We start from the raw sequence: 288358 nt of genomic DNA, 5'->3' as shown, positions 1-288358 counted from the left end.
CACAATAGAATAGAATAGAATCGAATAGAGGAGAGCCAGCAGTGATGAGTGAGAGAGCGTGTGTGTCTTGTTCCGCATGAACTTTGCACCTTTCTGTTAAACTCTGCCCATGTTTACTAATGTGCTGATATCAGTTACAGAAATTCACATGCACTTATTGAGACTTCAGTTTTTGCGTTTAGATTTGATTTGTCAGAGGAAGAGAGAGAGAGAGAGAGAGAGAGAGAGACTGACTGACTGTGTGTATAAAGCCAGTTACTCATGTGAATCAGAGTTGTAAATGCATGCACACACCCTTTAGTTAATACAGGTAGAAGCTACTTAAAGCAATAGTGTCATAATTTACTCACCCTCATTTTAGGGTATGTACTGAATTTGATGGCGTGTTCCTCCACTATTATGTTGATGCAGATGTGTAGCAGGCTATAAATACTTTCCCAGACACACTACTGTTGGCATTGGCCTTTTACCCGGTGCTGTTACCCTGGTGTTGTTGTTAAACAACTACAATTTTACTCTGAGAAACAACTTTCTTGGTCCTGCCAAACTTATACTTCCTTGCTTTTTCTTACCAAACTTTTGGCTTTCTCAAGTCCTGGGGCATTATGGAATAGCAAAGTGTCCACCAGTTGATGTACATCAGTGGTCACCACACTTGGTCCTGGAGGGCCGGTGTGCTGCAGAGTTTAGCTCTAACCATAATCAAACACACCTGAAGCAGCTAATCAAGGTCTTAGGTATACTTGAAACTTCCAGTAAGGTGTGTTGAGGCAAGTTAGAGCTAAACTCTGCAGGACACCGGGTGTCCAGGACTGAGCTTGATGACCCCTGTTGTACATTATGCATTCAATTCATGGACACCCTTCTTTATGCATACTGTCAGTAAGATTTTTGTTACTGAAAAAAGTACAATTTGTATTCAGTAAGGATGCATGAAATTGATCAAAGACCTTTATAATGTTACAAAAGATCTATGTTTCAAATACATTTTTTAAAACATTGATAATAATGAAAAATCATTCTTGAGCACCAAATCAGCATGTTATAATCATTTCTGAAGGATCATGTGACACTAAAGACAGAATCCAGCTTTGCATTACAGGAATACGTTGCATTTTAAAATAGTAGAAAGCAGAAAGCAGTTCTTTTAAATTGTAATACGATTTCAAAATATGACTGTTTTACAGAATTTTTGATCAAATAAATGTAACCTTGGTAAGCATAAAAGACTTCTTTCAAAAACATTTTGAATGGTAGTGTACACTGTAAAAAAAAATACTTTGAATTTAAAGGTAAAACACTGTAAAAATGCTACAGTAAAAACCTGTTAAATGGTTAACGGTAAGTTCCCCTATGCGGTGAAAAACTGTATTGGACATTACATGTAATTATACAGTAGTATACCGTTTTTGGAAGTGAAAAAGAACGTATAATTTACAGTGAATAACCCTAAATTGACATTCCCAGAATTCCCTGCGCTACATTTCAAGTTTGATGTTTTTTTTGTTGTTTTTGAAATAACTAGGCCTATGTTTCTTCTTAGTTTTTTCTGATCAGTTTTGTACATTAGAGTTGTATGTTACATCTAATGTTGTTAAATTAATGTTTATTGCATTATTTAAGTTTCATGTGTGTTACCATGATGGTGTTTATTGTTTGTGTGAATGACACTGTGCACCTTCTATATATGTTAATATTTAAAAGCTGCTTGTGATGGGCTTTGGTTCATCATGTGGCTCTCATCACCACCTGCTTTTGGTGTTTATCAGTGTATTACAAAGGTACAAAGATTTCAGTACTTCAATAGGTTATATTAACATTATATCAGTTAATGAAATTACTGTATTTACCTGTAAATTTATGTTAAAACCACAAAACCTAAAATGTTGCTACCGTATTTTTTACGGTAAAATTCTGGCAACCACAGCTGCCGTTTTTTTTTTACCATAAATTTTACAGTATATGCTTTCATTCTAAGGAAAACAGGAGTTTGGACTGCCTGCTAAATTTGTGTTCCACAGGGGTGAAAAAAAACTCAATTTGGCCTACAGTGGCATGACAAATGTAAATAAATGTTACTTTTTTGGATGAACTATCTCTTTAAGATTTAGAATTAAAAACCCAGTTTTCTCACTTTCTCAATTTCACAAAGGTGGTAAAAGGTAAACATGCTGCTTAAACATGTCTCATGTTCATTGTTAAATCAACAGCAGTAATCTAGAGGTTTACACATGGCACTCCCAGGAGGTGTGTCCACCACTGTCCAAATCCGATCTCTGACCCAGCACGTCTTGTTTCACCATTGCAAAGACTGCGGGGAAACAAACTCAGTCAGTAAAAGGTGGCCACAGAACAGTATTCAGTGTATTTTACAAATGCTATCAAAGGTTTTTAAGTGATGTACTGTAGTTACTTCATATTCAGTAAGGAAACGTCATGCATAAACCTGACATACAGTATAACACAAGTCTAGATTCATTAGGGAGTGAAAAGTTGAACCAAACAGGAAACACCTCATCCACAGTGTTTATACAAAATATGCATGAAGGCAAAGTTAATATTTTCGAAGCACCTTCTTGCTGTACTGTGTACTTTTATGTTAAAACAAATACACTTAACTCTCTAAGCCTGGTCAGAATGCTGTTGTAGATTAGTATCCAAGCTAGACATTCTGTCATGATAAAGTCCACCGTTGGATGAAAAATGCTGGTGTTGCTGGTGAGCATTTTATCCTTAAAGTAACCCAAAGAAGGTACCATAATCAGCCAACATCAAGCATGTTCTAGTCATTCTTCTTCAACCTTTGCCCAACTTCCCTCTCTGTTTGTCTGTAGATGATTACAGGACGCTGCTGCTGGCAGAAGCTCTGTTGGAAGAATGTCTACTGGAGAACATGACCCTGCTGAAGAATTCGACGTTTCTGACTGAACAATCACAGCCTAAACTAGCCCGAGCCAAAGCTCACCTCGACAGCATCCTAAGCAGAGGACGCCTGGAGGTCTGGCACAGCACCTTCCTGAGTTTCTCTGTTTCTCAAGTCTCTCTGTCAGTTAAGCATCTCTCAGAAAGAGAAGAAAGAATTTATGGATTGCAGAAGCACTTTTGGGAATTTAGTTCAGTTTTGTGTACTTAAATTCCATCAGTTCTATTAACTTAGTTAGATAACAAAATATCAAACCAATAAGTATCTGCAAACAATAGTGCAACATTTATTTATTTGAACTGTATTGATTTGCACATTTACTAATACTGTATTGTTTGATATTTTATCATTTAAAGAAAAACAGAAAATGTATGTTTTTTTTTTTTTTGTCCTTGTTGTTAGAAGAAAATTTAGAGGGATGCAAAAACCTGGTAGTGCTTGCATGTCATCTATACATTTATTTTCTCTTTAAATTGTCAGTAGGGTTGCACAATTAATCAAAATAAAACCGAAGTCGTGAAATGGCTTAATGCAATTGAAAATTTCCAAAGACGGACTTAATTAAATAAATATATGCAGTATGTGTTTCAGAGTGAAGTATGGCACTGTGTTCATTTATACGTGAGCAGCTCATGATCTGCTGTTTTCAGTGTCTCAGAGCAGTTCAGTTTACAGTAAATGTTGCTCCACACAAACTCATCTCTCTCGCTTTAACGCACATTTGTGAAGTGCCAACCATCTTCCCATACTTGTAATGTGAAATACTGATTAACAAAAAAGAAGCTTTACGGAATCCATGTTTTCTGCCAAAACAAAAATTTGGTAGTTCAACATTTAAAAATCATAAATCCTTAACTTTTTTATTTTTTATTTCATTAGTGTTTAGTAATGTATATATTTTTATACAATAATAAAAAATAATAATAACATTTTATAGCCATATTGATATATAATCACAAACATTTGGCCAAATTGAGCAGCCCTATAAACATTTTGAAATCGCAATCACAATTTTTATTGTAAAAATCACAATTCGATTTTTTCCTCAAATCGTTCAGCCCTAATTATCAGTGATTTTCTGTCTCTTCCCCTGTAGCCGCACTACCTGAATGAAGCTCTGCTCCTGCTGGCTAAAGTGCATTATGTTCAGGGACGCTACAGGGACGCCCAGGGCATGTGTGCCAGAGCAGGTGTGGATGATTTCACCCGCCACGAGAAGCCTGTCTACCAACTACGCATGCTGGCAGAGGCCTTTGTCATCAAAGGTATGAACAGTTGAGAAATCACTAACAGCTCATTACAGTAATCCTCCCTCATTATTGTATAATTAAGTTATGATGACAAGGCAATTAACATACTGTATAGAGTTATGCAAGAGGTCTAAATATTCAGCTAATTATAGAATGTGTTGTAGCTTCCTGTAACCGTTCAGCATTGACACAACCGCTTTAAAAAAATTGGCAATATTAATTGTGTGAAAAATGTAAAAGTTCTCTGAGGTTTAATGAGGTGTAGTGGCTCTTAATTGAAAAACAATAAATTATTATTTAGTCCATTAGACGCTAAAGTTAAAAGACAAAGTTCCTAATATGGTACTTTTAACTGCCAGAGCAATTTTAATGTGTATTTATAGAGTTATTAAGTAATTTCCATTGCTCCATTCCACTGAATATTTGCTTCAGGCATGCTTTTATTGGATTCATACCCAGGCTAAAGTGTACACTGAAAGAAAGCATTGCAACCATAGAGAAGTGTATGGATAGGAGTGTGTCATTTCTTATATCATATCCTTGGACAGAATGTAACCACAGGGGGTTAAAAAAGGCAGTTTTACGTCATTGTCTACAGGGAAGCTTCTATATATATATATATATATATATATATATCTTTAGTTATCATTTAAAAACGGGTTTTTCCAGCATTTTACTCATCCTGTATTTGCGTAATGTCCCTTATTTTCTAATTTTCCATGATTTTTAATACATAACATTCTCTCACAAGTGCAAAAAAGTATGTGCTACCAAGTATTTACAGTACTGTATGTATATGGAATTACCACCTGACAACATCAGTACCATTGTACTCCCACAATAAGGAACACATAGGCCTATTGAAATATTCATAAATTTTGTTTCGTTTTTTAAAAATCCCCAAACTAACAGGGTAATGCCAATTATGTAATAATTATGTAGTAATTGTTGGCACTAAATTTCACTGAATTGTTGTATTGAAACAGAAGTTTCAAGTTACTTCCACAGACTTTCTGACTGGTTTTTATATGGACCCTGCCATGTAAACCCCCACTAAAGGTTCACACACATACACATATTATCAGAAAGTGTAATATTAGCTTCTCTAGCGTAGGAAGCAGAAGCCACCCAGAATCAGTCCCTTGAGAGACTCAGCAGGCACAGTTTGTGACAGCCATTCCACTCTGACAGACCTATAGTAAATATTGCATTAACTCACTGCTGTGTTTACTAATAAGTTAACTACTGAGGGTAGTCAGCATCATCAGTTACCATCACATATCAAATAATGACATCTATCTATCTATCTATCTATCTATCTATCTATCTATCTATCTATCTATCTATCTGTCTATCTATCTATCTGTCTATCTTGTATTGTGTTGTAGTTCCTTATACAGTTCTATTTTCTCTGCTCATCAAAGCCAGTTTCACTTGCATTAGGCACTTGTTGAGTGTTAATTATGATTGCTGTCTACAAGTCTTCTCTTCGGATTGGTATAGATGGGGAACACTTTTTAACAGTAGTCATGTGGTAAAGTTACACTAATTGCACAGTTCCTCATTTTTAGTTCTCCTCTGTGTACTTCCTCATATTTGGATGGAACTAGTGACTTCGGGGAAAATTCAATGTAGGCAGAAGTCTTGGGAAATCTGAGATATCAAAGCATTTTCTAGGAGGTTCATCTTGCCCTGCTGAAGCTCTGGATGTGACCCAGACGGAATGTTCCAGACAGACTGAATAAATGATGAAAGTCCCGCTAATGTCATTTAAAAAGATATGTTTGATAAACAGATATTTGCCCTCATGGTGTTTCTCAATTACATGTATTAATTGGCATATACCGATTAAGAATAGACTGTACCAAACATATAAATCCATTTTTATTCCACATATCTAATTAAGTCTAATCAGCAGTCCTGTAATTTGAGATGTAGTGCTTTGCTGTGTTCATTTTGCACGTCTTGGCTCCATGCCTAAACTATATTTCATTCTCTCTTGTACAGTTATTGTCCCAAATTACTATGAAGTGAGTCTTAACCTAATTGTTCTCCATGAATGTTCAGGTTTGTCTTTGGACCATCAGTCTATGTCAGGTGCTTCCCGTGTTAGACTGTCCGAGAGAGAGGAAGAGTGCCTGTCCTGTTACCTCATGGCCTGTGATGCTGGCCTGCTGTACCTGCAAGAGCTTGACAAGGTCTGTGTGTGTGTGTGTGTTTTACATCTTGTCAGGGGCTGGTTTACTCAGAACATGTTTTTCTGTGTAGACATGTCTCTAACTGTTTTCTTGGTGTGTCTCGCTGCGTTTTCAGTATCTCGTGCATGACTGATTGAAATTTAAAGAGACATTTCACTTTTATAAGCACTGACTGTAAATGCATGAATGTGTTCTGTGTGTATTATATGTTATCTATAGAATCTAAAATTGGTACATTTTTGTATTTATCTGTGTTCATTTCCGGCCATCATTACATTGCATATGTGTCTTGTTCACTAGACTGTTTGCACGCCAAGTTCCAAAACCGCTAAAAGCGGTTCATTACTCCAAAATTTTGATGTGGACCCAGGCTTTTTTCTGCAGGCAGCTCTTCAGAGCGCATACCTGTCGCTGCTGAGAAAAGGGTGAGCGTGCACGTTACTACTCTCAGACTTGTACCCACAATTCTCTGCCCTTTATATTGAGCACTCATGCAGCCATGCACATACAGTATTCACTGCACAGCTTGACTTAATCAATTTATGGACTCCATGTGAATAAACTGTATGACTGGGACCGTGTAAACACACCACTGGTATTCTTGTGTCAACATGACCAGTGTGTGGTGTGGATGTGCCAGTCGTGTCCAGCAGGTGTCAGTGTTATTACACAAGTGATTTTATATATGAGATCTTGTTTTCAGTCACTCTAAAATTAGCTTTGTTTGAAATGGCATGCTGACATACTACAACTTTAGGACTGTCAGTGGATTAAATTAGCAGATCATAAACATATTAAAAAACATTATTTTTTTCTATTCCAGAAAGAAAACAAAATAACATGTAAATTGTGTCAGAACGGAATATGTGTGCACATGTAGCATATTATATGTGCAGTATAGTCTATAAAGACACTGAAAAGAGATAGATTTCTGCATAGTGCTCTTTACTTGTCTCAGCTGCCCTTCCCTCTTCTTCACAACAGTCCAGTGCTCTGAGACAGAAATCTGTGACTGTAAATGCTATAAATACAGTTCTATATTTCTCAAATGTGCATCAAAAGACAGGGGAAATGCAAACACTAAAATCAATCAAAAGCAAACTCACAATAATGATATATAATAACACTACACACATTTTTGGACTTTAGTCTTTTTGTAACAAAAGTGTTTTTGCAGCAAATCACTAATAATGGCCATTTTAATAATAACCGTTATTACAGTCTAAAAATATCTAGTATAATGTGAATGTATTACAATTCTGATATAATGTAAATGTAAAAGAACACATTTCTTTTTTGGTGTTGTTGAAGAACTTTAGCTTATGGAGATACAGTGCCCTCCAAAAGTATTGGAACAGTGAAGACAAAATTGCTGTGGAGTCAAGACATTTGCAAATATGATGAAAAGATGAATATGAGACAAAACTACAGAATGTCACATTTTATTATTAGCCGTTTCGACACATACATGTTTTACCAAATAAAAAGAACAGCACTTTTAGAGTTCATCCCACTCATTGATGTGAGCATAAGTATTGGGACAGTTGAACATAAGGCAGATATAAAAGATTAAAAGCTATTATTTAGTTGCAGATCCCTTGCGCACAATCACAGCAGTGAGTCAGTGACCCATAGACATCACCAGACTCTTGGTCTCATCCTTTGAAATACTTTTCCCAGCCTTTAATGAAGCCAATTCCAATTGTTGCTTGTTTTGGGGAGTTTCTGCCTTTACTCTCCTCTCCAGCTGGTGAAATTCATGTTCAGTCGGATTTAAATCTGGAGATTGACTTGGGCAATCTAAGACTTTTTATAATTTCTTTGCCCTGATAAATTCCTTGACTGAACTGGAAGGGTGTTTTGGGTCATTGTCCTGATGCAATATGAAGCACTTCCCAATGAATCTGGTGGCATTTTCTTGAATATTGGTAGGCAAGATGGTTTTGTACCCTTCCAAATTCATTCTGTTACTGTCATCATACATCAAGTCATCAGTAAAGTTGAGAGGGCCTGTTCCAGAGGCAGCCATGCATGCCCATGCCATGACACCACCTCCACCATGCTTTACAGATGGGGCTGTATGCTTGGGATCATTGCAGTTCCCTTTTTTTCTCCACACTTTTGCTTTCCCATCACTTAGATAAAGGTTCATCTTTGTCTCATCGGTCCATAAACACAGTTCCAAAACTCTTCTGGCTCACCTTTGTGCTTTTTTGCAAACTCTAATCTTGCCTTTCTATTTTTGGAGCTGGTCAGAGGTTTGTATCTTGCTGTGTAGCATCTGTAATTCTGTGTCAAAGTCTCCTGAGGACAGTAGATTGTCAGAGAATCACCCCAGCTTTCTGGAAGTTGTAGGTGATTTTACAGACACGTCTTTTAGGGTTAATTTTCACAGCTTTTATGATTTGTCTGTCATCAACTACTGTTGTTTTCTCAGCCGATCAGGTAGTTGTTGGTTGCTGGTGTCGCTGGTGGTTTCCAAACTCTTGATTTCTCAATGCCCTTTGTTTTTGCTACAGCTCTAACTGACTTCCTCTTTTCTTTTAGCATCCAAATTGCTTGCTTTTCTCTCAAAGTCAGCTCCCTCATCTTCATCCTGGTTTGTGTGTGTCATCATCGAATGCTAGATTCAGAATGCAGAAGTAATGGATATAACTGATACGACACATTCCCTGCTTTTAATATCTGAAGAATTAATGCAACAGAACACAGCTGATCACTTAGAAAGACCTGTGAGGCAACTGTTCCAATACTTATGCTCACATCAGATAGAGGGATAAAACTCTAAAAGTGCTGAACTTCTTAGCTGGTAAAACATCTATGTGTTTATGTGTTAAATCACCCAATAATAAAATGTGACATTCTGTAGTTTTGTCTCATATTCATCTTTTGATCATATTTGTAAATGTCTTGACTCCACAGCCAACAGAGCAATTTTCTCTTCACTGTTCCAATACTTTTGGAGGGCACTGTACGTAAGACATAAAAAAAAAATAAAAATAAAAATTGAGATACCTGTTGTTTCATACAGTATAATGCAATGGACATGACTTGATCATCCATTTGATAATCCACAAAATAACCTGTTGAAACAGCTGTGAATTTTGAAATCTTCTTGACATTTAATCAAGCTATCAAGATTTAAGAAAAATTTTAAGATCAAAATAAAGAAATTAATACTTTTGTTTAGCAAGGATGCATTAAATTAATCAAAAACAAAAATATGTATAATATATGTAATATATGTGTGTGTGTGTGAATAAAAAATAAAAGTAACCTACTTTTTCCCAGAGATTATAAAAAGCCATACTGTAACATACTACTTGTTACAGTTTGACCTAGTTTCCTTAGTTCCCCTGATTAGTTGATTAGCTCCACACCTGTTTCTGTTTCCCCTTGATTACGTTTAGTATTTAAAGCCTGTGTTCATCTTTGTTTTTTGTCTGCTATTATTTGATCTACGTGTTTGCTATCCCTCGCGCCTGGATTATTGCTGTTCCTTGTGTGAATTCTCATTAAAAGACTCTGTTTTTGTGGATTCTCTTTCGTTGTGCGCTTATTTAGTAACAACACGTAACACTACTAGGGTTGCCAGGTCTACATAACAAAACCAGCCCAATTGGTACTCAAAACTCGACCAATCGCATTCCAGGGGGAAATGCCTCTCAAAATTGTTCAAAATAATAATTAAAAAAAACATTCCAGGGAGTTTCACCTGAGTCAAAATTACGTTCCAGGTGGTCAGAGAATTACACTTCAACCCCGGGACTGAAAAACAGTCCGCAGTATAAAAGTAGCCCAATTCCGTGGAAAAACCACAAACTTGGCAACACTGCATACTGTAAGCAATATCCACTGTATACAGTAGAGTCTGCAGTGAGCAGGACACTGACATGCCATTGCAAACTAAAGTTTGTCATAATCCATCATCCTCATCCACCCCCTTCTGTCTCTCTTCTTAATAATAACTGACACACGCTCACATATATATATGACACATGATATAATAATCATTAGTGTTATATTGTCCATCCGTTAAGTCAGTCTTCATCTTATTTTTCAATTATTTTACTTCCCACAATCACTTGTGCCTATTTGTGTTTTAGTCACTTGGCTCAGGGAACTCAGCAGCTGCGGCGGGTCATGAGGGCTGTGGAGAGTCGGGGTTCTCAGAGTTTTCGTAAGGTGAGATCTGGGTAATGAGGTTTTTGATGCTCACAATCACACAGCAGGAGTTAGAGGTTGTTGTCTGTTGTGTCGTGCTGTTCAGACAGTAGCATGCAGACTTGCAGAAGTGTTGCTGGGCTCGGTGTGTGAGGAAGCGTACTGGGGTCCACTGTCTCCTCCACCACCCGGCTGGCTGAAGAGAGAAGGAGCCACACACCCCAAAAACGCCATCTACCCCTCATCCAGACCACCACAGCACTACAACACTGAGGGGTCAGACTCTCTTTCCATTCCCATTCTCTGTATATTCAAACTCATTTTTCATGTACATATCTAAACAATATCTAAAGCATAATCAGAAAATAAAAGCACAACAAAGTAAAGTAAAGTTTGATGACTTGACATATTTAAAATAATTTTTAAAAGCTTGAAGTTTGAATGTTTTACTAAGCTAAGTCATGAAAAGTCAGACAGTACAATAAAAACTAATTTAGACCTAATTAGACCTCATCAGACTCACATAAAACCATTAGACCTTTACAAAACCACCTGCTGCTTGTTGCTTAATTGGCATTTTTAACTTACAGTTGCTGGCATGTTCTTAGTTTTTGTTAACATGCTTAATAATATATAGCAGAGTATTGTTAACATTTTTAGCATGTTTAACTTTTTTTTTTTTTTTTTTTTTTACACATTACCATGTTTATAGCATGCTTTAGCATGTTGATTGCAACATTGATCACATTTCAAGCAGTTTTGACATGTTGCTAACATGTTTTATCACGTTAATATGTCTCTAGTGTACCCTATCACATTGCTAGCATGATTTAGTATGTTGCTACGATGTTTTAACATGTTGCTAGGATTATAGCACATTACCATAATGATTTAGCAAGTTGCTGACATGATTTATGACATTCCTTGCATTTTTAGCGTGTTTCTAAAATTTTTAAATATTTTAATAGTTTACCATGTTTAAGAACTGTTAAAATGTTTTAACATAGTAGCCTATGTTAGTATGTTTTAGCACATTGCTAGCATGTTTTAGCACATTGCTAGCATGATTTAACACATTGACAGATAGGTAGACAGATAATGGAACAAATACAGGAGAATTGTAAGCCTGATCAGTCATAAAAAAATATAGGATACCTTCAGAACATCCTGAAAAGCTGTGAAAAGTGAGTTTGGCAGTCTCTAGGATGAGTTACTTTTAGAACTTTTGTCTCAGACAAAGAAAAAGAAGAAAACAATCTTAAATAGTATATCAGTATGCGTTGTCAAGCTCAAATAATAACTGTTAATTTTAGCAGTTTAATGTAAATATCACTGCTCACATTAAATTGTATTGTGTACATCAGCCATTGGAACATATTGATCGATTACTAGAATCAGAGAGCAATGAACAAGGAGACGAGCAGAGGACAGCGCTGGGGTTTGTTTGCCTGCTTTAATATTCAAGACACGGTGGAATGCTGTGTTGTGAATAAAACATACTGTAACTGTACCTGTGAGTCTGCAGACGCCAAGCAGAGAAAGGAAAAATACAAGAGAGATGAAAAAAGATGGAGAGACATTTGACAATGCGTCTGAAGAACAGAAATGAGAATAGATGAAAGGAATATTCTAGATTTCCATTCCTGGGACAGTTCAGTAACACACTAGGATGGGACTCCAGATGGTATGGAGGGAAGTAGGATAAAGGAATGAGAGGGGAAAACAGGGATGAGAGAAAGAGAGCCTGTAAAGAAAGACAAAATTGTTCAGAATACCAATAAAACATGTTAAAAATGTGACAACTGTGAGTACAGAGAGCTCAGTTACAGACTGACATATGTAACTAGAGACTGACTCACACACACACACACACACCTTGGTGACGTGTTTTTTCTTTTTCCTGTTGCCACCCTGCAGAGCTTTCTGTCCACAGGACGTGGTTGAAGAGGCGGTGCTGGTGCTCCTCATCACAGAATCAATGGTGAGACAGTCTTCCTCACATTCATCCTTTCTTCCTTAACATGCTGTGTTGTGACGTCTCTTCTCTTTAACTGCATCTTCAGAAGCATAGCATAACTATATTATGAAGGAATAGGAAAATTTGCCAAACCTGTTGGTTGTTATTTGTTATGTGGAACACAAAATGAGGATTCCTCTGTTCCATACTAAGATTAGAGTGACCTCTAAATTGTCCTTTGGAGGTGGGACTATTTTTCTAGGTGGATGAACTTTGATGTCCCAGTATTATAAATATACTGCATTTGACATTGAAACAGTTTGACACATAACATTCTTATGATATACACTGCTGTTCAAAAGTTAGATTTAAAAAACAAAACAAATTAATACTTTTATTTAGCAAGGATACATTAAATTGACCAAAAGTGACAGTAAATACATTTATAAAGCTACTTTTGAACTTTACATTCATCAAAGGAAACTAAATATGTACAGTATATATCAGGGTTTCCACAAAAATATTAAGCAGCACAAATGTTTTCAACACTGATTATAAGAAATGTTTCTTGAGCAGCAAATCAGCATATTAGAATGATTTCTGAAAAATCATGTGATGCTGACTGGAGTAATGATGCTGAAAATTCAGTAAAAAAATCATTTTAAATCACTTTTTTTATCAAATAAATGCAGCCCTGGTGAGAATAAGAGACTTCTATCAAAACATTAATTCGTGAAAACCTTACTAACCCCAAACATTATGAACGATAGTTTATGTTGTTTATCAAAACAGAAAGCAAATTTTGAGACATGTAGGATTCATTTATGGTTATTAGACATTAATTTGTGTGGTCTTTGCTAGTGGTTACTGACCATGGTAAAACTTTGCATTTATTTGACATATTTGACATTTTCTGGTAATACAGACCCAGACATTTTTACTAGAACGTTTTAATATAGGAAAATGCAATGTTTATGTGTATTTTTGAGCGTTACCACAAACAAATCATTTCAATTTGTTTGTCAGATACTTGTACCTAAAGCAACTTCAGACGAAACAAATTAAATGACCAAAAAATTATTGTTTAATGAGTTAAAACAACAACATCATACAGGGTTGGAACAAATACATTTTGGGTGAACTATCCCTTTAAACACAGGGTTTCAGCCCCCCAAAACTGCATATTTTGTGCGTGTTCTTATTTGACACCCAGTTCAGTTCTTGAACACTTTACTAATGAGCTAAAGAGTTGAATTAAACATGCAAAGTAAGAGAGTCATCTAAAATGTGCAGTGCTGGAGGTTCTCCTGGACCAGGATGGGGAAACACAGCTTTAACATATTCCTAACCCTCTCTCTGTTGTCCCATGTAGGCCAGTGGCGAGGCGGTGATCAGCCGCACACCGGAGCATCAGGAGGCGAGGGAGAGCAGCATGCAGGACGCCTCCTCCGTCTATGACCTGCTGAGCATCGCCATGGCCAGGAGGGGGCAGTACGGCATGCTGTCAGAGGTGAGATGAGTCAGCACAGATCCATATGGACCCTGCGCTTTGCAAACAGGAGCAAGTGACCTGTATTTGATGTAGTGGCTTCTTTCTCCTCCTTTGTCACAAGTCGCCTCTTTCAGCCTATCAATCTCTCTCTTCTCTTCTCCCAGTCGTGCTTATTGGGTGCTTATTGACCATTCCTCCTTCGTCCTGTCCTTCAGGTTGTTTCAGTAGTTGGGCCGTTGTGTGATGGTGAAACGTTCTCAGGTGAATCTGAATCTAAGTTCAATGTTTTCATTCAGTTAATATCAACTGAATCCATGTCATTTCACTGGTAACCCACTGCCATTACTCGGTATTACCAACACATGCCTGCGTGTATGTCGAATGTAAATCCCTTTCTCATCAAATTTAGGCTCACTTTCTCATGCATGTGCCATTATGTGATGTGTACAGGATACACACAATCCCCTATCCGTGCTGAAAACAACAAGATCCTTCCTAGAAATAACTAGTTATGCTGAGCAATGTCAACCGCATTATCATTTTCTTGGAAGGCTGATTCCTTGACTCAAAGTTTCCTTCTGACTGTGATGTTGTGTGTGATTGTTTGTCATCAGTGTTTGGAGCGGGCCATGAAGTTCTCCTATAATGAGTTTCATCTTTGGTACCAGCTTGGCTTGTCTTTGATGGCAAGTGGGAAGGTGAGATTCATGTCCTATTGTCGTCATCATCATCATCATCATTCTATTCATTTATTAGTCATTCAAAAAACTATTCTATTCCTATTACTTACCCTCGAGTTGTTTCAGACCTGTAGTTTATTTCTTCTGTTGAATACACAAGAAGATATTTTGAAGAATGTTGGTAACCAAACAGTTGACGGTGGCCATTGACTTCTGTATTATGTATTATGGAGTGGCTGCCGTTAACTGTTTGGTTACTAACATTCTTCAAAATACTTTCTTTTGTGTTCAACAGAAGAAAGGAATTCATACAGGTTTGAAACACTTGAGGGTGAGTAAATGATGACAAAATGCTCATTTTTGGGTGAACTGTAACTAGACTTGTTAAAAAAAGAAGGTTTAAAGAGGGTTAAAGGGATACCCAAAATTAACCACCACCAAAATCTAAATTCTCTCATCATTTGCTCACTCTTATGCTATCATAGATCTATATGATTTTCTTTCTTAAAATTTTTAGAAAAGTAATGTATCTGATACAAGTGAATAGGTTTCCAAATACAACTCCAGTGGATGAATACAAATTTTCTAAAGAAAATAATTTTACACTTTTATTTTTTACTTTAACTTTTTAACTATAAACTATTGATGCACTGAAATATATATATATATATATATATATATATATATATATATGTGTGTGTATATATTATTTTTTACCAAAACACTTTAAAGTTTTCAATTAGCCTGAAAACAGAAAATACAGTTGCAGTAATTAAATTGGTTATTTGGATCTTTATGCTGTTTAAGGTGTCATATTCTCAGGTGATATAACACCAGTCTTAGTAAAAGTTCTTCAACAACGAACTGCCTCTCCATTTTTCAGAGAGGTCGAGTTTATACATAAACCTAAGCACGTTTTGAAGCATGATGTGAGTACCTTGTGAAGTTTGCACAGGAAGTGACTTGGAAGTGCAAAAGACTGTCACTTCTCATTTGAGCTCCACAACATGCTTATGCTGTGCTTCACAACGTGCTTACATTTATGTCAAAGGTATTCTCAACACTTTCTTGAATGTGTTTACAACATTTGGCTAGAGTCAATGGATAAATATATATATTTGAATGATTTTTTTTAAAACAAGTGGATAAGCAACATAGACAATGTCCTGAATTGAGAGGAAATCCGTTTTTAACTGCATACACTTCTGGCTAATTGTTGGAGAACTTTTAGAAATATTACACACAACTAATTCTTTAACTGGGCATATAAACCAACTGTAAACGGCCACTAACAGAGGCCAGAGACGCTGAAGATGAACACAAAGAAAATACTGTAGCAGGCAGAACAAACTCACTTCACCATGCGCAAAATATTGGAACAAAATCCTAAATAATGAATTGGGGTTATAGAAATGTATCTCTGAGGGGAACCGACTGTCTTTAGAAAAGTATTTGCTTTTCATTTTACCTCCATACAGTGCATATTAATGTGGTATTTAAAAGCACAGCGCTGTTATGTTTACAGCGGTAACCAAGGAACCGCTTTATCGCTGCTGCTCCATAAGCGCCACCTGCTGTCAGAGAATGAATTTGCACTCTCATTCAGCTCGTCTGCTGTTTCTGTTTCATGCAGGCATGTATAATCAGGCATAGCATAATTTCACAAAGCTGAGGTCAAAACGCAGTGGTTCTGCAATTGTTTCATGCATTCTGATTCATATAAAGGCACAGTCAGGGAAACTCTGTGATAAACCGTGAAACCGTCAGAATCCTAAGAAAAAGGTGATACAGATTTTTGGACAAACCGCCCAGCACTAGTATGTAGTATTGTTTTGTGACATTGATTCATCTGCTGGGGTCGTATGGATTATTGGGACGACATGAGGGTGAATAAATAAATTTGAATAAAATAAATAAACATTTGGGTGGACTCCCTGTAGAATTATGTGAAACAATTTGGTGCTACAAAGTTAGAGTGAGTAGTGTAGTAATAGACCACCAATCATAAACTGCCTCAGTGTCTGCCTCATTGAATATTCATGAGCTTTCACGGTGATGGCAAATTCCTCTCTGCATTTTCCTTCAAGTGTTTAGTTGTTGTTTTGTATTATGTTTCAGAAGTCTTAAGATAACCAGAGCAAATACTGTATTTGTGACAACATCTCCACACATAGACAAGCAGTTATTAAAACAGGTCGTGCTCTTGTTGTGTAATCTGCTTGTCCAGTCAATGTTATTAACCTCATGAATATGCAAATGAGAATGTTCATCCAGGGTTTACGGATGTACTGAGTGATAAGCCAGAATGACCCAGGGTTAACGATTTTTATGAGTGAATGTTCACGCTTCTTCTGTTGTATGTTAATGAATGCAGGGTTTGTGACACTGCTACATTTTGAATTACTATACTATCTTACATGTGTGTTTGTATATTTGAAAGCTGTATTATTAATAATATTTTACAGAACGAGGGTGCTGTGTCAGTGCTTAAAGAGTGTGTAGCAATGAAACCACAGGACCCCGTCCCACCTCTGCTTGCAGCAAAAGTGTGCATCAACCAGCTGCACTGGGTGAGAGAAACACAACAAGCAGCACATGTGCACAATGTGCAGATTCATTAAGCAATAAATAAATAAATAAATAATACAGTAAAAATAAATAAAACAATATTTATATTTGGAGCAGTTACAATATAGAGCAGTTCCAGCCTCTACACTAACTTAAAAAAAATTAATTAATACTTTTATTCAACAACATGCATTAAATTGATCCAAAGTGACATTAAATACATTTATGTTACAAACTACTTATTTTAAATAAAGCTGTTCTTTTGAACTTTATATTTAACAAAAAAAAGAAAAAAAAAAAAAGGATCAAATTTTTCATAAAAATATTAAGCAGCACAACTGTTTTCAACATTGATAAGAGAAAAAAAATGTTTCTAGAGCATCAAATCAGCATATTAGAATGATTTCTGAAGGATCAAGTGATGGAGTAATGATGCTGAAAATTCAGCTTTGCATCACAGGAATAAATTACATTTTAAAATATACTCAAATAGAAAACAGGTACAGTGCTGTGAAAAGGTTTTTCGTGTTTTTTTATTTTATTTTTTGCATATTTGTCACACTTAAAAGATTTAGATCTTCAAACTAATTTTAATATTACACAAAGATAACCTAAGTAAATACAAAATGCAGTTCTGAAATGATGATTTCATTTATTAAGGGAAAAAAGCTGTCCAAACCTGCCTGGCACTACGTGAAAAAGTAATTGCCCCCTAAATCTAACTGGTTGTGCCACCCTTTGCAGCAACAACTGCAATCAAGCATTTGCGATAACTGGCAATGAGTCTGTTACAGCGCTGTGGAGGAATTTTGGCCCACTCTTCTTTGAAGAATTGTTTTAATTCAGCCACACTGGAGGGTTTTCGAGCATGAATGGACTGGTTAAGGTCATGCCACAGCATCTCAATCGGATTTAAGCCCGGAATTTGACTTGGCCTCTCCAAAAACTTAATTTTGTTTTTCTTGAGAAATTCAGAGGTGGACTTGCTGGTGTGTTTTGGATCATTGTCCTGCTGCATAACCCAAGTGCACTTGAGCTTGAGGTCGCAAACTGATGGATGGACATTCTCCTTCAGGATTTTCTGATAGAATGCAGAATTCATGGTTCCATCAATTATGGCAAGTCATCCAGGTCCTGAAGCTGCAAAGCAGCCTCAGATCATCACACTACCACCACCGTGTTTGACTGCTGGTATGATGTTCTTTTTATGAAATGCTGTGTTGGTTTTACACCAGATGTAACGGGACACACACCTTCCAAAAAGTTCAACTTTTGTCTCATCAGGTCCACAGAATATTTGCCCAAAAGTCTTGGGGATAATCAAGATATTTTTTGGCAAATGTGAGACGAGCCTTTGTGTTCTTTTTGGTCAGCAGTGGCTTTTGCCTTGGAACTCAACCATGGATGCTGTTTTTGCCCAGTCTCTTTCTTATTGTTGAATCGTGAACACTGACCTTAATTGAGGCAAGTGAGGCCTGCAGTTCTTTAGATGTTGTTCTGGGTTCTTTTATGACCTCCTGGATGAGTCGTCGTTGCGCTCTTGGAGTAATTTTGGTAGGCCGGTCACTCCTGGGAAGGTTCACCACTGTTCCAAGTTTTCTCCATTTGTGGATAATGGCTCTGACCGTGGTTTGCTGGAGTCCCAAAGCCTTAGAAATGGCTTTATAACCCTTTCCAGACTGATACATGTCAACGATTTTGTTTCTCATCTGTTCTTGAATTTCTTTAGATCGTGGCATGATGTATTCCTCTTTAAACATGCTTCACTTTGTCAGACAGGTTCTATTTAAGTGATTTCTTGATTCAACAGGTCTGGCAGTAATTAGGCTTGGGTTTGGCCAGTGAAATTTAACTCCGCTTTCTAAAATAATGTGGTTAATCACAGTTGTTTCATGATTTAACAGGAGGGGGCAATTAATTTTTCACGCAGGGCCAGGTAGCTTTGGACAGCATTTTTCCTTTAATAAATGAAATCATCATTTAAAAACTGATTTTGTATTTACTTGCATTATATTTGTGTAATATTAAAATTGGTTTGATCTGAATCTTTTAAGTATGACAAATATGCAAATAATTTAAAAAACAGGAAGGGGGCAAAAAACATTTCACAGCACTGAATTTTAAATTGAATTAATGTTTCACAATATTACTGTTTTTACTTTATTTCTGATGAGCGTAAGAGACTTCTTTCAAAAACATTAACAATCTCATCGACCCAAACTTTTGAACCGTAGTGTGCAACATCCCAGCAAAAGGAATAAGTAGCTTTATGCTATGAATGAAATAAGCAGTGTGCATTTCAGGAAAAGTCATTGGAAATATTAACTTTGGCATCCTTAAATAAGTCCATAAATCCTAATCCCATAAATCCTATATAATAGTAATATATTTATATTAAAAGTAGCTATGCTCATTGCATTATTAATTTAAAAGTGATTTTTGATCCAGATCAAACTAGAAATATTAAATCTGTTTTTTCAGCCTTTTTATAATAATCAGTGTACAGTATTCACCACTCAATCCTAGAAAAGATCTAGATTCATATCACTAATGACTCTGTTTTACATTAGTAACATTGCTATACTAGTTAATACTAATAAGACACAATGCAATGTACTGTACAGTCACAACACTATCAATCAAATACACACTGCAGCGTTGTTGACAGAGATTACGACACATCTGTTGGAAGTGCAGCGCTGAATACAGACAGCACGCCATAAGAGGCTTATAGCACAATAGAGCCGTATAGCCACAAAAAGTTAATGCAAAGGCTTTAATGTCAGATAGCACGCCATCCCACAGTCACACTTCAGACCGGCCCTTTATCATCCCAGCATCAAAACAGGGCATGCGGGGATTTGTCCTTAAGCAGTTGTCCTTGATGCTGATTCATGTCAGCATGTCTGGCATTTCAGTTAAAGAATATCATACAATATTAAGTCATGATTACATGATTAAATAAATAAAAAATATTTGTTGCAATTTTGCATGATATGCTTGGGCATTTGACATGACCTTTTTTCTGTTTATACACTACCGGTCAATTTTTTGTTTTTGTTTTTTACTTTTCTTTTTTCTTGTGAAATATTAGTGCAATTGAACTGTTTGTTATTTTAATAGATTTATACATGCAATTTATACCTGTGATGGCAAAGCTGAGTCTTCAGTGTCACATGATCCTTTAGAAATTATTGAAATATGCCGATTTAGTGCTCAATTATCACCAGTTATTATTGCCGCCCAATTATTAAAATGGTTCTTATTATTATCAGTGTTGATAACAATTTTTGGAGCTTGATATTTTGGTGGAAACTGTTTGAGTATCTAAAACCATTTTTTAAAATAATTTTAACAATTTCTAAAGGATCATGGGACACTGAAGACAGGAGTAATGATGCTGAAAATTCAGCTTTGACATCTCAGGAATAAATTATATTTTAATATACAGTGGTGGCCAAAATTATTAGGATACTAGTATTTTCACCAGCTAAATTTTTTTTCTTCTATCTTTTGCTGGAGTGTGTCAGTAGGAAATATCAGTTTACATTTCCAAACATTCATTTTGCCATTAATTGTAATAATCATTGAGATTTTTGTTTGCACAAGGAGTCTGACAACAGCCAGTGCTCCACACAGAGATCTGATCATCATCCAGTGAAGCATCTTGGAGACGTTGTTCTCCACAGTTCTTCTGGATTTAGTCTGTCTCAGTTTGTTCAGTTTGTTCATGTGATTCCAGACAGACTGGAAAACGATGAGATCAGATCTCTGTGTGGAGCACTCGCTCTTGTGCAAACAAAAATCTCACTGGATTATGCAATTAATGGCGAAATGAATGTTTGGAAATGTAAACTGATATTTCCTACTGACACACTACAGCAAAAGATAGGAATAACTGACTTAAAACCATTTTTAGCTGCTGAAAATACTAGTGTTCTAATCATTTTGGCCACCACTGTATATTAAAATAGAAAACAGCATATCAAAGGTTTTTATTTAGCATAAGCTTTTGTTCTAAGTGAATATTGTTCTTTGTTGGATTTGATCCCATAACCTTTCAGTATCCAGCTCAGATCTTTAACCTCAACACTACACCACCAATATATCTCACTGTAAGTTGAGAAGCACTGATATAAATCATCCAAACATCTAACACATGTGTAAATTTGTGTCTGTCAGCTGGAGGATGCAGTGTCCCTCTCAGCAGGTGTGGTTGCTTTAGGGGAGTGTGCTGGAGAGTCCCTTCCTCGAGCTCATCTGGCCATCGGACTGTGCCGTAGTCTGCAGGCCTCTGACGGTAAGCCCAGCCTTTAACCGCGGTTATCCTTCTCTGAACCTAAAAATGATCCAGGCCCCCAGCTGTCCTCAGCTGCTCTCTGCTCCCTCATGTCTGCAGTGACTCACTCTTTAACTGTGTGTTTGCAGCTACGCTGAAAGCCGATCGCGATGAGTTCAACAGAAGAGCGCTGCAGTCACTACGGAAGTACGCTTGATGTTTACCTCTTATATTTCAGCATGTGTACTTAACACAGATTGTGTTAAGGAGGCTTCAGCCACCCACTTTGTGTGGGAATTGTTTCAGTTGACCCTTTGCTAAGTTGGAAAAGCTGAATTTTCAGCATAATTTCTCCAGTCTTCAGTGTCACATGATCCTTCAGAAATCATTCTGATATGCTGATTGCAGCTCAAGAAACATTTATTTTGATTATCAATGTTGAAAACAGTTGAGCTGCTTATAATAAATTTTTGATCATTCTTTGATTAATAGAAAGTTCAAAAGAACAGCATTAATTTGAAATAGAAATAATGTAAAAGACTTACTTTTTATCAATCGAATGTAGCCTTGCCGAATAAAAGTATTAATTTATTTTAAAAAAAAATCTTACTGACCACAGACTTTTGCACAGTAGTGTATCTACAGTATATGCATTTTTTTTTCCCCAGTTAAAAACTAATGCTGTCAGCAGAAGAAAATAATCACAAATAATCTCAAGATTATTGATCAGTATTTATAAAATAGACTGAAATTGGTGATACATAAATTTGGTGAATGTCCACTTTATTTTATTTATTTATTTTTTCAATAAGCATATTTGTGACCCTGGACCACAAAACCAGTCTTAAGTCGCTGGGGTATATTTGTAGCAATAGCCAAAAATACATTGTATGGGTCAAAATTATTGATTTTTCTTTTATGCGAAAAATCATTAGGATATTAAGTAAAGATCATGTTCCATGAAGATATTTTGTAAATTTCCTACTGTAAATATATCAAAGCTTCATTTTTGATTAGTAATATGCATTGCTAAGAACTTCATTTGGACAACTTTAAAGGTGATTTTCTCAATATTTTGATTTATTTGCACCCTTAGATTCCAGATTTTCAAATAGTTGACTGGTTCTGTGGTCCAGGGTCACAATTATTAATGTTAATATCTTGAGTTCACTTTTTTTTCTTATCATGGTTATGTAATTAATGTGTTATGGAAACTTGATTCTTTTCATTTACATCAATGCTAATGTTTTAAAAAAATTTAATCATGTTTTTTAATCATGTTCCTACGCAGTTTGACAACTTCCTAAAGAATTTCAGTGTCACAATTAATTGCAGCATCTAATCTTAGTAAGGAGTCAGTTGTGAGATGACTGGCAAATGTCAGACTGGTAATAAGGTGATGAAAACTTCACACAGATTCTTTTTTGTCTTCAGAGCACATGCACTGGACCCTGGAGACCCTCAGATCTTCTTCTACCTCTCTCTGCAGCTCGCTCTGGTTCGACAGGTTAGCACGCTAACACATCAATCTCGCTGACTAGATGCAGAAATGCGTCAGTGTATTCGATTTCTGTTCTTCATATCTTCCAAGAAAAGAAATTTACCTTAATCTCTCTTCTTATTTTGCATGTCTGTGGATTTTTGTATCTTTTGTTTACACATAAGACTGTCAAGGTCACTTGACTGTGTGAATAGTTCATCTCATCATATTCCTACCCACTGTATGAGACCTCGTGTGTTTGTGGTAGGTGTCAGAAGCGATGGAGCCGTTGCAGTCGGCTCTGAATATTCGTGGGGATGATCTGCACTCTCTACACCTGCTGAGTCTACTGCTCAGTGCCCAGAAACACTACCAACATGCCCTTGATACGCTTAAACTCGCCATTATACAGCACCCGGACAACTTTAAGTATGTTTTATGTGTTTATTCTACTTCAAATGGGATAGTTCTCCCAAAAATTTAAATTCTGTCATTGTTTACTGAACCTCATGTCATACTAAGGTTACACTTGATAGTACACTTTCTACAAATTATAAGTAACTTTGCAACTACATGTCAGCTAACTCTCATTAACATTTTAGCAGAATGTTAAGTTAGGGTTAGGGTTAATAGAATACGTTGACATGCACTTAGTCAGTAGAATATGTGTCGGGGGAGCATCAAAATAAAGCAAAAATTAAGCAGACAGTGTACTAGTACTCTAATGCAGGTCCTGGAGAGCCACAGTCTTGCAGAGTTTAGCTCCGACCTTGATAAAAACTCCCCTGCCTGTAGCTTTCTAGTAACCCTTAGACCTTGATTAGCTTGTTCAGGTGTGTTTTATTAGGGTTGGAGCTGAAGTCTGAAGGACTGTGGCTCATCAGGACCTACATTAGCCACCCCTGTTCTAACGACTGCTATTTGACACGTTCTTAAGGCCATTGCACACTGAGTTCGAAATTTTCACACGTTGAAAAATAAATACGACTTCACATATTGTCAATCACGTTTAAACACTGCCTCTGAAACTTTCATCCATCATAAAAAAAAAGTGCTTTTCCAATCCGTAGCAAGCATTTTGAGAGGTGTTTTGACAATTCAGAGCCACCGTACAAGCGAACGCCAAAATCCACAATAGCGATTGTCAAGTTCATCCACCTCGTCTTGAGGCACAAAGCACTGTAAAGATCCTTGCACACTGAGTTCACAGAAATTGGTGGTCTTCTTTTTAATATGTGGCTCTAGTATCGCTAGCAAAGCATCAAACTGAGCCACTGACATCCTGAAGTAAACTTTGAATCGCCCGTGATAATCCAGCTGCTCCTTAATAAGGAGGGGGAACTCTCCGTCCTCGCTATATCTCAGGATTGGATGGACCCAATATTTCCTTTCTTTTTCTCTTTTTAAGAAGCGAGAGGACAACAAAATCATCCTCACAACTTGAAGGATCCATTTAGTACTGTTTTGCACATTTTTTCGCAACGGATTAATTAATACGTGTCAGACTCAGTGTGCAAGGTTTCTGTGCATGACGCATTTTTAGGATACGAAAAATCGCATATGAAAATTTCGGACTCAGTGTGTAATGACCTTAAGGCTGTGTTTACAGTAGTGCATTTTTGTTTTAAAACGCATAGCTTTTGATACAGTTACGCCTGTCGTTTACACTCCAGAGTTCGAAAAACTGAGACTTTTGAAGACGCTGCAGACCCCGTTTTAGTTTGAAAACTCCGGGGTTGCGTTTCAGTGTAAATGGACCAAAACAGAGACTTTTGAAAACGATGGCGTGGCTGTCCACATTCGCTCTGCGTATCCTTGATGACCATTTAACAATAACATCATGCTCATTGTTGTACCCATAGATATGTATGGGTAGATTCCCCATTCAACCGCTACAAGCATGTAGACGCGTCCGTCGTCTAAATAATAGGGAATCTACCTATACATATAACTATGGTTGTACCTGCATGAATGGTCATGTGACATGCGTTTTCGGTTGTGTAGTGTGGATGGAGATCGTTTCTGAAACGCAGTAAAAACGCCAGTGTAGATGAGGATCGTTTTCATTTTAAAGGGGTCATCGGATGCAAAATTCACTTTTATATGTTGTTTGAACATAAATGTGTGTTAGCAGTGTTTGTACGCATCCACCCTATAATGATAAAAATCCACTCAGTGTTTTTTTTTAATCCCTATAAATAATATCCCCTTTCTCAAATCCCGTGTGACGTCACACAGACCCAGGCCCCTCCCACGATTGTTGATTGACACTAGCGTTTTACTTTAGACCCGCCCTGAGTGAACTGTCATCAGTCCGTCATTGTTTCGACGCCAGTGCAGGAATAGACAAGAGATTTATATGGCAGATAAATAGGGGATGCCCAGGGAAATCCATAGGCCTTGAGAAAATTTGAGCATATTACACCAGTCCTCAGGTCCTTACACTGGCTTCCAGTTACATTTAGGATTGATTTTAAAGTACTTTTACTCGTTTATAAGTCTCTAAATGGCCTAGGACCTAAATACATTGGAGATATGCTCACTGAATATAAACCTAACAGACCACTCAGATTATTAGGATCGAGTCAGTTAGAAATACCAAGGGTTCACACGAAACAAGGGGAGTCTGCTTTTAGCTATTATGCCGCCCGCAGTTGGAACCAGCTTCCAGAAGATATCAGATGTGCTAAAACATTAGCCACTTTTACATCCAGACTCAAAACTCATCTGTTTAGCTGTGCATTTGTTGAATGAGCACTGTGCTACGTCCGAACTGATTGCACTATGTATAATCACTTTCTATTCTTAAATGTTTTACATTCTTTTAAAATCAATTTTTAAATCACTTTGTTTTTATTGTTGATTTTTATTATTTTTAATTTCTTATTATTTTTAATGACTATTTCACTTCCTTTTATGTAAAGCACTTTGAATTACCATTGTGTATGAAATGTGCTATATAAATAAACTTGCCTTGCCTTGCCTTGCCTTGAGAGCAGAACGTAACTGAAAAAAGACAAAATATAATGATGCTGGCAAACAAAATTTAGTTCTTAGTTCTTGAAGTGAGTAGAGTCCCTGGTTATCATATAAGTCACTGCATGTGTTTCTGCCCAGTGTAGACCAAGAGGGCTGGACAAATGGCCAATTTCAACATTAAAAAAAATTAAAGTTGTGCCATAAAGGGTGTGTTGTTACAAAATTTGAAAGGTCCTCCCATCAGACGTTCCACCCTTTTTAGAAAAAAAGTGAAGTCCTTAGATGTAGTATTCTGGATTCTCCAAAGATCGATTACATTAAGTTCAGTAATAAATTTATTCAATATCTTAGAGGATGGGTTAGCTGGAGTATCAGGGTGAGATTTATCCTGATTTACCATGGTCATTTATCCTGACCATGCAGGATTTAAAACAGCATTAAAATCACTACCCATCACTAAAGGACAATCAATCTGCTCAAGTAATATATTGAAATATTTGTGAAAAATGCACTGTCTGCCTTATTCGGACAGTAAATGGAGACCAGTGCTAACCTGTCGTTATGTATTTTACAGCGTATAAAAACAAATCTACCTTCATCATCATTCCCGGTATGTTTAATAATTAAATGTAACTATCGCCTAAGATAAGCACCCCCTTAGTTTTATTACGAGCACAAGAGAAGGCTGCCAGTTTGTAATACTTGTTTTGAAAACGTGCCACATCGCATTGTTTTAAATTAGACTCTTATATCAAGGCACAGGAAATCGATTTACGGCGCAAATATTCTACTATATGGGTACGCTTAATAGGAGAATTTAGGCCATTCACATTCAATGATAAAATATTCAGAGCATGCATTGTGTGCTCGCAATGCCAAGATTCTGTCTAAGTGAAGAGAAACAAAAGCAATGCCATACTGCTAGTGACATGTAAACTGTCACGGACGCTGCCGGAAGGAACACGGAGCCGTGGATAAACGGAGTAGACTTTTATTTCCAACACACAGGGTATAATAACACATGGAACAAGGGATGACATACGAACGTAACTGGTAGACCCGACAAACACAAACTGAACAGACTAGGGCTTAAAAAGACAGGACAATCAAGGAACTAAGGAGACACACCTGGAATCAAATTAAACAATCAAAGGGAGACAGAAACTGGGTCACAGGGAACACATGGGAAGCAAAGACACAACACAACAGTCCAGGGGTGTGACATAAACATCAGTATGTATCCTAGACCTAAATCCACCTAAATGCATAATCCTTTTAAAAGAAAAGCAGAATAAATAAAAGTATTGATATCTGTTGAAGGGCATAGAAAAAAAAAGCAAAAACAAGGAACGACAAACAACTGTGTATAAAAACCAAAGCAGACCGCACATTACCGAGAGTGTAGGTCTGCATAAACAACAGAAACAAATGTTGATGCGTGACCAGTCCACTTCAACACAAGACATTTCCCCAAAAGGCCCACTGAGCCAAAAGCGTAGTGATTGAATCTGCTCTCCATCAGCCCGAAGAATAATAATAATAATAATAAAGAAAAATAAAGAAAATAAATCATTATTATTTACCAGTCAGCAGATGAGCGTACAGGGCAGGGGCAAGATTCCAAAAAGAAATTAATAAGTGTCCATGGCCACCTTGTTATTGTCCTCTTCAGGGCAGTTAGGATCACCACAGACCTCCTCGTTAATTTTCTCTCGTTGAGCTGAGAGGATGGAGACGACACCTTCCCGCTGCTTTGTAGCGCTGCACAATACGTCTTCAGTGACAGTGAAGTAACAAAATCCACCTTTCTGAGGAGAGTCGAACATCATCTGCTCACCTTTGTGCTGTAGTATAATTACCACCGGATAGGTGAGGAAGGGCTAGAGACCAAGTGCTGTCATCTTCTTCAAGACTGAATTAAAGCTCTTTCTCTTGGTAGTTGTGGCTGGACTAAAGTCGGTAAAAAATAGTAGCATGACATTGTCCTGCATATATTTCACCGGATATGCCTGCCGAACACCCTTCAGGATCGCCGATCTGTCATGCCATCTTAGTACACGGAAGATGAGAGTACGCAGCCGATCAGAGTTTTTCCTTCCATCATACACGCGATGGGCCCGGTCAATCTCGATGCCACGGCCTTTCAGGGAAGGGATCCACTTGGAAAGATTAGCTCTGAGGAAGCCAGCAGCATCGGAGCCTTCTGTCCCCTCCGGCAACCCCACCAGTCGTACATTATTTCTCCTGCTCCTATCTTCAATATCCGTCATTTTTTCAGTGAGTTGCTCCAGCTGATTTCTTAAGTTTGTGACTGTCCTCCTATCCTCACGTGCAGCTGCTTGAACGGAATCCGCGATGGCTAGCTTTTCAACTTCTGCTTTTAGCTCTTTTACAGAATCGTTGGTCGTTTGTATATCCAAATGTAGGTCACGGAGTGCTGGGGTCAGTACAGAGTCTATCGCTTCTCTTACAGTCGAAGCCACTACCGAATTGAGAGTACTTTATTGCTCTTTAAGCGCTAGCTTGATACCGTTAGCTATAGCAGTGTCGAGATCCTCTCTGGAGATGGTGGAATCTTTGAATTTTTGCTTTATTGGCGATTGTTCACTCTCTCTTTTCCGGCTGTCCTTGACTGCTGGGGTACTCATAGTGAGCTAAATAAAGAGTGGTTCAAAATTTACTGACAGGATATATACAATTTCTGACAAAGTGAGTAGAGCGAAGGACTATGCGTGCATTGCTGCCGAAGGGTCATGTCATTCCCCTTGATTGAGGTGTCCTGTTGTTGGATGTAAGAATGAACATAGCAGTTGTCTTTTACTCCCGACATCTGAGCTGCTGAAGACGCAGAGGATTACTTTTGTTTTTGAAGGGAATGCACCCCTACCTAAATGTGTTTATGTTTACGCAAATCATTTGTGATCCAGCCTCACCTACAGAAGAAGTGAGTATAAGGTTATTTTATGAATCTTTGCAAATCACCTTTCCTAATAATGTGCTAGCTAGCAAGTTCCATGGCTAAAGTAAAAAGTATCATGAGAACAGCTCGTCACTCCACGGAAGAGAAGGGCGAGGTTAACAGAGTTCATTAGCATTTAAAAAAACATGCATTAAAACGGCTTGCTGTGTGCAGAGCTGTTTTTAACAAGGTAAAAAGGGTGTTGTTTTACACTACCATTGAGAAATTTTAACCAAAGTATGTTATAGACCTTTCATTAAGACCCTAGAGAATCATATCAACTTGTGGAAAATGGGCATCCGATGACCCCTTTAAAACGCTGTTTTAAAACGAAAATGCACTAGTGTGCAGGGCCTAAACAGGGCTTAAAGTTCATTTAAAGTGTTCTAAAGTTCCATGTTCTAAAGTTCCAAAACGTTCTAAAAAGACATGCTCTAAAGTTCCAAAAAGTTGTTGGTAGCCATTGACTTCCAGTTGTATTTTTTTCCCTACTCCCCTACTATCTTCAAAATATTTTCTTTATGTTCCACACTAGAAAGAAACTTGTACAGTTTTGGAACAACTTAAGGGTGAGCGAATAATGACATTTACTTTTTTGTGTGTGTTTTTTTTGGACTATCCCTTTTAACTGCATTAGAAAACAAAATATCTGTAATCTTTTAGTATAGGGACCAATTCTCACTATTAACTAGTTGCTTATTAGCATGCATATTATTAACATACTGGCTGTTTATTAGTACTTATAAAGCACATATTCTATATCCCTAATCTTACCCAATACCTAAACTTAATAACTACCTTACTAACTATTAATAAGCAGCAAATTAGGAGTTCATTGAGGCAAAAGTCATAGTTAATGGTTTGATAATAGTGAGAACTGGACCTTAAAATAAAGTGTGACCAAAATATCAAACCTATGATATGAACGTGACTGCAGAATCTTTCTGAAGAACTGCGTCTTTTTTGCGTTTTTGATTTTAATCAGCTGTTGTTGCAGTGATTTTAATTGTAATGCATTCAGTTAGTTACTACATTTATAGTTCATCACATGAGTCACTAACATTTGACAATACTTTTTGTCTTAATTCCCAACTGTATCTACTGTTACATAGTTTTAAACCTAAATTACTTTTTTGTGAAATGTGCACAGTGCACGTTTTATTCCGAATATTTTCTGAATAGTTTTTACATCTCCATGTGGGGTCAGTGTTGCACTCGAGACGAGAGCAGAGAGAAAATAATTAGGATCAAGTTCATAGCAGAGTAACACATAAGAGTGTAAAGACCCCCAGCCTCTCACACACAAACACACTGAATCTATTGTGTGTCACAATGGTTATATAACCTCTGCCTTTGTATGGGAGGAGGAAAAGTGAACCATGCTGCATGTAAAAAAAATGTTACTTACTTAATCTGACATTATTTTTAAATTTACAGTGTAAATTTTAATTCCATGTAGACTTTGTATATTAGAGTTTTAGTGCTTTTAAGTGATCTGAGTGAGTATAGTGATTTTAAGTGAAATGAGGAAATGTCCTCTTGCCTTCACCTGCACCTGATCTCCAGCTGCTCCCTGACCTCCAGTCCAGGTCTCCTGGCCCAGTGTTGTTAGTATTAACTAAAACTAAAATTAATAAATTGTTTTTATTATGTGAAATCAAACTGAAATAAGATAGAATATAAATACTAGATAATAAATTTAGAAAAATTAAGTTGAAGAACTAAAATTACTAAAATAATATAAAAATAAATAAAATCTAAATACACAAGCATTTAAAAAAAAAAAAAGATAAAAATGACAAAAACAGCACATAACAAAATTATTAAAATTAAATATATAATCATTCAAAATATTAATAAATACTATAAAAGTATATTAGCAATACTAAAACAACACTGTCACTATCCTGTATGGGGTAGGGTAGGGTAAATTCAGATGTAAATGTGTACTTCACCACCACACTACTGCTGTTCCAGAACAAGGCCCCGTCGCAGCAGGAGCGTCTCCTAGTCTCGCTGCATCTCTTTCTCATTGGCGTGAATGCTCTGCTGCCCTGTTTACACACACACACTTAATAACACACACCCACACACACACACCTTCACATTCATCTCGCTTCACCCCTCCACCCTCGAGCACACACAGACGTCCACCCACTCACTAAACCTTGCTAAAGAGAGGGACAGGTCAGGGGAAGAACATCCCCAGACAGCTGCAGAATTGCTAGTTTAGAAGCAGCTGAAGCATCCGCCACTGATGATGGAGAGCTAGGGCTGATAGTGTTTGACCCAAGGAGGTCTGAAATACCTGCAGAAAACTACTATGTGATTCAATGGCAGTTGCTCGTCTGCACATTCATCTCAGGAAGTATGTGAATTAGATACATTTCCATCAAATCATGGGACACAAGTAGATGAGCATTTCATGTAAGAACAACAAAACAGTAAATCATATATCATATATTGTATATAACATACAACATTTTAAATTGCAAAATGTACTATTTGAGTTATTATACCTTTAATCAAAATATAATAACTCATTTCATTTCTACAATGAATATTTTCCCTACTCTCTAACTCCATTCTAGCCCTCAGGATTTTTTCCTTGATTTTTTTTTTTTTTTTTTCTAGAGTACATAAGTGAAATGAGTTGATTATAACTTTGTAATCAGCAAAATCTTCTGGATATTTGATATATTGCACAGCCATTATATGTTAAATGCAATATATGTTTTATATACACTACCATTCAGAAGACTGAGGTCAGTAAGATTAATTTTTTTAATAGTCATCTATGCTCACCAGGGCTGCATTTTTTTTAATCAAAAGTACAGTAAAAGCAGTAAAATATTATTACAATTTAAAGCAACTATTGTGTATTCAAATATATTTTAAAATGTAATTTATTCCTGTGATTAGATAATTAGAAACTTCAGAAGAACAATGATTTAAAAAAAAAATTATACAGTATATTTATATATATATATATATATATATATATATATATTATTGCTGTCAAACGATTAATCGCGATTAATCACATCCAAAATAAAGTTTTTGTTCACACAATATATGTGTGTGTACTGTGTATATTTATTATGTATATATAAATACACACACATGCATGTATATATTTAAGAAAAATGTGTTATGTGCACAAAGTGTCAATATTTTGTGTGGCCACCATTATTTTCCAGCACTGCCTTAACCCTCTTGGGCATGGAGTTCACCAGAGCTTCACAGGTCGCCACTGGAGTCCTCTTCCACTCCTCCATGACGACATCACGGAGCTGGTGGATGTTAGAGACCTTGCGCTCCTCCACCTTCCGTTTGAGGATGCCCCACAGATGGACAATAGGGTTTAGGTCTGGAGACATGCTTGGCCAGTCCATCACCTTTACCCTCAGCTTCTTTAGCAAGGCAGTGGTCGTCTAGGAGGTGTGTTTAGGGTCGTTATCATGTTGGAATACTGCCCTGCGGCCCAGTCTCCGAAGGGAGGGGATCATGCTCTGCTTCAGTATGTCACAGTACATGTTGGCATTCATGGTTCCCTCAATGAACTGTAGCTCCCCAGTGCCGGCAGCACTCATGCAGCCCCAGACCATGACACTCCCACCACCATGCTTGACTGTAGGCAAGACACACTTGTCTTTGTACTCCTCACCTGGTTGCCGCCACACGCTTGACACCATCTGAACCAAATAAGTTTATCTTGGTCTCATCAGACCACAGTACATGGTTCCAGTAATCCATGACCTTAGTCTGCTTGTCTTCAGCAAACTGTTTGTGGGCTTTCTTGTGCATCATCTTTAGAAGAGGCTTCCTTCTGGGACAACAACCATGCAGACCAATTTGATGCAGTGTGCGGCGTATGGTCTGAGCATTGACAGGCTGACCCCCACTCCTTCAACCTCTGCAGCAATGCTGGCAGCACTCATACGTCTATTTCCCAAACACAACCTCTGGATATGACGCTGATCACGTGCACTCAACTTCTTTGGTCGACCATGGTGAGGCCTGTTCTGAGTGGAACCTGTCCTGTTAAACCGCTGTATGGTCTTGGCCACCGTGCTGCAGCTCAGTTGCAGGGTCTTGGCAATCTTCTTATAGCCTACGCCATCTTTATGTAGAGCAAAAATTCTTTTTTACAGATCCTCAGAGATTTCTTTGCCATGAGGTGCCATGTTGAACTTCCAGTGACCAGTATGAGAGAGTGAGAGCGATAACACCAAATTTAACACACCTGCTCCCCATTCACACCTGAGACCTTGTAACACTAACGAGTCACATGACACGGTGAGAGAAAATGGCTAATTGGGCCCAATTTGGACATTTTCACTTAGGGGTGTACTCACTTTTGTGGCCAGCGGTTTAGACATTAATGGCTGTGTGTTGGGTTATTTTGAGGGGACAGCAATTTTACACTGTTATACAAGCTGTACACTCACTACTTTACATTGTAGCAAAGTGTCATTTCTTTAGTGTTGTCACGTGAAAAGATATAATAAAATATTTACAAAAATGTGAGGGGTGTACTCACTTCTGTGAGATACTGTACATAATAAATATACACAGCACACACACATATATTATGTAAACAAAAACCTTTATTTTGGATGTGATAAATCGTGAATAATCGTTTGACAGCACATATATATATATATATATATATATATATACACTGTATATGTACATATTGTTATGGGGCTGACGAGACATGCGGATCCATCTGCAGACTTTTATTGAGCAGAGACGAGGTCATAACAGGCAGGGTCAAACAATGGCAAACATGTGTTACATGGGCGAGACAAAGAGTAAACAAAGACAAGCGTGGGTCGACGATCGGCGAACAGTATCCAAAGGGGCGAGACAGGAGAGGTAATCCAAAACGTCAGCGATAGTCCAGGCAGGGGGAAACAGTCCGAACTAAGGCAGGGCTAGGCGAGGCAAGGCAAGACTAGGAAAACTAACGGGGCTCTGTAGGGCAGCGATAATGCATACAATACTCGGCAGTGACGGAAGGAAAGTCCAGGGTAGAAATAGAGTGTGTGATTAGTGAGAGCTGTGTGTGCAATCAGTGCAATTGTAATATGTGACAGCTGTGTGATCTGTGTAATGGATGATGGTGAGTGAGTGACCTCTGGTGGTGAGTGAATGGAAGTACAGACCAGATTCGCGACAGAGCCTTCCAGACGCTCCACACAGTCTATAATCCAGGAGGGAGGTGGAGCGGAGGCGGAACAGGGGGAGGGATGGAGGGCCAGGTCCCTGTGGAAGAGGAGTGACCGGGGACCAAGGCAGAGCCGGCAGAGCAGGAAGCCAGGGCAGAGTGGACGGGACTGGAGCCCACCAGGGCGAAGCAGACGGGACTGAAGCCCACCAGGGCCAGACAGCAGACCACCACAGCGGAGCAGACGGAACAGGTGGAGCAGAAGACCACCAGGGCGGAGCAGACGGGACTGGAGCCCACAAGGGCCAGACAGCAGACCACCACAGCAGCGCAGCTAGAGCCGGAGCCCACCAGGGCGGAGCAGAAGACCACCAGAGGTGGAGCAGAAGACCACCAGAGCGGAGCAGACGGGACTGGAGCCCACAAGGGCCAGACAGCAGACCACCACAGTGGCGCAGCTAGAGCCAGAGCCCACCAGGGCGGAGCAGAAGACCACCAGAGCCAGATAGTGGACCACCACAGCGGAGCAGACGGAACAGGTGGAGCAGAAGACCACCAGAGCGGAGCAGACGGACCCGCAGACCACCACGGTGGAGCAGATAGAGCAGGAGCCCACCACGACGGATCAGGAACCCACAGCAGAGCCTGGGACCTAGGGAGAACGGAGACATAAAAAGGAGAGAGGAACGAGGGAGGGAACACAGAAAGTTCATTGACGGCCTCCATAGCCGTGACAGGACAGAACGAGAGTTCATTGACGGCTACCGCTGACACCTCTGGAGGTTCTGTAGCAGCTGCCGCCACCTCTGGAGGTTCTACAGCAGTAACCTCAGGACACAGGGAGAGTTTAGTAATGGTCTCTTCGACCGCAACACAACAGGTTGAGAGTACATTACTGGGCGCCACCACCATACAAGGGGCCGACGCGAGCCCCACCGCTTCTGGAGGTTCTGCAGCATGGACCGCCACCTCTGGAGAAGCTACAGCGGGTGCCACCACCTCGGGCAGTTCTGCGGTGGTGTACGCAGCCCAAATGCAACACAAAGCGATTCCCATCCGGGGAAGTGCCTCAGACAGGGGAATATGCATAAGAACAGGAGGGTTAGAGTGAGTTGGTTTGGGGATACCAGCCGTGCATGCAGACACCAGCGGTACATCCCTCAAACTAGACATCAAACTGGGATAGTGGAAGACTGACCTTGATGATCTGGGTGTGTCAGCCCGGACGTGACGTGACTCTGGACGGTCAGCGGAGACGTGACGTGACTCTGGACGGACAGCTGTGATGTGCTGTGACTCTGGACGGACAGCTGTGACGTGCTGTGACTCTGGGAGGTCAGCGTAGACGTGAAGTGACTCTGGATGATCAGCTGAGACGGGGCAAGATTCTGTGAGATCAGTTGAGACGTGACTCGGTTGATGACGACCAATTGTGACTTGATTTGACTCTCTGACATTAACTATGACTTGACTTAGCTCATGAAAATCAGTTTTGACTTGACTTGATTCGTGACGATCAACGGTGATTTTACTTAGCTTGTGAAGATCAGCTTTGACTTGGCTTGCTTGTGAAGATCAGCTGTGACTTGGCTTGATTCGTGACGATCAATGGTGACTTGACTTAGCACATGAAGATCAGCTGTGTCTTGGCTTAATTCGTGAAAATCAGCTTTGACTTGACTTGATTTGTGACGATCAACGGTGACTTGACTTAGCTTGTGAAGATCAGTTTTGGCTTGTCTTGACTCGTGAAGATCAGCTTTGATTTGGTTTGGCTCATTAAGATCAACTGTGACTTGACTGGGCTCTTTAACATCCACTGTGACTTGACTGGGCTCTTTAACATCAACCGTGACTTGACTGGGCTCTTTAACATTAACTGTGACTTGATCTGACTCATAACTGGTAGCAAGGACATGAGGGGGTGCTGTTGTGACCGCCATTTTGTGAGCGTGCTTTTGCGCGGTTGAGATCACACAATTGAGTGCAGTGTCGCGTTCCTCCGCGACACCCACAGTGAACGCTGAACCAATAGTAAGTAGAGCATAATCCATAAAGTCACTTAGAGACCAAAGGGGACCTTCAAGGGTTAATACTGATTTGAGCGGCTGGTTAATGCCATCACAAAATAAATCAATGAGCACACAGTCTGGCAGATCAGAAAAATATGCAAGCTCCAAGTACTCCTGTATATAATCCTCCAACAATCGCAAGCCCTGCTCGAGGGTTAATAACAGTCTCGCAGTATCCATACCTGGCCAATATCCGCATGAAAAGCCGCTGGATCCTTGTGCGGCCGAGTATTCTGTTATGGGGCTGACGAGACGTGAGACGTGCGGAATGCGGATCCATCTGCAGACTTTTATTGAGCAGAGACGTGGTCATAACAGGCAGGGTCAAACAATGGCAAACAGGTATAACATGGGCGAGACAAAGAGTAAACAAAGACAAGCGTGGGTTGACGATCGGCGAACAGTATCCAAAGGGGCGAGACAGGAGAGGTAATCCAAAACGTCAGCGATAGTTCAGGCAGAGGGAAACAATCCGAACAAAGGCAGGGCTAGGCGAGGCAAGGCAAGACTAGGAAAACTAACAGGGCTCTGTAGGGCAGCGATAATGCATACAATACTCGGCAGTGACGGAAGGAAAGTCCAGGGTAGAAATAGAGTGTGTGATTAGTGAGAGCTGTGTGTGCAATCAGTGCAATTTTAATATGTGACAGCTGTGTGATCTGTGTGATGGATGATGGTGAGTGAGTGACCTCTGGTGGTGAGTGAATGGAAGTACAGACCAGATTCGTGACACATATATAGTTTATTTTATTTCAGTATAAACACTAATTCTTCTAAATTTCTTATCTAATATTTATATTCTATTTTATTTATGTAAAGCGCTTTGAGTGCCTAGAAAAGTGCTATATAAATGTAAGGAATTATTATTATTATTATTTCAGTTTTATTTCAAATAAGAAAAACTATTTATTAATTTTACTTAATAACAACAACATAATATATATATATATATATTGTAGTATTATAATGTCTTTTAATCAATTTAATGCATCCTTGCTGAATAAAAGTATTAATTAAAAAAAATAAAAAATCTCACTGGCCTCAAACTTTGGAATGGTAGTGGAAATTTATATAACCCTGTATTATCAGGTTTGATCATTTTACATCAAATATACAAAGCAAAGTTTATTAACTGTTAATGTCTTTGTGTGTTTTAGTCTTCTCTTTACCAAAGTGAAGCTGGAGGAGGTTTTGTTCGGACCCGCTGCAGCGTTACAGACCTGTGCAGAAATGCTGCAGCTGTGGCAGAGTCACTATGATTTGACCCGCCTCAGGTAACATGCTGCATGTAACGTGTGTGAGTGAGTCAGTGTTGTATGCTGTGGTTTCATGCATTCTGCTCTCTATTCCAGTGAGGAGGATGACACTAGCAGCATACCTCCAGATCCCGGACCGCTGAGCAAGAAACCCAGCGGCCTCCATCTCACGCTCCCAGACTTCCAGGAGACAGAGACCGGTGTGTATCACGAGTGTGTGTATGTGTGATTGTGTGCGTGTTTATGTGACTAAGACGTGTGTCATGTCGTGTCAGGGTCTCAGAGCGCCCCGTCTCTAGCTGTGTCCCGTCTGGAGCAGGCCATGTCAGAGGTGTCGGCCATCAGCTCTGCCCACAGGCACGGCCCCGCCTACATTTGGACCACCCTGGAACGCATCTGGCTGCAAGCAGGTACGGCTCAACTTCTTTTTTGAATATATTATTAAAACCTATTATTTCTGGAACTTTTATTAACATTACCAGGATTAAATTACCGGTTATTTAATATTTATGTAATATTTTAGAAAGGCATATATAGCCGTTTGGCTGTTCGCTGACATTACTTTCCTGTAATCATACAAAAATGTTTTTTTGAGACTACTTTTTACTTGTTGACCTTAATACATTTGGGAAGACTTTGACGTACTTTGACAGTATTTGGATGTTATTTTTGCGTTATTTATATGCTGCTCTGCATGAAATGTGTTTCCCAGGGATCTTATACTGGGTGTTTGTGCCCTCTTGTTCCCATTCCCAGCATTCCTCTGGCATGGGTTCATTTCCTGTCTAAAATGGGACACATCCTGATTCTGTACAAATGAGTGAATGTGAGAGCACAGGCAGAGCGGCCCATTGACATAAAGAATGGCCGTGATGTCATACTGATAGTTTAAAATAGTTAAGGGCCATTGAACGCATTTGTAATGTGTGAGTGTTGTTACGCGCTTTGTGTCAAATTAGCATATTATAATAAATAATATTACATTTATAATAAATCATTTTAAATTAAATATTTTAATAATAGTAATAACTTTAAATATTTTAATATGTATTATGTATTTGTTATATAATTAAAATGTGAAATTAATATTTTTAATTAAAATAAAAATTTTAATTTCATTGTTGTCATGACATTCAGCATATGTAGTCTTTGAAGAATCAACACAACACAAAACCGTGGAGCTATACATGGTTAAATACATGCAATAAAGGCAGTTTACTATGCAAATAATCATTGGAAAGATGACCAGTATGCAAATATTACAATAACGCCTTCATTGCCAGTTACATTTTGAATGTTAAACATTGCAACAAAATCATTGGGAAATTTGCAGCTTTCACCTTGAATTTTCCAAAAGTATGACATGTGTTAATATACATTTGCGAAATTTTACAGGCAAGAAAGGTCCATTATCTGTTGTCAGTAGTGTAGCAATGTCACTTTCAAACCAGTATTATTTTAGTATTACTGATACTATTATATTATTTAATAATATTTTGAGTTAGCTTTTATTTTATTTTTTTTATGTTTAGCTTCTATTTTTGGTTTCAATTTATTGATTTAGTTGCCAAGGCAAAAAAAAAACATAAAAAAAAAAAAAAAAAAAAAAAAATATATATATATATATGACTTCTGAATGTTTGCTGAATTAACATGATAAACTTTAACTTGTTGCAAATTTTTGGAGAAATCATGGGGAAATCTTTTATCTTTTGCCACCCAAATCACGTTGATTCTTATTCCTATTATCTACTTAACAAAGTTTGAATAGAGTCTGTATGTTCAGTCTGAATTAATTTAGATAAGTGTGAAGAAAAATTTCAATACATTGCTGTCCTGAAAACACTATAATGAACTTGTGCGCTGTTTCCAAATGTTTGTAAACCCTTCTTTCTCGGTGTAGTTGCTGCCTAAATTGTCCCACCAGGGATTCTGTGTAAACAAACACAAACACACAACAGACAGCAGTTGATATGAACACAGTTTATTTGCCGTGGTGAGTCCTAAATGCCAGAGTAGAGCTGCAGATGCTTACACAGCGCTCCGTACATGGCCTTATTTAGACATGACCATGAATATCCCTCTATGAGCATGTGTGTGAGATTTTGGGTGGAGGGGGAGGTCAGCATGTATTTGCAATCGTAAATGTTGCCAAAGCTGCATTTGAAATCATCTGGACAGAACAAAATGCAACATGCGTGTGATGGAGCTTGTTGGTATTCATTGCTTACTCTGAGCGAGTATTAATGCTGGGACAGCAGATACGTTTTTGAGAGAGTTTATATTCCAGATGGCTGTGTCACGGCCGTGAAATCAGAGATGTTTCATAAAGATGAATCATCATGCACTCATGCATCATGCAGTGATATCAATAAGAGAATCTCACAATATGACAAAGCAGTCGATGAAAAGGAAAAGTTGTAACTGCAATACTATGATTTTTAGTGCAATTATGTATCTCATAATGTTTTATGTTTTGTGATGTGATGCCGAGCAGGAGAGTTGTTCATGGCTGACGGGCGGATGAAGGAAGCTCAGTTCTGTGTGCAGGAGGCAGCAACTCTCTTCCCCGCCTCACACTCGGTGCTGCTGCTCAAGGGCCGCGTGGCCGAGCTCAGGGGCAACGACACGGAGGCCAAGAGCCTGTATGATGAAGCTCTCGCCATCAACCCCAGAGGACACCACATACTGCTGCACCTGGTGAGTGGCACATGCTGTACATCACACACACACTCACTTTAACATCTTCAACCCACACCACTGTTGTTAGTGTCAACTAAAACAATAACTAAAGTAATTTTTGATCAATGAAATGAAGCTGAAATTGCAGGTAGGTTTCTTGAAGCGTCTTGGGCACGTTGTTCTCCACAGTTCTTCTGGATTTAGTCTGTCTCAGTTTGTTCTGTTTCTTCATGTCATTCCAGACAGACTGGATGATGATCAGATCAGATCTCTGTGTGGAGCACTGGCTGTTGTCCAATTAATGGCGAAAATAATGTTTGGAAATGTAAACTGATATTTCCTACTGACACACTACAGCAAAAGATAGAGATAACTGACTTAAAACCATTTTTAGCTGCTGAAAATACTAGTGTTCTAATAATTTTGGCCATCACTGTGTGTGTGTATTATATATATATATATATATATATATATATATATATATATATATATAATTAAAAAAATATATATATATATATATATATATATATATATACTGTATATAAACAATGTTGCCTTTGCAACTAAATGGTCACACTTTATATTAGCTGGCCTTAACTACTATGTAATTGCATCAAAAAATAAGTACAATGTACTTATTGTGGTCATATTGTATTGCAAAACACTTTTGCTGCTATTGAGGTGGGATATGGGTAAGGTTAGGGACAGGTTTGGTGGTATGGGTAGGTTTAAGGCAGGGTTAAGGTGTAAGGGATGGGTCAACAGTGTAATTATAAATGTAATTACGGAAATTCATTACAGATGTAATTACATACAGGTGAAAGTACAATGTAAAAACATGTATGTACACAATAGCATTGTATCAAATGATTAATTTAAATGTAAATTAAAGTACATAGTAGTTAAGGACACCTAATATAAAGTGGGACCACTATATGAAATAAGTTAATATTGAAGTACTAAAATTACTATTACAAAAATATGATAAAATTGTAACAATAATGACAAAAGCACATAAAAAAATTACAAAACTTAAACTAAAATTACAATAAAAACTTATAATATATGTATGAAACACAAAAATCACTACTATTATAGTACTATACTATTATAATACTGTGTTTGTTTTTTTGTTGGTTTATTTATTTTAATTTTAGTTTTAGTCATTTTTATTTGTCATTTTATTGTTTAGCTTTAATTTATTGCTATTTCAATGTTAGTAATTTTAGTACTTCTTTTTCAGCCAAGGCAGCAATACTAAATTTCATTTTAATTTTTTTTAAAGTTTTTCATCAAATATTTACATTATTTTATTCTATTGGAGCTTTATTTCAATTAAGAAAAAAGATTTGTAATTTTTGGCAAATCCACATGAGTTGGCAAATCCAACTTTAATCTGCGTGGGGAAATTTTTAAAACTCATGTGAAATTCCCAATCACATGGATTCCTGAAATGACTGTCTAGTAATTGAAATAAAGCTGAAATAAAATACAATATTTGATGAAAAACTACTACTACAAAAATTAGAAATGTTGCCTTGGCAACTATCTGAGATAAATAAGTTTAAATTGAAGTGCTAAAAATGCTAAAGAGCAAATATATTGAAGCAAATATATATAGATAGATTTTTTTAAAGTAATAAAAATGTCAAAAGCAAGTAACAGAGTTACTCAAATTTAAACTAAAATTAAGATTAAAAAACTGAAAATATATTAAAAGGAAGAGTTAAATTCAAAATACTAATAATTACGGTCACACTTTATTTTAAGATTCAATTCTCACTATTAACAAACCATTAACTGCGAATTTTGCCTCAATAAACTCCTAATTTGCTGCTTATTAATAGTTAGTAAGGTAGTTGTTAAGTTTAGGTATTGGGTAGGATTAGAGATGTAGAATATGGTCATAGAGAATATGTGCTTTATAAGTACTAATAAACAGTCAATATGTTAATAATAGTCATGCTAATAAGCAACTAGTTAACAGTGAGAATTGGTCCCTATACAAAAGTGTTAGCATAATAAATAATACTAAAATAACTTGAATCCAACAGTCTGAGACTACAATGAAATTCTGGCATTTTAGTCAATTGTGATCATGTGATTTTTTTTTCAGACAGTGAGATGTTCTTGCTTTCATTGAAGCTCATGATGTTCTTCTGATCATTCTCAAATCGTGTTTGACACAAACTCGCATGCTGCTGTCATTAAAGCAAAAGAGAGACCAACCAAATATCAAGAGATTATACATTCATATTAATGAATATTTCATGGTAGTCAATCAGCGTGAAAAGCCTTGAAGACCTGGGATATGGTGATTGAGTCATTGCATATGCAATTTACTGTACATGCAGTACAGTACGTACATCTTTACAACCCACAGTGATGTGTGCTAACATTAGCTCTGCCTCCACTCTCTGCTCTCATTGTGACTGCATAATGTCAGGCCCTTCATTACTCATCTTCACTGGAGTAACCGGAGTGAAGCTAGGCCATTTTCTCCCTATATCTGGCCAATCAGAGCACACATCCCTGCTATTTTTGGACAAAAGACGTACAATATCAATTCCCTGAGCTGATGAGAACTAATTCTGAGCTGGCTTGTGATGCCCTGCATAGTTCACACACACACACACACACACACACACACACACAGACACAGCCAGTCTTCATCAGAGCATCACAGCACTGATTTCTCAGGATTAAGCAGATATGATTGAACTGAGGTGGAGGTTTGAGGGAATTCATCAGATGGATCCAATAAGGAGAGGTTAAAGCTTTCTGTTCTTCGTGACACCTGTGACTTGAGCAGCAGCGCTCTCATTACTTCTGTCCTTCCTCTGAGACAATTTATTTCAGAGCCTCTTGGTTCACCCAAAAATGGAAAATTATGACACAGTTTACTCACATGCTGTTCCAAAACCAGGTAAATCTCATGGAAACATTTACAAGTCACCTTGAAGTTGTGATGTAATTAAAGTAGAGACATATCTTTACTTCCATATTGTGATGAATATTATTATTATTGAAAAGATTATTGAAAAAGAAAAACATGTAGGGCGGGACTTTATTAAATCAATCGGCTGTTGATTGGATGGAGGCAGATCTGAATGTGAGCTTACAGTCGATTGTAAGAAAGGGGCGGAGTTTAAGTGGTCTAATGCGGTATACGTCACCAAAGAGAAATTGTAATGGATCGAATTATGATATTTTGATTAAACATTACAAGATCAAAGACAATTGTGAATAATTTATAATAATACAAAATAGCATGCATTTAGAAAATGCCATTTCATGCAGACTTTAAAATTGAAAGAATACAAATAAAAATAAATATTTTTAGGACCAAATATCAATTAAGGTGCTGCATCTGGATGTTTTCCTTTTTTCTTTTTTTTTTTCTTTTCTTTTTGTAATTCTCATTTATTCTAAATATAGATTTCATTACAGTATTTTTTTTCTGTAATAAGTGAAGAAAGCTATGTTATCATTCTTTTTAGTCAGTCTAACCAGTCCAAAGTACAACCAATACTACCATGATGTAAAATACTTTCAATTGTATTTTTAGTTAAATAATATACCTTGGCATAGTTGAATAATAAGAGTTCTGTACATGGAAATAACATACCGTGAGCCTCAAACACCATTGTTTCCTAGTTCTTATGTAAATCTCATGAATAAAAAAGACCACTGAAAAATAGGCGTATCCCAACATAACAGTCAGGATCACTAATAGTTATGCACCCAACATTTACATATGCACGCCCATGTTCTAGGCCAGCCGCCAGCCGAATCATCAGAAATTCTGCAGGTACTGTGAAGAAACAAGCGAGGACAACAGCGAAAATGGCAGATCATGGAAATAAATGTTATGTTCCAGGCTGTGCAGGGGATGTGAAGTGCAGGGATGGGTTGGTGTCTGTATTCAGAAAGACACGGAAAGCAAATAACACGTTCTAATAAAATAACGCAAGCCACTAAAGGGACATGGTTAGCTCCTTGCTAGCTGTAGCCTGTTACATTACAGTACATAAGATTTCACTTACCACATAAACAGCGTAAGGAGAGATGACTGAGGATGATGGCGAATGATTTACAGATCCTGAGCACCACTGACAAGCATCTGATCTTGTAAAATGTGTGGTAAGTACTGCCGCTCCATAGTACAAACAGAGTTCGTGCGATCGCGAATCTCCAAAGTGAAAGTGAAACTAAAAAGCGATCGTGCATTTGAAAGCAGTTTCAATGCCCAGCATATTAATAGTGGCTCCCTGATGCCCGAATTTTATATACAATATAATTACCTGACAATATAACTGCGAGAAAAAGTATTGAAATATATATTTTCCTCTCTGTGTTTCCTTCCTGTGAGCTACTGAAATGAGCCGCACTGTGAAACAGCCAATCAGAGCAGAGCTCAGCTTTGAGCCGCACTGTGAAACAGCCAATCAGAGCAGAGCTTAACATTATTATTCTTGACCCTTCCAAATAAGCCAATAACAGACCATTTCATTCTAGGGAGAAATCCTAGGGTTGTAAATGGACATGTATAACCGTTTCTGGATAATTTTTGCCCTTACCTAACCCACATACCTTCTATGTAGATATCAGAGAACAATTTAAAATATTGTATCAATGCATTCTATGGCACCTTTAAGCAAAATATTGTATTTTATTTTTATTTTGGGCTCATACGACACAGGCATGTATATAGGAGGTTTTGTGAGATTTACCCACCCAAATAAATATTTTTTTTCTTTATTTCATTAAACACAAACGAATATAGCCAAAATATGGGAGAGGCTTCAAACACTCCATGAGTCACCCCATGAGCCAACAGCTCCTATGTCCAATTGTGCCATAAAACAACATTCATCAGCATCATTTTTGAGGAGCTACTCCTTTAAATAAGGGTGGGAGATGGCAGGGTGCAGCTGAGGACAGAGGAGCTCTGCTTGATTTAACCATAGACAATACGACCCATTTTTACACAACTCATTTGGTCACGTCATTAAAACTCACACTTACAGCATATATGAATCTGCGTCTGTGGGATCCACATGGACGTGTGTGTTTGAGTCATTGCTCAGGGCATCTGGTTGGGTATTTTTCATTTTGGGATGTCAGCTGAGGTGAGTCAAACACGATCTCTTGTCATATGAATTTACTGAGCTGTGACTCAGCATCTCATTTGATACTCTTTCTGCCTATACATGTGCTTTTTCATATCTCTGGGTCCTTTCTCTGTTTTTTTATGGCTCTTTCCCTCCCGCCTTCTGTCTCTCGTCTTTCTGGCTCTCTTCCTTTGGCCTGTCAGTTGATTAGATAATGCAAATACATTATTTATAACACTTCACTCCTTCTCAGGCCTTTATGGGATGCCTAGCAACCAGGCAATTGTATCATACGGTGCAAGAGAGCTGATAATGAGACATAGAACCAGTGTTAAGGCCATTTCATATGAGACGTGGCATGCATTAAAATCAGTCGAGGCAGAGCGCATTTCACACTTTCACAGGCTGATGTTGCTTTGGTCATCATGCACTTGCACCAAGTCACCATGTTGTAACGTTGAATTCGGTCTGCTAGGATCCTTTAGGATGCGTCATTTTATTTTATATTTTGGAAACCACTTGGTTTGCCTGCACATTCACTCCCAAACTCACAAGCCACAAAAGATCGAATCTAATTACTTTTTTTTGTTGTTAGAATAAAATGTGCTAAATATAAAATGCATTTTAAAAGAGGTTTGCTGTGCTATTTTTTTTTTTTTTTTTTTTTTGTAGGGATGCTTTGCACAATTTGGCCAAAAATTATGTAATTATGCATTAATATAATTATAAAACAACAACTATTATTATTATTATTATTATTATGCAAAGTAAGAAATATGAGTACTGTAATAATATTATTTTAGTGTAAATTAAAAAGTTAGTATTTTAGAAAAATAACAATACTTTTATTTTACAATCAAAAAATACAATTCAGTGAAATGACAATACTAATATTTATGTTTTTAATTTCTTAATTTTTAAATGGGGGAGGGGGATCTAATTGAGATTTTTGTGATAAAATTTGTGATTTAAAATGTATTTTTAAAGAGCTCCAGGTTGCTGTGCTTTTTGTAGGGCTGCACAATTTGGCCTAAAATTTTTGGATATTATGTCAATATAATAATAATAATTATTATTATTATTATTAAATTAAAAATATTAAACAAATTAAAAAATATTACCATTGTAATATTTCACTGTAAAATTAAAAATAGAATTATTAAAAAAAAAACAGTTTGATATTACTGTAATATTACAATAATAATATTTATATTTTAATTTCTACCTTTTATTTCGCAAATCTGATTGCGTTCCCAAATGCACATTATAAGTGACCCAAAGAGCAGAGCAAATGTAGAGATGAATTCATGTGGAGCAACATTTACTGCAAACTGACTTGCCCTGAAATACTGAAAACACTGGATTGTGAGCTGCACATCATAATAGCTGCACCAAGTCATAATGTGATTCCAGTTTTATTTTGATTAGAGAAACAACGAGAATACAGATCTCTGCATGTGTAAATGTCCTGGCTGCTGTGTTTCTCTGTAAATCTAGTTGTGTGTTAACAAATGTATCTATGTTTGTCTACACATGAATTAGTGTTTGTACTGTGTGTGTGTGTATGGTCTGTCTAGTAGCTGACTCTTGTAATCATAGCTGGTCCCAGCTGGATGGGATCAGTATCCTGTTGGATTACAGAGTTCAGATGCAGGGCTGTGACCCTACGTCAGTTCTTCAAGTGGCACCTCTACATCACTACATAAAACTAAGCTCTTTTATGTCCACATGTGCCAGCCTCAAGTCTATTTACATTATAAAACCGCCAGCTTGTGCTTTGCTGTTCAGTCCTCCACGTAGAATCACCGGTACAGCCTCTTGCTGAGCTGTGATTGGTCCACGGGCCTGTCAGTCAGTGTATTCCTGCAGCTGTGTTATGATCGTTCTTTCAAAACATGCTCTGCCTTTGGCTGCTTCTTTCACTTGTGCATGTGAGAGCCTCATTTCCTGCCTCGCTTTTCCCTCCTCTCTTTTCTCTCTCCCCAGCGGAGTCATTCTCTGTGATGTGCTTTTGAAGTGCCTGCATAATCAGCAGTCATGTGCTGCCACCCAGAAATACAACTCTGCATCGGTGTGTGTATGTGTGCAGAAAGAGGGGACGATGAAATGTAATTGCAATGAGTAAATCACGCTGTTGTTGGAAGGATTAGGGAAAGTAATACAATTTAACTCTAGGCATACACACCAACATACACTGCTGTTCTAAACACAGTTTTCATGCCATACCATTAATTTACAATATAAATTACATTGAGATTTCAGTTTCAAGCTTTATTGGCATGGGGGAAAAGGCTTCACGTTGCCAAAGCATTAGTAAATATGCATATATGCACTTTTACAAACAGAGAGCAGTCCATGATTCATAATAAATGGTTTTATTTCATTTTCCAGGAAATGAAGACTGTACATTTTATAAGTGTAATACTAAGCTGCAAGTATGTATGTACGTGTACTGTTATGTGTAGGCCAAAAAAAAAAAAAAAAATGCAGTAAAGCCGTGCTTTACTGTTTGAACTACATGCACCTCAATATTCATCAACCTTTGACCATATTTTATATATTTTTATATTTGTTTGACCTCCAAATGGCTTAAAAGTTTTTTTTCCTTCAGATGAACCCTTTTTTTAAAAATAGCCTTTTACATGACACCGTTTTCAACTAAATATGTAATAGTTTTTATGTGTTTTGGCTATTTATTTACATGCAAAGATGCATGTAAATAGAAGATGCACACTTTTGAAAATGGGTTTCAAAGTGCAACTTTTTGAAAACAAACCGCGGATTTGTGAAACCTGTGACGTCATGAGCATGCATTTTACGTGTTCAGCCTATAGGAATGCATAAGTTTGCAGGAGCGTAGTGTTGCTGTACAAAGTGATATTGCCAACTACTGGCCTGGCATGAATAATACAGCATTTGTAATTCTGTCATGACAATTCTCTGGGAGTTTAGCATGGTAGTATACATGACAATGTTAATGTGTTTGGTCTTGGCAGAATAGATCTGCTATGCTGCTGCTGCTGCAAGTACTGAGACTTGCTACTGCCAATACATCCACAGACATGCTGCTGTGAGCATGTAAGAAATACTGCTGCTCCACATATAACATACATGAAATAACCCCCATATATAACATACATAAAATGACCTGTTGTAGATCTAGACAGGTGGAGCTGGGGAAGGTGGAGGGTTTCTAAAGCGCTCTGTAACTGCTACAGCAAGCACTAGCCAAGTATTTGAATGTTGAGCAGCAAGCTCATTGGCTGCTGATGCGAAAAGAAACCAATCAGCTGTGCCATGTAAATGATGATGTGATTATATCAGAATGATTTAGAACCTATCGGTCTGTGCCATCTAGAGTTTCATGACAGAAGTTTGTATTCTTTTTCATGGATTTGTGTGAATAGAGATCTTTTTGACAATGTTGTTGTCTGCTTGCGAAACTTTTGCAAAATGCAAAGAAAAAATGTTTCCATTTACAGTACGTTATTGTTGTGTACCCTGAAACTGTTTTGTACTGATTACAAGTTTAAAGACCCATTCACACCAAGAACGATAACTATAAAGATAACGATATTAGCGTCCACACCAGCAAACGATATCGTCTGTAAGCGCACGCTCGTCTGCCGCTTTAAATTCTCGAGCTCGTTATAGCAGGATTGATTCCGATTGGCCGCCAATGTTTTTATCGTTTATCAGCTGGAAAAAAATCGTTCTGAAAGTGATTCCAATGATATTGTTTCTCTGTGCCTTTATCGTTATAGCTGTGGTGTGGACTCTGCTATTCTTTAATATTGAGAACGATTTTTGGAACTATAGGAAAGGACATGATGTGTGGCCAAGTATGGTGTATGGTGGTATTGAGGGTACAGAGAGTGCTGGACATTCACTCCCCCCACCTACAATCCTTGCCAGACCTGAGACTCAAACCCGCAACCTTCGGGTTACAATTCCGACTCTCTAACCATTAGGCCACGACTGCCCTCCCCTAGATCTATATATCTAGATCTATATCCTTATCGTTATCTTTATAGTTATCATGCTTGCCGTGAACAGGCCTTAACACTTTCCACTTTACCCATACAAACACTTTTATGTATAGAGTGATGTGTAACATCAGCACACATCACAAACTCCCCACTCTCATGTTTTTCTTGCCCACAAAACAAGTTAAATGTTCAGTTCTGTAAAAATACGCCTTTACACAACAGAACAAAAAATAGCTTTACTCTCCCTCTCTTCCTGTTCACAGGGGAAGTTGTTGGTGCGCACAGGCCGTGTGGGTCTCGGGGAGAAGATGCTGAGGGACGCGATACAGGTGGAGAACACGGCACACGAGGCCTGGAGCGGTCTAGGGGAGGCGCTGCAGAGCAGAGGCAGCGCACAGGCTCCCGACTGCTTCCTCACCGCACTGGAGCTGGAGTCCAGCTGCCCTATACGGCCCTTCACCATCATCCCACGAGAACTCTGACGTCTCTCACACTCATGCACGTGTGTATGAATGACTGGACCAAATGCTGTTCTTCAATCACTTTAATGACACATACTGTATAAAAATAACATTGCACGTTTAGGCTTTTTACTCTAATGAATGGTCTAAAAGTGTTGTCACATTAGTGAAATATCAGCAAAATTTTGGGGGCAAAAAAGATATATAAAGCATTGATCACCCAGAAATGTCTTTCAAATCAAGCAGCTTTCCGTTGTTCAGCTCTGGGAATTTGCATGACCAACTTGAATATGAGATAGGGAACTTTTTCGACTTGGCATGAAACTCGTGGAAATGACTGGATTTCGCCTGCAAAATTTCGCCAAGCAACTGTAAATGTGAACGCTCATTAATTCAGTGGATAAAGGCACGATCACATTAGCAAATTTTAATGGGCTTAAAAAGTCAATTGTGAATTGTATATGAAGCACTGCTCACCCAGGAATTAACTTTAAAACCAGTCAGATTTCCATTGCTCAATATGGTGAATTCACATGAAAAACTTGAATCTGAAGAGAAATCTGCATATGGATTGTTTTTGCCCTGACACAAAATTCTTGAATTTCTATTGAAATGCCTTCGAATTTTAGCTAGCAACAGTAAATGTGACTTTGAACACACTGTCACTTTCAAACCAAGCAGCTTTCTGTTGGTCAACACAGCATATTTGTGTGATCAAATTGAACACAAGCAAAATGCGCATGGGCAACGGTTTTGTTTTTTACATGAAACTTCCAGTCGAAATGTCCAATTGGATTTCTATTATAATGACTGGATTTCGCAAACCCTCTTTTAGCGTTAAAGAAAAGTACTGTCAGGAATTGCTGAAGATGCACAGTGAAAAAATATTTTAAAAAATGAGTTATTTTTGCGGCTGATGCAGGCACCAAATTTTATGGGACTAGAGTATTTAAATGAATTATGCAACATGATTTACTAACATGGTTTGCGGTAGTGAATTTACTACTTTCATTTGCGCCATTATTTACCGCCCCAAAAAAGCATGTTTTAACACATTTTGTGCTTGGCATGGCATTATTGCTGCCAACAGGAGGCACCGCAGAGAACAGAGCGTGAGGTAGAAGGGAGTGTTTTTGTAATGCCAGAGGATTAGCATGGACTCTGCTTGTTTACGATCTTACGCTAATTTTTCTGCTCTTGGTAGATTGCGTTGGTCGTCATGGAAATAAGATGTTGCGTCTGTGTTCTTTATTTAGAGCATTGTCAGTAAATCACTTCCAGAAATTTCCACTCCCATTTGTGCTTTTTTGGAATTGTGCTCTAGTGCTAATTTGCCTTGTTTAGTAAATCTGGCCCTCAGTCTGGCGGAAGTTAACCAAATAGCTAACATCTTTTACAGCTCGTTTAGCATGATGAAAAACATGTTAGCCCAGTGTTTTGTGTAGTGTAATAAGTCTTTATTATTATATAATACACTGTACACACAGCACTAAAATAGCGCCGCCCTTGTGACCAAAACATAAACACAACACAGAATGACTGAACACAACACATTTTCTTTCTAACTGCAATAGTTTTTGCATATATGCTGCAACATGTTCAGATACCGAGTCTTGTTTCTCAGGGACAAAACTGTTGAATTCTTGACTCTTTAAATTCTTTAGTATTTATAAACCTAATAATCTTCTGTACTGTATGTTGTTTAAAAGATTTTCTTCTCATAAAGAGTTATTTTGCAATCCCAGTTTCTCTTGTATTCATTGCATATCGGTTTCAGTCCTGTAGCTCCAACCCTTAAGATCTTATGTAATGTTTCCAGTGCTGCTGGTGAAAGCCTTGGTCTTCTTTCTCTGGGGCGGCTCTGGTTGCCTAGCAGCCGAGCCTTGTTTGAGTTTCTGGGGAGGCTGTTGGATCTTCAGCACGTGGGTCTAAAGCCTCATGGAAAACAGCGCTGTGCTATTTTAACTGGTTCTCTTTGATGACGGGATCAAGATGTTAATTAGGGAGAGCACTGAACGAACGCATAGACCATTGAGTTGAGTTATGTAAGTGTTATAAGTGGGATTCTTGTTTACTTGCACACATCTACAGTATACTGTACATGCCTACTGTTTCTGCTGGCACAGATGAACAAGTGTTCTTTAAATGGTATTTATGTCATCCTCCCATTTCTATTGTTTGAAACCGGTCTTCTGGCCTTTCTGGTTGTTTTGAAATGTGGAAGTGGTTCAAAACAATGCAATTTATAGAGCATTATTATTTTGTTTCGCTACTGCTTCTGCACAACAATTCATGTTTCACAGCAGGAATAATACGTAGGTCCTATTAAATGGGTCAATGACATGATGCTGTCTGTTCTAAAATACATTCATATGCAATTCAAAACTTACATTCACATCCATGTTGAGACAGTTTAAATCTGAAATTATGAATTTGAGCATTTCATGACATGGAAGAGTTAGTGCAGGCTTTCTAATGCTAAAACCCAATTTAAAAGAAAAAATGTGACAGAAATGCCCATGCTTTATGTGAATATTTAATTCAGTAATTGACAGTAATACCACCTGATTTTTTTGTTGAAGATTGCATTGCTAGAATATTTTTATTAGCACATACCTAATTGTTAAAAATGTGTTCAGAGATTCATACAAATAACATGACATGATACATAATAACATGATATTGGCTAATGTAGTCTACCAGCATTACGTTCTCATTTAATTTTTAACATATTTCGTCTTTCTGTTAGCGGTTGTGTCCTGCAGTTGGAGTGGCAGTGGTGATGTATGGGATTATTTGGAGAGGTTCTGACTGATAAAGTCATGCTATTTATCTCCTAGCATCAGCTTGTATAATTATCCTGCCCAGGCCAGCCGAGTGATCCCAGCATCCCTTCACATAACAATGTTCCTGCATGGCTCACACAGGAGAGCTGGGCTCAATATGGTGCATACATTTTGAAAGAAAGGGGAATGATTAGATGGAGGCCTTTGAAGTGGAAGATTGTCCTTTGGGATTTCCTTAGTTAATCATTTAATGGAGCAAAACAACAAGGTTCTGGAAGTAAAACTCCCGATCATGTTCTCCATAGAGAAATAGATTATGTACAAACCTTTTAGGACAAAAGTACCATGAGCTCTGAAGTTGTTAAAGGGATAGTTCACCCACAAATGAAAATTCTGTCTTCTTTACTCACCCTCTTGCTATTTCAAACCTGTATGACTTCCTTCTTCAATTGAACACAAAAGATGAAGAATTTTCAAGAATGTCGGTAACCACCAGTTTTAATTTCCAAGAACTTCTAAATATTTTCTTTTTGTGCTCTGCAGAAGAACGTCATACAGGTTTGGAATGAGATGAGGGTGAGAAAAGAAGACAGAATTTAAATTTTTGGGTGGAGTATCAATGTGCCTTCGATTTTCTTCAAGTTAAGTTCAAGTCAAGTTCTTCCACACCAAACTTATCCAACTGTGTCTTTATGGACCTTGCTTCGTGCACCGAGCCAATGCCATGCTGGAGTAGAAAGGGGTCTTCCTCAAACTTCAAAAGGCAGGTAACATTCTCCTGGCATCTGCCAAACCCAGACTTGTCCATCAGACCGCCAAACAGAAGTGTGATTCGTCACTCCACAGAACAGGTTTCCACTGCTCCAGAGTCCAGTGGTGGCGTATTTTATGCCACTCCATCCGACGCTTGGCATTGTACTTGGTGAGGCTTGCATGCAGCTGCTCGGCCATGGAAACTCATTCCATGAAGCTCCCACTGAGTTTTTGTGCTGATATTGATGCCAGTGGAAGTTTGGAACTCTTTAGCTATGAATCAGCAGAGCAGTGGACACTTTTACACCCATATAGTGTACTTTAGTCCATATAGTATACATAACCTAGTAAAAAAGTAATATATTTAAAATGCATTTATTTCATACTATAGTTCAAATTTATTAACATATTTATTGAAATACCGCTCGAGACTAACTGCTAAAAAATTTTAAATTAAACTTTATTATTTCATAATATTGAACCTAAAATGTGTTTTAATGTCACCATTGATGAGGATTGGTAATTAAATGCAAGATATTTAAAGTCTACCTGAAGTATACTTGCAATAGTTCCACTTTAGCACAATCAATTATACTTCAGTATATTTTTGGTTGGACTTCAGCACTATTTCCGCACAATTAAAGTGCATTAAATTAGTTGTTCCAATTTAGCGGACTTTAAGTATACCAGTTTAATATACCAAAAGTGCATCTGCAGGGTATTGAAACTCCTGAATGTTGTATTTATGAATATCCATGATCACTGACCAATTCAGTAAAATTAATGGGAAATAAGAGAAGTTACTCTATTGCAGATCATGGTAATGCTTTTGAGGGCATCAGCACATGCAGGGCACTAAACAGCATGTTTGTCAAGTTCCTGCTCATTTGTTTATTCTTCTGGATCGGGTATGTGCTAATGAAACAAAGCGATCGGCATCATGAGAAAACCTTTTCTCTCAGGTTTAGCTCTGCCGTGTGTGACACTGTCCCAGCCTTGGACGGCTCTCTGGTTACTCACAGGTGGCAGGCCAGCCCTGCTGCTCCCACTCAGACTGGGGCAGGACCCTGGAGTCATGGAAGGTCAGGTGTCCAGACTGAGTTACAGCCCTGCCAGCTGGCTACCCACTGATTGATGGCTTTGTTTTTTGATGAGGAAGATACAAAGTTATGATGCTGGAAAATTACACAAACCCAATGACATTTTGTGTTTCTTTTGTTTTTACTGTTTATTTACAGTAGATCTATTTTTGTGTGTTTGTGGTAGTAGGTAGGCTGTAAATGACGGACAGATCAGATGTAATTACATGCAGGTGAAAGTACAATGTAAACACATGTACGTACACAATAGCACTGTACCAAATGATTAATTTAAATGTAAGTACATAGTAGTTAAGGACACCTAATATAAAGTGGGACCTTTTTTATTTTTCATTTTCATTTAGTTTAACTTGATGCACTAAAATAGCTAAAACTGAAATAAAATTAGTATAAATCTAAAAAACAAACCAATTTAGACGTTTATCAAATAAACTAAAAAAATAAATAATTATAATTAAGACCCCATTATTTCTAAAACGTAACCTAAAATTAAATTATTTTAGATTCAATTAAAAGTAAATGTAAAAATACAAAATAATTCAAAATATTAAATTAAAACCATAAATATGTCTTAATTATAATAAAATAACACAATCTGACCAAACAATTATGCAGCACATTTCTGTATGAATTATTTCATTAATCTGTCATAATGAGAGGCAGTTACTAAACAATAAGACAATTAAAAACTGTATTGATCCCAACAACAAAGCCACAGATCATACCATAAAAGAAAAATCAATATTACTCATTGTACATGCAAAGAGGACGTGACAAAAATAAATAAATAAAAATTACCCATTTAATTTTTAGAGTCAGAGAGAGGATGAAAACGGTGTGTGTTGTGTGTGTGTGGGGGGGGGGCGTAATACATACTTTATATGTATTGATTGTCATTGATAAAACTGAGTTTATAAACTGAGTTTTCAATGTCGTTAACCTTGCATTCACCCTCACATTCAGAGTGCTCAATCAGTTGTTGTTCTCAGTATGGACAAAATAAGCTGTTGCACAATTTGTGCTGTTCATATTTCACAAACAATAGTACCACTCCCACTGTACTGATCCCAGACCATCCTCTTTAAAGAATTATGAGTTATATAATAGACCTGTGATGTAGTACCAGCACCTGGCCATTGCAATGTAAAATGATACGAGGCCTCCAAACACTTTTGTCTTGTGTGATATTGACTCTGAACCTGACCCTGTTAGAAAAGACTTGTGTGATAGCATGAAGCCCTACAGCGTCACCTGACTGCACACTACTCTCGTTCACATTCTATTTTGGGAAGAATGGAAATGGTCACCATCTTAGTGGCGCAATAACACTTACTCACTTATCTTGGGCATGGGTATACTAATTTTGTACTGACTTTGTGCAGTTGTTGATTTGACCCCAATAGTTTTGGTTTCCTTTCTTGCTTATTGCTTTTATAAAACAATATATATGAGCAATTTTACACAAGTAGCCGTGTGATATTGCACTATATCGGCTGTGATTCGGCAGTAGACACGAGATGCATGCATTTTTACTAATGTTTCTCTATCTCTGTCTCAATATATAACCCACACGGAGGCTACATTCTCAGTCTCATTAATGTCAGCAGAATTATTCAGGACCTCAACAATGGATTTAATCTAGCTATTGGTGTGAGAGTGTTGTAAACAGCTGTTTTATTGTGTGACACTGACCTCTTTGTTCAGGCTGAATGAGTTATGTGAGTGTGAGAGTCATCACAAAGCTTTGTGCATTATCCACCTTTTTCCTACGCCCCATAACACTTTGCGCAAATTATGGGAGTAACTTCCATTTACACTGTAAACAATCAGCAAAAGGTTCGCTCTGTGAATGCAATAACAAGCATTTTCAAAAACTGGCTTTATTTTATTCACCCTTCAACCACTGATCATTAAAAGGAAATTTAAAATTACACTTTACAGCATCCATGTAAAAAAACAAACCTGGAAAGAGACATATATATATATATATATATATATATATAGTGCATTCCAGGGAATTATTCATGGTTTATATCATAAATTAAATCGGGAGAACAAGCCACAAATGCACAGTATATGTTGTCTTTTTTCATTTGCTTACAGCGGAATACAAAGGAAGCATGAAAATAATGAGGAGGAAAACAATGCAGCAGGCTGAAAAGAGCTATTCTAGATATTGTTGTTATATCATGTCACATTAATATTGTTATTCTCCTGACTTCTGAAAATAGAAAATGAATGAAAATGTAAACCGGAAGTTCCTCGGAAGTTCCTCACATAATTTAAAACGCAATGGGCTCGTTAGGAAAAAGGTGGATATGGGCGGTCAGATCATGACATAATAGAGATAGCAATGAAACCTTCCCTTGTAAAAATAGTGTGCGAAAATGTATTAAATGTGCACCTGTAGTATACTTTAATCTTAAATCTTAAAACAGTATTTTTAAAAATATGTATTACATAATCATTTTTGGTCGATTTGTACCCTTTTAAGAGGCAAGCAGTCAGCATTTCAACAATTATTCACAGGTGAAGCAACATCATGGATCAAGGTTGAATCACTATTGAATTTTGTTTTGATTTTTCAAATCGAATCAATGTAAATATGGCAATGTTGTTTCAATGTCTCTTCCATATCTTGTTAAACTTTCAGTGTTGACACATCTTTTGTTAACTTTTTTTTTTACAACAATTCAGAATTATTGATTTTTTTCCCCCACAGTGTTAAAACAACAGCTGACAGTGCTGTATTTCAACCATATTTCAAGGTCAGCTGGAAACACTTTAATTGCAAAAGAATGGGAAATATAAAAGGAATACATGAAGTTCAAGGTATGTTGCGAAAAAGGAGGTCATGGGCCCAGTCCACTTTGACATCAGTGCTAAGCCGCTGACCTTTGTGCCACGTGGGCTCATACACACCTGGTCCTGGAGTTCCCTGTCAAAAACAGGCAAAATGGCAAGGTTTTGAGAGACTTTTAACTTAATTTCACTCAAAAATATGTACTTCCTTCCTATATATGATGGTCAATACACTGGCTGTGGTGCTTTTCGGCCTTAAAACTGGTTTTGCTGTTGTAAAACAGGCATAGAAATGGAGCTTACAGAGTGCGCGCTGTACAGCCGTGGTACAGTAGACCTAAAGCAGGAAGTGACTGCAATGCCAGTGCTTGGCCTTGGGTTGTAATGTCCAGGTGCTGGTCCCTCCTTCTAAATCCGTCAGTGGAAGTCAATGCAACAAAAGAGAAATTACAGTTTTGTTTAATTAACCAGTTGATATAATAGTTCACCCAAAAATGATCCTTTTAGGACCTCTTTTATAATTTGGGGCCATATCAGTTTAAATCACCATCCACTTCCATTGTATGGAATAGAGCAGCTAGGACATTCTGTCAAACTTCTCCATTGTGTGTTACACCAGGCTGAACTATTTAAGATTTATTTAAGATCCAAAATCAAATTAGAAGATCGAATCTAAAAAAAAGCAATTCATCAGCTTTAGCTTTAATGCATATAAACACCAAGGCCTATTTATATGCTTTCAAAAGCATAGTTGAGAAGACGCCTCTGCTACAAAAGCTGTCTGCTATCATTATACGCCATTTGATTCCCCCGGCGGCCTCACTTGATCCAGCTGGCCTGTGCTGTGGTGTGTGTGTGTAGCGGGTTGAACTGTGCCGGAGGTGTTAATGCTGGCCGCAGGGGAGCTCGCTTCCCTCTGCCTACTTGCACATGAGGTCAGCTTCCGATGGTTTTAGAGCCCTCATGCCGTTGCGCCCTTCTTCTATGGGACGACCAGCCAGCTCGACATTCCCCTGGATAAGAGCGGATAGCTGTGCCATACTGCACATGTCTGTAGAGGCACTGAGCTATTATTTCATTAAGGGTGTGAGTCCTGTCCAGAAGAGCCAAATTCAACACCCTCCGCTCCAGCTACTCACAACTTGGCAAAGAAAAATATGATATTAGTAATTAAAAAAACTATTTCATTCTATTTTCAAATGTTGGATATGTGAAGGCTAAAATGACCCAGGAATGATAAGGTCTTTATAGTATCTCAGTGGTTCTCTTAGGTATGAATTAAGTTAAATGAAGAAGAAAGTTCTTACACCTTTCCCCTGATAGAAATACCCCTGTAATTATTAATGTCCCCTCTTGAGTTTTAGAGATCTTTTTCTAGACTTTTTTCATCAAATAACCTGAACTATGCTATCCACATTCATTTTATAGCTCTATATGCTTACTTTATGCCAACAACTGTCTTATTACTTGTGTCTATTTTTATATCTCCCAAGAAATACTATCAGAGGGTTCTGAGATTAGCACACAGCCTGATGTTACAGTCCAACAGCATTGGGACATGTTTCTGTTTGCATCACTCCACTTGTTTGTTTTTGTATGTTGCAGACAGACTCACTTCCAGAATAACAATTTCCTGATAATTTACTCTTTCATCCAAGATGTTCATGTCTTTCTTCAGTCGAAAAAGAAATTAAGGTTTTTTAGGAAAACATTCCAGGATTTTTCTCCATATAGTGGACTTCAATGGGAGGCGACAAGTTGAAGGTCCAAATTGTAGTTTCAATGCACCTTCAAAGGGCTCTACACAATTCCAGCTGAGGAATAAGGGTCTTATCTAGCGAAACGATCGATCATTTTCCAAAAAAATTAACATTTATCTACTTTTTAACAATAAATGCTCATCTTGGGCTAGCTCTGCGATGCACATGCATGTCTTCACGCATTGTGTAATCATGTTGGAAAGTTAATGCGCAGTTAGTTCATCGTCTGTATATTTTGGTTCAAAAAGGTAGAGTAAGGCAAAAAACTCCATCTCATCTTTTCCTCCAACTTCAAAATCGTCCGACACCGTTGTTTTACCTTTTTTTGTAAAGGGCGTATGACTTTCTTTGCATATTCGCTTTGTAAACACTGGGTCGGTTCTTCCGCCTATGTCACACATGCTAGTGCAAGATGAGCATTTGTGGTTAAAAAGTATATAATTTTTATTTACTTATTTTTTAGAAAATAATCTATCATTTCGCTATAAGACCCTTTTCGTGCAGAGCCCTTTGAAGCTGCATCGAAGCTACAATTTTGACCTTCAGCTCGTCAGCTCCCATTGAAGTCCATAATATGGAGAAAAATCCTGGAATGTTTTCCTCAAAAGCCTTAATTTCTTTTAGACTGAAGAAAGAAAGACATGAACATCTTAGATGACATGGAGATGAGTAAATGATCAGGAAATTTTTATTCTGGAAGTGAACTAATCCTTTAAACAAGGATTCATTCAGAAACAAAACAGGTGACTGTATTTATGAGTAAGTCGTTGAATTATTCAATTAACCAATTGTTCAAAAATGCAGACTCATCCACAATTAATAGAAGTATGAGTGAGTCATGCAATCATTCACCAATTTGTGCAATTGCATTGATTCATTCATGGACACAGTGGTTAATTATGCTTTTGGAACTATTTTTATTGGAAGAACAAAAAAGACCAAGCAATTGATTTGTGTCTAGCATGTAAGTTACTCAATAATAACCCCTTTTTAACTTTTAATATAGAAGAAATGTCAAACTCGATTGTGTTATTGGTTTGATTATCAGCAGGGCTGTGTTTACCTGCAGCCAAATCAGACCAACAGCACTCTTGTTCATGTGATATTCTGAAGAATGTTTTGGAAGAAACGTCTGGGGATCAGAAAGACTGAAATACCTGATTTCTTTTTACTGATTTTTGGCCAATTTACAGTCTGGGAGTTTGGAGTCAATGGTACTTGCTGAAATTCAGAGTCAGTCTGCAGATTTTGGCAGAAAATTGCGCAGTGTATGAAAGGACAAGACGTTTCAGACAAACAGACAGTCTTTTAGATTCGGACTGTGATTCTATCCAGTCAGAAGTTTTCAAACATGGCACATGTTTCTCCATAAGATTATTGTGTTCAGAAAGACTTGAAAGTCTGGTAGTGTGTGATCCTCACTCGTTTAGTGCATGATGCCTAGTATAACCATTTACAAAATTGGCAAGTGTATGATGTCTAGTGTTTTATATGTTCAGAAGAAGTGTTTTGTATATTACAGTCTTAAGCTATAAAAGATCATCCAGTGAGTAATAGAATTTGGCTGTTTGCTGTTGATCTGTCATCTTAAGAATAAGCTTGAGGTTTCTTAGCTACTTAACCTTTGACAAAACACTTGTCTTACATGAAATGACACCCTCTTACAACCACACAAAACCCTAATGTTCAACCTAATGAGACCCAGAGGATGATTTAGCATCCTCACTGTTCCGTCAACACTAGACAGCTGCCAGCACAGCTCGAATAACCAGCCAACACGCCACTGAAGCCATGGTGCATGAGGTGCAACACTGACGCACAGCAGTGAAACTCACTCACAGGAAACTAGATGTTTTAGAAAACATTCTGGTCAAAAACAGGAAAAGCATTTAATATACACATAATAGGTTAGGTTGAAATTTTTATGCTGAAACCGGACACTTACCGGGAGAAAGCTGACCCTCTGTACCACTGATCGAAACATCACGTGTCTGCAATAAGAGACCAGTGTCATAAGAGAAGACAATAAAATGGTGCAGACAGGCTGGAGGAGAGGAAAGAGTCAACAGACAGGTGAAACACTACAGGCCTCAACAATAGGTCAGGCTGTGATTCAGATTTGTACTTGTTCTGCTAATATTTTATTGGCCCCATCACAAAAATAATGCAATGTATTTATTTATTTATTTATATTCTCATTTGTGGTAAAATGGGCAGTTGACATGAAATTTACAGCACTTTTATCACTGTCCTGTCATGTGACCTTCTAAAATTCAGAAGGCTGTGGAGTACTTGGGTAACTGTATTTAATACTATTTTGTGGAACTTGTGTACTACTGAAACTGAATACTTCTACTTTTACTCAATCGCATTTTTTAAAGTAGTAAGTAGTCTTACCTTTCAGTTGCATTTTGAGCTAACGCATTTGACTGGTCATTATGAAGCAATATGTCCTTTCATTTCTTCTTATTTAGTGGGAAAATCTCCACTGTTTCTTGATTTCATCAGTAAATTTCCAAAGCTAAGAAAAAGTGTTAACTTTTTATTTAAGGCCTTTAAGAACAATTAAATTGAGTAAACTTTGAACGTTAGATATTTGGCAAGATACTTCAACGCTCAATTCATTAATTGCCTACATTAGTTAAAATATTTACTGAACTGGAGTTTTAGGATCTGAATGTTCCTCTACGTTTAACCAGTGTTAAATATACTGTATATATGTATATACAAACCCGATTCCAAAAAAGTTGGGACACTGTACAAATTGTGAATAAAAAAGGAATGCAATAATTTACAAATCTTATAAACTTATATTTTATTCACAATAGAATATAGATAACATATCAAATGTTGAAAGTGAGACATTTTGAAATGTCATGAGAGCTACACATTCCAAAAAAGTTGGGACAGGTAGCAATAAGAGGCCGGAAAAGTTAAATGTACATATAAGGAACAGCTGGAGGACAAATCTGCAACTTATTAGGTCAATTGGCAACATGATTGGGTATAAAAAGAGCCTCTCAGAGTGGCAGTGTCTCTCAGAATTCAAGATGGGAAGAGGATCACCAATTCCTCCAATGCTGCAGCGAAAAATAGTGGAGCAATATCAGAAAGGAGTTTCTCAGAGAAAAATTGCAAAGAGTTTGAAGTTATCATCATCTACAGTGCATAATATCATCCAAAGATTCAGAGAATCTGGAACAATCTCTGTGCGTAAGGGTCAAGGCCGGAAAACCATACTGGATGCCCGTGATCTTCGGGCCCTTAGACGGCACTGCATCACATACAGGAATGCTATTGTAATGGAAATCACAACATGGGCTCAGGAATACTTCCAGAAAACATTGTCGGTGAACACAATCCACTGTGCCATTCGCCGTTGCCGGCTAAAACTCTATAGGTCAAAAAAGAAGCCATATCTAAACATGATCCAGAAGCGCAGGCGTTTTCTCTGGGCCAAGGCTCATTTAAAATGGACTGTGGCAAAGTGGAAAACTGTTCTGTGGTCAGACGAATCAAAATTTGAAATTCTTTTTGGAAAACTGAGACGCCATGTCATCCGGACTAAAGAGGACAAGGACAACCCAAGTTTTTATCAGCGCTCAGTTCAGAAGCCTGCATCTCTGATGGTATGGGGTTGCATGAGTGCGTGTGGCATGGGCAGCTTACACATCTGGAAAGGCACCATCAATGCTGAAAGGTATATCCAAGTTCTAGAACAACATATGCTCCCATCCAGACGTCGTCTCTTTCAGGGAAGACCTTGCATTTTCCAACATGACAATGCCAGACCACATACTGCATCAATTACAACATCATGGCTGCGCAGAAGAAGGATCCGGGTACTGAAATGGCCAGCCTGCAGTCCAGATCTTTCACCCATAGAAAACATTTGGCGCATCATAAAGAGGAAGATGCGACAAAGAAGACCTAAGACAGTTGAGCAACTAGAAGCCTGTATTAGACAAGAATGGGACAACATTCCTATTCCTAAACTTGAGCAACTTGTCTCCTCAGTCCCCAGACGTTTGCAAACTGTTATAAAAAGAAGAGGGGATGCCACACAGCGGTAAACATGTCCTTGTCCCAACTTTTTTGAGATGTGTTGATGCCATGAAATTTAAAATCAACTTATTTTTCCCTTAAAATTATAGATTTTCTCAGTTTAAACATTTGATATGTCTTCTATGTTGTATTCTGAATAAAATATTGAAATTTGAAACTTCCACATCATTGCATTCTGTTTTTATTCACAATTTGTACAGTGTCCCAACTTTTTTGGAATCGGGTTTGTATATATTAGCTACTTTAGTATAATTTAAAGCTTGTGTAGTCTTATTTTAAATCATTTTATGCTATCATAAGGCCACGGCTCTAGAATTCATCTAAAACATTTAAACAAGTCTACAAAATGTAAATGTCTTGCAGAATTTAAAATGAACTAGTGATCACAAAGTTTATTTAAAATGTTGAGAAGAAATGGTGACAAGTTACAGGACCTAAGATAACTTATATGTCGATTTTAACCTTAACACTTTTTCGTCAATTATCTGTCAATATACGTATGTCTTTTTCCCACAATAAAAAAAGTGACAAATAATTTGCTATAACCGCTGGAAATGCTGTGTTTAAATCAGCAACAACAGTGTTCAGGTAAGTACATCATAGAAAGCAACAAGTGCAAATGCAATGGAAAGTGCCAAACTGTCAGACCAGCCCAAGCCGTTGGATTATCCTTTTAGTTGAGGCCTGCACTAAAGCATCTAAAGGCCATTCAGTGAACTGCCTGAGATTAAGGAAGAAACCAAGAATGAGATGGAAAAACGTGTGATGTTCTGTGACTAGGAGTGTGTGAAAGGGTGCTGAGCGTGATGGCTACTCACTTGCAGGGTGATTTGGGGACAGGCTTCTCCGTAACATCATAATGACCGGGTGAGAGGTTAATATCCTGCGTTAAACACACACAAACACTACATCAGCCAATTGTTTTGACACACTTATCCACATACTGAGTGTGAGCTCCAGCCACTGATTATCAGATAAATATTTTGCCTGTTTTTAGTGTCAGGTACCAAGAAACTTCAGCGTAATGCTGTTTACACTAAACGTATACATACATGTCATGGAATATAAGGCAGAACGTTGTAGCCACCTTGAGGAACATTTTAATGCTTAGAAATGATTGGGGTCAGGGGTGCAACAAACAAGTATTTGTTTACATTCAGCTGTCTTAATTAAAACTCGGTCACATTGTAATCTGTGCAAAGTTAATAGAAACCAATTCTGAACAGTTGTATTATTACCTCATCAGCTTTTTGAATCAATTTGTTGTAGACCAGAAACACCTACCGGCCGGAAAAGGGTGAGAACCAGAAAGGCATAAGTGACATTTCACCAACTTTACAGGAGAGCCAAAACTAAATTTTACCATAGTTTACCATACCACTATTTTACCATAGTTTGATCTAACTTTGTGTGCTGATTTCAATTGTTTATAATAAAAATTTGTACACTGCATGTGTGAACTGCGTTCATTCAGTTCACTGCATTTTGTTCTGTGAAATGCGTCTCAAGACCCTGCACATTTTTTTTGTTTGTTTGTTTCATTTCATTTCACTCCACTGTACTGCGTTCATTCGGCTCACTGGGTGTTTCTGCAACTATGGGCACTTTTGACTCTCCAAAATGTAAAAAAAGTAATAAAAAATACATATTTTACTTTAATACGTATAAAAAGGTAAACAAAATTGCATGGAGTCATTAAGATTTTAATCTGGAACATGTTTATTTTTTAATGTTTTTCAACTCTTACAAAATGTCCTTACCGCAAAGGTTACAATAACGTTCATTATATACATTTTTCTTTTTTAATTTCTATAAAAATGTAATATATTTCAATAGCTTTTTCAAATTGTGTGCAGTTTTGTAAATACTGATATTAAAAAGTAATATACAAAATAGGGGATTTCATGGTTTTCTCTATGCCATGTACAATTTAGTAATCTTAGATGTCAGTTGTTTCCATACACACTAAAGATAACATAAATATAGCTTTTTATGACAGATGTTGCCATTTCAATGTGTAAATCATCTCAACTTAAGTTTAAATAAAATTATGAAAAAAATTAATAAATAAAGCAGAGCTGCGGTAATGACATCTTGTGTCGGTAAGGACACATTGTTAAAGTACCATGAAATCAAAAACAGGCTACTGTAGAGAACAACAGTATAAAAGAAACAAAACACATATAGACTGAATATTTGTAATTTAATATACAGTAAACCTTGAACTTGTCTCTACCGAAACACCTAAATTTGCTGTGGTAAAGACATGTTGCGGAAATTACATTTTTGCTAATATTGCAGCTAATTGGCAGCTAGCAAGGTCTACTACATTAGTTTTGACTCTTAGCATCTTAATATACATGAATTAAACAGTAATATACATTTATTTTTAAAATGTAGTTCAAAGTACAGAATTACTAAGCTGTATGGTAAGGAGACACAATGAATACTGACACAGAAAAGATATTTACCTTATATTTTTGGGATCTTGTGAGTGAGGTAGTGAGGTGGCCCAATCTGTCAGCAATGTGCTCTGCTAATTTTTGTTTCCATAGAAACTAGACTTGTTTGTCTTTGATAAAATGTCATAATAAAAGCCTTTTTTCATTGTTGCGGTAAGGACTCAAAAGTGTGGGACAGGCACATTTAGTTGAAAAAAAAAAAAAGATCAGTAAATAATACCAAAAAAGTGTAAGATGCTGTAAATTAATATGTATATTAAACAATTCCATTTGAAATAGTCAAATTGTAATTCAATTAGCTTATTTTACATATCTCAACATTGTGCAGTAGCCCCTCACTTCAGAACAAAGATCCAGGGGGCGGGGTTGGATCCACATCTAGGGGTGGAGACAGGTATGTTTAAGTAAATGTAAGGTGGGAGGAGTGGGATCTAGATCCAACCACGCCCCCTGGATCTTTGTTCTGCAGTGAGGACCATCTCACATTGTGACCAGTGTTGTGGGACATGCTTCATAATTTTATATTAAATCACATTAATCATTAATTATATTTTTTGTCAAGGTGTGTAATGACACTGAATATATTTATAAAGCATCATATGACAAATTTTAACATAAATCTAAAATTTCACTGCTGGGACTTAAAGGTGCCCGTAGTTGCAGAAACACCCGTGAACAACTGACCTATAAACGGTAAACCTATACCGCGGACAGATGGACTAGTAATGCACTGTATGGTGAGAGACCGTTACGGAAAGTTACATTCTCATCGAATCGCAGGAAAACAAGGTAAACATGATTTCACCAAGTGCAGCATGTTCCTGGATCAACATCCATATTGATCCTGGAACAACATACCAATCAATCAATCAGAATTTATGGATACCTTTACAAGAAATGTCAATTTTAGCCTTACAACCAGAGTTAGGTGCTTCTACACCCTTGTTATTCAACCATCATCTCCCTCTGATTTTAGGCATATATTATGGGTAGGGTTAGGTTTAAGGGTAGGTCTATATTTTTGGACAATAATTTTGATCCTGGATCAACAAAAGATGTTGATCCCACGAACATGTCTTGCTTGGCAAAATCACGGTGACCGGAAAAGAACCATGGCAAGGGAAATGTCACCCACATTTAAAAATAAAATAAAATAGGGGCATACATGGTTACTGACATTGAGAATTTAGAAATGATGTGTTGAAATGCTGGTGATGTCAGGGCACAGGCCGGGCCGCCACTGATTTCGGTGACTGACTGACCTTATCCCTGAGGCCCAAAGTGTGGATGTCCGGTCTGGGGCAGCTTTTGAAAGAGCAAGTTGCCTGGCGCCGCAGAGCCTCATTGGTTGAGTCGGTGAAGTTATATGCCCCAGGCAATAGCATGTCCCCTCGACGCACAGTCAACATGAGGGTGTTTCGCTCTGGGCCTTTGAAGCTATATGTCCTAGGCACAGGGTTAAGTCCCATCTCCTCTATGAAGTCCCGAATGTGGTAACTGCCAGGAATGGGATAGTCCTGGTGGAAGAAAGAGGAGACCTTTTTTATGCCAGTTTCACGCCTAACATGATTCCTGGGGTTAGTAAACTGAATATTATGTGCTTTTGTAACATAGGAAATCCACATTCACATCCAAATGGCTGTAACCTGTTAATATGAGAACCAAAATAAATACAAGCTGCTTTCATGTGTGCTTTGAAACAGGCCTTATTTTTGAGACAGAGGCCACTTGTACACCAAAAATGCACATAAATGTCATAAGTGTTTCAGAACAAGTGTTCTTGTTATTTTTAATTCTTTGCTGGATATTTCATAAAATATCACCTACCTTAATAGTGTTTCTCCACCAACCACTTCTGTCAGTGTACATTTCTTTCTGTTTCAGAATAAAAACAACTTTTTTCAAAATTTAAGTTTAAAATAACTTTTTTTTTTTTTAAATAATTAAAATCTTTTGTAAAATTATAAATGTGACCCTGGACCACAAAACCAGTCTTAAGTCGCTGGGGTATATTTGTAGCAATAGCCAAAAACACATTGTATGGGTCAAAAATATCGATTTTTCTTTTATGCCAAAAATCATTAGGATATTAAGTAAAGATATTTTGTGAATTTCTTACCTTGAATATATCGAAACTTCATTTTTGATTAGTAATATGCATTGCTAAGAACATAATTTGCACAACTTTAAAGGCGATTTTCTCAATATTTAGATTTTTTTGCACTCTCAGTTCCAGATTTTCAAATAGTTGTATCTCAGCCAAATATTGCGTATTTATTCAGCTTTCAGATGATGTATAAATCTCAATTTCGAAAAATTGACACTTATGACTTGTTTTGTGGTCCAGGGTCACAAATGCGTTTGCTGTCACTTGATCAATTGAATGCATCCTTGCTTAGTAAAAGTATTAATAAATGAAAAAAATAATAATTATTATAAAAATTCCTTATCGTCCTCAAACCTTTGTAGGTGCACATTGATCCAACTCAGATCAAACACACCTTAACAAGTTAATCAAGGTCTTCAGGACTGTTAGAAAATTACTATAGGGTGTGTTTGGTGAGGGTTGGAGCTAAACCCCTTAAACTCTGCAGGACTGAAGATCCCTGCACAATAGACAAATATTGTCTTCCAACGCAGTAAATGTGAAAACTTACCCCATCTATACATTTTCCTTTGGGTAATGTTTTCTCTCTTCCTGTGGTCATACTTCTGTCGTTCCTGTTTGTCTTCTGTAACAGACACCTCAACGACAAGAAGCGTTGCTTAGATACTTACACTATTTAACTATTAATCAAGAGTACTGAATACACAAGTTCTGCTATTTGTTTGCTCCCTTATTCGTTAGTTACATTTACTGATTTTGTTTGATATTGCAAAAAAAGAATCTTGATTAGTTTGTACATCAAAATTCTGAAATTTCAATCTAAATTCAGTCATTTTTTTTCTTTTCTTTCCAGACTAGATCATCTGAGCTGCTATTTTATTCATTCTGTATGTATATATGTGACCCTGGACCACAAAACTAGTCATAAGTATAGCATGAGTATTTTTGTAGCAATAGCCAACAATACATTGAATGGGTCAAAATGATTGATTTTTCTTTAATGCCAAAAATCATTAGGATATTAAGATCATGTTCCATGAAGATATTTTGTAAATTTCCTACTGTAAATATATCAAAATGTAATTTTTGATTAGTAATATGCATTGCTAAGAACTTCATTTGGACAACTATAAAGGTGATTTTCTCAATATTTAGTTTTTTTTGCACCCTCAGATTCCAGATTTTCAAATGGTTATATCTCAAACAAATATTGTCCGATCCTAACAAACCACACATCAATGGAAAGCTAATTTATACATTATGATTTATGTATAAATCTCAATTTCAATGAATTGACCCTCATAACTGGTTTTGTGGTCCAGGGTCACATATGTGTCCGATTCAATTTCTCATAAAGAATCGTAAATTAAACAACTGAGTTCTCCAAAAAAATCAGCAAAACTTTGAACGGGATCTATTGAATCTAGGTTGCCGAAACTATATAAAATAGTTTTATTTATATAAACGTTGTATGCAAGAGGCATGTGACGCATGCGTTTGTCACACATGAATAACAGCAGAGAAGGCAGCTCTCTCTGGGAGTTTAGGGCAGAATGTTCTGCGCTGTTGCTAGGTGACCAGGAACACATGCTTCTAACAAGCAACTGAAGGGCCCAGTGTTTACGGTTTGTCAGAGCTGTCTCTCGTACCAGTGCACTTCAACATTGACATACCGTGAATAACCAAGCCATGCTTCACGGCTTACTGCTATTATTGTAATGAGCTCATGAAAAAAAAAAGAAAGAAAAAAAAAGAAAAAAAAAAGTGTAACATACTTTTTTGCTCTGTATTGCCCAAAACGCTCCTCTAGTGGTAGTCTAGAAAATCTTCATACCAAATGCATGCATGATGCTTTATAGGGGTCTAATAACATAGCTAATATTGTGTAACACTAGGTCTTACATACGCCAAAGATACATAAAAACAACTAGTCCCACAGCTAAACTTCTGAATAACACGTATTCATAGTCAATGGAAAAATGACTTACAACAATTGTCATTCAAGAGTACTTTAATGAGCTTTTTTGACATGGAGGCCTCACCCCAGTCCTATCCTGTGAATACACATTTGTCCAACTGACTCAGAGACGCACTGAATAGTGATTTACAAATGAATCATTTCAACTATTACAATAAATATTGTAAACATCTCGGTTAAATTAATGGTTTCAAACCACTAAAATCAGCTCTGGGATGCATAATGATTAACATAAGAGTTTTTAATTAGAGGGCTAAAAGATGCATCGCAAACAAAGAAACTTTTCAGTATGGGTAAATAGTAAATTTTATTGGAAAACAAATATACAACTTGGAATGGACTATCTGAGGCATGACAATGCCATTAAGCGGCTTTTAAAAAAAAAAAAAAGAAACGAAGAAGTAAAGAAAGAAAAAAATAGTGTGAATAAAACATTAAAAAGCATTGTAAGATTCAAACAAGTTCTTGGTATAGAACAGCAGATACAAAAAGAGTTTATGTACGAGTATCTTGTAGATACACCCGTGTCTTTTTTTTTTTTTTGCAGTAGTGCAATGCTGAGAAATTTCATATATATATTATATACTTTGTCCATAGTCCATGCAGAGTTACTCCTCTACATTGATGCCATGCCAGCGTCGCTGCCAAGAGACAACCAGCTGGCAGGTCTCCACTCTTGCTACGCATGAGGAGGGCAGACAGACGTGACGTGAGGTTTTTTTGCACGTCACAACCCCCTCTTCGCGGCAACAAGCACCTGATCGTGTAACCGCACCGCCACTCCAAAAACACGATGACAGCAAAAGAAAGGGACATGAGGACTGAAGATCCTATGCAGTTTACATGCAGTTCCTTTGGACAGCCGGGAGGAGGAAGGGGAGGGGACTTAACGTTTTACAGATAAATTAAACAGAAAAAAGGCAAATTATTTATAGAAGAGAGAGGATCTGTACAAGGCCTTCATTTCGCCGTCATCATCTGTACAAATTCTGTGGAGACAGAGAACGTGTCAGTCCGTTTCCGAAAGATGACAAGATTTCATACGTGAAGTAAAGTTGCATCCTGACACAACGGCTACAAATGACATTTTGCTGGTTGGATGGTAGCCAGCCCAAAGTGGAATCTTTTTGGCCCAAAAATCCCAATTAAACAAACCACGTTCTGATAAGCTGTGATCGTGCATTCTCACTTTTGTTGAGGACAAGTTGCTATAAATCAACTTCACAATGAACTCACCTTCGTAGTTAACCTGTCCGTCTCCGTCAATGTCTGCTTCTCTGATCATCTCATCAACCTCTTCGTCGGTCAACTTCTCTCCGAGGTTTGTCATGACGTGACGCAGTTCAGCTGCACTGATGTAACCATTCCCATCCTAAAGCACAGGATATCCAGGTCAGCGACTGCACGTGACTTTATGTGTGGCGCTATTCTGGAACAGGACGAGCTTTACCTTATCAAAGACACGGAATGCTTCTCTGATCTCCTCCTCACTGTCTGTGTCCTTCATCTTCCTCGCCATCATGGTCAGGAACTCTGGGAAGTCTATCGTCCCATTTCCTGTGCAGAAAGCAGAAGTATTTATTTAGACAAGCCCCAACTTTTAACATTCAACACTTGGGTCGAGGATGGATGCACGCAGTCGTCCTTACCATCAGCATCCACTTCATTGATCATGTCTTGCAGCTCAGCCTCTGTTGGATTCTGTCCGAGCGAGCGCATGACAGTACCCAGCTCTTTGGTTGTGATGGTGCCATCGCCGTCCTTGTCAAAGAGTGAGAAAGCCTCTTTGAATTCTGCGAAGGGTGACAAATAAATGAAACAGGACCTTGTATTAACAGAATCTCCCAAAGATAAACAAGCACTGAACACAAAGACACACAGAGGAACCAGTGGGGCCAGTTCCGAAGAAGGGATGCCCTTTACACATTCACTTCCAAAACAAGCTCTTTCAGATATTAATGCAAAAGAAGCTCGAAGCCATAAAGCATTTAAAGTCAACATGAAACATACTGACTTTGTTTACATTAACAAAAGTTCCTGGTCTTAATGAACGATTCATCAGTGCCTGTTGTTCTAAAGAAAACAATAAGGCTTCATTCTGGAAAATAACAGCCACTTTTCCAATCAAACCAACAACATCCTGATGTATATTTGCTTTCACTAAAAATTCATGCTGCATTCAGAAAAACATATAATTTTGGAAGCAAACAGGTTGCAAACCAAGTTTCATGTCAGCTTTAAAATCTAGGGTCAGAGACACAACTAACACAAAGCAACAGCAAAGCTGTCCATACTCACAATGAACATTACAGTGTGCACAAAAAAAAAAAAAAAAACTCTGCATACATGCCTGCATTGCTACAATAGTCTGTAATTTTCAGTTTATTACGCAAGGCACATGCAGGAAGAACATGTGTGACACCCAAACTAGAACAGGCTTGAATGACTAAAATGGAAAACAAAAGTCCCAGACATCAATTCCTCTAAAGAGAAAAGTGACGCATCTATGTAAAAATGCCAGTGGCTGCTACAATTGCCTGTCCCCGCGCAAATGAAACCTTACCCTGCTTCTATGCAAACCATCGACTCTTAGGCATGGTTTCTATTGAGATCCAGCACTTCTGACCTCGTTCTGTTCCTATGGAGACCCGCTGAACCATATGGAGATCCAACGCTGTGACCCCATTGAGCTGATATAGGATCTAGACTTCAGAGTAGTATGGAAACACTGTCGTGACCTCACACGATCTCCAGGGAAACACACTTCAGTGACTAGGTCTCGATGGATAAACCACCATGACCTCATTGTCACTATAGTGACCGACCACAATGACATAAATGGTTTCACAGCCTTTCTGTTTGAGGCTCTCAACTGTAATCGCACAACCACGATTAAAACACTAGTCAAAAAACAAAAGGCGTGTGTCCTGAAAGTGAGAGGTTTTCACATCCATTTTCTTCCAATGCCTTTAGAATAGATTGGATGGCCTTTGCACGTAACACCAGAAACATGAACCCTGAAATATTTCTGTTGACAAACGAGCACAATTCTAGCTCACATAAGATATACAGAGAAAAAAGCATTCACAAATGCACAAAAATTTAACACTTGGCTACTAAAGCTACCCAAATAAGCCAAAACACCCTAGAAATGCATTATAATGACAGCATGTCCCACCCATACAAGTCCATCATGATACTAGAACCTGCAATATCAGGTCATAAATGACTCGAACTGAACAGCGCCTGGTGAAACAGTAACTTCACGTCAAAGCCATCGAGATGTTCAGTCCAACAGGGACACACCCTTGTTCCTCGGTGCCTGCAGTTACTAACTCTCTCCAACAGAGAAGAGGGTGTGCTCATCGAAAACTACAACTAGCCCCGGAATTACTCATTCACTTAGTCTTAAACACTGGTGTTACAGGCTTCCCACCACAACAGCCTGTCCATTCATTCGGGGAATGTGTCCCGACCGAGTCTCAAGGCTCGCCATAAAAGGAAATAAGATAAATCCACGGAGAGAGGGGGGCGGAGAAGGGGGTAAAACCACGGGAATCCACACCACCGGCCACGTGCAAGTGGACAGGAGGGGGGGGATGTCTTACCGGCAATCTGCTCTTCTGTCAACTGGTCAGCCTGCAAAGGAGAAAAAGAGAAGACGCACACTGAAAACAAGGATGACACCTCATCTAAAAATGTACAAATCAGACATCAGAAAACATATACTGATCCATTATTAATTGTAATATCGGTGGCTTAAAACATAGACATCACAAAATATCTGATTCTCTTCTGTTAAAGGAATAATTCACCCCAAAATTAGACAGAATGACAGCCTCAGTCACCATTCGCTTTCATTATGTGGGGGAAGCAATGAAAGTAAACGTCGACTGAGACTGTCAGACCCTTACATCTCCTTTTGTGCTCCAAATTAGAAAGTCAATCAGTCTTATGGATTTGTAGCAACATGAGTGTCAATAAATGACAGTTTTCATTTGGGGTGAACTAACTTATCCCTTTAATACCAACTGCAGAAGGTGGCGCAGTCCCTCTCCACTGCTGGTTAAAGTCTTTGTACTGCTTTATTCATTTAAAGATCGTCAAATTCAAAGACCACAGATGTCAAATGCTTTCCATATAAGTGTTTGATAACGAGCATATATTCAAACATGAGCTAGCGCGAGAGAAATGCGCCATATTTGCAGCTGACGCGCCTGTATTCGCTATCAATGAAGCTTTTCCAAGCTGTTGCTTTAAATTATTTCACGTTACAGCAAGAACTGAATATTTAACTTAGATAATTGATGTTTACATACGAAATTAAATGTATACGCCTACATAAAGCCCAAGGAAGAAGACTGCTTGCTACTAAACCATATCACTCCCATACAGGAAAATTATATACAGCCATCCAATTTCAAGGAACTGTATGCTGACTGTAACGCGCATTATTTTATTTATGCTGACTATAATAACTGCGTTTTGCACCAAATAAACGATGACGTTAAAATATAACAGTTTTACTCACCATCGCGCTGTTTTAACAGATGTATCTCCACACAGAACAACAGTCCGCAGCTGGCAAACAAACAGGATGCACTCAAACAGAGCTTGACGCGCCTCTAAAGAGAAAAGTGACGCATCTATGTAAAAATGCCAGTGGCTGCTACAATTGCCTGTCCCCGCGCAAATGAAACCTTACCCTGCTTCTATGCAAACCATCGACTCTTAGGCATGGTTTCTATTGAGATCCAGCACTTCTGACCTCGTTCTGTTCCTATGGAGACCCGCTGAACCATATGGAGATCCAACGCTGTGACCCCATTGAGCTGATATAGGATCTAGACTTCAGAGTAGTATGGAAACACTGTCGTGACCTCACACGATCTCCAGGGAAACACACTTCAGTGACTAGGTCTCGATGGATAAACCACCATGACCTCATTGTCACTATAGTGACCGACCACAATGACATAAATGGTTTCACAGCCTTTCTGTTTGAGGCTCTCAACTGTAATCGCACAACCACGATTAAAACACTAGTCAAAAAACAAAAGGCGTGTGTCCTGAAAGTGAGAGGTTTTCACATCCATTTTCTTCCAATGCCTTTAGAATAGATTGGATGGCCTTTGCACGTAACACCAGAAACATGAACCCTGAAATATTTCTGTTGACAAACGAGCACAATTCTAGCTCACATAAGATATACAGAGAAAAAAAGCATTCACAAATGCACAAAAATTTAACACTTGGCTACTAAAGCTACCCAAATAAGCCAAAACACCCTAGAAATGCATTATAATGACAGCATGTCCCACCCATACAAGTCCATCATGATACTAGAACCTGCAATATCAGGTCATAAATGACTCGAACTGAACAGCGCCTGGTGAAACAGTAACTTCACGTCAAAGCCATCGAGATGTTCAGTCCAACAGGGGACACACCCTTGTTCCTCGGTGCCTGCAGTTACTAACTCTCTCCAACAGAGAAGAGGGTGTGCTCATCGAAAACTACAACTAGCCCCGGGAATTACTCATTCACTTAGTCTTAAACACTGGTGTTACAGGCTTCCCACCACAACAGCCTGTCCATTCATTCGGGGAATGTGTCCCGACCGAGTCTCAAGGCTCGCCATAAAAGGAAATAAGATAAATCCACGGAGAGAGGGGGGCGGAGAAGGGGGTAAAACCACGGGAATCCACACCACCGGCCACGTGCAAGTGGACAGGAGGGGGGGGATGTCTTACCGGCAATCTGCTCTTCTGTCAACTGGTCAGCCTGCAAAGGAGAAAAAGAGAAGACGCACACTGAAAACAAGGATGACACCTCATCTAAAAATGTACAAATCAGACATCAGAAAACATATACTGATCCACTATTAATTGTAATATCGGTGGCTTAAAACATAGACATCACAAAATATCTGATTCTCTTCTGTTAAAGGAATAATTCACCCCAAAATTAGACAGAATGACAGCCTCAGTCACCATTCGCTTTCATTATGTGTGGGGGGGGGGGAAGCAATGAAAGTAAACGTCGACTGAGACTGTCAGACCCTTACATCTCCTTTTGTGCTCCAAATTAGAAAGTCAATCAGTCTTATGGATTTGTAGCAACATGAGTGTCAATAAATGACAGTTTTCATTTGGGGTGAACTAACTTATCCCTTTAATACCAACTGCAGAAGGTGGCGCAGTCCCTCTCCACTGCTGGTTAAAGTCTTTGTACTGCTTTATTCATTTAAAGATCGTCAAATTCAAAGACCACAGATGTCAAATGCTTTCCATATAAGTGTTTGATAACGAGCATATATTCAAACATGAGCTAGCGCGAGAGAAATGCGCCATATTTGCAGCTGACGCGCCTGTATTCGCTATCAATGAAGCTTTTCCAAGCTGTTGCTTTAAATTATTTCACGTTACAGCAAGAACTGAATATTTAACTTAGATAATTGATGTTTACATACGAAATTAAATGTATACGCCTACATAAAGCCCAAGGAAGAAGACTGCTTGCTACTAAACCATATCACTCCCATACAGGAAAATTATATACAGCCATCCAATTTCAAGGAACTGTATGCTGACTGTAACGCGCATTATTTTATTTATGCTGACTATAATAACTGCGTTTTGCACCAAATAAACGATGACGTTAAAATATAACAGTTTTTACTCACCATCGCGCTGTTTTAACAGATGTATCTCCACACAGAACAACAGTCCGCAGCTGGCAAACAAACAGGATGCACTCAAACAGAGCTTGACGCGCCTTTAATGGTCGCTTATAAACTCCTCCCCCTGCTTTCTCTCCATCCGCCAACACACTTCCTTCCCTATCAGAAACTATCGTCAAAAATGTCACTATTATGATGCGCGAACGTGCAGTACAGAGTACCGTGGATCTTATACGATAGCGACGTGTTCAAATCGCGAAGATGTGCCATATGCAGCGAGGTGGACCTGTTTTGAGCGGAACTAACTAACCGGCGGACTCATACATTCTGCTAAAGTGTGATGCGGCAATAGCAGTACTGTACGCTATGGCCAAGAGAGGCGGCTTCTGATTGGTCCATTCGTAGCCGCAATGCGTCACTCGCTAAGATCCGAGTAGAGCTGCATTCCCAGCTAGACTCACTCACTACACATCAGGGTCAGAAATTAACCAGGGCTCGTGGCAGGAATGCCATGGAAAGTGACAAATTTAATCAACTATTTAAAATATTAGGGGGGAATCTATGATTTTGATGAATTTTATATATTTAATAATATTATTTTCTAGACTTATCACATTTATTATGTGTTGACTGAACCTAAATTGTTATGATGCAATGAAAACTGGCTTGGAAATCAACACCCTAATGTTGCCTATTAATAATAATAATTAAAAAATAAATTGTTGACACTACAACAAGTCATGCACGTGGAGATAGTTTAGCATTTAAGCATCAAGTGATCTAAGACACATTTAAAGGTTTTATTTTTTATTTTATTTTGGTGATATAAACTGCAATCAAGTTAAATAAAAGATTGTTCAAACTGAGCAAATGATTCACTACAATCATTACGAGTGGTAAGCAATGAGGAGAAGCAAAAATGTCTTCACATATTCAGGATTGAGCCCCATAATGCATTATTAATCAAATCATCAAAAAACATCACGGTCAACCGCTAATCTGAATATTGTGGTGAACGTGTCGTTATCAATACAACTTTTTGAAAAATGTATTAAATGTATAGTAGGCTAGGCTGCAGAGCATTGCATGTAATATTATGCCTTTAATGTAATCAATGAAATAAAACATGGTTGAACTGATCCCGCTCTGTTAAAAGGATTTGAACATTAGTTATGGAGTGCAATCCACTTAATTTCTTTATCAGATTGATTTGGCAAGGTTGGCCCGCTGCAAGCTTTGCAGAAAGTCTGCCTATAATGTTTTATATATGGCATGAAGAATAAAGCATTTAGAAGCATTGACAATTAAAAGCCCCTGTAACGATTCAGATCCCATTAATAGTAGCCTACATATAAATCAACTGAAGAAGAATAAAATTTGGCTTGATTGCAATTAAACCGTATGGTTATGGAGATATAAAACATCTCACTGTATTAGATCCATAGCTCCTCTTAACAGGTTATGCGCAAGTGACTGACGGTGACTGATGTGTGTATGCTTTCGGCGTGCATGCAATCGAGTGTAACATCAGCTGAGACAGGCTCATCTAGCGTTATGTCAGATGTGGCATAAGGAGCAGCAGGTTTGTGGGCACACGTGCAGTAGACTCTAGGCCTGCTTGTGCTCACTGAATGCATGGGAGTATCTGATGGCCTGCTTCTCTATGCTTGGCTGCCTGGCTCTCTCTCTCCCACTGGCCACCTGTCTCTGGACCAAGCCCAGGGAAGCTGCAGGTGGGAGAGAGTGGAAACTCCAGGGTCAGTTTGAGAGTAGTGCAACAGGCCTCGTAGCAAAACATGAGGTTTTTGTCCATGCAATGAAAATCAGGGACCAGAGTTGTTCTGGAAATCACTGACTTTCACTGCATGGAAAAAAAATACTTGAAACATTCTTCAAAATATCCCCTTTTGTGTTCTGCAGAGGAAAGAAAGCCACATGGGTAAGTTTTCCAATCAACAATGTAGCTTTCTGCCTAAGTACCATAGTACAACGCAGTGTCAGAGAAACTAACTAGCAAGTCATGACTGTGTCCTTAAAACAGGAAGGAACTTTGTCATAGCTGTAGTTGATGTTGGTTAGAACTGTTTTTAATGACCTCAAGCAGGTTGTGGTATGATAACATGATAACTTCTCCATTCAAGATCAAATTAATGTCAAATTACAATCATGGCATCTGAGGAATGTTTTGCTATTGTTCTCTGTTGTTTTGTTGTATTTTTGTGGGTTTCCTTACTAGCAAGTATGCACACATGCATTCCTCAAAAACACAGTTTTAATTCTCTTAATATACTGAAAGAATGAAATTGATTATTATGGAATGAATGATCACGATTGTACATGTTAACTTGCTTACTTTGCTCAAGTGCATGATCTATTTAAGTTTTCTAATCACAGGTTGAGAGCTGTAGTTCCAACCACACAACTTTGCGATGCTGTTTGTGAATGTTTGTTAGAACTATGGATTTTGGAAACACCGCCCTGCTGAAAAAAACAACAGAACCCTGCCCAAAATGGGAATTGTATTGGTTTTAATGGAAACTATAATGGTGTCTACTGGTATGTGATGGATTCTATTGGTGGGATGTTATATCCTATTGGAAAAATGCCCAAAACACACTATAAAAAGGAATTTTGTAATGGTTTTACTGGAAAAAGCGAATGGTTTATAATGGTATTTTAATGGAAACCATTGGAATTTCTGCGATGGTTTCTATTGGGCTTCTATTGTTTTTTTTAGCAGGGCGAATCATTGAACTGTGTTGGTAATTATGGAACTTGTGACTAGTTGGCTAATATGCTTTAGAGAAATGCATCTCTGGTTTGGAACAAACATAAGTGCAATTAAAGCAGAATTTTCATTTTTAGGTTCATGAAAGAACCTTTAATATGCTAGGTTCTAATATGAACCTTTTACCACACCAAAGGTTCTAAAAATAACTGCCAAATAACCAGTGGATCATTATAGAACCTTTAAGTTCAACTTTGAACCTTTCTGTTAGCTAGAAGTTCATATTTGCACTTTAAAGTTCTTTATTGAACTCTGAAGGTTCAATCGCTTCTAAGAGTTGTACCCCTTTAAACTGACCGCAACATGTTCACAGATTGCATAATTAGTATGAAATTGTTGGTTCATAAATAGATGAAAACATTCACACACAAACAGGAAGCTTACAATCTGCACCCAGCCATATGTATAAACACACACAGACACACACATACAGTACACAAGCACACCATTTAGCAATCCTTATAAGTAACTGCTTCAGTGTCCACTTGGCACTCGCCACCGTCTCTGCTGCCTAATCCCCAACACAGTGGCGTCTATTCATTCAAATCTGTTTTTCTACACTGGGATTGCAACTCATAGAGAAGATTATGCAACAAAGAAAGGAGAAACATCATAAAGGGCCTTGCTATATTAATCACAAGGGGAAGATAAGCTGGATTCAGAATGAGCACGAATGCACAGTCTTGAAGAAGAAACAAACATATTTGTAACAATGGCTAAATGTTAACATGTTCTAAGGCTTTCTGTGTATTACAGCTTTGAATGAGATCCTCTTGCTTAATATAAAGATGTTTTAAGATGCTTTTTTATTAGTGGAAGTTCTTCACCTGTACTCCAACATACTGGGGGTTTGTTTCAGGTCAGAGTTTAATGTGAAAATAACCAAATAGATGTATAAAATTGGTCCTTGAAATATTTTATATAGCAAAGGACTATATATTATAGAATTATGTTATTAAACTGATCCTGCCTTCTGATTAGTCAATACAGAATTCCAGCCTTGCTAAAAAAAAAGTTATGTTTGTCTTTATATTTTATGTATGTAACCATTTTATAAAAGCAAGGCACTCAAGGTTGTGCTGTATTGTGAATATATAGTCACCTGCGCTTTGTTTTGTTTGAGACTTTTGTTATTTATACATTTTAAAGTTCTTATTCTGGATGTTAACTGGTCAATACAGATTTCCATTCCATCAGTCACCATAGTGACCAAATATTGACCTTAAATAGCTAACAGATTTACTTATTAAAATAAAGATTAGCCTACATAAAAAAGTCATAACAAAACAGAAGCAGACAGATATTTTCTTTCATATTGTGATGTACAACCAAGTGAAACCGATTATTGAAAAAGGGAGGTTGGGACATGGTTTTGTACATCAGTTATTGATTGGATTGAGCTAAATCTGAATGCATGCTTGCAGTCGATTGTATGGAATGGGGCAAAGTTTAACCAGACTGAATGATTCTGGATACATCGCCAGAGAGATGTCTGTTGTTTCACCAGATTACAATTACACGGTCAAGATGAAACATGCATGGATTAATCATTCACAATAAGACCAACAACATTCATTTAGAAAATAGAAGTGAAAATTTATACATACCTACTTTAATTTGTAATATACCTGTCACTCTGCACCTATTCTCTGTGACTTCTACAGATAAATGAAAATCTAATTAAATTCATATGCTTTTGAGAGCAATATTGTCATGAAGGCACCATTGTGGGTGTTAAGAATTTCAATCTCATGCTATTTTGAGTTAATGTGGCAGTATGCTTTGAGCATGTTTGAACGTAAACCTGCATGACGTGTTTGCCCTACAATAGTTTTGGGTAGTGCTTGAGCGATGGTACCATACGTGGGCTGGAGTGTGAAGGCAAGTCGTTTATGTATATACTTCTCTAAATGTGTTGTTCTCTTGAAATGACTCACTCTTCCATGTTTTTTTTCAAGCCCATTTATCCGCTCGGCGCTTGGCTCTTCTCTTGTGAAGCATGCAGAAATGTGCCACTTCAAGGAAGGGAGGCCTTATCTGCCACAGAACATTCCAGATCTTTACAGAGTTCTCATACCTTGAGCATTTCTAGGCAAGACAAGGCAAGACTACACAGGGTCGGGCACTCAAAAGACATCGCAGAACACCTCTTTACAGGAAGAAGACTGCATATTTCTCCTCTTAAGGGCAAATGTTGAGAACCGTGAGGCACGCTCAGGTTTGTTCGCTGCAGGAGTCTTCATCAAAGGGCTTGTGGGAGTGGATACTGAGGCCAGAGCAGGTGTCTGGGTGTGGATGTCCACCTGTGTAACTGGAGGTTGTGTCGTCTTTAATTTATGAAGCCTGACAATGCTGGAGGGGATAGAGTTGGTTTTCAGGGGTGTATGAGGATGTTAAACTCAGCAAGAATGTACAGTGGTGGTTTCAGATGGTAATACCATGGTATTTTTGATTTGTACCATGGTATTTAATGATTAAAATATTCATGTAGCATGTTTACATATTACTGCAAGAATACCATCCAAAAAACAAGCTATTGTGGCCAAAAAATTAAGAATACTTGGTAACATTTTAGTAAAGGGACCAATTCTCAGTTGCTTATTAGCATGCCTATTATTAACATATTGGCTGTTTATTAGTACTAATTGTCACAAACGGGTCAGAAACAAACAGGTAAGTGATACAACAGGATGGTTTATTGACAGGTAATGCTGATCGTGTGGAGAGAAAGGCAGGTGAGTATCTTGACACTTTGCACAATACTTAGTCTTAGCTGGGAACTGAAGTGAGTCTCTTTCACAGGATCGATGGAGGTCGGGAACCAGAGATGACTGGATACTTCGCTGGAGGATCGCAGGAGAAACGTTGGAGAACTATAAGGTAAATATACACAGGTTAGTGCACACAGGGTCTGGTGACGGTTCGGGGTAGTGAACTGTAGACCGGACGAGGAGGGAGTGTGGAGAGTGTGCAGATATAGTGGAGCTGATGATCAATAACGAGGAGATCGTGAACAGGTGAGTGTGGTGACTGGGCTGGTGACAGAGATTCCCTGACACTAATAAAGCACATATTCTGCATGACCATATTCTACATCCTTAATCTTACCCAATACCTAAACTTAACAACTACCTTACTAACTATTAATAAGCAGCAAATTAGGAGTTTATTGAGGCAAAACCATAGTTAACGGTTTGTTAATAGCGAGAATTGGACCTTAAAATAAAGTGTGACTGAATACTCTCCCATGTCTTATTAATTTGTTCCCTCGTTTTAGTTAAATCATGGTCACAATTTACAGTAACTAAATTAAAACAAGGGAATAAATTAGTACAAGGTAGCCACTTATTTATCTCCTACAAGCTACTTGTAACAAGGACGTACAATGATGGTAATAACACGGTACTAAATTATTAAAATATTGATATAGCATGGTTTTTATATACTCCACAGTACTATACAATGATTAAAAAATACAGAGCTCTGCATATGACATGCAGGGTACATCAAACAAGTTATTGTGACCATGAATTAAGAATTTGTTCCCATGATTGATTTATTTGTCTCCTTGTTTTAGGTACATTGTGGATACTTTGTATTAATTCATCCCCTTGCTTTGCCATGACTTACACTAAGTAAATTAAAACGAGGGAACAAATTAGTGCAATATGGCCACTTATTTACCATTTACAAGAATGTGCAGTGGTGGTAGCAGATGGTAATACTATAGTATTTTTGATATGTACCATAATAATAATTAAAATATTCTTGTAGCATGGTGTTTACATGCTGCTCCAAGAATACCATGGTACAATGTCTCAAAAACACAGAGCCCCATATGACATTCGTGGGACGAAAACAAGATATCGTGTCCATGAATTAAGAATTTGTTCCTTTGACTTATTAATTTGTTCCCTCAGTTAAGGTACATTGTGGCCACATTATACTAATTCGTTCCCTTGTTTTACTTAAATCATGGACAAGACTTAGAATTACAAATTAAAAATGAGGGAACAAATTAGTACAATGTAGCCATGTTTTAAATAAAATGAGGGAATGTACAATATGACCTTTCATTTAACTCTTACTTCTATGAGCACAGTCGTGGTCTCATTCGGTAATACCATGTTATTTTTGACTTGCACCATGGTAACAAATCATTAAAATATAATTGTTTTAGTTAAATTATGGCCACAATTTAAAATACCTAAATTAAATCAAGGGAACGAATTTGCACAACGTAGCCACAATTTAAGTAAAACAAGGATGAATTACAACAATGTGGCTACTTGTTTAGCTCTTATAGGAACATATAGTAGTGGTGGTATCAGATGGTAATACCATGGTATTTACATTTTTATGCACTATATCTCTTCTTGTAGTTTAAACAGTAGAGCATAGCGCTAGCAACGCCAAGGTCATGGGTTCGATTCCCAGGCAAAACAAGAATGGATTAAATGTGTATTAAAATTAGCTTTGGATAAAAGCGCCTGTTAAATGCTTAAATGTTACTGTTAATTTAAAACAAGGGAACAAATGAGCACAACTTAACCATGATTTCACAAAAACTACAAAATGACTACAAAGCGACCACGATTGAACTAAAACAAAGGAACAAATTATTACAACGTGGCCATGAATGAATAAGTAGTAGGAAATTAATTGAATGTCTATTTATTTTCCCATGCTGGTCTTCATACAAAAACGCATACTTTTTATTATCGATCCTCATGTCTGCTGAGTTGTGAGAGTCTATTAAAACTATTAAGCTCTTGTGCATCCAATAGCGATGTGGGCCGTTTAAAACAGCATAAGTACTTTCACCCTTGAGTTCGGTAAAGATTTACAGCCAGATGTTGTTGCATTCATGCAGTTTCTTAACTGCTCTGTTACACTTAGATTGAAAAGCTGTACTCAGCATTACTCAGAGCCCAACTCTGGATTAAATTGTTGGCAAAAAGCAAGTCGAGGGCTTGCAGAAATGACGTAAAGGGAAGATAAGGCCCAAGCATGAAAGAGCTTAGTTCACATCCCAAACTTTATAGTTTTATGGCTGGGAGATAAACGCTTGCAAAGTGCAGAGTCCAATGGCAGGACCATAAGAGCAACCAATAGCTCTTTCTTTTACGAGTTTACTGCTTCAGTGTGGCAAACAATCCAGATTCAGCTAGGCGTCACTTTTGATCCCCAGGTAATTTAACTTCATGCCATTAAACAATGTCACTACAAACAGAAAGAGAAAATGGGTGTCAAAAAGACATATTGAGTCTTACCTGAATGGAAAATAGGGTTGTGAATAGAAGCCAGTTGTTTTCAGGTAACTAAAAGGTTAACATACCTAAGTGACAGTCGTACGCCCAGGTTACACACTCTCAAACTATGCAATACAAGGACAGATTACAGATTTTACATGTAAAAGAATATTTCTGCTCTCATGGAAATGCATATAAATAGTATGCCAAATAAAAACGAAAACTCGTGGTATTGATACGCAAAAATGGACTTTGGCGTTTATATGATACGAATGTGTTTGGTGTGCATATAATACACAGTTTTCACGTGCATATGATATGAAATTTGTTGACGTGCATATGATACGCATCTACCCCACAACCCTAATCTTACCCATCGCGTAGCATTTACACGCCAAAGTCCATTTTTTGCGTATCAATACCACGAGTTTTCGTTTTTATTTGGCGTACTATTTAGACGCACTTTCATGAGATCGGGTTGTCTTATGACATGTGAGAAGCTCACGTTGTTTTTGGAGACCCCAAGATTTTATAAAAGGCTCAAATTTCATACTTGAAACTGAAGAACCAAGTAGATAACTCAATAACTAATTTCAAACAACCTCTAAGGTTCCCTTTTGAACACTAGCTTCACATATCACTTTTGTTTGGGGTCTCAGAGACCCTAAATATAAAAGATGAATAAATGAAAATTATTTGAATTCAAACTGATCCCATGGCTTTGGATTCTAGTTCATTTTTTTCAAAGAACTGTTCACTGAAAGGGAACCAAAAATGGTTCTTCGGTCACAATTCTCGCTATTAACAAACCTCAATAAACTCCTAATTTGCTGCTTATTAATAGTTAGTAAGGTAGTTATTAAGCTAAGGTATTGGGTAGGATTAGGGATGTAGAATGCAGAAATGTTGCTTTATAATAAACAGCCAATATGTCAATATTAGGCATGTTAATAAGCAACTAGTGAGAATCGGTGTTACCGGTTTTAATATTGCATCGCTACAAAAAAGTGCGTACTATATTGAAAACATTTATGAAAAGTGCATGTCTGCTTTTTGACACAAAGGACTGTACTATGCATTAACACCCAGAATTCAAGCCAGAATGAGTGTTTAACCTGAAGAAACAAGAGTAAGAAACAGAGTAAGAAACAAGATTTATAAGTAAAGAGACTGCAGTAGGTGAGGGGCTGATGGGGAATAACAATTGAAAGGTTTATGACAATTACTGGGTGGGAAGGGACAGTGATAAGGATGACTGAGAGAAGTGGTGGGGTTTAAAGGGAGGGAGAAAGGAAATTGTATGTGCGGCTGCTGCCCTGCCCTTGACCCCCTCTCCCTGTGTGGGCCTTCCTCTGCAGTGCAGGGCTGCAAACAATTCTGATGATCTCATCTTGCAGACGCCACCACACACACACACACACACACACACACACACACTGCATAGGGAGAAGTGCAGGTGTCTGCCTGATGCCTCTTGTGATTGACTGTCTGCTCTCCACATCACAGAAAGATGCTGCTGCCACCCAGGGGTGAAAAGTACACAGTACACATATGTACAAAAAGTCTGAGACCTTCGACCATGCATATAAAATGCAATTTATTCCAAAGTTGAATTTTCAGCATTATTATTTCAGTCTTCAGTGTCACATGATCCTTTAAAATCATTCTAATATGTTGTTTAAGAAACATTTCTTATCATTATTAATGATGAAAACAGTTATATTTTTGTGGAAACCCTGTTATAGCAGAATGAAAGTATTATTTTAAGACATTTATGTGAAATATATTTTATTCAAATCGTTATGCTACTGATAACATTTGTAATAAAAACTACTAATATAATTAATAGAAAAGCACGAAAAATAGATGTATATTCATTAGTTAGTCGTCTCAGATTTTTAGACCCCACAGTATGCTGTAAAAATCATGTTTCCTCACACATTCAGTTTTTAAAAGGAAACATCCAGTAGTCTATTAAAAAAGTCATTTTTATTTTATTTTATTTGAGGAAAGAGTACTAGTGTATGTAGAAATATCATAATCATTGCTAAGTATTTTAAGACAAAGTGTTTGAATGGGTTTGATGGTGCCTTATGTGTGCTTATAGACAACATGCATACATTCAGTTGCTTTGCTTTCAACAGGAAAATTTTGACGATGAGATAAAAAATTCCATGCAGAATGCCATATTTCACCCCCAAACTAAGGGGAAAATGTATTACAGAACCATTTTTGTTGTATTTGACATTTCATAACATTAATACACATTTTACCACAATTCTTGTAACTAAAATGCATCCAGACCTTTTAAAGTTTTGAGTGGTCCTAAAATGTGCCTAATTTCCCTAAATTGAACCATATTTCAACTGATGTTTCTCCTCTTACATAAACATCTTTAAACGGTAGCTTTGTTTTTTAAGGTCAGTGCTACAGAAGTGCAACTAATGCATGTCAACTGATAATCTTGTTGAAATTTGATGAGAACACTGCATATATACATTATTTTCTTCACAAGAGTTAATAATTCAGCAGAGCTTGTTGCTCACAGATCGCTCCATGTTTGTTTTGCATGTGTTCTTTCACTTTCACACGTGACAAAAAAGTCAGCAGTCTCTGTTTAATATAAATAATATCATACTGGGATTTCTTTTTAAACACAAATGTACATCTGCACTGATGCTGCATGAACCACACAGGGCCTGTGTTATCGATAACGGCGCTTCTGGTGAGGAGTGAGGTTATCAAGGATACGCGGACTAACATGGGTGATGTACTGCAGAGAGGGGTCGTCGAAGTTGAACGGAGGGTTGAACTGCTCCTGAATGTACTCGGGCAGCAGATGAGGAATACTTGATGGAAAGAGAGAGAGAGAGAGTTAAGATCTAGCATGTAACCATCCACATATTATAAATGTCGTTGTATGTGTGATCAGGACACTCACTCCCCAGAGATGGTTTTCTTGCGTGAGCAGCAGCAGAAGCAGGCAAGCGCCGCCAGCAACAGCAGCAGCAGGAGGGGGATACCAATGCCCAGGACCAGCCCCAAAATGAATGACTTCTTATCCTCCGCAGTCTGAGCAACCGTCAGGTCTGTGCGGTTAACACTGTTCCAGTCTGAAGTGGAGGAGAAAAACTCATTTTTGTGAAAAATCTAATGACCAGACTCACACAGAGCCTGAACACTGTTTTCTGGTGATGCTCTTACCAAAAATGCATGACTGTGATTCCTCCTTTAGATCAGTGCCATTGCACACACACCTGTAGCCCCCATAGGTGTTGACACACTGGGCTGATTTTGAACATGGAGCCTCTTTTGTCGTACATTCATCAAGGTCTAAAAAAAAAAACAAGGAATACAAAGTCTAAAGACAAGGAGTAGAACTTAAGAACTCATGAGCACAGTGGAATTAGAGGTTAATATCTTATATGTACGTTAATTGCAGTACCAAAATATAATTGGTTGAATAGTGCTTCAAGAGGGCTGATATTCAGTACAACAGCACTGTTTGCTTTCACTGTTTATACCGTTTGATTTCTGTGTTCCAGATAGACTGTCAGTGTGTGTGTTAGTGGTGGAGATGTTTCATTGAGTCTTACTGCAGGTTACATTTTACACCAGTAGGTGGCGACAAGTGACTGTTTTTATTAGTGAGTCATTGACTTAATCACTCAAGGATTTGTTCAAAATCACTGTTGCATTCAGGAACAAATAAAGTGATTTTCTTTATGAGTAAGTTATTGAACCATTCATTCAATGATTTGTTCAAAAACACTGTTTTATTCAGGTACGAAATATGTAATTTTCTTCACGAGTGAATCATTGAGTCATTCACTCAATGATTCATTCAAAAACACTGATTCATTCAAGAACAAAATGTCTAATTTTCTTCATTCACTCAAACAATATGCTCACAAATACTGATTTATTCAAGAACACTGATTCATTCAGCTGCTCTACTATCACATGCAGCAGCTGGTTTTGTTTCGAAAAGTTTTCATTGGCAGAGAAAAAACAGACAAATTAAATTAATATAACGACTGTAGGTCTTAATATCAGATTTGATCACACTCACTTTTGAAAAAGCAGTGATTGGCCAGTCAAAACCAAGCATTACACAGAGTCATGTAAAAAATGAAAATCAAATGTTTTAGTATGTTCTTACCGTCCACAGAGGCTGAACGGATGCCGTAGTACTGACTGACTCGGGTCAGGTAGTCCATGACATACCAGTGCGGCGTATCACTGGACACATTGATCCTGTACTCATTCTGCCCGCCTGCTGATGCTGAATCGGGAGCTATAGCACTGGCATTGTAGAACTTGTTCTGAAAACCCATTGACAGGATCTCCTCCAGCTGCAGAGAATGCAGAAATTAATGTGAGCTGTAGTGTTAATGACATGCCATGTTTGAATTTATCTGACATTTTCACATCTCAGATATATGCACTGACCTTACTCAGTTCCGGTGCTGATGCCTGATTTCCCCAGCCCATGGACACGTTAAAAATATTCCATCCTAAAGAAAAAATACATTTTTGTTGGTCTCTCTTAAAATATGAAACCTAGGGTGCGGTTTGCAGGGGAAGATATGGGGCAGTTTTCCCTCACTCTGCTTTTGATATCCCCCTTCAGGTTGTTAATTTTTAGGGGCCAAGCACCAAAGGTGTTCTTTTTTCTTCTTCTTCTTCTTCTTCTTCTTCTTCTTCTTCCGCTCTGTAAGTCTATGGCAGCCCATAGAATCATATTGTGAAATTTGGCACAGAGTGGACAGTCTGAACTTGAACCACACCAAATTTGGACTCTCTAATTCAAACCCTCTAGCGACACCACTTGTCCAAATTTGGACTCATGTTTGTGCTAATAACTTTTGAACCATAAAAGGCTAGAAACAAAATATTTGTTTCCTCTGATTCCTGAATTTTTCATCATAAAATTTTTTCAACCATTTTTAAAATGTTCAAAAAACCTACTTTTTCATACTTCTCCTGTTTCCGAGTAACGTGTGAATGAATTTGTCAAAGAGCTCACCAAAGTGGATGTGAGACTATATCTCTGCAATGCTTTAGCATTGCCTGCACAGAGCCATCTAGTGGTCTGGAGATATTTTTGCTTATAACTTCTGAAAGGTTTGGCCAAAAAAATCACTAGACTGGTCTCTTTGCATGGCAGCCATTTTGGGCATCTGCCAGTTTGAATTTTGACAAAAAAATGCCATATTTTCCAAATGCACTGGCGTATCGCTACGAAACTTGGTATGTGGTCAAAAATTATAATGAAATTTATAAAAACACATTTCTTAACATTTCATGACTCCTTCATGTTGAGAACATCAATATCAATTATGGCATAATCGGCTGAACTTCCTGTCTGACATTTTGATTTATGCTGAAAACTCCTTCTAGACCATTGGTCCGATTTTCACCAAATTTGCCTCGGATCATCTTCAGAATTCAAGTTGATAGATTAAATATTTTTCATTTACCGCATCAACAATTTGATGGCACGAAGTCAAACTGCATCTGAGGTTTTATATCTCTGCAAAGCTTTGACATACTGACACCAAACCTCACACTGACCACAACCCATCAATTTGGTAACATCACCAGCTATTGGTAAAAAGTGATAAACCATTAATATGAAGGCATTAATCATTAAAGATTCAATAATGACATTCAAATATCACCCCTTCTTTTTCTTTCTTTCTTTCTTTTTTCAAATCACTCTCTAATGAAACCTATATTAATAAAAGTAAATAAATAAACACAGCCTCACCTGTAGGATTAGCAGAGTCACCTAAAAAAGTAAAATAAAACAAAAGTGAAACAAAAGAAAAAATAAACTAAAAGAGTCAATCATGTAATGAAGCAATTGGTTTAACTGATTTAAAGATTCAAAATCTTGTTATCTTCAATCCGTTACCTGTGTACAAAGTTAAAGTCATGTTGATCAGTTGTGAAATTAAAACCACTTACCACAGCCGTCGGTATCTCTGGTCTTCTGATAACGGCATGAGCAGCGCACCGATCCCGGCATGTTCACACATTCAAACTTGGCATTGGGACAGGCCGAGGGGTCCAGACACTCATTAATATCTGTGGGTGAAATAAAGCATGCGTGACTGACTGCAAGCGTGGCTCAGAGAGTGACTGTAAGCATGTTCATTGTTGTGGCATACCTTCACACTGTTTTCCGTCACCTCTGTAGCCACGCTTACATTTACATGTGTAGTTGTAGCCGGTGCTGGTGCAGTCTGCCATCTCATGACAGGGGAAGGGGAACGGAGGGAGGCAGAAGTCTGTGAGACACGGTTAGACAAACTTGGTTTCTCATTTGAAGCTGTTGCAATGAAGAATAGCAAAATAAGTGTGCCTTTTAAATAACTACTCACCATTTTCAAAGCACTTGTATCCTTGTTTGCCCTGGTATACAGTCGGAGGAGGGCACGGTCCACACGTGAACAGGTCTCCTTCTTTCTGTCTTATGCATTCCACACCAGGAAAACAGGGTTTGCCTTTACACACATCTACTCTGTTATCACAGTACTTGCCACTGAAACCCAGTGGACAAAGACATCCCACAATCTAGATGTAGACACACAGAAAAACACGTTTGTCTATGTTTAGGAAGCATTACAGAACACCACTGTACACAACTCAACTGATTAACTTAGAATTCACCTGCACTGTAAAAAGTGCTAAACTGACTTAACTTTAAAAAATTGAGGAAACCCGTTGCCTCAAAATTATTAAGTAAATAATAATTAAAAAAAAAAAAGTTAAGTGAACTTGACAATTCACTTAACTTATTTTTTAATTATCATTTACTTAAAAATTTTGAGGCAATGTGTTTCCTCGATTTTTTTAAGTTAAGTCAACTTAGCACTTTTTACAGTGTGGTGACTTGTACACTCTAAATAAAGCTGTAGGTAAAATAAAATAAAATAAAACTGACTTTATACATTTTTTGGCAAATATTTTGCACTATACTAATTAATTAATTAATTAATTAATCAATCAGTTTTTGATTTTTCAAGATATAAACAACAGTTAAAAGTTTTGGGTCATTACACTTTTTCAAAGAAATTAATAATTTTATTCAGCAAGCATGCATTAAATTGCACAAACAAATGAGACATTTATAATGTTGAAAATATTTCTATTTCAAATGAACACTGTTCTTTTTTAACATTTATATTCATCAAGAATTCCTGATGTACATCAATTTTAAGCACCACAAGGGTTTTCAACATTGATGATAACAAAAAGAAATGTTTCTTGAACAGCACCGCATTATTGATTTCTGAAGGATCATGTGACACAATTCAACATTGCATCACTCGGATAAATTACATTTTAAAATATATTCAAACAGAAAACAATTATTTAAAATTGTAATAATATTTCACAGTATTACTGTTTTTACTGTATTTTTGCTCCCAACCGGTGGTATCATCACACCCAATTTAAATCTAAAGTTTCTCTGCATGTTTACCTGAAACTTTCCCTGCAGATGGTTCTCAACCACGCTGTCGTACTGGCAGCTTCCTCCATTCATACAGTTACAGAGCTGCAGAACAGGGGTGATCACGGAGCTGGATGTTTGATCGCTCACTTGAACTGTCAGATTGACTGGCTGAATACCAGAAGGGGTCCACGTGAAGATACCATCACCTTCAGAACGCAAATAAACCAATGAAGTATTGATGCACCAAAATGTAGCGCATGCATGGCATTAGTTTTGCAGGCATTAGAGTTAGTTACATGATATGTGTGTATTACTTTGTAAGCAGGATAAGTTTATAAAAAGTATGCTTTGCAATAAATCATACCGCTGCCGATGGTGACGCGTGGAAAGCGCGGTAAAGCAATGGAGAAGGTGATTGGGTCTCTGTTTGGATCCTGGGCCTTGAACTGAACTCTAACTGTACTGTTGACTTTACACCTGATAACAAATGGCTCTGTCACAATGGGCGGCAGGTTTCCTGTTGAACACAAGCAAAGGGAGAGAGTCATTAAAATGCCCTAGACAGTGAGTGAATGAATGTATGAATGAGTGAAAGAATAAATGAACAATTATTGTGACTAACAAGAGGAAAGTTTTATCACTCACAATTGTAAAACATATATTAGAAGAATTTAAAAAGAAATGTTTGAGTTCAAACTGAGATTTCTTTGGTGCTGTAATATACTGTGCAAATAATCTGAGCACAGCTTGAAATACTGTTAAGGTGTCTTCTGAACACGAGTCTTTTTTCAGGAGCGTAATTTAAGATGCAGTTGGTTCTCCATTTAATCTAATTAGTAACAACTGACATTACATTTCCTTTTTGATTTTTCTTTCCCAAGTGATAAGCATAAAACAGTACCAAAAAAGACAAAAGTTTGGGGTTAGTAAGAATTATTATAATTTTTTTAAAGAAATTGATACAGTACTTTTGCATTATATTCATTAAAACTGGGAGTAAATATACTTATAATGTATGAAATCTAAAACAATTCTATTTCAAATACGTTCTGTTCTTTTGAAAGTTCTATTCATCAAGAATATGTGTGTGTGTGTGTGTGTGTGTGTATATATATATATATATATATATATATATATATTGTGGTTTTGACAAAAAAAAAAGCTGCACAATTGTTTGCACATTAATAATAATTAGAAATGTTTCTTGAGCAAATCAGCATATTAGAATGATTTTTGGAGGATTATGTGACTCTGAAGACTGGAGTAATGATGCTTAAAATTCAACATTGCAACACATAAATAAATTACATTTTTAAATATATTCAACTAGAAAACAGTTACTGTTACTGTAACTGTTACATGTTACTGTTTTTACTGTATTTTTGATCAAATAAATGCAGCCTTGGTGATTATAAGAGACTTCTTTCAAAAACATCAAAACATCTTGCCAACCACATTTTTTAGTTTAGTAAAGTTTTTAGTTTAGGCTAATATATTTTTGTGCTTTAGATGAAGGTCAGTTGCTGTAGATGACCAGCTAACCGTAAATTTGCGTTCGGCTCTGAAACTGCTGCTGGTCTTTCTGAACATCCTGGCCGAGGATAATGTTTCCTGTGGCCAGGATGTCATGCACACACTGCATGCTGCCCTGGCAGGTCTGACTGTGTTTGGCCAGCACATCTGGGCTCACTGAGGACATCAGTTGCTCTGTCATGATGGGATTGAATGGAGCACTAGGAGGCTCTGACAACAGAAGACTCTCTGGAGCAGGAACAGCCCCTGTGGAAAACAATCAGACAAGGAAGAAACTATAAGTACAGTGACCAACAATGAAATCTTAAAGGAATATATACAGTATTCCTTTTTCCCCTATAATTCAGAGACAGTTCTGAAGGATCCTAATATGAATTTTCTTAGTATTTCAACATAGAACAAAACAGAAACTCCTTAAACAAAAATAAAAAATACCTATAAAAACACATTTGATTTCTTTAAACTGTCCAGCAGCAACATATTATTTCAGTATAATACAGTAAAAAATAGTCCAAAATATTGTGCATAAGTTTATCCATAGGAACTCATTCGATTCTTACAGGATTCCATTATAGGACTGGTTCTAACATGATGATTCTAACAGGAATCCTGTTCATATTTATTCTATACTATTTGATCCGTGGTACACAATATTAAAAATGGATGAATGCCAGTTCATAATAATAATAAATGCATACCCTTGTGAAAAAGAAGTACATGTAAGGATACTTTTAAAAAAGAGCACTTATTAAGGAAATAATATAGACCTACTGAAATGCAAACTGCATGTTATTTACAATTAAATGAAAGTGTATTATAGTTTAAATTGATAATAAATGCAATTAGTTGATCTTAAGCGTGCCTTTTCTGACCCACAAGAAGGGCTTAGGATCATCTGTATATATAATTTCATAATTACTTCTATTATCTTTGAAATATGGTTATAATGTACTGCTGAATGTACTGACAAACATTTATGGTAACCTAAAATATAAAATGTAATTTCTTTTGCAACTTGTATGTCATGTATTTAAATAGCCTACATTTGTAATGAAGAAGTTGCAATTTTTAGTACATTTTTTATATTTTAACTTTGAATGCAATATGAAATAACACTACAGTTAAAATGATAGGCTAATCAAGTACTTCACACGTCCTTTAGCGTGTTAGCCAACACATCAAAATGTGTACTTTAAATATTATTAAAACATAATGACTTAAAATGTACTTTAAAGTAAAACTTTTAATTTGACATTTTTACAAAGTGCACTTTTTAAGTGTTCTTATCCCCCAGTTTCAGAGACAAGGCAAGGCTTAAACCTAGTCCCAGACTAAAATGTAAGTCTGAGCTGTTTCAACTGAAAGAAACTTACACTGATTGATCTTAAAATATATCAATGCCTTTGTTTTGTGTCAAGATGGACACCAGTGATGTTTTTTTCGAAGGCACGTTCATAAAAATTACTTAAATGTCCTAATTGAACTATGGCCTAATCCTGGCTTAGTCTAAACCCTGTCTGTGAAACCAGGCCTAAGTGTCATGAAAGTGTCTGTCTTCAAGTAAACTTAAGTGGCCCTTTATTTCTTTAATATTATAGCCTATTATCTGCAAGTACTGTTTTTTAAAATATACTTTTAAGATAGCCTAAACTACAGGTGCACATTTTAACACAATTAAGCGCACTTATTTTTCCACAAGGGTTGCAGTTTCTAAAATATTTAACATTTTCTCATAAATACTGAATCCAGCTGAAGAGTTCACGCACATGACTGTCCGAAGGGAAGCAGACTCTGTTCAGAGGGGACGTTGTTATTTAGAGAAGGCACCATACGGCCATTGGAGAGCAGGAAAACATCGGTTCTGTTGGAGCTCCAGTGTCCCAGCAAACCCAGTGTACGGTTATAGAACCTCTGTGGGACCTCCACCAGAGCGCTGAGCCTCCCAGCATTGCCTCTCCACACAAGCACGTACAGGCCCTCGCCGTACACCACTGCGCAGCGGCTCACAGAGGTACAGCGCACCGCAAAGCCCTGCTCATTTACATGCATCGCTCCTGTCAGAAGAGCAGAGAGCACTCAGTTAAATCTAAAACAGGAGCTGCACCACAAATCCCTACTATATGGCAGGCAAAAAATAACAGCATATGAAAGGAGCAGTATGTCCGAATTCATAGTATTCATAAAACATTTGCTGAAATGCCAAGATGACGTACTATTTCCGCGAGATTCTGAAGCGCACATCTGACTGACAAAAAGTGGATACTATCTCATGAGGCCACAGGGAAGGATTACCTACTTAGAGAGTATACAACTTCGGACACAGCCACGTTATGCCTTTTTTAGGTCTGTTAAGTATTTATTTATCATTTATCTATAACCAGTCAAAGGTGATTTTCTATGAATGATATGAAATTCTTTATAAAACTAACACTTTAATGGATAAGTTGTGTCGGATAATGTGGGAAAAGCACTTCACAAGAGCAAGGAAACATGAAAACACCTTCAAAACTATTTAAAATGCATCCCTGGATGCTTATGGTATGCCATATGTACATTAGTGTTACTTCATAAGTATGATTATAATTCTAAAATATGGAAAACAGAGAATTTTGTCTCTGATTAGTGTTGTAAATAGAAGGACAGCATTATTATTTCTTTGATTCAGCATGTGAAAACCTTGAAATGCTTCTTACCAACAGTCACAGGAATGGCCTCATCATTAACCAAGACATTAAGTCCATCCCCAGATTCAGCACATCGCCACTCCACCTTTCGAGAAATCATTTTACAGCCTTTACATTGTGGACACACGCATTTATGCACGTAGATCTATATGTAATCTGAAATGTCAGACTCACCTTCCCAGCACCCTGATAGAAGGCGGCTAATCGTACCAGAGCAGGCACAGGTTTGGGCTGCCCGTTGACCACTAGAACTTCTGTTTGTCCATGCAGGGTGAAGATGTTTGATCCCGTGCTGGAGGAGAGACGGACTATAACGTACTCCCCCAAACCTTTGAAGGTATACTCACTCCCGTCAAAGGTAATAAAGTGGAGACTACCGTATACCATGCCTGGATGAAAAAGAGTTCAACAGAGACTCTTTAAAGATATTTTTTTGTCAATATGAGCTTCAATTATTTATTTTTTATATTCAGTCAAGCAGTAGTCATAAGGGCTGTAAAAGTGATCGAAACTGACAAAGAAAATACAATGCATAGATTACGTAATTATGTAATAATGATGCACAATATACAGGAACCATATCAGTCATGCATACTCATTTGCCCTGTATTTACATTTATATTACCTTTGCTGTCATCTAACACACTTAATCTTTAAATAATAAATATAATCTTTAGCAAAGCTCAAAATGAATATCTATATTTCATACTGAACATATAGTGTTAGATGCATGTAGCATTTAAAATGATCGATTTAAGTTATCAAGGTTTTATTTTTAATTTTATGTATTTAGTGTAGGATTTACTTTACTCAGAAATTGCTAGTAAATTTCATAAACAATTATGAAGAAATGGTAAGTAACATCCTGAAGTAAATGTGAAATTGTGAAGTAGAAAGACTAAAATAGTACTTTTTTGTAAAATGTACTCCAATAATCTTTGTTTTATTTACAATTTAAAAAAAAAAAAAATGTTTACAGTACTGTAACATTTTAACTCATATATCATTTACTGACCATAACGTGACAATAATTATCGGCTTATTGGTATGAGCTAAAATTGAATATCTGTGCACCCAGAATAATAATTTACTACAATACTCAATGTATTACATTTAATTTCTTATCCAAAGTACAATTCTTGACATACTTTCAGATGTTTAATCCATCAAACTCAGATCCCAAATCTAGTTTAAGTGCTGTGCTCCACAATTTGAAAATAATTGTAGATGCCACCAAATTGTGACCAAATTTCAGATTTCTTGATGCGTTGCGTAAGTCAGGAACCCTAATGAAATCGAATCATCTCCAGAGCAAATATTTATACCCCTGGTAGTCATACATAAGCGAGTTGATGAGGTCTAGAGCTCTTACCAATGCCTGGTGCTCCCCGGTTCCCAGGTATACTGCTGTCAGAGCTGTTCCAACTGTACCCTTGGCACCGGTCAAGTGGTCTCTTTGCCAAGTAAATGTCACACAGAGAAGACTGAACACAGCACCACTGGAAGGGTAAAAGATCCTTGTCTAGTAACAAAGACAGCATGAAAAAAGTCAAATCAATGATCAGGTAACACGATTACAGGTTCAACTTACAAAGCCAAAACTTCATAAGAAGAAATTATATTTGAAATGGCTTTACCTATATGTTGTTGCATCTTGTCCTCAGTAAAGTACCGTTCACTGTATCCAGCCAGCAGGGGGCCCTCTGGATCATATACACATCTCTTTCCTGTTTTTTGTTTATTATACAGGACAGACTGAAAGACACGGCCCCTGCTGCCACCCCACCTAAGAGCTCTCAGATCCCTCACTTGTGCCATCTGTTCTGATGGGAGAGTGTCAAGGCTAAAAGCCAGGTCCTCCTGCGCTTGAACACGAATGCAGGGACATGGTGCCAGTCCTAATGCCCATTCTTTAGGATCTGGCTCACTGAAGGCCCATACCTGGCAATGCCTCTGAGGATCCGAGCTGGCTTCAGAAGAGCCTGTGAGGTCATACACCAGCTGCCCCAGTTTGCCTGTGTTACCCATGGCAGTCTGGGGACGATAACGCCCTCCTGGGCCAAACAGGTTGTCTGGTGGCTTTGGAATCTCATTGTGAAAGTTGCTCTTGCCATCAGTGTAGCCTATAAGAGCATTATGATCGGTCCTCTGTCCTGGACCCCAGTTCATGTCACTGTAGCGGAGCAGAGCAAATGAACGTAGTCCATCTGTGGTCAGAATGCACTGGAAGGTGTTGGTCTGTGGAGGATGTTAGGATGATTATTATAAGATAAACATTTAAAGAACTTTAAAATAGGACCTACTTGCCAGGATGAAAGTATTTTAACTTTGAAATATCTGTCTTAAGAACCCCATGGTTTGTTCCATTCTGTGTAGCTGTTCTTGAAAACAAGAATGCATCCTGCATGAACAGCCTCTTAGTCATTGCAAAAAACAATTCCCAGGTTTTTTCTAACAATATAAACTAGGACAGAGAGAGGGGGTTTGGGTGGGGACAGCAACACTACACCAAGTCCATAAATTTACTACCCATATCAGGAACTAGTGAGAGAAAGGATGTAGCTTTCATATTGTGTAAGATGAGACCATAATCCCAAATTTTTTTTCACTATTGACCGAAATAACTTTGCAACGTTTATGTACTGTACTGTGCTTTTCCATTTCCTCATTTGCCTTGCAATGTCATTTTAAACTCATATGTGCTTGGTTGGTAGAATGTTGCTAGTTGTGCTTGCCTGTGTGTTCTGTGAATATTAAGGCTTGTTATTGGCCCAAGAAGTCATAAGAGTCTGCCCCTAAATCTCTTTGATATTCTGGCCCTTCGATATGGTAACTTTAAATGGATAGTTGTCCTTACTACCTTTTGGGGCCTTGAACGTGGTAGTTACATTGCTGTATATGTAGTGTCAGAAAACTCTTGGATTTCATCAAAAATATCTTAATTTGTGTTCCGAAGATGAACGAAGGTCTTATGGATTTGGAACAACATGAGGGTGAGTAATTAATGACAGAATTTTTATTTTTGGGTGAACTATAATGTACTTTAATGTAATTTATGGATTTTTCACCAATATTATCATCTTCCAGGCAAAAGTAAAAGGCTTAGAAAAATAATAACCTCTCTTATTTGCACACCTCAAAAATAATGGCACACCTCTCTAAAATAATGAATAACCAGCGCTCTCTCCACCTTCAATACCATGACTGAGGTGAGACCCTTGAGCAAGGCACCGAACCCCCAACTGCTCCCCAGGCGTGTGTGTGTGCGTGTGTGTGTGTGTGTGTGCGTGCATGTGTGTGCGCACTTGGATGGGCTAAGTGCACATGGGTTCCGAGCATGGGTCGCTACATTTCACTTCACTTTCCCTTTCACTCCTCAACAAGCCATGTTATTTGTGTGTCATTCATCATCCATGTATTGGATTAGTTACATGCTAAAGTTGACTGCTTTGGTTTAGTTTGTTCAAATCACTAACTCTAATTATGAGCAATATTAATAATATGGCAGTGGCAAACATTCTTGATTATAGCTACTGTTGCTGTAGTTCCTTTTGTGTGTATTCATTCATCTAACACTCACCTCAGAGAAGTTGATCTTTTGATACGACACAGGCAAAACATGATCCCATGTGATTTTCAGTATCCAGGAGGGGGAAAAGGGGGGTTTGCCCCTTTGAGTCTCAAATTTGCTAACATCTTGTGCTGTTCGTTGAAATATTGCCTCAGCGTAGATGTCAGATACATTGAGCAGACTGTATTCCTGTTGGACAGAAAGGGAGAATGTTCAAGATTTCCTTCAAGGTAATTTCTACAAAAATATATAGTTCTAGTTCTACAAAAAAGGGAAAGTTTTTCTTAAGTGAAACTTAAAAATGGTTAAATGTTAAATTAATATTAAATTATTTTCTTCAATATGCATTAATTAATGTCAATATGCGCATCATTTGTTTACACCGTTTGTTTGAAAAATTTTTGTTGGGTAATTTTATTACTGGCACAGCACCCACATAACCAGGTCAACAACTCACAGAATTTCAACAGCCAAAATCATATTTTTTTTACATTATTAACAGTAAAATAAAAAATTAAAAACATCACAGTAGAAGCATAGCCATTTATTGCAATGCTAACCTGGTATAGCAGTTTTCCATCCCCAAGTGTAAGGTCAGCATCGTCCCAGAACGCAGCCAGCATTGGCTGGCCCTCATTACCATTGAAACCCTCTGCGAATGGAGCAGGGAGCAATGGTTTCTCATTCTCACTGACCGACTGGAACTGCACCAAGCCGTTATCTGAAAACTGAGAATGTTCATATATCAAGAAACTGTTAACCTTTAAAATGTGAACAGAGGTAAGCCTAACTGTAAGTAGCCACTGTGTTTCCCATAAAAGCTATATATGGTATATTAGTTTGTTAATTTCAGATATATTACCCTGCTCACCACTAAATGGATATTGAAATGTGAACAGTTAATTGTGCATGCTTACAAACAGTCGCTCATATATTTTGCCCATGAATGGAAAGCCTGCAGGAGGAGCGATGTATGGAGAATTTCCATCTGCCTCTGTCTTTGGCAACCCAGCATCACCTGCTTCCTCTCCAAATGGATACAGGTCACTTTCTGTGAAAATATATACAAAATGCACCCCATGGGGTCAAGGTTTGGCTGGTTAGCATGGGCATTTAGCCACTGCTGACTACACCATCTGGTCACAAAAAAAAAACTTGTGTGATTAGGTTGACCATACACAACATAACAGGTTGGCATTCTCTGTCTGGAAAATAAGTTTGGTAAGATTAAGTTTAAGTTCATTAAGTTTATGATATGACTGGAATCTCAAGTCATGTGAGTGTGCATCATTTACTTGCACCAAATGAAAAAGTATTTTAGCACCAAAGTGCCAAAAGTCAGGGAGAGAGACAAAGGGACAGAGAGAATGAGAAAAAATAAATACAGAGGTATTATTTTATATAGAAATATATACATTTCTATAGATTTATAGATTTCTAAAAATATTTATATAGAAATTCATGACTGTAATATAATACCCCACCCATTGGCGGCAGCTGTGGGCAGTGGGTGTCTCTGGTAGAGCAGGCACAGCTGTAAGATCCAATGAAATTGGTGCATATTCTGTTGCCATAACACACATCAGGAGAGTCACACTCATTCCGGTCTATGCATCCATCCATTCCATGCCCATTTCTGGTTGAAGCATCCCATCCATTGCCACACTGGCACTGAAAACCACCTGCAGAGTTGTAGCATGTGGCAGCAGGATGGCATCCACCCCTATTGGACTGGCATTCGTCTAGATCCACACAAAGAGACCCTAGTGCAATAAGACCTGGTGCACATACACATACATAAGATCCAGGGGTATTGATGCATAGGCTTGACTTGTGACAACGTAAGGGTGACTTGGAACACTCATCAATGTCTTTACAGTGCGTCCCATTTCCAGTGTAACCTAAGCGACACTGGCATGTAAAAGAGCCCACTGTGTTCCAACATCTTGCCATGGGGTGGCAGGTAGAGTTATTTGCACATTCGTTATTGTCGATGCAGGTACCATTTTCCTCATGATTTCCTGGTGGACAAGAGCACTGGTATGATCCGGGTTTATTGATGCATACCTGATCGGGACGGCAAATTCTGTTCAAAAGGCATTCATCTATGTCTGTACATCTTCGGCCCTGGGCTTCAAAACCAGTTGCGCATGGACACTGGAAAGACCCTGCTGTATTTACACATACAGCGTTGGCAGTGCAGGGACTGCTATTTGCAAGGCATTCATCAATGTCTTGACACTCGGTTCTGTTAAGAACGTAACCCAGGTTGCAGTTACATTCATAAGACCCAGGGTTATTGACACATGTAGAGTGAGGTTGACATATGGATTCATTCTTTTCACACTCATCTATGTCAAGACACCTAGTGCCATTGCTCCAGAATCCTTTGTCACAAGCACAGTAGAATGAGCCAATTGTGTTAATGCATGTCCCGTTAGTGCAGAGTGAGCCAAACTCTGGGTGTGAGCACTCATCTATATCCTCACATTGGGTACTACTGGTCCCATTAGAGGAAAATCCATGATCACAAAGGCACAGAAATGAACCTTCAGTGTTGACACAGACACTGTGGTCTGAACATGTAAAATTGTTGAGGCATTCATCAACATCCTCACAGACTGTCTGATTGCCTGCATACCCATCCCAACATTTACAGAAATACCGTCCTGCTGTGTTTTGGCAGTTGGAGGCATTTGGGCACTGTGCTTTCCCTGTGGCACATTCATCAACATCCAAACACAGAGAGTTGTTAGAGTAAAGGAAACCACTATTACATGAACAATTATACCCTCCGTCTTTATTGTGGCAGGTGCTGTTGTCAGGGCAAGTGAAGGTTCCTACACTGCACTCATTTATGTCTTCACAGTGTGTCCCGTTGTACTGGTAACCTTCCCAGCAGTCACAATGAAAGGACCCTTCTGTATTGAAACAGTTTGAGAACTGTGGGCAAGCTCCTGTTTGTGCACATTCATCTACATCCCGACAGTTTCTACCATTCCCAAGAAACCCTTCAATGCAGGAGCAATAGTTTGACCCACGGATGTTTTTGCACTCAGCATGGGTGTTGCACGCATTGGTTACATTCTTACAGTCCCTCTCATTCACACAGGTACCCAAACCATAGACTAGACCAAGGGTGCATGTGCATGTATATGTTCCAGGAAAGTTTTGGCAGGTCATGTTGTTCTCACAGATTGAGGGTGACAAGCACTCATCCACATCCTCACAAGTAAACCCATTTCCTTGGTATCCTTTCATGCACTTGCAAAGGTAGGATCCCTCTGTGTTGTTGCACATGGCAAGAAGGCTGCAGTTATGGGGTAAAGTTGAGTTTTCATTACACTCGTCCACATCTTGGCAATCAAACCCAGATCCGGTCATGCCAAAGGGACAGGTACAGTTGTAGGAGCCAGGGGAGTTAGTGCATCTGGCAGCTGGGTGGCATCCTCCATGTTGGGATTGGCACTCATTAATGTCTATAAGTCATCCAAAATGGGACAGGGTCAGGAAAAAAAATCCCTAAAAGACTGAGAAGAGAGTCCTCAAGCAAGCAAAGAGGTGCAAAAATTAATTTAGAAATGGAAGAAAAACCTACCAGAGCAGTTTTTTCCATCCCCAGTGAAGCCGTTGAGACAGGAACACAGATGACTGCCAATTGTGTTGACACACTGTGCAAACTTGCTGCAGTTATTGACTCCAGATTCACATTCATCAACATCTGAAAGGTTGGAAAAAGAGTAATATGAGAAGAAAAGATTGAAAGAATACTACCATTCCCTGGCTAACTGAATCCAGGAACTTGGCTTATGTAAATATAAATGTGTTTTTATAACTGCAAGTTTATTGCACATACCTATGCATTCTGTTCTGCTAAGAGTGTAACCCACTTTGCAAATGCAATCAAAGGATCCTGGGTTATTGACACATTGTGTCTCTTTCTTTGGGCACACATTCTCTTCACATTCATCGATGTCTGAGCAAGTGAGTCCATCCCCTTTGAATCCCACATCACACACACACTGATACTCTGAAGGTGAAGGATGACACAGTCCGTGTGGATGGCAGGCAGGATCACATTCACGACTAGGGAGAACACAAGTGTTGTTGTATGCTACTGTGCCATTCAGACAAGAACAGACATATGCTCCAGGGGAATTGACACATACAGAGATGTCTGGGCAAGTATTATTTGAAAGGGCACATTCATCCACGTCTGTACAGGTAGAACCATCTCCTGTAAAACCCTGGTGACATATACACACAAAGTCACCAGGATAATTGTAGCAGTTGGCATGTAGATGGCACATACCCATAATTGAACATTCATTTATATCCTCACATGCAATGCCATTTCCTGAGAAGCCATGATTGCAGGTGCATGAAAAGGAGCCTGCTAAATTCAAGCATGTGGCATTCTGGTGACAAGGTTTCTGCTGTTCACATTCATCAATATCAGAGCAGTCTAAATAATCAGTGATTCGACTGAAGCCTGTTTTACACTCGCATAAATATGACCCTTCCATGTTTGAGCACTGCTCATTGATGCCACAAACCTTTTTAGGTAGCTGGCATTCATCTATGTCCTGGCAGGTGGTACGATTGATTAGCTGAAAGCCCGAAGGGCAAACGCAAGAGAAAGACCCCTTACTGTTGAGACATGTTGCTCTGTTTCTGCAGCCACCATTATCAACAAGACACTCGTCCACATCTGTGCACTGCGACACACCATCCCCTGTGTATCCCACCATACAACTGCAGTTGTATTTCCCTGGTACATTAATACAGTGTGCATTAACATGGCACCGCTTTTCTGTGGCACACTCATCCACATCCACGCATATTAACCCATTACCTTCGAAACCAGCTACACATGCGCAGATGAATGAACCAGGTAAGTTTTCACAAGAGGCGTAAGCACTGCAATGTCCTGTGGCACATTCATCCACATCCATACACTGGGTTTGATTAAAGCTGTAGCCTCGACCACAGTCACAGAAGAATGAACCTGCCGTGTTGACACATGCAGAGTTTGCTGGGCATATGTTATTGCTGGCACATTCGTTAATGTCAGTACACTTTGAACCTGTGCCTAGGAACCCTGGACGGCAAGAGCATTGATAGCTTCCTAGCAAATTGGTACATATTGCGTTGGGGTCACAGTTGTTCTTTCTGTCACACTCATTAATGTCTACGCACGCCAAGCCATTCCCCACAAATCCATCGGGACAAGTACAACGAAATGAGCCTGGCAAGTTTGTACATTCAGCAAATGAGCTGCAGAAGTTGATTTCACATTCATTGATGTCCTCACATGTCTGTCCGTTGCTTTGGTAGCCACTGTTGCAGAGGCAGGTGTAGCTTCCTGGCTGGTTCTTGCAACCTTTGTACCCAAAGAAAGCAGAGCACACACCAGGAGTCTCTGAGCACTCATCAATGTCTAGGCAGAGATAATTTCCATTGCCTTTGTAGCCAGTGTTGCATGTGCACATGTAGGAGCCAGGGTTGTTGGTGCAAGTGGCGTTCCAGTGGCAGATTCCCGGTCTTGCACACTCATTATCATCATCGCACTGAAATCCATTTCCAGTGAAACCAGACTTGCAACTGCAGTCTCTTCCTCCATCTCTGTTGGTGCAAAGCGCATTAACATGGCATCCACCATTATCAGTTTGACATTCATTGATATCTTGGCATTGGAAACCATCACCAAAATAACCATTTTGGCATGAACAGGTGAAACTGCCTAGAGTGTTACTGCAGACTGCTTTTTCATGGCAGCTGTGAAGACCAGTTGTACACTCATCAATGTCCTGACATTGCACTCCAGAGCCCCTGTACCCCATTCGGCACATGCATACAAACTTATCATCACGTTTTTTGAAGCAATCTGCGTTGGCATGGCATATGTCCCCTGCAGCTGCACAGTCACTAAGATCCGCAACTGTGTAGACAGAATATATAAGAGGTAGGTAAGTCTGGCAATAAGTGACTGTATTCTGTAACTGTGAGTTGATCAAAAGTAGAGGATTCTGATCTTGACCATGCTACTCACGTGCAGATGTGTCCCTGAGCATAAAACACAGGCAAAGCAGATAGAGCAGCAGACTCCTGCAAGAGAAAGTCAACAAAATATGAAGTCACAAAAAAGAACAAAATTCAACACTAATGCTGGTGTTTCAGTAGTTGATTTTCTGTGTAGGCCTTATGTACTTTTGAAGCTTTAGCAGCTGCACTGACTCTACTCCCTATTAAGTTAATGACTTTAGGCTGTGGCAAGTGACCAGTTGAGTCATTGATTTGCTCACATTTGATTTGATCCAAAAAAGTTTCCTCAGAAAAAGCAAAAGCAACATACTGCAAATTTTAATTGTGTCCATGATGATTGCTTAATTTAGCAGTTTTCTGGGCTTAACTGAAACAAAATGACTAAAAGAATAGGAGCTTCAGCCTGTTTTGTTGAATTTAATTATTTTCGCATCAAAGCTCCATCTTTTTAACTTCTGCTCTGACACTATGGAAATGGTGTGTCGAAGGAAACATGTTCTAGAAGCCTTTTTTGATAAACTGTAGCAGAATTTGGAGGCAACCCAGAGCCACCTCAGAGCTCAGGGTGAAGATATAATTTCTTTTCAATTCTTTTTTTTTTAACATGTCATTAACATGGCACCACTTTTTTTTTATTATGACTCCCTAAATGGGAAGAAAACTTCTTGGTGTGAGTAATTAGGTGAATTTCTAGCGGTTACTTATATGCGTGCATATCTTTACATCTATAGAGTTACATCTATCAAGATGAACCAGTTTATTGCGATTACTTTTTTCTAAGCCTCAATTTGTGGGCTCAAAAAGGGATGGACATGCTCATTCCACAGAAAAATAACTTTGTTAGAAACTGCTAAGACTGCTCTTGAAGAAGTCATTTGTACTACCATTTTGTCATCTCTAATATCCACAAAGTAAATTTCAAGATGATAGCATTTCTCATTATCATAGCTCTCTGAAGTTAATTGTGAATAATTGTAATGTTCTATTTCAAATAAAGACTTCTATAGACTTCTAAAAAAAAAAAGATAGTGTGAAACAAAGAGTTTCTCAAGTTTGGTAACTGAAGTCAACATGGAAGATGTCCTGAATGGGAAAAATGATGACAATAATCCCTGATCTCTGACTGTATTACATGCTGAAAGTTTGACTTCCGTGTGGGTCAGATTCAGTCATTGTCTGATGGAATCTACTGTATAGAAATCCATGTGGTGCATCAGAATCAAATTACATCAAGACGTGTCTCTAGCATACTAAGAACTTACTCGAAAGAACATCCTTCTCAACATCACAACATGGCTGATCATCATTACCCAAAAGGTCTATTTAGCATTACAGATTTGAATTGTGTTACGACTAAAATTACCCATTAAAACAAATTTGAGACAATTGTTATGTAATGTAATATAAAGTATTTTCTAAAATCCTGCTAGTCTGTCCATATCTATATACCAAACTGAATTTTCTCAGTATTCAAAACATACACATTCTGAATATAATAGCTCATGTGTATAATCTGGAACTCATATGATCAGAGTAAACTGTTATTTGCTCAATTCTGTATTTGTGATCTGAAAATAAATCATGAGCGATAACCTATAGCTCTTATTAGACAGATTTAACACTTAACACTTTTACAGAAACAATCTAACATTTTCCACTTTTACTTTAAAGGAACCTGACAAACAAAATGATCCATTTAAATCAGTACTTACAGCATATCTCACAGACGGCTGGTTGTCCTATAAGTTGGACATTAGTAAACAGAGCGAGTGGGTCCTTCTCAGGATTCGGAAGGTGTGCGACTTCCCTTCTCTATGGACTCTTCTGCCCAAGTTACAACACTTTGTCCTTCCTGGTACAAAGCATAATGACCCATCTCAGCACCTGAGACATCCTAAACCAGCATAATAGGCAACACCCAGATATTCCTATGATCATGTTTCTCACTCCTATTAAGTGTTCTACTCCCATTGGGCTTTAACTTGCCTCTGGCAATAAAGTGCAGCATTCAATAGTCAGTGTTTTGTGTTGAGAGTACCTTTACCTCATACACAAATACTAGATTATTATTACAAGGTATGGACTGGGTCTACAAATCAGCCTTTGATTTATAGCTTAATGGCCCATGACAGCCCTCTGGTGGATACGCATCACAAACATACAATTCAAAGTATTTGGTTCAATTTGCATGATATACTGGAAATGTATTTCTATATGGCCCTATGTTAGATGCTTTCTTATAATTTAATTATGATTCTTGACAACTCTCAGAGGGATTGGTATGGTAATGTACATGCCAGTGTTAATGTGTTTAGTCTTGATGGAATAGATTTGATGCGCTGCTGCTGCGGCAGTGCAAGTAGATACTTGCTGCCAATACATCCACAACATGCTGCTGTGAGCATGTAAGAATTACTGCTGCTGCACATATAACATACATGAAATATTATAATATAGGGTAAACATAGCTGGGTGATTCTTAGACTATGGGCACTTTTATGTTCTTTGGTCATATTTTTAAAAATACATATAATTTTGGACAAATTCCTCTTTCTTTGTCAAACTAACAATAAAACCACCTTAAAAACTTTTTACTACCTTTCTATTATGATTTTTTCATACTTTTCAATCTCCTTATAGGTTTCAAAATCACTGTTTTCTCCTTGTCGCACACCCAGACTTTTAAACTTCAACAATAAAAATACAGTTTAAAAATATGACTTATCTGGTAACTATTAATGTACCTGAATTAAGCACTGGTAAATGAGTTAAAATACATTATAGTATTTAATGTGAGACCACTATCAATGTTACATTTTATACAAAATATAGCTGTCGCACAGTATTGGTGTCATTACCACTACAACACTGTAACGTCCCTTTAAAAAGTTGGTGTGAAAGATTGTTTAGGTGGTTTCTATGCAAATGTTCAGTGACATCAGAGCACATGTTGGACATGGAAGAAATTTAAATTTTCATCAACAACATATGAAGAAAAATCAAGGTAAATATTGCTTGATCAGTTAATATATTTATTCTACGTCATTTCCAAACATGCTGTACCTTCATGGGTGTTTTTAAAAAGCTAAAAATTTTAAGTTAAATAAGAGTGTTTTGCATACATGAAATGCTAAGTATTCATTCAAAGCTAATCAGTGAAGCTATCTTCCATTTTTTCACAAAAAACTACAGAAACGTTACTTCCACCACAGTCATTTCCACCACAGAGGCAGTTTATGGTTACAAAGTACAATTGATATGTTTAATGACTTTGTGAATTGAGTTTAATGAGTGTGATGAGTTTAAGACTTTTTCTAATAAATATCACTGCTGTTTCTCTACATTCACGTTAATTCATTTCATAAAAACACCCTGTCATTTCCATCACCACACATTTTTTAAAAATATTGAAAAGTTCTCATCACACATTAAAAATGTATCCACAACATTTATGAGATCATGCTTAATATAAAAATTCGAAGTTATTTATTTTCTAATAAGCTCTTACCCAAACCAATATTAAATTTCAGAGTGTGACAGGTGTACAGTTCAGCATTTGGTCCTCAGGGCAGTTAATTTATCTCATTGACAAATGTATAATTATTTTACATTGTGGAAAAACTGGTAAAACTAGTTACAAAAATGATCTTAAACAATTCTTGAGTGGCATAAGTTATTCTATTTTAAAATAACAGCTGTATATTGAGATGTGTTGGAAATGACATTTGTTCATTGCAGGTTGGAAAAATGTGAAATATTAACAATTTCTCTTGTAATCTAAGTTTGTCCTCTTACAGACCTTAAAACTAGACAAATTATTTAAACTTACGAGACTGTTACGTGACTTTTGAATACGTTTTTTTTTTTCAACTTCACAAGGCTAAAAGTGCCCCTAGTTGAAGAAACACCCAGCTATTAAGCTCACTAAAATCTACATTGAGACAATTTTAGTGCTCAAGATATTGGTTTCAGTACAAGAAGTTGTTAAAATAAAATATTAATCTCTCACACAATAATATTTTATTTTATTTTAAATGAAAAAAAGCATTTCAATTAAGCTGTACATCATTAATCGCAAAAGTCTGGCTGTGCTTAATGTGTACATTGTCATTCAAACACATTGCAACATCGAGACTTGTCCACGTTCAGTAAGTAACACATTCAAAAATCAAATAACAAAACAAACTAATAAAACCTTTCATATGGTGATGAACACAGAAACTAGCCTCATTATGAAACCTCTTATTAAATGGATCAAATTATTTATTTATTTGTGTCCTGATCTTCCACCGATTTACAGTCTGGAGAAGTTGACACTAGTTGCCAAAGGTCAAAGCCAGTCTGTTAATTTGAGTTGACAGATTCCATTGAAAATTTGCGTAGTGTATGATCACAGACTCTGATTTTTTAGCTTCCGACTATGATTCCATTTCAGTTGGATATCAAACATGTTTGATATTTTCAGCCGATTTTAGAACATATAGGCTGTGTCCGAAACTGCTCCCTATTCCCTACATTGCACTATATCAGGTGTCGGCTGTTTTGTAGTGTTCATGCCCTACATTCTTTTACTAGTTTTTGCCCACCATCCTCTCTGATTTGAGTGTACAACCGTTGAACTAAATAGTATTCGAAAATAGAATTAGTATGTCCCAAATCATAGTTTGTTTAAAAAATTATGCCAAAGATTCCCGGATGGTCTACTGCTTCCGGTTAGAATTCGAAGTGCAGATCGATGCTCACTCTGCAGCCCACAAGATCCAGGGGGCGTGGTTGGATCCAGATCCAACTCCTCCCACCTTACATATAAGGTGTGTTCGACTTCATGCGGCGCCATGAAAACCGATCAGCGGCTGACTTGAAGAAGTGCATGCCGGTTAGAAAATTTGTCCGACTTGAACCAAGTATAGGTCTCTGCAGGAAAGTAATGGGAGTTACCAGATCAGGGCGTTTTTAGACCATGTTACCTGATTGGCTGATGTCATAGTGACGGTAGGTTTAGGGGTGGGGTTAGGTAAGAGGGATCATTTTGATTGCATGGTTTAGAAACACCCAGCAGTTTGAAAACACCCAAAAAATCAGAAATGCCCACTTTTGCACTGCAGAGACCTCAATCTCACTTGAACCGGCGCCGACGCCACGTCACTGTCAAGTGTGGCATCAAAGTACCGCGAGAGCGTTTTGAGAGCAGCCGGTTGACTCAGCCAGCGCAGTTCTCTTTCTAACACTCGTTCGGTATCTCACTATGGGAACGCCTCGGGCGTGACCGATCGCGGAAGCACCAATAACACCACGTCTGCCAAATATGGCAGACCAATCGCTGCAGCAATCAGGGAGTCCCTGCCGTTTCGTCATTCTCGCTCTCTTCCCCGTGAAGACTTCGGAAGCTGGCTCAGCAGACTTAGGGAATCATTGCTCAACAGTTTACAGACCGAGCCGCAAGGTAACGTCCCGAACGCAGGATTCCTAACGTTTGTTGAGCTTCACTTAGAGTGGGATAACTAACGCGTTACGGCGAGTTTTCTGCTCTAAGTTCTATACTTATTTTCCAAGTTTTGGGGGCGCTCACCACGCACCAAAACAGAGAAGGAAAAGAACAGCTCTCTATTGTAGCACAGCTCCGTACTAGTTAGCAGCTTACCGTGCGAAGAGAGTGTAGGCCCCATGGCCACTACGAAGAACCGGAGAGCCCTGGAGGAAAGGTAATCCTCCCCATCCGTGTGCTTGCGGAATGTGGATTTCTGGCGATTCACACGGCCTCTGCATCTCCTGTTTGGGCTCAAAACATGCTCAGGCGGCTCTGTCAAACCCTGAGGGCTGTCCTCACTGCTCGAAGTTCTCGGTTAAGACCCGAGAGCGGAGAGTCCGCGTGGCAGTAGCTGGTAAGTCGGACCCATGCCTCTCTGCTCAACCCAGAGAGGAACCGATGGACTGTTCGCAGGCCAGCAGCTCATGGGGAGAGATGATGGAGAGGGTGTCGCCAGTCCTTCCCCTGCTGTTCGATCCGCTAGCGGGAGAGGAAGATGACGAGGACGAAGTATTGTCAGCCATCCTCGAAGACGAGGATGACGACGATGAAGATGCTATTCTTCCCCCGAATCAGTCGCGTCCGCCGAGTGCACGGGAGGCGAGTTCACCCTCCCCCGTACAGACGGACACAGATCTACTCGAGGTCTGTCGCAGGGCCGCGGGTAGACTGTCGATCGACTGGCCATCCCAACCGGCAGGTCCGGGGGCTGAAAGAGATCTGTATGATGGAAAGAGACTTCTGTCACGTCTCCCTCCATCAAGGCAGTTTATTCCAGCCGTCCCGGCTTGTGTGGCTGAAATGAAGAGGTTTTGGGATAAGCCTTTTTCCCACCAAGTGCCTGTTAAGGGCTTCTCGAGGCTAGACGTTCAGGGTATGGAGGATGTGGGGATGGCGGACCCTCCCCCTATCGAATCATCGGTGGCTAATCACTTGCACCCAGGTCGCCGGGCGGCGCCTCTCTTCAACCGAGCCTCGCTTCAGGAAAACAGAGCGCCGCCGCCTCTGTTTTTCAAAAGATCTATAAGTCATCGGCACTGGCAGTTCGTGCTCTGAACGCGACGTCCCTCCTTACTGCCTACCAAGCGGAGTTATTAGAGGAGATGGGGCGTCAGCTGGACTCCGGATCTCCCAACCCAGCGATCTGGGAGGAGATATGTGTCATTGCAGATTTAAACCTGCGCACATCCCGCGGAGCAGTTCAAAGCTGCGGTCGGAGTATGGGCTTAGCGGTTGTGGGAGAGAGATCGCTATGGCTCAGTTTGTCAGGCCTCTCTGACAAAGAGAAGGTGGAGTTTTTGGATGCCCCTATTGATCCAAAGGCTATGTTCGGCGCAACAGTAACAGCGATGCGTCAGCAATGTGACCGGCGGAAAAAGGAGGGAGAGGCATTCGAGGTCTGTCTCCCCAGAAAGCCGGCAGCTCGGCCTTATCACCCGAGCCGACCGAACTTCAGACCTTCAGGGAGAGGGGGACATTCTGATTATCAGCCTTCCCGTCCTGCTCCACCGTAACAGCCGGGAAACGCGGGCCCTCAGTCAAAGCCCGGTTTCGTGAAACCAAAGCAGTCCTTCGCAGCCGCAGCAGCGAAACACCGGTCGGCAGCCCCTCAGGGAAACAAAAAGAGGCGGGCGACCTGAGATGTCAGCTTGGCATCAGGAAGGGTTTGGAGACAGCACCCAGGGTTTCTCTGTCCCATCCCTGCAGAACGATTCCATTCTCCCTCCCGCGGGGAAAAGGAGAAGGAATTTAAGTGTAGAATGGACGTGTGCGGTCAGTTCAAAGTCCAATGTTTGCGGGGAAATGGCCCATGTTCTTCTGGTGCCCCCCAGAGAATTGTCTCTCCCTCCACCTACGAGGTTGAGACAAAAAAAAGTTCGCAAGCATCCCATCACAAATAAAGTTTTCTCTGACGCATCCAGGCCAAGGGCTGAGGGCGCAGAGTGGAATAAAAATAAAGAAGGATCACAAAAAATTAAAACAATCACAAATAAAGACGAATCTTACTCCTTTACTGGAGCGGCATTCCCCTCCTTCGCTACTAGAGTGTGCTGCAACACCGCTAGTGAGCGAAGACGAGAAGGGCCCACTCGCAGCTCAGGCCGCGAACTGGCGCGCATGCGCAGTTCATCCCTGGGTTTTAACCATGATAGACAGGGGTTACAGACTTCAATTCGCTGTAAAACCTCCTATGTTTAATGGAGTGGTAATCTCAGTGGCCCAAGGGGAAGCAGCTCAGGTTTTAGAGGAAGAAATATCCTCTTTAATGAGAAAAGGAGTGATAAGAGTGATTCCATCGAGAGAAAGCCACTTAGGTTTTTACTCCCGATACTTTGTGATTCCCAAAAGAGGGGGAGGTCTCCGTCCCATTTTGGATTTACGGGTCCTCAACAAACACCTCAGAAAATACAAATTCAAAATGCTGTCGCTCAGAACGTTGTGTCAGAGTATTCGTCAGGGAGATTGGTTCACCTCAGTGGACCTCCAGGACGCATATTTTCACATAGATATTTTTCCTGCTCACAGAAAATATCTGAGGTTTGCTTATCAGGGCACAGCATACGAGTATACAAGAATTCCCTTTGGCCTCGCTTTGGCCCCCAGGGTTTTCAGCAAGTGTGTGGAAGCGGCTCTGATGCCATTGAGGAGGGGAGGGATCAGAGTCGCATCATATCTGGACGACCTGCTCATCTGCGCGCCTTCCCAGAGGCAAGCAGAGAGCGATACGGGCAGACTAGTGACGATCTGGAGAGACTAGGTTTCAGAATAAACCAGACGAAGAGTTGTCTAACTCCTGCACAGGAAATAGTCTACTTGGGTCTCAGGTTGAATTCAGTGACGTTTCGAGCTTTCCTATCAGAGGATCGCATCGAGACATTTCACAGTTGCCTCTCCGTTGCCTCTCCCTTTTTCAACGAGGGAGATCAGTCTCTTTCAGAATGTGTCTTCGGCTACTGGGTCTGATGGCCTCAACACTGTCAGTGGTTCCCCTGGGACTGCTGCGAATGAGGGATTTTCAGAATTGGACAGCGTCACAGGGCATTCGCCCAAAGAGCCGTCTCAGCCGCAGAGTGCGCATCTCACCAGAATGCATGAACGCTCTCCGTCATTGGAGAGCTCCGTCTTTTCTCAGAACAGGATGCCTTCTGGGTCCTGTTATGTTAAGGAAAGTGGTGACGACAGGTGCATCTCTCACGGGCTGGGGGGCGGTGTTCGAAGGCAGAACAGTGAGAGGAGTTTGGTCTCCCGCACTGAGAGAGAAGCACATAAATTTTCTGGAACTACTAAGTGTTACTAGCTCTGAGACATTTTGTGCATTTTCTCAAGAATCATCATGTATTGGTCAGGGCGGACAATACAACGGTGATAGCCTACATAAATCGGCAGGGAGGAGTTCGTTCTCACAAGCTTCACTTGTTAGCGAAATAACTAATTATGTGGAGCAGCAGGACCCTCCTGTCGTTACGTGCGACACACGTTCCAGGAATAATGAACAGGGGAGCGGACTTACTGTCCAGGGGGAATCCTCTGTACTGGGAGTGGAGACTCCACCCCCAAGTGACGCTCAAGGTGTGGCAGAGATTCGGCCGTGCAGCCATAGATCTCTTCGCATCGCGCGAAGACGCGCAATGTCCCCTGTTCTTCTCTCTGGCCGGCAACGATGCACCGTTGGGTGTGGATGCTCTAGCCCACGAGTGGCCAGACGTGTTACTGTATGCGTTCCCTCCGTTGAGCCTGATCGAACCGACACTACGGAGGGTTCGACAATACAGACATGTAATGATTCTGATCGCGCCATACTGGCCGGGGAGAATGTGGATTGCGGAGATTGCGCAACTGCTCTATGACCAGCCATGGCCATTACCAGCACGCAGGGATCTCCTCTCACAAGCACGGGGGGAAATATTTCATCCCTCCCCTCAGAAACTTGCTCTCTGGGCCTGGCCCGTGAGAGGCTAAATCTGGATGCAGCTGGGTTACCTCCGAAAGTGATAGAGACAATTCAGAACGTGAGGGCTGCCTCGACACGTTCTTTATATAATCTCAAATGGAGGGTGTTTGAGGGATGGTGCGCCGATAGAAACATTGTTCCTTTCTTGTGTTCAGCTTCGGATGTGATGTGCTTCCTACAGGACCTTCTGGACAAGGGCAGAGCCTTTTCTACAGTTAAGGTTTATCTGGCCGCTATCTCGGCATGTCATGTGGGTCTTAACACGGGTACTATTGGCCAACACCCTCTCGTCTGTCGATTTATGAGAGGGGCATGTATCGAAGTATCGAAGCTGCTGGTCCCGCCTTGGGATTTGTCCATAGTTCTGAACGCGCTCTCAAAAGCCCCTTTCGAACCCATTGATAACATTGCCTTGAAGCTGCTCACTTTGAAGACGGCTCTGTTACTTGCTCTCACTACAGCAAAAAGGGTGAGTGAGCTACATGCTTTATCTATTCACTCCTCATGTATGATGTTTGCTCCGGGGGGTCGAAGAGTAACTTTTAGACCTAACCCGGCGTTTGTGCCTAAAGTGTTTGATCACGCTGGTGCAGTTCAATCAGTGGACCTGCTAGCTTTTCATCCACCGCCCTTTTCATCCCCAGAGGAGGAGAGGTTACACAGTTTATGTCCGGTTCGTTCTCTGTATACGTATGTTCAGAGAACCTGCACACTTCGTAAGAGCAATCAGCTTTTTGTCTCATGGGCTGACTCTTACAAAGGAAAGCCTATCTCCCGTCAGCGTCTTTCCCACTGGGTGGTGGAGGCTATCGTGTTATGTTACAATAATATGAATAAAGAGCCCCCAATAGGATTACGAGCACACTCAACTAGAGGTATGGCTACATCCTGGGCTCTGTTTAAGGGCATTTCTATTCAAGAAATTTGCGCGGCAGCCAGCTGGTCTTCTCCGCACACATTTGCTCGTTTCTATAGACTGGATGTGACAGAACCATCTCTGGCCCACTCAGTTCTGGGAGTGAGTAGTCAGGGGGTATAATGCAATTTATTAAGGGGAGTATTCCTTTGCATTCTGTTTCACCTCAGTTGGGCTTTATGATTCAGATAATAACCTACTCTTTCTTTAGTCTGCTTCGTCAGCATATCGGCAATACGGGAGTGGTCTATATCCCATAGTGAGATACCGAACGAGTGTTAGAAAGAGAACGTTAGGTTACTGACGTAACCCCGGTTCTCTGATAACATGAAGTGAGGTATCTCACAAACATTGCCCTCCTTGCCTTACTGCACGGAGAAGAGATATGCGGAGAATGACGAAACGGCAGGTAGCTGCGGTTTATATACAGGGAGGCGGGACTCCCTGATCGCTGCAGCGATTGGTCTGCCATAGTTGGCAGACGTGGTGTTATTGGTGCTTCCGCGATCGGTCACGCCCGAGGCGCTCCCATAGTGAGATACCTCACTTCATGTTATCAGAGAACCGGGGTTACGTCAGTAACCTAACGTTTCTCCAGAGCGACTGCGGGAGCGCTGATGAACACACAGCTGTTTCAGGATTGGCCAAATTCACCACATGACAACAATGACGTGTGTTTCTAACATCTTCAATTCCAATACAGCTCACAAATATTATTTTACTAGGAAAATATCACAATCGTGTGAAAAAAAATGTAAGCTAAGCCAAACTTTAAACATTTTAAGAGATTAAACAAATACTACTACATTAGATAAAATTAAGAACAAAAAAGCAAGAAACACCTATGAAGCTTTTGTTACTTTAAATTGTTGTAATTTTACCCATGGCATGAATTGTTTCACTTTACATATTCTTATGAATGTTTATTTGTTTTTGTACTTGTTGTGAGTTGTATATGCTTGTACAAACCTTTGTATAATTTTTGCATAATAATAAAAAACAAATCTGTTTTTAGAACAGTAAAAGCTTTTTTTACTGTACAGTCACAATGTTATAATGAGTCACATTTAATAATAAAAAAACACTGTATTGGTATTTAAATAGTACATGTTGAACTTTATTCTTGAACAGGTATGGCCCTGTATTAAGCAGTATATAAAAAGTGTTTCTGTTGCTCATGAAAACATTTATGAAACGCCTGTGCATTTGAAAAATATTGCATGTTATTCACTTCATCTGTGATAAGAGTATCCAAACACCGCGAGAGCATCACTACCGGGAGCAGAAAGTGTCCGACTTCACTTCTCCGCTTTCAGTTCCGCCCCCGACTGCAAGCGGCTGCTCTCGCCGATAGGTCTGTGCGGCGCCGCATGAAGTCGAACACACCTGGACTCTTTCTGTTCCCGGTAGTGATGCTCTCGCGGTGTTTGGATTAAAGAGTGTGTAAATACATCTAAATGCCACTTCAGATGCATTGCAAAGATACATTTTGTTGATGATTTCATTGGCTTGGTAACAGCCCAAATGCAAGAATTTGACTCAAAAGATTATGCACGAGAAGGTTTGAACGAGAGATGCAGTTTACAACGTTCTTATTTCTGCTTAAACGTTCATGCATTATTAATATTAACATATATTATCTAGGCATTAACTCAGTTTAATGTTTTACTATTTTACGAGTTGGCGTTGATGATAGAGACGTGATAATAATGTGGTGGATGATTTAAAAACTATTCGATAATCACAGTAGTTTAGGGTATTCATCCTAATGTAAAATTAACGGTCACCTCAGTCATCTGAAGGCGCTCTACGATCATTTTATCTGAGCGCAAACTCGGGAGAAATTAAATATATGTGGATGTGTAATATGTGTTTATTTTTGTTGCCAGTATTTTCTCCCTGTGTCCGCGTGGGTTTCCTCCCACAGCCTAAAGACAGGTAAACAGAACATTCTACTTGTGTATGGATCGACTTGTGTATGATTGGTCCTCGCCATGAATAGCCATATGCTGAAATGGCGTTAAGCATAATAAATAAATAAATTGCCAGTATTTTAATAGTATTTAATTGTTATGAACATATAAGCATTACAAATGAGGTCTAATAATAGCCTACCATGGATAAAACCACAAAGCAGAGGTATTACCCCTTCACATGTCTATGGGATAGTGCCTCATTCAGTTAATAATTAGCCAAGCTGATGTTGTTCTAAAGCTATCCACTTTTTTCATTACAAAAGAAGAAATGACAAAGAAAGAAAGCCATGCTTGCACTTGTCTTGTCCATTTAAAGTTAGTGAAGTGTGTGACCTTTTAAAAGGGTTCAGACATGTCTCCTAGTGTTCTGAGAGCCCGGTCTCATGAAAATGCATATAAATAGTACGTCAAATAAAAACAAAAACTCGTGGTATTGATACGCAAAAAAAAATTAGTGTGGCGTGCATATGATACGCACGTGTTTGGCGTGCATACAATGCGCAGTTTTCATGTACATATGATATGCATCTACCTGACAACCCTAATCCTACCCATCGCGTAGCATATACACGTCGATTTTTGCGCATCAATACCACGAGTTTTTGTTTTTATTTGGCGTGCTATTTATACGCACGAGATCGGGTTGGTTCTGAAGGCATTTGTGAGGTTTTGCCGAGAAACAAGCTACATATTTTTACAGATTTTATTTAACATTTGAAATATGCTAATGACGTAAGATAAATCAATAGTTCTTAATCCAAGTTTGGGAACTGTACTCGCATACCTGCAGACTTCAAGTTCCACAAGCGTTCGTTTGACCAGCAGATGTCCTCCTCGTGCTGTGGTTCGGCTCCAAACAGTGAGTCATTTTGAGAAGCTATTGGTTCAATTGATTCGATGCTTCAAAAAGCATATTTCTCCCATACATATATATATATATATATATATATATATATATGGGTGAATTAAGGTTGATTGGGACAGTTTTTGAATTTCCGCCTTGTGCAAGGTTTCTTGCCATAAATTAAAAACATTAGCCCAACGCATGATATATTTCTTTAATAGCCTACAGAAGATGTTAACTACCCATTTGAAAGGATGCATTATGTACACTTTTCTGTAAACTGACCCTAATTTTTTTTTTGTAACATCTGGGTGATTGGGACACAACGTTTGGTTGATTCATGAACTAGCTAGATTTTGCTCAAATAAAAATCTGAAATAGAAGCATTTTGAAAATAGAAATAGAAAATCAAATAGACAAGTTAAAAAAAATGCTTCAGGTCCAAATAAATAATAAATAAAATAAAATGTTGGGTGGCCCCATCACCAATTCACCTTTTTACCAATTTAACCTGAACAAACCTTTAAACAGAAACATGAATATGGTTTATTACTGCAACAAAAACAGTAAAAAAAAACAAACAAACCAAAAAAAAAAAAAAACAGTTAAAAAAAACGTTTAAAAAAAAAAAAAGGTTTCTCTAAAATGCTTCTTGTCAGTCCTCTGTCGTGTGTCATGTGTTCCCGCCTCTTGTGTCCATGTTTGGTCTTGTTCCTGTCCTTGTTAAGTGTGATTATTGGTTTATTCAGTTCAGCTGTGTTTTCGTCTAATTATCTGTGATTGTCATGTGTATTTAGTTCCTGCTTGTTTAATTAGTTTTCGTCTGGTCTACTCGTTATTCCCTGGTGTTCCTGTCTGTCTCAGCCTTGCCCTGTCCTGATGTCACCATTAAAGACTATTATTTTGAAGTATCTCCTCGTCTGCGTGTTCCTCGTTTCCTCCCTGCTGTGTGCACCGTGACACTTCTATTTTCAAAATGCTTCTATTTCAGATTTTTATTTTAGCAAAATCTAGCTAGTTCCTGAATCACCCAAAATTATGCTGTCCCATCCACCTAAATTGTGTTTGGGTGGGTGGGACAAAATTAAAAACAACCTGATTCTGAAAATAGAAACGTGATAGTAACACATTTTTACTGGTTTTGTAGAAGCAGTGCATCATATTTATATTTCCATCAAAAGTTTGTATAATATAGTAGCTGTGACAATTTTAGGACCTTATTATGAAAACTATCAAAAGCTTATGTCATTTTCCTCAGTTCATGCATGTCAACTTCCTGTTTGATGCCTGCCCCGCCCACCTACATGATATTACACCAATGAGGGCATCCCATTTTAATTATGTGGTCTTACAGCTAGGGCTCAGCAAAAAAGTTTTTATTTTCACTCATGTGAGAAAATAAATTCTGTATAGTTATATTGTCCCATTTGACCTTATGTCCCAATCACCATTAATTCACCCCAATATATTATTATTTTTATTACAATATATTATTTTTTTTTTTTTACTCGTTGTTGTGGTGAGCTGGAAGGTTATATACAACAGCAGAGGGCAGCCAATGCTGCAGCGTCCAGGGAGCAGTTGGGGGTTCGGTGCCTTGCTCAAGGGTCTCACCTCAGTCATGGTATTGAAGGTGGAGAGAGCACTGGTTATTCACTCCCTCCACCGGCAATTCCTGCCAGGCCTGAGACTTGAATCCACGGCCTTCGGGTTACAAGTCCGACTCTCTATCCATTAGGCTACGGCTGCCCCTTAATGCAAAGTTTAATGCCATTCAGTGTTAGCATTTTAGGTCCATGCGTTCCCTAAGGGTTTTCATGTGACAAAGTAAAATTGTAACAGGCCCATATAACTTAAAGCGTTCACTATACAAGTTGTTTGAACATAAATGTGTGTTGGAAGTGTGTGTACACATCCATCCTATAATAATAAAAATCCACCCAGTGTTTTTTTTTTTAAATCCCTATTTTAAAATCCCCTTTCTCAAATCAGGCTGTTCTGACATTCCTGTCAGAATGATGTAGTTCTGCACAGGCCCCTCCCACGATAGTTGATTGACAAGACTGTCTTACCTTAGACCCGCCCTGAGTGAGCTGTCATCAGTCCGCCATGGTGTCGACTCCGGTGCAGGGGAAGACAAGATCATCTCAGATTAAGCGATTGAGGTATTTTGTTGTTGGATGTAATGATGAGTATAGCAGTTGTCATTTACTCCCGACATCTGAGCCGCTGAAGACGCAGAGGATTAACATTACTTTCATTTTAAAGGGAATGCGCCGATCCCCGATCTGCCTAAATGCGTCTATGTTCACGCGAAGCATTCATGATCCAGCTTCATCTACAGAAGAAGTGAGTGTAACATTTTTTTATGAATCTTTGCAAATCACTTTTCCTAATAATGTGCTAGTTAGCCAGTTTAGCGGCTAAAGTACTGCTCTTCACCCCACAGAAGAGAGGGGCGGGGTCAGCAGAGCTCATTAGCATTTGAAGCAACATGGACTATAATGGCTTGCTAATAACAGAGCTGATTTTGACATGGTAAAAAAGGTGGTTTTTACATTGAGAAATTTTAACCAAAGAATGTTATAGACTTTTCTATGGAAGCCCGTTTCCTGCACAACTTTTTTTTTCACAGGAAAAATTGCGAGTTATAAAGTCATAATTGCGAGATATAGACTTCTTTTCTCACAAATTGCGAGTTATAAATTTTGAGGGGGGGGGGAGACTGATATGTTCTCAGAATTGCGAGTTTATATCACGCAATTCTGACTTTATAACTCGCAATTGCAAGTTTGTATCATGCAATTCTAAGAAAAAAAGCCAGAATTGTGAGATAAAAAGTCGCAATTACCTTTTTTATTTTTTTATTCAGTGGCGGAAACGGGCTTCCATACTTTTCATGAAGACCCTAAAGAATCATACCCTCCCAGTCAGCAAATTTCCTTTGGCACGGATCTACTAGATTAGTTCGTGTTCACTGGCCCAAAACTGGTCCATATCTTTTTAGCCAGAACTGAGCCAAAACAGTGCCATAACCCAACCCAGAGTGAGCCAAATAATAAAAAACAGACGTGGCTGATATATGGACCCTTTATGGCATTCTTATATGGTTGAGTTCTGTAAAGGGCTGACGGCCCTTATGTGGCCCACATTTGGCTAATACACCAAAAGCCATTATTCAACCACATTTACACACATGTTTTTAATTTAAAATACCCATTGCACAATGAGTCTTAAACACAAAAATGGATTCACACTCATTTTTAAAAAATGTTTATAGTATTTTAATAACAGAATTGCAATACAGAACATAACATAACATAACAGAAGTGTGCTATTTTGTAAATGTCAGATGAGTGAATAAATGTGCAAAAATTGATACTTTTAGTAAGTCTCGCCAGTCTTTCTCACTCACAGTCTTTCAGGAAAAAATAAGAGAAAAAAAGAACATTAGTATATCATAATTAGTATCATACATTAGATATTATATGAAGACAAGCACATAAATGACTGTAAATCAGCACTGCACACATTCTTTTCTACCACCCAAGACATGAGTGCTACTGTGAAGTCCCTTTTTAAATTTTAATTTTCTCAATGTAAAAAATGTAGCTACTTTAATAACAGGCTATTTTTAGACATAATAATAATATACATAATATTAATGAAAACATTAGGGGTGTAATGGTACCTCAGCTTTGAAGTCACAGTTTCAAACATTTTTGGTACAGCAGGGGGAGAAAACATACAATTGTTTTTTTGATTTTTTTAATAAGCAGTGGTTTACTGAACAATTTGTGTCTCTGCCTTTAAATAAACTCAATTATAATTACAATTTTCTTAAGGATAAAAAAGCTATAATCTCAGCTATAATGCTATACAATAGGGAGCCCTATTAGAGCATATAACTAAAATATTAAAGGCTGCAATTAACAACAAAACCCAATCTATTAAATTCAAATATTTTAGATACAATGAACAACACTACAAAAAAAAAAAAAAAAGTATGCAAACATATAGTTTGCACATTGCAATTTTCTTGCAACAAGCTGTAGACACTGAATGACTTGCCTGAGGTAAAGGTATTGCTTTTTTATTGGCATTTTTCCACGGTAGCAAAACTGATTAAGATTAAGTGACATTAGTGTGTTTATTTCGCGTTATAACCGTTTGTAACTAGTAGAAAAGATTAAAGGGAAGGGATGATTGCGTTCACGCGCTCTCCGCGCTTCCGCATGCAGCGGTCTGTACGAATAATGTACCATTACACCCCTAGAAAACATGACAAACAAATACAACCCATTATATACACTATACAGTGGGGCAAAAAAGTATTTAGTCAGCCACCAATTGTGCAAGTTCTCCCACTTAAAAAGATGAGAGAGGCCTGTAATTTTCATCATAGGTATACCTCAACTATGAGAGACAAAATGAGAAAAAAAATCCAGAAAATCACATTGTAGGATTTTTAAAGAATTAATTGGTAAATTCCTCGGTAAAATAAGTATTTGGTCAATAACAAACAAGCAAGATTTCTGGCTCTCACAGACCTGTAACTTCTTCTTTAAGAGGCTCCTCTGTCCTCCACTCGTTACCTGTATTAATGGCATCTGTTTGAACTTGTTATCAGTATAAAAGACACCTGTCCACAACCTCAAACAGTCCAACTCAAAACTCCACCATGACCAAGACCAAAGAGCTGTCAAAGGACACCAGAAACAAAATTGTAGACCTGCACCAGGCTGGGAAGACTGAATCTGCAATAGGTAAGCAGCTTGGTGTGAAGAAATCAACTGTGGGAGCAATTATTAGAAAATGGAAGACATACAAGACCACTGATAATCTCCCTCGATCTGGGGCTCCACGCAAGTTCTCACCCCGTGGGGTCAAAATGATCACAAGAACTGTGAGCAAAAATCCCAGAACCACACGGGGGGACCTAGTGAATGACCTGCAGAGAGCTGGGACCAAAGTAACAAAGGCTACCATCAGTAACACACTGCGCCGCCAGGGACTCAAATCCTGCAGTGCCAGGCGTGTCCCCTGCTTAAGCCAGTACATGTCCGGGCCCGTCTGAAGTTTGCTAGAGAGCATTTGGATGATCCAGAAGAGGATTGGGAGAATGTCATATGGTCAGATGAAACCAAAATATAACTTTTGGTAAAAACTCAACTTGTCGTGTTTGGAGGAGAAAGAATGCTGAGTTGCATCCAAAGAACACCATACCTACTGTGAAGCATGGGGGTGGAAACATCATGCTTTGGGGCTGTTTTTCTGCAAAGGGACCTGGACAACTGATCCGTGTAAACGAAAGAATGAATGGGGCCATGTATCGTGAGATTTTGAGTGAAAACCTCCTTCCATCAGCAAGGGCATTGAAGATGAAACGTGGCTGGGTCTTTCAGCATGACAATGATCCCAAACACACCGCCCGGGCAACGAAGGAGCGGCTTCGTAAGAAGCATTTCAAGGTCCTGGAGTGGCCTAGCCAGTCTCCAGATCTCAACCCCATTGAAAATCTTTGGAGAGAGTTGAAAGTCCGTGTTGCCCAGCAACAGCCCCAAAACATTACTGCTCTAGAGGAGATCTGCATGGAGGAATGGGCCAAAATACCAGCAACAGTGTGTGAAAACCTTGTGAAGACTTACAGAAAACGTTTGACCTCTGTCATTGCCAACAAAGGGTATATAACAAAGTATTGAGATGAAATTTTGTTATTGACCAAATACTTATTTTCCACCATAATTTGCAAATAAATTCTTTAAAAAAACCTACAATGTGTTTTTCTGGATTTTTTTTTCTCATTTTGTCTCTCATAGTTGAGGTATACCTATGATGAAAATTACAGGCCTCTCTCATCGTTTTAAGTGGGAGAACTTGCACAATTGGTGGCTGACTAAATACTTTTTTGCCCCACTGTATATACTTTAAAAGATACAGACATGTAGATGTTTGTGGAAGATGTTTTCTCTGTTTTGGAGGGAAGATCGTTTTTAAATCATACCCTATTGCATCAAAATTTGTTAATAGGCCTATACTGTACTATAGTTTGGGGTGGATAATTTTATCAGTTGTTTATTATTCATGCAACAATGTATTACTGTTATAGTTTTTATTAATAACCATTGCTATATAGCTGATAACTTTGTCTAGTGCTCTTATGAATGTTTATAACATGATTTGTGAACATTTAACTACCATACTGAATGACATAGCACCATGAAGAAGTCTATGCTATGTTTGCGTATTTCATTTCATTATGTAATCTGTTGTACAGATCTGTGTAGTGTTAAATACTGTTTTTGACAGATAATATCATGATATTCCCTTACCGAATGTCGTATCCTGTCAGCAATAACCTGTCCATAGGGTTTAAACATTTCACATGAAATTCTGTCAGTGTGGGGGAGCTGTAGAACAAGAACAAGAAAAATACAGCTGCGCTATATCTCTGGTCATTTTAATATGTAACTAATTTAATGTTTAGATTTTTTTTTTAAGTATCCAGTGGATGATCGAAGGGCACAAGAAGAATCTGGAGGGGCACAAGGAGAATCTGGCCCCCCCTTAGACCCGGCCCTGGCTGAGATGTGGACTGCCACTAACCTGCCACACATGACTATATCAGTTTATATGTGTTATTCCAAATAAAAGCCAAATGTTAACCATAAGTTAACACATTACATGGTGTGCCATTGCCAAGCCATATATGGCTCTCATTTGTGTGCTGTCATCTGGACCATATACCTCAAAACATATTGTCATCTTAAAGAAAATTCCCTCCAATTCTGAAGCTATGGCAACACATATGGGGAAAGTTTGGCCCATATGTTCTCAGCCATACCTAGGCCAAATGTGATAGCTATCAGCCACATTTGGCCCAAACGTTCTTGCTAACTCAGCTTGTGGAAAATGGGCATCCGATGACCCCTTTAAAGGGTAAAAGATATTGTCACGTTTTGCTCTACAGATTAATTACAGTCATTCCTCGTGAGTTTTGAAGCTGTATAATAAGGACGTTGGTTAAAAAAATTAAACATTTCATAACTTTCACTATGAGCATAATAAGTAGTCTATAATACAAACTGAATTTTTTTTGTTTTTGTTTAAGTATTCTGCAGTTCAAGTTATTCAGTTGTTTTTACTTATTTTTTCCCTTGTTTGGATCACAAATACTTCGTCCACAGAAATAAATAAAACTTTAACATATTTCATAATAATTAATTTTCCCCATAACTTTCATAAATTAAAAAAAAAAAAAAAATTGCCAGTTGCCCTGACCAAGGTTGCTTTACAAAACAGGAAAACGCCACCTTACCGTGTCACGGAACCACAGCAACGGAAATAGCTACTGTGTGGCCAAAAGTCTGCAACAGTCGGTCTGGGTGACCTACCAGTTATTTTAGAGCATAACTCATAGATTCCATCTTAATTTCCAGATTGTGTGAATTCTGAGTGAGTATATTGTCTTTTAATTTAGTTTTGGTTGTTTAACATGCCTAAGTTTCTTCAGATAAAGAAAAAAAAAAAATGTATAGGCTAAATTATGGTCAGATGTTTTTAGTGCTGTTTCTATGACATGTTTACAAATATTAACAAGCTAACTTTAGAAACTGCTACAGATTCAATGTAAATTATATGTAATAATAGTAATAATAAAAGAATAGAAATAAAATAAAATAAAAATTATGTAGCCATAGCTATTTGGTTAGGAAATAGTGGGGGGAAAAAATCTAAATCTTAAACTAAAACTGATCATTTAGAACATAAATAATTGCTTTCAAGCTTTGTATGAGCACATATGAAATGTAACGTTTAATAACATTTGAGAAACCTAAGTGATTATAGAGCTTTTCAATAGATTCAGCTTTGTTCTGTAACACAAACAAGATTGTCGTATTCTGGTGAGTGAGACCTTTGATAAAGTTTTTGTGTGTGTGTTTGTAGAGAAAAGGTAAAATGGAAAAATAACAGATTTGCTGACCACTAACAAAGGAAAATATGACCTGCAGAATATGACCCGCAGAGTCAAGTTTAGAACTGGAATCCTGAACATTTGAAAATGTAACACATGGTATAGTCATAAAATATAAGACAAAGTATCACTGCAGGAAAACATATATGACCCTGGACCACAAAACCAGTCTTAAGTGTCAACTGAATAACTAAGCTTTCCATTGATGTATGGTTTGTTAGGATCGGACAATATTTGGCTGAGATACAACTATTTGAAAATCTGTAATCTGAGGGTGCAAAAAAATCTAAATATTGAGAAAATTGCCTTTAAAGTTGTCCAAATGAATTCTTAGCAATGCATATTACTAATCAAAAATGAAGTTTTGATATATTTACAGTAGTAAATTTACAAAATATCTTCATGGAATATGATCTTTACTTGATATACTAATGATTTTTGGCATAAAAGAAAAATCTATAATTTTGACCCATACAGTGTATTTTGGGCTATTGCTACAAATATACCCCAGCGACTTAAGACTGGTTTTGTGCTCCAGGGTCACATATAAGAGTGCCATCAAGTGGAGATATGGAATGGCACATAGTTGTGTTAACCACATATTTTCATTCAAACACAAGAAATGAGGACAGATCAAAACAATGTGTGACATCTTAAAATGTTTTTATGAAGGAGAGTGTGATAAATAGGCTGCAAATTTTAATTTGACTCTAGATATTCCCCGTGTTTAGCTAAGACATCTTTACATTAAGAGAATAGGTTTTATAACCATAGAGCTACACAGTAAGCGAGGTTTCAGATCCATAAAGGCTCTGGCACATTAAAAACTTCTGTTAGAGCCTAAAATAAAAAGCACAACAAAACAAGCATTAATGCAGACATGCTAGTCTACGAGATGTTGTTAGAGATACTACAGAGAATATGACGTCAGTTTCGGTGTTGTTGTGGGTATCAGTCAGGAAGGGTGTGTCCATTTTACAAATTGCTCAGCTCTGACAGCGCTGTGTTTCTCATGAGGTCATAATACTGTGGACTCATGCATGACAAAGATGACATTTTCGACTCAGTCCAAAAGGTTCCTGGAGAAGCTTCCAGTTTTGTTTAAAATCTAAACACCTATAGCATACTATCAAAATGTCCTGATTGTAAAATGCTCAGAAAGTATGGCTGAGGGCTGGGCCACACTTCTGTCCAAACTTGTTCACCTGGTTTTCGCTGCATTCTTTGAGAAACACATTCAAAGAGAGAGAGTTGATGTCTAGTTGAAAGACTAACACTCAATGTCTCATTACTGACCATTAACACTATTGTATGTGACTCTGTTATTGCCATTCTGTCACCTATTTTCTTTTGAAAGACATGGCCTATGTTTATGTTGCTAATATATTAATAAACTTTAATATGGAAAAGCAATTTTCTAGGGGTAACATTTATTTTTTGCAATATGTGGCTCAAAATGTCATGTCCATATGTTTATCGGCTATAATTGCAAGTGGTTTAGAACTCTGCTTTTTCCAAACTATGTAAATTAAAGATTTTAGCTGTTGTGTTTGAATTTATGTAAACAATTATTGTCATATGCCATCATCCACCCAAACCCTCATTTCATTTTATTCATTTTAATACAAAATGGTAAACAGATGGAAAACATTATAATTCAAACAGGAAATAAAATTGGAAACAAATGTAGAGTATAAATATAAAACATCCTAATTATAAAACATAACAGGCATGTTAGTCACTTTCACATATGTGACCCTGGACCACAAAACTAGTCATAAATAACACGGGTATATTTGTAGCAATAGCCAAAAATACATTGTATGGGTCAAAATTATCGATTTTTCTTTTATGCCAAAAATCATTAGGATATTAAGTAAAGATCATGTTCTATGAAGATATTTAGTAAATTTCCTACCATAAATATATCAAAACTTCATTTTTTATTAGTAATGTGCATTGCCAAGGGCTTCATTTGCACAACTTTAAAGGCGATTTTCTCAGTATTTTGATTTTTTTGCACCCTCAGATTCCAGATTCTCAAATAGTTGTATCTCGGCCAAATATTGTCCTGTCATAACAAACCATACATCGATGGAAAGTTTATTATTTCAGCTTTCTGATGATGTATAAAGCTCAATTTCGAGAAATTTACACTTTTTGGTTTTGTGGTCCAGGGTCACAAATGTGTGTACATATTTGTCCCATTTGTTCAAAGCCCCATATAGTCAGGCATGATATATATATATATATATATATACACACACACACACACACACATATATATATATATATATATACATATATATAGGCTATGTATTTATATATTAGATTTTTATTTATTTATTTTTAACTTGTAAATTAAAAGCTTGTATGGGTATTGTATATCACATTGAACAAGATAATATTTTATTCTGATTTAGATATGTCAGTCATTTAAAATGAACAATGATCAAATGTAAATGTGATAAAAGGTACATTTAAGTTACTTTATTTCCTTAAAACGGGTTCTTGTCTTGTAATTTTTTAACAGTCTTACAAGTTCTGTTTTTTTTCTTTAATTAGACTTTTATTCTTTAATAAGACTTTTATCATGTTATTGTCTTTTTCTTTCCTTAACGTTTTCTTCAATATTTTTGTTCTTAAATTATTTTTAAAATGCACTATTACGTTTTTATTTATCTTGCTCCCTCTTTATTGTTATGCAGAACTTTGAATCACTATTATGAATGAAATGCAAGTAGTAGAAAGGATAGAAATATTATATACACTTGTTTTGTCCTAAATCTATAGTCACCTTTCATCAGGTTTTGTTTCTAGTCTTTGTCATATACAGCAAATACTGCAGTATTGGAGTTGCATATGATAAGTTTCAACCGAAAATCTTGTCGGTGCTTTACATTTCCAAAATGGAGATGGCAAGTTTTGCGTTCACTCTCGATGCGTCAAGTGGCCATACATGGTCATGGGCGGAAAAATAGGTGAGGTGTTTTAGCTTTAACTCCGTCCATTTGCACCTGACGTCACTTTACTCAAGCAGGTATACATAATTTGACACCTGTTGCGCGTTTAGATCAGTCGTTTGGCGGGGAAGAGAGGCTATCTGCAGGAGCTATTCGTTATTAAGCTCAAGACTTATCAAAGAGTGGAATAACTCTTTCTGGTTGGATTTCTAATTTTTCTTAAAGCTTTGGTAAGAAGACTTAAGCGTTTTATTGTTTAAATACTGGTTGATTTGCGCAGAGGTTCTGGAGATTAACGCACGCATCAGTTCCTCGTACGGAGTGATTTCTAAACCGTGAAACTGTTTGTTTTTGTTTTTTTCAGTTCTCTCTAATACCGAGATGAAGGTTTTAGTCGCCTTGTTTGTTGCGGTGTTAGTGGAAGTGGCCGCCTCATGTAAGTAACAACTATTTTAACTTCAATTGAAACGAGATGTTTAAACGAAAGCTGTTTTAAACGTAAACTAAGTCGGGTTAAACCGTGACAAGCTGTTTAATCCTAGTCGGTAACTTGGTAGTTAGGAGGCAAACAAAGCCATGAGATGGATCAGGGTGTGGTTCAGTATGTGGGGGTGGGGGAGCTCTACTTGGACTGGGTTATGCGTTTCAGCTTTAACCCATCTACCGAATACATTTTTAGTGGTTTTAAAACGAAGTTGTCTCTTTTGTTGTTGTTTTAACCCAACAGGTACTTGTGCCAGTATGAAGTGGGCTGTGTGTGAGCCTGACCCATGCCGGTGCACTCTTCAATTAACTAGGGATGTGATGCAACCGCTTGATTGTACAAAATGTGAGTTTTCCCTTATATTTGCACTTAAAGCTGGTAACTATTGTTTTATTGGTGATATTTAGCACCCTTACTAAAGTGTTATTCAAATTGTTTTTCAAAAGTCTTAAGCTGGTTTGCTAACTTGTCTCCCAGTCTAGTTTGAGGAGTTTTGGTATCTCACCTAAACTAGCTGAGCTCCAGATTTCCTAGCTTGTACCAACAACCAGGCAGGTTTAAGGAGCTTCGTTCCTCCCATCAAATGTAAACGTCTTCATTTCTCCCCACCCACAGTGATTCCCAAGTGCTTCCTCATGAAAGCGGAGATGTTTCGCGCCAGGAACAACCTGACCACAAGATCAATTGGTGGGAAGCCGGTAGAATCGGCCTTTGTGGACAATGACGGCATCTATGACCCAATGTGTGAGAGTACTGGGCAGTTCAAGGCTGTCCAATGTAATGGCACTGAAGTGTGCTGGTGCGTCAACAGTGCCGGTGTGCGCAGAAGTGACAAGGGAGACAAGAACCTCAAGTGTGAGCCTGTGGAGACCTAGTGAGTGCACTTGTATTATGTTGTCAACCGGATGTTCTTCTGACTGACATGCCTAGTATGACGTGTGGTTGGAATAGTACTGCTGTTTGTGGAAGGACGCAAGACTGGTAAATTGACACTGCTATGTTTTCTTTTCTAGTTGGGTTCGTCTGCAAATGAGGCATAAAGAGACGACTGCTCCTGCCGATCTTGCCAAATGGAGGACGTATGTTACAATTGATTTTTAGGGTCTTGCTGGATCATGTGTAATCTGAAGCTCTGCTTGTGTCTTGTTTTGCTGATGTTACTCTATTTTATTTTTTTGCAGTGGAATTGAAAATACTTTACTGGCTCGTTACAAGTTGGATAAGAAATTTGTGTCTGAGGTTCAGGTAAGCATTTGCCATTGTCATCCAACCCCTTAACTTTGCTTTTGGTACACCGCCTAACAAAACCTGCTTCCTTTTTTCCAGTATGACAAAGATGGCCGTCTCCTCATTGTGGATGTGAAAAAGCCTATGGGATCTGCTGATCCAGACCTGTCCCTCATGACTTACTACATGGAGAAGGATGTGAGTCTCGTTATGATTTCTCAGTTGTAATAACTGATTTTTATATTTTGTAACTTTGTGCAAAAATTAACTTGTCTACACAGGTCAAAGTTCTGCCCCTCTTTAAAGACGCTCAACCATTTGAAGTCAGTGTTGAGGGATCAAAGGTGTCCATGGACGACATCCTGGTGTACTATGTAGATGAAAAGGCACCCACCTTCACCATGCAGAGGGTGACTGGTGGTATCATTGCTGTCATTGTGGTGGTCAGCTTGATTGTGATTGCAGGATTCCTGGTTATTGTAAGTGCCATTTCATCTTTGGGTTTCTTGTTAATGTGTGGTTTTGTAGTCTAACTGTTATTCCTCCTTTTCAGTACTTCCTCGCACGGCGACAGAAGGCCATGTACAGTAAAGCACAGGTTGGTTCACTTATTTCAGTATGATCCAAACTGTGTGGTTCTTCCCCCAAATGGAAGCAAGCTTTTTTTAACACATTTCCTTCTGTTCTTGCAGGCCAGAGAGATGGAGACCATGTCTTAAAGCTATTAATGACATCTCATGACCTTGAGTCTGATTCTGGGATGTGCCCCATGCTGAAGCTTAGACCTGCTGTACATTTGCTTGTGACCTTTATTAGAAATTAAGTGTCTGTTACATGCGGAGTACAGTTTTTAATTGTTACACTTTTCTATTTAATGAGGGCTCCTTTTCAATTGGTTCAATGTTTTAACACTGTACAGTTTGCGACTTGTAAGTTTTTAATAAAATTTGTTTTTGTGTTAAACATTTGTCATGAAAGTTTTTAATAATATTCTGGCATGTGATAGTCTTGGTAAATCAAAATCCTTTTTTTCTATTGAGCTGTATTGGTGTTGCTAAATTAAAAGGACTATCCTAGCACAAAACAATCCCTAGCTTTTGTTTGAAACCACATGATTTGTCCTTTTCAGCCCAGGGCAAGCAGTTGAGCTGCACCTGTTCTCTGCCTTATGAGCTTCACCTCAATTCAAATCTGTGATGGAAATTTATTGAATGACTAGTTTTAGCATGACAACACTTGCCCAAATTTAAATGATGCAGTGTCAAGTAGACAATTTACTTCTGCGTTGCAAAACTGCTTCCTGTGAATGTGAGAACTCCGATTTATCGTTACAGGTAAAAAAACAAACAAAAAAACAACCTAGAATAACATGTGGTAAATGACAGAACTGCTTGCGCTACAAACTGGAATGATTGATAAAATAACAAATGCCAGTTTATCACAGCATAGCAGACTGGTTTTGTACAGTTAATAGAAGTACAAACTTTGGGAAAAGTCAGTTACAAATGGTGGCGTGTGCATTATCCACATTTTTTGACTTATAACCATGTGTTTTAAATAATGCAGGGATTGTAGGGTCTAATAATGGACCCCTAAAACCTGTGCATTTGTACAAACCTTTTTTGTTCTTTCAAAATGTAAAACAAAGAGGCTGTTTATTAACTTGAAGCTGCTGACCATTCAAGTGCACAGAAAGACTAATAATTAAACCCATGAGAGAGCCGTGCACTGAGCGGTTTGAAATACAGGTCAGACCTGTTGCTCGAGTTTCGGGCAAAGTTCCTATATCATTGTGGTATGACTTATGCAAAGTTCTGACTAACCAAGACTACAACCTCCTCCCACGAACCAGGAAGCTGTTTACACAAATTCTGTGTTGGTTGAGTTTGTCAGGTTTTAACCGGCATATTAATGAATGATAAACGAATTTTTGAAAAGCTTTCTCAGACTTGCTAACGGCACGCATAATGTGTGCAGCAAACACATTTTTTTTTTAAATGGGAAATCTCCAAACAATAGCTTGGCTGGCACTCCCTTGCCTTGAATTCTTTGCCTTTTGGTCTAGTTCCTCAGTATATTTCCCAGAAGAGCCTAGAGCGTTTGTTTCTCAGACTAGTTGAGACAGGTTTGGGTGGATCACATGTTGCCCTCCCCCATCCGCACTCACACCTGAGCTGGAAGTCACACAGGCTCAGTCTCTGTGTTTCCATGGCAGAAAAGGAGGGATTAAATGACAAAGCCTATCAGATGAGTGTGGGTCACGGTAAGGAGGGACATTTTCACGAGGATGGTTCACCCTCACCTGTTTCGGTGCACACTGTCAACAGCATTTAAAAGTTATTTAATAGCAGTACACTAGAAATCACGCAATTCCTTTTAAACAAGTCAATGTCGTTAAGGTTTTGTTACATCTTTGGCTTTAGAGTATATAAGTAATCATCTTAAGTAGTTTTCATATTTCAAGTGTTTATGTAGATCACTAGATACTCTGCATTCCTGCTGTAATAATAATATGAGTCAGGGCAGGAAAACACAGATACTAACAAAACGGTAGAGGATGACTAAACTTGTTAGGCTACAATATGAATTAAAGGGCGAATGGTTACGAGTAACATACCGACGTAATTGATAAATGGATTTTAATCAGTGTAACGATGTGAGGCAGTCTGCCAGCGGAACAAGAAGAAATACTCCCATAAAAACAACTTTGTGCCAAATGGGAGGTTATGACATGGGGAGAATATCCGGTTTTTCATTTCAATGGATTATTGGGGAAATATCAAGAAGTGTGACAACCGAGGCAACACAACAAAACAGTCATTTGGGTAATATGTAAAATGAGAACACTGATGACTGATGAGACCAAACAATCATTCACACCCTGTACAATTTTTTTTTCCCGGTCTCTCATTGTTGAATAAATGAATATTACATGGCATACACAGTCATAATCTGGTGAACTGTAGCTGTGTTGGATTCATGAGAAGTATACAGGTGCTGGTCATATAATTAGAATATCATCAAAAAGTTGATTTATTTCACTAATTCCATTCAAAAAGTGAAACTTGTATATTATATTCATTCATTACACACAGACTGATATATTTCAAATGTTTATTTCTTTTAATTTTGATGATTATAACTGACAACTAAGGAAAATTCCAAAATCAGTATCTCAGAAAATTAGAATATTACTTAAGACCAATACAAAGAAAGGATTTTTAGAAATCTTGGCCAACTGAAAAGTATGAACATGAAAAGTATGAGCATGTACAGCACTCAGTACTTAGTTGGGGCTCCTTTTGCCTGAATTACTGCAGCAATGCGGCGTGGCATGGAGTCGATCAGTCTGTGGCACTGCTCAGGTGTTATGAGAGCTCAGGTTGCTCTGCTAGTGGCCTTCAGCTCTTCTGCATTGTTGGGTCTGGCATATCGCATCTTCCTCTTCACAGGCGAGTTTGCTGGCCAATTAAGAACAGGGATACCATGGTCCTTAAACCAGATGCTGGTTGCTTTGGCACTGTGTGCAGGTGCCAAGTCCTGTTGGAAAATGAAATCTGCATCTCCATAAAGTTGGTCAGCAGAAGGAAGCATGAAGTGCTCTAAAATTTCCTGGTAGATGGCTGCGTTGACTGTGGACTTCAGAAAACACAGTGGACCAACACCAGCAGATGACATGGCAGCCCAAATCATCACTGACTGTGGAAACTTCACACTGGACCTCAAGCAACATGGATTCTGTGCCTCTCCACTCTTCCTTCAGACTCTGGGACCTTGATTTCCAAATGAAATGCAAAATTTACTTTCATCTGAAAAGAGGACTTTGGACCACTGAGCAACAGTCCAGTTCTTTTTCTCCACAGCCCAGGTAAGACGCTTCTGATGTTGTCTCTGCTTTCAGAAGTGGCTTGGTAGCTCTTTTCCTGAAGACGTCTGAGCGTGGTGACTCTTGATGCACTGACTCCAGCTTCAGTCCAGTCCTTGTGAAGCTCTCACAAGTGTTTGAATCGGCTTTGCTTGACTGTATTCTCAAGCTTGTAGTCATCCCTGTTGCTTGTGCACCTTTTCCTACCCAAATTCTTCCTTCCAGTCAACTTTACATTTAATATGCTTTGATACAGCACTCTGTAAACAGCCACACCTTTCATTAATGACCCTCTGTGACTTACCCTCTTTGTGGAGGGCGTCAATGTTTGTCTTCTGGATCAATGCCAAGTCAGCAGTCTTCTCCATTAATGTGGTTTCAAAGAACAAGAGATACCCGGAATTTATACTGTAGGGATGGTCATTAATTGAAACTCAAATGTAAATATTCTAATTTTCTGAGATACTGAATTTGGGATTTTCCTTAGTTGTCAGTTATAATCATCAAAATTAAAAGAAATAAACATTTGAAATATATCAGTCTGTGTGTAATGAATGAATATAATATACAAGTTTCACTTTTTGAATGGAATTAGTGAAATAAATCAACTTTTTGATGATATTCTAATTATATGACCAGCACCTGTATGTATTATAGATACGCAGTTGTTAAAAAGTTTAAATTGATCCAAAAGTGACAAACAGGATATTTATAATGTTGGAAAATAATTTCAATTTAAATAAACGCTGTTCTTTTTAAATTTTTATTTATCAAAGAATCATGCTTTGAAGCAGCATAACTGTTTTCAACATTGATAATAATTGAAATGTTTCTTGAGCAGTAAATCAGCATTTCAGAATGATTTCTGAAGGATCATGTGACACTCAAGACTCGAGCAACGATGCTGACAATTCAGCTTTGCATCACAGGAATAAATTACATGTTAAAATAATTTAAAATAGAAAACTTTTATTTTTAATTTTGTAATACTATTTCACAATATTAACATTTTTACTGTATTTTTGATTAAATAAATGCAGCCTTAGTGAGCATAAGAGATGAATGACCCCAAACTTTTGAAAAGAAGTGTATTAATATAACTTAGAATTAATTTCAAATTATGTATCTATTTTGAAAAAACAAAACAAAATCAAACTTTCCTTTTTGAGTAAGGACATTTATTTAAAGCTGCATAATAGATAATTATAGAAAATACACTTTAGAAATAAATAAATACAATTTTCTATGACATTATTTGTCACAGTGTCCCTTGTTCATTGATATCAGTATAATGCTTTGGTATTCCAAAAAAACAAAACAAAACAAAACAAAGCCTTCCAGTTTCTATCTCTTGCAGTGAATCTCTTTATGAATCTCACACACCATATTCATTACACCAGTACAATATGTACTCTCAAAAACACCTCAGTCGTCTTACAGTATATGACTTCATGTTGGCTTCCAAAAACCACAAATATTTTTTGGTAATGCACTTCCTGTTTTATCATAATCCGTGTGTTCTCTCTACATGCTTCAACATGCTTATGTGAGATGAGATTTCAGCATGGGAGGTTGCATAACTCTAGTGTTACTCATCCTGTGATCACAACTCATTTTCAATTTCAGTTTAGTCAACTTCTACATATGTAGTGTAGTTGATATAGTGACGGAAGGAAACTTATTGTTTTGAGTTTCTATATTGAGTTTCTTGTAGGGCTGGGCGATTTTTCCAATTTTATTGATTAATTAAAAAAAAAATGTAGAAGTATTTTTCTTGTACTATTTCTGAACATATAATATGTATAAGACAAGTTTGTACAAGATGTAGTTGTAGTTCATGCATCTTTTCTGCAAAGACAATTAAAAGTGATTTGTTTAAAATTTACATCATGTTGACAACTTCATGTGTGCTGCACTTGGAATAGACTTTTCTTTAACAAGAGGGTTAATAAAGAACAAGTTGCTTCAATCATGTTGTAAAAAAAAATAAAAAAAAAAATAAAAAAAATGAAGAATCGGTCAAATGATTTTAGATTTTAATTGTTTGCCATACCGCCCAGCCCTAATTTCTTGCAAAAGAGATTGTTGGTAAAGCCTGAAAAATAAACTCCACTAAAATTGAAGTATTTGGGTGAATCTTATGAAAACTGAAGAACAGTTCTGGCCATATTTCATACCCAACTCAAAAGTTTTTTTTTTTTTTTGGCTTAGGGAAAAATTAAGATCCTTTGACAATTATGCACATTTCAACCAAAACATTGCTTTACCATAAGTAACCAAAAGTACCAACACTGTACAAAACTCTGTATACTTGTAAAAGTCAGCATAAATTAATAAATTACGCAGTGTTTTGTACAGTATTGTTGCTTTTTTAATATATACACACATACATATATATGAGAATTGAGAAAAAAGTACAATGTCTGGACAAAATATGTTAATGACAATTAGGTGGAAAATGTCATAAAATTATGTCACAGTGCGAACAAACAAAGAAAATCAAAACTAAAGTAGTACGCTTAATTTCTATATACAAAGTACTATTTGTTTTTATTATTTTTGGGGTGGAACTTGACTTGGACATGTTCATGAGATCTCACCCATTTTAAAGTTGAGAACTACTGTCAGTCATGTCACCCTCAGCCGCAACAGGAAGTATTAGATGGTTTAAAGGATTACTCCACCCCAAAATAAAGCAATAAGCCCCAAGAAGCCGTGCTTTACAGTGAATTAACGCAAAGCGGAGTGCCTAAAACCACCTTAGCTGTTATAAATTCACTGTAAACCATGGTTTCACGGGGCTTATTGCTTTTATAAAACGGTTATTCCACATACGTAGTAAGAAAACAAAGCGTAATGATATTAATAAAAACAAACCACTTTTTTGGAGCTACAACCGTTTCTGAGGAACTATATTCTTCCACCAAAGAATGTAGTTCCTCAGAAACGGTTGTAGTTCCAACAAAGTTGTTGCCATCAACACACAAATGTAAACAAAAGGTGTATGTTTGTAGAGTAATTTACAACAGCTTCAAACTGGGCTCAACCAATCAGAATCAAGGACCGGAAATATCCCTTTCATAATGAAAATTTTGTGTGCGTCTCAATCAGCTCCCTAGCTCCCGAGATCGTGAATCAGTAGATCGTGTACACGAATTGGATCACTGGTAAGTTCCCTGACTCACTGCACTCGAATTCCAGTGACATGATTACGTACAACGTCAACGGACAACATAGTAGAACGTCACAGCTTGAATTAATAAACAACAGACTGGACCAATCTCTTTTTGATATTATTTTTAATTCTCTTTAAGCACATTGTGTTCTTACAACATTTCAGCCGATTTTAATTATAAATGTTAATTAAATGTATTCATTACCTGTCTAGTGATGTGTGTTTATGTTGAAATATATAAAAAAAACAGTTTGTCTTTTCAAATCTTCTATTGCATGTCATTATATTTATTGAGTTGGCTCGTGTGGTTTATGTTTGATGCTTCAGAAATGTGACGTTATTTCTGGTAAGGGAGCATAGTGAGCGCCGATGCTCCCTAGAATTTGCGGTGCATTGTGGGATTTTTCAGGGAGCGAACGTTCCAGTGCACTGGAAGGATTTCGCGATTGAGACAGCCCTTAAAATGGCCGACTCCCTGATCAGTGCTCTGACTACTGAACAAGGGAGCTGATTGAGACGCACCCTGTGTCATTAATCACTTACCCCCATGTCGTTCCAAACCCATAAAAGCTTTGTTTGTCTTTGGAACACAATTTAAGATATTTTGGATGAAAACCGGGAGGCTTATGACGGTCCCATTGACTGCCAAACGATTAACACTGTCAAGGCCCAGAAAAGTATAAAAAACATTGTCAGAATAGTGCATCTGCCATCAGTGGTTCAACCGTAACGTTATGAAGCTACGAGAATACTTTTTGTATGCAAAGAAAAAAAAGACTTTATTCAACAATTTGTCTCCTCTTAGTCAACATAGCGCCATTTTGGAGAATATCCGCTGGACGCAAACTGCGTACGCTGTTCTGTGTCAGCCACACCTCACAGATACGCTGTTTTCGTTCAAATCAAAGCGTAAACAAACATAGAAGACGTGTCTGTGTGCTACGGCTGACACAGAACAGCGTACGCAGTTTGCGGATATTCTCTAAAATGGCGCTACGTTGACTAAGAGGGTACGAATTGTTGAATAAAGTCTTTTTTTTTTCTTTGCGTACAAAAAGTATTCTCGTAGCTTCATAACGTTACGGTTGAACCACTGATGGCAGATGCACTATTCTGACAATGTTTTTTATACTTTTCTGGGCCTTGACAGTGTTAGTTGTTTGGCAGTCAATGGGACAGTCACAAGCCTCCCGGTTTTCATCCAAAATATCTTAAATCGTGTTCCGAAGCCAAACGAAGCTTTCATGGGTTTGGAACGACATGGGGGTAAGTGATTAATGACAAAATTTTCATTTTGGGGTGGAGTAACCCTTTAAAGAAATACATCTCTTATTTCATTTTCAGATTCCCTTTGATGTGAACTGGTGTATTGTAAATATGGTTTTGGACACTAGCCAGGGATTTTGAACTGGGATCAACTAATGAACTAGGGAATGGACTGACATATGTCCTGAGTGAACACCAACACATGCTGTGTGTACTTAAAGGAGGGTGGGTGCTTTGCTGGGTCTGCAGGCGGCTGGAGGAGACTTGCTCCTCGATTCCTTGCTCTTCTTCATCTCTCCAGATAGAGCCAGCAGCAGGGCTGGGGCGGACAGGTGGTGCGCTGCTGCTTTTTGTTGTTGTGTGCAGTTAATGTAGCTGGCTATGAGCAACGTCACGTCTCGAACCTAAACAACACAAGGAAAGCAGAGAAAAGCTGTGAGTCACGCTATACTATGCTATACATAGCAAACAGAAGTACACATGAGTCTGTGTGTTTCTGTGTACTTTGGTGTGTGTGTGTGTGTTTTCTCTCTATGTGTAAAAGAGAGCATACTGTATGTACACTAATGTTCAAACGTTGGTAAGATTTTTTTTGTTTTGAATATAGTCTCTTATTCTCACCAGGGCTGCATTTATTTGATCAGAACAGTAAAACAGTAATAATGTGAAATAGTATTACAATTTAAAATAACTGTGTTCTATTTTAATATGTTTTAAAATGTAATTTATTCCTGTGACGCAAAGCTGAATTTTCAGCATCGTTACTCCAGTCTTCAGTGTCACATGATCCTTCAGAAATCATTCTGATATACTGATTTGATGCTCAAGATACATTTCTTATTATTATCGATGTTAAAAACAGTTGTGCTGCTTAATATTTTTCAGAAACCATGATATATATTTTTTTCAGGATTCTTAAAGTCATTTATTTACCCTCCCAACCTGTATTAATTTTGGGGTGAACTGTACCTTTAATTAAATAGAAAGTTCAAAACAGCAGCAACTGTTTGAAACAAAAAATCTGATCAATTTTAATGTGTCTTTGCTGCATGAAAGTATTAATTTCTTTAAATTTATTTTCTTACAGGCCCCAGACTTTTAAACAGTAGTGAAAAGAAAAAACCCCCGGAATATTTCATATCATTTTCACACAAATTACAACTGTCCCACAGTTGTCACTGCCACAAAAACAAAAACAAAAAGACTCTTTTAAGAGCACTAAATACCTACCTTTGACGGGGCCATGGCAAACAGATGCTTCTCTGTAGACTTATCTTTGGATGTGTTGGTGGCAGAACTCAGAGCTACTACCAGCATAAAGTCCTGACCACACGCTCCAAATGTCACGATGCTTTTATAAGGGTAGGACGCAAGGACTTTCTAGAAAACAAGCAGTGAAAACTCATCTTAGCTTTTCACTAACAACATGAAGTGATTTGGAAATACTGTGAAACTCTGTAGAGAATGTGTTCACTTACTACAGAGTTGAACTCTAGCATGCTGACTCCATCTTCATGTACTGCCAGCCAAACACGCTCGTTCTTCTGTGATGGAGTTACAGACTGCAGGGAGAAAGAGAGTGAAATTAAGAAATAATGCCATAACATTTACACTTTTCTGAGTATTTAAATTGTACACATCACCTTTAGCCTTAGAGGGACGCTCACCTCAGACTCAAATAGTTTGGCTCCAAAATATGACCACTTGCGAGCCACGGTCAGGTGGATTCGTATGCACTCTGATGAGCTCCGACCCCTCAGAGATGCCCATCGTGTAGAGAGCCTCTGCAGCAACTGTCTGCGACGCATGTGTTTCAGTGCGTAAGATGGCCAAACAGATTCTTTGTGTTCATATTTGTGATTATATCATGCACTGGAGGCATAAATACCTCATTTGTTCCTCGGTGCAGGAGTGTCGGTAATGCTTCGGGTAGAAGCGCTCTAGAACCTGTTTCAGGGTCTGGTTAGACTTAGTCTGACTACCTGGACTAGAAAATGGACGCTCAAAGTCCCCAAACTCAACCTGTATGACACAAAAAATGAATATTAAAAAAAGAAATGATGTTTACTTAAGTAAATGAAGCCTATATTAAGATTTTTTTGGATGGTGACATTATTTCTGTGACAATTAAGCACATTTCTTCTCAAATTATCATTACTGTAATGTGCTATTACACATTAAAATTGCCATTATGAGTATTTATTTAAATGACTTTATATTAAAAACAGTACAACAAATACCAATGTGATGTATAAATACTGTTAATTGAATTTTTATACTTTTTGGCAAGTTACAGTAGTGATTAATAGTAATGATTTATTTTGCATTATGGAAATGAAAATTATGTAAAATACACACACACACACACACACACACACACACACACACACACACACACAATTAGCTGTACCTAAAGTTGAGCTTATTTTTTGTATTTGTGTGTAAGTGATTTATAATGGATAGGTCTTTTACCATGCCATCATGATTTTTTGCTACTTTTCAAATGTCTTTTATGCATAGATTGTATTGTTTTACTTTATGTCTTAAAATTTTAAAATATAAAAATTCCATTCAACTCCATCCATTCAACATTAATTATTATGCTTAAAACTATGATGGCCTAAACTAAAGTTAATTGTTTCATTATGTATATTGTGTAAATGATTTATATAATTTTTACACAAATTACAAAAAAAAAAAAAAAAAAATGTAGCTTATTTTACTAAAATTTATTTTAGTCAGGAATTGGATGGGAATCATACAATTCACAGATTACGGTTCTATAAGGATACTGTTAATATTTTTTTGTTAGCATTTGTAGAGCTGAGGGAGCTAATTTGTGTTTCTGACATTAAAAGAACATTCATTAAATTAATTCAGAATTCATTAAAAAATTAGTTCATAAGAATCATATATCTGTAAATCAGACTGTGTCAGTTGCATTGCATGTTTGTTGATACGTGCAACCAGCAAGGACAACAGAAAAAATGTATTGTCTTGTATTATTTTATGGCACCGTCTTTCTCTGTGATCATACAATTAACTCAAACTTTTTGCAACTCTAAAAAAAAAAAAAAAAAAAAGATATATTTTTGAATGGTGCAGTAGATTAAGCAGCAATGCAGGAAACACTTTCAAAGTATTTTAGTATCATGGAAATCATTTGGTTCTAGCTATTTTTAAAAATAGAAAAGGTTCTGAGTAACTGTACTACTAACTGACATCTATCACTGAGATAAACCACATTTGCCTCTGAAACAGCCCTAGGCTGTGGAAACAATTAAAGGAGACATAGGATCACCCCACAACTTTTAGCAAATGAAAAAAACAAAAACAAACAAACAAACAAAAAACAACAATCAGATCCATGGTGAGTCTGAGAGTCATTTTGTTTGAGCATTTGAGTTTGCTGACATTGGGTTGGTTTCAGACAGAGGGTGTGATTTTAAATGCAGTGGGCTGTTTAATTCATTGACAAAGAGAGGTCAAATATAACCTGAACAAGTTTGTGAGACACATTAATATTCTGAGGAGCAGCACTGTGTACCTGAGCAAGCAGGGCGGCCATTTCTAAAGCAAGCTCTTTGTTGACAGGGAAGTGACCAGCTGCAATTTCTTCATTTGTTTGGTACGCCAGAAGCAAACGCTCTCTCTCGGTCTCCCCTCTCATCTGCTGGGAGAAGTATAACCTAGAGGAAACAAACTAGTGGTTAGTCACAAATTATGGCTTTTTGGAAACAGGCATTTTGCTTATGCTTAAGAGTCTGTACTCTACCGGTTCTTATAAGTGAGTTTCACCGTCCTGGCATTCTCTGATTTGCCTGTGTGCTGCTCCTTCGAGGCCTGCTCCCATTTTGAAATAATGTCACAGATCTGAGGACACAGCACATTTTTTAAGATGAAGACACAAAGTACAGTTTCTAAAATAATAGGGTGTTTTTGTGTGAGTCTGACCTTCAGGTTTCCCTGAAGACAGTGCTCAAGGTCTTTGCCAGTGGGGTCGTCAGAATAAAGGCTGAAACCAGACTGACCAGTTTTCCTCATGCCCGTGTCCTGGTTCAGCCGACTCTGAAACTCCTCCACCGTGGTTGAAGCATCAAAACTAACAACCTGACACACACACAGACTGTTAGATTAGACAGATAGATGGTCTATAACCTGCTGTGTGTCATTTACCTTCATGATTCTAATCTGTTCTATGAGTTCTCAGACTTTTTACCAATGAATTTCCATGACTTTTCCAGTTTTTCATGGTTATTGGATCAGGATTTGATAATTTTACATTGTTGTGGAAGAGTGAGTTATTTTGTTTCCTCTCGTAAAGAAATTAATACTTATATTCAGCATGTTGAGCGATTAATCGCATTCAAAATAAAAGTTTTTGTTTATATAATATATGTGTGTGTACTGTGTATATTTATTATGTATATATAAAGACACACACATACAGTATATATTTTGAAAATATTTACTTGTATTAACATGTATATATTTATATTCATATAATTTATATTATATATAAATATATTTATTATATATAAACATTTATTTTTCTTAAATATATACATGCATGTGTGTGTATTTATATATACATAGTAAATACACACAGTACACACACATATTATGTATACAAAAACTTTTATTTTGGATGCGATTAATCGCGATTAATCGTTGCCCAGCACTAATAATAAGAAATATTTCTAAATACCAAATCAACATAATAAACTGATTTCTGAAAGATCATGTGACACTGAAGACTGGAGTAATGATGCTGAAAATTCAGCTTTGCCATTACAGCAATAAATTACATTTTAATATATATTCAAACTGAAAAAAAGTTATTTTGAATTGCAATGATATTTCACAATATTTCTGTTTTTACTGTAATATTTGTTGAGAGCCGAGCATAACTAGAAAAAAAATAAAAAAATAAAAACTATAATTCATTCTCATTCAAATTAAAATTCAATGATACATCTAAGTTTTACATGACTATGGTATTTTTTTTTTTTTTGAAGAATCTTCATGCAGCTTTTTTCTATAAATTTGTCAGATATTGAGAAGCAACTAGCTTAAATAATCTTTTTTTGCTTTGGGTATCAAACTCAAGTTGTTAACATCATGCTTTTCCATTCAAGCTACAGGAAAATGATTCAAAGTGACTACATAAAGATACAACATGCACAATAAACAGTTTTTTATAATATTAATTGATCATTTTGAAAACTACTTTTATAATACTTTCATAGTGTTTTTTTCCTTTTTGCTCCATAATATTACAAAGAGCTGAATGAAGATGTAGAAGACCATCAGGATGAGTAAATAACGACAGATTGCTATTTCTAAATGAACTGTTCTTTCATCACGAGGCTGTTTTGCATATGTGTGGACCTGGTAGGTGTTGTTAAGGAAGTGTACAGGGACACTGAAAGGCAGGGAGTGATGATAAGGGTTCCTGAGTAAGATTGACAGGATCTCCATTCGTGACGATCGGGCTTGCCGATCCCCCTTCTGCTGCGTCCGCTCCAATGAGCGCTGACAGTAAATGGCATACTTTCCCACTTCCGTCCTGGAGAAAAAAAAAAAAAGAGGATAAGCAACTGTGGACTGTGCTTCCAGGAATCCTAAGATATAGTTTCTGTTTTGATTTACCTGGAATCTCCATGCCTTTTGAGATGAACCTGCAAATACCAAAGAATAGGAGGTGTGGGCAGGAAAAGCCCGACACACAGAGCCAGGAACTGCCATCCCTGTGTTACAGAACATGGAAACAACTCAAAACGTGTCTCATGTGGCTTCAATCCCAAGATGAGGAGAAACACAAAACAAAAGCAATCACTCCCTCTAGTGGTGTGTGTTCAGATCTGACCTGCAGAGGTCCCGGCGGTCCTTGTGGCTGCCTCCTCCGTGTCTGTTTGATAAGTTGGCAGTAGATCTCGTTCTGCAGCTCTGGGTGGGTGAGACACACTTGTAGAGCACACTGGGCAAGACTCATGTGATAATCTATGGCTGGAGTGTCAATGGCCACGTTAATGAAGAGCTGACATGTCTGTAAAAAAGAAAAGGAGCGTTTCTCCAAGTTTTTTATGGGTTGTTCCCTCCAAATGTGTACTGAATGAAAAGTTTAACCTTAAAGAGCTTGATGGCTTCGGTTTGTAGAGCTTGTGAAGGAAGGGTGGTGAGTGGAGACGACAGCCCTTCCTTAGTGAAGCAGAGCATCGGGTGACTCCAGAGCTGAGACCCTGACAAACAACGGGACAAACATCGGACATTAAATTGTTTTTATGTAGCTACAGTTTAAAAGGGCAGCATGGGGTTGAAGTAAACAAGTTGGGAATAAACTGAATTTATGATGTAATGTTTGCCATGCTTATATTTAATAACATATGTCAAATCGGTCTCAGCCTCAAGCAGCACACCCACACACCACAGTCCTTTCATTTAGAGGCGTTTACCACCGCACAAATGCTTGGGGCCCCAGAGATTTGAGGGGCCCCTGCTGGCCATAAGCAACTGAATAAACCACTAACTGCATTACATTATAGTCTTGTTGGCTTATAGTATATGTAACCGCATGTAAATGAAAACAAAAAAAAGACACACTTAAACTTAGTTCTTAACCTTTTTGACTCCAAGGGCCCCCATTATCTACAGCAATATTTGAAGGGCTGAATGTTCTTCAGGATTCCCACTCTTTTTAACCAATTTACATAACTTTTCCAGTTGTTCATCATTTACTGAATAAAGACTAAGAACAACAATTTTGAAGAATATTTTTTAATAATAATTTCTATTCAATAAAATATTTTAGGGCGTGGCATAACTAAACTGTATATCCTTATAAATATGCCTGTATATCAGCTGTCATACAACTTACTGAAACCGGTGCTCAAAGCATCCAAAGCATCTTACAAATGAGGACAAGAGAAAAAATCAAACCAACAAAATAACAATATTATGCAAATGCTGTGAAAGTCCCAGTTAGTCTAACACAGTTCACTTTTTTAAAATAATAAATAAAAAGAAAACAAGTAGATAGAACAGAAAAAGAATACAGAAGTCTAGCGTTAGAGGGTCGTTTTTTTATAATAAATAAAATACAACATGTAGATAGAATAGAAATAGAATAGAGAGCTAGTGTTAATTAGGTTTATTAAGAAATGTATTTCTATTTCAATAATTGTACTATTGTACTGTAAAATAAAAATGAGCACTTTTTGATAATAATAATAACAACAACAACAACAATAATTATTATTATTATTGAGATTCCTGTTTCATTATTTGAATGATATACTGGGATTCATATCCCATAGCTGATTTTTCAACAGGTGGCATGTCTTCCCCTTGTACTTTCTGTGTCTGACATGAGACATTCCACCACAATTAAATATATGAAATGAATGCAGGTATGAGACTTTTACCTGGATCTCCCTCTATGCTGAGCAGTTTACCAACCAGCTGCTCGAACTCAGTCCCCATCTGCCCCACTGCGGTGCCCGCGGCCACGGACAGATGGTACAGCCAGGCCGTCTACAGGACAGGAACACAGACAGACAGGCAACAACGTTTCGTTTCATGAACATTTAGGATCATCTTTGAATTTATTCTTTTTCTGTGCCATGATGAAATTAGATCCTTTATTAAAAAGAAGTACACATACTAAAATCACACTTTTTAAAAGAGTACTATGGAAATCATATACATTAAGTAAGGGATAATCAACGGCTAGCTGTGCATTAAACGATTTGAATGCACGACGTGGAGGCGAAGAACCACCCGACGCGCAGCGGTTGCCTCCGCGAAGTGCATTCAAATCGTTTAATGCACAGCTAGCCGTTGATTATCCCGTTTATGCCATGGTCATTTCCCAGCATTCACATATTAAAGATGTTAATAATATTTGAGCTGCAATATTTGACTGGAATGATAAAAATGACGGTTATTTTCGTCTGTATTACTATTCAACTCTAACTGTCTGTTACTATGGTTACCAATGTTTATAGGAAGCGCATTAATATAGAACGTGATTAAACTGACCTGGAACTACCTGTGCAGTTAAATGTATTTAATCAACATCTGCCAGCCAATCAGAATCGAGTATTCAGACAGCCCATGGCATAAAATAATATAATTAAGTGAAATGGTTTCAGACAGTTAAATACATGTAATTTACAATTAAAATGAAAAATGATTAGTGTTTAATTTATATGAAATGCAAATAGCTGAAATTAAGACCCACTTAAGTAGGACTGAAGTACATCTTTAAATGTGACCCTGGAGCACAAAACTTAAGTCTTAAGTCGCTGGGGTATATTTGTAACAATACATTATGGGTCAAAACTATTTTTATTTTATGTCAAAAATCATTAGGATATTAAGTAAAGATCATGTTCCACGGAGATATTTTGTAAATTTCCTACAGTAAATATATCAAAACCTAATTTTTGATTAGTAATATGCATTGCTAAGAACTTCATTTGGACAACTTTAAAGGTAATTTTCTCAATATTTAGATTTTTTTGCACCCTCAGATTCCAGATTTTCAAATAGTTGTATCTCAGCCAAATCCTAACAAACCATACATCAACGGAAAGCTGATTTATTCAGCTTTCAGATGTAGAAATCTCAATTTCAAAAACCTGACCCTTATGACTGGTTTTGTGCTCCAGTGTCACATATGTAATTTCATAATTACTTTTATTGTCTTTGAAAAATGGATAAAGTGTACTGCTGAATGTACTGACAAGCATTTATGGTAAAATATAAAGTATACTTTAGGTAAAGTACACTTTAATGTAATTTCTTTTGAAATATGTATGTCCTGTGTTTAATGTTTTAATTTATATATATATTTCATGTATTTAAATATATTTTAAATGACACATTTGTAATGATGGAGTAACAATTTAGTAAATTTAAAATATATATAACACACTACAGTTAAATTTATAATAAAGTACTTCACATTTGCTTAAGTACATTAGTCAACACATCAAATTAAGTGTACTTACTTTATTAAAACAATGATTCAAAATGTACTAACTAATTTGACATTATCACAAAGTAGATGTTTTAACTTAGTCATGAAAATGTGCTCACTTACATTTTTATTTCATTGATATTAGGCCTATATTATATACTTTTAAGAATACACAATTCACAAGGGATGTGCATTTGTGGCTCTATTTCAATTAAATTCATTACAGCTTGCCTACCTTCTCATGAGGAGAGTCGATGAGCAGGTATGTGGGGTCCTGATTCACTGACTGAATGGAGAGTGTGTACTGAGCAGAGACTTCAGCTACGTCACATGACTTGTGCACTTCCTCCACACGAGCCTCCCACAGTTTGATCTGACCCAGAGGAAACTGGGTAGGGAAATACGACATCAGTGCATGCACACATACAGAAGTCCTGTGCAGGATGACTGTAATTTAATGAGACAGAAGACCTTGTCCTCTTGATTTCTGAAGTAGTAGAGAGTCTTCCCAAACAGCGCACACCACACATGCTTAGAGTAGCCATGCTTCACCTTAAAGAGTCAGAGACAAACATGTTATCAGCTACAACTTGATATATGTGACCCTGGACCACAAAACCAGTCTTAAGTCGCTGGGGTATATTTGTAGCAATAGCCAAAAATACATTGTATGGGTCAAAATTATCCATTTTTATTTTATGCCAAAAATCATTAGGATATTAAGTAAAGATCATGTTCCATGAAGATATTTTGTAAATTTCTTACCGTAAATATATCAAAACTTCATTTTTGATTAGTAATATGCATTGCTAAGAATTTCATTTGGACAACTTTAAAGGTGATTTTCTCAATATTTAGATTTCTTTGCACCCTCAGATTCCAGATTTTGAAATAGTTGTATCTCGGCTAAATATTGTCCGATCCTAACAAACCATACATCAATGGAAAGCTTATGTATTCAGCTTTCGGATGATGTATAAATCTCAATTTTGAAAAATTGACACTTAAGACTGGTTTTGTCGTCCAGGGTCACATATGTTATACCTGGGCAAGTGACCTGACCAGTACAATACTACGTCTTTCACACTTTCATCTCTCAAGGTTTTTTTATTTTATTTTTTATATCAGTTTACATAGTTTACATATGTAATAAAATTTTTAACACGCTGACTGCTATATCGGGCATATTATCACTGTACGAACCTGTTTTTGAATTGAAAGTAGAAAATATGAGTAGAAAAACAACATATTTTAATTTAACTAAATATAATACTAATATTTAGTATTATTTTGCTATTCTTTCCAGCAATAACACAGTATACACAGTAAAATATTATGAAAAGCACAATCCATAAAACAGCAGCAATGAAAAATGATTATCAAACAATTATTTTGGACAACAGAAAATGAAACAAACTGAAAAAATTACACTACTGTTGAAAATTTGTTGCTGTTTTTTTAAAATAAATTAACAATTTAATTAAAATAATTGTATTCAGCGAGGATGCATCAAATTGTTCAAAAGTGACAAAAAATATTTTTATTTCAAATAATTGCTGTTCTTCTGAACTTTCCATGTATCACGGTTTCCATAAAAATATCATGCAGCATAACTGTTTTCAACACAGATAATGATAAATGTTTCTTGAGCTGGAAATCAGCATATTAGAATGATTTCTGAAGGATCATGTGACACTGAAGACTGGATTAATGATGCTGAAAATTCAGCTCTGCATCACAAGAATAAATTACATTTTGAAATATATTAAAATAGAAAACAGCTATTTTAAATGATAATAATATTTCACAATATTACTGCTTTACTGTAATGCAACCTTGGTGAGGATAAGAGACATAAAAAACAAAACAAAAAAAACAAACAAACATTTGAACAGTAGCATATATCTAAAAAATCTTTTTCTTTCCAACAGTACACCTTTGTCAGATGTCCTTTCATAACGGGCCGTGTGTCAGGGTGAGTGAAGAGTGGACTAGCAGCTTTGATCCTCAGGATGCTCTGCAAGACCCTCAGCCACTCCTCCAGCAGGTTTGGGGAGTCTGCCTTCAGATTACACACACTCTTACCTGTCACCACCTGAAGGGACACATGATCAGCATGGACGGACATGTGAAATAATCTGAGATGCATGAACACACACACACACACACACACTTTACCTGAAGCATCTGTTTGCCATCCCCACGAGCTATAGTGCTGCATGCGTTCAGCTCAATCTGACCTTGGGGTTTACGGATCACGTCACTCTATGAAACAAAATCCACAGGAGATGTAGGAAATACACAATGCGTAATAATAAGAATAAAACAAAAAAATTAAGATCAGATCATTAATATAAGAACTTTTTGAATGAAATAAGAGATAAATGAGTCATTTAAACTGACTGGTGATTTGTAGTAGAGCAGCTCCCCATCCTTCAGAACAAACCAGTGTCTCTTCCATGTCTTCTTCCATGTCTTTACCATCTTGAGCAGGTACCCAGACTTCTCCATAGATTCCTGGAACACGACACATTCTCATTTGGTCTGGCATGTGTGTGCGTGTGTGTGTGTGTCTGTGTGTGTGTGTGTGTGCATGGGTCTTACAGTCTTGCCGTTGTCAGTGCTGGAGGAGCAGGTCTTTGGGAGTTTGTTCTCAGGTTCAGAGCACTCTGTGTCAGTGGAGTAAGCGTCAGGAGGGATGGCATAGTCACTCTCAGATGTCATAGAAGACAATGACACAGCTGAGAAAAAAACACAACACATTCAGTGACTCGGGGGGAGGGTGTAGGGCTCTATGAATGTTTTCTTTTTCCCAAATTCTGTGTGTTCCATTTGAATTTTTCTGGATTCTGTTTTAATGGGTTAATTTAATCAGCAAAAAACACGTCTATTCTGTTTAATTTACAAAACTTCAAATTTTCATCTTTTGAAATGAAATCAAGCAAAAATAAGGGTTACTATAGTTAAAAACTAAAACTATAACAAAAAAAATCTTACTTGAAATAAAATAAATTTGAACTGAAATAAAATTAAAAGTGCTATAAAACTTAATAAAAACGTGATAGACATCTTCAAAACGAATCAAATGGGAAAACATACACACACAACAAAATTACTAAAATAAAAAACCCTCAAAATATTAAAATAACTATTATCATCTCTCAATGATACTAAAACAACACGGAAAATATTTTTTTTGTGCTACATAACAGAGGTTTACTTTTATTTATTTTTTTATATATCATTTTTAATGCATTATTTACATAACTGAACAATATTTGAAGGCTTACATGCTAATGTTTTAATGCATTATTTACATAATTATTAAAATGATGAATAATTAACTAATATTATTTAGTTAATATTTTTATTTTCATATCAAAACAAAATATTTTTTGCTATGGTACCGAAATTGGTGCAGAGAATTGTGTAATTTTACTAGTATTGGTACTGACTACCGACATTTTGGTACCATGAAAACACTTGTACCTCTCTTAAGTGAGTGGGGGCTTTCATGGCTACTGCTCTTGTGTGACTCTGATCCAGAGGTCTGGGAGTTCTCTTCCTCTCCAGAGTTAGACTGACCCTCCTCCGAACTGTCCTCCTCCTCAGAACTAGACGAATCCTCGGAGAACTGACTGTTGCTTAACAAAGTCGCCTTCTATGAGAGTAAAAACACACATTGCATTCATGAAAACCTAATTCAAACATTTCCTTCTATTACAGATAGAAGTGCTGACTCACAATATTCACAATATTGTGAAGTGCAATCTTATGCAAATAAACAGTCTTAATGATTAATAATTTTTCCAGTGAACGCTTCTGAGCATCATGGTCTTATGACACACACACACACACACACACACACACACACACACACACACACACACACACACACACAGACATGTAAAGACACACACAGGCTCCTACCCCTTTGTGTGTGGCAAAGACAGGTGTGCTTGTGTTCCTGTAGATGAGGGATGTGTAGAGCATGTAGGCGGGGCATGAGGATGGGTGGGAGGAGTCTGGAAGAAAACGATTGGACATTTTTACTAGCTGTTGGTAAATGCACAATATGATTTAGGCAAGTAGAAATGTTTCTTGAGTATTTTGTTGGTCCTGGACCGATATTTACATTTCTATGCAACAATCATTGTCCAAACTCAATCCCATAACCATAAACTAAAACTATAGCTCCTAAAATCAGGAGGATTAGAGGTAGATAAGAACATTTGGACAGCTGATGCAGGAACATGTCATACTTGGGTAAATCAATATGAATATGAATATGCACATCATGTGTACCAGTAACATGACTACTGAATCAAAATTGGAAATAGCCAGCTGTTGGAGTTCTTACTCTGCGCTTTTAAAATGAGTTTTAGCCTACATATGATAAAGACTCTAATAATTCTACCTTCTAATTGGTGAATGAATTGTAATAATTCAAGGGAAATTGGGTGAATCTCAGTCAAATTGGTCAAGAACATTCACATTTGAAAAAGCTTTTTTTTTTGTTGTTGTTGTAAACATTGCAATGTAACATTTTTGTGTAATTACTAATTTAATTTAATTTTAAAATTTCCTTCCTACAAATATCTGCCAGTAAGGCAAAAAAGTGATGCAAAATACAATTCCTTTAAATTTAAATTTAATTTCTAATTGTGAAAAATAATAAAATAACAACTGTAAAATGTACACAATTCAAATCAAATTAAATTAATATTTGAATAATTTAATTTTTTATTTAAATCGTAATATGAATTTGTTAAGCCAATTTGATTTTTAATTTCAGAATTTAATTTATGCAAATTTAAAAAAAAAAAAAATATATATATATTTTTTTTTGCATTTTGGTAATAGGAATCCTTACCAAAAATTCTTAGCTGTCTTAAAAATAAGATTGCTTTTTATTGCAAAATAAAGAAAATGTAAAGATATTTTTCAAATATAGAAACTAGCTGTAAACTGGCTGTATTTCTAGTTATACAATGGCTGAGGTCACACAGCTCATATAAACGTTATTCTGTTGTTATTTCTTTTGCTATTTGTGCAAATGTGAGCACAAAAATGATATTTGTTGAAGTTTCCATCACTATAGAAGATTACTAATCTATGACAACTTCTGCTTCTGAAATGCATAACATAGGTTTGGATTTTTCCTTAAGAAGTGCATGTGAAAGACAATGAAGATACAAAATGTACAAATGCTGGATTGAGAATATGTGCAAATGTACAAAAAACAAACAAACAAAAAAACACCTTTATTAGCTACATCTGTACACGATGTCTCTGACAGACGAATTCCAGATTTTGCCACAGCATATATTCTGCTCTCCTGCAGATAACATGAAACCACAAGTTTACCACATGAACCAAAGTGACAGAAATTCATATTAGTTGTACTATTTGTGGCATGACTCACCCAAGAGGGCAGTCTGTGCAGCGGAGGGGTCGGAGGTTTACTCCCAGGCACGGCTGCAGAGATGTCGGGTGTTTCTGGTTCCTCAGGTGGCACTTCAGCTGAGGGCACATCAACATGCTCTCGTTCACCAGTCTCCATCTTTTGCTCTTGGTCCATGTCTGTTTCCTGAGGCCGTAGAGGACGTAGCATGCTGATGGCGTTTCGTGTCCGCCCATGGGCTGCTTCACTGTACAGCGGAGGCTGACTCAGGTGCTTTTTAGCCAATGCCAAACTAACATTAAACACATTTGGATTGCGCAGTCGGGGCTGTTTGGGGGAGGCTGGGGTGTCTTGGGAGTCCTGGGACGGGGTGGGCCGCTTTGGTGTGAGAGCTGGAGTTAATATGGGGCTGGGAGTGTTTGTGTCACTGGAGGATGACGAGGAATCAAGACATTGTGACTGGAAGCGTTTATTCAGCTCATCTGAGGATCCATCCTCAGCATCCACCTTCTTGCTGTCTTTTTTTGAAGCGCTCTTGGTGCCGGGAAGGCAAAGTCTGGAGCACTCCACGCGCTGCATGTCATCGTCAAACAGCGAGCTGCTGTCATCTGAGGCTGTGTGGTAGGTCTCACTGGCGGGTCGACTGAAACGCAAACCTCCAAACAGACTCCTCTCCCCTTCAGAGGCAGCACTGGTCAGGATAGAGGACACACCACAGGACAGCGTGTGTCCGGTACTGTCCCGCTCATCCTCGTACTCTGATCCTGCCTTAGGGCAACGGCCAACACACTCTGTTTCTGGACAATCTTGTTTCATTCCAGAATCTGGATCGGACCAAACACACAGACTTGGTTAATATGGGAATACATGTAGTAAGTACTAGATATATTAAAAGACATCTCTAATTCAAAATGTCAAAATGCTGATAACTGGATCAATTGATTCAATTTTGCAAATCACTGTCAAGTCATTCATTTCAATAAATGAGACTCAAGACAAATGACTCATTTGAGTGGTTCATTTAGTGAGTCGAAATGCATTCATCATAATGAATGCAGTATGATTCTTGAACAAATGACTCTTTTTAGTCAGTTCTTCTGAATCAAAAACAGAAAAACACACATTCTAGATATATGTTTGTATTAATAGGGCAATGCAACTGATGGATCAAAATGATGGCTTCTCATTTGAAGTTGACACACACACACACACACACACACACACATATATATATATATATATATATATATATATATATATATATATATACTGTATATGCTACTGTTAAAAGGTTTGGGTTTGGTAAGATTTTTTAATGTTTTTTTAAAAGATGCTTACCAAGGCTGCATTTATTTGATCTATGAAATTTTTGATGTGAAATATTATTACAATTTAAAGTAACTGTTTTATATCTATAATATATTTTAAAATGCAATTTATTCCTGTGATCAAAGCTGTATTTTCAGCATCATTACCAGTCTTCAGTGTTACATGATCCTTCAGAAATCATTCTAAAGCCCTATTCGCACAGGATTAGTATTATCTGGGGACCTCGTGTGATTTAGAAATGACCCCCACATCTGAATTTCGTGTGGCGCATTCGCACAGGATAATCTCCCGGATATGATGTCAAGGCTTTGTGTAACATTAACCAACTAAACATTCTTTTTGTTTTCGCTCTTCTGATGGTTTTCAGCTTTCTCTTTCTGCAAATTGTATAGTTGTATGGTGTATAGCAGGGGTCACCAAGTTCAGTCCTGGAGGGCCGGTGTCCCTGCAGAGTTTAGCTCCAGCCCTAATCAAACACACCTGAAGCAGCTAATCAAGGTCTTACTAGGTATACTTGAAACTTCCAGGCAGCTGTGTTGAGGCAAGTTGGAGCTAAACTCTGCAGGACACTGGCCCCCCAGGATCAAGTTTGATGACCCCTGGTGTATAGCGATAATGACCCAGCACCCAAAATACTACCAAAACAAACCAACACAGCCTCCATTCTATGCAAAAGATGGATAAAAAGGCGCACAAAGGAAACAAAAACCTAGAAAAAATGTATATATCCGGCCCCGCCAAATTACAGCGACTCTGATTCGCACAGGACTAATATTATCACAGGAACTTGGTGTTCGCGAAATATGGTAGGTCATTTGCGGGGGAATTTTTACTTTACAAATTACAGACATGGCCGATTCTCACAGGATTAACATCACAGACAACCTCCACAATGGTTACAAATGACTAGAGGTCACCAGGTAATAATAATCCCGTGCAAATTGGGCTTAATATACTGATTTGCTGCTCAAGAAACATTTATTATTATTATCAGTGTTGAAATCAGTTGAGCTGCTTATTATTTTTGCGGAAACCATGATACAAATTCTTTGATAAATAGAAAGTAAAAAAAAATGAATTCATTTGAAATTATTTTTTTGTAACACTATAAAAGTCTTTACTTTCATTTTTGATCTTTTTAACATGTCCTTACTAAATAAAAGTTTTAATGTCTTCCCAGCCTTGTTGCATCTCGGTCAAACTCAACAGATTATGAACTAATACTTTCAGTTAAACAGCTACAGATATCATAACAGTCTTCTGACCAGTAGAGGGTCTCCTGCAGTCTGTGTGTGTGGGGTCACGATCCGGCAGGGTGCTGATGCTCTTCTGGGACGGCTCTGGGCCCGTCAGCACCTGAGGGCTCTTCCCTCTGATTTGGAAACAGCCAAAAGTCAGACTGCTGAGCCGCTGGGCCTCACCCATATTGGGCTGGATTGAACCACCAGAACCCAAAGTCAGCTCCACAGCTAAAACACAATACAAAAACATGACACTTAATAGCTCCATTTCATCACTGGAAAATGATAATGATAATGAAATTTCCTGTATCTTTTTTAAATTAATGCTGTGCTTGTTAGCCCAATTCCTGTTATTTATTGATTTATTTACATATTACATTACATATTTATTTATTTGCTGCTGTTTAGCTTGTATTCATTGCTTTGACTATAAAAACTGAAAAAAAAATAAAAAAAATAAAAAAAGTATATATATATATATATATATATATATAATAATAAAGCACACTACATTATGGGATAAATGCAATGTGCTTTGTTTTATACTGCACATTTTGGCAAATGCACAATATGCATGCTACATACTCAGTGTTTATTTTTACATAGTGTTTGTTTAAGTCATGGTTTTGATGAAAAATTTCTTTGACAGGCCTAACACTGGACATAACCAGCAGGAATAATGTTGTAGTATGCTATTTTGAAAACACAGTAGCCATGGCTTAACCTGCTATGTATGTGATTACGTGCATGAATACCTTGCAGTCGTCTTCTCAGGTCTTGTATCTCAGCCTCTTGTTGTTGGTTGATCTCTCTCAGGGAGGCATTCTCTATATCAAACTACAAGAGTGAAACATTTACACACAATTTATTTCCGTCCACCTTTTCTAGAACAAACGCATGTACAAAAAGCATGAACATACTTCATTCAGCTTCCTCATGACCCATTCTTTGATCTTTGCTGCTTTTTCTTCAACCGTCTTGGCATCTTGGATTCGGTTCTGTTTCTGAAGGTGTAATGTAATGGATTTAAATAAGCCTCTATGATGCAAACCTGATGGTTTTAGAGACTGGAGTTGGGACTGACCTGTTCCTCCAGCTGTTGCTCTAGGGTGGCAATAAGCTCGTCTTTCTCCTGCAGTAGCTTTTGAAGATTTTGGCAGCGCCTGAACAGCCGCAGCTCTGAATCACTCGACTGGATATCTGATGCCTTTAGACGTTCTTCCATCCATTGCACCTGAAACACACACATGAACATTCACACATGGTTATATTATCATATCAAAAATAAAATATAGAGGGGTTGGACTAAATAATTAAATAATTTAATATAATTTGTGGTTCCGTTGTTTCTCCTGCCTCCTCTTCAGGTTTGACACTCACGCGGGTTGCCAGATTGAGGACATGCTACAGGAACGAGCGCAATTTACGATGGAAGGTGACAAGCCTTACACACTGTAAGTTGATGAACTGATTTACGAGTGTTTTATTATTACTCTATTCATAGATCTTTTTAGATGGACGCCAAGGCTTTTTAGGTCGAGTAGAATCTGTGATCACCACCTGGCAACCCGGGGAGTCGAAATACTAATGGGTAAATTGCCAGTGGGTGGAATCACACAGACCAAAACAAAAACAGACATGGAACCACATTTCAAAACAGAATAACTGTAGCACTGTTTTTTGGAGAAACAAGTATGTAAACTTAGCATGTTACCTAAATATTTGCAAACATATTTTGGTATTTTTATGCTTCAGTACAGTCAAAAACATTTACATACAGCACATTTAATAAAGGAATATTGCCTATTTCCAAGGTGTTCACATTATTTTGTCCAACCCCTGTGAATGATTAATATAAATTATGATACAGTTTTGTTGAAAAAAAAAACAACAACAACAACCTTTTTGTCAAGAAATATTTTTATACTCATTTGTTACATTACATTAGTATTAATTGTACCAAAATAATCAAATCATTTAGCAAGCCATTTAGGTAAAGAATCATCATTTAAAAAAGTCACTGTCAGTGCAAATACTTAACATTCCTAATATCGGATGAACTGTCCAAGAGAGTGTTATTAATATTTACCTGCTGGTTGGCCTCATATGCCCGACGCTCGGCTTCCAGTACCTGCGTCTCCAACTGCTGCATCTGAGAGAGCAAGAAGTACTGTTTAAATGAATGGACAAATGAGCAGTGCTTGTGCATGAATATGCATAAGTATGAGAATTATTATTATTATTATAGAATTATTATTATTAAAATTTTTCTCATTCATAACATTTTCCAAACAAATATCCTTCTGTGCTGGGATTTTATTTTTTTTAAAACATTATTCGTCTCATAGCATAATATTGCCAGGAATGTAATATATCCATCTGCAAATAATTTTTACCGTAGCGGGAATGCCATGCTATATTACTGTTCCTTTAAGCCTTTTATTTTTATTTTTTCGGATGAAAAAACCATGAGAAAAAAAAAATTCTATAAAGTTAAGGTAACTCAAAAAAACTACTGTCTAAGCAAAAACATTTTCCCAAAAAACTAAAGCTGTGTTGTATTGGTTTCATTTTTGGACTGTATTGTATGTGCTGTCACAATTATAGTTGTGTATGCAGAAAAAAAAAAAAAAAAAGTGGTAAACCAGAGGTAATGATTTAGTTGCTGGTCATTTTGATGATTGTTTCCTGTCATCAAATTCAGTGAAATTTCAGGGAATTTTAACCACTGTATTTCCAATCCTCATATTTTCAAGTTAATCTCTATTAAAAATTCCCTAATCCACTTGCCAGTGTCATAAAAGTCTTACTCCACACATTCTGTGGCTTAGTTGTGGTCATCAGATTGTTGCTGAATGGGTCTTGGAGACTGAATGTGGACCACTAGTAAAAATGTATTATATTTAAAATACTTTTTTTTTTCATCACACATCACAACAGTTAAATGAAAAGGTTTTTTTTTTTTTTTAAAAGAAGAAAAATTAGATGAGCTGAACAAATCCCGAAGATCATGTTCTCCAACATAATTTGATAATATACCAAAGTGCTTTATTGGAAGAACGCCACAAGCAACATACTTTACCAAAATGCAGAAACACTCAAATACTAACACAGTAAAAAATAAATATTTTTTAATTTACTATATAAAAACTTCATATATCTTTTCACATTATAATATTGAAAATGTATTTTTTTTTTTAATTAGCTATGGTAATGAGAATTTAGAGGTTGCCTATTTGTTATTAAAAAGAGAGAATTCTATGAATTCTGCTTAAAAATATTTTATTGTTAGACAAAATAAAATAATATTTTGGCAAAAAGGTGCCATTTTTAATCACTATGCAAAATACCTATATATATATCATATGCACTTTACAATTTATTTAATATATCATTATTTTTCTCATTACAGTACTGTCAGGGTTAGCTGCTACTGCGTGGAGCGAGGAAACGTGGATAAACTCACAACAGTCTTTAATAAGAATCCAAGCCCTGGAAGCTGATGCAGGATGGAGACTAGGAAGTCCTCCAGGGCAGATCGGGCAGTTCGGGGGGTCATGACGAAGCAGGGAGCTCAGGGGGCCATGGCGGAATAGCTTCCGTGGCCTTGGCCTCGCGCTCGGCCCGGCCTCTACGGCTGGAGCACTGTAGCCCCCCCAAAAAAATTCCTTGGGGGAAATCTCGGGTTCTGAGGTCCTCCGTGGGCCAGGCGTAGGAACAAAAGCACTCTCTGGGCTGGACCTGGGAATAGGAGCCCTCTCTCGACCCTGGTCAGGGGCTGAGAGTGCAGTGGCCAGCGGGCTTGACAGTGGAGCGGACGGTGGGCTTGACTAAGGAGCAGCCGAATTTTTTTTAAATAAAAAAATTCAATGTCTGTAAATTTGCTTAATTTTATGGCATATCCTTTATTATAACTGAGAATTATTTTAAGATAAAAAAAATAAAGTATATTTATGTGGAAAGGTGCAAATTTGTTTTGCTTTCTTTTTGGTGCTTTATCAATATAAAAACCCAAATACTACTAATACTATTAATATATCATTATTTTTCATATTAGAGTATTGAAAATATCAATTTAATTGGATAACGTTAATGGATGGAAAAAATCTTTTAGGTAATCATTAGGTCTTATGTCTTTTTGATTTTGGGGTTAAATTGCCATGATTAACATAACACCATACAAAATTAGTGAGATTTGCATAACACCGAACATTTTGGGGTTAAATTTGCTTGTTCGGTGTTATGCGCTTGTTTCTGCTTTGGCAGGAGCTACATCAGCAACCTGTTTCTCTTCATACAGTTCCCAAAGGAGAACAGACAAATATGACCTAACACACTACTAATAGTTACCGCTGCATTCATATTTTCCACTGAACACCATACAAAAGTGTTTTTGTGCATCGCTGTGTGTATGTGAACTAATGGTATTCTGATCTTTCTAACAGCCTCTTTTCTTTACAAGCTTCCATCATTAAAGATGTTTAATAAGTCCCAACACACAAAAGCACTATTGACAAAACTATCTTAATGATGACTCTGGACCAGTCCAGTCCATGTTCTGCTCTAGTTCTTAAGTTAAAGCAGATTTTGTTGGATTTGTTAATGGTGCATTAGTCAGAGCTTGATGAATGACGTAAATCTCTGATTTGCAGATGGAAGTTAAAAAGATTCACAGACTCTGGTTAATTTTCCATGATAGAAGTCTATTGATATTCAAGGTTTAGTGAGCCAATGCCTACCGGACTAAACCAAAGGGTGTGTCCACCAAAACACACTGATGGTCAGAAATACATCACACGCTCATTATCTCTGTTGTCCACACACACAGCCACTATCCCCACAGACTATTCATACACACAAGCTGAATGTGGAACTAACTACATATATGTTTATACCGCAACAACCACACACACACACACACACATACTGTACACACGGGTACACAGTACACACCCAACCTCATCTGTGGTCAAGCTGGTCCACCACTGCCCAACGGTGCAGATATAGAATATAAAAAATAGCAGAGTAATTACAGACTGTTCTGAGAACAGCTGCACAAACCCAGACAGACTCTGAACGGTTCAGCCACAGGTTAGCGCTACATATTAACGTGCTATTTTCCAAAGGCCATCATTGAACCTGTCTTGGTGAAGACTTGGTGCTTGAATCGCCAATGAACACCTGCGTGTGCTTAGTGACCGTTTGACGCATCTGATTTCCTGGTGCTACATACACTAACATTCAAACATTTTTTTAAAAATGATTATTTTAAAGAAACTAATGTTTTTATTCAGCAAAGATTCATTACACTGATCAAAAGGGACAGACATTTATAATGTGTGTTCTTTTGAACTTTCTATATATATATATATATATATATATATATATATATATATATATATATATATATATATATTTCTATATATGTATGTATGTATATACATACATACATACATACATACATGTGCTAACCCAAAACATAATCAGATTTTCACACAAGTCCTGAAAGTAGACAAAGAGAACCCAATCAAACAAATGAGACAAACATATTTATTTATTCAGGAAAATGATCCAATATTGCATATCTGTGAGTGGCAAAAGTATGTAAATCTCTTGGATTAGCAGTTCATTTAAAGGTGAAATTAGAGTCCATCTGTGCAGAGGTGATTTTATTCAAAAAAAATAAGAGGTGATCTTTCAAAGTCTGATCATGTTTGTGGAAGTGAATCATGTCACGAACAGCAGATTACTGAGGACCTCAGAAAAAGAGTTGATGTTGCTCATCAGGCTAGAAAAGGTTACAAAACCATCTCTAAAGAGTTTGGACTCCACAAATCCACAGTCAGACAGATTGTGTACAAATGGAGGAAATTCAAGACCACTGTTACCTTCCCGAGAAGTGGTCGACCAACAAAGATCACTCCAAAGCAGAACGTGTAATAGTCGACAAGGTTGCAAAAGTTCCCAGGGTCACTTCCAAGCAACTAAAGACCTTTCTCACATTGGCTAATGTTAATGTTCATGAGCCCACCATCAAGAGAACACTGAGCAACCATGGCGTGCATGGCAGAGTTGCAAGAAGAAAGCCACTGTTCTCCAAAAAGAAAATTGCTTGCTAAAGATCATGTGGACAAGTATTAACCTTGGCATAGTTGAATAATAAGAGTTCTGTACATGGAAATGATATACCGTGAGCCTCAAACACCATTGTTTCCTCCTTCTTATGTAAACCTTGTGCGTGCAAAAGACCACTGAAAAAGAGGCGAATCCCAACATAACACCGACTGTGACGTTACAGTTGGGATCATTAATGTTTATGCCCCCAACACTTGCATAATGTATACCAGCCCATGTTCTAGGCCAGCCGAATCATTGATGCAGTGTTGCCAGATATTGCTATTAAAACAAACAAAAACCGATAAATAAATAAAAATAAACCAAAATTATTTCAAATCTTTTGCAATTAAGATAAGATAAAGATATAGCTGACACTAAACTGCTATACACTCACAACTCTCTCTCAAGCCTCGTTCACTCCACCAGCGTCTCGCAGCGATTATGTTCATACCACATACGGTAAATATTTTTGCAAAATCTCTCAAAATCGGCATCTTTGTCTGATACTGGCTCAAACATATAAGGGCAGTAGAGATCTGTTTGCTGTGTGAGCTACTGAAATGAGCCGCGCTGTGAAACAGCCAATCAGAGCAGAGCTCAACATTATTAATGACCCTTCCAAATAAGCCAATAACAGACCATTTCATTCTAGGGAGAAATCCTAGGGTTGTAAATGGACATGTAAAACCGTTTCTGGAGAATTTTTGCCCTTACCTAAGCCACATACCTTCTATGTAGATATCAGAGAACAATTTAAAATATTGTATCAATGCATTCTATGGCACCTTTAAGAATCTTATCCCATCTGTGAAGCATGGTGGTGGTAGTATCATGGCTTGGGCCTGTTTTGCTGCATCTTGGCCAGGACAGCCTGCCATCATTGATGGAACAATGAATTCTGAATTATACCAGCATATTCTAAACAGAATAACTCAAGAGAATGTGAGTCATGCAGCAAGACAACAACCCCAAGCACACAAGTCATTCTACCAAAGAATGGTTAAAGAAGAACAAAGTTAATGTTTTGGAATGGCTGAGTCAAAGTCCAGACCTTAATCCAATTAAAATATTGTGGAAGGACCTAAGCAAGCAGTTCATAGGAGGAAACCCACCGACATCACAGAGTTTAAGCGGTTCAGCACTAAGGAATGGGCTAAAACTCCTACATGTTATTGTGCAGCACTGATCAGCATTTACAAGAAACTTTACCTTCAGTTACTGCAGCAAAAGGGGGTCACACCAGATACTGAAAGCAAAGATTCACATACTTTTGCAACGCACAGAGATGTAACACTGGATCATTTTTCTCAATAAATAAATGACAAAGAAAATATTTTTCTCTCACTTGTTTGATTCGGTTCTCTTTGTCTTCTTTCAGGACTTCTGATGATGTTTTGGGTCATATTTATGAAGAAATATAGAAAATTCTAAAGGGTTCACAAACTTTCAAGCAGCACTACATATATATACATATATATATATATATATATATATATATATATATATATATATATATATATATATGAAGGTTATTGATAATAAATGTTTCTTGAGCAGTAAATCAGGATACTAGAATGATTTCTGAAGGATCATGTGACGCTGCAGTAATGATGCAGAAAATTCAGCTTCACGTCACAGGAATAAATTGCATTTTAAAAATTTCTTTAAAAAAAAACTAAACGTTTAAAAAGATACATTTTCCCCCCACATTTAGCAGCAATATTGACAAATTCCACTTAGTTTTTGACTGATCTGCAGTGCCAGTCCGATTTTCAGGGCTCCATACAAAAGTGCATTGTTCTGTTTGACCAGGAGATGGTGCTCTAGGAGGACAATGGAGTGATCCGAAGCAACAAAGTGACCAGCATCATTCATTTTCAAAGATATATGGCAATTACTGGTGAAACAAGCAATAGAGACTGCTGATGATGCGACAAAGCTGAATAGAGCTCAACTTTATGTAAATGAGTGGTGACGGCCAATGGGAGTGCTGTAAACCAAAACAAACCAAAAACCTTCATGGATGCTTTCATCAGTTTGCACATGTAAACTTCACATTTCCAACAGCTCTTTGAATCTTGTACAATCCCCCTCACTTCTCTGCTCCATACGCTCCTGGCTACAGTCAGTCTTCCATTCCATGCATTCCATCCTCGGCCTTCTGTGGCCGGCCCGCCCTGCACCCCTCATCCAGCCTTCCTCCACAGGCCAGCTCACAAAGCCTGTCTGTGTGACAGCCTTCACTGCACCATGGCTCCAAATTCCCCAGCGTCACCCAGCCTCTGCTCCACACTGCACTCATCTGTGTCCTACAGCAGCACACTGTATACTACACTAGAAGCTTGCGTTTCCATTCTAGTCGAATCCCTTGCTTAAGTTAGCATTGAAATACATATTTAGATGGCTATTTATTATGGGGCTAAATTCTGAAATACCATTAAACTTTTTTATTTCACATATGTGACCCTGGAACACAAAACCAGTCTTAAGTCGCACAGGAATATATTTGTAGCAATAGCCAACAATACATTTTATGGGTCAAAATTATAGATTTTTCTTTTATGCCAAAAATTATTAGGATATTAAGTAAAGATCATGTTCCATGAAGATATTTTGTAAATTTCCTACCGTAATTATATCAAAACTTAATTTTTGATTAGTAATATGTATTGGTAAGGACTTTATTTGGACAACTTTAAAGGCGATTTTCTCAATATTTAGATTTTTTTGCACCCTCAGATTCCAGATTTTCAAATAGTTGTATCTTGGCCAAATATTGTCCGATCCTAACAAACCATATATAACCATACATAAATCTCAATTTAAAAAAATTGACCCTTGACTGGTTTTGTGGTCCAGGGTCACATATATGGAAACATCTAATTTTATATAAAATAAAAGATATGCATTATTATTAATATTAATATAATATTGCTAATTTTTAGTTCGTGTTAGCTAATTCATTAACTAAAGTTAACAAATGTTACCAATTATACATCCATTAAAACTCTAATAGTGTGTAAAAAAAGACTAATACAATCTAAACATTTTCCAGATAATAGAAGTATCAATATAAAACGCAAATATATAATTTTGTAGATTTATATATATATATATATATATATATTGTAGGCCTGTTGAAGAAATATCTATATAGAGACTCAAGCCTTAGAAACATATCACAATAAAACAATGTCTGTAACATCACTGAATCGTACAATGTTTTCTCTGGCTACTGCCACCCAAATGTGGAATCAATCTGAGGGTGTTGTTAACCTACAACAGATTCCTGCTTCACATAATGTGCTCTCAGTGTGAGAACACAAGTTCATATGTATTTGACTGCACTTGAAAGTTGCCCATATTTTTAACATAATGGTTTAAAAGAAAGGTTTGCATCTGTTCATAAGCAGGATATGGTGTAGCCACTGAAGTCTTCATGTGCGCCTTTGTGACATTCTTTGAGGATGGCTCGCAGCGAAAGTTCGTTACTGTTTTGAGTTGCTTACATGATGAGCAATTGCTGTCCAAGTCTGGTTGATTCATTTAAACTTCACCAAACCAGGGGAGAAAATGACCTACATTTCTCCCAACAAACCACACTTGGATTAGCATATATGTGTTTGTTTGTGTATGTATTTAGCATGCTAACTTCCTGTATAGCACAAGGCCCGGCATTTCCTCCCTTGGGAGTCTCAGTGATTACAGGATAGTTTGTTTTGCCACACAGTTCGTCTGTCTCTCTCCTCCCATTTTACTCCATCTCTTTCCCTTTCACTCTTATACCTTCTCATCCGTCCTACAACAAGACGTGTAAAACGTGTAAATCATAGTTTGAGACAACCCACTAATTAGGAGAGATAAATAGGATCCACTGTCCCAAATCAGATCCGTTTAGCTTTATACGCTTTATACATAAAGCTATATAAAAAAGACAGAATAACAATATCTTTTGACAGATAAACAGGCTAAATATTTGTAACATTTTATACAACAGTTATATTCATTCATATTTCAGATAGACTGTCAGTCTGTGAGGAACTTCTTTTTCTGCAGGTTACATCATTACATCAGTAGGTGGGAACAAGCCATCTTCATGACTGAGTCATTTGAATCACTTTGAACTGATTCATTCAAAAATACTGATTTGTTGAGGAACAAAACACTACTGTGTGTTAGTGGTGGGACCTTTTCAGTAGGGGTGTGCGATATATATCGTCTGCGATAATATCGTAATTGTTGTTTTAACGATGTGCAATTTGACATTATCGAGTATTTTGCAACAGTTCAATAAACAATGAGTTAATATTAAGAGACTTGCGTTTTAGACATCATATTGCCTGTTTTTGCTCTATTTCGCCAACAAAAAATAATTCCAAACAGCTACAGCACTGTTTTGCGTCTCTGAGCAACATGACGATGCCCAATGTGCATACTATCCATCCTAAATTCTATGTGATAGTAGTAATTTTCAATACTATTTAGGGCAGATAAGGTGGATAGTATGCACATTGGGATGCAGGGGATGTTTCGTTCCTGAATGAATCAACTGTTCAAATGATTCGGTTCAGTCACAATGACTCACTTATTAACAGTGACTTTCTGCCACCTACAGGCGGTTTTAATTTCACATTTAACGTATATTTTCATTTTTTAAATAATTTCAGATGTCAGTATTCAATGTTTTATGTTTAAAATGTCAAAAGATTTTGCATTTGCAACTGGTTAAAGCACAACATATCCCTCTGAGCTGCATTCAATAGTGTGTAAATAAATCTAAATGCCACTTCAGATGCAACTTCTGCAAAGATTAATTTTGATGATACTGGTTTCATTTGTTTGGTAACAGCCTAAATGTCTTATTATCTTAATTGACTGATTCAATGAAACAATTTGACTCAAAAGACATACACTTTTAGAAAAAATGGCTTTATTAAAGGTAAAAATCAATTTAAACTTATATGAAAAGATTAATTAATCACTGATGTGAACTGACCACACAGAATATGAAGAATATCAAAAACTGCAGATGTCCACGGTAGTCAGATATCAGCACAATAACGCACTCTGCAAAATATCGTCTAATTATCGTTATTGAAAAATCCCCAAAAATATTGAGATTATATTTTTTTCAATATTGCACTCCCCTACTTTTCTGTGACTCTTTCCGCAGGTTACGCCAGAAGGTTGTGCCATCTTTATGCAGTAGGTAAGTGACCTTCTTTATGAATGATTCAATGACTCACTTATAAAGACAGGCAATATCGATACGTCACATCACAGGAAGTGGAGAGGGAAATTGAAAGCAATTTGAACAACTGGTTCATAAACTCTGATTTATTTAAGACCGAAACAACCGACTGTCTTTATAAGTGAGTCATTGAATCATTCACTAAACCAATTAGTTCAAAAACACTCAACAAAACAACTGAAAACAACACTCTCTTTAGATTGCAATCTCATTCAAGATGTCAGAATACCCTTTGAAGTCCACTTCGCAGGGCACTTATGGTCAAAAGGAGCGCACCTACGGTCTTAATAAGTGAATCATTTAATCATTCACTTAACCAATTTGTTCAAAACCACAACACCACTACTGTTTGTTGCTCAGAGATGGACAACTGTCCTTTGTTAGAACTATTTTAGTTGGTGGAGCAAAAATAGACAAAGTAACTGGTAATATTATGTGTAAAATGTAAGTAACTAACATTGTTTTAATATAGTTTTATGGATAAATTTGGTTATTAAACGGCATAAAACTGTCATTTACTTGAAAATATTAAGTTAAAATTTAGACTGCAAATTTCTTCCAAAAGCATTGTGCTTTAACTGAGGTCAAGGCCTGTTCACTCAAAGAGTGATAACAATAAAGTTTGAATAAATAATCTAATTCAATGAGAATAGTGAAATCTGTTTATTGAGTAAATATCAAATAACGTTAATGTCAATGTTTTTGTGACCGCTAATATATTTATTGTTATAATTCTCTTTATAGTTATTGTTCTTGGTGTAAATGGGCCTTTAATTTAATGACACAACTTAATAGTAGGTTTTAGTATCACAGGACACAAAAATTCTCTCTATGAAGTTTCATCTCTTAATTCACCTTCTTTAAAGTGCCATTGCTTAAAACACAGCTTTAAAAATCGACATAAACTAGTCGCCTTTAATAGATTAGTTGGGTGACTAGTTGATCATCCTGCCCATCCCTACTTTCTTTATCCTGTGTCTCAATCTTTCCCATTCATCCTCTTCCCTTTTTTTTTCCCACCACATGATTATTCTCTGACATATCCTCAGCTAATATATGCTTCCCAGCTATCTGTATTTTAACAGCTCGGCTGATCCAGGACTCACAGTGAGAGGACAAGTCAGGAAAGAGACCCTATGTAAACATTTAATGGCAGCTTTGGAATAATAGATGGCACACATAAGTGAGGCCAGACGCTACCCAGCTGCTAACAATAACATGCCTACTGATGAAGGAATGAGAAACAATTACAATAAGATTCTCATATGATGAAATCATAAACTTGAATCAGCATCACAGGGGTTAGAGGTCACACTTACTGAGACCGAGGCTGCATTCGAAATTACGTATTTCCCTACTATATAGCAGGCACAAAACAGTATCCTGAAATGCACACTTTGCTATCCCATGAGGCCATGGGAGAGGAGTTGTGAATTAACTCAAACTGGTTATTTTTGTTTTCTTTTGCACACAAAAAGTATTCTCGTAGCTTCGTAAAATTACGGTTGAACCACTGATGTCACATGGACTTTTTTACAGATGTCTTGTGCCTTGATCGTGGTAAGATCCTTGCTGTCTATGGAGGGTCAGAAAGCTCTCGGATTTAATCAAAAATATCTTAATTTGTGTTCTGAAGATGAACGAAGGTCTTATGGGTTTGGATCGACATGAGGGTGAGTAATTAATGGCAGAATTTTCATTTTTGGTTGAACTATCCCTTTAAAACTGTATGCGACTCAGTTACAAAATACTTTGGGTCACCAATCGTTAAAATTGCTCAAGAAAGAGCATCATCACAATAGCTGACTATACATTTCCTAAACTTGACCTCTCCCCAAAGCACCCGAATACATCCTGAGTCTGTAATTCAAAGAGGATTCTGCTATCCCAGAATGCAGCAGTCTGGAGCCCTGTGGTCAGGCGTCTGTTTATATTAACCTCTAATCTGCTCTCCCTCGAGATAGGCCAAAGAAATAGGCTATGGCACGCATATACACACACACTCTTTCGTGGAAATGAAAACCAAACATGGAAATGAGCAAATACTTTAATAGGTGGCTTCTTTGCCTTTCCTAGAATTCCCTTCGATCGAGTCTCTCGGCAATATAAATACAGATGGGAATTAGCAGGGCGGTGACAGTTACATTCAAATCATATGCCTGTTCTGTTATTACTTTAATAAAAGATGGCTGGGGTTGGTTGAGTTTTACTTGCTCAGCATGCGGTCTGATGTAATGATTTTTAAAGGTCCAAGAGCAGATCAGCAGGCCGAGCGAAGGGACTCTGGGACCGAGATGTAGTGCATTTGACTGACCTTTTCTGCTGTGAGCTCTCGGATCACGCTCATTTGTCCACGGAACTTGAAGAGCAGGGCCTCGAGGGCCATGTATTTCTCTTTCCACTCCCCGCCTGCGCTTTCATCGCCCTCCGCCATGCCGTCACCCCTCAGGCCCTGTCACATCACACAACATGAGGCACACTCAAGAAGATAAACTATGAATCAGATGTAGGAGATCTTCATGATATTTGATATACATCTTTGCTCTAAGGAACCATGCTTTTGACCAACCAGCCACATTTCAACATATGGTTAAGATAATGTTTTTTTAAGCACTGAAAAACATTGAAACAATACGTAATGTGATAAAAAAGTTAATCACATATCAATGTTTGTTCGCTTATGTTGAAAATGAAGATGTTTAAACAATGTTGCAATATCAATGAATGTTGTTTCCTTTTGCAAAATCGAAAAACTAAATTCAACTGATTAAACCTTGATCCATGACGTTGAGTCACACATTAAAAATAACATCCATAAACATCCATTTAAATGTATCCACATAATTATCTACATGCATTTTACTGAAACATTGTAGCACATGAAAAATGTCATGGAAATTAGGCCTAAGTGCCAAAATTTGTCTCATGACATGTTCTTTCGGAAACTTATTGGCCAAACAAACATGTCGGTGTGTGACCGACCTTCAAATGTAAAAACAATATCAGTTGTTGTTTCAATATGTGAAAAAAACATTGGAACAATATTGAAACAATGTTTATTGGTTGTAAAAAGTACTTAGAAATCAAATAAATACTTATATAAATCAATTAAAATGCCAATAAATCAACATTGAAATTAATTCACTCATATCAAAAGGATGTCGAAACACAACATTGCAATATCAACATTAATTTAATTTGCATTGCAATATCAAAACAAAATTCAACAGTGATTCATCTTCGATCCATGATGAATACAGACTGCCTCCTAAAAATAATCATCATTATGAATTGCAAAATGTAATTCTTTTAACATTTGGACAAAATAATCTGCCAAAATATGCTTCTTCCACAGTTTGGGTTTTCACAGCTTCCCATGTTTCACAGAACTCATAATTACATTTGTTTGGACATGCGCAGATGTAAATGAACAGTGAATATTGTGAATAGGATTTTTATTTGATACATAATTCTGATTAGGTGTATGTCAGCTGTCGATATTAACTGCAATTTTCATATAGCTGTATGCCATCTGAGATACATTTGAACTTTAATCAGTTGGAAAGAGAGGCAGTGAAACATTCTTGGTCTCGAATGGCTAAAGTAAGTGTTTGAGGGCCAGGCAGGCAAAGCCCTGGACAAACTGACCACCACTACAAAAACAAACCCTACCAGCCAGCACTGATGCACCATCATCACACTTTTCCATCATAAAAGTTTAATTATGAAAAACATGTGTCAATTGATGTAAAGCACGTGGGGGAAAGCACAACAGCAATGTGTGAGTGAACACATTTTACTACAACTTCTCTAAAACTTGGTTATAATAAGCTCTCATTATAGTATTGGCACGGGCACAAAGAGAGTGCAAACGTGCTGAGCTCAATTAAGCTGTCCTGGTAAATAAGACTGAGGGTTTGAATCTTAACCAATGTGGATAAAAACAACATGTTTTACTGTGGAACTAACTTCTTAAGAGGAAAATGTAGGGAAAGTGAGCCAAAGTGGATAACAGGGTCATTATGTAGCTCTAGAAGGATTTGTACATGGAAGATCAGGAAGTTAATATATACTGTACAGTGTGTGAGGAAAAGGCTCCTTTCCTAATCTTGAAAAGTAGAAATATGTGTTTAGTAATGAGGTCTCCAATATGATACACATATAATGCAAATGTTATGAATTACACTGTTGAGACCAGGTATGAATTTCCATCTGAGGAGTCAGTGTCCTGGTTCTGGCTCTATTAAAGGTTCTGCCAGTTTCACCACATAACACAGATCAAATATACAGTGATTCAACATAACATTATATATAGTACATACAAAAAGGGTCTGTGGGTAACGTACTGTCTATATACCATTTAGCTGCAGTTAGTGACAGAATGATGATGCAATAGGTATCATTAGGGTTGTATTCACGAAAATTAATAGAATAGAACAGAAAATAATTATTGACTATTAACTGAATTTCAGTTAAATCAAATCAATAAATAGTGTATTTCATTTTCAAAATCACGTTTAAAAAAATCAACAGAGTACATTTCATTTTAGAATCTATTTTCATCTAAATACATAATAAAGAACTTTTATATTTGAATAAGCAGAAATAGAAACTTCAATATTTTAATACTCTTCATATCTTATTCCCTTTACCAAGAAACAAAAATATTTTGTTAATAGTTTAAGATTTTATCCTTACCCGGCAATCAGTGTTACAGTGCTGAAGATGGAACTGGTTTCACACCATAATAAAAAATAATATTCCGTCTTGTCGTAGTCGTTATTGCACTAATGACCTAATTATGATATAAAGAGCGACCGTTTTCTAGCTCAAACTTTTCACTCCAGCATCGTCCTGTGGAAGTGGGCGGGATCAGGGGCGTGTTTTTACTAGCACGTACAATCAAAACTATTGTAGGCGTGGTTAGGGAATGCTGATGTCATGACTGATTGACTTTACAGTGGACCAATCACGCATCAGAGGTATTCTGCCCGAACCAATCATCTTTGTGCTGGGCGGTCTTCCAGCGCGACTCCGGAATTGACGCGTCACACGTGTATGTTATGTTGCCGTGGAAATACTTATTTCTACATGCAGCGTTGAACTTTTTCACCGGTACCTGCTTTGTAACAAAGGTATGACAATATATCTTCATGTCTCAGAATGTTTTTTATGTGTAGTGGAACGGGCGTGTTCGGTGTGTAGGAGAATGTAATATAAATAGCTGCAGGAAACAGTAACCGACGAGCACTAGGTAACGTTAGGTTGAGCCAGAGCTCTCATAACTGATTTTCAGTGTGATCGTTGTAAGTAATTATACAATTAATTTATGATACACATCTGCAGTTGTTGTTATGTCTCAGATCTAGTCATGGTTGTGAAGAAGAAAGCACCTAAAGTGGAAGCTGTGGCTTTGGATGGTGTCCAGCTGAAGAGCCTGACAGGTGAGTGACAGAAATCAACTTTTAGTGGTTGTGCGTAAGTTACCTGTAATATTTAATGCTTTCTTTCAGATTCCCTGTCTGTGGAGGGGGATAGTAGATCCACAGAGCTTGCTCGGGTTCTGAAGGACAGTTTATCATCCTCTGACCCGGTTGAGCAGATCCAGCTCATCTCAAAGGTTGGTCTGCATTACATTCACTGAGTTATACTGAATGTACTGTAATCGCACAAAACACTTCATTGGTTTGTGTGTCGACTGCAGGCAGGCTTCCTGTTGGAGCAGTTGAAAGAGGATGAGTCCCCCATGGGTCCTTTACTGCAGGCTTGCCTGAGCACACTAGCGTTCCTGTTTACCACATTGCCAGCTAAGAACCCACTCAAGAGAGCCGTAGCAAGGTTCCCACATTTCTCTGTTACTCATGCTACTGGAAAATCAGTAACTCTCTTATTTGAAAGTGATTGACTTCTGTGTGCTTTGTTTACATATGAAGAGTTCAGATGCCTCTAACTGCCCTCTGAAATTTTCTTCTAAAATTAGCATTTTTCAGTTCAGTTAATTAAAAGAAAATAATCTATTCATTGCCATTAAACTGAAATTACTGAACCTACACCCAGGAGCCTGGAAAAAAATGCTCATTTTAGAAGAAAATGTAAAATGGCACTTAAGAGGCTTTTGCATCTGAACTCTTCATATATTTATCTATTTAACACTGGCATCACCTTTTTCTTCGTTATCAGTGCACTAGGAAGTGGCCCGGATTGGCTGCAGGAGCAGACAGTTGGATGTCTGTCTGAGAGCCTGTCTTCATGCCTCTCCTCTACGAGCACAGATCACTGCTCACACTTAACAAATAGCATCACTTCCTGTCTGGATGGCTTTAAAATCGGTATGCTTAAGTGATGTAATTTTATAAGATTATTTCATAATAGCAGACACACGCTGCTTCAAAAGTTTGGAATCAGTAAGTGTTTTTTTTGTTGTTTTTTTATCAGCAAGTATGCATTAATTAAACATGACGCTAAATGCATCTATAAGAACAAAATCATGTAATTTACAATTACAAAATGTTCTATTTTAAATAAACATTGTGCTTTTAAACTTTCATTTTTTTCAGAGAATCCTGGAAATAAAAAAATAAAAAAAATAATGATTTTCAGAAAATTACTTGGCAACGCAACTAGATTCAACATTGATGATGATAATAAGAAATGTTTCTTGAGCAACATATTAGAATGATTTCTGAAGGATCATGTGACACTGAAGACTGGAGTAATGATGCTGAAAATGTAGCTTTACAATCACAGGAATACTTCGCAATTTAAAATGTATTAAAATAGAAAATTGCAATTTTAAGTTATACTAATATTTAACAATATTTCTGTTTTTTACTGTACCCCATGCGGTAGTGTGTGCAGTGTAAAGTATTTTAAAATTGTTCTGCTTGGTTTACAGGTGAGAAATGTGTTCACCGTTTGCTAACAGAAGGTTAGTATACAAGTTAAATCATTTGGCGTATCTTGACTTTCTCCTTTCTGCAAACTCAGTCACAATTGTTTTTTTCTCATAGTGCTCCAGTTCTTCCAAAGGATTTTGAATTCTAATGTGGAGCAGAACAGGTAAACTGTTCGCTATTGTATTGTATAATGTGCTGTATGCATGGAAGAACATGCTGACGTCTAATTCCTATTACCCAGAATTCTTCTTTTATCTGTATCTTGTGTTATTGACATTTGATGTGTTGTTCAGGGATTTGTGTGGTCGTCATGTGGCCCAGGCTCAGCTGATGCAGTCGTGTCTGGCAGCGGTGAAGGCCTCAATGCTGGTGGTTCAGAGGTCTCAGGAACCCATCAGTACTGCAGTGCTTTCAGCTTCAGATGACCAATCTGATCTACATCAGGCTCTCAGTGGACTACTCAGCTGCTATACATGTATCTTGACTGATGGTAAGGCAAAGAGCACTATATTCTTCAGATGCAACTTCACATTGAGTCATTTTTGCATTTATTTACACTCTTTTTATGTATTGTATTTATTTCTGTAGATTTTTGTATTATACTTAAGTTCTTTTCCCATCTAGAGGAGTTTGTTCAGACGGTCCAGAGCACTGCTGGGATGGCCGTTGTTTTGCTCATCAGATCTATTATGGGCAATGGAGATGATGTACCTGTCATAGTAAGTGAGAAGCAAGAAGCTTATTCTGTACTCTGTGGAAGTGCAGTTAAGTGTGAAGTGTGTTTCTAGGTTGCGGGTCTCCTGTGGTGTTCAGTGGATGCAGGCAGCATCGCCCCCCAGTGGCTGAGACAGAGCTGCGCAGGTCTGTATGAGAGCAGCAGGCCTGCAGCGGTGGCTCTGTATCTCAGTCATGGAGCTCTGGCTATGCTCAGCTGGAGAGGAAAGACTCTTGGTCCACAGGCCGAGAAACTGCTGCTGCTCATACCTGAAGTGCTCCTGTCTCTAGATACAAGGTACTAAAGGATACCAAATGCATTCATTAAAAAGGACATGCAAAACTACAGATTTTAACAGTTGACAAGTCAGTGGGTTTTCTGAATGAAAACTGCCACTTGCTACAGCCTAAAGAAATATGATTTACTTTCTGTTAAGTTGACATCATATATATTTATTTATTTATTCCCACAGTTATATGTATAAACTTGAAGATGAACATTTTCTATTCAATTTTATATACACAACCTTTCAAAAGTTTGGAAAAATGTAAAATGTTTTTGAAAGAAGTCTCTTATGCCCACCAAGGCTGCATTTATTTGATCAAAATACAGAAAAACGGTAATATTGTGAAGTATTATTACAACTTAAAATAGCTGTTTTCTTTTTTTAATATATTTTCAAATGTAACTTATTCCTGTGATGCAAAGCTGAATTTTCAGCATCGTTACTCCAGTCTTCAGTGTCACATGATCCTTTAGAAATCATTCCAAAATGATGATTTGCTGCTCGATAAATAAATAAACGAATTCTTATTATCAATTGTTTCTTATTATCAGTTGTTATCAACTGTTAAAACAGTTGTGGTGCTTAATATTTACTGCGGAAATTGTGATACATTTATCTTTTGTAGAATATTCTTTGATGAATAAAAAGTTCAAAAGTAAAGTATTTATTTCAATAGAAATCTTTATTTTAACATTATAAATATCTTAACTGTCACTTTTTCAATTTAAATCATCCATGCTGAAAGTTGAAAGTATTGAAAATATTAAAAGAATTTCAAAGAAATACTGAGAAACGGTAGTGCATATTTGTCATTTATTTGCTCAGAGTTTTTCCACAATAATATTTCTGAAGCTGCATTACAGTAAATATTGTGAATATTTACAGAGCAAGCTAAAAGTGACAGGATATGAGAAACTCCCTGGAAAGACACAATATAAGCCATTTAAAAATATTTCTGTCAACCATTTTTATGTTAAAAGGACAAAAAAGATGAAAACATTTTAAGTAGTATTTTTCTCTTCACATTTGTTTTTGGTAAAAATGAATGTCAATAGAAAATTATGATTAACTCCGATAAGTTGCATAACTAAATTCACCCCCTAATTCACATTGCACTACTGAGCTTAGTTAATTTTGAAGTTGGTCAGCCTGGATTTCCATTTGAACTGCTCTTTGTCATGAATCTCTCTCTCAGAGTGAAGGAGTCCAGTACGGTGATGGTAGTGGCTCGGGTTTTGACACTTTGGAGTGGAGCTGCGGTTGACTGCGTCCAGGTGGACACATGTCCCCCTCTCCTTCGCTCGTCTCTAATCGGAGGCTCTTCTCTAATCGCACGCCTTCACCACCACATCTACGCCCACTGGGAGCACCCTCTGGACGGGGTTCGGCACCAGACGTGCTCCATGTTCCAGAACCTCCTCACGCTCCACCAGCACTGCAGTGAGCACAAGTTTGATCCCACCGGTGACCCTTACATCACCCAGCTCACCCAGGACCTTCTAACGCTGGAGTGGCATACGAAAGGGAAGTACGGCACACTGGGCTGCCTGGTGGAGCACTTAGGAGCAGAGTATTTACTAAAGCTTGATGACGGACTGCCATCCAGGCTGCTGGGTCTGATGGGGGATCAGACGATGGCACCATACGCCAGCGACCTTCTGGAGAAGCTGTTTGTCAGCCATAAGGCCCAGTTGTGTGAACGGTTTAGGGATGAGGATGCCTGGATAGATGGGTGGCATGAAGTTTGGGTGAGGCCTCTGCTGAAGGTACTGTGCACAGCCCGATTGGATCAAACCACTTATATACTGGACTACTTCCTGCCCAAACTGCTACGCTGCAACCCCTCCAGCCTTAGCCACATGGTACAAGCCCTGCAGGAGATGTCAGCTTGCACTGAGGGTAAGAGTCTTGTGTATATACAGTACCGAAAGATTGGGGTCAGTAAGAGTTTTTTATTCATTTATTTAGTTTTATTCGGCAAGGACATTAAACTGATCAAAGTGGCAGTAAAAACATATTGTAATGTTACAAAAGATTTTATTAAAAAAAAAAAAAAAGCAAAATATTAGGCAGCACAAATGTTTTCGCCATTATTATAATAGCAGTGTTTCTTGAAGCAAGTCAGTATATTAAAATGGTTTCTGAAGGATCATGTGACACTGAAGACTGAAGTAATGAATGCTGACATCGCAGGAATAAATCACAATTAATAAAAAAAAAAAAGTGTATGTATATAAATATACCTGTGTATACACACACACACACATTTATATTTGCGTATATTTACATAATTTCAACCACATGGCAATAGTAGAAATGTAGATTTATTTATTCATACATTGAAACATATAAAATAGTCTGGAAAAACACCACTTAACACAAAATGAACTGAAGAAAGAATGATCTTAAATCGTTTTTTATCAAAATAGCTATACATAATTCATGATTTGTGTTATATTGATACTACATTTTACTTTAAGAATAATGATGCTCTGATTTAAAGAAATTGTAATCATGACTATTTTTATCATTTTGCTTTATTATTTAAATCTTTGTAGTATTCATCCGTGTATAAATAATTTTAGGGTAGAAAACAGTGTTATTGAATTTGAATGAGGAGGATTGTGTATAACTTATTGTTTTTTTGTAAGTGTTAAGTGTTTATTCCTCAGGGTCAGCTGGCAGCAGAGGTGCATTGGGGGCTCTGATGACGTGCTTGCGTGCCGCCCGGTCTCAGGGTGTTCTCAAGTCTGTGGAGGAGGAATTGTGGGATGGCCTGGTGCCACTCCCACTAATGCAACAGGCTCTGGTGCACAAACACGATCAGGTAAACGGGAACCACATTATATTTTACTGTACATTTAAAAGTTAATGTCTGACATGAAGGCTGTTTATGTGAATTCAGGTGCGAATGGATGCTCTGGGTTTGGTATGTGAGAGCCATCGCAGCACAGAAACTCTGTCCAGACAGGAAATAGAGCTGATCCGCCACTTCCTGCCCTTTAATCTAAACAGTCAGTCACCAGGAGTCAGACAGCAGACTGTCAGTCTGTTAAAGAAGGTAGAAAATTATGACAGCTCAAGCTTTGATTGGCCAGAGGGCATTGTAAGCGTGTTCTGATTGGCTTGTGTCTGTTTTATGTTGTCAGCTCTTGTGTAGGGTGAAGGACAGTGCTCAGCTGCTGCAAAAGAAACTGGACCAACATCACAACCACAAAGACCAGCAAGTTTTCAACATGTACCAGGTAGAACTGTGATACTAACTGAGCTGCAAGATAAGCTCCACAGACAGGAGATTCATTGATTCTAAATCTTAAATCTCAATAGACATTTTTTGCATTTGAAACTGATTAGATAACTGACTAAACCAAAAAGTCACATGAGAAATCTAGCTAAAGGAGTGAATTTAGAAATCTAAACAACAAGAAGTGCCAAGGAACATCAGGAACCGAGAGATAAGAGTCCCCTGATTACACAGACATTGAGTGATGTGTTAAACACAGGGGACACACATGAAGCAATAAACATTATGATAACAGAAGAAAAATGTGTTTTTTCCATTAGCAGGAGTTCTGTTAGTTGTGATGAATACATTGGTAATTTTCCACTCTGTTTTTTTTTTTTTTTTTTTTCATGAGTAAATTAATTAAACCGTAATAGAGCAAGCAAAGCAAGGCAAACGCACACCTTATGAGGTGCAAGTTGAAGGAAAGAATATAAATAAATTAGAGAACAACTGCACACTCCCTTAAGCACATTTATTAAACGTGGTTAATAAATGTGCTTAAGTGAGTGTGCAGTTGTTTTCTAATTTATTTAGTTAATTAAACAACATCAGGCTGAACAGGAAAACTAATTTACTCACTAGTTTACTCTTGCAAACTATTCTAACTCAAGTCAGTAAATAAGTTGGAAGCTTAATGGTAGTGACTTTGAAGCCATGCGACTGTTGTGTAGTTTGTTTTGTACAGCCAAGCACCACTCACATTTTCTTAAAGGGGTCATGAACTGCCTTTGTTTTTTTTATTTTGCACTGTTCTCTGAGGTCCACTTATAAAGTTATCAAGATTTATACATCAAAAAACGCTTTGTTTGAATAGGCGTAAACGCCCACTTCTGTGATTGGCTAACAGTTGTGTGTTTGACAGTGTACATTCTCATAGATGGACGCTGTTGTGGTTTAGGTTAAAAACACAAAAATACTCAGTATACATATCAAAAGATGTGTAATAACAGACAAAGCAGAAGTGACTATGTAATAAAAACAGTTAGTCACACTTGTGTGTTGCAACATTACTGTCGGATCCAGTATAGGCAGCACAGCATCGTCTTTTAGTTTCAATCTTTCTTAAAATCCTGTGTTGAATTTAGCCTTGTTTGTAAACTAATCTGTGGTAAAATGCAGTGAACCAAGAACAAATTCTTACTGATGTGATCTGGCACTTCATTAAAAATGAAGTTATTCAAAAAAAGTTTATAGTTTGGTTTCTGCATAGACCTGCGTTCGTCCCTCTTTTTATTTACACTACGTGCGTGAATCGGTGGGTGGGGCTAAACAGGCAGCGATGTAGAAGCAGGCGTTGATCGTCTTCTGCAGAGGCGGTGTTTAGCCACACTAATATGTCATAGAGTAGAACATTCCACAAGCTGTCGTTTTGGCAGTTTGGCTTCAATATAAGCTGTTTTTAGACTAACGAGAAAGTTTTGAGTTCTGAAACTTACAGGATGTTTTTATAGCACACTGACTTCTTATCTATCAAAAGATCAAGGGAATCTTTAAATTGAAAATCAGTTTTCTCTCTTATCAGGAGTTTCTACACTGGTTCTGTGAGACGCTATTCCAGGTGTTTCACCCAGGAGCCTCATTCTCCAGGTGTCTAATGGCACTACACCTGCTGGGGCTGATCGCTGAGCATTTCACATTTAACACAGGTATTTTTATAACTTTTAAAAAAAATCTATTTTAAATTCAAATCTTTAAATAGCATGGTATCATATAAGCCTTTATATCAGCTGTCAGCCACCCTGCTCTCTATTCACTACTTCTAGTCACCTCAGTATACATCAATTCACCTGTTTTTTCAGGCTGTGGTTTTGCTCTTGGAGAGTCAGTGAGCTTTTCTCATGCTCAAGCTGTGCTGTGCTGTCTTGCAAACAACTTTCTTGAAGTCAAACAGCTCGCCTGCAACCTCTTACAAAAACTGCCCCCCGCAGCAGTGCGACTCCAGGTCAGTGTGAAAGTAAGAGCCTGAGACTAGTATTGAGCAATGTTAAAAAATGAATATGAATGCATGTCCTCCTCTGTGTAGGAGCCGGAGAGGCTGCAGTCTTTGCTTCAGGTCGCTCTGGACCTCAGCACCAGCACCAAACCCTTTGACAGTGTCACTGCCGCTCATCTTCTCAACCTGCTGCTGCACCAGCCGGGTCTGAAGGATGCGTTACTCAGCTGTGTCCAGAAGCAGCACATCCCTGTCCAGCCACCAGCACTGATCCAGTCCCAGACGTCTGAGGCTTCCAGTCTGGAGCAGAACACCTTGGCAGGTACGCTAGTGTTAGATGACCATCACTCAAGATGACTGAGAATATTGGTTTATGATCCAGGCTGCCATCTGAAAGATTGTAGGTTTAAGCAGGATATCAATTTTCAATGAACTTTAAAATTGCAAAATGCATGTACAAGACTTCAAAAACCAAGTGTCCATTCTTAAAGGGACAGTTCATCCAAAAAATAAAATTGGCATCAGTTACACACCGTCACATCTTTCTAAACCCATAAGACTTTCGTTTCTCTTCAAAACAAAAAGGTACAAGATATTTTTAATGAAAAACTTGACAGATTTCTGTCCCAAAATTGAAATTCCATGAAACCAAAGCTTTGATTCAAAAAGTTTATGAAGACATTGTAAAATTAATCCTTATGAATCGAGCGGTTTAATCAAAGTCTTCTGCAGAGACGTGATGACTATATAATGAACAGTTTTTATTTATTTCACACACATTTTATTTGCTCCCTCCATTTAAATTTTATGTAAAATTCAAAGTATTTTGAACATTTATTTATTAATTTTTTTAAATTTTTGAATTAAGCTCACTTGTGGAGGGATCAAAATATATTAATTTGTGTTTTGAAGATTAATGTAAGTGCATTTTGAAAGACATGAGGATGAGTAAATTGTTTTTTTTTTTGGGGGGGAATTCACCCTTTAATCTACAATTTTCAGAAATATAATTGAAAATTATATATAAATGAGATAATATTATATAAATTATTTCGAATTTTCATCCTAATAATTCTGTTACACTACTACTGCTATTATCAATAATAATACTATTACTGATTTTTAATATACAGTTAATAATTTCTTTTGATTAATAATGCTTTATAGAAAACAAAGATTCAAACACAAAATATACATTGTTTTTCATGAGTGGAAATGACCAGTGAGACTTTTGCGGTTGTTTTAACTCTATACATTTATCTAAATCAAGTCATGTGTATATGTATGTATGTCTAAATTAGAGAGCATATTTGTGATGTTTCAGTGGTGCAGTGGCTGATGGTGTGTCTGAAGGAAGAGGTTTTGAAGGCCGAGTCGTCTCTTCTGCAGGCCTCTGCTTCCTATCCTTTATATGGCAGAGTTCACTGCATCACTGCAGTTCTGCAGCAGCTCAACACTGGGTACATCCACACATACTCAACCTTTAATCGTCTATTACAGAGGTCTTTGCGTTCCTTTGTGTGTGTGGTTGATATGTTTCTGTGTGTTTAGATCACTTGTACTGCTGTCTGAGTGGAGGGCTGTTGTGTCAGAGCTCATAGGCCTGTGCTACAGGATGTCTGATGTTGTGTCACCTGTGGTTCAGAGCTCTTCCCCTGAGGGCCTTATTCCCATGGATACAGAGTCTGGTAAATACATCTAACATGGTCTTAACCAGCTGACGGCATGTCCATCAATGCACTAGTAGACATTTTGTCTGTCCCTTGATTTTCACAAGGTAGCCTCTCGTTTGCCGTGGTAATGGGTGGTGTGTAATGCGTGACCGTAGAAATGCGTCAACTGATTGCTGTACTGTTGAGACATGAGAGGGATGTGTTAAAAACGTGTGGTAATTAGTGATCGACCGGTATTGATTTTTTATAACCGATGCCGATACCAATAGTTTGCATGTTTATGTGCCCGATAAACGATATGCAGAACCGATATTTATTTACTGTTATAAAGTAAATAAATAACTGAGTGAAGTAAGTCCATACTTCACTTTGGTTTTTCCTCCTTTGTCATCTTAAAATAAATAAATAAATAAAATAAAATTGAAAATTAACAGTCTTTCATGTTAAATTTAATCTTAATATTTGTTGTAAATTTAATCATATTACAACAATAAAAACATTTTATTTATAAAAAGCATCAGCGGCAATACTGATTTTAACAATAAGCAAAATAAATGTAGAAGGTCTCATTTTCAAATGGAGAAAATAAATAAAGGACAGGAGTCATAACTTCATTTTAAACTACAGTTTTAGGTTTATAAGCTGTTTAATAGGCTAAAGATTAAAGAATAATTCACTGGATAATGTTAATTCACTGAATAATATTCTCTGGAATATTGAAACATAACAAACAAAACATTGTGTTTTATTGCATTTCTCAACTGGTATGTTATATCAGAATTATTAATGTTTTTGTCATTCTAGATTATGAAATGCCTGCTGACAGTGCGGTTTATCTATGCTTTTACACAGAACTATAGCCTACTCAAGTTGCGATCGCTCGCGGAGATAATAATTGATTTCCATAGCGATGTATTTATTTAGATGTTTATTAACAAAATAATGGTTATATAGTAAATGTTAATATAATTTAGCGTGTTTTAAACAAGTGAAGCATTTCCTGAGCATCAACTGCTGAGTGAACAGATTGACGGATTCTTACGTGACTCTGTGAGTTCGTCTCAATTTTTAGAGCCAAGCTGTATAATATCAGGCATTTATGTAATACATCTAGTTTGTGCATTAATGGCTGTTATGTTAAATAAAGTTTACTAACTACAGCAAATCAAGTACCTGTGCACACCGTTGTTGGTGTTGTCTCGTCTCCCCTCAGACGCGCTGCAATGACGATCCTGCACGCAATTCTCAAAACACCCACAAGATGGCAGCGTTTATCTGTGAATCCGATATTACAAAACCGATATCCGATTATGGAAAAATTCTTAAATATCGGGAAAAATATCGGTAAATCGATATATCGGTCGATCTCTATTAGTAATACTAAAAATGTAAAGCGGCACATGACCCAAGAAAGTTAAGGCGAGGAAGAACATCTCGGTTTGTGTTGTTGACCAAAATGCCAAGTTTTAAGTTCAGTTGTCCAGCAATATCACAACTTGGCACTTTCATATAGAATTACATATAGGAGTATTTTACAACAACTTCAAGCATGGATCATCCAATTAGAATTCAGAGGCAGAACTGTGTATTTTATCATGTTAGTCTTTATTGGTTATGTTGGTGTATGTCTATCAAGTTCTAAATAAAAGAGAAAATAGTTGAATTAGATGAGAATTAGAGTTTTTTTTTTTTTTTTTTTTAAATAAAAAAAATGAAAAGTACCTTTCATTTGTATTTATTTCACTGGAATAGGGGTTCCTTATTTTTTTGTCTCCTTCCTTATACAGTATGTAAACAATATTTACCCGCCGAGATTTTAAGTGAATATTTCAGTAAAAACATTCATAAGAATCAATATTATTAACAAAATGCTATATAATAATAATAATAATATTAATAATAAGACTGAAATATTGTTTGTAAATATATAGTTGTAATGCCAAACATTGAGTATTCATTCATGTCTTAAAATTTTCACTTTCAAACATTCAAAGCTACAAGATTTTTAACATTTGAAATGCTCAAGCTTTTATTTTGGTGCAGTTTTGGTAAAGTGCTGTAATATTCAGGGTAACACTTTAGAAAAGGAAACGCTTATTAACTACAACTTTTCCCTCAATAAATTCCTAGTTTGCTGCTTATTAATAGTTAGTTGTTAAGTTTAGGTATTGGGTAGGATTAGGGATGTAGAATAAGGCATTAATATGTGTTTAATTACTACTAATAAATGGCTGATATTCTAGTAATATACATGCTAATAAGCAACTAGTTAAGAGACCCTAAAATAAAGTGTTACCCTATTCAGTCTACAATTTTTATGCAAATGTGAAAATCAAGTGAACAATAGCACATGTTCCTACATGCATGTTAAATGAATGTGAAATGGACTTGTGCCACTCTTCACTCTAAAACACACAGTGCAACACACTATATATAGTTCTTTACTTCATTCACAGCCTATAAATATGATAATCGCACTAAGCTATATCACGATTTAAATTTTATTTTGATTAATTGTGCAGAATTAATTATGTTAATTAATTTATTTGTGTGTTTGGGAAACCTTACTTGAGTATTTCAATATTTATTTATTTTTTTAATCGACTTTACAGCATATATTTTGTTCTTTTTGTTTTATGAAGGCCACTAGCTATGAAATTAGCCTGTTTACAAATCCGCTTTTGTCACAGTCTTTTCCAACCCAGAATCCTATTAAACATCATTTGAAATTTTATTAGAAATTACATTGTAATACAAATATTCACAATTTTCAGAAAAAAAAGACAATTCTCCTGTGATGCATTTTGGACATTGTAAGTGTCTAGAAGTCCACAGGGTTGTAAATATTTTAGCTGTATTAAATTTCAATGTGGCATTGTGCATGGTTAGGAGTCAGGAGAGTATGTTGTCCCACTTTTAAATCTGTTAATTGCATGTATGTGACATCTTTTTCTTCTCTCCACAGAGACCTCTGCTGGCCTCCAGAAGATCCTGCAGGAGATTCAACCTCGTGACACAAATGATTTTTTCACTAGTGCCAGAGAGCTGGACCCCAGCGAGAGCGACTGTAACAGCGAACAGAAAGAGCCAGAGAACGCAGTTCATAAAACACAATCCTGTAACAGCGGTACAAACAATAAATACAGTTCAAGCACCTCTAGCATCTGTATCAAAAAACTAATTTTAAACTCAGATTTCATACATTCAGACACGTCATAAATTCACTAGTATTATGTCTATAGTAACCACACTCATATTTCAACCATTATACTTTTATTGGACCCAGAATTGATTTACATTGATTTTCTGTAATACATGTTCTGTCCATGAGAGGCCGACATTTGATCAGTGTTTTGCGAGTGTTTATTTGGGTGTGTGTATTTGTGTTGTCTAGGTGGCGGTGATGGAGAGGCCTATCGAGTCACCGCTCAGATGGTGCTGGTGTGTTGCTGGAGGACCATGAAAGAGGTGTCCATGTTGCTGGGTCATCTGTGTCAGAGCATGCCGCTGCACTGTCCTCTCACACACGCTGACGGCAGAGGAGTCGTCACAGAGGACCAGGTCAGACACAGACACACACTCGACAGGGGTCACCTGATCTAGCATTCATTGTCTGACACACATACACACGCTCATCTCAAAGAGACTGTTTTGATGGAAGCCACCGAGCCTCCCTCAAGCCAAGATCTCAGTTACATAAGCGAGTGAGATATAATGGAGAACTGTACCTCATGCCGTTGAGTGGAGACTTTTTCCAGTAAGCTGATCTTTTTGAGCTCAGGGCCGAGAGATGAGACATCATGGTAATTGCTAATACAGGCTTAAATATGGTCTAGCGAACAGCCCTTGAAGAGGCGTCAGGAAATGTGATCACGGTGAATACAACTTCATTTGCCATAAAACTGAGCCTGGCGGCCATTAAAAAGAGAATGTCAAATGTATTTCCAGTACAGACTCAAAGACTCTGTTCTAAACCCTGGGGAGTAGGCTTCCTTCTAAGGTAGCACCCCATCCACAATATGTCTTAACTTAAATGTAATATAATAATAATAATAATAATCATCATCATTTTAAGGGATTGTTCACACAAAAATGAAAATTCCATTTGTTCCAAAAGTGTACGAGTTTCGTTATTCTGTTAAACACAAAAGTAAATATTTTGAAGAATGTTGGTAACTAAAAAGTTGACAGTAGCCATTGACTTCCATAGTATTTTTTTTCTGTACTATGGAAGTCAAAGCCACGTTCTTCAAAATATTTACTTTTGTGTTCAATAGACCCTTTTTCTGTTAGTAAACAATGTGACGTTTTTCTGTGGGCGGGGCTTAGCTGGAGGCAGAAAGATTCCACTGACCGCTTCACTAATGCTAGCTATGAAGTTTGTTTACCTTGTTTTTTTAACAATAGCTGGAGAAAATCCGATTTTACCTGCATATGTAAGGTCACTCACTGTGCAGGACCATTATTGTTATTTAAATAAGTTAACTTTAACGGACAAAGTCAGATTGGCCGACCCTATGCTCATGGATGGACGATCGGACAGGATTAACGTTACCTCCGATTGAGTGACTCGTTAGAGAAACCTAACGAGTAGTAAAGAGAAACTCACCTGTGTCTATCTAGTCATGAAGATGTGAATTTCAACTTCAGCGGGCTATTTTTACAGCTAACGTTACGTGAGAGTGAACTGGGCCAAAATACAAAAAGTTAAACATTCAATGTGATGATATATTATTTGAAGATGTATGTATCATGGCCACATTGATTTAAAGTATATACATCCTGTAAATTATGTAAGTTAAGTTTACAATACTTTACATACAGTACATTTAAAGGAAGATGTGAATAGTTTCTAGAAATAAAAATTCCAGAAATTAATTTTGAACTTTCTGTATTTGATTATTCTTTCTTACTAAGTTCTTAGAAAGTCCAGCCACTATCAATCACAACAATGTATATTACAGATGATTAAGCATATACATCGTCAGTTTGTTGTTTTACACACATGCACACAGACATTATTTCATAGTTGTGAGATGCATAAGAAATCTTTAGACACGTAACACAAACCATAATCCATAACAACAAAAGACAATACTTTATTTAACCTTTTTTGATAAGAAGTGTGCGCTGCAAACGCGAGCATTTTTGACGATAGTTTCTGTCAAGTCCACTCGTTTTATCTCGTTTAACCACAGCTGTCGTCGGTTTTTTGTCTGCGAGTGGCAGCAGGTATGCGTTAAAATTTCAAATTGGAGCCTGTACTACATAGATTCTTGCATCCAACATCACAACAAGATGATATTTTAAGCTCCTCGTGTAGCCGAATCTGCGTTGGTTTGAATGGGCCGCCTCCAGTTTTCCCTTTGTTTTGCCTCCAGCTAGCGCGGTGACGTAATCGTGACGTCGGCGCAAAAAGGGTCTATAGCTGAATGAAATTAAAGGGTAAGTTCACCCTAAAATGAAAATTAGCCCATGTTGTACTCGCCCTTGAAGCAAGCAAGGATAATTTTTTTTATATAACTCCGATTGGATTCGTCTGAAAAAAGAAAGTCATATACACCTAGGATGCTGTGAGGGTAAGGAAAACATGGGCTAATTTTCATTTTTGGGTGAACTAACCCTTTAATGAGTAAATGATGACAGAATAGAAGTTTTGGTTTACAAAATATATGTGTGTATAATATAGTGTGTATATAAAATAGTACATTTATTATGTGTATATATAAATACAAACGCATACATGTGTATATATTTAAGAAAAATGTTATGTTTATATGTTCAGTATATTTATATAAAATATAAGAATATACATGTACAAATATTTTATAAAAATATACAAATATTTACTGTATGTGTGTATATATATATATATATATATATATATATATATATATATATATATATATATATATATATATATATATATATATATATATATATTTAACACACACAGTACACATTATGTAAAAAAAAACTTTTATTTTGAATGCGATTTAATCGTTTGATTTTATATATATATATATAATATTAGTGCTGTCAAATGATTAAAAAATTTAATCGCGTTAATCACAGTCATGGACTGTGATTAATCATGATTAATCGCAAATTTAAAATACTAGGATTTACCTGTAAATGTGTTGAAAAAGAAATGCATGACAAACTAGTTTAAGGAAACAGAACCTTTCACACTTCCGCCAGGTATGAGACATAATCCTTATTATTCTTTTATTATTATTCTTTTGTTTTTATTCAGCCATTATCAGCCTTTATACTGGCAATAAAACGTTTACCAAGCCACATCGCTTCAATCCCAGTATACATTTACCCAACTATTATCAAACGTATTTCTAAATAAATACAACAAAACATTTCTTGCGACCTTACATGAAGTATTATGACAAAATGCATTATGAAGAAGAATTGGACCTGTTCTGCAGGTGCATTAGAGCTAATATTAGCATCATGCTTCATAAGACAATTTATGAGATTAATAGTACACTTTTACTCAGAACTCACTTCAAACCACCATCGAGTGTTTGTAATAACTTCCTTTTACGATCACATGTGGAATTTGGTCGTTTACTGCTGTTAAAATATGCTATTTATAGCCTTTTATATCGCTGCACAAATTAGCATTTCAGATGTACACATTTCTTAAGAAAATCACATACAGACCATATCCTATCGTAATCATGTGTTTATTATCTTATATAATCTATAGTGGCTGTTGTCAAGTTTATTTCTGCTGTGTAAAAGCCTTAACATGTATGCTCTGCTGAAACTCACGTTGTTTGTGATGCTACAACCACCTCTTCGTTCTTAAGTTGTCAGGTATACATTACAAGTATGATACACATTAGTAAAAGGTCTATATACACTTTGGGCGGCCGCGGTACATTATAAAAGTAGCCCAAAAAACCGCAACCCTCTGTAATTTTTTAGCGCGACTGTATATTCAAAATAGCCCACTTGTGCCGTTACCCTGGCAACACTGGTTCGCTGTACCCTCATCACACATTGATAGATAACCTTCCGCGCTGCGATGACGGGAAGAAGTTGGGGTCAAACCTTATCAAACGATTAATTTGCGTTAAAAAAATATTAACGCGTTCAATTTTTTTATATATATAGACTACACACAAATTATTGGACACTGACACAATTTTCATAATTTCGGCTCTGTCTAATAAAAACATATAGACTAATTGAAATAAATGATAAAATCTAAAGACTATTTAATATTTCTGTTCAATAAAACCATTCAAGTATAAGTTATTACATAATTTTAATAAAACATACAAAAATCAGAATCTATATACAGGCACATAGGCAGGATAATACTCTTTGGTGCATGACACCCACTGTAGTGGACAGATATATTTTCTGTTACAGAGAAAAATGTACAAGAAAAATATTGATAATCTAGATGAAAGTATTTCTGACATCCTATTTAGCTGAAAAATGTTGTACCTGTCTGGAGAATAAAAGGATTTAACACTTATTCCTGAGGTACTTGGCACATCTCCTCTTTCCTCCGCCTTTTTGAATATATTATGCAATATCTCAAAACAAAAAAGAGATACAAAGATAATAATTAAATGGAATCATAGACAACACTTTGGTGGTTCGCCAGTTGGTGGTTGGGACCTGGTGCTATAACTTAAATGGTTCAAAATGGCTTCCAAATATCTGTCCACTGTAGTGGACACCATGCATGAAAGGGTTGAAAAGTGTGAATTGTGAAAATTACATAATCTAGGACCTTTATACAGTGTGTGCCATTGTAAAGACTGTAAGTCTATCCATCACAGCCTCAGTTTCATCTGCATTCATCTAACCTGACTAAAGTCTATTGGATAATCTGTTTCACTTGTCGCAATGCATTTTGGGATTTACTTATTCATGAAGAATACATAAGATGCTGCCTTTGTATTTGGCTGAAATGAGGTATGGTAGCATGATTTTGCTCCATATGGTTCAGGACAGTGAAAAGCACCAGCTGCCTACGCTTAGCAGTGCAGTTATTTTCCGTCGGTAGTAGTTTAAACCACGTGAATGTATATGTTGTCTCCTGCTGTGCCCGCTTACAATTAGCATGTGCCCTCTTAGCATAGCGCTTTCATTTCAGACCAGCCTGCTGTTTAATGGGCCGACTACCTTTCCTATCCTGCATTCTTTTCAAATGGCTTCCTTTTTCCCCGAAGAGCCGAACCACTTCACACAGAACTCATTCAGCAGCTTTTTACACCTGAGTCTCTGGCTGCATCTCGGTCCTGTGTGCCAGTACGATACATAAACTTCAGTGTTTCCTACAGCCTGGTATATGTTCAAAACCTCATGGGTGACTTAAAGCCACAAGCACTTAGAGTACAATGTGAACATGTGTTTGTAACAGTTTGTAACTGTGTACGTTGAACAGAGCAAAAAATAGCTTGAGGTGTAAAGTGAAAATTCCCTCTCTCAAATGGGCCTTATCCTGAAACCTACTGCCCTTAATGCCAAAAATAATCTTTTACTCAACCTTGAGTTGTTACAAACACAAACACTTTTTTTTTTTGTTTCTGTGGAAAAGAAGAGGAGATATTAGTCAGATCTTTTCCGTACAATGAAAGTGATCAGGAACAGATGCTGTTGAGCTTAAAAAAAAAAAAAACACTGAAATGAATAGTTAATATAACTTTTAATGTTTTTTTTGTTGTTTTTTTTTAATTCCCCATTTTCTTTTAGTTTAATTTAATAATTGATTTTTCTAAAGTTTTTTTTTAAATTTATTTATTTATTTTTTTTCAATGCTTTTGTACTTTATCATTGTTTTTATTTTCTTTTTTTTCTACTTTTTAGTTTTCTTATTTTAGAGTTGCCACAATTAATTTGTTAACTGGTATCATTTTTAAAATTTAAAAATTTAGTGCTTTTACTATCTAGTACCACTTTCATGTTTAATGGTTGTATGTTTTCATAATATACCATGTATCAAAAATATAAATAATTTTGTGAATGTTTATTTTGTTTTAGATAGTTTTGGAGTCATTAAAATGTAGTTTCAGTTAACACTTTTTTGTTTGTTTGTTTCCTTTTGTTTTAATTTTCATTTCACAGTCTGAAGCCAAAATGTAAGCAATTATTTGTGTAAAATCATAAGATCTAACTGATGAAGTGAAAATACAAAAGTGCAAATAAGATTTGAGAGGTACATTAGAGGCTTTTCAGAGATTTTTAGTGAATAGCAGGTTCAATTTCTATCTCTTTCTCACACAAAACTAATGCATGACTTGAGAAGAATATATTGCATACATTGGACATTGCATGTAATTTTTGCTCTGACTCAATTTTAAGGCACACTGTTAGACATTTCAAAGGGTTTTTACAGTAACTTACTGTAAGATTTAATTTTAATCACTGTAAAAATAATACAATTCAGTATACTACTTTAATTCGTTCATTTTAATATAGATTAGATTTGATTATTTTTATATATAATTCATTTTACTTTTACTCTACATGGGTACTACTGGCATTCAATTAAAACAGACACAATAATTACAAAATATCAAATTCTTTCTTTAAAACTTCGTATGTATAACACTCAAAAATATGGTCTTCCAATGCTGGAACAGTGCATCTTCACCATTTCTTCTGTCTTAAGACGTTTTGCTGTGCATTATGTTGTATCCTCTGGATTAATCCCCACAGATGGCATCTGCAAAACCCAGGTGCTGCTCCAAAACGTGGCCACCATCTTTGCTCACCATCGACTTTGACAGAAATGTTTTCTCTGAAAAACAAGAAGTAGAAATAGCACGCTTTTAAAAGGCAAACCTCATATAGAATACACAAACCTCTCAAAACCATAGTTATTCTCTTACCATGAATTATCAGTCTCAGGGTGGCTGGGATGCTCATGTCTTTCTTGATGCTTCATTGCAGTTGCCTTTAAAACACAAATACAAAGAATTGCAGTAAATCTTCAATACTATAACAAACTAATTCTAAAACTAGAAAGGCAGCTAGCCATAAAACTAGTTTAACCTAGCTAACATACGATTTTATTTTCTCAATAGGCTACTGGCCAACATTAACTAACACCAGAACAAAATTTCACATTAGTTAACTTAATGTTAATATTAAGATAAGCGTTGCTGGTTAAAAATAATTTAAATTCGGTAACTTAATTCTGACAAAAGTCGTTTGTAATGACAGCGCAGTTCACCAGTTTGTTACCGCCATGTTGAGGGGTAATTGTTACTATGTTACTGTTAACATGTTCAGAGTAGTCAGTCCCAAGCTGTTGCGGTGTTATAGACACGGTCCAGGGGTGTATTCCAGAAAGCATGGTTAACTTACCGTCAGATAAACCCTGAACTTTCGGTTGATTAACCCCAAACCTTGCTTACTCGAGGTATGTGGTTCCAAAAACACGTCCGGGAGTAAATTCATTCAACTCCGAGTATGTTCCTGGTTAAGACTCAAGACATTCTCAACAGAGCGACGAATCGACGAGTCACTATGGAAACGGACGCTAAGAATAAGCGCGCCATACTGCTTCTTTCTTCTTCTTCTGTTCAAAGGTCATGTTGGCCTTATGCTTAATGCATATCGCCACCTAATTGATGGTTTTGCAATCATTTAAAAAATTTCAGTTTGATCTTTAATCCTTGAGAATAAGAATTATATTGTTTGTTTGATGCTAATTATATATTAAGTCATATCAGATATGTATTTTTATTATAGAAATACATTATAGAAAATGCCGATCCATGTGTGAGATGATAATATAAATAATATTATAAATATATATATATATATATATATATATATATATATATATATATATATATATATATATATATATAGGCTAATATAATAAATTAAACATTACCTTGTCATAATAGTGTTTTATAATTCATACAGATAACTGTTATATATGCCAATAAAATATAATAACCATATTAGAGCAATATATATAGGCAAACCTTATTTATTACTTATAATAGCGCTTTATCATTAAAATAGCATATATATATATATATATATATATATATATATATATATATATATATATATATATATATATTAGTATTACAATACAGTTATGTATATAACTGTATTGTAATAATATATAATATTGTGCGCTATCTGTCATGCTCTGATAGCGCTGAAGTGAACTAACCCTGGAACATAACCTGCTCCGAGCAGGTTATCTTCAGAAAACAAGTTGCTATGGTTACTTACATACCCTGAAATTAACCGCCGATTTTGGAACTGAAAGCTGAGGTTATCCGCTCACTTATCCTCAAACATACCCGGGTATGTCACATAACCTGCTTTCTGGAATACACCCCTGGGCAAATCATGTCAATCCAAATGTAAGAAATTAGGAAAATAAAACAACCTCAATAGAATGGCGCCAAAGAGGCCGTTACAGCAAATACAGTAGCATACAGCAATTTGAAAAAATACAGTAAGTCTGTATGTGGGGTTTGACGTCACAGAAAATTCCTGTGATGCAAAGGGTATTAGTTATTTACTGTAAAGGGAATTTGCAGCATTATACTGGGTGATATACAGTAAATAACTGTAGAAATTACAGAAATGTCTAACAGTGCATCTGACCCAATATGATTCTAGGTTTCTTTTGTAGCACATCCTGTGGAGAGCAGATTTTCAGTTTTTCAGTTTAAGGGGCAGAAGGTTTAAACTCTTAAATTAGTTTTTGATGTCTTAAGCTAAGAGCATAGCTTTGGCCAAAACCAGACAGCTTGATCAAATGTTCCCACTTTGTTTTCTGTGATAGATTGCTAATAGTTTCCAAATCCAGAAATTAGCGAGGGAGTGAGCAGACCTTGCAACATCTTTGCACATACAGAAATATGAAGCAATAAATCATTAGAACTGTTACTTGATATCTGTGCGAAGGTTTCCGAATGGGAATCGGAGTTGGTCGGCCAGAGGCCTCGGCGAGCGCGTTTATGTGTCGGTGTGATTGTTATTTTCACCGCTCTGTCCTGCTGAATGACCTCAGCGCTTTAACAGATGGAGTGGAGTTATTCAGTGATGTCACCATGGCATATTCGCCTGTTATATAAAGGATGATCTAATGATGCTGCCGGGGTCCACATGGCTTGTGTTTGCGGTTTGTGTTTATGCCTCGTACTACATCTTTTTCCAGACCGCATTTCTTCGGAGGGATCGAGCCGAGCGTGTGTTTATGACAGCGAAGGTTCTGTTTCCCAAACGTGTGTGTCCTGCATCCTGTTATGTCCTCCGTCTCTGTGGAAACGCGGCACATGTTTTCGGACAGCGGAGGAGCCATGGCAACTGCAAACAGTTAGTCACATCCCAGTGATGGATAATTCCTTGAGTTAAGAGTAAACTGCTTCTCAGTAGGGGATCATTGTGGTACCCGGAGAAGTCATACTCTGGTCATTTGAATATCAAATCTGACAGTTACTATTGCATAGGTCGCCTTTGAGAAAGAAAGTTGGTGTGAAATTAAGGTCCTTTTGGATAGACGGGTTAATCTGGAGCTAAAGTTGGGTCTGTCTGGCTCTCCCATGGCTTTGGTTAAGCTGGGGGTCTGTCCGTCCCCTTTGGGCTGAGCTGAGAGAGTTGTGAGTAATTTGGATTATCCAGGGCCCTTATAAGCTTTAAATGCTGTTGGAGCGACTCGCTCCATTTACAAGCTGGCTGCATTTAGCTTGACTGTTCAGAGAGCTGATAGTGGTTGAAAAATTAATACTTTTAGTATGCAATTTTTCATGGGTGAAATCGAGGTGTTTTAAAAGGCAATCCACATGATTGGAAAATGTTTTCTCGTCCATACTTCACAACAGGTTCACCATCTTTCTGTTGACCAACAGAAAGCTGCTTGGTTGAAATGGTGTTATTGTTTATTGAAACTTAAATTATTTTTAAAAACTGAAAACAAAATACTAAAATAAAATAAAATAAATAATGAATGAAAAATTATCATGTTAGTCAGTTAGTTGCCAAGACAACAATTACATTTTTTTTTTTAAGTTCAATTTAAATTTAACTACTTAAATTCTTGAAGGGGTCATCGGATGCAAAATGTACTTTACAAGTTGTTTGAACATAAATGGAAGTGTGTGTACACATCCATCCTATGATAAAAATCCACCCAGTGTTTTTTAAATCCCCTTTCTCAAATCAGGCTGTTCTGAGATTCCTGTCAGAATGACGTAGTCCTGTACAGGCCGCTCCCACGATAGTTGATTGACAAGACCGTCTTACCTTAGACCCGCCCTGAGTGAGCTGAGAGCTGTCCACCATGGTGTCGACTCCGGTGCAGGGGAAGACAAGAACATCACCGATTAAGCAATTGAGATGTTTTGTTGTTGGATGTAATAATGAATATAGCAGTCGTCATTTACTCCCGACATCTGAGCCGCTGAAGATGCAGAGGATTAACGTTACTTTCGTTTTGAAGGGAATGCGCCGATCCCCGATCTGCCTAAATGCGTCTATGTTCACATGAATCATTCGTGATCCAGCTTCATCTACAGAAGAAGTGAGTACAAGGGGTTTTATGAATCTTTGCATTCACCTTTCCTAATAATGTGCTAGTTAGCCAGTTTCGTGGCTGAAGTTTACAGTCTGCTCGTCACCCCACGGAAGAGAGAGGCGGGGTCAGCAGAGCTCATTAGCATTTAAAGCAACATGGACTAAAATGGCTTACTGAAAACAGAGCTGATTTTGACAGGCAAAAAAGGGTGTTTTTTTTTGTTTCGTTTTTTTTACACTACCATTGGAAAATTTTAACCAAAGTATGTTATAGACTTTTAATTAAGACCCTAAAGAATCAGATCAACTTGTGGAAAATGGGCATCCGATGACCCCTTTAAACTGCAATAAAACAAATTAAAGCTAAATAGAACTATAAAAAATGAAATAAAAATGACAATCACATAAAAATACTGAAACTTAAATTAAAATGCCAACTGAAAAAATAAAAAAATATCTAATTGAAAATATTAGTATTAATACTATGTTAGTATATCATTAACACTTGTTTGAAAGTGACTTTTTTTTGTGAGCTTTATACATCATTACACTGTTGATAGCAGACAGTAGAACTTGTTTGCCGTCAAACAGGTTAATGCACCTTTATCCTTCATATAATCTTTATGTAAATACTGTTTTTCTCAACTGTATACAGTATGTTTGTCCAAAGAAACTTGTCACTTGACTCGTGGTTTAGGTCCATGGTTCTCAATTGATTTTGCTATAGGATCCAGAGTTTATGTTGTACCAAACCTGTACACCAGCGGTTCTCAATTCCAGTCCTTGCACATTCCCCCCCACTCTGCATATTTTGCACGTCTCTCTTAGTTAACACACCTGATTCAGATAACCAGCTCGTTAGAAGTGAGCTACGTGTTGCGATTGACATGATCCCTACCCTACACAGTGTCCATTGCTTCCTACTCCCTGAGCAGGGGAAATCCGTTTCTGACACGGAAGAGCTTATGCATTTTGCGTGCAGTGATACTCTACTCTCTAAAATGGCGCTACGGTGACATTACAGTGCCGAATTGTTAAATAAAGTCGTTATTTTTGTTTTCTTTGCATACAAAAAGTATTCTCGTCGCTTCATAACATTCAGATTGAACCACTGATGGCAGATGGACTATTTTAAAGATGTCTTTCATACTTTTCTGGGCCTTAACAACGATAATTACTTGGCAGTCAATGGGACAGTCACAAGCCTCCCGGTTTTCATCCAAAATATTTAGGGCCCGAGCACCGAGGTGCGAGGACCCTCTTGGAATTGCTCTGTTTATTATTCTTCTTCTTCTCCAAAGTGAATCGCATTTTTGAGGGCCTAAACATGCTCCAAAACTCATGAAACTTTTCACACGGGTCAGAACTGGCGAAAATTTACATCTGATATGGGTTTCAGAAGTGGGTGTGGCAAAATGGCTCGATAGCGCAACCTATACAATTTCAAAAGAGTGCGCCTCGAGCTACGATTTATGTACATGCACGAAAAGTGCACACGTGTAACACACCATTACCTACAAAAAAGTCTCTTGGTACAAAATCCAAAACCCAACAGGAAGTACGTTATTTCGAATTTCCTGTTCAATTTTTGTGCAGTTTTTGCAATTTCCAGGCTTCGTACTTTGACGAACTCCTCCTACAGTTTTAATCGGATCGTTTTCAAATTTGCTGAGTGTAATCATAAGGCCTATGCGATGTTAAATTGCGAAGATCTAGAGTTTTCGTCAAGGGGCGTGTCCCTGGGGGCCTGACAAAGTTTGATGTTTCGCCATGAAACAGGAAGTTGCTGTAACTCAGGCATGCTGTGTTCAATCTGCCCCAAATTTAACAAGTTTGATAAGAGGCCTGTCCTGAACACATCTACATTCCCGTATTCGGGTACAGTCATAGCGCCACCTGCTGGCAACAGGAAGAGACATGTTTAACACTGTAATGGACTCCTAGGTGTATATTAAAAAGTGTCAACAAGTGATAAATAGGCTGGCAGCATGCTACAAGCATACTAAAACATGCTAGCAACACTTAGCTAAGTGCCAAAGCATGCTAGTAATGCAGTAAAATGGGAAGTTGCTGTAACTCAGGCAAGCAGTGTCCAATCTGCCCCAAATTTTACAAGTTTGATAAGAGGCCTGTCCTGAACACACATACATTCCCGTATATGGTTATAGTCATAGCGCCACCTGCTGGCAACAGGAAGTGACATGTTTTAGACTGTGATGCACTATTAGCAACACATTAAAATATGCCATTGTGTGCTAAACATGTTAGCAACATGCTCAAACATGTTAGCAACACTTAGCTAAGTGCTAAAGTATGCTACTAACTCCATCAAACAGGAAGTTGTTTTAACTCATGCATACAATGTCCAATCTGCCTCCAACTTCACACCTTTTATAATAGTCCTGGCCTTAACACATCTGAAGGCCAATATTCAGTTATAATCATACTGCCACCTTCTGGCAACAGTAAATTACTTGTTTTACACTAACTTAAACATGCAATGCCCGGTCTGCCCCAAACTTCACATGTTTGGTAAGAGTCCTGGCCTGAACACATCTTAAGGCCAATATTCATTTATAGTGATAGTGCCACCTGTTGGCAACAGGAAATGACTTGTTTTACACTAACTCAAACATACCATGTTCAATCTGCACCAAACTTCATATGTTTGATAAAAGTACTGGTCTGAAGACATCTACAGGCCAATGTTAAGTTATAGACATAGCGCCACCAGCTGGCAGCAGGTTTGGCACATATAAATAACTTTGACATATTCCTCTATATTTGCCTTTTTAAATGCATATTGCTCACCGTTCCCTGTCATATACAGGCAACACAAAATTAATACCCTTGGCTCCTGACATTATACTGAGGTCCTTTGAAGTAAAATGATTGGTCTGTGTACACTATCACTTTAAGAAAGTATTGTCTGACTACCTAGATAATGCTAGACTAAGACACTCTTCTCCATTCTTCAAAAACATGAAACATTAGCCTTTATAGACATATATTGTTTTTTGAGTAAAGAAAATGCTGTAATTATTTAAACAACTGTTTCACAAAAGACACAAGCACGTTTTAATACTTTTCTTTGGTTAAATATTTGTAAAACCAGCAGACAGACGTAAAGAGTGACCAATAGCATTGATTTATGAAAAAAATAAAAGAATAAAAGGATACAAGGTTTCTGCTTGACTGTATGCTCGTCAATGTCTATTTAATTTTTTGCCTTGTATGATCCATTTGTAAGTTGTGACCAACCAGAATTACTTGTTACTGACTTGTATAGGTCAAAATAATTTTCAACCTGCTGGTTCACTGCACTCTGCATCCAGTCTTTCATAATTTGCTGATCACACCATCGGTGGTATTTGTTTGTATTTTTCTCAATACATGTTTAACCAGAATTTCCTAATCCACAGCAAGTTTGAGCTTGAAATCAAAACAACCAGCAAACAACAGCATTAGAGTTGTGTTAACCCCTCTTAGTGCTCGACGTGCAGGAAAAGCTTCTATTTAGGTCACTGACCTGACGTGTAATTAGCTGGCTGTATTGGGAAATTTCTCGGCGCACGTGGAGCGTAAGCAAAGTTTAGTGGTGGTGTTGTTGGTGGTGGCAGTGGGGGGTGTGGGTGAAATTGCAAACAGGAAGTGTTTGCTAAATAAAGTTCTCCAGAATCTGAAGCGTTTGGAGTACGATGTAAATAGCTGCTCTGCTGCCATGTGGACCTTAACCGCTGGCCGCCTGTGGGAGGAGCCGTTTTGTTGATTTGAGAGCCAGGCTGGACATCTGTCTGTTTTTCTAGGCATATTCATTAAAGGGATGGTTCACCCAAAAATGAAAATTCTGTCATTAATTACTCACCCTCATGTCGTTCCAAACCCGTAAGAGCTTCGTTCAACTTCAGAACACAAATTAAGATATTTTTGATGAATTCCGAGAGCTCTCTGACCCTCCCATAGACAGCAAGGATCCTACCACGATCAGTAAAAAAATCCATCTTCATCAGAAGAATGTCATACAGGTTTAAAACATGGTGTGAGTGAATAAAGGATTTTTAACATTTACAATGAGATGAAATTTATATGAATGCTGTAAATGTTTTTAAGTACTATTGTTAATTTATTTTTAATTGTAAATTTGAATTAAAATGAACAATTAAAAATATAATATGGGTATTTCAGAAAGTATATTAAATATATGAACAGAACATGAGATATATATATATATATATATATATATATATATATATATATATATTTTTTTTTTTTTTGGAAATATTTTTTCAAATTATTTAAACATTTATTAAAAATTAAATGTACAGAATATATTTCATTTTAATGAACTTATAAAAAGATAGTAATAAATAGTTATAAATTGCTTTTATTATTTCATTGAGTATATTCTTTTTATGAGTCTGTTATATTTTAAAATGTGCATTGTAAAAACTTTAAAGCGGTTTCAACTAATTATTATTTAGTAACAAGTTCCACAGAAATTTTATGTTGTCAATTTCTGACTTGTTCTGAAGTGTTATCTGAATTGTTATTTTTTTAGTTGGCTCAACCTTTAGTGAACTAGTTTTATGTTACCTCAACTAAGATTTATTATTTGGGCATCATAAGAAATTGCTGGGGAACTACATACACACACATTTTTATAGTTAAAAAAAAAACATTAAAAATGATTAACTGATGTTTATCAATCACTAAAAACACACTTTACAACACATAATAGCCTGTATTTAATAACAATATCCATTTAAAACATTTTTCATACTGACTAAACACAGGAATAAAGAAAAAAAGTCACCTACATCTTGGATGGCCTAAGGGTCAGTAAATTAACAGCGAATTTTCATTTTTGGGTGCACTATCCCTTTAAAGCTCCACTTGACAAACATTACATCAGTAATACAACTGCAAAATTCAGTTTAAACTTTGTTTAATGGACTATGAAAAAAACTAAACAAGCTAAACAAAATGTTAGCAAGCAAACAAACAAATATTACTACTGTTCACAATTATATCTTTAAAATGAGGTAGAAGTAAAAATATATATATATAAATACTTAATAAAATGAATCAGGTTTTACAGTATATCAAATCAAGTCACCTTTATTTACATAGCGCTTTATACAATACTGATTTGTGTGAAATCAGTTCACAGAGTCAAACAGGAAAATAGTTTGTCAATAATGCAAGAGGACAATAACAAGTCATTTTTCCAATTAAAGTCAGTTCATTGGTGATTCAGTGTTGACATCATCCAGTTCAGCTCTCTTCCAATAATGTCTGTGCAATCAGACAAGCGTCCCCAAATAAGCAAGCCAAAGGCGACAGCGGCAAAGACCCGGAAGTCCATCAGTGACAGAGATTGAGTAGAAAACCTTGGGAGAAACCAGGCTCAGTCAGGGGGCAGTTCTCCTCTGACCAGATGAAACCAGCATGGCGTGGTTTAATTCTAGGCTGCAACACAGGTCAGATTGAGCAGAGGATTGTCTGGTTCTCGTGGTTTTGTCCCGATGGCCAACTAGGTCTTTGGAGGGGATCTGTCTCTGGGGCTCATCTAGCTGACATGGTCTCCGCTGACATTCAGGGCTGTAGAGGTCATCTCTAGGTGCTGATCCACCATCTGATCTGGATGCGGACTGGATCTGGTGGCTACATTCAGCTCGGAACAAGAATGAAACAAACTAATATTAGTGAAGATGCCACTGAGAACAATAAAGCTCATTATAATTGTAGTAAAAACTCTAAACATTTACACACATTACCTGAAATGAAAACAATAAACTCCTCGTCTTGAAGGTACACACAGTATGTAGTTGCAGTGGAGCAGTCTGGTCACGAGCCAGTGTTTGGTGCCTTGGAAGAACTGACTGGGTTACATCTGAAATCCTGCAACTATGACAAAGTTCCAGTGAAACCTTTGGCCACACCCTGATGGAGAAGGAAAAATTTACAATGTATCAATATCAGTTAATTAAATTTGTGATGAAACAGAAGTTTTTTTTTTTTTTTTTTGGGCATAAATTCATTCCACAATCCATTGGACAACAGGGAGCATTGATGCTGACTGGATTTGTGATAGAACATGTACATTTCATATTATAGGGCCAAGTTACCTCAAATAGCATAAAAATAATATCAAAATATAACAGTACTGTCTGTTGTTGATGAATGGTGACGTTTTACAAATTGATTGATTGGTTGTCCCAGTGTTTACTGAGCCACGGTCTTCCCCAGTGCACTATCTACTGATTCACTACCTCGGGAACTGACTGAGACGCTTTGAACGGCCTTGTGAAACGATTCAGTTGTTCATTTTTATTTGGAACGACAATCTTCTCTGAAGCGCCTTCACGAGACCAGAAACCGTGTAACGTTAATCCGCCCCGTTTGAAAAGTGCGACATTTCACCGTGGCTGGTTGTTAGTCAAGTTTAATGTCGTCTTTTTACTTCACGGGACAATTGCAAAAGTTTACACACGCAAAATCCATTCAACACGCCCATGTTAACTTCAAATGAGCGCATTACTGTTGTTTACATTAAGTTACACGTTTCATAGATTTCGATTAACGTTAAACATAATGGCTTATAAAAGAGAGAAAGACCACGCGATCTCTTCATATCTTTTCATGTCACGGAAACACAAAAAATATCATACAACATGCCAAAATTGCTAAAATTCATTATAGTAACACAGCTTTTGACATTGTGTTTTATGTATTAAACAAGGTGGAAGACCACATTCCCTTCACTTATATTTCCCTCAGACATATCATACAACGCTTATTGAATGTTTTTATATGTGTTGTACGTTTGTGTATAAATATATACGTTTTAAATAAAACACTTACACCTTTTAAATATACGTTTTAATAACTTCAGTCTAAGGTTAAGTACAAATATTTATTCAGTGCCACTTGACTTAACGTTACCGGACGCCTGAACTTGACATTGTCTTATTTCTTATTCAAATATGTTGCATGATTTTCTTGTTAAATTTATTCTAAAAAAATAACATTTATTTACTGGAACTTACCTGACGTGTGAACTTGACAAGATATTTCTCCCGCAAAGTCTCCGGCGCTATTTCTCCCGCCAAGTCACTCAGGCGCATGCACTTGCGGAAAGATCCCAGTGTTGGCTGGATTCGTTTTTATTAGTTCAGTCAAACATTGGCATTCTGAATGTTGACTGGATTTAAAAAAAAATAACCATTAATTTAATGTTTTTTAAATATATTTGTGCAGATTTAATATAATATGTTTTCTCAACTAAGCCCAAGCAATAAAAGTAGTCCAACTTAAATATTTTTGCCCTTCCAACATTTTGTTAATTGGATTTTTACAGTGTGTATAATTACACGGAATTCCCTAAATTACTCAGTATGTTTAGTAGATTCAAATTGTGATGACTGACTAATTATTTTAAATATTATCTGAAAATGATGTAGTGGACATTTTAGTGATGCTATATGGAAGTAACGAAACCTGTATTGTTGTGCTGAGAAAACACAAACAAACAAACAAAAAGTAAAAAATATTGGCGACCTCAGAATGAATGCTCTATGTCTGGTTCAATATATATACGTATGGGTTCAAAAAACCTAACTGAGGCAGTATGTGCAAAATGTAAACTTTTTAATTTGATTGTCCAATTCCACATGCCTATCTTAAACTCTGTGTCTGTCTTTCTGTCAGGTGCAAGGTGTGGGGAAGTACTTTCGGGAGCAGCTGCTGCAGTCTCGTCACAGGGGGGCATTTGAACTTGCCTACGTGGGTTTTGTTCGGGTCACTGAGATGCTCTGCAGGTGAGAGATTTAAGCCAATCAGACTACTCAACCTATCCCAGCGGTTATATAATAATGATTAAAACACACATCCAGACTCATCAGCTCTCTGTCCAGTAAAATAGGCCCCTTGTCATTACAAAATTCAAGATGTTTTCAACCCAAAGGCCTTAGTCAGAACAAGTGCGCATCTTTATTAATGAGGGAGTCATAAGGACTGCTCCGCCAGAGCCCCTGATGTTGTGCTTGGCAATAATGCTTCATACCTGAATGAGTCCAGTCCTCCTCCTCATCCCTGCTCCCTCTCAGCTGCTGGGCTGGAAACCAGCACAGCTCCTGAAGGACAAGCTTCAAATAATCAGGAAGTTTGAAAACTGTTAACATCTGGAAATGTGAGATTTAATGAGCTTTGGAATGTGGCCTCTGTGCAGAGGTTAAGGAAATTGACTCACTCGCTGCCACGAGTGTGACATGAATGGGACATCAGATCGCTTCTTCTTGTGTGGAGTTGCTGAGGGAGCGTCTTTAATGATCTGACTCCATTCCTGCCTTCTGCTTTCCTCTTTTGCTTTTAATTCGCCCCTCTGCAGTTTCTACTTCCTTTTCATGAAACTCTTTTGAAAAACAGTCAATAACCAGTGTTATTATCATAAACTTAAATTATTAAACATTTTTGTTAATTGAAATAAAGCTAAAATTAAATAGAAATATTTATTTAGTAAAAAAAAATATATATATATCTGAAATAAGTTTAAGTACTAAAATCAGGTTTTCAGTTGGTCTAAAAGGTTGTAAAAAATCTTTAAATTAAACTAAAATAAATTAATTCATTAATTTAATAATTCAGTTCATTAAGTAACAGCATTACATGTTGCATACATTGCAAAAAAAAAAAAAAGAATATCTTCATCAGTATTTTTCCCAGTACAAATATCTTAACATCCTTAAATCCAGATACTCAAGATGCAAATGTAAAATTAAGTGTTAAAACTGAACAGAATTATGCGAGTTTATGCTTAAAACAACATAAATATGTCACTGAGGTATGAAAACTTACTTTTTTTGGCAAATATTTTTATTTATGAACTCTCTTCATTTCATTTCATTTCATTTCGCTTTTCAAGTAAATCTTAAAAACAAGATAAAAATACTGGTGAGCATCGCTGTTTTTTGCAGCAGAAATACTTTCATATGAAAGTTACTTTCATATTATTGTGGTTGGGAGCAGAGGTATTTAAGCCTAAAGGTTTTTTCTTGTTTTATTTTTATTTAAAAAGTCTTCAGTTTACCTTCAGAAAACCTTCAGAAACTCTGAAAATTTGGAATAATATTGAAACTGAAATCCTAATAAATTGCAACTGCTTAGAAATATTTTAATACAAAAAAAAGACAATCATCTAAAATTATTTTAAAATAAAAAGTTAAAATGAAAACTGAAAATAGAAAAATAAAAGCTAATTGAAAATTATAATTATAATTACATACAAAATAATACAAAAATAACACTGGTCGTAGCTGTTGTCTAGTCTGTTATGAGTGATAAACAGTTTTGTTCATACAACCCATATATAATAACAGAAGAGACTCGTTTACATTATCAAGACTCGCAAACGAAATTTGAAAGTGAGTTTGGTTAATGTTTGCTGCATAAATGATCAACAACCATTCATCATTTACATCCATACGACTTGAGACAAGCACTACAAGTTAATCACAATGTTGGTGCTGCCAGACTCCCTCAGGTTACGAGAAATGGCGAAAAGTAGGTGTATTGTGTGCTTCTAAATGCTTGGGCAAAAACAAAGATTGAACTAGATTAAACTGGATAGTTATTGGACTGGTATCTGAGAATAAAAGAAAAGTGGGCACTGCATACCATAATGAAGCCAGACCTGTTCGTAAATATGGTTTTTATTAGTGTAAAACTGACTAGCCTTTGAGATGTTGTGCTCAAGTGGGTGATCTGTTTTTTTTTTTGCCTATAATTTACTGTCATTTTTCTGGCATCCCTATCTATTAAAAAAACAGGCATGCAAACAAATGCTCGAACCTGAGATGGCAACATTTTTTGAAATCCCTGAGGAAGCGTTTGTGGTGGATGGGCCTGTATTAGCAGTTGTGTCTGTATGGAGCCTCAGAGGTGCTTCTGGAGGAAAAGCATTGCTGTGTGATTACACGGCTCCACCGGCAACCACTAAGCCCGTTACGAGGTGTTGATTGTGGGGCGTTCGACGCCTGCCTTTTGAAGGTTTCCCCTTGTGTTTGGGGTAGTGTGTTACTGAGTGAGGTGTGTGCCCGGGCGCTCTGTATGGTTTGGATTGTTTGATCTGGCCTGTTCGGTCCAGCGCGTCTGGTATAACGGTACTTTTCATAACGAGAGCCTCGCATTTTCCTCCGCTCTCAAAGTGGGCGTCCTGCACACGCTTGGGCAGCTCCTGCTATGTGTTTGTGTGTGTATTCAACCGAGGTTTGCAGTGTAATTACAGTGCTTGCTTAGGCAAGCATCTCTATTATTATTGCTCATACTTTGGAATAGGGTTTTGAACAAACTTTTAAGATGAAATATTAATCGTTGTTGTGTAACTCTTCCAGTACTGTTTGTGCTACGAACATGAATGATTGCTTAAATGGTGTGGCTTGCTGAGATTTCTTTTCTTAATCATGGTTTTGTGAGTCAAATAATTTTCCTGAGGCATTTGCTATAGTTAAAAGGTTTGTGCTCTTTTATGATTTTGATGTCTATTTTGCTCACCAAGGCTGCATTTATTTGACCAAAAATACAGTAAAAATTGTAATATCATGGAAAATTTTTACTATTTCAAATAACTATTTTCTATTTGAGTATATTTTAAAATGTAATTTATTCCTGTGATCAAAGCTGAATTTTCAGCATCATTACTCCAGTCTTCAGTGTCACATGATCCATCAGAAATCATTCTAATATGCTGATTTGCTGCTCAAAAATGTATCTAATTATTATCAAGTAGTTGTGCTGTGTAATATTGTTTTTGGAAACCATGACTGACAACAGAGTAAGTCTCGGTATGATTACACAACGACCGTTTATAAAAATTGATGTTTATCTTCACAACTTTTCCTCTGTAGTATAACTTGGCTCTAGTCTGAAATTTTCCCCGAATGAGTGTTTAAATTCAATTAATTTTATAGTCTGTGCTTTGAGATCACATTTGGATGTGATTTTGACTTTTAGATTGCTTTGAAAACTGGATATCATCACATCAGAGAAAACATAAACAAAAATGTCTGAGAGACACTGGGAACCGCACAAACTTGGATACCAACAGTCCTGGGAGCAAATGTCTTGTTCAGAATTCCACAACAAGGTCTTATGAGGGTTTGTGTGTGTGTGTGTTAGGAGTGGGAGCGCTACGCTCCAGCAGCTGCCAGCACACTGGCTGAAGGAGGTTCTTGAGGAAGTGAAATCCAGTGACCCCTCCTCGAAACTGTGTGCGACCCGCCGCAGTGCAGGAATACCCTTCTATATACAGGTTAGTAACTTAGTGCCTCCTTTATATACAGCACAGACCACTAGATCTCTTATCGTCCCAAATGAATCATTTACACCTAAAGAAACAATATCACTTTCCTCTTGTATACATTTCTATACTTAAAATTGACAAATTAGAAATTCCCGCACTATATTTTCTTTGTCCATGCACGTCATGTCAGACTTTTTCTAATCATTCAGTCTGCTTAAACACCACTCCTTTCTTACTTTATAATCACCTCCAAACTCGCATTCAGATCTGCCTCCATCCAATCAACAACCGATGGATAAAACCAAGTCCCCGCCCTACATTTACCCCACCCAGTAATCCATTTCTGTTTAATGTACAATACAATACAGAACGTACTTTACACTGCAATTGCAACTTTTAAAATAAAAAAATAAAACCCGGGGGAAAAAAAGGATTTTAAAAACATGAAAACAGGAGAGTTGTGATATTTAAAATAAAAATGAAGAAGTTAGTAAAATTAGTATAGTAAAATAAAATATAAATTTCTTAAATAAGTTAATTTGTAACCCTAATCAAGAGTAGGTGTGTAACGCTGCACTTATTCATACCAAAAATATGGGTCGAATAATATTTGGTATGGGTTTTACGGTACAGTACACATGTGTACCGAACAAATCATTCAGTTTTTTCAGAATATTCAGACAATAATGCCATTTTGGCACTCTTTGGTGCGACAGATCACTGTATGAACGCCTCAGTTTAAACTGCAGCGTGGAGCGGGAGTCAGTGTGATCATCCCTTCCTCTTTACTTCTAGTTTTAGCGTAAAATAAACATGAATGAACATCTCATACCTCATGTAATCACTCAATCAGTGTCATTAAAACAGCTTGTAAACAAAATGTCACGTAGCATTTTATTTACCTCAGGCAAGTCATCAGTGTCTACAGCTCGTTAGTTCACCAGAGAAATGAAGTCTAGAGAAGAGCATAGACTATGTACTCATATTTTACTAAAACTGAGGTACGTACCGAACTGCATATTTGTGTACCGTTACACCCCAAATCACGAGTGTTTCTGTCATTTAAGTACACGCAAAACAAAACGATGTTTGAAGACATTCTCATATTAACTCAAAACTGAATGCATAAATTTCAATGGGCAAAAAAAGTTTTAAATTTTCACTAGTGGCTGTATACAAGTTGCAGTATTAATAGGTAAATAGGGTATTTTACAGTGCATTTATAATAACAAAAGTATGGAGTCACTAGTATAGGGACCAATTCTTACTATTAACGAGTTGCTTATAGCATGCCTATTAACATTGGGTGTTTATAAAACATATTCTGCTTGACCATATTGGTCACACTTTATTTTAAGGTCCAATTATTGCTATTAACAAGCCATTAACTACGACTTTTGCCTCAAGCTCCTAATTTGCTGCTTATTAATAGTTAGTAAGGTAGTTGTTAAGTTTAGGTATTGGGTAGAATTAAAGTGACATTTACATTTTCATAGATTCCTCTTTTAAATAAATGCTGTTCATTTAAACTTTCTATTCATCAAAGAATCCTGAAAAAAATGCATCACAGTTTCCACAAATGTAATAGGCAGTACAACCGTTTTCAACATGACGAAGAAAGCGGCGGTTCTTATAATAGTGTTGGTGCAGAATCTACTAGCAGGGGCTGCGTAAACACAAAATTACTTTGGTGAACCTTTAATGCCTAGAGGTACTAAAATTCCCCACAAATGTATGTGTGTGTATTAGTTGCATAGTACCTCCAAAACAATCATACTTAGTAATAACCTGACAATCTCCGAAGATTTTCACCGCCAGGAATTAGTTTCATTAGTGTTACTTGAACATCTGCAGATCAGTAATTGATTCCATATAGTTTTTATGAAGGAGATCATCCCTAGTGGACAGTCCCGTGAGAGGTCAGAATAGCTGAATACTGAAGTCAAGGAAAAATGGGCTTTGGATCTGAAACGCAAGATAATGAAAGGGTTTTAGGGAAGAATAAGACAGGGAGAGGATGGATAGACTCAACACCTGGCATGAGCGCACATTCCTGCGGTATGTCCCGGAAAAGGTGGTCTTGCGCGATGAGTTCACACCCTTTGGCACGAGGACAAAAGAACAGAGGCCGTATTCGGTTACACGCTGTGAGTCATTTTTCCTCTGTCGTGCTGTCATTCACTGTCCCCGTCTCAAAGGAATGTGCTGTCTGAAATGCAGCTTAAAGGACACTTCACCTAAAATTGAAGCTTCTGTCATCATTTACTCAGCCTCATGTCATTCCAAACCATGTCAAATGTGTGGGAACTTGCGTGTTAATCTTCCGTTGTAAGTGATAGCTGTAATAATGTTGTCTCTTTGTAGGCCCTGCTGTCCTCTGAGCCCAAATCATCCAGCTGTGGACTCCTGAAGATGACCATGAGTTCTCTGACGGCATTGGCTATGCCCACTAATGATGGAGATACTGAGAGCAGCTCTGTGCCACAGGTGGACACACACACACACACACACACACACACACACACACACACACATGCACTTCATCTCTAAGAGGAAAATATGAGTAGAATCAGGCATGTTTAATGGGTCTTTCTTTGTTTTTATGTGCATACAGGTCCACGCTCTGAACATCCTGAGGGCTTTGTATCGAGACACGCGTCTGGGGGAGAACATTGTGCCGTTTGTGTCAGAGGGCATGCAAGCTGCTATCCTGGGTTTCACTTCTCCTGTGTGGGCTGTGAGTATACCCTTTTTCTTATTTATATACATCATCTGTGTAAGTTCCTTCAATAACAAAAAAGTATGTTTGTGTTACTGACATAGTTTTACTGATATAGTCAATTAATTTTAATTCAAGTGGTGGCCAAAATGATTAGAACACTGGTTTTAAGTCAGTAGGAGTGTGTCAGTAGGAAATATCAGTTTACATTTCCAAACATTCATTGTGCCATTAATAGTAATAATCATTGAGATTTTTGTTTGCACAAGGAGTCTGACAACAGCCAGTGCTCCACACAGAGATCTGATCTGTTCATCATCCAGTCTGTCTGGAATCACATGAACAAACTGAGACGGACTAAATCCAGAAGAACTGTGGAGAACAACGTCTCAAAGATGCTTCAAGAAACCTACCTGCAAAGCTACAGTACTGTTAAAAGTTTTAGGCACTTGTGTTAAAATGCTGTAAAATGAGGATGCTGTCAAAATAATGTCATAAATAGTTTTTCTTTATCAATTAACTTCTATTAACCAAATTAAATCGACATTTGGTGTGACCATCCTTTGCGTTTAAAGCAGCTTTTGTCCTAGGCACACTTGTGCGTAGTTTTTCAGGTAGCTTTGCAGGTAGGTTTCTTGAAGCATCTTGGAGACGTTGTTCTCCACAGTTCTTCTGGATTTAATCTGTCTCAGTTTATTCTGCTTCTTTTGAAAAAAAAAAATTGGTAACACTTTAGTATAGAGACCAATTCTCACTATTAACTAGTTGTTTATTAGCATGCCTATTATTAGCATGTTAGCTGTTTATTATTATTCTGCATGACCATATTCTACAATTTAACAACTACCTTACTAACTCGGTTTCTAAAATTCAGCTTTGAATCACAGGAATAATTAAATTTAATTCAAAGACAATTCTGACCCCAAATTTTTGAAAGGTAGTGTATACTCTATAATGCCTACTTTTTTTAATATTAAAATTAAGCGAAATGGTAGGAATTATGCATCATTAAAGGTTTAAATCTGTGATTTTGGTGGATGTGATTTACTAAACCGTATTTTATGAACTCAGTTAGGCTATTTTTTACAGCATAGTAACAAAATTCAGCAGTATATGTTTGCTGTATGTAAGCAGTATATGACAAAGCATACTGTGCTTAATACAGTATTACATGTACTTTCCATTTTCAGTCTGATGAATGACCAAATATATATTATTAGCTGTTAATCTTTTATGATTCATTATTCAATCAGTCTGCATAAATAAATAAATAATGCATTTTTACATTAGGTTAAATAAAAAAACCTCAGAATCAGTTGGCTCCTAAAAATAGAAAAGCTCTAGTGAAATTTGTTTTCCAGATACCACTTGACTTAATATTTTGTATCTAATGTAATGACATTTAAATATTTTTGAGTTTGGCTTGAAGCATCCAAATATACATAAATATACATGCATTACACAGACTAAACATATATATATATATATATGTGTGTGTGTGTATGTTTTTTTTTGTTTGTGTTTTTTTGTAAAAGGGGGACTTAAAGTGTATAATTCTCTCTCCAGTGTTGCTCGTCTCTTCATCCTTTCTCACACTCATTTGTTCACTGTTCCTCACGTACACCACCCTGCCAGGCCATAGCTGTTGCTGAAGCACTGACAGGTTAATAATTAAAGTGAATGAGAACACTAGGGACAGGAGTCGTACGTGCGGACACACACACACCCACCCCCACACACACACACACACGCACAGCTGTGCGGTGGTCCTGGCCGATTGCCCTAGATTGCTCGCTTTGATCACCTCCACATGGGCGACATGGCTCCTACAGGTCATGATGGCGACAACTCCAGGTCACATTCCTGTTGCTCTCCTCCCTCATACCTGTCTATCTGCCTTTACGTTTCTTTCATACATCTCTCCTCACTTAATTTTCTTATCAGTTCATTCCTTTTGAGTCCTTTCCCCACCTCCCTCTCGTTCCTTACTTTCAGGATGTCAAAAGATCTGCTACCGTTGCCGTTTTCCTCTTTACTGTAGCGCTCCAGCCAGCAGGCTTTACCGTACAGTACAGTAGGCCTAATCCTTCCCAGAATGCAGCAGTCGGTCAGTCACAGAGAACACACACAGTCTTCTTGTAGTCTGTGAGGAATGTTTCTTAAGCTGACACAAAAATGTGATCAAAGTTATGAGGCAGTAACACTTCGAACATTAAGTTTGGTGTGTCCCGCATTACTTTAGCCACATAAGATTGTGATTTGAAGGCCTTTCACTGTTCCTGGAACAAGATGTCATCAGACCCTGCAAATCCTGCATGACGTGGACTTTGTGACTCTTGTACACCCTTGAGCTCCAAGACCAATTTTTGCATTGTAATCGTCTCGAGGGCCATCATCATGTGCTCTGACTCACTACTCTCTCATGTTAAAGAGGTCATATCATATTTTTTTTATTACATTTTCCCCCTGAGGTCTATTTAAAGAAATAATCCACCCAAAAATGAAAGTTTTTCCTCTTTGCTCACCCTCAAGTTGTTCCAAACCTGTATGACTTCCTTTCTTCTGTGAAACAAGATATTTTGAAGAACGTTGGAGCTCATTGACTTCCATTGTATGATCACAAAACAACACTGACGCATTTCTCAAAATGTTTTTTTAATGTGCCACAGAAGTAGTGACATAACATCGTACAGACATAAGTTTGAGTAAATATTATAATTTTTTTTTAGAACTATCCCTTTGAAATGTTAGTACCAACAGTCACAATTTAGTTTTCATGAGCATTTTCTACTTTTCCCCAACATTTTTAAATCAAGTCCATTTTTTGCTGCTTTGTCTTTAAAATTTGAGTCACATTAAAAGAATTTGGGTTAAATTTTACAGGCATTGTCAGTCCATTGTCTGTTGTCAATAGTGTAGCGATATACTCTATGAAACACAGCTCACACGGAAGTCACTTTCATACCAATCAGCTTTCTTTCAACTCTGTGAATCAGTGTGACTAACTTGAACTCATTGCGAAATCTGCAGGGGCAAATCTGGCTGTAGAATATAATAGTTTTTGCAATCGTTTGCAATATTTGTTTTAATTGTCTGTCTGTGTGCACACAGCATACTGATGTTTGGAAAGCGCGAATGATAAATGTACATGGAGGGAAGGTTTGCTCTGATGTCAGTTTCTCCATCCTGTCCTCTTTCTAGGTGAGGAACTCCTCGACTCTCCTGTTCAGCACTCTGATTACACGGATATTCGGGGTAAAGAAGGGAAAAGATGAGCACTCCAAAAAGAACAGGTGTGACTTCAGTTGTTTTATGTACCTCTCCCAACTACACTGTAAAAAAATAAATAAATAAAAAGCTAGGGATGCACCGAATATTCGGCCACTGAAAATATTCGGCCGAAAATGGCCCAAAAGTGCATTTTCGGTTTTCGGCCGAAAGACATTTATCACCGAAACAATACGGCCGAAATGTTGTGGTGACGTAAACAGAAACCGCGAACTGCATGTGCTTGTCTGAAGCAACATGTCTGCGGTGTGGACGCATTTCAGTATATCTGAGAAAGACCCACGGACAGTGATTTGCAAAACATGTAATGCCGAAATTTCAAGAGGGGGTGCATCTGCAAAGACTTTCTCCACGTCGGGTTTAATTTATCACCTGAAATCCAAACATTCCGATCGCTACGCTGAATATGAGAGGAACGCGGCACAGAAAAGGAAAACGCCTCCGAGCACGCCCACTCCGTCTGTGGCGGACGTTTTTGAAAAGGCAAGGAAGTTTCCCAGTGATGGTGTCAAGGCAAAGGGCATTACACAAAAGTTAACATATGGGCTATGGCAGTCTTTGTTTTGATACACTATTATGTTGAAGGCCTACAGAGAAAATATTGTTGTATCTTTAAACAGTTGCACTTGTTCTGAATGCACTTTCTTGTAGTAGTCCTACAGAGAAAAATTTTAAATGCACTTGACCTAAATGCACTTTGTTTTTATGAGAGAACATTTAATTTTACAACCTTTCAGCAGGCCAGCAGGCCTGTACATTATTATTTAATGTACATGAGTGGGGTAAAGTTAAACATTTTAGTTTGAATTTTATTTTATACTGTGCATTGTTGCAATGTGCTAAATAAATATTTGCATAATTTGTAATTGATTTATTCTTTGAAACTTTAATATTAATTTATGCAATTGCAAAGCCTTGATTTTAGTAAAGTTAGTACACAGTCATAGCCATAAATGCAATGGTACTAATAATTGGCATAATTTCTTTCTGTGTTTCGGTTTTCAGCCTTGGTTTCCTCTTTTTCGGTTTTCGGTTTTCGGTTTCGGCCAAGAATTTTCATTTCGGTGCATCCCTAAAAAAAACAGTAGTTGAGAACATTTTGAGAAGATTTAAAGCAACCAATTTCATGACTTTTTTTTTTTTTACTTTGAATTTAACTGAATTTTTTAACTACAGCTCAACTTACAGAAGAATTACTTGTCAACTTAAAGGGGTGGTTTACTGTTTTTTTTTTTTTTTTTCTAGGCTTGATTGTTTATGGGGTGCAGTCTAACGTGTTAATGCTTCGTTTAAAAAAAAAACGCATAATTTTTCACAGAATTTACCTTTATTCCACACCGCTCTGTCCCTTCTCCTCTAAACGCGCTGCTGATTTCCTGCTTTTATGAAGCCCCTCCCTCAGAAATACGCAATGGGCTCAGATTGGTTAGCTGGCCCAGTGTGTTGTGATTCGCTAAACCGCCTCTAGTGCGCATCTAAAAGTCCCGCCCCTCACCTCAGTGGCATGCCAGTTGTATTGTAAACAATTGTGTCGTCTATATTGCTTATCAATTTGAGCCCGATTGAGACCCAGAGGATATATATATATATATATATATATATATATATATATATATATATATATATATATATAGAGTCTGACTGATATATCATTTTGCCGATATTATCGGCCGCTATGAGCCTATTGCAGATGTATCGGTATGCTGCCGATATGACTTTTTTTGTTGTTTATTTTTTTACAGAATATAGAATGCAGATTAAGTGTTTCTAAATGGTGTAATTACTTAGTTTGTCCACCATTGTTTGCTCCTGGAGACTCAGTGTAGAGATGCGCGGATGAGCTCAAACTTCACCCAAGTCCGCTACTTCAAATAAATGATCCGCCCGCCACCCACCCGCACCTATATTTGATCGTCACATTACAATGATTCTAATTCTTAGTTTTGCATGATAATATGATGAATGTATGGTTCATTTTTAACATAAGATTCGGTGACGTTAGAGCTGATGTGTGCATCACTGCACGCGTCTGCGGCGCATTACCACTCCACGGCCACCGTAGCTGATCGCGGCCACTCAGTCAATGCTTGTATATACAGCATATGCCATGCTGAAGCCCAGAACTCATGCTTATCACATCGGTCACATCACATTTCCTAACGGACGCGAGTGGCGTGACAAAATACAATAGAACCCATTATAATCAGTATGTACTGTCGCGACAAATCCCCGACAGTAAACTGATGCCTCGTTCTGTTTATGATGTCCTGACACACAGTACAAATAATTTTCAACGGTCGCTTTTTTGCATCCGGTGTAGACATGGTGTGTCAGCATAGTTTATCAGTACAGTCAATAACATAGCTGATTGAAAAGTTAGTATCTTTCTGCAGTCCAATAGATGGCAGTGCGGTGGTGGCTTGAGTCTGTTGAATGGTGATTTAATGCTAGGCTGTCACCTAGTTGGTGAGACTCAATGCTATAAAATAAATAATGTCCCCATCTTTTACGCTCCCAATGAGCTTATCATACTCGTTTGCTACATTAGTAGGGCCCTGTGATTTCCACGATGTGGAAAATGCAGACGGAATCGCAGAATCCATTCATAAAAATGGAATTTAATGCGGAATTTCATTGAATTTGTCTTATTTTTGATGAATAAATAAAAAACAGGTCAGTACACAAATAAAATTGCGATATAGACTAGTGTCTGTGAATATTAAACTGCAAAAAGACTATTTAAATACGAATCCTCATGTTCTGCTTGTTCATTTGATTACCAGAAAATACACATCACAGAATTTGTGAAAAAAATATTATTCATTATTATTATTTATTCATTTTAGATGTTTACATTTGGAAAAGCTGTGCTTCCTGCATAAACCTGCCCCTGTTGGAGTGGCAGTAGCTTGCTTGCCCTACACAGTTGCCTTGTTTATTTTCTTAATTCAGGTTATGTTACATATTGTTCTGTTTGTGTTTTTTAAGTTATTTATAATGAGTGAAGTGAAGTTTACTGTTAAGTGCACTGATGCCAGACTTATTTTGAATAATAAAGTTTATTGTTGAATTGTTAAATACCCTGCTTCCATTACATATGCCTATGTTTGTCACATCATTATAAGTGTTTGATCGCCACATTTGAGTTATCATCATTGCAAAAAATGTGTTTGTGTGTGTATATATATATTCTGTTTATGCCATATATTCTATATACAGTACCAGTCAAAAGTTTGGACACACACATAGGAAGTTTGTACAAACTTTTGACTATACTGTACTATAATATAGCCTACACATAAAGAATATCGGCCGATATATTGTTATCAGGCTTTTTTACTCCCTAATATCAGTATTGGCATCTGCTCCCAAAAAAACATATCGGTCGGGTTTATTTATTTATATATATATAAGAAAAAAGGTTGAGGAGACATTTGTGATATCAACTGAAAATGAAAGGCATTTCAGATGCAAAGCAAGTGTTAAGACTTGATGCAAGCATTCCATTACAATGCATCGTTTCGATGCAAGGCTTGCCACAGCTCACTTGATGTGAATAGATCTTGAAGTGAGTTCTGTGTGATCCTGCCCTGTCAGGGGTTGTTCACTAGGGGGCACTGAAGTTCTGTGCTTTTTCTCCTTCCAAGCCTCTATTCCAGTCATTAATCTCTGTCGTATGTTGGCCTACAGCGCATGGACACCTTCCAGCCCCTTAAATGTTCTGGATGTTCCTCCTAACTCCCTGATGGCCTTTATTTGTTTGTGTTCTGCTTCTATCCTCATCCCACGTTTATCCACCCTCGCAAAGACTTACTCTTTTGTTTGTGGTTTCAACTCTTCCCTTGTACTGATAGCCTCAACTCTTGACAGGCATTGGAGCTGACGCACAGGGGTTAACGCACTTCAACGCTTGTTTATCTTTTCCATAGTTGAGGGAATGCTAACAACATCTTGCTCAAGCACGCACAAACGTTGACACAATTCTTGCACACATTCACACCCTCTCCATCGCTGCCCGGCTGACCGCGACCTCTGATCCCTGGCCACCGCAGGACGGGGCGGGTGGGCCGTGATGGGACCTCCTGCTGCGGCGACTGCTCTGCGTCAGCTCCCTAATCTCATCCAAACCAGTGGAGCGCGAGCTGTTGCAAGAATGTCCTGATGCATTCTGGGATTGAATGCAGAGAGGTCACGGATGGAGTGAGGAATGACTAAACAGGAGTGGCACTGACCTCGTTGAAAAACAATAATGGCTCACTCTTGAGATCATGGTTTGTTATGATTAATCGGCGTGCTGATTGGACTTAATTGGAAAATCGAGCGGGCCGTTATGACACAAGCCAGTGTGTTGGACTACCTCACACTTCAAAGAGTCCATGTGCTCCCAGGTCAGCTGACCGTGGCATTACCTTGGGATTTTCTAAAGGGACGCTGAATATTTAGAGGTCACTGAAACTCAGTATAATCACAATGAAATAACGCTGACTCTTCGGTCTGGATATATTCCCCATAGTCAGGACCGTTTACTTTCTGGATAACCCTGCCGCCAGCTTGTCCAACATCTCAATGTGTTTGTCTTTAGTTTTATGTGTTTGTATGGCAAGCATCTTCATCCTGCGGGTCAATCGGCTATTGCTTGTTGTTTTGTTCATTTCTCTTCCTGTGTGCAAGTGTTTTTGTGAGTCTTGTGATTTGTGCGCTGACATGTACTTTCTGACATGTTCTCTGTTATGACATTTTGGGTCTTTTTGTTTGCAATCTGTGTGTACTGTGGCTATGTTCTAAATAGCATACTATCTCACTATTTCTGCAGCATAAAGTGTGTGTACTGTGCGCAGTATGCAAATTTTATTTTTGCACAGAAGACTGACTGCATTCTCAAATGCAAGGTGCACCCATCTCACGTACTTCTGCGCTATTCTTTGCTATGAATTCACATGCTTTTAAAAGGAAATGGATATTGTACCTTTCTAAATGTCAGAGTACAAGTTAAGTGTAAGGCTCTAAAACTACCATTCAAAAGTTTGAAGTTTATTTGATCAAAAATACAGTAAAAACAGTAATGTTGTGAAAAATTATGATTTTAAAATACCATCTTAACTGTAAACTGTAAACTGTAAAAATAGAAAATTTTACTATTTCAAATAACTATTTTCTATTTGAATATATTTTAAAATGTAATTTATTCCTGTGATGCAAAGCTGAATTTTCAGCATCATTACTCCAGTCTTCAGAGTCACATGATCCATCAGAAATCATTCTAATATTGGGACCTAAAGCATAGGTCATGTGCGTACCTAAAACAAGAGAGTTGTGTAATGTTTAATTTGTTTATCAAACATTTGTTTATCAAATCTGAGTTTTAGTAGCTGTGCTCTTCCGAATTCATTAGTGTAAGAGGGGTTTGTTTGTGTTTCTTGGATTGGTTTGCTTTTCAAACATGTTTTACATTTAGATTTTTTGTTTTGTGCAACTATAAAAAAATGAATTGATCTGCTTCTTGCTGTTAAAACAATGATTACGGTCAAAACAAAGCACTCAGAGTAATGTTTTCGTTGGTCTATTTGGACTAGATCAAAGGAGTCAAATCAGAGTTTGAAAAACAAATAGTACACATCTTAGTTAAACACTGAAACGAAACAAAACGAAAGTCTTTAAACCATTGTATAAAACATATTTTGACAAGTAATGACTTCAGTTGCACTCAAGTTTATAAACAAGGCTAGCTTCTGAAACCATCTTCTCGCTTAGGTAATTTTCGTTTGGACTCTTTAAAATGTGCCTTTTTTGTAGTAACTTGTTTGACTGTTTTCCTCCGCAAAGAAGAAACTTTTGCTTATTTGTGTTTGCTTGGTCTCATCAGAATATGATCAGAGAGTTTGCTTGGCCCCAAGACTTTTATTGGCTGACCTCAGTCATCTAGTGCACAATACAAAAAATACAAAATTTGTTTCCCGTTTTCATGATCTGAATGTTATTTACGTTATACATAAACAAATTAGCTGAAGAAATACTGTAGTGTTGTGTGTGTTTTCAGCGTTTGTGGTTATGGTGGCCCTATGCAACATACTCAAGCGCATTACACATAATATGCAAATTTATATCAGTTTACATTCATTTGTGAACGTAAGTAATGACAAACAAGCGGTTAAAGATGGTTTAAGCTCGACAGGATGCATTTATGGACATCTTGGAAATGTTTTGCCAGGAAGACTCTAATCCATACTGAAGGTATGCAGGGTTGTGTTGAGCTTAACTATAACCACATTTGCCCACGTCAGAGCTTGTGTGTGTGTGTGTGTGTGTGTGTGTGTGTTGCTAGCATGCAGCATGTGGCCAGGTTGCAGACGTAGCTGACCCACCTTGTTACCATGACAGTGCCCTGGCCTAAGTTCAGACCAGACTGTGTGCATTAGCGGTTGAAACGGGATGTGGTGTGTGTGTATTTTACATAGCTGAAGTCACAACATGTGTGTTTGAAACATTGGCTCTTGAGCTAAAGTTAGCCCTGTATGGGCTGTTTCAGTTAGACATAAAGAAAAAAAGTTTTATTAGATGGTCTATCTCAAACACAGAGGCTTAGCTAAATAAAGATACGTTTATGTGTGTCACACACGCATACACTTTCACTGTCTGTCTTAACACATATGCATTTGTCTCGAGTGAAATTCCCAGGGTTTATTCCAGCTGCGCTGCTTTCTAAGGAATAAACAAGCAGGGCCTGTGAGCCGCGTGTCCCTGCAGCGCTCCATCAGAGGCTGCACTAATGAGAGCTTTATAGAGCTATAAAGAGCGCAGACTTTAGGAAGTGGTTTACAAACCAGACCTTTAAAGGTTGCAGTCTCTTTCTCTCCTCTCCGCTCCTCTCCTTGTGTCACTTAGGCTCTGTTCCAAAATCTAGTGAGCTGCCTACGTAGGCAGCACGTTCCTGACACAAAGGGTGTTCCAAAAGGAAATACCTTCTTTTGGAAGAATTGCATGTATCCATAGCAAAGGAAACACTCCCATAATGCACCGTGAATTTGTTTTGTAATATTTGAATATTTTTACCCTATAAAGCCTGACACATGCAGTCGGTCAGAAAAATCTAATTTTTGTTTGCATGTGGTTGTTTTTTTAGTTTTTATTATGAGTATTATGTGATTTTTGTATTTTCGATTGATCGATCATGTAATTTCACAACTGATCCTAAACTTTTCTTCACTGAATTGTGAAAAGCTGCCCTCTGTGTTCTCTTTCTCTGGCGACTGAAACATCAATGCATTATTCTTGATAACTATATTTATTTATACCAGACATTTTATAACACACCTCTGCATGACTTGAGGGTCTCTTAACTTATTTTCACTTTAAATGCAAAGGTTTTACTTTTCTACCATTCAATGACTGTACTGAAAATGCTGCGATTCTTTGTTGCTATAGTAGGCAATGCAACATTTGATTGAAAGATAAACCGCACATCCTTGTTTCACTGTTGTTGTTTGCATTGTGGTTAGGCAGACAGTTTGCTACTTGCACTCAGTTTAACGGCATTAACAGCCGGTCAAAGAGGGCAAGCTTTCAACTGAACTTCACACATGCATTTTAAACATTTTCACCATTTTCTTGCTCCGTCTATGCAATAAATGCACATTTTTGGAGGAGCAGGTTTTTCTAGCATATTTAGTTGAACTTCTCTGGTAACTTCAGTGTTATGACCTATTTCAGGGGTGGCCAAAATTACACTTTTAAATCAATCAGAGCTACAATTAAATATGAGGATATATATTCATGAAGATGCATATTAAACCCATATTTGCACCCTTATAGCATGCAAATATGTTTGCCCTTTATCACTCATGTGATAGTCAACCTTTTAGACTGAAGCCAAGCCACCATTTGGGTGTAATAACAGACCTTTGTTTTCAGCCAAAGAAAACAGAAAAATACAGAGCTGTTAAACACCATAAACTAAGAATAGGCGCTCTAGTCTGCAAAATACTGTTAAAATAAATAAAAGTCTCACTTATGAAACTTATCAGCCAAACAGGAACAACTGGTTACCAATTGATGTCAGATTAATGTCATTAATTTGTCATTTCTTATCTGATCTAATCTGCAATCCTACACACACTTTAACCTTCATTTCTCTCACTCTTCTCTTAACAGGATGACCGGCCGAGAGTTTTTCACTCGTTTTCCTGCCCTCTATCCCTTCCTCCTCAGTCAGCTACAGGAAGCCGCAGCCTCTGTGAACAGGTGAGAATTTCCCAACAAATGGCCCCCATAACATCACAGGACCCTGCAATGTGTGTGCGATTTGCGTCGGATGTTGTTAAAGAGCTGAACGATCCCAGCGTTCGCTTAACAGACCCAGTTCTTCTTCTCACCCTTCTTTAATTTCTCCGAGGCCCTTATTTAAGATCGTTTAAGTGGCCCATCAAGCCTCTTTAGACCTATTAAGCATTTTGACCACACTGATGGACAGATTCCTAGCTGAGATGCCTCAGATAAGTAAACCGCTTGTGGGAGTTTCGGCCATGCTGGATCCAGACCTCGCTCTTCGGCAGCTGTGAGAACATGTTAGTCTCTTATCTCCCTCAAACAATTTCTCCACAGACTGATGCGCCACTCTTCCAAATAGCACTTACGTTGTGCAAGAGGCCCTTGAGCCAATATTATCTTAATATGTATCGAATTATTTTAATGCGTTTTCAGTCTGGCGTTCTCTCCTTTTAGCTAAGAGTGGTCTGACTCTTTCCCACGGCCTAGTCTTTGCGTCCCACTTGCCAAGCTAGGCTCTGCAACGCTCGTAATTTATACCGCCTATAAATTATTTAGCATATAAATAAGGGTAGAAAGAAGTGCGAAGAGGTTTGTGCCACCCACCTTTACCAAATATGAAAAGAGCATCATGGGATGTCTAGGGGGGAGTTCGCCATTTAGTGTGATTGAGAAGTTTTTCCTATTGAAGTTCAGTCCAGAATGTTTCTTTTATCAGGAAAGCAGGCTGTAAAAAGCATGTGGGAATGCTGGAATACGGTTCATCGCCCTCCTCACAATTTGTAAACCGGTTTGTGATATGAAGATTTCACGAGCACGGATGAAATCGTGATGAATGATTTGCCTCAGCTTGAGGGGTTTATAACAATTTTAAACGTTTAACATGGGAAATGAGTGCCGAGAGGGTTCGGTTGGACATCCACCAGAGATTAAATGAGATGAAAAGACCGGGGCAAGTGGAGCCAAGACTGAAACTCGCTTTGCTAATCTCACATTCTCTTCCAGGCTTATCACCTCTTCACCCTCACTGAACTTTTTTGCTCATTTTAACGTCTTTTTCCATTCCTCTGATTCATCATATTTCATTGGTTCGTTCTCGCACTCCCCTTCCAGCTTTTTCTTGAATGTGCATGATGTTTAACACTTCAGTCTCCCTGGGCTTGGTGATGATCTCAAGCTCTTGGCTGTCCCATACTGTGCCTGACTGAAATCAGACTCTAAACGCATTACCCGGGCCTTGATTAGCAAAATAGCATTTCCTGCACTCTGGCCCAGGGTCTACGGGCTCCTGGGACCCCTTGGTGGTGGGGAGTTTGGCCATGTTTGATGTAATAATGACAAGCGTATCCACAGCTGGCAGCTGTGCCGTGGAAAGCTCACGGCCTGTAGAGAACAGAACAGATTTTGGCCCTTTCAGAGTAATAGAAAGATATGAGTAATTTACATTTGTGTTTTTCTGTATTTTTTTTTTTTTGTGTGTGTGTGTTTGCTCTGGCTTAAGTCTTGAGTTTCCACTGGACTGTCAGGGAAACATGTGCAGAAATGTAGTAAAAGAGAAAGGAAGTGCAGGGCCATTGGGTTAGTAATGGTGACCATGTGTACATGTGCTCATCTTGTCATTGAAACTGTTAGCTGTATGTATTTGGAATGGCTGGCTGCTAATTCTGAAACCTCAGCTAAAACATCAGTTATAATATACAGGTAAGATACATTATGTATATTAGCAAGTGCAGTTTAGTAAATGCTAGTTTAGTAATTAGAGAAGTCAAATGGGGGTAAGTTTGGTTAGGTTAGTACTGTTAAATGTCAGTAAGTGAAGGGCGTTTAATCATTGAAGAAGTTATGCAATCACATATAGAGGAGTTAGATTAGTTCAGTTAGTAACTTATATTTGTATTTGGAGAAAGCCATGTTAAGCTATACTAGTTAAATAAGTTAGTTGGAGAAGTTACAAAGTCACATAAAGGTAAGTTAATTCAGTTATTTATATATGTTTGATATGTGAAGAAAGTTATGCTAGTTAAGTTAGACAAATGAAGAAGTCACACAGGTTTGTTCAGGTTTACATGCAGGTAAGTTAGTTGGGTTAGTTAATTTTGTTATATATGTTTTAGTAATTAGAGAAGTTATGAAAACACATCAAGATAGGTTAGTTCAGTTAGTTACATTAGTATGTAGAGGAAGTTATGTTAGCTAACTGTATTATACAAGTTAAATAAGTTAAAGACGTTATGACGTCACAAACAGGTGAGTTGGTTAGGTTAGTACTGTTGAATGTCAGCAAGTGAAGGGCGTTTAATCATTAAAGTAATGATGAAATCACATAGATGAGTTAGATTGGTTCAGTTAGTAACTTATATTTGAATCTGGAGAAAGTTATGTTATTAAAGTAAGCTATACTAGTTAAATAAGTTATAAAATCACATATAGGTAAGTTAGGTTAACCCTCTGGAGTCGAAGCGCCGAGGTCTGTCTCGTGAGACATGAAGTTATGCTAGTCACATTAGAAAAGTTATGAAGTCACATACAGGTAAGTTAGGTTAGTTCTGTTAGTTATGCATGTTAGTTAAGTGATGGAAGTTACGCAGGTTAAGTTAGACAAATAATAAAGTCATGCAGGTTAGTTCAGTTAGTTACATCAGTAAGTGGAGGAAGCTGTGCTAGTAAAATAATTAAGAGAAGTTATAAAGTCACATACAGGTAAGTTAGTTGGGATTGTTAATTTTGTTATATATGTTAGTAAGTGAAGGAAGCTATGGCAGTTTAGTAATTAGAGAAGTTATGTAAACATCTAGACAAGTTAGTTTAGGTTAGTTACATTAGAGGAAGTTATGTTAGCTAAATGTGTTATACAAGTTAAAGAAGTTATGAAGTCACGTATGGCTTAGTTCTGTTAGTTAAGTGTGTTAGTAAGTGAAGGAAGCTATGGTAGTTTAGTAGTTAGATAAGTTATGAACTCGCGTGTAGGTACTGTAAGCCAGGTTAGTTCAGTTAGTTTCTTACGTTAGTTATTGGAGGAAGTTACTCTAGTTGGAGTTGGCGACATGTATGAAGCCACATACAGGTAAGTTAGTTAGGTTAGTTCAGCTAGTAATATACAGTAGGTTAGTGAGTGAATGAAGCTTTGCTAGTTTAAGGATGTTAGTAGCTTTTGTTAATTTAGTAGTTCACCTCAGTTGGTTACATTATTACATAAGTTGAGGAAGTTAACGTGTTAGTTAAGGTAGTTACATAAGTCAAGTATTTTAGCCAAGCAAATGTTATGTATTTCCCTTTCTCTCTCTTTCAGTGATTCAGGGCAGGTGAAGCTGCACCCCAGTCTTTTCTTGTTGCTGTTGGTTTTGGGTCGTCTCTACCCATCTCCTATGGATGGTTCATCATCTCCTCTGGGATTAGCTCCCTTTATGCCCTTAATCATCAGGTAGGTATAGACATTTAGATTACCTTAAAGTGCAATGCTGACCAAAAGATGATCTGCACCGAATGTTTTAATTCAAAAATAATTTTGATTTGATTCAGCTGACCATTTTCAGCCCTCTCGTCTCACAGGCCACTCCCTTTGCATGTCTTTCTATCCGTCAACTCAGCGCATCCATTCCTGCAATAGATTTTTTTTTCCACTGCCTCCACATTTTGTTTTCTTTTCTTACAATTTGTAATGCTTGAGACGTGCAGCTACTGTTGCTGTTCCCATTTACACATTTTTTTCATTGTTTAGACAGAGTAGGAAAAATATTTTTGGAACACATTCTACAAGTCTACATTCTACCTGTAGAGGCATCCAAACATAGATGGGTCTTACACACACACACACACACACACACAGACAGAGTGAAGGATAGGTCATGGTTGTGGTCCCAGAGTCAGGAGTAATCCTTTCCACTCCCGTTTGTGTGTCACAGAACACTATGTTCCTCCAGCTGGGGAGCAATAGATCTATTCGGATGAAAGAAACAATAGCAGGATGGTGTTTGTTTTGGATGAGAATAAGGGTGGAGAAGTCTTGCTCCCACTGCTGCTTCTGATAACACAGCTCCTGACTTTGCATGCTACACGCGTGACTGACACCATTTGAAATCTCATTGTATGTTGAATACATTTTGCAATTTCATCAGTTTTCAGGTACAGCAATAAAATAACACGTAGGCTCTGTTGCAAAACCTCATGAGCTGCCTTCATAGGCGCATTCCCGGACATAAAGGGTTTTCTAAAAAGTTGACCCACACAATCTAATAATGACAAAGCAAAACAAACGCAAGGGCCTCTTTTTCCGTTTATGACTGTTTGGATTTCAGACTTTTTTTCAGAGTTTTTGGTTACTTTTTCTAAAAAGTAGGCAGTTTGTTTCTCTCATTTTCCTTCCAAGATGGCAGACGAGTCAAAAAGATTGCAGTTTATATAAATAGTTACAATTCCTTCAATAACAAGATTTGTTTAGAAAATAGTTCCTAGTTCCAGTCATAAAAATTGACTTTGTACCTAATTTGTGTTTTAAAGAAAATGAGTATTTTGCTGTTAGCTTAGTAACATGCTAATGCAATACTCTCTTTAAAACAATTGTGATTCAAGTCCCATGGGTTACTGCCTATAGTGTGTTCCAGTTAGGAACCTGCCTATGTAGACGGCAAGGCTAGTGTGGAATGGAGGGTTTTTCTTTTTCTTTTTTTAAATAAGAGCATGGCCTTCTATGTAGGCCTATGTAGGCAAGCTCCATTCTGAGTCTATTAATAAAAATTATGTTATACATAAATGGGTCATTCATTAATGGTCATGCATTAGCACATTAACTTGTGGTCGCCCATGTTTACAAATCAACACTCAACAGCTTGGTGGAGTTGTTGTTACTCTAATTCACTCTAATGCAAAATGTTTACCGTATCATAACACAGCTTCTTTCAGTACTTCCTGTCAAGAATGTTGACCACCAAGTGTGAATTCATGATTATCCTCACCATCTGCTGTTTAGATCGATGCGGTAGTAAAGTTGTTGTAAGCTTAGTCATGCTATTAACGGTTATGAAGAAGAACATCTCGTGTAAGAGAACTTCTGTTGAAACTGGTGATCCTGATAGTGACCCACTTCAGAGCAGAACGGTGAGCTCAGCACGTTAGATAAGTCACATGAGCATATTGAGTACAGGTGTGTGAATGTGCACAACTGTTGCTGCCTTTCGCTTTGGTGACCAAAAGCCTTGGACTCTCACCAGTTTCCCCTCTGTGACATTATTTTCACTAATGTTTATGCCAGGAATGTTCTGTCTGTGTGCTCTCGCTCACACACACACACACACACACACACACACACACTGAGGAAGGTGTTTGGGCTTCTGCAATAACTTTCTTTAGCCTTCTTTTTCTTTTAGCACGGTGTGTGTGTGTGTTTAGTCATCTGTATTTTTGTGGGTATATTTGAACTAGTGAGAAAGTATGTGCGTTAGTTAAAACGTGTTTGGTTTTTGCAGCTTCTGTGTGAATTAAGGTGTTGTGGCCTGTTTTCTAAATGGGAAATATTAGAGCTGTTATTAAATTCTTGGTTTAATGAATAGTGATTTTAAAGTGATCTTTATTCACTTATTTGTTTGTTTTTAGGTCCGTGATAAGGAATCAAAATAAGTGCAATTAATTGACATAGACGATGTGTATGTACATATATATATGGATGGATATATGCATAAAAATAGGTTTTATCTTATATAATTCCTTTCTGTAATAAATAAGTAACAATGTCCTCCAGATTTTATGGACTGTTATATAATTGAAGATATTTTAGAAAGATTTTTTCAGGTCACTGACATGTAAGATTATCAATAAACAAAAGCAAATCTTAAATGTGCAGTTTCATATGGTTAAAAAAAAAATGTTATTAATCAATGCCATTTTCAACCAAAATGGAATTTTATGTATGTAGTGTAAAAATGTAATGTGGGGTAACCTTCGGATAAAAAAAGCTAACATTTTTATTTTAATTTATGTTTTCCTTAGTTGTCAAAGTAAAAATAATTACAAATCTTGAAATGGTAATTCATAGATATCATAATTTTATTTTTATTTTTATTATTGTTTGTTTTTGTGGGGTCAGGATCATAAAATCAATTTCAAAAAATGAATTCATGGGTTAATCACATGACTGTTGATTGTACCACAAGACCTTGACTAAATAATAATAAAAAAAAGATATTTAACTGCTGTATCATTTTTGATAATGATAAAAGATTTAGCTAAACTGTTTCCTGTTTGTTTGTTTGTTTGTTTTTTTTTTGTCAAGAATTGTATCATTTTAATAAGATTTTATGATATCAGCAGGACACTTGCAACACCCAGATATTTATGACCTTATGGCTTTAACACTGTTAAACATATATTTAATTGCATTTTGAAAGCCCTGGATCATTGTTTGGGTGTCAGGGCCTGTATAGTATCATAATTGTGTTATGAGCCCATGTGTGTGCTACAGACATCTGGAGCGGAGCAGAGCAGAGGTGTGGAGGGGCTGGAGAAAGGATTCAAGGCCTCGGGTCTGGAACACAGATAACACCGAACAGAGAGAAACAGATCAAGCTCACGACTCTCATGCACTCGGAGTGATCAATGCCACCATAAAAAACAGACTCAAACCACATGGCCACATATCAGCAAACGTCTCAGCCCTTCTGAATCAAATGCAAGACCACCTGATCATCATCCCCCTCTTCAGTTAAACCATGTCACATTATGGGTGGATTTTCCTAATAGTCAAGGAATGACAGGAGAGTCAGACCTTCAGATTAACAGAAGAGTCCAAGTCAATAGAGTCCAGCCTTTCTCGGTGCAGGGGCGCAAGGGTTAAGAGATTGGAGGATTGGGGTCTGCCTGGTTCTTGTCAGTGGAGGTATGCAGGCCCATTCACCCAAATGAAGCCCACATGTAGAAGATGTTAAATATAGCTTGGTTTTGGCTTCCACGGCCCCCTCCTCTCCCCTAGGCGTGTATTTGTGAGTGTTTGGGTGTCCGGTGTTGATCAGGCCTCTCTACAACAACACAAGTTCTCAGCAAAGCACTCGAGGAATCCGAGTTGTTAATTATTGTGCTGGTTGACATACGAGACAACCCGTGATTAGTTACCTGAGCAGACTGTGATTTCAATCCACAATCAGTGTTTTAATTCTTCTTTCAGAGTTGTTTTCTTTAGATTATGCCCACAGTGTTATCTTCGTCGTTATAAATCCTAGAGATCTGATCTATTGCTGGTCACACTGTGAATTTGTATTGTGTGCCTAAGCCTTCAAAGCCTCGTCTTCGTGTCGGAGTAGATCTGTTAAGCTCCACTCTGTGAAATATTTGAGAAATCAGGCTTTGTTGGGCTTTAACGCAACAAACTTTTCTGTTATCCTGACTGTAAGAAAACATGGGTGCATTTGAATTGGGCTGAATCTTGCACTCGTGAAAATCCATTTGTTAACATTATCACACGCTAATCAAACATGGGTTTACACTATGTGCATGAGAGCCGTGACCGGAAACCCTGCTGCTAAAACCAGGTCATGACAGATTTAGGTGATCAAGCTGGTTTTTGTAATACGATAGGTGTGTTTTTTGTTGTTGTTGTTGTTGTTGTCGTCTAAGGTGCACAAGCTCTGATTAAAATGGTTGATGAACCATCTAGAATAGCTTAGATGGAAACCATTTAAAAGCCAGCAACACTTTAAAGTCATCATAAAATAGCATTTTCCGATTTAGTTTACTAATATTACATTTCCAAGTGAAAATGATGTTCAGTGAGGAAAAGGGCAGAGCAGGATTTTTATTTATTTTTTTCACCAGAAACTTATTAGATGCATAATGCATAATGATAAATTTACAAAATGAAAAGAAAAAGTGTCTAGCTAACATTATTTTTGCCACTTGGCCGAGAGCAACTGAAAAGCAGTGTTATTTTAGTATTATTTATATATACTTATTAATGTTTAATTTTTTAATTCATTTTATGTTCTTTTATTTATTTCTTATATGTCTAATTTAGGTTTAATTATTTTTTATTTCAGTTTTAGTAATATTAGTAGTAATAAACTTTATTTATTTTTTTCCCAGTGTTATTTCAATTGCCAAAAAAAATGTTTTTTTTTTTAATAGCTTTGGTTTTAGTTTCTCCAAACTTTTAGGCCAGATGAACATGTTAAGTGAGGGAAAACCTGAGGAGTTGATTGGGTTGTGAAAAGTAGGTATTTCGTATCAAATTGTAGTTGAATTTGAGTGGATATTTGTAATGGATTGAAGAAAGGATGAAATTTTCTCCCAAGAATCCATAATTTTTTGAGCGTCTACTTTCTGGAAACCAAGTTGACGGCTGAGAAATCTTGACGTATCCCAATTCTAACGCTTCTTTTTGTCCTTCTTTCAAATCTTTTTATTGACTTCACATAGCATATAATGATAAATCCATTTTGAAAACAAGACAAGTGCGTCTAGCTAGCATGACGGTAATCTTATTTCCATGCTGTAGCTTGAGGAAATGCCAAACAATTGTTGGGGTCTCCATCGGTGTTGAGGCCTACTTAAGTGTGTCAAATACCCTTGACCAAAGGTCTGTCAGCCACAGGCATGTCCAGAACATATGTAAGTGGTTGGTTTGAAAGTGCTTACATCTATAGTAAATTATGCCTGGGACATATGGATGAGGAATTTACCGGAGATCATCCAAGATGGAAATTCCTAGGTCGTGTTCCCAAGTAGGACATGGTGGATCTCCATTTACAGTTCTAATTAGGTTATAAATAAATGAGTTTTTTATGCTGTTGAGGTGACTGTTGGGTGAATTGTATTTACCGGGCTGAAAATGACAAGAACCTCATCCTAGTACAGATCAGGACCATTCATTTTGGTGGGGCCATTGATAAATCAAATGCAGGATCAAGATGTGTGCGAATGGAAATCTCTGTATGAACTAAGAGAGGTCACACCATTGGTTCAGCAAATGTCGAGTTGTTTGTGAGGCTCAAACAAACTAAGCACTGTTTCGAATAGCGTCACAGAGCCACAATGTTTACAGTTTAAGGTGGAATCAACCTACAAATGGCATAATCAACGTTGGTTGGCATATGATTCACAGGAAATGAATCCCTGTTTTTAAAGTCAACACTTTCCACACTAGAACAATGTACTATGTTAGCAATGGTGAAGTTGGTAATGGCCCTCAGCCTCGGTTTTATTTCTCAAATTCAAATTTGATCAATCAATCAACAAATAAATGTAATGAGCTGTCTTAAAGAAAAAAAATAAAATTATAGGTGAATATTTTGTAAGACTAGTCATAAATGCCACCTTGTCAGTCTCTGTCAGAGAAGATGTATCTTGGCTTGCAAGAAGAAACTGATGGGCGAGGCCTCGCTATTAATTCCAGTAGACCGATAATTCGGATGTTATTGTATCAAGTATAAGACACGAGGTCAGTGACTTTAGCAAACAGCTTAGCATTTCTATCAGTCAAAGAAGCACAGTGTGTTTCCAGTGCAAGCATGCGTTTATCAGCGTTGGATTCCTAGAAGCATATTTTTTTTTTTTTTTTTTTTTGATGTGTTTAAAAATCAATGTCTAAATGAGTATTTGGCTGCTGGTTAACATTAATTATATTAAATAAAGCAGTGTTGTTTTATTTAAATACTATCTTAATCTTACTATTTTAATATAGCCTCTATTTTTATATTTGCAGTTTAAATTTTAATTTTAGTAATTTTGTTATGTGCTTTTGTCATTTTTATTAGCTTTAGTTTTATTTAAATATTTTGGGTCACATTTTGTTTGGTGACCAGCTCTCATGATTAACTATGATGTTTGCCTATTAACTCTTAATTTGCTGCTTATTTATAGCTAGTTGTTAAATTAAGGTATAGGGTAGGATTAGGGATCTAAAATATAGTCATGCAGAAATATGAAGGTATTAATGTATGCTTTATCAGTACTAATAAACAGCCAATATGCTTGTAAATGTATTTTTATTTATTTAATTTTATGGTAATTTTTGTAACTGAAATAAGTTTTAAAATTTTGGTCTATCATCTGATATTAATATTTTATTTTATTCAATTACTGAAAACAATTTTGTTAACAATATGCATTATAAATGGTTATTACAGGCTATAATGCATTATAATTATTCATAATGTGCGTTGTAACACATTATATCTTGTCGTAAATACTAATAACCGAAATTAAAATGCATAGGGTAACAATGAATTTATAGTGAATTAACTGTGGTTACAGATATTCATGAGACTGTACAATGCATTATAAGGTGCATTACAAGGCATAATTCATGCATTAAAACTACTTTTATAATGCATTATACATAAAGGCTTTAAATAAAGTGTTTCCATGATTTTTAATGGTTTTAGTTTCTGAACATTTAGTGCAGATAAACGCCACCCCTTTTTTTACAATCAAACTTCCCGTCCTACTTTTTTTCCCTTCTTTTTTTCAATATACCATTTCAGTATTAATGTCACTACTTCTGTTACGTCACAACTTTGAAGAAAATGTTGTGATCTTTTGATTTCATGTGGTGGACTTCAAACTTGTTTTAGGCGGATAGTCCATCAACGTGCAGGTCATAAAAAAAAATCAAGTGTGTTTATACACTTGTGTGCTTTCTGGAGCGTGTGATGGAACTGCATGTACTCTTTCTCATTTCATTTCTCCAGTGCATCTCAAGAGCCAGACGAACTCGAATAAACAAGATGTGTTATGGCGCTCTCGCCAGGTGCTGTCCAACACAGTCTCGGCCTGTTGTTTTCCAGCCAGACTAAGATTAGGTTTGTTTGGTGCTTGCAGACTGCCGAGTCATACTCAAGGAAACTGTACCACCGTGCCTAATAAGAGCCAGATGGCCTTTGAGCCGTAATGGCGGGTCGAGACTAAGAAAGCCCCCTGGAGATGACTCGCCTCAGACTGCTGTGTTTCTAAAATTACACCCTTCCAAACTGTCATTTCCTCTCAAAAGACTTTTAATGGGACAAATTAGCACTGATAGTTAACATATGAGGCCAGAAAGGGGGAACAGAACAGACTTCATTAGATCGAAATATGTGTTTCTACCGATGTTTATGCATTTACTTTATTTACATTAAAGTAGTTCACCAAATCTGTATGACCTCTCTTTTCTGTGACACAAAAAAAAGAGAAGATTTTAATATTGCACTGGTCACAGGGTCTGTGCAAGTCGAAGTCAAATTTAAGGGCATAATAGCAGTCTCAAATATCTTGAAAAATGTCTTTATTATGATTTTAAGAGAGAGACAGAAAAGCAATGATCGCAATACGGCCAAATTTAATCATTACCATTAAAACGCGACAATATAAATAAATACATGTGAGCGTTGCACGTTAAAAGTCAAAACTATTGTGCCGCAGTTAATTATGACATTGCTTATTACTTTGTTGTTTTTATATTGTAGTTGGTTGTAAAAGTGCAATTTAAAAAAAAAAAAAAAAAATTTGTCTCCCTCAAAATAAGAGTCCTTGTGTTTCAAACTTGTTTGTAATTCCCACATTCCCTTTTTTCCTGGATATTATTTGTATTTTTTACACAGTAACATGATTTAAGACATCCAATATATACAGATTTAACTAGTGTTTGTATTATCGTTGTATCATCAAAATCCAGTGTATGCATCGTTCCAGTTTCAATACGTGTACATGGAAAGTATCATAAACGATACAACTTTATACACTATATTCTAAGTCTTTTGAAGCCATATAAGTCAATATTTCCTGTAAATCTTAACATCCACCCTAGATCTCCTTGGCATTTCAAGAGTAATGTCTGATTCCTGAACAAATCATTCTTTTCAGTCAGACCTTTACAGTGAACAAAACATGATTCATTCTCAAATTTGATCCATCCAGTTTTTGATTTCTCAATGATCCGGTAGCACTGACGGCTCACTGTAGTGGAAGATCATAACAACTTGGAATGACATAAGTTTGAGGTCATTTATTTTTGGGTGAACTATTACTTTACTGTGTAAAGGAAAAGGTGAACACAAAAGGTTAGGCTGGTTTTGTGTGTGCTGTGTATTTGCAGCCACAAACAGCTCTGCGTCATGTGACGGGTCACGTCTGTGGACTGTTGTCATGCTGTGACTGCTGAAGGCAACATGTATGCCATGTGGGTTAATGTGGATGTCTGTATGTTGGAGGAATTTAAACTCAGCAGGTGAAGGTTCACATGTCTGGCGCGCTGTTATTGGCGTCTCCTGCTTTCTTTCTTTTCCATTTAGAGAGTACAATCTGTACAGCACATATACCAGTGGTTGGTGACCGTTTACTTGTGTATGACCTGTCTCACCGTCTCTTTCTATATTATCATGTCCCTCTTGCTAACCAGTGCACTAAACGGGTTACATACAAGACATGCCCATGGGTCATGCCCATTTGTGGCTGTTTGTGTAATGCCCTGGCCTAAAATTAAAGTGATGAATAATTCAGCGAGAATTTGGCAAGTTACTTAAGGGATATTTCACCAAAAAAGGAAAATTCTGTCATTTTCTTGAACTGTGGGTAAAGAAATGATTACAAAACTTTCATTTTTGGGTGAACTATCCCATTACTCCTTGATGAGGTGAAATGGCACAGGTGTTTGTACTATGTAATTTTAATAACCCTTAATATTAACCCTGCCTACCATGACCTATTGCTGGCCCTTTGGCGGGACAGTGGGACACCGCTTTTTTTCCCCCCATGACTTAATTTGGTCACCTTCACTTTATAAAATATGTTATAATGAATCTCCAGTCGTCAAAATTTGTTTTTAGATGCATACTTTGACATTTTGAGGTCTGGCCACAACCCAAATTCTGTGCTTGGTTATTAAAAAAAAGTCAAAATGTCAGGTGTTATGTAGATGTCATTACAAAACAGACATTATGTAAATAGCTTTGTTATCTTAATTTAGTCATTGAGCCTGTCCCAATAACCACTCTTGCAGTCTAGGGAGCTTGAGAGCACATAGTCGCAACAGGAAGCGTGCAAGACAGTCCCAGGACTAAAAAACGCCAAAGCTCAAAGTCCATAAAGGGATAGTTCACCCAAAAATGAAAATTTGTTAAGTTGCAGAACAGTAAAGAAGCTTTTTAGCTGAAACCGTGGTCCTTGCTGATTCATAAAAAGTCAGTGGCTACCAGCACTTGAGAGTTTGAAAAAGCATATACAGGCAACACAAAATTAATACCCCTGGCTCCTGATGATGTATTGAGGTCTTATGAAGCGAAATGATCTGTCTGTGCAAGAAACTGAACATTTATTTATAATATTATTGCCTGCAATCCATTGACTATCTCTAATACCGTTTTCAAAGCAGTATTTGAGACTAAACGTATCCCATCATTCTTCATTGTGGGAATTCGAGGACAGCATTCAGGTGTAAGTTAAGCTATTATATATAATTTGATAGTAAAACATAAAGTGTTGGTGTAGAAAAAGGTGCTTGACTATTCAAGCTCCAGTCCTAAACACTAACTATGTGAAAGTTGTCAATAGAAGTGCATGATATCCCACTGTCAATGTTGTACATTGTTTCTTTCCCAGAAACAGTGGTTACATGTAACTTAATGTTTAATTTGTTATGACATGGGCTTAATTCGCCTCCGCAGAAGTTGTTATTGTACAGATTAACATGCCCCCTTTAGAATTCATATGACATTCATGGTTTGAGGTCAGCAGATCTCTGTTCTCTAACTGCGGTTAGGTTTGGTAAAGAATGCGAATGTTAACTCGAACTCATACCTCCATACTCGCTTCCATCTGCTGTCAGTAGATCCCAATCACAGCTTTGCAAGTCTAGCTATGGTTTATTTTTTTGTTTCTATCTGTTCATCTGTCGAACTTCCATTAATTTTTCTACAAACATGATGGCTACATCGTTTTTCTTTTTTCCAATTCCCTTCTTTTTGATGGATGCATATTCCCTATTTCATGTCTCTGGAGCTTCTTGGGGGAGTTTCCAGAACTTTGGAGAGGCTTCTTTGATTTAGTGCTTGTAAAGCAGACGTCTCAGTCATCAGGGGGCTGCTCTGAAAATGAAATCACCAAAACCCCATCCCCGAACCTACTACCAGTCCAAAAGAGTTCAGTGAACCTTCCAGGAATCTATAAAATTATGTTTGACACAAAATATAAATGTGTGTACATAAAATTATAGTACCAGTAAAAGTTTGAAGGCACTTGAATTAATTTGTTTCTCATGATCTTTAATTATTTTTATGTAAAGGCTTCTTTTGAAATGTTTGATATTAATTTTGTAGGCAGCTATAAATTTGCCCATGTATCCATTTCTTTCCAAAAAAATAAAATAAAATAAAATCAGTACATGTACACTACTGCTCAAAAGTTTGGGGTCAATAGGATTCTCTTTTTTGGAAAGAAATTAATACTTTGGTTCAGCAAGGACACGTTAAATTTATCAAAATGTCAGCAAAGACTTCAAGATTGTTACAAAAAATCTAGGCTATTTCAAATAAATGCTGTTCTTTTAAACTCTCTGTGCATCTTAAAATCCTGAAAGTATCATGGTTTCCACATAAATATTAAGCAGCACAACTGTTTTCAACTTTGATAATAATAAGAAATGTGTATTGAGCAGTAATAAATAACATTTTAAAATATATTCAAATATAAAACGATGGAAGCCCGTTTCCACCGCTAAATACAAAATAAAAAAAGGTATTTGCAACTTTTTATCTAACATTTCAGATTTTTTTTCTCAGAATTGCGAGTTTATATTTCACAATTCTGACTTAACTCAGTCAAGTCAGAATTGCGATATAAACGTGCAGTTATGAGAAAAAAGTCGCAATCGCGAGATATAAACTTGCAACTGCAAGAAATAGTCAGAATTTTCTAGATCGCAATTCTGACTTTTTTCTCACTTTCCAGTTTATCTCACAATTCTGACTTAACTTACAGTTGTGTGCTATAAAGGCAGAATTGCTATATAACTTGCAATTCTGAGAAAAAAAAGTCACAATCGTGAGATACAAATTCGCAACTGCAAGAAATCGTCAGAATTTCGCAATTCTGACTTTTTTTTTTCTCAGACTCGCCAGTTTATATCTCACAATTCTGACTTTATAGCCTGCAATTGCTAGTTTGTATCATGCAATTCTGAGGGGAAAAAAAATCAGAATTGCGAGTTTGTATCACGGAATTGTGAGTTTATATCCCGGAATTCCGAGTGTATATCACAATTCTGAATTGTGGGATAAAAAGTTGCAATTATCTTTTTCTATTTTTTATTCAGTGACGGAAACAGGCTTCCATAGAAATACTGTGAAATATTATTACAATTTGAAATAACTTTTTTTTTTTTTTTTTACTGTATAAAGTTTTTACTGTTTGCAATGCATGTAAACTCATGTGTTGTTTAAAAGTTTTCCAGGATGCACCTCATGAAGTTGGTTAAATGTGCACAGCTATAATCTCAAGAAGAGAGTTTAATTCCAAAAATACTTCTCCATGCAGTTACTCTTGAGTTGAAGAGATCATGAAGTGGCTGAATATACTTGTGAACCTGTTGTCCCTTGTCCTGTGGTTGTCTTGTAGGTGTGGTCGCTCTGCAGTGTACCGCACGCGTGAAATGGCAGCGAGAGCCCTGGTTCCATTTGTCCTGGTGACTCAAGTTCCCTCCACCATCCAGACTCTCCTGGAGGAGCTGCCTCAAGAACCTGGACCAGGACTTCAACAAAACCACATCCATGGCACACTGCTTCAGGTGTGTGAATCCCCCCTAGTCACATTATCTCTTCAGCAATCCATTAACTTAACGTGTTACATGACATATAAGGTGTGTACAATAGTGTAAAGTATTTGCAGAAACCTTTACACGTGTTATTCCATTGTGCTCTTCTCTGAAAGAAGCTGATACCTGAAGACTCATTCCTGTTTGAAAAAAAATTAAAAGTGTAAAAAACATGCAGGGTATGTTCAAATATATGTATCAGTGGTACACTGAGCAAGTTATTGGGGAAAGCAGATGGAACTGCGTTAAGGAATGTGACATGCACACATAATTGAACTCCAAAGGGAAATTCAAGAGCTCAACAAGCATCGATATAAAACCTAGAAGCTTAGATAATTGAAGATAGTGACAGAGAGATGTTGTCATTTTGACACTGAAGCAGGTTTCTGGACATGAAACTGGAATAGTTTGCTAGCATGTGGGGGTGTGAGACGGACATAACTGTAGAGTGCTGGGATGAAGATGTGCTCGGGTAAGGAAAGAGCTGGATTTGGTGTTCTTTCCTGTCATGGCAGTCATATATCTGCTCAAAGCTCCTGCAGATGTGGAGGGAATTAGACTGTGGTGGGGAATCACTGAGATCCACGTGAGGGATGTTGTGTGGGTGGTGCTCTGGTGACAAGTGGTGGCAGATAACGGTCTTATGCAGCATTTTATTTAGAAATGAGAGAAATTCTTCAAATCTTTATGTGAAATACCTGACTGTGAAATACCTGTGTCACAGTGGCTCTCTAGACTCTTTGAATATGGAAATTATGGATGTTTGTGTGTACAACCAGATTCGGAACAGATAACAGACTTATGATACATAATCTTGTGTGTGTATGTGTGTGTGGGGAGCTGATGGTGTGAAGTATGTTCCGATCAGCTGGAGATAACGTCATGCTGCTATCTGATGCGAATACCTGAGTTGCATGCAGGAGTGGTGTACGTGTGGATCGCAGCATCAGCTAAGAGATAAAGATGGCACTGCCAATGCATGGCTTTGTTTTTACATCTCTGTTCCAAAATTTTTAAAGAGACAGTTCCACCAAAAAAGGAAAATTCCATCATTATTTACTAAACCTTATGTCGTTCCAAACCCACAAGCATTAATGTTTATATTTTATGTTATAAACACAAGCAATTGTGTTTATATTTGAAACACAAATGAAGATCTTTTTAATGAAACCTGACCTCCAGTCACGAATTGAAGTACTATTTCTATAATGTTCTTAGTGGCTTCTAGGGTGTTTAGGATGTTTACCAGGTGGTTTCATATGGCTTAAGTCAAAAAACCCCATGCCCAGTTTTCTATTCATATTCTAGTCTCTAGATATTCATAGATTCATCTCGCCTGTACTGCCTGATAAAGCAGTGTTTGTGAGCGCAGTGCTGCTTTGTGTACAGCGTTACCGGGAAACTGCTATTTTACCACTTCAAAAGCGGCACCTAGTGGCAAAGAATGAATTTGCATTTTCATTCAGACCAATGCGAAAAGACCAACAAGTGGGCGGCAATATGCTAATGTTTCATGTTGACGTCAACATGAAACGGCTTGGGATTCATTTTAAAAACGACTCGTTTCAATGATTCAGAGTCTACTCTTTCTTTTGAGAGACAATAACTTTATACACAGTGCACTTTCAAATTTAAAACTTTGCAGGCTGTTTTCATTCACTCAGAGCTGTGTTACACACTGCATGAAAGGTAATTTTCAAAAATCCATAATAGGGGCACTTTAAATTCCAAGAATCAATTAGTCTAGCCTGTTTTCAGTTAAAGAACGGAACATTCCAATAATGAACTCTATTGAACTCTAATCGCAAAAAGCTTTGTTACTTTTGATATGAAACAAAGTCTCAGATTTCAAATTCGTTCTGTTTTATTACAATATTCAAACAATATATGCCGTTTTGGTCTGTTTAATGTGGAGTGACAGATCGCTGTGGCAATTCAGTTCAAGAGAAGCGGCAGTGTGAAGCGAACGTGAACTGATCATCTACTCCGTTTTAATACCAGTTTCAGCACGAAATAAACATCCTAAGGTATGTTAATTCATATTCTGTCTCATGTAATCAGTGTTCAATCAGTGTTTCAACCATGTAAAGATGTCAATATAACAGCTTGTAAACAATGTCACGTAACATCACATTTACCTCAGAAACAAGCATATTCGATGACCATTAACTCGTTAGTCCATTGTTATGACAGCCACCATTTAAATGTTTATATTTAAAAAAATGAATTGGAGTAGAAATATTATGATGTAATTGTAACTTTATTATTATAAGAATTTCATTGTGTGAAATTTAAGTGTTTGTATACAAATCAGTTAATTTTAACCTTCAATATTATAGTAATGTAGTACCAGCTGACTCTCATGTATATTTTACAGCATTAATTGAGAGATTTTTTTCCTTAAGAAAATGTACTGTACCTGATATATAGCCAAAATAATCGATATTGAATCGAATCGTGAATGAGAATCGAATGAAATCATGAAATTTGTGTCAAAACCCAGCCCCACTAGATATGTCTCTGGATTTCATCTGCCAAAAAATGTTCAATCACTTAGAAAAAAAACATAATTTAAGGTGTTAATCATCTCTGTAGTGCAAACAGTCATCTCTGTAGTGCACAATTTATCATTCTTACATTCCTTTGGACATTACTGACCTTAAGCAAATGATACAGTGTGTTTTTGTTTAAGCAGATATGGCAAGAGAAAGCAAAATCCGAAAAACAGAAAAAGCGGGGGTGGAAGGAAAACAGGTTGCAGATGTTGTTGTATCAGGCCTGAATTAAAGCCTTTTTGTTCTTTGTTTGAATCGGAGATCTATAAAAATAGCTTTACTGTATGTACACCTTCCTTAACACAACACCCACAACCCTCGATTTGCATTACAGAGTTCTGATACCAGGATGAGATGAAGTAGTGTGTCAGCACAGCGTTTCAGAGTGCCATTTTGATTACAAAACCAGCTTTGCTGAGTAAAACGCTTGAACCCTGCTGAGTTCACCTAAAAATCCCTGTTGACACAACTCACTGGTTCCCTTTAGGAGCCGGCTAACGAGGGAAACAGATTGAGCAGCACTAACCTAACCTGATGCCTCGGCCTCTGCTCCGAGCACTCTCCACCACTGCTGCTTACCCACAATGCAACAGCTTCTTTTTAAAAGTCCTGGGTAACATCCAGGTCCCAGAGGGAAATTAATCCACTGTGTGTTTTGAAAACAGTAAATCAGATCAGCAGACATACTCCACTCAGTGGGGATCTTGCACACGCGCACTAGTGCACACACCTTTGAGGTAACGTAGTGTGTGATGCTTCAACTTATGACTGTGTGAATGTATTTTCTGTTTGTTTTGTGTTTTATTTTATTTATTTATTTAAGTGAGAGCAGTCCTTTGTTTATTTAAGGAAAGGTCTTTTAAGATCAACTTTATTTTACTTTAGTTTTTTGTTTTGTGTGTATGTTTGTTTTGTTTTGTAAATGGAGAACAGACAGATTGTTTATTTTCTATTCCTGTTTTTGTTTTTTTTCTGTCTGCATTTGTTTTTATTTGTTTCATTTTACAAATGGGGAACAGACAGATTTTTTTTTTTTTAACTTTAATCCAGTTTTTTTTTGCCGTTGTTGGTTTGTTTGTTTTTCTCTGTTTATTTATTTTTTTGTTTTGTTTTTTGTAAATGGAGAACAGATTTATTTATTTTTTTTAATTCTGTAATTGACAACAGCCAGATTAAGTGTTCATGAATATAGACACAAGACAGGGTGTTTGTGTAATGGTGCTTTTTTTCTTGTCTTAGTATCAAGAAAGAATGTATTTCTCTGACTACATCATAGTGGACATATCCGCAAATTATTATATTAAATGGGTCATATGACGTTGCTAAAAAGGACATTTATTTTGGTTATTTGGTGTAGTGCAATGTGTTTATGCGGTTTAAGATAAAAAAAAAAAAACACATTATTTTCCACATACTGTACGTTATTGTTGCTCCTCTATGCCCCGCCTTTCTGAAATGTGCCGATTTTTACAAAGCTCATCGTTCTGAGAAGTGAGGTATGCTCTGATTGGCTGGCTATCCAGTGCGTTGTGATTGGCCGAATACCTCAAGTGTGAGACAGAAATGTTACGCCCCTTACCGTATTGTGATGCCGTGTCCCGGCACGACGACACAAAAACAATAAAACCCATTACAAACGAGGCATTTGTTGCATCCAGTGGGGACAAAATTACTGATTATAATGACTTATACTGTCTTTTTTACGCGTCGCGTTGCATCGTGCCGCGTAAACATTACCATGTCTGCATTTGTGATCTGAGAAACGACAAACAACAAGCGCTACTCTAAACTGCTCAAAACTCGTGTTTGAATCGTCAGTGGCAAATTCTTTAAATATGAAAACATACTTACAGTCTGTGAGTCAGAAGCGCCAGACTGTCCTTGTGAAGTTGGAATTGCCCCACTTTATAGAAACAGTCTTTGAGCACAGCTGGCAGCTACTCCCAGGTTCAGGAAATAGTCCTCCGTAAAATGCGCTGCACACATCTGAATATTTGGGTTGAACTGTTCTGGAACAGTGTAGTAAATACAGCTTAACCACTGATTTCTAGTTGTGTCCTCTTTTGGAGGCCCAAACAAGGTAGTTTCGCTTTCACAACGAAACACAGCGTCTCCACGACATGGCGCCGGCGGCAGCAACAACACAACAGCGAGAATAAAAGTCCTGCCCTCTTTCATTGCGTATACGTTTGGGTGGTGATTTGCAAATCTCCCCACACCGTGACGTAGATGTGGGGGCGTGTTTGAGCCGTTTTAGGAGGGCATGGTCGAGTCTTAACTTTTATAAAGAATATATCTTTGGTTTTGAGACTTTAGTCTTTGCAACTTCAGGGATCTTATCTGTGCACAAACAGCTTGTAACACTCCAAAGAGAAAGGAAAACTTGAAATCACATCATATGACCCCTTTAATTTTCCTTACTTTTTTTTTTTTTGTGCCGGATAGCTCAACCCACAGTGATATTTAATTGGTCTAAAATCCCACTTCATATAACTGCATAGTATACATTTTAAATATGTACTAATTTGTATTACTTGCCTGATCTTTGTTTTCACTATTAAGCAAACTCTTTGTCACAAGAAACTTGTCTCATAATGGCTGGTTAGGACGTGTTGTAATTGTTTCTTTTGTTTTGTTTTTTTGTGCCTTTCCTCTTTGTTGTGCATTGCTGCCAAGCCTTGAAACACCCACTCATACAAGCTTTGTTTCTGCTTTAAGGAAAAGCCTGTAGAAAAAAAAAAAAGTCAAACTGATGAGACAAATGAGCTTAATTGGATTCAGATTGTGTCCAGACTTTCCAAATCTACTCATAAAAGCATCCACCCACAGGTTGACTTTTAAAACATTTCCTAGCAGGCTTATTTAATGGCCAATCCAAAAGTCTTAGTGTGTCAAAGGTCAGCATCTAGCACTGTATTCAGGCCGTGTTCTGGTGTTTGTTTGTGCGTGTTCTATGTGTGTGCTAAATGTGTGCACGGCTCTCTGTACACTCTGCTGAATTATGGACCTCTGCGGAGTGTTTATTTTTGCCTTTAGCCACTGCCATTGGTTTGTGGTCAGTCACAAGTTGTGTAGCTCGTCACTATAAATACACGCACTTTCCTCCGAGGGAGCAGAAGAGGCCGGCCCTCATGGGCCTTCCCACCCGACGGCGGGAGCAGGCCTGGGCTAGATGTGTGGGATACAGGGTGTGGGCCGCTAGTGTCGGGGGTGTCCGCAGCTGGAAGACCAGGCCTAGTATTTCATGGTCAAACTTGTTTTGCCCTGTGCCTCTCCTGCCTGAGGCATAATGAGTGGCTTCCACATTGCGGCTATAACCCAGTAAAGAGACTATTTCAGCCTGTTAGACAACTCTATGCATGGCAAGGTTAAAGAGTGTACATTATCCATTTATTTCATTTTATTTCTCTCTATAGACTGTTATATGTAAGGATATGTAAAATAAGCTTAAGACACTGATTTCTCTGCCTGATCTCTAATTTCTCACTCTTTTTGATTAAGAAAGATGAACTAATGAAGCATCTGATCCGTCTTTCTAATTTCTCTGTCTGGTGTCTTTCCGACTGCTGTGTCTGATCTCTGTCTGATCCCTCGCTTTAATTTTTCTGTCTGATCTGATTTCTCTCTTTAATGTCTCTATCTGATCCCTCTTCAATTTATCTGATCTCTGATTTGTATCTGATATCTCTCTTTGATATCAATCTGATGTCTCTGTCTGATCTCTCTACGAGTTATCTGAGTTTTTGTGATTTATGTCTTTGATTTCTCTCTTTGATCTTTATATGATGTCTGATCTCTCTCTCTGATTTGTCTATCTGATCTGATTTCTGTTTTTAAAATCTATATCTGATCCCTCTCTTATTTATTTTTTTCTAGTATCTTTGATAGATCAGATGGATATATCAGATTGATATCTCGGAGTTATCTGTCTGATCTCTGTTATTTATCTGTCTGATTTCTTTCTTTGATCTCGACTCTATGATCTATGTCTTGAATTCTCTCTTTGATCTTTGTCTGATGTCTGATCTCTCTTTGATTTATCTGATTTCTATATTTAATGTCTCTATCTGATGCCTCTATTATTTATTTGTCCGATCTCTGATTTATGCATCTGATATCTCTCTATGATATCTGATGTCTCTGTCTGATCTCTATCTGATTTATCTATTTGGTCTGATCTCTGTTATTTATCCTTATTTCTCTCTTTAATGTCTCTGTGATCCCTCTCTTGTTTATCTGACTTATCTCTGATTTATGTATAATCTCTAAATGTTGATCTCTTTCTGTTTTCTCTGATATCTCTGATTTAAATCGGATCACTTAATTTCTGATCTATGATCACAATTAAAGGGAAAAAAAACTAAATAACAGAGTACTTTGCACTCATCACAATTTTGGTATTATTCTTGCAAAGACTTTGTTTTCTGTCTCTGATCTGTCGAAAACCTTTCTGTCTAATCTTGATTGTTTTAGTATTAGCAGTGTGATTGCACTGATCTCTCTGTATACTTCTATGTACTTTTTCTTTATAATCTCTCTCTGTGATATCAATCTCTGATCTCTCTATTTCTTTCTCTCCAGCTTATTCTCATAGTAAAGGTGTGTCGTCTACTTCACAGGTGCTGTCGCTGTTACGTTCCTACCTGGCGGACACACACAGACCCCAGTCAGCAAATGAGCAGGACTGTGACACCTCCAGTGCACTTTTTCCACGGCTGTGGCTCGCCACAAGGTAGATACTGTCATTCTGACACACTAACCACTGCTGTCATTATTTGCATATATATCAGCAAATATAGTGTGCATACCAGCGATATTTTGGTTAGGCATTTGCAAATATTATTATTTTACTAAATAAGATGGCTGCTGTTCACACACCAGCTTACTGGTTTGTAAAGTGAGCTCTCTTGTGTTCTGAGCTCCTGTTTCAAAGGCTGCTCTCTGCTCAGTGACCCAGCACACAGACAGCAGCGCTGCAGTGACACGGCTGCGTGCCCTTTGACCACTCTCACTCATCCATACTGATGCTTTTTAACAAATGCCCTAATGAGAGAGAGAGACAGAGAGGGAGATTTGGGAAAGTTTATGAAGATGGAACATGCCAGTGCAGAATATTCGGAATAGAATATTATGCATGCTGAGCAAGATATAGTGTATTCTGCCAACTAGAAAAGTATACGAAACCGCATGCAATGATAAATGTTTCAAACAATTGTATGCTACATTGTCCCATGACAGTGCTATATTGCATATTTCATTCATTAAGTGGTGTCCCAGTCAGGGTTTTATAGTTACCAAAAACTAAAACCATAAAGTACATAGAGTAAATGCTAACTGTACATACATACATACATACATACATACATACGTACATTAAATAAATAAATATAAAATACAAATAAAAATGAATGAAAAAAATGATATATGCATAAAAAAAGTTGCAAAAATAAATGTCAAAAACACACGACCAAATTGCAACTTTAACTAAAATTTAAAAATGAAAACGGAAAATGAAAACTTAATCCAAATGTGTATATATATATAAAAACTTGTATCTCAATCATAATTAAATAACACTGCTCCTAAATAATTAATGGTAGTTATTTGACTGAAACGACTGACTATATTACTGGAAAGTGAATGTCAAGTTGAGTGCTTTGCATTTTGGGATACTGTGGTCTTTTTGTATATTGCGCAATTTGGCAATTGTAATAGGTAATTTAAGTATTACGTGCATAGAGATAATGTTCACACTGTGCATAGTATACATACTGCATACTGTAGTATGTCATTCCAAATATATACAATGAAGAGATTTTGGGAAGATTTAGAAAGATGGAAAAATTCCAGAGGAATGAAAGAAGATCTAAAGGTGGAAGAATAAAGATGAAATGACAGAGTTACCAAACATCTGACCAAATTTCCCCATAATCCTCAACTTTTGTAATTTGTTGAACTCTGAGTAATATTATGTGTTTAAAGAGCAACAGAGTGACACAAAAAGATGAAGCCAGACATTCAAAGAGAGGGAGAGCATTTGTGTTATTAATATGTCAGTGATGAAATACTGACGTCAGCCCTGAACACTGGCCCTCTTGTTCTCGCCCATGTCCATGAGCGTTTGCTGCGCTGTGGTCACACACACACACACACACACACACACACACACACACACACACACACACACACACACACACACACACACACACACACACACACACACACACACACACACACACACACACACACACACACACACACACACACATACATACACATATACACACATACACACACACAAACAAACATAATTGATTTACTCTTCCACATACCCACTCCTGTCTCTATCCACACACATCCACCCTCTCCCACAAATGTTACCCCTGCAGTTGGTCTGAGATACAGGGCCCAGAATTGTCTTTGTGCCCATGGGCAGCACATGTGATGCTTTATCCTCAGCATCCACAATCACTGTGGACTCTGTTTACTGTTCTTAACTGCAGAATAAAAATCAGTTACTCTGACTTATAAAACAGTGACCCAAAAAGTGTTTTGACACAGATACTAAATAAATAAATAATTATTTTCTGTAATTTTGCAGAAGTAAAAAAGCACAAAGCTCTTTGCTGTTATTGGATGAGATGCTTGCTACATATGTTTGATGAAGAAATAAAATTGTGGACCTGGCAACCTGTCTTTTGACAGAGTTATTCATAGGAACAAATAGAACCTGTGTTAAATGCACTATTTGTTTTGTTTTTAATTGAGATTGCATTCATTTGTTATTGCATTAACTTTGACAGCCAATTACTGGTGCATCTCTAATAATTTTATATAAATTGCGCTGTATTTCTACATTGTTTGTTTATTTCTTTCCATTCAAATTTCAATCAGATATCCCCCCCTCAGTTTTTTTTCTCACACTTTGCGTTTGCCACACTTGAAAAATAAAATGTGTACTTTCTATACAACTCATTGAGTAAATGCAATGAAATACTATGACGTATAGTTATCATTAACCTGATATCTCTGTCTCTCTCTCTCTCTCTCTCTCTCTCTCACACACACAAATTGACAGGCAGAATCCATGTCTGGTAACTCGTGGTGCATTTCTAGACCTGCTGGGCTGTCTATGTGGTTGTCTTCCTGTTCCTGTATCAGGTAAGAACTCAAAACACCATCTGTAGTGAAATAAACACCAGTATTATTTGCTTGTTTCAGAATCTCTAACTTCCAGTCTAGTTTTTTATTCCAAGGAAATATGGTGTCTGCTTTGAGTGCGTGTTATTTTGAGTGTGTTGGAGGCCTGTGGGTCTTTTGATATTAGAAAAACTGTCTCTGACAGATGGTACAATTGTGCCCGTGTGACCCAGTTAAATGAGGAGGCCCCTGCATGTTTGCGGGCCCCATGTGTCGCACACATGTGGGCATGGTGGCGGTGTTTATCACTTTAAAACAAGCATATTCTTACAGTCCCACCCGCCTGCCATCACTTACATAACAAACGGTGGCCACGCACACACACACACCCACGCACACACACACACACACACACATTTGTGCTGTTCAGAGATTTATTTATACACTCTGCCCTGTACTCTCAGTCTTAACACCCTCTTAATCTCTGTCTACCTTTCCTTTCATTTCTCTTAACATAAATTTCACTTGCTCTATCTCAGTATTTCACACTCTGTCTGGCTTTTTGCAGTGTTTTCCTCCCTCAGTTTAAGGAATCACCCTAAATTAAAATTGCCAGCAAACTTTGTTAAAGTGTGTCAAAGTTGTATGGCTTACTTTCTGCTGGGTAACACAAAGAGAGATGTTAGGCCAAATGTTCACACTTTGTCATACAGTGAAAGGATATGATAAAAAGGGGTTGTCAAGTTAAAAATGACAGAGAATAAACTATAAAATATTATATTTATACAATATTATATTTCTGTTTCTATATTCCAAGTTTTCTGAAGTCATATGATGTACAAGAACCAATGCTGTTTGCTTTATTGACATCAGACCAAATGTAGGACTTCAGAAGACTTGAAATATAGCACACAAGCATATGGACAATTTTATGGTGCTTTTTTTCTCCTTTTGCAGCGTGACTGACCCTGGTCAATGTTTGCTTTCATTGCATGGGAACATATTTCTGTGCAACATCTCCTTTTGTGTTACATAAAAGAAAGTAAGTCATATGGTTCTGGAGTAACATGAGGGTGAGTGAGTTATGGTTATGGAATATTTTATGTATTTATTGTCTGATTGATTGGAACCTTTCTTTTGAAAACAATCCTTTTCATGTCATAAAATCTGAACATGTCCAGGTCACATTTTACACCAGAAAGAAAAATGAAAGGATATAATATTTTGCATTAAGAAAATAAAATTATTTCTTTAGAATAAGACAGAGATTTTGTGTATTTTGACATTATTTTAATGTCAGGTAAGCAACGTAATGCAAAAAAAGTCATTTTAACTACTGTAAGGCAAAGAAATGTTTAGATAAAAAAAAAAGAAGAATAAATTAATAAACAAACTTAAAAAAATATTACTCTAAGAGAATCATCATTGAAAATAATGGGAGGTACAAAAAAGTTTTACTAAACATAAGTAAAATAAAATAATCAAATAAAAAAATGTTAAATTATGTTTAAAAAAAAAAAAAAATGAAGTAACACCAATCGTAATGGCTCTAAAATGATCTTCATTTTCGTTAAGCAAAATATTTTGGTAATACTTTTAAAAAATATTTTACAGTACCCTTGTTTACGTTACATGTAATTGCGCATAATTTACTGTTGTTACATTTATACTAATTATAAGCAACCAGCCCTAAAGCAAACCATAATTCTAACAATTGTTAAAGTAAATGTTACTTTAAAAAGTACTTTTACTCAATGGCCTAGGACCTAAATACATTGCAGATATGCTCACTGAATATAAACCTAACAGACCACTCAGATCATTAGGATCGAGTCAGTTAGAAATACCAAGGGTTCACACGAAACAAGGGGAATCTGCTTTTAGCTCTTATGCCACCCGCAGTTGGAACCAGCTTCCAGAAGATATCAGATGTGCTAAAACATTAGCCATATTTAAATCCAGACTCAAAACTCATCTGTTTAGCTGTGCATTTGTTGAATGAGCACTGTGCTATGTCCGAACTGATTGCACTTTTATTTTATGTATAATCAATTTCTACTCTTAAATGTTTAAAATTAATTTTAAATCAATTTTTGTATCATTTTAAAAGGTTAAACAGAAGGCTAAAGTAAGTGCTGTTATGGTAAAGAGAATGTGGGCAAAGAACGAAAAGTGTGTTGGTTAATCAGCTGAAAGTAGGACCCCTGAGTTCTATTTGTTTGGTTTATGATGGTCAAAGTAATTAGGGATGAAGTAGTGGAATAGTTAGGTGTTTTGGAAGGTTTTTTTCACTTAGTGCGGAAGAGTTTGAACAAAGCTTGAGAATGTTTGTTTTTAAAATTCCTTGTTTGTATTGTTGTGATTATTTTTTGTAATGACTATTTTACTTCCTTTTATGTAAAGCACTTTAAATCACCTTATTGATTTATGAAATGTGCTACGTAAATAAACTTGCCTTGCCTAAATGTTGTTAATTAATAATATCACTCAGTAATTATACACTAACTAGGACACTGCAAAATAAAGTGTAACCAATATTTCATTTTTTCCACCTGTTCTTATTTTAGGATAATATGTGTGATTCATCCTTCCATACGTTTTATTTCTTTTTCTGTCTGTTTATATCTCTCTCACTCAGCCAGTCACTCTCTCTTTCCTAAAGCACACTCTTCACAGGTGTTGGTAACCTCAGTGAAGAAATGAACATTTTAATTTGTCAGTAACACTTGAAGCTGGTCAGAAGGACCTTAACAATCTGCTTTTTCATTCGTCTTGGAACTATTAAGTAGGAGTTGAAATTTTCTGGGCAGTTCTTGCATGTATTCCCATTCTGATGTACTCCTCACTGGAACAGGACAAGTGTGTGTGTGTGTGTGTGGGGGTGGGTGTGAGGCCGAGAGCTCTAAGTAGTTTGGCTCTGAGATTCTGAGCAGAGTTTGTGATGGTGTTTTTACTGGCGATGCTTTAGCTGGGCATGAGACGTATGGGTTTATGAGCCTGTGTGGATCAAACACTGTACCGCCTGAGAAATGCTCCCTTAACATACACCACCACACACATTCTCTCACTTTCTCTCTCTGATGGCCATTCAAACCATCATTTTGGCACAAGCGGTACTGTATTCCCCATATTTCTCTCTCTCAGGTGAATAAATCGTGGATACCGCGCATACACACTCGGCAGTAGGTGGTTGGCAGCGTAGGGGTCGCCCACTGTGGGAACGCGTTTGCATGCTCACATCTGCTCTGCACGTTCCTCCCTCGTCTGGGTTTTGTTTTTCACAGTTTGGGTAATGATGGCAGGGCATGATGTAAAATCCATGTGTTCGTGCACGTTGCCGCATGTGTGTATCGGTGTGTGTTTACTACTGTAGTGAGTACAGACGGCCCACTGTTTCCCTGCACCATAAACTCTAGCTGAACACTTAGAAACAAAAAGATCGCACATGTACTTTAACTGCTAGCGTGTCGTAAAGGTGCTTGGGCCGGAATACTGTATTTCACAGAATTATTGAGTGTTCCATCTTATATAAAGTGAGAAAGTGTTATGAATAAATAAAGGGAGTCAAAATTACTTCATCGTTTACTAGGGGTGTGTGTGTGGCAAATATCAGTTAGTTGACTTTAATTAATGTACATTTTAGATAAACTGATATGGGTTTGTAAATGTAAAAATAAATATTTTAGCCTATTCTGTGTGGAAAAGCAATGAAAAGCATTTTAGAATAAACTCAGCTTTCAAATTTTGGCAAAAATTCTAATTAAAATTTTAACATTTTGTCAAAATTCCAAAAATATTTGTGGTTTTGATGCTCGTTAATGTGGTGTTACAAATATTGTAGCACCCTCAGTTTCAGTAGCAGCGATCATCTCTTGCTTTTTTACTACTATTTTTTTCATAAAATAAACAAGAATGAACATCAGAAGGTGTGTTGAAAGAAACATTGTTTATTGCAATGTGTTATGCGCAACTCAATCAGTGTTTCAACTGTGACGTCAGTAAAACAGCTTCTATACCATGTCACATATCATAACATTTACCTCAGGAAAGACATTCAGTGTTTATTGCTTGTCAACTAGAATAAAATAACTTTAGAGAGTAGCATTTTGCTAAATATGTTACGTATTTACTATATTTTTACTAGAGCGCTCAAACGATTAATCGCATCCAAAATAAAAGTTTTGTTTACATAATATGTGTGTGTACTGTGTATTTATATATACATAATAAATATACACGTACAGTAAATATTTTGAAAATATTTGCATGTATATATTTATAATTTACATAATACATAAATTTATATAATTTATTTATATATATATATATATATATATATATATATATATATATATATATATATATAATATACACATAACATATTTTTCTTAAATATATATACATGCATGTGTGTATTTAAATATACACAGTACACACACATATATTATGTACTCAAAAATGTTTATTTTGGATGCAATTAATTGCGATTAATCGTTTGACAACACGCTGATTTTGAGTTACTTTGTTGTTGAACAAAGTTTGTTGAAATGTTCACATCTCAGCAAAGACAAAAAATATATAAAAACAAAATATTGTGAAAGTGGTCCATGTGTAAGTCTTTTGAAGCCATACAATATGTACTATATCAGTGTGTACTATGTGTACTCTGAAAAGTGTTATGCAAATGAATTTGAGTTTGTATGATAAGCCGAAATTTACATGAATATTCTTCAAAACATCTAAGGGAAGATGTTAAAACAGTGTTTGGAACAGTGTGAGGGTGATGTAATGACAGTTGACATTTTTGGGTGAAATATCCCTTTAAACTTCTCTCTTTGCTGTTTTCATTTCTCCTTTTTATTATTTTTTTTTTTGCTGAGAGGTTCAAAAGAAAACTGCCTCTCCAGGTTGTGAGTGTTTTGCCAGTGTTTGATTTCACTGCCCTGGGCTTTATTTTCTATTGCCAGTCACTGTAATATTGCTATTTTTATGAGAGAGCAAAGTTTGGTCATTGAGACTTGGTGGTCGTGGCATTGATGAAACCACAGCTTTCTCCGAGTCAAGCTGGGATGACGGCTGTGTTTGTGTGTAACGCTTTGAATGTCTCACTGGACTGTTTAGGTTTTCATAAAGATTCCAGCACATCCCCAGAACTACTGTCTCTAAACTCACACACATATTGTCTGCCACGGTCTGTCCTGCTGAGAAATGCCTTTCATTTCCGAGATTAATCGTTACCGTGCTCCTCCATCTCAGAGGGCCAAATATATTAATAAATGCCATAGCGAATCATTCTTTCTCTCCCCCGCACTCCCTGTTTACTCTCATTTCCTCTTTCTTTCCCTCTTCTGTGTTTCTGCCTCTTTGTATGTTGGAGGAAAAAAGAGAGAGAGAGAGTTTAAAAGAGAAATAAATCAGAATAGTTAACCGAAGTCTGTCTCATGACTGACTAGTTCTCATCTCCCTCCCTCTGTTAATGATGTTTTTCTCCCAGTGTGTTGTTTTGTGGTAATGAGTACTTGGCTTGAGTTTAAAGACTTGAGAATGGTTACCATCACTCCTCTTATGACCCACTACAGTTTCGTTTTTACTTCATTTCACTTTTCTCTTGCTCTGAGTAACTGTGGCATTCTTGGTTTATTTATTGGAACCTGTAGGAGAGCTGTTCTGTGAAACTGTTCTTTCTATATTGAGGGAAAGGGTTTGTTAAAGTACTTTTTTTTCTGTATGGTTTTAAACATCTAGCAGGCATCTATAATACTTGTTCTATTGTGAATGGGGGGAAAAAAAAAATTATTTATTTATTTATGGGAATGCTATTTTGAATGGGTATATTTATAATTAATTGTTTTTAATGAATACATTTAAGTTTTCAAAACTGTGTTCAAAAGTTTGGTATCAGTAATTTTTTTATATTTTTTTATTTAATTTTTTAGGATGCAGTAAATTCACAGATATTTATAATGCTATAAAAGATTTCTATTTGAAAATAATTTCTGTTCCAATATAATTTTTTTTTACAAAAAAAAAGTAGTGCTGTCAATCGCATCCAAAATAAAGGTTTTTGTTTACGTTATATATATATATAATATGTGTGTGTATATATGTGTATGTATGTGCGTACTGTTTATATTTATTATGTGTATATATATATACACACACATGCACATATACAGTCATGGCCAAAAATATCGGCACCCTTGCAATTCTCTCAGAAAATTGTTGCAGTAGCAAATGTTTTGGTACTCACATGTTTGTTTGTTTGTTTGTTTATTTATTTATTTTTTGCATTGGAACAACACAAAAAAAAAAAACAGAGAAGAAAAGTAAAATCTGATACAATTCCACACAGAACCCAAAAAATGCACTGGACAAAATTATTGGCACCCACAGGTGTTCTATGGGATTCAGATCTGGACTCATTGCTGGCCATTTCAGAACTCTCCAGCGCTTTGTTTGTAACCATTTATGAGTGCTTTTTGAAGTGTGTTTCGGGTCATTGTCCTGCTGGAAAACCCATGACCTCTGGTGGAGACGCAGCTTTCTGACACTGGCCACTACATTGCGCCCCAAAATTCTTTGGTAATCATCAGATTTCATGATACCGTTCACACAGTCAAGGCATCCAGTGCCAGAAGCAGCAAAGCAACCCCAAAACATCTTTGAACCTCCACCAGGTTTGACTCTAGGGACTGTGTTCTTTTCTTTGAAGGCCTCATTTCTATTTCTGTAAACAGTGCCATGATGTCCTTTTCCAAAAAGCTCTACTTTTGTCTCATCTGTCCACAGTACGTTCTCCCAGAAGTATTGTGGTTTTGTCACATAAGTTTTGGAAAACTCCGATCTTGGTTTTTTTATGCCTTTGTGTCAGCAGTGGTGTCCTCCTGGGTCCCTTTTCATTCAGATGGCGACGGATAGTGCGAGCTGACACTGTTGTACCCTGATTAGCTTGAATTTGTTTGGAAGTTAATCGGGGTTCTTTATCCACCATTAATCCTTCATTGTAATTTTCATTAATTTTGCTCTTCCGTCCACGTCCAGGGAGGTTAGCTACAGTGCCATGGGCTGTAAACCTCTTGATGATATTGCACACAGTGGACACAGGAACATTAAGATCTCTGGAGATGGACTTGTAACCTTGAAATCCACAATTTTTCTCTCAAATCCACAGACAACTATTTACACTTCTTTCTTTTCTCCATGCTCAGTGTGACACACAACACAAAGGTTGAGTCAACTTTTCCCCATTTTAACTGGTTGCAAGTGTGATCACTATATTGTCCACACCTGTTACTTGCCACAGGTGTGTCTAAATACAAATTACAGGAGCAACACATGCTTGAAAAGCAATTATTTCTTAAAGTTTTGACAAGGTGCCAATAATTTTGTCCAGTTTATTTTTGAGTTCTGTGTGAAATTTGATCAAGTTTGACTTTTCTTCTCTGTTTTTTTTGTGTTGTTGCAGTGCAAACAAAAACAATAAGCACGTGAATACCAAAACATTTTCAATTGGAACAATTTTCTGAGAGAAGCGTTGCATTTTCTGACAGAATTGCAAGGGTGCCAATATTTTTGGACATGACTGTATATTTAAGAGAAATATGTTATGTTTATATATTAAATATTTATATATAATATAAATTATATGAATATACATATATACATGTAAATACAAGTAAATATTTTCATAATATATACTGTATATGTGTGTATTTATATATACATAATAAATATACACAGTACACACACATATATTATGTAAACGACAAACTTTTATTTTGGATGCGATTAATCGTTTGACAGCACTAAAAAAGTATCACTTTCTACAAAATATGAAGCAGCACAACTATTTTAAAAATTGATAATAACATGAAATGCTTCTTGAGCAGCAAATCAGCATATTACATTGATTTCTGAAGGATCATGTGACACTGAAGACTGGAGTAATGATGCTGTCAATTCAGCTTTGCATCACAGGAATAAATTATATTTTAAATATATTAAAATACAAAACAGCTATTTTAAATTGTAATTATTTTTGCAACATTACATTGTTGATCAAAAATAATAGCAGCCTTGGTGAGTATAAGACAAATATATGTGTATATGTAAGACTTTTAATGGAATGTTTAAGCAACTCTGCAGATGTTTGTGCCTGTGTCTTGAGTGTAGCAAGAAAACATGAACAAAAGCATGTGGAAGTGATCTGTATTTATGATAAATGACTCTTTAAATAGCTCGCTGTCTGTTTCTTGGGTTGACGTTGTGTTGGCGATGTCTGTGTCAGGGTTCTGGTGAAGAGGTATTTTCCACATTAGATTAGATATTCCAGTTCTCATCACTACAAATGTTTGTCAACCTCTCCACCCTGATTTTAAACATGCCTTCCCATCACCCCCATCTTATAATAACGGTCAGGGTCTGTGTGAACATGTCAACAATTCACATTGAAACAGGTGTTGAGCAATGTCCGTGCCCTAAAGAGACATGCAAGTACACACACATTCAGAATCCCCTCTCACGCTTGGCTAAATTAGAGTGCGGCGCACGCTTGCTGCTTTAGGTCAATCTGAGCGTGCTCAGAGAAGCATACGAGAGCTCTTTTGATGCTCGGGTGTCAGGGTAACCGGGCCCGTCTCTTGAGGAATGCAGCATGGCCCCGCCCTCTGGTCCACTCCTTGTTGAATCGCATGCTGGGCTGGATTGAGTTGCATTGTGGGAGTTTGAATGGGTCCTTGATTGGAGAAGTGGGCTTTATTTTAGCTTTCAGAAGAATATTGTCTTTAAAATAACTCAATAAGGAAAAAAGGAGGCTCTGAAGCTCTTGTAATTCCCAGGATGCTTTTCAGCAGTGATGTCATAGTGAAGCTGAATCAATATTTAGTAGCAAAAGTTCAAAGCGTGATCATCTTTCACTAATATACACCGATTAAAGTAGTTCTCTCATTGCTTTGTACACTTTGATATGTCACCTAATATCAATTGTGCTTTCATTTTAGAATTTTTTTGTCACTTGGGGTGCATTTGTTGTTTTCTGCTCTAGAGTCACAGCTGAAGAAACTGCGCGAGGAAACTCTGCAGATTCTTATGGCCTCTGAACTTGTGGCTCCTCAGGGGCCCCATGACATGAACCTCTTAGTCCCTGGAGCCACACAGTATCTGCAGAGTCTGGCTCGCATAGCCGTCAGCGTCTGTGTGGAATCACCTCACCTGTGGGATTGTCCAGAGTCTGCTGGGTTACAGAGAGACCTTCTGGAGCGACTGCTGCGGTGCCCGTACTATGAAGTTCGGCTGTTTGCTCTGGATCAGCTCCTCGGGAGACTTCAGAAGACCAAGGAAGAGTCTCAGCGTCGTGCTCAGGGACCCTTGCCCTTTGACCTCAGTGTGTCCAGCCTAACCTCCCTGGCCCTTCGTGAGACTTACCCTGGGTGTCAAGCCAAGGTGAGGAAATCACGCTTTTTGCTTCGGAATACTGTACACAACTTTATAAAGCACTGCAAAAACTGAAAAAAAAAATAAAAATACAACACAAAAACAACTTAACAAAACTTGCAAAAGCTGCAACTTTAAAGAACTTTAAACGCTTTACAAAAACAAAACCTCAATAACAACTTCACAAAATGACTTGCATTACTTCAACTTTAAATACTCTTCTAAGCCTTACAAAACATAAAACGCCAAAAAATTTACATAAATTCACAAAATGACAAACTTTACAAAATATCACTCTGAAAAACTCTACAAAAAACTATTTAACATAACTTTAAAAAATGCAACTTTACAAAATTTAAAACACTCTACAAAAGCAAAAGCACACTACAAAAAGTTTAACAACGTCAAAAAAAATGGTTACAACTTCAAACACTTTACAAATAACTGTGAAAACTTGACACAACTTCACAAAATGCAGTGCAAAAGTTTACAAAACTTTAAACTTGACACAAATGCTCCACAAAACCCCAGAAGCCTTACAACAAACACTATGAATATTTATACAAAAAAAAATTGTGACCTTTCAAAATCTAGAAAACCTTGACAAAACTTCAAAAAATGATTTGCATCACAATTTCAGACACTCAGCTAAGCTTTACAAAAACAAAAACAAAAGCTTCAGAAAACTTGACACAGCTTCACATATGCAGTGCAGTTACAAAATGTCAAACGTTGAAAAACTTAAACTATATAAAAACATATAAATTAAATAAATTAAACACACAAACAACACAAAGAACTATTTAACAAAACTTGAAACAAAATTGCAACTTTACAAAACTTTAAACACTCTACAAAACTGTTTACAAAACATCACAAAAAAGATTTAAAAGATATCATTTAAAGCTTAACAAAACAATACAAAAGCAATCACTTGGAAAACTTCACACAATGCAGTGAAAAACTTTACATAATATCAAACACTGAAAAAAACTCTACAATCCCCCACCCCCCAAACCTTACAACACAAACTACAGAAAAAAAATTGTCATAAAAATAAAAAAATTACAAAAATAGAAATGTGAAGCAATGAAATTACTTTGGACTATATGAGTACAAGGAGAAATAATTTTTGCAGGTCTCTTAATGCAGGTTAGCAGTCAAAATCCTTGGATTTCACCAGGTTGAAATTCACCGTAATCCTGATCACAGATCCGGTCCTGAGATTAGTAAATTCAGTCGTCTAAATGACACATGCCTTCATAAGGGGATTCTCTCTGATTAGCTGAATAAACATCTACACTGTAAAACCCTGCTGGACAAGAGCTACTCACAACTGTGTCTCTGAATGAAACCGGCTGAATGTCATTTAATTTCCATTCACAGACTCAATACACACAAACGCAGTTTCAGCTCAGAGCTTAAGCCCTGCAAAGTGAAATGGCAGGCGATTTCCTGTTTAGAAAAAGGGGTCGCGTTTCAATTCCTCATAAACACTCAACCAACCATCAATTACCCTGCTGTTTTGCCGTTTCAATCATTAAGCAACGTTCAAGCTGACGGGAACCGGCTTTTCTGGAAGGACGTGTGTGTTTGTGTCTGGAGATGCGTGTTTTTCTATGTGTCTGTTGCAGTGATTTTGGCTGACTGGGAGTGTGCGTTCTTAAAAGCTGTTTTATTGGCCAACTGTTAATGTTTAAAGTGCTGCTGTTAGGCTCTAGACTCTCGATATGGCCTGGTTTCCATGGCAAGTCTACTGTTCCACCAAAGCATTCTGGGAAGTGACGAGGAAAGTTAGGTTAATTTCCTCTGTGGGCTCAAATGGCAAAATATGCATCGAACTGCAATTGCACTAAAGCCTAGTGCCTAAATCCATTCTGAAAATATTCATTTTAGTCTTAAAACTAAATCCACATCGGTTTCGTCATGTGCTTGAATATAATATAATGCACTGTAGTATAAAAGACTGAAATGGCTATTAAAAAGATGATTTAAATGCCCTTATTTAAGGCTCTTGTGCACTCCAAGAAATAAAAATCAACCAAACAAGCCTAAATAATGTCAACAAACCATTGTAAGGTACCTGGCCTGTCACGGGAAAGGAAAGGAAAGACGGTGGGGGTCTGAGGAGAAGGAAAAACAAGTCTTCCGTTAACTCCCTCGCTCTGCTGAGGGGAAACCCGAGGGCCAGAGCTGAACCAGATGTGTTTTATGTGCAGGGGGATGGAGGGATAGATGGATGGATGGGGAGGGAGGAATGTTACTGACAGACGGGAGGGTGGAATAAGGGAATGTTCATATGGATGAAAGGAATATGGGTTGAGAGGTGTGGCTGGCAAATGAAAGCATTGAAAATATTCACAAAACTTCCTGGACAGACTTCAGCAGATTTTCTGTCTCGTGCTCCTTGTGTATGATTAGTCAGGGTAGATGCCATATTTATTTTGACGTGAATGAAAACAAGGATAGATGTACTGTTGGAAACCCTTTGATCGCTCACACGATGCGACACTGAAAATATGACTTATTTTATGAAAATACGGCATCTAGCCTGAATAAAATCTCTCTTTGTTTTGGTGTTTCACAGGTTTTACAGGTTCTCGCTGTCCTCCCGCTTGCTTCCCTGCTGCCCTGGAGAGATGGGATGACGTCTTTGAGCTGTCTGGAGGTTCTTGAGCATCTCCTCACACTGCTGGAAACCTCTACACACAGGTAAGCTATACAGATGAAACTATATGAGTTTTGTGACCAACAAAAGTTTCTGATTCTTTCATGATTTGTTTTGTCATGATAATCTTCATAAATGAACACAACTTATGAATTTTGAAGCATAAATACAATCGGCAAAAGTAAAAAGCTGTACACTATAAACAAACTACACCACGGTTGCACGAGTTCAATGTCACCACCAATAAGCTTCCAGAAACATTCTTGTATATATTACCTTTATTTAACCAGGAAAAAGACTCACTGAGATTAAAAATCTCTTTTGCAGGAGTATCCTGGCCAAGATAGGCAGCCGAGTTTGCGAATACAAATAAACAACAAAGTTACAACATACAATACTAAAGCCATCATACAAAGATTATACTTTGACTGAGAACGTAACGAGTAATTGCCAGACAAAGTCCTTTTAATGAAACAAAAGAGATAAAGAAAATGGCAAATAGTCCAATATGTGACCCTGGACCACAAAACCAGTCATAAGGCAAAATTTTTTGAAATTGAGATTTATACATCAACTGAAAGCTGAATAAATAAGCTTCCCATTGATGTATAGTTAGGCTGAAATGCAACTATTTGAAAATCTGCAATCTGAGGGTGCAAAAATCGAAAATTGCCTTTAAAGTTGTTTTATTTTTTATTTATCTCAATATAACAACTTTGTATATCAATAGATACCAATGCATTTTTCTCTGAATTTTTCTTCTTAATACTTATTTAAAATCTACAAATGGAAAAGTCAGAGTTAAAATAGAATAGTTCCCAAAACCGCAATTTATAAACATGAAGCTGTGAAGGAGGACAAGTTGAGTAGATGAGTTTTACAGTTTGCCATGATAATATTTACTGTCCCAAACAACCTCTATAGTCCCAAGACACGTTGTAAAACCCATTCCAAAAAACATTGACTTTGGGACGTCGAAACCAGAAGTGGGTGAACTATCAAAAGTTACGCGAGGTCCTAGGCCTGTCCTGTTCCAAGGATAATGATGGAAATCTAAACAAGACCAAATCTCAAATAATATTTTAGAAATAGAGTTTACCATATGTCTACCATAATTTACTGTATCTATTGTATGTATATCTCATTTGCTGTTATTAAGCTGTATTATGTTGCCTTTATATCAGCATTGTATTAGCCGTCCTACTCCTCACATATCAGTAACAACAATGGACACTGACATTTGACCATTAGTCCAAACAATGGCAGACGGGGAACCTTCACATTAGACAAATTTTGGTGAAATTTCACCGGCTAAAGAAAAGATAGTCAGTAGTGCAGATACGGAAAGCACAGCTTACACAGAAGTCACTTTCAAATCAAGCAGCTTTCTGTTTGACAACGTGGCGAATCCGTGTGACCAGCTTGAACCCGTTACAAAATCTGCATGGATAAATCTTTCAAAATTCCCAGTAGCTTGATTTCCCCAATTGAAAAGAACTGGATTTCGCCCTTGAAAATTCACCAGACATGATGAACGTTTATTTTCCATTCGCATCCAGTTGTGCACACCAGATTTAAAAGATTAATATCGCATACTAGATTGCACCAGCACCCTAAAAACACAGCATGTTCTCAGCAGCTGTGAACCCCAACAAACCTCATTGTTGAGGCAGCGGTTTGAGGTGGTGGAGATCCCTCTGGGGAGGCGAGAGGTACTCTGTTGAGCAGCTAGCGCTGTTAGCGAGAAGCGTAATGACTTCAGATGTGGGCTCCGACTACAAAAGAAACCACACATACCTGTGGTCGCCAGCCGGCCCGTGTACATCAATCACCCTTTCATACCTACGGCAGAGCGGGAGGGAGATTGATTTACACATTAAAGGGTCACGGCTACCTGTGCTTTCAATTGAGAGAGTGTTCGTATACCTTTACATAGGGTTATTCCCTATAATTTGTGGGTATGTACATGCTAGGAGGTTGTGTGCATGTCTTAATGTGTGTTTATGTGGCAGCAGGTGCAGTTGGACTGTTGTTTTTGGCTCTTGGGTGCCTGTAGGGGCCTCAGAACAACAGACACCTTCACATCCCAGTGTGCAGCGAACACAGGCCGTCGGTATTGCATTACAAAGACTCCCGCTCCCTGCGACGCTCATACGCTTTCAATCTCTCCTCTTAAGTTCAGTGTTGTGAAACGCTTTGCGGCGTATTGCTATTTGTACAGTGTGACATGATACGTGTCTTTTGTTGCAGTCGCCCTGTGATTAAGCAACACCGTAGTACTTACGGTTAGCTGTGTATGTCTGCGATTGTGTAACACGCCTGGACACTTGCTGTGTTGTGTAATGGCACATTTGCTGAGTGTATTTTGGTAGCCGTGTTCTGTTGGACAACACATGCTGGATTACACCTGTTCTGAGACACCCCTCTGGACTCGGCCTGGGGGTCGTTTTCAAGTGCGTGTCAGTGTGTCGTCAGTTCATGATCGGACAGCGTTTATGATCAGGGTCCAGATTGTTGCGGGAAAAATCTGGAAATTCTAAAATGGTTATTTACAGAACTGCAAAGTTCAGGGGTGAAAGTTCTGGATAGCTTTAAATAATAATAATAATAATAAAATCCTGGAAATTTCCATAGTAAATATGATTTTTGTGAATAATTAATTGGCTTAAAAATGCTACTAAAATGCTAATACATTTCAGTTAATTAAAAAGAAATTTGCAAGTGACACATTGAATTAAATTAATTAAAAACACACAAACAAAAAATCTGAAAAAGACAGAAATAGTATGTACTTGCTCCAAACGTGCTCCAATTATCTTTGTAATAATTTTAATGATTTTTACAGTGTCGAGAAAATAATAATCAGTATAATTGTTTAAATCTGTTAATATGTAATATAAATATATATATTAATAATATAATTGTAAGGACCTTATAATGCAAGATTAGACTTTATTTGCTAATTTATTTATTCATTCATTCATTTCCTTATTCTGTGATTTTTTTTTTTTTTTTAATTTTTTTTTTTTTATTCATTTTATCCATGTTTTCTAGGTGGGTTTTGTGTCACTCGTGTCATAACTGTAGATATTTTATATTAACATTAAATGTTATTTTTTTCCCCTCGATTTAAACCTCACTTGCAAAAACAAATCTGTATGTATACATTGCCGTGCAAAAGTTTGGGATTTTGAATGTTTTTTAAAGAAGTCTCTTCTGCTCACCAAGAGTGCATTTATTTGATCAAAAAACGTAATATTGTGAAATATTATTGCAATTTAAAATAACAGTTTTCTATTTTAATATACTCTAAAATATAATTTATTCCTGTGATGTAAAGCTGAATTTTCAGCATCGTTACTCCAGTCTTCAGAGTCACAGGATCCTTAAGAAATGTTCTAATATGCTGATTTATTATCAATGGTGGAAACAGTTGCACTGCTTCATATTTTTTGGAACCTGTGATTCTTTTTTTTTCAGGGTTTTTGATGAATAAAAAGCTAAAAAGGACAGAATTTATTCAAAATATAAATCTTTTCTAACAATATAACTCTTTGCTATCACTTTGTCAATTTAACACATCCTCGCTGAATAAAAGTTTTAAAAAAAAAATAATAATTCTGACCCCAAACTTTTGATCAGTAGTGTATATTGTTACAAAAGATTTTGCAAGAAAATGTGTTGTTAGCCAGTCAATGAATTTACATGACAACCCTGTTAAAATAAAACATTAAAAAATATAGTTATTGTCATCCTGTCTTCTGTTGAATTACTTTGGAAAAATCAGTTCATGTGGAAAACCATCTTGAGCTATCAACATGACTTATGACAATATGTGATGTATTTTTGTTGCATCACCCTCACTTTCCCAGTTTTTGGTAATAAACTGAAGTATGCAGATGCTCTTGTGTGTGTTTCAGTGTGGAGCTCTACTGTGCCGCTCTCTCCCTAACATCATCGCTGGTGCTACACCTGGCCGAGTCAACGCCGCAGGTAAGGAAGAAGAAAAGAAACAAGAGACCGAGGAAGGGAAAGAGTGAAGCATTGTGTTGGAAGTTTCCAGACAGACTTAAGCAAGTTAAACTGCACACTCTATCACTCTCTATCTAGACTGGAGCAGATTACAGATACTTAACCTCGTAGAGGCTTAACATTCCGCCACATCTCACTACAAATATGAAAATCCCTGGGGGAAAAAAGAGCATATGTGCTTTAGCTTAACCACTGGCTCCGGAAAGATTAACCTGTTTGATTTCACGCAAGTTTTTAAGAGTTGTTAACATTGTTTGTAGTTCACTGAAATGGTTGTGAATGGTCGTTAGGCGATTAGCCGTTAGGTGTGATGAGGGGGAGGGGGAATGAGCTTTATTGCTTCCAAGATCATTTCTTAGTTAACAATGTGATTTCAATGACTATGGTGCAAAGATTCTTTCATTTCAGGTGTCAGTATAGATACATTGTTACAAAAAAATCTTATTTTATTTTAATGTTAAATAAACGCTGTTCTTAACTTTATATTCATCAAAGACTCCTGAAAAGAAAAAGAAAAATCACATTTTCTACAACAATATTACCCAGCACTCTTTTCAACACTGATGATAATAAGACATTTTTTGAGCATGAAATCAGCTTATTAGAATGATTTCTGATGTGACACTGAAGACTGGAGTAATGATGCTGAAAATTCAGCTTTGTATCACAGGAGTAAAATACATTTTATACAAAATAAAAATTTAATTGTAGTAATATTTCATAATATTAATGCATGTTTTAGTTTATTTTTGCTTTTGAACAGTAGTGTTTTGTTAATACACAATTATTACAATAATATATTTTTAGTTTTATTATAAAGTTATTTTTGCTGGAAATTCAATAAAATATGGTTTATGTTTTAAATGTGGTAACATTTGGATAATAATGTGAGCTAAATGATTTAATTCAAAGAGAAATTGTCTTTCATTTAATTTTCTACTATTAATTTGGAACTTGATGGATGCAAACCAATACTTTGCATTACATGAACAACAAATTAATTAATAAGCAAGTGAATGACAAGTTTGGCATCAATGCAACAAAAAAAAAGACTCAAAACAGTAAAACTCAAATATTTGTAAAAATGTTTTACAAAATGGATTGTGCCAGTTATGATTAGATTAATCACATTCTGAATCACAAGCTGTTGTACAATAACAATAATAACATACATTGAAGTATCTAATAATAGTCATAATATAATATAATACAAACATACAGCACTATCTATATATCAACTTTCCAAGGCATTACTATCTTATGCATCACTGTACCATGGTATCAACACAGTATTTTTTTCCCTAAGGGGCTGATGTTCTTTCAGTAATATGTGTGTGTGTGTCTTACAGCAGGATCTCAGTGAGGCTGCAGTGGTCTCTCTGAGCAGATGGGGGGCGCTGGTCATGCAGGGCTGCGCTGAGGATCAACCTGCAGAAGTCAAACTCAAGTCAGCAGAGGTGTTAGTGAAGGCCGCCCCCACCTTACTGACAGCTCCAGCCCTGCCTCTGGGTGAGTGGACGTCTGTGGACAAGAACACGTATGCAGGAATCTGAACTAAAGCTTACACTGTGTGTATGTGTGTGTGTGTGTGTGTGTGTGTGTGTGTGTGTGTGTGTGTTTTCCAGGTATCACACACACTGTGGCACTATGGAAGAGCCTGTTTACATTATTACAGGATGAAGATCAGGATGTCAGAGACAGAGCAGCTGACTTCACCTGCTACATTCCAGCCCATTTACACAACACAGGTACACACACATGCTCACACACACATTAAAAGAACACTCTGGGTTCAGTGCAAGTGAAGCTCTGTTGACAGCCTTTGTGCCGTAGCGTTGAATACCATAGACTAGGGATTCCCAATTATCTATTTTTTTTTTTTTTTTTTTTTTTGTCAGCCAAACCCTTTTGACCTAAAATATTTCCTTGAAGTAAATAATAGTATATTTTAAGTTAATATTTCACAAAACATTTGCTTGTTTACATTTGTCTGGTGTTGGTTAATGGTCACATGACATGCAGGTAAACAAATAAAATATTAATATTATAAAATAAACTTTTTCTAGTATTTTAAGTATTTATCTGTGGTTTTTTGTTTAAAATGTATTAATTTATTTATGTATTTGCAAACAAACATTTTATGTGTGTTAAGCTGAAACCAGTATGCTAAAATCACTTGCAAAACTTTGTTGTGTGCAAAGTAATATTCAAAAAAAAAAAAATATGTATGTGTGTGTGTGTGTGTGTGTGTGTGTGTATATGTATATGTATATATATGTGTGTGTGTATATATATATATATATATATATATATATATATATATATACTATTGTGTGTATATGGTAGCGTGGTAAAGTCACTTGCTAACCTGTCTGTGCAAAGAAATATTCAATATTTCAGTGTTATGGCCATGTAAAACCAAGAATACTAGAAAGGGACAGTTTACACGAGTGCAAGCTCACTCATTTACAGGACTGACATCTGTAACACACACCAAAAGTTCCTCAAAGTAGTTTCACCACATCAAGAATGATTTAGTCACCTTTTACAGCTCTAACAAAACAGATTTTGCAAGTTCGAATCAATAGGAGTACTTCAAAGAAAATGCAAGCTGCATATTTTTAAACACTTCCATTGTGAATGCATTAGAAAAATTTGTAGGTGTAATTTCTGTGCTTGTATAGAACCCAGAACATTGATTTAAATCAATGGAGACATGGCCTACACAGGACAGATACACCGAACAACACTCACTCAGGAGATCAGATGAAGATTGCTGGAAGGGGAGGTGTTTTAAAGAGTGTTTCTGAGGGATGGGGGGAGGTCAGGTCAGTGTTGTTTACGAGCTCGCCTGACTGAGCGACAGAGGAGAGGTGTGGAGGAGAGGCGGTGAACGGCAGCCCTGCGCCTTTGAAATGGAGGTGTGTGGGTCAGCGATGCAGAGAGGAGCAGCACCTCTGTCCCATAAATCAGTCACATCAAAACCACATCATTACCACATTCTCTGACACGCTGATAATCCTGCTTCACATGGGCAAGAAAAACAAGAGCAGGGTGGGGGAAGAGTCTGAGAAAGTCTTGTCCCTTTGTGCCTTCTCTTGTCACCAACCCACAATTACTGGTTACTGGTTTTGAGTAGCTGACATGTAGCTGAGTAGCTGAGTTTCAAGCAGTGACAGCTGCTGCAATGAGATGTAAAATTGTTATGCATGCAGTTTTTATGATCTCATATACATGGATGGCTGGAATACTTGACTCTGATTGGTCAATCACTGCATTCTGAAAATGTTTTTGTATAATTATTACATTAGGTGGTAATTATTGTCTCTCAACTTTCATCGGCTAGTCATTATCACAAAATATTGGGTTTATTTTGTGTTTAGTGAATGGCTAGCTGCAAATGATCCCAAACGACAATGGCATATTTGTATTTTAAAAATTTATTTGTCACTCCGCACAAGTGTATAACTTTGTGTATAATTTTATATATTATATTTAGGCCTGTTGATTTAACATGTTAATTTGGTGCAATTAGTTTTAAGGGCACTTTAATTGATCAGACGTGACAGTATAAACTCTTACATTGTTGCAGAAGTTTTCCAAAACCCCAATATTTTCAATATTGATAATGGGAAATGTTTGCAAATATATGCAAATCAGCAAATTAGAATAATTTCTGTCATATGATGCTGAAAATTCAGCTTTGCATCACAGGAATAAATTACATTTTAAAATATTTTCAAATAGAAAAAAAAGTTATTTTCAATTGTAATATCATCTCACAATATTATGAATTTTACTGTATTTTTGATCAAATAAATGCAGCCTTGGTGAACATGGACTATTTTCAAAAACATTTAATTAAAATCTTTCCAGCCCCAAACGTTTGAACTGTAATGTATATGTAAATTTTATCCTAAAATGTCGATGGTGAAAAAATAGTTTAATGGGATGTTATTTTTCAACAGACTTCTAGTTTTAGAAAGAAACTTGAATCTGAGAAAGATGAAGCAGTTCAGATATATATGAAGTAACCCTAACATGATCTCCCATGCACTGTAATCACATTTCTGGCTTTGTACTTGGCCCTCTTTCTTTTCGCCGTGACAGTGAAGTCTTTGTGCAGTACACGAAACCGAATTCAATTAGACACTTTTATTCTTCCGCTATCTCAATACAAATTAGGTTGGAAATCAGAACCTCTGGCATCACTTGACAAGGCTTTTAGGAGGGTGAGAGGTACATCTGATAACAGCATTAAGATGGAATAGGACCGTATTCTCACGGGGGGAACTCGGGAGTGTTCAAGCATTTCAAATGTAATTACTGTCCCCGAAATACTCAGCGCTTTTCACTTGTGTTTGCCAGAGTTTTTTTCGGGACTGGTTTGCTTCGGTTACAGAGACGTAGCCTTGAACAAGTGTATATATTTGGCGATGAGTAGTTGCAGAGGTGTTGCTTACTGGCCCAAGTCAAAAAAACAACAACAAAAAACTCTGTAACATGCAGGTCTACAGCATTAAAGGGACTTTTTTTTTGCCCGTTTTTTCCTCTGCCAGGCAAAAATCACATTCTGATCGCTTAGAAATAACCTCTAGTCATCAAAACGCGTTATTTGAGGCATTACTCATGTCAGAAGTTCAAACGATGTGGGACACATAGTTTATTGCTTAGGGTTAAAGGGTTGTTCGAATCCCTAAACTAAGAACCATTAATTATGTTGCCTTGGTGTATTATTGTTGTCGTCATAATGTGAATCACCATAATAATGCTCCTTTTTGTTCCACTACCGAATTGTGTTTTTACTTGCCATATTTAAATATAAAGCATTATTACTGTTATTACATGTAAATTGCAAAGCTTTTTCCCCCATGTTATGTCCAAGTACAACATCAATTCAACCCTTTTGAAAAACCTTAAACATTTGTTGCTCACATTACTCTGGTTGGTATTGTTCTTGGCACGTCTGGTTTCATTTTGAGGATGTTCTCACCAGTCAGCTAATGTCCAACTCTAGTGTTGTGCGTGTAATGTCTTTAGCAGTAGATGCCCTGTAGTCATTCATGTAATGGATTACAAGACGAGGTCTGAACTGATCCGTGGATCATCCATCCGTTAAACCCATAGTGTAGCTCAAAGGTGCTCAATCATTAAAGCAGAGCTCTTTGGCACTAATAGTTTAGGCATATTGGCCCTGTCATTCATTTTAGCTTAAATATGTTCTGGAACTAAAATCCTGTTTTCTCCATGAAGAAACTGATTTTTAATCATATCAGTCGGGATAAAGGATCTAGAACTTAGTCATGCAGAATAAGGCATTAATACATGTCTAATAAGCACTGATACACAGCCTATATGCTAGTAATATGCATGCTAATAAGCAACTAGTTAATTGGACCTTAAAATAAAGTGTCACCAAGTTTATAAAGCTGTAATACAGCTCAGAGCTTTTTGGCCTTTACTGAATTTCATAAATCCCAAGAAAGAAAAATTAATAGGATAAATGCTTCCTGAACCAAGGCCTCTGAAAAAATGGGCAGCCACTGTCTATTGACACAGGAAGAATTCTAAGGATTCTGAGGTACCACATACGTTACAGAGTCTTTTTCCCATCAGTCTTAGGGTCATGTGACCGTGTGCCAGGCCTTTTAACCAGCAGACACCTGGGTGATACTGTAACACTCCCGTTAGACAGGTTAGGCTGATGTAAGGGACACTAAAGAACTCTAGCAGACGTCTTAGTTTTGGCATAAATGTGTCAGATGATATCCGACTCCAGCGTTTCACCTGATTCTGCTGGCCTGCTGAATATCCAGGGCCATGATCATAAAAGTAAGCTGCACTGAAAATCAAATCTAGGTTTAAGGCATGCAGTTAATGGTCTCTTGCTCTCCCGATAGGAGCTGACAGAGATTGAGGTTTTTTGTCAGCCGATATCAGTTTTAGCCTCTGCTTTTGACAAAAAAAGGCATTACACTGCAACAGTATAATTCAAAATAATCGATCACAAAAATCGCACGAATATAATGGTACAATAATATCATTTTTGTGTAATTTTGTAAAAATGTTCTATTACATAAATTAAATTAAACTACATTTTTGTCATTCAATTTTTAAAAATAATAGAATAAATATTACGAAAGAAGTTGATATTTATATTCATGGGATTGTCAGTCTGTCTGTAGTTTATGGGATTGTCGGTCTATCTAGTTTGTGCGTGTGAGAATGCTTGCGTGTGTACGAGTGTTTGTGTTTGGGTTTGAGTCTCCTCTAGTTCCTTGGTTCTCATAGATCTCTGAAGGAAGTTAAAGCTGTAAAAGTGTGTGTGTTTTTGCACCTTGATACCACTCTCACCCACACCAACACTTCCTGCCCGCACACTTCTTGCACCTTGTTCTGGGTGTGTGTCCAAATGTGCATGCATATATGTATGTGAGAGAGCGTGCAATGATGCACATGTGGTCATTCCCACATGCGCTGAAATCTGTCGCCACATGCAAGCTCTGTGCCTTCGATTTAACATTTGATTTACCTTGATAAGTAAGACTGTGTGTGTATACAGAATTTAAATTTCTGTATGTATTTCCTTCCAAACCTGTATGACTTTCTTCTGTGGAACACAAAAGGTTATCATAGGGCCTCTGAAGACTTGCCGTCATGTGAATACTTTTGTGGTGCTTTTTTGTTCTTCTGGAGCTAGACAGAACCCATCCCCTTTCACTTTCATTATACTAAGAAAAGCAGCCAAGATATTCTTCAGAAAGTATTATTTTGTATCCCACTGAAGAAAGTATGTTGTACAGGTTTGGAACAACATGAGAGTGAGTAAGTGATGACGGAATGTCCATTTTTAGGTCTGTTTAGTCGTCTAGCTTATTGGGATAAAGTGGTCAAACCCGCTATGAGACCCCTGTTGCATCATGATAAATAAGGATTTGGACAGGTCGTCTCATTCATCCAGCCCATCTTCCTGCTCTCCCGCCACCCCTCCCTCCCTCACGCCCGACACCCGACACTCGCCCAGCTGCGCTCGCTCACATCCCAGATTTGCCACACACTAAAGCTCTTCTTGCGCTCATTATTCAGAAAGTTTTTTAATTAGTTCCAGTCCCACAACTCCCACAGATCGATTACGGGAATGAAACTGCCCTCCTCTTCCTTCTGGAATCTCTGCACAACTGTGTGCGCCTAGACACAAACCGGCTGGGCAAAGTGCCCCAAAACACCTCACAAACATTTCTACTGTCACATCTACAGCCAAGATCTAGAAGCTTCTTCACTTTAACTTAAAGGGGATAGTTGAGCCAAAATTCTGTTATCACATACTCGTTCCAAACCTGTGTGACTTTTTGTTCTTCTGTGGGACATAAAAGAATACATTTTGAGGAATGTCTTGGTAGCTATGTTTCCATCACCCTGTTTTTATGCGCATTTTGAAGTATCTCATAAGAAACAAGTGATGGAAACGCCAAATTTCCAATTAAAATCCCTTAATTCGCTAAAACGTTTTTACGCTCGCTTGAGGTGGTTTTTGACTGCGAAAAAGGGTTAATGCGAATTATGGGAGATGGAAACTTTATGCCGAATAAATTCCTCCATGCGCACCAAAAAGTTATGTGACTTTGCGCTATGGGACGGCAAAACCTGACTAACCAGCGGACCGATCTCGTTCCACAGCATCTGAAATGTTCTGTCCGTCATCAAAGAATTTCTGTATAATTGCCTCGCAGAACTGTCTTAAACGACAGCGTTCTCAAACAGCAGAATCCACCTCCGTAAGCAATGACTGCATTTTTTTTATTTCGTCTGCTAAAGTAATTTATCACATATAAAAATAATTATATTCAGTGGCTTCTCCTACTTTTCTTAGTGATATATATATATATAGTGTGCCAGTTTATTAGGAAGTGGCGATTTTATTCTTTTTGACTCGTTGGATGGAAACGAGATGTGATTATTCGCAAATGTTTTATGCGATATTCCAATTTTGCGCAAAATTTTTTGGATGGAAACCCAGCTAGTGTGTTTATGTCCATTATAATAGAAGCCACTGGTCACCAAAACAGTTTCTTTTTCAAAATATCCACAGAAGAAAAAACATCAAACAGGTTTGAAGAACATGAGGGTGAGTCAATGGTGATAGAATTTTAGTTTTTGGGTAAACTATCGTGTTAAGAGCAGAAAGGCCTTGAACACACTGCTGCATACACCGTTAGGAACATAATGAAAATACAGAAGTGGTAAAAGGACAACTTTGTACCTTATCTACCCATAAAAGTACCCATAATAGTACCTTAGAGTAGCAATATGATCGTTTTATGCATAAAAAGGTACAAAGTTGTCTTTTTAAGGGTACTGCACAAGTGACAAGCTGTTGTACCCCCAAAAGTACAATTGTTTTAATGAAAGCGTACATTTTCAGCCTTTAAATTTGGAGTTTATACAGATGCGATATGTTATATGAATGTTCTGAAACACATCAAAGTGTCCTCTTAAAAATAACACCAAAAACACTCGCTCTCGCAGATGCAAACAGAACATCCTGTTGAGTAAGCACTGAAGAGATTGAGAAATCCTGTTATTGAAGTGCTAAACCACAAAAAAAGGGAATGGAAAGAGCTTGAGTTTCCTATTATTTCTTAATGTCTGGGTGCCGGTTATTTGTTCGGCCTTGGATGGCGTCCAGCACCAAAGCCCATAGGGATGAAAAGCACCTCTGACATCAGACTCCGGTAAAGCAAGAGATGGGGCGTCCCAACACATCACACAGAGAAAGGACCGTGTCACCATCTGAGTCTACACAATTGACATCTTTCCACGTTCTTCTAGTGTCTGCCTGTGGCCTTCTACTTAAGTTTGCCTCAGAAAGCCGATCTGTGTAGAGGTTGCTTTCCCAGAGTTCCTTTTGGGGGAGGGGTGAATGGGTGGGCAGCCTTTAAGGTGTTGCTTTGCTCTTGTTCTCTCTCTTTTGGTTTTGACTGGCAAGTCCTGGTGACTTTTGAAGTCGCCTTAGTAATTTGCATGTCAGATTCTGCTTAGGAAGGGGGGTGATGGAGGGAAAACGGAGTTCAAAACAAACTGCACCAGATCTCTCACGTTACTGCTTTGATGCATGAACAACAAGGGTCGTTAAAGCCAAAGGGAGGTCCTGAATGGGCATCAGTGTTGTTGTGTCTTCTTACGCGTACTTGGATCTTTTCTCACTTCCCTTATCTCGCGTCTAAATCTATTCTTAGACCCAACTTCCCAACCGTTTAGTCAAAAACGACCCGTCTCGAATGCCTGCACGCGTGCATATGGCACGCTGTGGTTTCCATTGTGCGCGTTTTGCTTCTGAGTTATAGTTTTGTTTCTCTCAAATGGGTTCCATGCCAGGCGAAGATGGAAACATGCTGTCTAGAGAACAAAAAGAGAGCGAGGCATCAATCTCAGGCTGTTGCTTTACATCCAACGCTCTGGCAAGTCTCAGATTGGGAGCAGATTGCATTGTGGCAAAGCACCACCTCCATTGCCTGAACCCAGTAATGCCTTGGAGACAAAAGAAACCAGACTAAGATTGACGTGGCTCATTAAATTGATCTTTTTAAACTTTCCATACGTGTGTTCCAGAATCAGAATTCGTTTTGCTGAATTCTGTTACATCAGGGAATATGTGTCAGACTTCTCTGTGTTCTGCTTCATTTCTAGGTGTTTCCACGGGTGCCGTCTCTCCTCCGGTTGCCCTGGAGATGGGGGTGGGTCTTTTGTGCCAGCTGCTCCAGATGTGGGGCCAGGTGGCTGCTGGAATGGTGAACCTGATACAATGGCTCCTGGGAGATGAACAATTGGATACAAGGAGTGAAGAGTCACTAGACTTGGTAAGGAGCACTTTTGCTTTTTTCTTGTGTAATTTTTTTTTAATGCATCACTGATTTTGCTCATGTTTGGGAGCTTTTTAAACTTTGGCACTAAATGCGTCCCTTGTTAGTTCTACAGCCACAAATGACATCAGAATCATGACAAAAACTTGGCAACTTATTGTGGAGAGGTGTGCTATTACTTTTCAAAACTGTGAAATGTTTGTTTCACATAGCGGGTGATAAAATTGACTTGCATTGATGGACCTATATTGTTCAGCAGCCTTGATTCTGGAAATATTTTCCCCATTCATTTTTCCCGTAGGAATTTAAAAAAAAAAAAAAAAGTATTTGTTGAAGAGTTGTAAGCTATGAACCAAACCAACCAGTTACAAGGTGAATCACAACATTACAAACTTTGATTTGAAGCTAAAAAAATTTATTGAAAAATTGGATTCTTAACAGGTTCAACAAGGAAAGGACTACAATCACATAAAGCACTGAGAATGACATAATATAAACAATATATTTTGTTTATTTTAAACTATGCTTTAATATACAAATATTGAAGTAGTCTGAGAGCATATGGAGACTGACTCAAGTATGTCATAATGGATGCTAAAGTATTCTTTTGTGACTTGCTTGCTGCAATTCTCTGATTGGTGGAGATTTTTCTGCAGAATCATGGGTAATGTACTTTTTCCACCAGGACTTCCTCTATTCAATATGATTATTTTAAAAATAAGCTGAAATAAGAGACCGACGGCTTCAACAAAAGCATTACAACCTCACTGCTGAAAGTGATTCTGTCTTTAAAGGTGAATGTTACAGTTTAAAATCTATAAATTGGATTTTTAGTTCCAGAACCCAACTGTTGCACTTTATATGACCTGTCTATTAATATAGGCCACTAAGTATTCACTTATTAACACCCTAGAAATCCCCCAGAACACCCTACTGCATATCAAAGAACTAAAAAATCACACAAAACACTGCATAGCAATTCCCTGGAAGCACCCGTTGTCTCCATTGTCAGTGCCCTGCTCACTTTATCTTCAGAAAATCTAGTTTAAATATGTAGGTTCTTCTTTTTCCAGGATGAGGAGTTCCTCTTTGAGAAGGGAGATCTTAACCTGTGGGCAGAGCCTTTGTTATGGGCACGGATGTTGCACGGACATCTCTCTGCCCTCCTAAGAGTGACATATTCACCTGATGTGAGCGCCGCAGAACTGGACCGACCATCAGCCATCGCAAAGAGCAATGCCCTGGCGGCTCAGATTTCGATGAAAGCCCTCCCTGCACTGCCCCAGTTTTCAGCCACCATCGAGTATGCCAAGATATCGCTGCTGAAAGAGAGAACGTCACTCGCTCAGAATCTTCTAGATACACTTAGATCTTCTTAGATGACTGAAAGAGAGAAAGTGAAAGGGGTCATGCATTACAAACCTATTTTAATCTCACAGTGGTTTTCCTGTTTAAGACCTGAATTGCATGCAGGCGTGACCACATGCTTTTTTAATTCAAATAAATTTTATTACGTTCATTTAACTGTGGGATTACTTTTGTACAGTAATGTGTGTTTGCGATACTGGGAATGTGAGAGGTTTTATTCTCCTCAGCTGTGTTTTCAATATCACACCTTGTGGTATTTGAGCAAGCTGTTGTATTTTTAATGCATAGCTTAAGTGTTTTTAGTTAAAGAAATTGTTTGATTGCTCCTCCTGTGTATGTTATGCAATCTGAGCAAAACAGTCTGGTGTCCGTTTGCTAAGTAGACAGCTGGGCTGCCTTCAGGGGCTGTAGTAGCAATGTTCCCCTTTTACTGTAAAATGATGTAATGTTTTGGAATGTCAGCAGCCTGTTCCACACACACACACACACACACACTCACAGGGTGGGTAAAATAATACATACTGTTCTCCTCACCAGGATCAGGAGTTTTGTTTTTTTTGGTGTTTTTTTTTCATGTATTAATGTGCTTCACTGAAACCATAAAAAAGGAACTGTAATACAAGAGTACTGCTGAGATATGCAATGGGAACTGTAAGAGGAAAAAAGAGGGAATGTGAAGTGAAATATATTTTCGGCCTTTCAATATTTTTTGCCTGTAGGTGGCGCTCAAGCCTTTTTTTCGACGATAGACGATAGACCGTTAGGGGGCAGTATTGTATCGTTTTTATTAGAGTTTGAGTTGCTTGCAGGATTTGATTTTTACTTTGTTGCAGCTTGTTGAAACGTTTAGGTTTCGTATGTCTGTATTTTCTAAATTAATGCAAAAAATAATAAATAATGAAATGTTTTTTTATTAAAAAAAAAAAAACATTTCCAGGCTAAAATGCACTTTATTTGTACAGAGAAAGATAGGCAGAGGAAAACGTAACATGCAGATAAGTGTCAAAGTTTCTCACTCTGTGTATCAGATCTGGCACAACTTCAAAGTTTGGCCTCTCGGTCTCGATTATGCAATCGCACTCACCCACTAAACTTTTCCTGATATCAGAGCGACCAGCCTCGAGCCGCATGAATCTCGTGCACGCCAAGCGTCAATACCGTGCGTGTCTGCATGATATAGCTTATGATTTATATTTATATATATAAATATAATATATTATATCTATTATATAGCGCGCGCGCGCTAGTCAGTGGATCAACACCTTTGATCGAAGTTGTCCTGAAACCTAAATGCGTGAAAATATAATGTATTGGTATTTCTATATTATTTTGAAGTATTTATTGACTTTTCTTGTTTTAGAAGTATATGTTGATTGCACTGAGTTCATCTTGTAAGTTGTTCAGTGTTGGAGAGGTGCCGTGAGTGAGTGTGCGCGCCGCAGGAGGGGTGCAGAAAGCGACCAATCAGATCCACAGTCCCGGCGACACTTGAAAAGCAGGGCGTAACTTTGAGGCAACTTTCGCAGTAAGTTCCTCCTCCTCCTCTTTACGCGCTGTCCTCAAGCTTATATGTGCGGGAGAGTAAAGCAGACTCTTTACTGTTCTGGCTCGGCACTGCGCGGTGGGAGAAGACTGACAACACAAGCACGCAACGAGGAACTCAGCCTTCCTTCTCCGAGTTTCAGAGCACATCTGAGACTAGCCTTTTTTGTTCCGTATCTTTTGCACAAACTCTAAGCCAGTGGCAAACTAAACGCCTTCGCATCCAAAGGCTCCAGGTCGGTTCTCAAATGAGAGATCATCTGCGACTGTCTTCTTCTGAAGAAACAGAAATGTCTGCGACCATCCTGTCCGCTTTCTACGACATCGACATGCTGTACAAGGTACTTTGCTGGTTTAACAAACAAGCGTGCTGCTTTTCTTTGCTGGAACTTTACAAAGTTAATGCATGGCCGAAAAGAGTGCATAAATAGTTTTGCAACTAACGTTACTTTGCATTGATTGTAACTGTTTCTCCTCTTTCCTCCTCTCTGCATAGCAGGAGAAGAGCCTCAACATGAACGCCATTCACATTAACAGCATGCTGGATAAGAAAGCAGTCGGGGCCCCGGTAACAACCTCCAGCAGCAGCACCAACAACTGCAACTCGTACGCGTCAGGATTCTTCCGTCGAAACTCCACCAGCAACATGGAGTCCATGACAAACGGCAACAAGTACCCCGCCAGCTCCTACAGCAGCAGCATGAAGGAGAATGCCATCATGAACAAGGAGAACAAGTTCCGCGACCGCGCCTACAGCGAGAGCGCCCAGCAGCTGCAGCAGAAGCCGGGCTCGCAGATCAACTCCACCCGCTACAAGACGGAGCTCTGCAGGCCCTTCGAGGAAAACGGCGCTTGCAAGTACGGCGAGAAGTGCCAGTTTGCGCACGGCTACCACGAGCTGAGAAGCCTGTCTCGCCACCCCAAGTACAAAACCGAGCCCTGTCGCACTTTCCACACCATCGGCTTCTGCCCATACGGTCCGCGGTGCCACTTCATCCACAACGCCGACGAGCGCAGACCGGCGCCGAGCAACGCCAACAGCGTGCAGGGAGAGTCCGCCAAGCCCGCTCGATGCGAGCCGGTGAGCGGCTACGGACAGCAACAGCAGCAGCAGCACCAGCACCGACCGAAACTCCACCACAGCCTCAGCTTCTCGGGTTTCTCCAGCCACCACCACCACCACGGACTCGACTCGCCCCTCCTCGAGAGCCCCACGTCGCGCACTCCGCCTCCCTCCAGCGGCTCCTCCTGCGCCGCGAGCTTCTACGAAGACGCTAGGTGCCTCGGAAACAGTGCCTTCTCTTTCACCGGCCAAGACCTCAAAGCCCTGCTCGCGCCGCTGGCCGTGCACACGCACAACGGTTATTACGCAAACCTTCAGGTCAACATGGGCGACGGCCTCGGCCACTTGCAGTCCCTCCAGCGCCTGTCAGAGTCGCCGGTGTTCGACTCGCCCCCCAGCCCGCCTGACAGCATCTCTGACCGGGAGAGCTACGCCAGCGGCTCCCTCAGCTCCTCCGGAAGTCTCAGCGGCTCCGAGTCTCCCAGTCTGGACGGCGGAAGGCGTTTGCCAATCTTCAGCAGGCTGTCGATTTCCGATGATTAATCCGCTTTTTGTTGTTGTTGTAGTGGACTCGATAGCGGAGGAGTCTCCCGTTAGAGATATGTAGTTGAGCAATAGACTTTTTAATATCGAGGGAGATGGATTTGTTTTTGTCAGACGCTCGACATGGCATTAGTCTGTTTGAACTGCTTTGAAGGCATTCCACCGGTGCAGTTTGTTGCATTCTCTTGGTCTTTTTGGACCAACTACTTTCCAGATTTTTGTACAAAAGACTTGTGAACGTGAAAGACAGAGCGGTTTCAGATTTTCCTTCATCCTTGCCAAGAATATGCCTTGACGAAAAAGTATACTAGTTTTCAAAGTATGTACATCCATTCCAAAAGTTTATCCAGTTTCGCGGCGCCACCCAGTGGTTTGGTTGGTTTGTGCAGTTTGAAGCTCTCTCGTTTGGCTTGTTGGGAAATCACTGCTGATGGTTAAATATATCTTTTTTTTTTTTTTTTTTTTAGCTGATACGAGTGATTACATAGCGGTGCTTAACTGGCTATGAACTATTTAACTTATTTATTTTATCTTGTGAAAAGTATAGGCTACATTGTTAATTGTGTCCATACTGTATTTATCAAGTATGATGAAGCAATAGATCTATATTCTTTTATTATGTTTAAATTATGATCGCCATTATTAATCTACATAAAGTGGAGTGTATGTTCTTTTCACAGTAATATATATTTTTGTTTGGTCTCTTTTTGTAACTTCACTTTATTTTATTGTAAATGAGTAAAAAAAAAAAAAATCTTAATTTAAGAGATTGTATGTGATATTTATTTCATTAATTTTGTTTCCTTGTTTACGTTCATTAAAAAAACAGTTTGTGTGATTTGCTGTTTGTTGGGATGTTACTTTTCAGAAGGGTTTTTTGTTTGTTTTTTGTCATTTTGGAGAATCGTCAGACGCGTCCCTTTAGGTTTGTCTGTAGAATGTATAAACTGTGGTTGGCAGAGGACCGTCCGAACATGTACTAGCCTTAAATTTTCATAGAAATCAGATTTCAAAGATCCCAAGTAAATCGATTAACCAAAAAGTATTTTTTATTTTATTTTTTTTATACGTATATATCTATACAATGCACGGCAGCCACGTGCGTGAGAATGTAGCAGACCAGAGCCCCAGTATTACTGCCTAGTGCCTGTGGGGATTCACCATCTTACATTGCCTTATGATTAACCAAATAAAGTATTTTCATACATGTTATTGTTTTACAACAAAAGGAAATGAATGTAGTTTGTAATTTAAACTTCTTGGAAGGTTGTTACCACTTATCAAAGGAGAGAAATAGAGACTTAGAGCAACAATCTGAGTTGTGTTTTTTTTTTCTATTACTCCCTATTCCTTGCATTGTTTTGCCTTTTTGTTTGTTCTCTTGCTTTCCTATGATATGGTAATGGTCTGAATCTTCCAAACTTGCTGGACGGGGAAGAGTTTGAACACATTTAGTTTGTACATAGTAGGTACAGGGGATTCGCACTATGTACCTTTTTTGACTACTTTATCAGAAGTAAAGCTTTTTGAATGTAATAAAAAAGACAAAAAGAACAGGATTTGTAACATTGTTTTTCGGGGAGTCAGTTCACTACAAATTGCGTGTGAGACTGTTAACTTTGTACTGTACATTTTTGTAGTTCTCCCAATAAAATAATTTTGGAAAAAAACAAACAAACGTTGGAATGTAGTCCATGTGGTTTTTATTGAAAAAAAAAAAAAAACCTGGAGCTGTTTTGCAACATACTTATGCATTAGATCTTAAAGTCACACACACAAGCCACCTTTTCTATTCTTGTAGTTTTTCCCTGAAAACAATCTCTCTCTCTCTCGACTCCCATGAACTCTGACGGCTTCTGCATGCTGAGGTTGAGTCTGACCGCAGTGGTCTGCATTCTGTCTGCATGCTTAGCTGCCTGTGAAAGGCGTTATAGGGGTTGCCCCAACCTGGTAGTTTTGTTTTCTATGGCTGACTAAGACTGAACTCATCTGTATGCAGTATCAAAGCTTGCTCGGTGCATATAAATGCATATTTCAAACAATACATGATTCATGACAGTTCGCTTGCTTTGGTTATTTGATAGCACTTGCATAACACAGCGTTCCCTAAAATAAACAGAAGAAAATGAGCGTTCACTCAAGAAAGGATGAGAACGTTTAGCACGCTGCCATTCACATATTGCTCACCATTCATAAATGACCATGATTCACATGTGGCTCAGACTTGTGCCTGTTGTACACAACTGATACTGCAGGGCATTCAGGCAACCTTGACTCGGTTTAGTCATTCAAAGCTGTTTGTTTTTGCCAGCGTTTTAAAGCACTGCAGTGACTATTTGATAAAAGCTATCACCACCATTGAAGTCATATATAAAATAAGGAAGAATGATAACAGCGGGCAAATATTTATATAGCCCCACTCTATTTATGATTATTTTATTTATCAAGACCCACGGCGAGCAGATCAGTGCCAAATGGGCCGTGGTGCATTTCTTTTGTGCGGTAACATTTGTCCGTCAAGATCAGGAATGTGTTGTAAATCTGTATGCCGTGTCTTATATGTGTGAATGCAAACACTTGAGTGTGCATGTTTGTGTGTCAGCGTGGTAAATGGCCCTGAGCTCCTACAATGACAGGAAATGCTCTGACTTCTGATTATGGCAGGAAAGACCCGGTTCCTCGCCGCCTCCCATTTCCAGCCTCTCTCCTGCTGGTTTTGTCATCTTTATTGGTATCGTCAGTCAAGCCTTCTGAAAGTTTCTATTTGTACTGCACTGTGTTTAACAGGAATTGTTGCGGAAGGAGGGGGTGCCAGATTCATGAAACACTGCTGTCATGTCCAGTAAATAAAGGGGCTTACGTATATTCTATTTAAAGTTTTAGTGTTATCTATCCATCCATACATACAGTGCTGAGTAGATTACTTACAAATTATAATCCATTACTCATTCCAAATGACATGACAAAAATTCTAGTCAGTAACATAATCCATTACATTATGGATTGTAGGCAATATAATCGGACTACTTTTTGATGACTTTTTAGATTACTAACCTGTTTATCACATTGATTTAAATAGGATAATCTGTCTATCTATCTGTTTGCAGTAGGTAGGAAGATAGATAGATAGATAGATAGGTAGGTAGATAGATAGGTAGATATAGAAAACTACAAGTGGATTTAAAATATGTGCGATTGCACAGTAATCATGCACAAGCTTTACAGTTAATTTCATGTTTTAGTTGAGTCATTGGTTTTGAGATGTAAATCAGTGTCCAGAAAATCCCCTTATGAAGAAAAAAGACTTCAAAGAAATCCTGCTGGCTCTGCATGAGAGATGCAGCTTGGCCCTAACTCTTAACTATTTCACTAAATTGCAAATATTTACTCATGATGTGCGGGAGGTCGCTGTTTACAGGCCGACAGACGGTGGTCCGGCGATGACAATATCCATAAAGGGCAGGATAAGTCCAGTAGTGTGTGTTTGACCCTGCTTGAGTCAGTCACTGCTCAGTTTCCTGATTCTGGAAGATAAGAGAAACAGGTTGATCTGCACATCTGAGTTGTGTTTACATGTTACTGTTGCTAATGATGGGTGATGAGGATAAGTGTATGTGTGATTCAGGTATACTGTACATTATGGGGACAAAATGTCCTCACAAAGATGGCACTGTGCAAAATTCTTGTCCTTGTGGGGACATTTTTTTGATCCCCATGAGCTTATAAATCATACAGAATTAATTTTTCTGAGGGGTAAATAGATAGAAAAAACAGTTTGTACAGAATAATAACTTTTATGTAGTGTGTGTGTGTGTGTGTGTGTGTGTGTGTGCTCGCCTGCTCCTTTGTACTGGATAATTATTCAGATTGCTCCCTGAACTGTGATTAAATCATGGGTGTAGCTTTATCAGTTATGTTTCTCACCTTAAGAATGGACTGATCTAAATAAGCCTGAGATCACGGGAGGAAGAAGAACTAGGTTATTCATGCCAAAAACGTATAGAAAACTCAGTAACACTTTATTTTAGGGTCTCTTAACTAGTTGCTTATTAGCATGCATATTACTAGAATATTAGCCATTTATTAGTAGTAATTAAGCACATATTAATGCCTTATTCTACATCCCTAATCCTACTCAATACCTAAACTTAACAACTACCGCACTAACTATTAATAAGCAGCAAATTAGGAATTTATTGAGGGAAAAGTCGTAGTTAATAGTGAATAAGTGTTCCCTATTCTAAAGTGTTACCGAAAACTCATATAGAGACATCAAAGTGAGTTTGGATACTGAAGCCACAATAAAAAATGTATAAATGTACACTATTGGTTAAAAATAATTACATTTTCTTTTTTTTAATGCTTTTGAAAGTAGTCTCTTTTGCTCACCAAAGCTGTATTTATTTGAACAGTATTTTTGCAAAATATTATTACAATTAATTTATATATTTTAAAACGTAATTTATTCCTGTGATGAAAGCTGAATTTTTCGGCATCATTACTCCAGACTTCAGTATCTTCAGAAATCATTCTAATATGATTTGATTTTGATTTTTTATTTATTTTATTTTTTTTTCATTGAGGAATATAAAGTTCAAAAGAACAGCTTTTGTTTGGAAATAGAAATCTTTTTGTAATACTTTTTTTTTGTAAATCGTTTTGTCACTTTTTAGCAATTTAATGCGTCCATGCTGAATAAAATTCTTAATAATGTTAATAAATGCAGTGTATTACGGGTTTCAAAACAATATAATGCAGCACAACTTTTTTTTTCAACATTGATAATAATCAGAAATGTTTCTTGAGCAGCAAATCATCATATTAGAATGATTTCTGAAGGATCATGTGACACTGAAGACTTCAGTTATGATGCTGAAAATTCAGCTTTGTCATCACAGGAATAAATTGCATTTTCAAATAGAGAAGTTGTACTAATATTTTACAATATTGCTGTTTTTACTGTTTTTGATCATGAATGAATGAATGAACGATGATTTTAAATGACAAAAAAAAAAAACATTTTGTATAAAATACACGTTCTATGAAACTTTGGGGTTATTAAACATTAGTAGATCAGGTTGATGGTTAATGCAATTCTCTACACCTGTGGTTATTCTGCTGGACACCTGTGTGAACTTGGAGGAGAAGCGACTTTATACATCGGCTAAAAATCATCAAAACCCCAGCTGATGAAAAGTCATCTGTATTTGTTTGCTCTTGCCACTTGCTTTGATATTTAATTCAGTGGCATTTACTGAATTTACTTACAATACTGAATTTACAAATACGTTTTGGGACACTGTTTCTAAAGCATTGTGATGACTTAAAATCACATTTACTCCAAAAAAACATCCACTTGAGCTTGATCCAGTAATTCCCCTCTAAACCGGATATCTCCCTTGTTGTTTGGCCAGGCTTCCCCATGACTCCTCATTGTCTTTGTCATTGTCTTGAGTTTACATTTGCCGGTCAAGATGTTCCTGCTGAGGTCGAGACAAACAAACCCTGGACAAATGTGAATGTAGCTCCAAAATAGACCAAATACGCAGTTCTGATTTTTTGTTTTGAGGCAATGCTCCTTGTGCTCCAAGACTACATGGAACTTTTATTTGTGCTTCAAATGAACAGTACGAAAGATATGAGTATTTACTTAACTTATAGTACTTTATTCTCACACAGAAACGAATAGGTTGGACCTGCTTTGCCCTATGGACCATGTGCGGTGGCTGTGAAGTATTACAATGTACGTATTGTATAGTTGTTTTGTTAGACTAGGTGGAGCTCAGCTTTGTGATAAGGAAGTACTCAAGCTGTAATAAAAGATGTGACAAATGTGTGTTGTGATCCTGAGAAACACATTCATGTATGAATCACAGGCCATATGAATCATTTAGGTGTTAGCATAGTCACAGTTATATTGTTACAATTTCCTTATTAATGTGTTGTTTTCAAATACTAAATTTATGATTTGAAATTGGAACATTTGTCATGCACAAAGTTTTCACATATCCCTGGCAAGATTGTTAGTTAAATATCAAGAATTTACACTTGTGGAAAAAAAGTGTGCATAGTCATCTTGAATGTGCGCTTGTAGTATATTTCAAATCTTAAAAGTACATAAAAACTGTACTTGGCAAATAATTTTTTTTTGTTCTTTAGTAGAACACAGAAGAAGAACTTTTGACTCATGCAATTTCATGTCTTCTGAAGCCATCCAATAGTTTGTGTGATGAACAAACTGAAACTTAAGAAATTACTAAATTAAAGTTGGCAGTTAATGAGAGAAGCAGAGCTCTCTGATTTGTGAACAAATTGATATTTTGAGCTAGGAATTTAGGTGGTCCCAGTTTATTTTAGGTGTCCTTACCTACTATGTACTTACATTTAAATACTTATATTTTTAAAAATACCTGCATTATACTGTTGACCCATCTCTTAAACCTGACCTTACCTGTATCCCACCTCAATAGCAGCAAAAGTATTTTGCAATACAGTATGAACACAATAAGTTATAACAATATATTTCAAATCTTAAAAGTACATAAAAACTGTACTTGCAGATAATATAAGTGTATTTTTAGTTCATTAATATTATGTGTACTTAACGAGAGTAGACTTTCAAAACTATGTTTCTTAACACACTTAAAGGGATAGTTCCCTCAAATGATTTACTCGACTGCATGTCCTTCCAAAACTGTATGTGCTTCTTTCTTTTGTTTAGCACAAAAGAAGATATTTTGAAGAATGTTGGTACCCAAACAGTTAACAGTAGCCATTGACTTACATAGTAATTTTCCATACTATGCAAGTCAATGGCTGCCGTCAACTGCTACCAACATCTAAAACTATCTTCTTTTGTGTTTAGCAGAGGAAAAAAAAAAAAGTAAATCATGACAGAATTTTCATTTTGGGGTGAACTATCCCTTTAAATACAGTTTTAAGAAGTAATTTTCAATGCACTTAATTGCAATTTAATCATTATAGATGTGATGTTACAAATATATTTAAATACATGACATACAAGATTCAATAGAAATTATATTAAGGTATATTATAGTTTAGCATAAATGCTTGACAATATGCTTTAACCATATTTCAAAGTGATTATGAAATTAGATATAAAGATCTATTTAAGCCTTTAAACTATAATACATTTTCATTTAATTGCAATTAACATGCATTTAAGTGTCTGAAAACATTACATTCAGTTTGCACTTAAGTATATATTTTTAGTATATTATTTCTATAATAAGTACTTTTAAAAGTATGCTAACGTGTACTTTTCACAAGGATAGTACTCTCAGCTAAGCACATTTTACACTGTTTAAAAGATAACATGTCCATTCCAGAGAATCCAGTAGATAAAAAAAAAAAGATTAAGATTCTGTACAGCCAGGTGATCAGTGCAAATCTGAATTGAGTAACATTCACTTATGTAAACTGTTTACAATATCAAAACAGTGAATTGCATGGGCAGAAATGTGGAAAACATGCTTCAGTGTGGTGGTCTAATAGTTTGCAAGTAAACACACACTCCCACTCTTTGCTCTGTACATACACAAATTCAGTGGATCGTAAAATCAGGCAGCTTACACTTGTAAGTGGAAGCCTTATTTGAAGACGTTTCATTGGCACACACACTCCAGCAATTTCTTGGCAGTGTGACGTGGATAACTGTACTCATTTGCGTTATTACTGAGTAAACATTTTGTTCGGCTCCCCAACAGAAACCCTTGAGATCTGCTGGTTTATGACGGAAGAGCATCTATGTGTGTATGAATTTACATTTACATTTACATTTATGCATTTAGCAGACGTTTTTATCCAAAGCGACTTACATTGCATTCAAGTTACAGTTTTTACATTTTATCAGCTCTTGCTTTCCCTGGGAATCGAACCCATGATCTTGGCGTTGCTAGCGCCATGCTCTACTATTTGAGCTACAGGAAAGCCTGAATATGTGTTTATGGACCACAAAATAATTGCACGTAATCATCCAAAAATGTTTATACTGTACCGATACTGTAGCTACGCTGAAAGCCATGTGAGCTTGGTCGTTATCTGCTGTGTTACTGGTGACATTGGTTTGCAGCTGGCAAAAGCGCAACTCTGGAACATTTGTGAGAAAGAAGGACAAGGTCTTCAGGTTTCAATGTGTATATGTGGGAAGTTAAAGAGGTCAGAGGTGAGCTCTTTACGGATATTAGGTGAAGTTGATTCTGAGGGGAAAGTAGGGTGGAGGACACCGAAGCGGAAGGTGCTGTGAAGGTGGTGTGCTTGGTCATGTTGAGATTTCATATCGACCGCTTTTCAGACAAAGGCCGCGTTGATAAGGTCTCTGAGGGAAATGAGTGCTGGAAATGAGTGTTTGTGCACATCAGGATGTTTATTATCCCTCTCTTTTTCCTTTTTTCTCTCTTTCTTTCCCCACACAGCTATTTCAAAGTCTTCTAATATCTTATTTGTTTTTGAGATTGATGCTTAAAAATCATTGGCCACTTTATTTTAAGGCCCTTTTCTCACTATTAACTATTAGCAATGCCTTTTGCCTCAGTAAATTCCTAATTACTGCTTATTAATAGTTATTAAGGTAGTTGTCAAAGGGTTAGTTCACCCAAAAATGAAAATTAGCCTGTTATTTACTCACCCTCAAGCCATAGGTGTATATGACTTTCGGTAACACTTTAGAATAGGGAACACTTATTCACTATTAACTACGACTTTTTCCTCAATAAACTCCTAATTTGCTGCTTATTAATAGTTAGTGCGGTAGTTGTTAAGTTTAGGTATTGGGTAGGATTAGAGATGTAGAATAAGGCCTTAATATGTGCTTAATTACTACTAATAAATGGCTAATATTCTAGTAATATACATGCTAATAAGCAACTAGTTAAGAGAAGCTAAAATAAAGTGTTACCGAAAGTCATATACACCTAGGATGGCTCGAGGGTGAGTAAAACACAGGCTAATTTTCATTTTTGGGTGAACTAACCCTTTAAATTTAGATATTGGGTAGGATTAGAGATGTAGAATATGGTCATGCAGAATATGTGCTTTATAAGTACCTTATATGCTAGTAATATGCATGTCAATAAGCAGCTATGTAATAGTGAGAATTGGTCTCTATACTGAAGTGTTACCAAATCATTTTCTTACCTTTATGTTGTTCCAACCTGAATGACTTTTGTTCTTTAGTAGAACACAGAAGAAGAACTTTTGACTCATGCAATTTCATGTCTTCTGAAGCCATCCAATAGTTTGTGTGATGAACAAACTGAAACTTAAGAAATTACTAAATTAAAGTTGGCAGTTAATGAGAGAAGCAGAGCTCTCTGATTTGTGAACAAATTGATATTTTGAGTTAGGAATTTAGGTGGTCCCAGTTTATTTTAGGTGTCTTACCTACTATGTACTTACATTTAAATACTTATATTTTTAAAAATACCTGCATTATACTGTTGACCCATCTCTTAAACCTGACCTTACCTGTATCCCACCTCAATAGCAGCAAAAGTGTTTTGCAATACAGTATGAACACAATAAGTACATTGTACTTTTTTGATGTAAGTACAAAGTAGTTAAGGCACCTAATATTAAGTGGGACATTTAGGTAATACTTTAGATTAGGGAACACTATTGACAAGTTGTTATTAAGTAGCATGCATATTGGCTGTTTATTAGTACTTATAAAACACATATTAATGCCTTATTCTGCATTACCATATTCTAGATCCCTTAACCCTACCCCATACCTAAACATAACTACTACAACAGCTGTTTTACTAAATATCAATAAGCAGCAAATTAAGAGTTTACTGAAGGAGTATTGTTCCCTAATCTACAGTATTACTGGTATTTTCAATTAATCAGTTAATCCAGTTCACAAAACAGGTCTTAAGTGTTCTATCGCTCTGACTCAACGATCCAGTCGTAGCAGTTAATAGGTCATTTTAGATTATCAGTGAATAATCAAATTTTCAAGCTGCTCCTCACAGAAAGCTATCATATGACTTTAGAAGCCTTTAAATATTGCGCATGGATCATGATAATTCTGATTGTGTCTTTTTGTTTCAGAGCTTCAGGTCTCAGTCCCAAAATTGTATGGAAAACAGCAATTGGTGCTTTATTCGGAAGCAAGATGGTTCCTTGATGGTTCATGTGCATACTGTACATCTACAAGTACATCTACAAGTACATCTACAAGTTGTTGTGCAATGACTGTTCAGTTCTAAAAAAAATGCCCGATGCTTTTGAAGGCCCTCTGCCCGATATTGCCCTTGAGAGCCAAGATCGCACCCTTAAACAGACCCTGAGCCAAAGAGAGTTACACCACGAAAGGGATCCTATTGGAAGAATGTCTTTAAATAAACCATGTCCTATCTCCATGCACACTACACGCTCATGCTCACGCCTACTCAAACACGCCACAAATAAACTTCTATCTGCCAGTCCGCACACACACCTCATGTACTGACACAGAAACTGCCTGTAACTAATCCGG

General features: G+C 37.4%; 9 protein-coding genes and 3 long non-coding RNA genes across 18 annotated transcripts in view; 7 read left to right on the top strand and 5 right to left on the bottom strand.

Annotated features, from left to right (window-relative positions):
- ttc7a (tetratricopeptide repeat domain 7A) overlaps positions 1-51468 on the top strand; it is a 54629-nt gene extending 3161 nt beyond the window's left edge. The window contains exons 3-21 of the mRNA XM_058796868.1: positions 2835-2998; positions 4020-4188; positions 6241-6371; positions 6672-6796; positions 10478-10556; positions 10642-10811; positions 12453-12516; positions 13865-14002; positions 14599-14682; positions 17130-17234; positions 21415-21532; positions 21661-21718; positions 22946-23018; positions 23260-23420; positions 37332-37448; positions 37527-37630; positions 37706-37840; positions 39928-40130; positions 49479-51468. Coding sequence (XP_058652851.1) covers positions 2835-2998; positions 4020-4188; positions 6241-6371; positions 6672-6796; positions 10478-10556; positions 10642-10811; positions 12453-12516; positions 13865-14002; positions 14599-14682; positions 17130-17234; positions 21415-21532; positions 21661-21718; positions 22946-23018; positions 23260-23420; positions 37332-37448; positions 37527-37630; positions 37706-37840; positions 39928-40130; positions 49479-49697 — 2417 coding nt within the window. The 3' untranslated portion in view covers positions 49698-51468. The remainder of the gene's footprint in view (positions 1-2834; positions 2999-4019; positions 4189-6240; positions 6372-6671; positions 6797-10477; positions 10557-10641; positions 10812-12452; positions 12517-13864; positions 14003-14598; positions 14683-17129; positions 17235-21414; positions 21533-21660; positions 21719-22945; positions 23019-23259; positions 23421-37331; positions 37449-37526; positions 37631-37705; positions 37841-39927; positions 40131-49478) is intronic.
- Positions 51469-56266: 4798 nt separating this feature from the next.
- Positions 56267-68321, bottom strand: stpg4 (sperm-tail PG-rich repeat containing 4). The gene is made up of 7 exons (XM_058795869.1): positions 68062-68321; positions 67232-67279; positions 66667-66921; positions 63761-63825; positions 60823-60868; positions 57421-57525; positions 56267-57253 (listed from the first exon to the last, which is right to left on the bottom strand). Exons 1-7 carry the CDS (start codon positions 68110-68112, stop codon positions 57143-57145), a joined length of 681 nt encoding a protein of 226 aa, XP_058651852.1. The 5' UTR covers positions 68113-68321; the 3' UTR covers positions 56267-57142.
- Positions 68322-69777: 1456 nt separating this feature from the next.
- calm2a (calmodulin 2a (phosphorylase kinase, delta)) lies at positions 69778-74118 on the bottom strand. The gene is made up of 6 exons (XM_058795870.1): positions 74021-74118; positions 73098-73128; positions 71139-71282; positions 70940-71046; positions 70726-70861; positions 69778-70478 (listed from the first exon to the last, which is right to left on the bottom strand). Exons 1-6 carry the CDS (start codon positions 74021-74023, stop codon positions 70450-70452), a joined length of 450 nt encoding a protein of 149 aa, XP_058651853.1. The 5' UTR covers positions 74024-74118; the 3' UTR covers positions 69778-70449.
- Positions 74119-80852: 6734 nt separating this feature from the next.
- Positions 80853-87325, top strand: LOC131552657 (uncharacterized). The gene is made up of 2 exons (XR_009274031.1): positions 80853-81839; positions 87144-87325. It is a non-coding gene; the product is annotated as an uncharacterized LOC131552657 (long non-coding RNA).
- si:ch73-105b23.6 (fibrillin-3) lies at positions 85927-118743 on the bottom strand. Of its 6 annotated transcripts, XM_058796568.1 has the most exons (26): positions 118665-118743; positions 107222-107361; positions 105517-105572; positions 103321-105405; positions 103063-103185; positions 100949-102943; positions 100382-100515; positions 100025-100192; positions 99474-99653; positions 97531-98131; positions 97266-97415; positions 96068-96282; positions 95903-95978; positions 94976-95263; positions 93219-93455; positions 92041-92193; positions 91704-91882; positions 90601-90793; positions 90388-90507; positions 90185-90304; positions 89985-90005; positions 88664-88728; positions 88374-88566; positions 87416-87544; positions 87153-87324; positions 85928-87060 (listed from the first exon to the last, which is right to left on the bottom strand). In XM_058796568.1, the coding sequence occupies exons 2-26, from the start codon at positions 107224-107226 to the stop codon at positions 86916-86918; spliced, it is 7803 nt and encodes a 2600-aa protein (XP_058652551.1). In that variant the 5' UTR covers positions 107227-107361; positions 118665-118743; the 3' UTR covers positions 85928-86915. The 6 variants fall into 6 exon arrangements, with proteins under 6 accessions (XP_058652554.1, XP_058652551.1, XP_058652552.1 ...); XM_058796571.1 differs by lacking the exon at positions 94976-95263 and having other exon boundaries at positions 85927-87060; XM_058796569.1 differs by lacking the exon at positions 107222-107361 and having other exon boundaries at positions 118665-118726.
- LOC131552601 (uncharacterized) lies at positions 114891-116169 on the top strand. The gene has a single exon (XM_058796487.1). It carries the CDS (start codon positions 114891-114893, stop codon positions 116025-116027), a length of 1137 nt encoding a protein of 378 aa, XP_058652470.1. The 3' UTR covers positions 116028-116169.
- LOC131552656 (uncharacterized) lies at positions 117228-125638 on the top strand. Its single transcript, XR_009274030.1, has 6 exons — positions 117228-117343; positions 117794-117842; positions 118671-118739; positions 120717-120889; positions 120993-121073; positions 125226-125638. It is a non-coding gene; the product is annotated as an uncharacterized LOC131552656 (long non-coding RNA).
- Positions 125639-129733: 4095 nt separating this feature from the next.
- epcam (epithelial cell adhesion molecule) lies at positions 129734-132336 on the top strand. The gene is made up of 10 exons (XM_058795988.1): positions 129734-129892; positions 130027-130098; positions 130390-130491; positions 130762-131020; positions 131160-131225; positions 131328-131391; positions 131473-131571; positions 131655-131852; positions 131927-131971; positions 132066-132336. The coding sequence occupies exons 2-10, from the start codon at positions 130044-130046 to the stop codon at positions 132090-132092; spliced, it is 915 nt and encodes a 304-aa protein (XP_058651971.1). The 5' UTR covers positions 129734-129892; positions 130027-130043; the 3' UTR covers positions 132093-132336.
- Positions 132337-139647: 7311 nt separating this feature from the next.
- On the bottom strand, positions 139648-172850 carry plekhh2 (pleckstrin homology domain containing, family H (with MyTH4 domain) member 2). Its single transcript, XM_058796618.1, has 30 exons — positions 172703-172850; positions 170319-170456; positions 158726-158788; positions 157721-157870; positions 157557-157640; positions 157392-157473; positions 156661-156864; positions 154088-154890; positions 153925-154000; positions 152593-152687; positions 152152-152323; positions 151267-151403; positions 151066-151179; positions 150841-150927; positions 150599-150757; positions 149134-149214; positions 148898-149050; positions 147104-147212; positions 145809-145921; positions 145549-145728; positions 145332-145429; positions 145071-145248; positions 143634-143789; positions 143455-143552; positions 143227-143368; positions 141568-141701; positions 141347-141476; positions 141158-141241; positions 140910-141059; positions 139648-140083 (listed from the first exon to the last, which is right to left on the bottom strand). The coding sequence occupies exons 2-30, from the start codon at positions 170436-170438 to the stop codon at positions 139895-139897; spliced, it is 4341 nt and encodes a 1446-aa protein (XP_058652601.1). The 5' UTR covers positions 170439-170456; positions 172703-172850; the 3' UTR covers positions 139648-139894.
- Positions 172851-173003: 153 nt separating this feature from the next.
- Positions 173004-276888, top strand: thada (THADA armadillo repeat containing). 2 transcript variants are annotated; one of them, XM_058794937.1, is made up of 39 exons: positions 173004-173139; positions 173368-173448; positions 173518-173624; positions 173709-173842; positions 174185-174333; positions 174900-174932; positions 175015-175063; positions 175194-175390; positions 175525-175619; positions 175689-175912; positions 177097-177800; positions 178574-178728; positions 178807-178962; positions 179051-179146; positions 180710-180833; positions 180987-181129; positions 181211-181442; positions 182445-182580; positions 182672-182808; positions 185759-185920; positions 186188-186354; positions 204031-204140; positions 207496-207628; positions 209984-210106; positions 210234-210356; positions 213540-213631; positions 221775-221864; positions 225178-225309; positions 237459-237627; positions 244829-244941; positions 247288-247370; positions 256393-256790; positions 259369-259493; positions 263370-263442; positions 264834-264990; positions 265107-265229; positions 273169-273338; positions 274415-276592; positions 276751-276888. In XM_058794937.1, exons 2-38 carry the CDS (start codon positions 173376-173378, stop codon positions 274718-274720), a joined length of 5793 nt encoding a protein of 1930 aa, XP_058650920.1. In that variant the 5' UTR covers positions 173004-173139; positions 173368-173375; the 3' UTR covers positions 274721-276592; positions 276751-276888. The 2 variants fall into 2 exon arrangements, with proteins under 2 accessions (XP_058650920.1, XP_058650918.1); XM_058794935.1 differs by having other exon boundaries at positions 264831-264990.
- LOC131551810 (uncharacterized) lies at positions 191663-200201 on the bottom strand. The gene is made up of 3 exons (XR_009273828.1): positions 199850-200201; positions 192663-192727; positions 191663-192571 (listed from the first exon to the last, which is right to left on the bottom strand). It is a non-coding gene; the product is annotated as an uncharacterized LOC131551810 (long non-coding RNA).
- On the top strand, positions 276542-277857 carry LOC131552600 (mRNA decay activator protein ZFP36L2-like). The gene is made up of 2 exons (XM_058796486.1): positions 276542-276592; positions 276748-277857. The coding sequence occupies exons 1-2, from the start codon at positions 276542-276544 to the stop codon at positions 277855-277857; spliced, it is 1161 nt and encodes a 386-aa protein (XP_058652469.1).
- The last annotated feature ends 10501 nt before the right edge of the window (positions 277858-288358 follow it).

Source organism: Onychostoma macrolepis, chromosome 13 (genome assembly GCF_012432095.1).
Source record: "Onychostoma macrolepis isolate SWU-2019 chromosome 13, ASM1243209v1, whole genome shotgun sequence".
Taxonomy (NCBI): domain Eukaryota; kingdom Metazoa; phylum Chordata; class Actinopteri; order Cypriniformes; family Cyprinidae; genus Onychostoma; species Onychostoma macrolepis.
Note: the sequence above shows the minus strand (reverse complement) of the source record. Positions and strands in the feature narration are given on the sequence as shown.

What these genes read in the sequence shown, in the direction of transcription:
- LOC131552601 (XM_058796487.1), top strand. Translation starts at nt 114,891, where the DNA reads ATGGCCATTACCAGCACGCAGGGATCTCCTCTCACAAGCACGGGGGGA.
- thada (XM_058794935.1), top strand. Translation starts at nt 173,376, where the DNA reads ATGGTTGTGAAGAAGAAAGCACCTAAAGTGGAAGCTGTGGCTTTGGAT. An exon ending in TCTAATGTGGAGCAGAACAG is followed by an intron (nt 175,064 to 175,193) that starts GTAAACTGTTCG and finishes TGTGTTGTTCAG; the next exon opens with GGATTTGTGTGGTCGTCATG. An exon ending in GAATACCCTTCTATATACAG is followed by an intron (nt 207,629 to 209,983) that starts GTTAGTAACTTA and finishes GTCTCTTTGTAG; the next exon opens with GCCCTGCTGTCCTCTGAGCC.
- epcam (XM_058795988.1), top strand. Translation starts at nt 130,044, where the DNA reads ATGAAGGTTTTAGTCGCCTTGTTTGTTGCGGTGTTAGTGGAAGTGGCC. An exon ending in TGTGAGCCTGTGGAGACCTA is followed by an intron (nt 131,021 to 131,159) that starts GTGAGTGCACTT and finishes TTTCTTTTCTAG; the next exon opens with TTGGGTTCGTCTGCAAATGA. An exon ending in GATCTTGCCAAATGGAGGAC is followed by an intron (nt 131,226 to 131,327) that starts GTATGTTACAAT and finishes ATTTTTTTGCAG; the next exon opens with TGGAATTGAAAATACTTTAC.
- plekhh2 (XM_058796618.1), bottom strand. Translation starts at nt 170,438, where the DNA reads ATGGCGGAGGGCGATGAAAGCGCAGGCGGGGAGTGGAAAGAGAAATAC. An exon ending in CCTGAGAAGACGACTGCAAG is followed by an intron (nt 156,865 to 157,391) that starts GTATTCATGCAC and finishes ATTGTGTTTTAG; the next exon opens with CTGTGGAGCTGACTTTGGGT. An exon ending in TCCTTAACAACACCTACCAG is followed by an intron (nt 143,790 to 145,070) that starts GTCCACACATAT and finishes TGTGTGTGTCAG; the next exon opens with GTTGTTAGTTTTGATGCTTC.
- si:ch73-105b23.6 (XM_058796568.1), bottom strand. An exon ending in GGATGGAAAAAACTGCTCTG is followed by an intron (nt 102,944 to 103,062) that starts GTAGGTTTTTCT and finishes GATGACTTATAG; the next exon opens with ACATTAATGAGTGCCAATCC. An exon ending in CAGAGATACCGACGGCTGTG is followed by an intron (nt 90,006 to 90,184) that starts GTAAGTGGTTTT and finishes TTACTTTTTTAG; the next exon opens with GTGACTCTGCTAATCCTACA.
- calm2a (XM_058795870.1), bottom strand. An exon ending in CAATGAAGTGGATGCTGATG is followed by an intron (nt 71,047 to 71,138) that starts GTAAGGACGACT and finishes CTTTCTGCACAG; the next exon opens with GAAATGGGACGATAGACTTC. An exon ending in CGGACAGGTTAACTACGAAG is followed by an intron (nt 70,479 to 70,725) that starts GTGAGTTCATTG and finishes CTGTCTCCACAG; the next exon opens with AATTTGTACAGATGATGACG.
- LOC131552600 (XM_058796486.1), top strand. Translation starts at nt 276,542, where the DNA reads ATGTCTGCGACCATCCTGTCCGCTTTCTACGACATCGACATGCTGTAC. An exon ending in ACATCGACATGCTGTACAAG is followed by an intron (nt 276,593 to 276,747) that starts GTACTTTGCTGG and finishes CTCTCTGCATAG; the next exon opens with CAGGAGAAGAGCCTCAACAT.
- stpg4 (XM_058795869.1), bottom strand. Translation starts at nt 68,112, where the DNA reads ATGACCACAGGAAGAGAGAAAACATTACCCAAAGGAAAATGTATAGAT. An exon ending in GTCCCCAAATCACCCTGCAA is followed by an intron (nt 60,869 to 63,760) that starts GTGAGTAGCCAT and finishes CTCTTATTGCAG; the next exon opens with ACACGTGATGTTTCGATCAG. An exon ending in AGAGGGTCAGCTTTCTCCCG is followed by an intron (nt 57,526 to 60,822) that starts GTAAGTGTCCGG and finishes TGACGGATTTAG; the next exon opens with AAGGAGGGACCAGCACCTGG.